Source organism: Aphelocoma coerulescens, chromosome 13 (genome assembly GCF_041296385.1).
Source record: "Aphelocoma coerulescens isolate FSJ_1873_10779 chromosome 13, UR_Acoe_1.0, whole genome shotgun sequence".
In the NCBI taxonomy this organism is placed as follows: domain Eukaryota; kingdom Metazoa; phylum Chordata; class Aves; order Passeriformes; family Corvidae; genus Aphelocoma; species Aphelocoma coerulescens.
In genome coordinates, this window is record NC_091027.1 from 10,425,421 (window position 1) to 10,713,778 (window position 288,358).

A 288,358-nucleotide genomic window follows, 5' to 3' on the forward strand; every position below is an offset into this window, starting at 1 on the left:
AGCCAATTCTTCACTTGAGCACAGCAGGTATAAACCCTACACAGGAGCCTGTCATGCAGAGGGGACTCTGCATGGCCAGTGACACTAATTTAGCATGAGGGGAATATTTCAGCCTAAGTGGTCTCTACTGTGTATAAAACACTCAGTACCAGTGACATTTGCTTCTTCTCTTAGTAGTAAAATGTATTTATTTGTGAAGTGGATCTTAATCTATCTCAGAACAGTGTTTTTAGTCTTCCACAGTAGCATTTATAATGATTGAAAGTGTAGGCTGGAGAGGACATCTTTCTGTAGCAATGAACAAAAATAAGAATAACTTTTCAGTATTACCATATATCAATAGCCAATTATTTTTGTAAGGATGGGTTCTGGCTGGCTGCTAATGGACTGACAAAGAGATAAGTCTTCCAGGAGAGAAACCATCGTTTTAAAGATGGAGTGGCTGGCCTTTTAATTTTAAGGGATTACCAAAATCCCACCTTTCACCTTTAAAAATTGTAAATTATCACAGATTTGTTCTAAATCATTTAATTGCTGTTTTAACTGGCCTGGCTCATGCTTTGCAGGGGTTTGTCTTTCTTAGCACTGATGGTGCCGCTTAATTTCTTAATTTTTCTTGAAGAACAGCACCCTCCTTGCTTGTACTCTCCCTCCCCGCTGCTTGCTGGCCATCTATCTGCAAAGACAGTTTTAGGAATCTGCAGACAATTCACCCTTGCTCATATGCATTTCTAGAACCTGATACACATGCAGATATGCACAGGCGCAAAGTAAAACCTATTAAATGAGATAAAATGTAAAGATGCTTTAGAAAGCTTTTTCCAGTGTTTCGGATAAAGCAGGCTCACATTTCTTGCTGTTTTTTCCTCCTGCTTTTTCTTTCATCTTCACCTGTTTCATCCATCTGCCTTTTTCTCTGTGGCACAGGGAGTTTTGATGACATGGATTAGGAGTCCCTTGTCTCTCTCTATCTCCACTAGAGCTCCTCACTTTAAACTTCCTCTTGAAAACAAGCTTGAAAGAAAGATCAGCAAATGCTCTAGAATATGCACCAAGACTTGCCTATGACTTGACTGTATTTACAAATAGCCAATGAGCTTGGGAAAAATCTAAACACCTTGTTTGTTATCCATGCTTATGGATCAAAGTTCTTGTTTTCAGATTAACAGTGCCTGCTGCTTTTGATGGTGTCTGGGAGAAGAGACCAACAAAATATTCAGACATGAGGAAAAAAAAGAGGAAAACTGGTGGCATTCCCAAAGTCACAAGTTGGGTCAATGGCCATGGGACCTGTTCCCACTGGTCCCTCCACTAGCCCTGCATTTGGCCATATATCTGTGGTTCTGAGAGCAATGGAGAAGGAGGGAGCTGCTCAAGATTGCCACATCAATTTGAATTCAGATCTGTGGGGCTATTTATTTGAACACATGTTCCCTATGCAGCAACAAGCCAGCTGCTCTGACAACTCCCAAGAAATAAGAAATGTGCCTTGAGTTCCTGTGACATTTTATATTCCAAACTTTGCCCAGTGGCTGATGGTTCCTTCCTCAAAGTGACATACTGATTGTGGGTACATTTAGGGTTGTTGGGAAATAGAATTATTGGGATCAATAAAAGAACTGTGCAAGCAATAGGCCTGGAAGTTTTAGGCTTGTGTGTGAGAAAACTTTCCATGGGAAAGTCCCTGTGTGAAAGATAACAAGCAGGGCTGGGAACAAAAGAGGGAGTCTTGAGATGGTCCAGCTGTACTATCTGGGAGTGAACAAGGGAGATAGACACTGACTTCTTTATGGAAGCTTGCCAATGTAAGTCCAATTATGTAGAAATAGAAATGTGTTTTGATAAGCTTTAAGCCACTTAGGAGTTAACAAGCTGGTATACTATATAAGTGCCTTTGGACTGCTAATAAACGGAGTTTTATGGAGTTTGCTCTATCAACCATATTGGTCGGACTGTCTCTCTCTCCCCCCGCCGGCGGCCCGGGCTCCTCGTCTCGCTAAGCTTCTAACATAGGGTGAGCATGATTGTGTTCAGTATTTTGAGCTCATCATCTGTTATCCCATTCCCATTGTCATCCAAGGCCCAGACACTATCAAATTGGAAGCAGTAGCGTAGAAAATTATGAACAAATCAAAAAAGACTACAGCTCTGAAATGAATCAAACCCCTGTTTCTACCCTTTGTAATTCCTTTGGAATAAAATTTTTTTTACAATGTATTTTTTTGTATTTTGGACTTACAGCTATGAAGGCAGGGAATGAAGCACTGCAAGCCAGCACCCACCAAACAGAGCAATCACTTACTAAAACACAACAAAGACAGAGGGTGGGTCACCAAGGCCAGAATCTTACCTAGATCTGTGCCTCAACCCATTTTGACCACCCAAAGAACATTCCACTGGTGCAGAGGCTTGTCCATAGGTATTCCAGCTTGCATGGGAGAGCAGCATCCAGAGAATTCTCTTGCATGTTTGAAGCTCTTGACTTTGGTCCTCTTGATTTGCTGCATCTTAAACACGGTGATGTGATTAGGAAAGTTCAAGTCCAAGCACCATGTCAGGTTCTCAGAGCATCCCCTCATTGTGTGCTTGCTGTACCCCGAGAGCAGGGTCTGAATATGTGTGTGTTTGTATGAAGATGACCACATTAAATTTAAGCAGAAATAAATGGTAATTTAACTGGCACAGATACACAAGGCTGACATAATCTCTAAAGGTTTGAGGCTGCTATTAAATTTGTTCTCCCTATTAATTTGTGAGCAAAAGGATAATGAAAAACTGGCAACTCTAAAGTTGACATAAAAAGTAAGAGATATACAGTTGACAGGGATAATTTTATGCACTGTCAAAGTGAAAAGGCTTTGCTAAATGTATGTAGGCAAAGATACACACTGTCATCTTAATGAGTAATTAAAAGATGGACTTCTAATAATTGAATCATGACTCTTGTCACATTTGTGTTTTTTTTAATATCTCTAGTTTTGATTGAATCTTGTTTTGAGTTCTGATCTTAATCAGATCTGATTTAGGCCCTTGGTTCAAATAACTCAAAGTGATGAGCATGAATCTTTTTGTCCTATTACCTCCTCAGCTTCTTGTTTCTAGTGAATACAATGTTCTTTTGAAATCTCATTATTAGGTACTGCATTTAGCTAGCAAGACTGGACAAGTGAGGTAGGTAGGTGACTTGCTGACGTTAAAGGTTTGAATTTTTGAAGGGGAAGCCTTCTCTTCGTCTTCTGAACATCGCTTGCTAGATTTTGGAAGTACTTCAAATGGCTGACATGGTTACCAGTTAATTCCTTTGCTGGTGGAGCTCAGGGAATCTTGGCTATGTGCATTGCTCTGTTGTGCTGGTTTTCTGTAAATTAAAAAAGAAAAGCTCTGTGAGAGAAGATCCTCTGTTCTTTAAAACTGTTTTCCTTAAACCAGCTGTCATGGTCACCCTGGAATGTGATTGTCTCTTCAGTGACCCAGAGCTGTGCCTCACCAACCTGTTTAAAATTTGTCATCAAATTCCTGAAGTCCCATCAGTCAAAGCTAACAAGAGGTTGCACATTTCCAGCTCCTCTCACTGAAGTACACAAGGCTGGGACTGGCCCAAGTCTCTCCTTCTTCACAGTCCTCAACTTTGCCCATATCATATTAACCTATTGTCTTTGCAGCTTCAATTACCCTAAATTTTCAGAGTTTTCTGGTTCTAATATATATTTTTTAAACAAAAGGAATGGGGTGATGCTTAATTCCCATTACAGTGAAAAAGTTATCCTGTGTTTCCATGGAAAAAAAGTTCATGTCTCCCCTTTCTCTGCCTAAGAATTTTTAGGTGCTCAAGTCTGTCTTTAAAACCATCCATTTTTCTCTTCTTTTTAACTACAAGGTGGGGTTTTTTGGGCCTCTTCAATTCCCAGTTCAAAAGAAAGCAACAATTATTTTGCTTCAAACTCATCCAGCCCTGAAGATGAAGAATTTATCACTTTTTCATTGCCAGCCTGCTCAGTTTATTCCTTCAGTTCTCTGAGAAAGCTGTTTTCTTCGCTCAACTTCACAAAGGTGGGTGAACCAGAGCGGGGAGACAACAGACTCCCTCCCTGAAAAGCTTCCACAGCATCCATTCAAAAACACCTCTTGGGATGTAGACACACCTCCACAGGGCTTTTAAAGGTCTCAGGACAGATGGAAAGTGTTTGAAGAAGCAGGGGGATGGAGCTTGCTGGAGTGGAGGGTGCGAGGAGAGGTGCCTCCATCTGCTTTTTATAAACAAGATTTTCAAAAGGTTGGAAACATCAAAAGATTTTGAACCAGAATACCACAGAAATTCACAGGACCCAAAGGTGTGAGAGAAGGCACTAAAAATGCCTGTTGGTACCTACTTCTGTAAATGGTGGGAAAGGGAAATCTGGCTTGGGAACATGGACGCCCTGAGCACCTGAGAGCTGATGGAAGAGCAGACGTTACATGTCCAACACTTACACTGTGCAGAGTAAATATGCTCCTTATTTAGCTGTTGAGATGCTCAGGGTGATTATTTAGAGGTTCAGGAACAGGTGGGAAAGCAGCAGGACCAGCACTGTTGGTGCAGGAGATGGGTGAGCCCCAGGAGCTCCACAGAGGGACCCCACAGCCCTTTGGGGGTACACAGCTGATGGCACAGGGAGGTCATGGCAGGCTCAATCTCCCACCTGCCTTGGCTGCCAGGGTCTTGAAGAAAAATGCCTGTGCATTGAAAACTGCATCAGATGATGTAAAATGAGCAAAATGTTCCTCCTGCTACAAAAGTGAGGTGGCAAATATCATCCAGGCAAGCTGTTGGTGGGGAAGAAACTCTGTATCCTCCAGCATGTGTGGATATAAATAAACACGGACTGTGCAGATACTTCAGATGTCTACTAATGCATCTTGTATTTATGTCTGACTTGAAGAGATACAGAGAGATTAGTAAATACTTCAAATTGACAGCATGGACATATTTTCATAGAATAAATGATGCTGGTAAGTGGAAAGACTTTTCTTCCTTCCCTTTAGGAAATGGAGAAGAGTTGTCTCCACTGATATAATTTCCAATTTTTTTTCTCCCAGGAAAAAGAAAAAGATCTCACTGGAGATATCATATTTGTCACTGATTAGATTTCAGTGTTATTTTTTTTAAACCTCAGATATCTTAAACCTACAGGGCACCTATGAAATACACAGTCATTTCTTCCAGGACACTCAGCAAAGACCTCCGTTAAGTTGCCTGGGCACAATTCACAATGGATACTCCTTTTTTAAAATTACATTTGTGATTTCTTTTTAAAATCCAAACTTTAACTCGGCAACTTCAGATCTGCCTAAAGAAGGAAACCACGAAATACCAAATCCCTACAAGCCTTTGTGCATGGTTTGGGTAGAACAAGCTCCATTTATTTGCAAACACTGAAAATATTTCAGTGTTATTGGATTTAACAGGTCAGAAACAAAGGTTCTGGAAAACCAACCAGTCTGATCACTTGGTATTTCCTGCCAAGAAAATAGAAAATACAAAATAAAATCCCCCAAATTTAGTCGTGAAAGAGCCTCTTCTGCAGCCTCATGCCTAATTTTGTGGAAGGTTTTTTTACGAAACACATTTTCTCCTTGACTTAGACCCAGTTTCCCAGAGTAGCCCGTGTTTCTTTAACCATCAGAACTAAGGGGTCCTGTTCTTTTCATGCTGAAGCCAACAGCAAATCCAATTTAATTCTGCAGGGTCCAGCTGTAAGATTATTTATAGGAAGAAACACAAAATTTGACATCTTTTATCAGGTCTTTTAGACTGTTCCTCTCTTGCTGCTAATTCTGGGTGCTTCATTGCCTTTGCCTAAACCTCCTCACAGCCTTTGGAACAAATACCCCACATACTCTGGTTCTGTGGTCCTGCCATGCCTCCTGCTTGTGCAAACATCCTTGTTAAAAACTAGATAAGAAATTATTATATTGATTTTTTTTTTTTTTTTTGGAAACGAGATGAAGAGGAAGAGGAGAGTGAATGAATTTTAATGTTTGCCTCTCTTTATAAACATGCTTATGTGGGAATAGAAGACACACCTCCAGAAGAGCTCAATACCGTGCAGTGCCTGCTGTGGCGGGTCACGGAGTCCCACCGCAGACAATCCGGTGTCCCACGATGACATCCCCGTTTGACGGCCACACGGCGAGGGCCCAATGGTCCCGTCTCGCCCAGCTCCGGGCATACGCCCGGGATACGCATTGCCCCGCAGCAGCTCTCCCGAGCACGGGGGCTGCGGGGGAGCTCAGAACGAGGGGCTCAGCAGGCGCACCCCGAGGTACCACCGGCCCCACGAGGATCTCCCCGTGTTCCTGACCCCCCCCGACGGCCCCGTGCTTCTGGCAGGGCGCGGGGATGCTCCAACACGGTCCCCATCCCGTCCCCTCCGCCCCGCCCCGCCCCGCAGTGCCCCGAGGGGGCGTCCCCGCTGCCCCCCACCCCCCGGGGGCGGTCCCGCCGCCCGCTCAGGTGCCGGGATTGGGCGGAATATGCAAATGCAGCGCTGACGTCAGGCGGCTATGGCCCGGAGAGCAGAAATAGGGCCGGCCCGGCCCGCGCCGCGCACTGCCCGCGCCGGCCCCGCCGCGCTCCGCCCGCCCCCGCCCCGACCGGCCGCGCCGCCCCGGCCCCTCCCCAGGTGAGTGCCACCGGGAGCGCCCCGCGGGGTTCCGCTGTGTCTCCGCTGTCCCGCGCAGCGCTGCGTTCCCATCCCCGCCCGCTCGCGGCACCCGCGTCGCTTCCCTCCGCTGTCCGCTCCGCGGGCGCCTCGGGGGCCGGGCAGCCTCCCGGTGCCGCCGCCGCCCGCCGCGCCCCGCCGAGCGCGCACTCCGCGCCCACGGGCCGCGCAGTGTAACAGGTGTGCCTCCGCCGCAGGGCCGGGAGCCGGCGGGGCGTGGGGGGGACGGGCTGCGAGCGGGGAACCTCCTCCTCACCTCACATCTCGCACCGTGGAAATGCCACCCGTGGGGTGGTATGGAGCGGACGTGATTGCCGCCCCTCGGGCGCGGGGGCCGTGGTGCCGCGGTGCCGCAGTGCCCGCCCTGCGGGGCCGCCGTCGGTTCGGGCGCGGGTCCCGCCGCGGTCGCGCGTGGGACCGGCGGTTCCCGGCTTGGCCGCTGGGTGGCGCCGTGGGCCGGGCCGCGCAGGGCCCGTCGGGGCCCGCGCAAGGCTGGGGCCGGGACCCCCGTACCGCGCCGGGAGCCGGCCTGGGCTTGGCGATGGCATCCTCAGCTGGCCTCTCCAGTCCTCTGAAACGCTGGGCATGCTCGGCTTCCCGGCGGTGCTGGCCGCTCGCTGCCCAGCGGAGGGTCACGGAAGGGCTAGAATGGGACTTCTCCGAGTGTCATCTCGGAGCAAAGCTGTGTTTGAAACGTGTCGTGGGGGGCAGCCTTGAAAACCGAGGAGAAATCTCTGCGAGGTTCCGGAGCTTCTTGGTAGTCCTGCATCCCTGTTGGTTTGACGCTCCCCAGATTTCTTCTGGAGCACTGAAATGTCTTGGAGAATTTAATAATCAAATGAAATATTTTTAAGTAGCTTTTGCTCAAATGCAAAGTCCGCTTTGTACTTAAACATCAAAGCTGATTCTAATGAGTTCTTAATGCACCCAAACTTTCCGTGTTTAACTGCAGACAGATGACTGAAATAATTATTTGGTTTCTTTAAGTTTTGCTGAAAGAATGGCTTTTCTGCTTAATTTTGTCGCTTATTTTTGTAGCACTTAACAAGAAATTATGGATGTCAAAATTATTTTGCCAGCAATAGAAATGCTGTTTAGATAAGGCCAGAGCAATTGGGAAGGTTGATGGCAGGAAGTAAAGACCAGATTCTTATCTGATTTTAATACAGCCAGTTTGTATAGAGGTAACAGTTATGTCCAAATGCTTTCTTTTTGCTATAGCAACAGTCAGAACTTCAACTAATTAAGTTCAGCCTCTTTCTGATGTGAAGCCTGTTGGAAATTATTGAAAGCTATTGCAAACCAGTAATTTCTTAAATAAGCTGCAGTTTAAGTAGCCCTGAAAACAAAACCAATAACTGCTTTCAGCAAATTCTTTAATCTCATTACAATCACCATAATCGAATTCTTAAAGCTTTTGTGTTGTGGAGAAAAAAGTTGTGGGCTCACTGCAGGATCTGGCTGTTGCATGTCATAGAAATGCTTTAAACAGTTTGTGCTGTTCTCCACTCAAATGGCCAAGATGCTTAGTCCCTGTCCTTTTTCAAGGTGACCCTTTTTGCTTGAGTAGCTCCAAAACCTGTACCCTAAAACCTCTGCTTGTCTTTATCTTGCATCTGCTTGCTGGTCTTCCTCTTCCACTGGGGATACTGCACCCCTTTGCTTTAAATTTGAGGCTCTCCCTGTGTGTTGGTGCCTGCCCAGACCCATCTGGCCTCGGCATGGGTGCTTTGCTGTTGGCCATCGTTTTTGAGCTGCTTCAGATAACAGTGCATAGCCTGGTGCTGCTGTACTTGTGGAGTGTTTCTTGCTAGAGCAGTGTCAGCTGGAAAGAAAGCTGGAAGGCTGCTCTAGCTCAAAGGAGGAAACCACAACCTTCAGGTAAACTTTTTGACTTTGCGTAGTGTATTCTTTATCACAAGGGCCAGTATTTATTCTTTCTTTTGAGTACAACTGCTTGTTTTATGCAAATCTTTCCTGTGCAAGGTTTGATTTATCTGGGCAGCGATGTCCATACAAACGTAAATCCAGCAAATCTGTCCCTCCGGCAAGCGAGGAAAGGAAATGGATAGTAAAACTTGTCTGAGCTTACAGTGGTGGTCTGGATCTATTCAATCAATTTGAGTTTTTCTGTTGACTTCAGGGGACTTTCAACCTGCAGTCTGGTAGCTGTATTGTGTGGTGTAGCTGCAGACCGGGTTTCTGCAAGGAGCCTTCCCTTTAGCTCAGGGTAAGGCAGTGCTGAGCTGTGGTTTAGGATGCCAAGTGACATGAAAATGCTGTGTGACTCCAGAATAAGCTCTCACTTGATATTTATGGTACATATTTGTTGCTTGGATAAGGCTATTAAGATATATAATGTATATTAATATGTCCTCCTCGTGCTGTGACTGAGAGCAATTAGTGTACTGTCAGCATGCAATAAAAATAAGTGATTTTTAAACTGTCTAAAGATGTTCTAGAAATTCTAGTTATAAAGCAACCAGAGTTTCTATCAGGTAGTTTGCCCTTTCAGTTTCATCAGTGTAACAGATTGTAATCCAAACACCTTCATGCTTTCTGTCAGTTGTTTACTAAATATACATTAAACTATTAAGTTCCCTGTTTTGTTCCAGTTCCCTGTTTTTTAATTTCAAGCAGGATATGAGTCAGAGGTCTCTAGAACTGCAATGTTATTTGCTGTGAGGGCATCAACTGAGCATACAAAATACCTCTATTAAAGAAAAAAAAAAAACCAAACCCTGTGAAAACAATGTTGCTGTGCAAGAGTAATTCATAAAGTAACAATGTACTTGTCACTTATTGATATAGTGACTTTGGTTTATGAAACATTTATTTGTAGTCCCAGTAACATTACATCTGAGGTTCATAATTGGAATTTAGAAAGCCTAATAAATTTTGATTTCATCCTGAATGCTCTCCATTCAGTGTGTTTACATTAGTGCTGAGAAAAGGCATTGCCTGAGCTCTGTGGGTGCTATATACTGTGCTCAATCTAGCGATGCGGTGTCTTTGGGCAAACAAAATACCTGAGACTGTCACTGCTGGTGTAAATGGTCATGGCTCCAAAATTAGGAGTGATGCACCAAGGCTTGGATATACTCCGTAGCAAATACATGGCAGGAAAACACTATAAAATGAGTCTTGTCAAGACAAGGTATGTCATGGTGAGTTAATTCAGCTTGACTGAATTTTGCCATTAGCAGGTAACCCTCCTTGTTGATGTGTATGGCTCAAGCCAGGCAGCAGCCTGTCCCTCATCCTATAGAAATGCTGTCACTTCATTAAGGGTCATTATGCTTCATTAACAGTCCATTTTAGGCTTCCTCAGCCATCTCAGAAATGGTTTCAGGCTTGAATATTCCTTTGGTATTTTAGTTGTAAAAAGTAATGACACAATCTTGTGTTACTGTAAGTTCAGAGAAAGGACAGCTCCTGGCTTAGCTTGCAGGGCACCAGCACAGGGCTGTGATGTGTGAAACACAGGAGTTCCATCGGACACCACTTTGAGTAACTGCATTGGTGTTCTTTCCAAATTCATTTAAAAACTACACATGACAAGAACCACTGCTCAAAGTGGATACCGATGTAGTGGAAATCCCTCCAGTTCCCTACAGATGATGTGGGCTGTGGTAGGCTGTTGCCAGGGAGGTGGTGCTGCTCTTGAGTGGGGTGAGTGTGGGAGGAATTGGAAATGTCTCTGTTTGGGACAGAGGAATATGAGTGCAGAAATCACAGCTGCAGGTAGGACTCACCTCCGTTATGGTTGAAGAAACATGTTAGCCCTCTTCAGCAAAGGGTTTGTTTCATGTCTTTCAAGTTTGGGTATGTTTGGTGACCATCTGGGCAGATGTCCTCATCTGGAGGACGAATGACTGTCCCTGTGTGCTGGGTGCCAGCCATCAGCCCTGGCTGACCCTGCACACCTGATTGTAGCTGAGGGGGGTGGCAGTGGCTGTGTCTGCTCAAGGCAACGTCACCTTCTGAGTCAGAGGAGAATAATGATATTTTCTGTCACATTGCTGGGAGCCTCCAGTGGTCAGAGAAACAAAGGTGGGTGTCTGGTGTTTTCCTGAAGATCTGCTGAGGGTACAGGTGTGAGTCCCTGACCGTGAGTGATCCTGTGCTGCTGGGGCTCTGGAGAAGGGATAAAATTCACCCTTTGGCTTCCTGCAGTACCATAAGACCGTGTTTTGATATGGTTTGCTTTTGGCCACAGTAGTTACAGAAATCCCAAGACTTTGGTTCTGCAGGTGCTGTATGGCAACAGGGTGGGAACAGCATGTCCTGAGGAAGATAGTTTTGGGGTGAAATTACTACAGTATGGGAACTCATTGCCAATACACTGGAGAGTGTAGAGCTCCATTGGCATTGACTGAGTGTGGATGGACACTGTCAGCTGAAGCCTCTGTGTTACTGTACTGGAGCTGGGTTTTATTGTAAGATGAATGTTCTATAACTGTTCTCTTTTTTTTTCTTTTTTTCAACAGACTTGAAATGATGACATCAAGGAGCTTTTGGTTCTCTCTTGTATTGCTGGGGGTTTTCCCGTTGGTCACAAGGGGATGGATGGATGTGGACCGGAGCAGAAAGCTGTACTCGGATGCAGGGAGGTTGCATCAAGAGGTACTGTACTCCCTCTGCTGCTGCAGCTACAGTTCCTGGGTTTCTGTTCTTAGGCTGTGTTCAGGCTCTCCATACTGCAAACAGAAAGCAAGTGTGGGCTTATCCATGTATATTTGTATTAAACACCTGCTGAGGAGGTCAGTGAAAAACAGTGAAGCAGAAACTCTTACACTTCTTGTATATACTGACATCATCTGGAAGTGAAACTGGGCATCTGGCTGTTGTGGAGATGGTGTCTTTGCCCCAAAGACTTTACAGTGTGCTGTGTCCTGGGGCTGCTGACACCAGTGAAACTAAGTTTAACAAGCAAACTGTCCTGGCTCTTCACTTGGGTCAGTGGACCTTTAGGTGAAACGTAAAAAAAGCTCTTTTGAGGGAAAACTGAGCCATAGGCTGTTCGGAGAGAATCAGCAAAATTACTGCCTGAAGTGTTTCCCTCCAGACTTACTGATGTGAAACCTCTCTGAAGCACAGAGCAATAGAAAAGGGAGCGGCAACAGTGACTAGCGAGGGGTGATCTCCTTCCACACCAGTGCCCATCTCAATAGGGCACTGGGACTGGGGCAGGGCAGCAGTGCCTCCTCAGTGCTCAGTCCTGGCTCTGGAAGTGGAGGAGCAGCTGAGCCTGTTTCCAGTGCTGAGGGTGACAGTGTTGGCTGCTGTCACAGGGGTATGGATGGAGCAGTCCCTGTCTCAGCAGTGTTGGAGCAGGCTGTCCCAGCAGGATACTGGATTTCTGAAGCAGAGCTCAACACTGCTTGTGGCACAGATGTACACTGAGATTTTCACAAGTCTGAGACATGCGAATAAAGACACAAAAACCTAGAACTGTGACTATGAGCTGTAAATGATGAATGAATGCTGAAAAAATTTTAGTTATTTAATTAGTTCCTTATTGTTGTATGTTTGCTAAATGGTTGCTCAAATGTCTGAAAGTGGGAGATGGTGCAGGAGGACAGGGAAAGGACACTTGGCAATTCTTTTAGCTGCCATTGCCTTGAACACTTATGTGCTGGCAGACACATCAGTCAGTGCCAGCCCTTGATGGATTCATGTTGCAATTGGATCTATTTAAGCCTTAGGATTTGGTTCTAGTTGGAGAATCCCATTTCTCCCAGTCACATCCTGTCTACAAATACCCAGTTATCTACATTATAGTTTAAGCCAATTAAAAAGGTGCTTTTTGCTGCTTAGCAGGGCTCAAAAGTAATTTCAATGGTGTTGGATGTTCTGCAGTTCTGAGATCTGTTTCAGGTGTATTTTGTCCTTGAGGTATCCAACCTCTGTTCTGTAAAAGAGAAGGGAAACAGTTCCCTTCCACACCTCCACTGTTATTTTGCTGCTGTGTAGGCTCAGGTAGTACACTGGCACTCTGTTAAACCTGTTCTTGCAGAATCTCTGATCATTTTTGCTTTTTTATTAAAAATTAAGTATTTTGCATTCTTGTGCAGTTAAAAAAATCTTATTGTTCAGTAATGCACATTAGTTTTGATTTTTTTTTAAGGAAGTTGCGCTGAGGAATTAAATTCATTACTCAATTTACTTTAATGTTAATCATAGAACTATTATATTACTTGAAAGACACTAATTCATTTGATCTTTCTCTAAAGACCGTAATGTTATTGTACTTGATCTTGCTTGAGGTGGAAGGATCTCAGCTAAAAGTGTATTTACTCAGGTTTGCACAGAATTTAACAAGTGTGAATATTAAAATTATGAATGTGCAAAGAATGCAGTTAAAATAGATTCAAGAACTGTAAGTTATAATTCAGATTTTTGAAAAAATATCTGTACAATATTTCTTGTTTCCACAAGAAATAGTGTTTATACAGTGTGGCACCCAACACCAAAATTAATCTGAAAGCCGTGAGCAGAGCTTTCAGGTAGGGTCAGTAAAACTGAGGTAAGCACCTTTTGAGAGTAAACAGAAGTTACTTTCTCTTGCAGAAAATAACTTAGCCATAATTCTTTTTTAATAATAACAGTTACTGAAACCCTTTTCTAGGGTATTGGGCTTTGTTCAATTTGGAGCTCCTTATCCGTGAGAAGTTTGTTAGGTTCCAAATTTTATGGTTTAATTAATGCGTAGATCCATTAACATGCATTTAAAAAATATTGAGTCACAACTAGAAATGCTCCTAGCAATTCTCTAAAACCGCTTTAAAAATGAGCAAAGTGTTAATTTACAGGTCAAGTAATTTTGAAGTGTGCTCTGATGGAAAATTCTTGTGAACCTCATCAAAGCAAATATGTAGGTATGGGTCACTGACCTTCACTAATACTTCTTCTGATCTACATAGGAACAAGTTTACTGAATCAAAAACTTTGCTTAATTTATGTTCAGATTGCTAAATCGATTTCTTCATGGTATGTGGGAGAATTATTGCAGTTGTGCTTTGAATTTATTAAAGAAAATAAGACTACAAGTCTTTCTGATCAGAAATCAACCCTTTAACATAACAATGGTGTGTGTTTTTCTTGATGCACAGCTTTTCACCCCTCAAGTTTATGGGGTGTTCCTGAGAAGAGGTTTGTTTTCTGGAATACTTTTAGTCCTGATTAGAATAGTTGATAAATATGTATATGCATTATGAAATTCCAGTTTCAATGAAAGAGCTAAAATAGAACACTTAATTTAAAAAAGGACAGCATTAGTATTTGACTGGAAAGCTGCAACTTGTCTGGTTTGTATTAATTTTGGAGAATACTGCTGTGTTCTGTGAAACTTCTCATAAGCTGTTTCCAGGGGTTGCCAGAAAGCTCTTGAAGGTTCTGGGCATTGCACGTGAACTTGGGTGCATCTTCTCAGGGTTGAACCATCATGGGACTAAATCCTATTCAGTGGAATATATGCCAAAATACCAGATATATAGAGCTCACCACTCTGGGATGTTGGTTTTGGACAAGTTTTTGCCTCTGTCTTCAGCAAGTCTGATTGCATGTTCAAGTTGGAAGTTTTAGAGGTGCCTAAAATTCATGGGCAGCTCTGTGCTGGCTCAGAAGGGCTTTGGGTGGTCCATGGTACACCAGGTGATGCGATCTGGGGTCACCTCTTCCTTCTAGAAAGGAATTCTCAAAAAATGTCGCTTTCTGAGTCATTGTCAGTGGTAGTGAAGAGAGTTTCCAGTATGAGCAGAAAAGAGACAAACAATCTGGATCTGAAATAACCCTGGAGTTTGGGTTTGGAGGAGAACTTGGCCAGGAGGTTCTGATGGAAAGCCTACAGTGCTAGTCCGCTCAATTTCTACAAGGTAATCCACACTAGTAGCTCAGGCTGATTTTTTTTTCAGCCTCCTGGGGTAATTTGCAAAGCATCTTATTAAATACTGAAATTTGACAGCCAGCTTCCCTTCTCCCATTCCCTGCTTTCTCTGTGAGAGGCTGATTTTCTGTGCATGCTGAAGCCAGGCTGGTTTTGCCATGGTTCTTGGGGCAGGCTTTGCATCTCCTTTTCTGAACCTAAAATGAACAGAGCAGTGCTGCAGGTCTTCTTCAGCCCTTCCAGCAGCAGAGCTCCTCTAACGCAAGTCATCACAGAGCTGCATTTTGGAAATTTAAATTGTGTTATGTTTTCTGGGGCACTGCTGGTGGGTAGCTTGAATTATATTGTCCTGGCTTGATAGTGTGAAAGTGGAGAATAATCCTGTGTTGTGGTACATGGAGAATTGTTTTGTGCTGCATTGTTAAGTATTTGAATGTCACCAAGCTCCTGAGCAGTGACAGTAAAGACTGGCAGGTGTTCTGTGGTCTGCTCAGGGCTACAGAACTGCTCTGTGGTTTTCTAGAAATACTTAATTGCTTTAATTTGGCTTTCATGCCATGCTTTTTTTGCCACCCATCCTCCTACTTAAGAAGTCTCAGGAGACTGTGCACAGCCCCCCATGCTCCTGTGGGGAGAATAGCTGTGTCCCTGGGCAAGGTCCTCTGCACAGAGCTCACAGGTGATGCTCCATGTGCTCATTTATCAAGGCACCATAACTTTCTTCTTGTTGGCATTTGGCAGGTATTGGCTCTGTTGGCTATCTATTGTTATTGTTCATTATTACTTGAAGGAGAGTGTAGATTCCCATCCCTGGAAGTGTTCAAGGCCAGATTGGATAGGGCTCTATGCAACCTGGTCTAGTGGAAGGTATTCCTGCCCATGGCAGGGGGTTGGAATTGGATGATCTTTAAGGCCCCTTTGAATTCAAACCATTCTGTGGTTCTATGTTTCTATGGCACCTGAACTGCTTAAAATCCCCAAGTATAAATGTACTGCAAACAGCTAGATCAGACCAGCCCTTCAGTGCCCTCCTGCCCAGAATAAACCATTTCTGTGGAGTCTACTCGCAGCCTCAACTGTGCTTGTCTAAGAGTATCAATTATTGCCGAAATTCCTAGTTATAGTCAGATTCTTAAATGTTGCATCACTTACTGCTGCATCTGAACACCACAGCAGGTTATTGAGAGCAGCAGAAAAGTAATATTTCCTAATCTGACAGACGAGGAAATAGTTGGTTTTGGAAGGTAAAAAATTGCAAAGGCCTTTGATACAAGCTTTTTGCTTCTAATTCAAATAGAGACACAATTTCAGAGGATGAGCTTGGAATAAAATAGGCACAGTGTATCAATTTTATATACAGTTGAAGATCTAATATCCTGGTATTTATTTTAATTCTTAATAGTAGTAGTATATTCTCTACCATGTGAGTGTTCTCTCTGCTTTTCAATTTGGAGAAAGGAAGAAAAGAATCAGATTTTAATTTAAATCTATACTGTGCTACAGCCTGCTCCTGTTTCAAGCATTAGTGAAAGTACAGGGAGACAAGACTTAAGTGTATTTTTGTATCACTTTGGTATGTAGTGATAATTCACTCCTTGTTACCTGCATTTATGTGGTATCTCTAACAGCAGTAATTGCTTTTTTGTAGAGCATCCTAAATCTTAACAGGTATATTATCTCTGTGGAGATTAGAAGCTTTTGCTCTGAGTGCTGGTTACCAGAGCATCTGCAGTTCAAGGTGCTGTGGAATGTTTTGATAATATTTGTTATGCATGTTGAGCTCCTTCCTCTGTGTCCCCAACCTCCCCTCCACTTTCTTCTGTGTACTCAGAGAGCTTAATAAATGCTGTATCTTACGGGATGCTCTTGTGCTTGAAGTACTAGAAACTGTGAATGTTGGAACAAGGCAGGTACTGTATACTTGAATAACACCAGAAAATGGGAAGAATTTTGGTTTACATAAATGGTTATGGCTCAATAGTGAGTGTCAGGGATCGTCAAGATGCATCTAAAGCACAATATGAAGATGAAACCCACTTGTTTGCAGTCCCCTACAGGACAAAAATCCTGCTTCCGTTATGATTTTTAAACTTCTGGTAGGATGTGGTGTGTGATACCTCGTGGTGGTTCTGCACTGCCCAGTTTGCTGGGGACTGTCACCTTCCAGCCGAGAGAAGAGGCTCCCCTGCTGCATGGGAGCAGTTTGTGGTGCATTGGAAGTTAATGACCTTGAATTTTGGGTGCGTGGATGCTGGCCCTGGGAAGCAGAGGGACGTGGGCTCGTGGTGCCTGGCTCTGTGCTGAGCTGTGGCACAAACTGACTGCAGGGATCAAATTCCAGTAAGTTTTTCTCATGTCACAGTTGAGCAACTGTGAAAAATTGTACTGAGATGGGGAAATGCTGGTATGATTCTGAAGAAGAGAATGGGACCAGAGTAAACCATGTTGCAATTATAAAAGGAATCAAGGCAATCTTCACTTGGCTATGATGTGGCAGAGGGTTAAACTTCCTGATATTCTGTTTAGAAGCCACTCAGCCTTAAAAGACTAAATGTTGAGCATTTTTTTTCTTTCAAATGTAGCATATTCTCCCTTTGAAACAAAGGCTGTAGCATTAGTTTTTAGAGGAAGACAGTTCTATTTGAAGTACTTTTGACCGCCAAGCAGGGGAATTCTCAGTTTTTTAGATTAGCAAGAGTACATCGACAAATTTGGGATTTCTAAAAACAGCCATCCCACAAGCTTCCCCATGACAACGTGGAAATTTATGGAGCTATACCTGGGTTTCTCATCTGGAGTCCAGAAATAGTAGTGAGTAAATCAGAGATGCAGCAATTATCTCAATTAGCTACCGTATGGATGAGCAGATGATACTGTGTGATGTGAGACATCAGAATTTCTCTCAGTGTTTATACCAGACGGAACAAATCTAAATTGCCAGTGTCTGTACCGATATCAAGCTTTCTCCAAACAGTAGCATGTGATCTATTTTTTTTCATGCCTGATCAAAAAAAAAAAAGTGGATAATCTCTGCCTGATTAACATGGGTTTTTTAAAAAAATATTCTGTATTCATGGCTGTAAACAGAAAATCCTGATTGTCAGAGTCATACATTGTGCTGATGCTCCAGTCCCCATGCAGAGTGTCTCACCAGCCCTGTACTGGGTGCCATTTCATAGAATAATTTGGGCTTGGATTATAACTAATCTAATTCCACCCCCCTGCCATGGGCAGGGACACCTTCCACTAGACCAGGGTTGCTCCAAGCCCTGTCCAACCTGGCCTTGAACACTTCAAGGATGGGGCAGCCACAGTTTCTCTGGGCAACCTGTGCCAGGGCCTCACCACCCTCACAGGGAGGAATTTATTTCTAGTATCTAATCTAAATCTACCTCTTTGCTTGACCTCTCACTGTAGATAAGGAGGAGAAGGCTCTGAAGGGAGGAAAAAAATCCATGGCATGGTAGTCTATTAATAGGAACAGCCACTTCTTTATTAATTTGCTAAATGAGTTAGGACTGTATATTTACAAATTGTACAGCAGTTAGGCTGATCCTGAGAGCAGGTCCCTGGAGACCTGGAGTGTGCAGAGTTAACATCTGATTTATTGCGAGACCCGGCATGAGCCCAGCTGCAGGGAGACTGGGTTTGATTTATCTGCTTGCACTGCTGTGTCTCCCACAAAGGGTCTGGTGAGGTCAGCAATGCAGAGAACTTGTGGATCTGGAATGTTACCTGTTCTTCTGCATCTCTTAATCTGCTTCATTAATTGTTTTTTTTGCCGCTGATGGTGGTGGTTTTTTAGGTTTGTTTGGTTTTTTTTAAAGTTTTGGGGTCTTTTGGAAACGTCTGCTATATTAAATTTTGGTCATTAAAAGGGGTGCCTTTTGACTAAATCTAAATCAGTATTAAAGGGCAAGAGACTGAAACCATTGCAAGGTTATCCAATGGGTTATGGTGCTTGAGGTGCTTGAGTTTGGTATCTGCTTGAGTGATCCACGCTGAGCATCATTCCATACTGGGATCAGAGGCCAGTAACAAACAGGGATGGGAGATGCATAGCCATGTCCAAATTTCTAAATACTGAATTCATCCCAGGAAGTGTTCAAGGCTAGGGTGGATGGGACTAGTGGAAGGTGTCCCTGCCTGTGGCAGGAGGTTTGGAATGAGATGAGCTTTATTGTTCCTCCCAACCCAAACCATTCTGTGATTCTATACAAAACAACCTGAAAGTGGTTTTTCTGCTTGCATCTGTTGCTAATGACCATTGGTAAACCTGTTTGTTGGCTACCAAGCTCTGTCTTACGTTGTGTATTCCCTCCATAGTGTTGTGTTTTAACTCTGCACAACAAAGTTCCCAATGCTCTGTGTTTGTTCTGAATGAAATCGGATTTATCACTAGTGCTCTGCTCATCCATGGGCCCATGATTCATCATTACTCAGGAGATAATAACATAAACTAGTTATTGTGCCTTGGCATTCCTTTTGTAAGAGCAGAAAAGGGCTTTGTGCAAACCAGTTGTTAAATTGCATCATATTGACACAGGTGTTGGTACAACACACTGCAGCTACAGGGGAGTGAAGTGTGACAGCAGGTAGTGAACTCTATTTGATTTTGGTTTTCATCCCTCCTGTTCCAGGTAGAATTATTTATCATACTTGATGACACTGGGGTGCTTGGTCTTTTGGAGATGCAGTTTTTCTTTAGCTACATGTCTGGTGAAAGGCAGTCCTGAAGCAAACATACTACATTGATTTCCACATAATGATTAGGCACTTCAGATACAGAACAGAAGGACCTTTCATTCTGTACTCAATTGACTAACATTAAAAAGTAGGAAATAGGTGCTAAAAGTGAACCTTGACAAATAAAATTGTTGTATTGCACTAATGAAATGCTATTTAAAGCAGTACATGAGGAAGCTTTTTTTAGAAGGAATGGAAAATCTAAAACAATTTTTTCCCTTCAAAGCAGATGATTTATGCTCTGATAAAATTAGATTTTTAGTTAAAGGAATTTGCAGTCATTAAATGGTGCCCATGAAATAAGTCTCATTTATAACCATCTGCTTTATGGCTTCTACAGAAAAGTATTCCTCAGGCAATGCATTCAAGAACTTTAGTGTCATTTTTATCAAAATAGTTTAGTCCTCTACTGGTAACACTATTCAAACCTTTGAAACCTCTGTGTGATTTTTTTTTTTTTTTTTTTTTTAACTTGAGATCAGTATCATCTTCTTCAAGAGAAGTCTACCTGGAGCTGGTACCTTTTTGTGCTGTACTTTAAGCCCTACTGTGGTTGCCAGGTATTTTTCCTTTTTTTTGTGTACCTTCCTGAAATCTTGAGCGTTCTCAGTTTCATTGGAGTTTTCTCCATGGAAGGGATGCTTTGGGGGATGTACCAAGTGCTGCTATTTTCCCAGGAATGAGAAGTGATGGCATGCAGCCTGACCTCATATTCTCCCATTGCAGTTCTAACAGGCTTTTCCTCTGAACCCTCCACGTGTTTTTTGGGATAGTTTATATTCATCAGAGCTTACAATTATAAGGGGAACAGAGTAAAAGAAGGGAAACTTTGAAGACCATCCTTTGTCTTTCACGATGTCTGTGCAGACATGGAAATAACAAAAGGGCGTTTTATGAAAGTGAGCTTACACTTGGATTTTTTTAATAGAGTCTTGATAGTCTATTTCCTTTTGATCAATATAATAGTTGTGATTAGTTTTAGTGTTTCTAAGCTTTTGAACTGCAGAGAATTCAAACAGCTTGTTACTGTGAGGGACTCTGGGGAACTTAAAAAGTATTCTTCGCTTTTGCATATATTGCATGTACATAGGCCTAATAATAGCAACTGTAGCTGAGTGTTTTTTATCCTGTGCCCCACCTCTCAAACTAATATTTTGAAAGGCTCAGAGAGGTCCCTGGAGTTTAACTGGCTGCACAGCTTGGAGCTCTGCTGCCTAAAGAGGATAAATGCTTTGAAGTCTGTACTAATCCTGAATGCCATTTTACATATTGCTCAAGATCACTGAGGTAGTATCCTACAGGGAATAATGACAGTATTTTTATAAGCAAATACCCATTTTGGGTTTATCCCCCTCAGCTGACTTGAAGGCTGCCAAGGAGACCATTTCTGCTATTCTGATCCTTCTCGAGTTTGGTGAAAGCTTTGTTTTGAGGAAGGCTGCTTGTGGTCATGTGAAGGAAGGAGAAGCAGCATCTGCTGCCTGCACAAGTGGTGACAAAGGACAGTATAAACTGTCACCATATTTGGGCCAAGATGTGGGTGATGTGAGGTGGCCCCTGGGCTGGAGGAGACCTCAGCTGTGGCTCTGTCCTGCCCTGGGACTTCCCAGGAGGTTCTGGGAGGGGGCAGGAGGCAGAAAAGAGCATTTCTGTAGGCAGTAAATGGGTACCTACAGCACTGTAGTGTGTGGTGCCCAGAGCCTTCTCTTCTCCAGGCTGAGCAACCCCTCCTCTCTTGGCCTATCTCCACAACAGAGGTACTCCAGATGGTCTTCACAATTCCACTATTTCTAATACTGTCTGCAGGAAGTAATTTGAAAGATGGAAATTTGGACATATTTGTAATTAACCCATAAAGAATGTTACTGTGTGGAATTAAATATTTATTCCTCTGAAGTCTCACCATTAGTATAAGCAGATGGTGTCTGGGAATGCAATACCTGCTACAATGAGGATTCTGTAACACGATGTATCAAACAAGGAGCCCGTGGAAAAGAAATATATATGGACTGATTCTTGATAGATGTTTCAGAGATGTTTATTTCTCCAGCTGCCTGGCCGGGCTCTGCCGAGGAACTGCTGCAATCCCGGGACCCGAGGGTCCTTTGCCCCCACAGGGGAACACAAAACATCCAATGGGGAACGAGGCTGACCAGGGCCAGGGAAACCCCGTGTCTCCCCCCCAGGGCCCCTCTCCCAGGGCTACATGGCAGGGGGAGGGACCCGACAAATACCTTTTGACACAGTGTCATTTTAATACAAGTTTCTATATTAGAGATGGTTGTGATGAGTTGCAAAAAATATGGCAAATTATGTAGTGTGCATGGATTGAAATGAGCCCTCAGCTTTAAGCATGAGTAGTCCAGTGGCTTTGAAATTATTTAGATATTTGAAGAAGTCTCTGCTAGAAATATCTTTAATGGCTCCTCCCTCCTCAACCCCAAATCTTTGGTGTAGTAATAATGCTCCTAACTGTTCCCTTTTACCATCAACAGAGAAAAAAAAATCCATTTTCAAGACAAATGTCCTGTTTTACAATGTAATTTATTGCACAGTGAGGAATCATTTTAGGTGTTGTATTTATCCATTAAATATCTGTGGACAAACTGAAATGTGAGCTTGTAATTACTCCTCAGTTATTGTATTGAGCTTCAGAGATGCTTCCCTGGGTCAGTGACTAATGTTTTTAGGGGGGTTTGGTCATCCTGCCTTTGAGCAATTCTTATATTTAATAAAAAACACCACAAAAAATTCTCTTTTTCCTTATAGGACTCCAGAAGGCTTGAAGTTACAAGAAGAAAAGGTAGGAAAACCAGTTTTCTTTGTGTATGTGTTGGTGTTGAGTATTCTTGCAGTAACTTTTTAAAGTGAGCATGAGTTCACACACTTGAAAGGTTGTGCTGCTGTGGGATTTCCAACAGTCTGTGCCTGGCGCTTGTCTGACAGTTCTTAGTGTTGCAAATTGTAGATTTTTTTTTTTCAATGAAAAGCTGCTCTTTTAGCACAGAATTGCATGATGGTGTTGGGTGTGCACATCAAGGTTTGGGTGCTGGCAGGGCATCTAAATGGCTTTAAGCTGAAGGAAGATAATTTTGGTTAGATATTAGGAAGAAATTATTCTCTGTGAAGGCACTGGGGCCCTGGCACAGGCTGCCCAGAGAAGTTGTGGCTGTCCCATCTCTGGAAGTGTCCAAGGCAGGTTAGACAGGGCTTGGAGCAACCTGGGGTTGTGGAAGGCATCCCTGCTCATGCCAGGGGTTGGAACTGGATGAATTTTAAGGTCCTTTCCAACTCAAACCATTCTGTGATAAACTCTGACCCTGGCGTGTTTAGGGAGAAAAAGATGCAGACAAGGCTTTCCATGCATCAGCACACCACAGATCCACCCAAAGGTGCATTGATGCTCCAAGCTTAGAGCCACATCCTGGGAACTCTGCTGCCTCAGTAGCTAATTGGCTGCTGCCAGGAGTGGCTCTTTGATGGCACCTGGCAGCTGGGGGAGAATAGGCCATCAAAGAGGTCATTCTGGTTGTCATTAATTTTGGTTTTGTTCAGCAGATGTTTTCTGGATCAAGCCGTTGCTTTCCTCATCTGTCTTGGTAGAATGTGAAGTGGGTGGCACTCTCCTGTTCAATGGATTAATGCATTCCCTGTTCCCTTCCAGTAGCTTCTTGAATTGCTTCAGGCATCCTGTATGTTGGGAAGAGGTTATAACTACAAATGTTTTATTGCATAAGCAAAAGAAGGTCAGGTCCAAGGGTAACTTGTCATTTGGGCAAATCTCCTTTTTTTTTTATCGTTGTGTTTTTGTGGTTTTTTTTTTCTTCTGTGAGGCCGAGGCAGCAGAGAAGCTTGAATGAATTAAAAATACATCTATTGCTAAAGGTGAAATCTCTTTAGTTTAGATGTCCAGTGCATGTGTGTGTTTTATCAAACTTCTGCCACTCTTCATGAAGAAATCCAGTTTTATTGTGTTTCCCTCAGTCCCAAACTGAGGAGGGCTTTTGGGTGGGTCGAGGCTGCTTTGAGATGCAGAAAAGCATCTTGGCCTTGTGAATGGGGACACATTTCTGTCATGCTCTGGCTGTGGTTTGTGGTGCAGTTCATTATAGGCATGGAGACTGAATCCAGTCCCGTGGATGTACCTCTAGTCCTGTTTCAGATATGAGTTCTATTTCCAAAGTTTTCTTCCCAGTGAAAGTAACCAACACATATGAAAGCTTAAAGATAACAATTTTTGAAATAAGGATTGAGTTTACAGATCATGTGGGTGCTTGGAGACTGTTCAGAGCAACAACTGGATTTGGTGATCAGTGCCTCAAGGCACCAAATTTCCAGGCTAAGTGAGACTGATTTCTCATTGCTTTCAGAGGATGGGTAAGACTTAACTTTCATTTGGAGGGCCAAAACCCTAATTTTTTTTCAAAAGTGAATTCAATATTATGGACTTCTCTTAGATGCTTCTTAGACCCATGGCTGGAGTGAAGGGTATGGCAACTGAGGGAGTTGAAGTGTATAGATAAATTTGGCTTGTGCCCAGCAAGGCAATAATATGTGAATTATCAAGTCTGTCTGAAGAACTGCAAACTCCTCAGAAGTCAAGAAAATGTTAACAAACATGGTAAATACCTCTTGATCACAAAAGCCTGTGGATTTGCAGAGCTACCTGGGGATTTTCAGCAATGTTTAAGTATCTTCCTCTCTGGAGTTATTCCTCAATAGTACCTATAAAATAATTCCACTAAAGGCTCCTTCAGAAACCTCTTCAGTATTAAAATGTGCATGGAGCAGATACCATTCCGTGCCGGGAAAAAAATAACAGGAGGGTCAGAATGTTTATTATGCACACAAAAGGATTTTTTATAAATTTTGTGATATGGTATGAGGTGACATTAAGATTGAGGCCTTTTTCCCCCTTAAAATGGTAATTTTTGTGGGTAATGGTTTTTACCTGAGGAAATGAGATGATTGGAAGAGATTGAGGGTTGGGGGCTTATCCTTGTTCTGTTCCCTTGGTGGAAATTTTTGTATTCTCTTGAAAAGCTGAAAAACTAAAAAATATCCTATAGAAACACCCACAAAGGTGAGAGCTCAGCAGATTAACTCTGTATCTGCTCTTATTATCCCAGGCTCATGGATGATCCAAGGTGATTAAAAAAAGAGCTTTTGGTGAAAGGTGGGGCAATCCAGGTTTACACTTTTCAGAAGTTTTCTTTATTTTGGGACAAAAGGTTTGAATCCTTTAGATTTAAAACAGACCCTTTTCTTTCAGAGGGAGCAAAGCCTTGATTTTTGTTGAGCATGAAAACACTTTTTTCCTATTTTACTTGTGGATGAGTGTTGTTAGACTGGGATGCTTTTGGTTTCCAAGGTGTCAGGACTACACATACTGGAGAAATTTTGAACCTGCTCCAAAGCCCATTACAGTCAATAAATGGTTTTCCTTTGACGTCCATGGCATGAGATCAGCAGTAATTACATGATCTTTTAATTGCTGTGGTATGGAGGAGAGATGCTTCCCTGACTGCAGCTGGCAGCTACCTCTCAGTGATGTTTGGAGACTGATTTTTTTTCTCAATTGAAATGAAAATGGCTGCAGAACTGTTTTGTTCCTGGGATCCCTAACTAGTGTGCAAATATTACCCTTTTTGACTAAAAATAATTTTTTAATCAAAAAAACCCTCAATCTAGGATTTGATTAGAAGCTGCAGGAATATTTTCCTAAATTCACTTGAAATTTGGCTCACAGTTGGTCATACATATGACCCACTGTGGCATCCATCTGAATTATGCTCATTCAGTGGAAACCAGAATATTGGATAGGGTGCCAGGTTTTATGTTGTGCTTTGAAAACAAACAAATTCCCAACCAGCCAAAAAACCTCGAAAAACAAACTCAAGAAACTCGAGCATGTGATAAACAAGCACAGGATTTGAACACCACCCCTCTGTATTGCTCTGTTGAACTAAGTTCAGGGGGCAAGTTTGAGTAGGCAGACCTTTTTTCCACTAACTGAATATTTTCTCTTTTCCCATTTTTGTTATTTTTTCGTAATTTTTCCTGCCATTAGTGCACAGGAAAGCGGAACTGAGCCAAAAGGTGAAGAACCTGCACAGTCCTATCAGCTGTCCAGGGCAGTGTAATACTGCAGGAGAGCAGATGGGGAAGAGCAAAACAGGAGTAGGGAGCTGAGGAAAGCAGCAGTTTGTGCAGATCATGTGGATACAGCAGGCATTTAGTGAAAAGGATGAAGTGTCAGAATGGTTTGGGTTAAAGCCCATCCCATTCCACCCCACCCCCGTCATGGGCAGGGACACCTTCTGCTATCCCAGGTTACTCCAAGCCCCATCCAACCTGGCCTTGAACACTTCCAGGGATGGGGCAGCCGCAGCTTCTCTGGGCAACGAGTGCCACGGTCTCACCACCCTCACAGGGGAGAACTTTCTAAAAATCTACATAATCTGAGGAGAAGACCCTGTGCAGGAAACTGGGAGACTGAAGGGTATGTGTTAGATTGGAAGAAACACAGGGCCAAGCTTGTAGAGAGCACCTGCAAACATTAGGCTGGACAGTGGCAGTGTTTAATTTTAAAGATTACACAGGGAAAAGTCACCAATGAGTGTACATGAATGTATAGTACTTACCTGTTGCTGTAAATTACACCATACAGCTTATATATGTAGAAGCCACATACATTTATGTCTATCAAATTCCCCATGTCTGGCAGAAGAGAGCCTCCAGTGGTTTCCCAATTATTTTAATGGCAAGAACACAGGAGCTAATTCTGCAACTTCTGGAGCTGACAAATGTTCCCATTTCTGTTGGCACTGTGGGGCTGAAGGATGCTGAGTACTAGAACAAATTGTCTGCTGTGTAGAACTTTGCCCAAGCATATGTATAGTCACATTAAGCGTAAAGAACCAGGTCTTCAGAAGATAGAAACAAGCAAAGCTCTGCTGAATTAATGGACCACCTTTGCTTTTTACTAGCTGAGATTCTCACCCAAGCACTTAAAACTTTTAATTTGTTTTTATGTTGTTCACAATAATCCTTTCAACAAATTAGTGTCAAAAGATGCTTTTGAAACCATTCAGCCAAGAAATGTTCAAGCAAATTGCTTCTGCTCTGACCATATAATCTTATTAAATGAGATGCAACTCTAGATTTATTCAGACAGATGACATCACACTGCCATAAGGATACAAAGTTTAAGTATCTGGTTTGAATTAAAACTTATTTGAATTGACACTTCTCTGAAGTTCTCACAAGCTCTGTGTTGTGGATGTACTGTTTGTATTTGTATATATTTATTGCAGATACACAATCCTCATTGTTGCACTGTGATTCCTAATCACAATGAGGAACAATAGAATATTATAGTACACCCTGAGCTTTCTCAAGTTGCCAGTGTTACTGAAAAATCTTTGCATCAATTAGCAGTGGTAGAGGATCCAGCCAACAGCTTAAGAAATATTTCATTATTCTCCACTTGACATCAATTTTTATGTCCTCCATGAAAAACTGACTCATAGTTATAAAATAATAATGCCCTTCAGAAATTCTATTTACTTCGTCCTTTCTTTTTGCCCACTCAAATTTTTGCCTCTCCATGGAGGATGACAGGCACTCTAAAATTGGCATAAATGATAAGTTGCTCTCCTCAAATCCTTCAGGAACACAAAGTGGTCAGCTGCAATTACTTTTGTAGTAAATCACCTATTAATTTCCCATTATGTTGATTTTTTTCCTATTACTGGAGCCCAAAAACTTTGTGGTTTTTTTCTTATGACTTGGTCAAAACCCACCAAAAATCAGTAGCCGTGCCTGTGTTGCTCTTTAGAAGCTCTTTAGAACTGTACCCAAAGGATCTTGGTTGTCTGGCTATCTCAGTTACATCCAGATGATATGACATATAAAGAAATATTTGTATGTATATGCTCTGTATAGTGTTGGATGTTCAGAAACACACTGGCTGTATTTCAGGACATTCCTCCAAAGTTTGAAGGACAGCTTTTACATTAAAAATGCCTGTTTTGTTGAATCACAAGTTGGAATGTTTTCCATGTTTTTTAGACTGGTTTTAACAGTTACTCAGTCTTTACTTTGAACAAAGTTTTTTGTCTCTGTCCATCTCAGATGCCTTATTTTCATAGAAAGTTTTATTATCTCTGGCTTTGCCATTGACTGACAACATATGCTTTGAAATCTGTTACCCAGGGAAGGACATTTGGGTCAAAATATTAATCTGATGTTTAGTGCCTGTGTTTCTAAGCTTGTGAAACCACAGTTTCTCAGCTTTTTTTATACTTCATCCCACTTGAACAGCCTAGCCCTGGTTGGGAAGGGGCATAAGTTGTTTGCTCCCACACATCTATCAGCAGTGGTGTTTAATTATAATTTGGCATATTTTGTGCTTTCAAGTGGCAAGAATTAAAAGAGGGAGTAAAACCATGTGGCGGGGGAAGAACCTCAAATAATCAACACCTTAACCAGTAGGCACAGTAGTAAATTAAACAGGAATGTGAATGCTCCTGGGCAGTCTTAACATTGCTGTTGGTATTGCACATGTGTCTGGGATGAGGAGCAGAGAATTGCAGCTTAACCAGGGAGTTTCTGGACGGCTCCTGGACCAAACAGGGCTGGTCCTGGTGGTCACATTTGGCTGACAAATGACTGCTCATGGAGATGGATTCCTTCTGAAAATGTGAATGCAGCTGTGGTTTAGCCCAGCTTTGCCATAGCCATAGCAAACTCCTTGCATGCTCAGCTCTCTGACTGGTGGAAGCAGAATAGTTTTGCAGAGTTAAGGTTCTTGTAAATAGATCCATCGGTTTCTGTAGTCAAGTACTTTGGGGCAGGAGGAGGAATGAATTCTCTTCATGGCAGAATGGGCATGACTGTTTAGTAAGTAAATATAATAGTGTGGCTTTGCTAGAGCAGCAGATTGATGGACCTGAAGGAGCTGAAGTGAAAACTTGAGTGGCTGTTCAGGAAGCTGTTTCCAGCAGTAGGTTGGATCAAGGAGCTTGTAGGCAAGCTTAGGAAGTGGACAGACTTCAGCTCCCAGTGTGGGAAGAGGGAGAAGATGGGGATGAACCAGAAACCTATGAGGCCTTGTGAGGACTTATAGGGAGATACAAAATAACTTACATATATATATTCCATCCCACCGTACATCATAAATAAGTATCCCCAGTGCAGAGTGCTGAAGTTGGATGTGCCTGAAGGCATCTCTCTTTTTCCATCTGAAATCAGAACAAACTGTGCTGATTTGGCAGCTGAAAAAACTGCTTGTGCTGTTGGCTTCCATCATCCCTCGACTCCACAAGCTTCTCTACTTTTTCCATCTAAACTGGGCCGTCTCTTGGAAGATGCCACTTTGTCCTACAAACCTTGTTTTGGCTGCATCTTCAGCCCCCCCAAAGCACTTTTCTCCAGCTGACCCAGAGCTGTAAAGCAGGACTAGTTTGCACTGGTCTTCTAAGGTAACCTGTCTTTAAGAATAAGAGAACATATTTTCAGACAAATGAGCTTTTCTTGACTTAAGTATCATTAGCAGCAGCCAGGTTGAAATGCAGTGAGACTTGAAGTCATGTTGGATTTGATTTTTTTGTTGTTTTCAGTGGTGCATTGTTCTTTCTATGAAATACTACTTTTGTGTCCAGCCACATACCTCTGGTGAAATGCTATTGTTTCAGAGAGCATTGCATGATGTGGAAGCCCTTCTCATATGAAGCAGACGTGTGATGCTTGCACATGATATCGAAAGGTGCAAATGCACTGTAACCCCAGAGCTATAACATAAACTCATTTGTAAGGGTTGAATAAAAAACTGGCAGCAGATGTTTCTGATAATGGCAGCAAACACTCTCCAACAAATCAGTTTATATGGCATGTCGTAGATATTAGAAAAATGAGTAAACTTGGACTTTGAGACAAAAGACCCAAAGTCCAGGATTGCTTCTGGGTCCAGTCAGGGTTTTGAGTCATGATTTTTGAACATGCTACTGGCCTACTTAATATATGTAAGAGCATGGTGTATTTTCAATTTCAGACTTAATAGATTTCCATGTGCTGTTTTTTCCTTAACTGAGCTTTACTTTAAGGTAGAGCAATTAGGTTAATATTTTCAGAGCTTCAACTCACTGCTCAAATATGAGCTAAAAATAAGAGAGGAATAACCATCTTTGTGTTCTCTTAGTTCAGGTACTTAGTCCCAGGTGGTCATGGCCTTGGCCTGTGGAAGATGCAGGTGTTGAGCCTGTTACTGGGTTAGCCCAGCTGGGGGTGGTGGTTTATGGCAGGGGAGGCTCTAAGGGGGCTGTGGTGGCCTCTCCTGGAGGTGACCAGGGCAGTGCCTGAGGCCATCAGAGATCCTTGCAGTGCTTATCTGTGGGGCTATTATATTCTTCCACCACACCAGCTCTAGCCAAACCCTGTGGGATCATAGAACCCCAGAATGGTTTGGGTTGGGACTTTAAAAGTCATCTCATTACAGCCTCCTGCTGTTGGCAGGGGCACCTTCCACTATCTCATGTTTGCTTCAAGCCATGTCCAAACTGGCCTTGAACACTTCCAGGGATGGGCACCCACAGCTTCTGTGGGCAACCTGGGTGCCAGGGCCTCACCACCCTCACAGGGAAGAATTTTTCCTAGTGGGATATGAAGAATGAACCAATCACGTGTTTGGTGCCATAGCCATGTCCCTGGCTGCTGCCATAGCAAGTACTCTGCTTAAATTGGTGGTTTTCAGGGGGCCCTGCTTTGTGCGTAAATGGTTCTTTTGGACTTTACATTTCTAAGCAAGATTTCATTTCAGTAATTAGCATGTGTCAGTATATTTTTTAATAAGAACTTAGGAGCCTATGAAATGGTCCAGTTGTTCTTGGTGCTTGGGAAAGAAAAATCTGTTCTGTGAATGGTAATGTAATTACTTTTCCAAAGGAGTTTTTATTATGCACCTAACTGCACATTTACTGTACTTGATAGACCCAAATAAAACCAAAACAGAATGAATAAGCCATTTTGGTCCATTGGGTAAATAAAAGAGCTAAAGCATTTATAAATATGTATTTAGTCGGCAGAGCTGATTGGCCACTCCACAACTGCTCCAGTGTCTCAGTAATCCAAGTTTAATAGCCTTCCATAAATATTTCCTTGTTTGTCATGAGGAAGGAGTTATTTATCCATGCTATGCTGCTTGCTTGTGTTTGATGAGATCTTTTGAAGAATACTAGACAAGTTTGTTGTTTTACATATAATGGGCACTGTGTATTTATGAAGTAGCGTGAGAGTGATCCTCGTATTTTGTCCCTGTTTCCTCCTCATTATTATGCTTGCCTCTCTCTCATAGATGGTGTGTCTTTTTGTCATTCTTTTTTGTTCTCTTTTAGTGAGGTTAAGATGTGCCTTCTTTCTGCTGAAATTCTGAGTTCTGTTTGATAAAGTGTCTCCAACAATATGAAAGTCATTAGGGGTGAATATCAGCCCAGATGCTTTTTCTAATTGAGGGTAAAACTATTTGACTCATTTTGTATATCATGAAACTCATCTAGTCACATGTTTTACCAGGATGAAACTAGCATATGTAAAAAGTGATTCTGGACCTATAGACTTCAAAGCTGATTCCTTCCAAAGGCATAGGTTGGATTTTGGCTTTTAAATTTGTTCAGCATAGGGGACCAGCTCTGTCGAGGTTATCAATGTATCTGTTCCTGGGGTTTGTGTACACAATAGTTGTTACAAAAGCTGAAATCTATCTTGCGCAGCCAGCAGATAATAGCATCAAATTATGCTCTAGCTTGGAAAATAAAAAATACAAGAAAAAAGTGTTGTGTTTTCCATCTGCAGATTTGGAAATTTTTCAAAATGTCACTTCTTACAAGATTTCAATTTAGTTTCTCATTGCAACTGCAAAGTAGGTGACAGTGGCATGCAGTGCCCCTGCTTCTAGTTGTTTTGCTTTTCCCATTGAAATTCTGTGATGTGAATTGCCTATAATAAGATCTTTTTCCTTTACTTTTCATATCTGAGTGCTTTAAAGAATAACTTTTCTCTCAGTTATTGAAGTTAGGTTTTTTTATTATCCTGGTTTTTATTCCATAGAATTATTTCTCCTTTACCCATACTTGTTTTTCAAAAATTATTAGTTTTCCCTAAGTTATATAATAGTCATATTTAGCTTTGAACTCCTATTGCCATTAAATACAGAAGTTCATCAGCTGCTTTTAACAGAATCAACATTGTGGCAACCTGTATTCCCTGGGAAATAGGATCAGTGAAGCCAGAAATTGGAAGCAGCCCTATGCAGCTTCTCTGCTGTTATCAACGTGTCCAACTCTGTTGGCACCCATGGCAGTGAGGGATGATCCATTGCCAGACATTTTTATGGGAAAACACCAGTTTGTGAAAAGAGAGGGTGGCTGTGCTTTGAGCAGTATCCCAGCCTGTGAGGTGCCTGTGTATTCACCCCAAGATGCTGATAGGACTTCCCTGGTGTGCAGAAGTTGGGATCCAGGCGACATCTGAACACTGTGCAACGATGAAATAACTGTGTGACCCACAGAAAATTCTGATAAATAAAGAAGTACATTCTCCTAACTGTGTCATAATACTTTAAGCAGTGACACTCATCAGCAGACAGGATGAGCCTGAGTGGGTCTGTCAGGGAGCGGCTCATGGTCTCACTGCTCAGGGTGACTGGGCTAGTGTGCCTGTTCCTGATGCTGATTTTGGAATGAGCAGCTGGAGTCTTAGGAAAGTTGGAGAGAAGTACAGGTTTTTACATGCTTGTAAAACCAAGTTGGGTTTTGCTGTCACGATGATGAACTGGCCAGCCAGGGCTGCAGTGTGTGTGCTGGATATAGGACTGTAACAGCTTCCAGTGGGCTGGGGGTCTCAAAACCAGTAAGGAGCAACTCCTTACTGTAAGGCAGAGGATTCAAAGCCTTTACCAGTAAAATAATTTATCCTGAAAGCCCTGACTGCTCCTCAGTACTACAAGGTGTCCTCATTAAAGCGAAGTCTTCACATAAAGGTAGCAGTAAAGGAGCAGACAGCAGAAAGCTTCTCTTTTCCTTTTGGGTGTATAATAAATGTTTCCTGCATGGGGAGGTTTGCATTTGAATGACACCTCTGAATATATTCCAAACAGGCTGGATTAGAGACAGTGCTAAGTGATCATTTTTGGTGAGTCACAGAGTTTGTGTTATCACTGGATCATCCTAATGTGTCCTGGGAAGCATGGAGGTGCTGGTGAAGTAATTGGGCCCTGAGTGAACTTCAAAAAGATTTCTGTTTGAGACAATGCTGAGAATGACTCTTTCACCCTTTTAATGTTCACCCAATATAAATAACATCACCAGAACGAGTCCTGCCTGATCTATTTGTCAGTGTCTTGGGGTGACTTTGTGATTGCATTGCAATTCCTTCTTCAAAGGAAATGTGTTCATCAGGCCTTGTTTATCACCTCTGAGCTGTGTTCCCTCTGATTAGATGGTCCATCATCATTCAGACATCTTTAACTGAGCACCCTCTAATATTCTAAAACAGAAATAATAATTGCAGCCCTCTGTCTTTCCTTTCACCCCTCTGCCTTTCTAGCAGGCAGAAGCACTAACGTGATTATTTCTCAGGATGCTGTTTATTCACTGGAGGGTGAGAGGCTGGTCTTGTCGGGAGAATGGCGCTGCTGGCCTCGCTGAACACCTCTGCACAAACACAGATTTCTCTCTGTTTGGGAAACCTGGGGGATTACTTTCAGTTTCAAATGTCACACCAATTAATATTTGGAATTACGTAACTGAAATACATTTTATTGTACTCATTTAACAACAGGAACATGATGAAAATCGTTAAAAGTATCCAACTTATTTTCCTTTGCATTGAGGAGGTAATTTTTACTCAGTCCTCTACCGGTGGAGTTTCCATTTCACTCTCCTGATTTTGTAGCAATAATTTTCAGGCCTTCCTTAAACCAAGCCTGTTGTTCGTTCTTTCAGTCTGTTCCCAGGGGACAAGAGGATTTCTGTCAAAACAGCAGAACAATTCCTTTCAGGAAGCTAACTGGAAGCAGGGAGGAGCAGGGAGGGGGCACGTGGCTCGGTGTGCGCGTGCCCCCGTTGCTGATGTGCTGATCAGCACACGGCTGGTGTGAGCAGGGCTCTCCAGAGAGAGCCAGCTCCAGCGGGAGAGCCATTAATATCCAGCTGTTCTTTCAGTGGGAGCTAAGCATAGTGCACTTACTTAATTTAGACATTAAATCTCTTTCTTAGCACAAACAAACACTCCTTTGCTGGCTCAAAATTCTCCTCAGCAGCTCTGCAGATAGAGCTTTTGTCTGCAAGTCTGCTCTTTTGGGAAGGGCTCGGAGGGGGAGGTGATCACAGAAATATAGAGTTGTTAAGGTTGGAAAAAGCCTATAGGATTGTCAAATCCAGGCATAACCTGGCACTGCCATGTTCCTGGGAACTCTCCCAAGCCATGTGCTGACCCGTGCTGGCTGGTCACTGCTGGGGTGAGGGGTCTTTGTGTCTTTGATGGCTCCAAGGGCTTTAGATCATTAAGTAGTTAGAGGTGGTTGGTCAGAACTGCTCTATTGAGTTTTCAATTGAAATAAATGGGCAAACTAGATGTTTTTAGCTCACTTGCAAAATCTGATCTCCAATGTGTAAACAAGTACCCTCTAGCATTATTTATAGGTAAAGTCTATGTGAGCAATAATGAGATGAGCTAATAATTATGAAAACTGGGATTTGTGGTGATTTAAATACAGCAAAGTTGGGTTTGTGTTTTTTGGGTTTTTGGGGTTTTTTTGACTTCTGGTAAGAAGGGGTGAGTTCAGATTTTACCTCTTCATGAACAGAGATGAAGCTAAGCATTGTCCAGATCTGCAGGAAGCAAATTCCTATTTGATGCTACACATGCTGCAGCAAAAATAAATGTTATTTCTCACAAATACCACCTATGTTAGTATTTCTTTTTAATTACTGGAAAGATTGCTGGTACTACCCCTGGTGTCCTATAGGCAATGGTGTTTGACAGAAAGAAGATCTGAGGTTTCCGGGAACGTATGCATGAGCTACAGGCAAAGTTTTCTAAAGCCAAAGGGTTGGGTTTTGTTTAATAAGACTCATTTAGTCCCTGAGAGAACACACAAACTTTCTTTTTTAAGGTCAGATAAAAATCTATTTTCTGTGCTGGTTATTTATCAGGCACTAGAATATGAAGGTCATGGTTTGTAGGAAGTATCTTTTACTAGGCCAACTGAGAGAAAAGGAAATCTGGGAAACTGTTGAGCACAGGAACTATTTGTCAGGTCTAGAACGTTAATGGCAACTGTCAGATAGTGAATGCACTCCCTTTATACTCAAACAGAATTTGCTGGTTTTAAAGTTAGTGTAAACACAGTCTTTTTACACAGTCTATCAGAATCTAATGATGTGTGTTTGCCAGCTATTAGGATAAAAATGGCTTTCAGGTCTACTGTTCTTATCTCCTTTGTCTTTTTTTTTAGCAGGTTTGTTTTTTTGGGTTTTTTTCTTGGTTTTTTGGTTTTGTATTTTTTTTTGTCTTTCCTTTTTGAAGGGAAAAAATAAAGGTAACTTTGGAAAGGGTTTCCTGTGATGCCAGCTGACTGTAGGACTTGGATAAGAGTGTGATTTGGCTGCAAAGGCTTTGGGGCTACACTGTAATGGGAGGAGGGAATGACGGTGGAGTCTGAGATGGGCATATTTCCTTTCTAATTTATTTATTTCTAGATTACAATTTAGATTTGATATTTTGGAATTTTCTTGGTTTTGGTGGCATGGATGTGGCCTCCCTGCTGTGAGTGTCCCCTATGGTCCTGCTATAAGTTCATTCTGTCCTCTTGAGAGTCAGGCCAGGGTTCCCACCTATGTAGGAGTAATGTGTGCCATAAGGAGCGCTGCTGTCTTCATGCTGTCACATGAAATGGTTTAGATTGGATATTAGGAAAAATTTCTTCACTGAAAGGGTTGTCAAGGCTGCCCAGGGCAGTGGAGCCCACATTCCTGGAGAGATTCAAAAGGCATGTAGATGTGGCACTTGGGGACATGGTTAGTGGTGGGTTTGGCAGTGCTGGATCAATGGTTGGACTCAATGATCTTACAGATGTTTTCCAACTTCAACAGTTCTCTGTTTCTATGCTTCATGTGTGGATGACAGCATGGGGATTGCAGCTGAATGCCCAGTGTGTGACACAATCTCTGCATTAGCTGTCTGGGGGTATTATTTTGCCCAGAGCTAGACCTTATTTGAGAGCTAGGTTGTTAGAAATTAAAATTCATGGCGCAGATGATATTTGTCAGGGTGTGATGCTGCATTCCCGGATCCCAGCTCTCTGCCTGTGGGTGCAGCCAGGCTGCCAGCTGGCACCAAGAGGTGAGGGTTTTAGCTGCAATTCCCTCTTTGTTTCTTGCACTGAGACCTTGTTCAGGATTAAATAGGAATTCATTCTGATAGAAGAAGTTAAAAAGTAATGATCACTTCAGTGATGCATTTTTCCCCTCAAGATTTCCCTCTTCTGCATCCTCTGGTAGGAAAAAACATGAAAAGAGGGTTCACTGGTGTGGAAACATCACCAAAGCTGGTGTGATTTCAGAGATAAAATCAGCTGAAAACTAATTATCATAATATTTAACTTTCTAATACTGTCACAAGAGTCAATATCCCGTAATCTGATAGTCATGAGGTGCCTTGTTCCTTACAGAATGCTAGTGAATCCTTTAGGTCTTGCTCCCTGCAAGTGGCAGTCTGTCATTGTTGCTGATCCACCTCTATTGACTCTGAGCTCTAAATAATTAAAATTGTGTGCTTATATACAAAAAAAAGGCAAGAAACGTCAGTAGCAGAATATTCTGCAACACTAGAGTGCAGCTTTTAGCACTTCCCTCTGTAATTGCTTTCTCTTAGTTTGCAAGAAAGATGTGACCCTCTGAGTGAGATGGGCTGGTATTAGTGAGATTTGCAGTCCCACAGTTATTTGTGTAATTGCATAATTATTGGTCTGAAAAAGTGAGGGTTTTTTATATGGGGAGAAGAAAGCTCTCCTCTCTAGGTGGAACTAATGTGGAGCATATTTTTAGTGTTTCACCTGGAGGAGGAAAATGCACAGGAAGGAGCTTCTGCTGTTCTTTCTTGCTGTTGTTTGTATTTTGTTTTTAAGATCAGCAAAGTGGCTGATCATTGAAGGCCATGAGCCAAGACCCCATCCCTGACATGTCATGTCTTACTAAAGCTTTTGAGGAAGCAAACCAAAATACCATGATCTAGACTCTCTTGGTGCCTGAGAGGCTCCGTCTATTCTGGTACTTCCAGAAGCAGAAGCAAAGAAGAAATTTTATGAGAGTGGTTAGAAATAGTCCTATTGGTTCCTGGAGCTTAGTTAGTCTTAGTGATTTCTCTGTATGCAAACCTTGTTCAGTTGCTATTTTCTGCCTTTGTCATGATTTCAGTGAGGGAAGTGTAAAGGAAAGGTACTATCAATTGACCTAAATACAAGCTGTAAGTGGAAAAGCAGGCACAGCTTTGGAAAGAGCAACAGGGAGATGCTGGCTCCTCTGGGATGCTGGTGCTCCAGTGCTTTGTCCTGTATCAGCCCTGCTTGTGCTGAGTGTATGGGTTTGTTTGCATTAATTCATCAATTAGTTGCTTTACTTTGGCAAGTCAGGGTGTAACTGATAAACCCGTTATTTGGTCTTAATGGGTTTGGATGCCCTAAGATGCATCTTGACTATCATGAGTCTAATACCTGTAGCTGAGTGACTTGGATGCAGTAATAATTTAACTTCTAGTCACACCATTTTGAAAATAACAGAAATTCTTTGTATATTTATGTTGACTGTATGTATGTTCTCAGATGGGTTTCAGCATTTTATATTGAATTTTACTGACTTGAGTTTTTACCCTTAAAGTCACAGTGTTATTTTAATCACAGCAAGTAACCTTTCTCATGGGTGAAATGGGGATAACACTGGGTAAACTTAGGAATGTTGTGTGGGTTGGTTGAAGTATTTTGCTCTCTTTAAAATAAAACTGTGTGCATGTGTGCCAGCAATGTACTATGCTTTCTGCCCAGGTTCAGTTGATGACACTTTGTGGATCAGTGACAGAGCCAGGTGCAGAAAGCTGCTAAAATTACTGATGGGTTGAGGGCCACTGTGATAGTTGGGTCAGAACTTGCCTGGTATTAATGTGTGGGGTTTGAGTGTTCCTCAGCAGCATCCCTTGCAAGGTCTGCAGGACATCTCTCTCTTACTTAAGTTACTGAGAGAGGAGGGGTGGGCAGGCTGTCACTCAGACAGTCGTCCCCCACTGATGGATGTATAGATGGAAAGGCCTGTAGCAGGACCACGACTTGCCCATCAGAAGCCTAGAGTGGGGACCTCTGTGCTTGGTGAGGGCATCATCTACTGTGCTTCTCTGGTCCTTTATCCAGTAGGGCTCCTTTCTGCAACATAGTTCAGACCGAAGTGTGCCTGATACTGTCAGATGTTAAATATAAAATTATGTGGAGACATTACATCTTTGGGAACCTCATTAAAATGTCTCTGGTTCCCACTGCCCTTGCTCTGCAATACTGCATCGTGTGCAGGTGGGCAGTGAAAAGGATTCTTCGAGTCCCTTAAGAAAGAGCTTCAAAACTCTTCTCTGGAAGGAAACTTAAGGGCTAAAGGAAAGTTGATGGGATCCCCAATGAAAACAGCAGCAAAATGGAAAGGCTGCCAGGGACTCTGCTTGGTGCAGGGAGGAAAACTAGGAGGGAGGTACAGGAAGGTGAGGGACATCTCAATTTCTATCCTGTAACAATTAGAAGGGGTGAGAGGGAAGAGTGACTGGAACAAAAGGGGGAAGCAAGTACTTGGGAAGGCAAAAGCCCCAGGTCTAGTCTGGTTTACCAACCTAAAACCCTGATTGACTTACTTATTCACAGAGGTGAGGCAGTGACTTCCAGGACCCTAGGAGATGGATTTGCTTTCTGCAAAAATTATTTGCTGGGCAACTGCTGGTGCTTACTGGTACTTTCCAGTGCTTTTCCTGTGTGCATATTTGTAGCCAGTGGTTTTCCTGTTGAAGAACTCAAAAGAATAAAGCTTAGGTTCACTCTAAAGGGAAACGCAGGGAATTTTAGAATGGCGTGCCATGACAGATATTGGCATGCTTTCAATGCTGAAAGCTTGCTCTGTGCTCTGGTCCACAGGGTATTGCTGGCCTCACTTCTGCATGGAAAACTGTCCTTCTGCCCCACATATCCCTGGAAGCCATGGCCTCCTTACCACGACCCTGTGGCATTGCTGTGGGCCGGGTCTGCTGGCTGAGCTGCCTTCAATCCCCTCAGCCCATGCTGCTCACTCCGTGTCTCCGGCAGCAGCAGTGGGAGTTGTGTGCTTGGCTGTGTTTGCGAATTTGGCCTTTAGCTGCTTGGTCTCCCATTTTGTTGACGGCTGGAGAGATCATACAGAACATACAGAGGGATGTGGCTGTGTGCAGTGAATAATGATGAAATGCCTGGTTTGTGTTACTGCTTGAGCACGGTTTAAAAGAGAACCTTCATGGTGTTTGTGTTCAGAGCCTCTCTTGAAGCAAGGGCAAGCTTAAAGGGAAAGAAAAGCTGACAGAATTTCACATCCCAGCCAGCACCTCCAGGAGCAGCACCCCTCTGTCTGTCAGACATCACTGTGCCCCTTCCAGAAACCCTCCCTGCCTATAACAAGTAGCACTAAGGATGCTGGAAGTGAATTATCTTTAGAGGAGAACTCTGCTGTCAGAGTGGGTGTGACTTTTCTGTTTAGCTGTGCTGAATTATTTTGAATAGATGTTTCTGTGGTATGGACCAGCCCCCAATGACTTTGTAATACACAGCTCTGCAAAACAGCTTCTTAGAGCTCTCTCTGGGGAAGCCAGTGTTTTCCACTGAGTGAGAGATGAGATTGTAAGGGCTGCGCTTACCTCCCTTAAAAACAAATAAACATTTCAACAGCCTGAGGTAACTAAGTGTTATCCTGGTATTTTGTAAGGACTTTCTTTGAATAGAGGGAGACTTTGTTAATACTGTAGTACTGGAGCAATACTCTGCAGCTGACATTTGCAAAATCTCTTCCGTTTTGTATTTCATTATTTAAACAGTTCTTACTCATCCCTAAAGGTTCTGCTTTAGTAAAGGAAAAGCAGATGTGTGTACATGTGATCCAGACTCATGAAAAAAGAATATGGGTATGCACACTTGCTTTTTTCTTACAAATAGAAGATCCAGACAGAAAAAAAGGTCTTAATTTCATGGCTATCTGTAATCCTCCATTCAGTTAAACCAAGGTATCCCAAATCCTGGGAGTGCAGAAACCAGGGATCAGGAACCTATGCATGCATTTAGTGTAAATGCAGTAATGCCTGAGCCAGGCATGGCAGCAATCCACCAGCTCATCCCATTTTCAGTACTGGCTGTCCTGGATTTTGCTCCTGGTTGCTTACCTGTAGGAGGTGAGAGAAGACTGAAGCCTTTACAGATTTGTCTGTGGTCATGGGGAACACAGGAAAGGGCACATGGTGTCATCAGCAGGAATCATGAAAACAGTGCTTTATCTAGAGCTAGTGAAGATTTTACCACAAATAACTCATCCTGCTCTGTCCTTCTTATCTCTCCTTAGGCCTTGCAAAATGTATTTCACGTACACAGTGTCTCCCTGCTTGAACCAGTTATCTGCCTCTCAACAGCTACTTATTCTTCCAAAGTACTCTTACTGCTTGGATTTGATGTTTATATATATACAATCATTTTGCTATTGTGCTGCTTGTGTGTGGATGCAAAACTGCCTTAGCTCCCTGCGCTCCATCTCACTGCAGTATTGATATTGCTATCCATGGTGGTAAAATTAATTAAATTATGTTCTCTACTTATGAACTAGTTTATTACTTTAATTATTTATTACTACTACAGCTAATTTGATATAGACAATATTGAATTCTGTTTCAGTAACTTTTCCTTTTAAAAACAAACTGCTAGTTTGAATTCATTGGCAATAAGAACCTGTTATTGATTAGTTTGGCCTCAAACTGTGTGATGAGGAAATAGTGGCTGTGTGCCATGCTAAGCCTTCAGCCCAGAATGTTAACAGCAAGCTGCAGTTATTTTTCTGGGAAACATTTCTTTGGAAAGTGTATGAAGACTTGCAGGTGTGCGAGGAAAGTCAAAGCCCTTCAACAATTTCTGTGGCTTGAGCTTAGCTTTATAAAAAGAATAAAGTAAAGAATGCAGAACTGAATAACTGTAATGCCTCCTCCCACTTTTGTACCTCAATCACAGTGTTCAAACATGCCCTTTACTACAGAGTTTTTTGTTGGGAATTAGTAATATCACCTGTAGTGGTGACATTCAGTCTGCTCGTCTGTGTATCTCTTCAGTTCTGTTCTCCAATTTGAAGAGCTTAATTCAAGACCATTAAAATCAAATGTAAGGCTTCCTCTTTCTCTTGTACTTTATTTCATACCATAGTTCCAATAATGACTCCCTGGTTTTTCTCTGTGTTGCTACTTTCTGCTGACTCTTCATGCTTTTCAGACGAAGAGGTTAAATGGCTTCTCTTCTACCATCTCCAATTACCTGTGATAAAGCTCAAGGGTTATACTTGAGAACAGAAAACAAAGGTCTTGTTTGTAAATTAGAGTTCAAGGCCAGTTTTCAGAGTGTTCTTGATCCTGCTTTTCCATTCATCCCATAGTGACAGTCTGTATTTGGTGACCAGTCCTGCTGTGACCCTGCAAGGCTGTGTCCAGAGGTGAGGAAATGATCTTGAAGACTTTAATGCCAGTTCTTTTGCTCTACAGTAGCTTCTCTGATCACAGTCCTTCTCTTTGGAAATGAAGAAAGCCAACATGGTCCAAAGGTCAGGGGGACTTTTCAGGTGGTCAGCCAAAGCATTGCCACCACACTGGGTTTTTTTACAGGCAATTTGAGTATGTGCTAGTTCAGATCTCTCCTGTGGCCAAGCCGAGGAGGTGGTGCTGCTGCCCAGACAGTGGAGGCTGGGGCTCTGCTCCACTGCATAGTCCTTGCGCTGGGTCTGCACAGCTGCAATTTCAGGTCTTTGCCTCAAATGCAGCATGTGCTTCCCAACAGATATAAAATGCTATGGGCCCTTGTGGTTTTCTTGTCTCCTAGAGATACACATCATCCTTTTTTATGTTCTTGAGCTCTTCTATGGAAAAGTGAAGGGCTCAGGGAGGCTTTTCTGTAACCTCCTTACTCTGGTAAGTATCGTTTACTTATTCTGTACAAGTGTGTTGTTTACAGCATATGCAGTGATATTAAACAGCTGCTACATCTCAAGCCGGAGGTAACTGCAGCAGGCCTGGAGTGCCTGTGTAAGTGCACGTCAAATCCCCGTGGATGAAGGGCTCTATTAAAATGTAAAATCATTATCACTAATCTGGAAAGTGGACCAATGCATTTAACATATATGATTATAAACTTTGAAACAAGATGATTTCATCTGGTGGAGCATCTGGGAATTGTGTTTTCATTATCACGTTTTAGAGAGTGAAAAATCTTCCCGTTCTCTCAGAGGATTTTGTGGGATTAGTTGCTGCTGTTTGCTGTTGCGTATTCCTGCAAATGTTTGTATAATTATGTGCATCTCTAGTTCACTCTGCATCCTTCTGGGGGGTTTTGCATGGCTTTCCCTAGAGATGTGCTGGGATGGTTCCCTTCAGATGGCAGGGAAAAATAAGGAGAAGCTTTACCCATGATCAGTTTGAAAAATGATCTGACAATGTGTGCAGGAGTTTACTGATGTGGCAAAGTACTTTCTTGTGCAATCAGTTTCAGAATAACCATACTGACTCAGAAAAATCACCTGATAAAGTGATTTACATGAATGATATTTTCAGTATGAAATGCAATAGCAACTACGCACTGGTACTTTCACTGAAGGGTTGTCTGAATTCCCTTCTAAACCCCTGACAGCAGGTCCCACTGTCTAGCCAGCAGCTCTGACCACACATTTGTGGAAGTCTCTGGTCCTGATGATTGAAAATTTTGCTTATGAAGAAAGTGCTTCCCCAGCTGGATTTTAAGATAAGTGATACAGTCAAGTCACTATGAGAATGTGTTTTTATCAGATAAGGACAGGTCATCCCAGTATGGATTTTCAAACTATAAGGCTATTTGCTATTGTGACAAAAACTGGTCTTAGACTTTTCTATTAGAATAAAGCCCAGTAAAGACAAAACCAAAGCATCTAAATTTAAAATGAGTGAAGACTTCATCAATTTAGCTGCCTGGTTGTTGCTCCTCATTTTCAGGAACTTTACTAGAAAGGAGATGCAGAGGAGGAGAGAAAGAGGTAAATAGTGTGAGAATGGGAAGGGAAGGGGGGTACTTGGAGACGGTGCAAATTCTACACTTGGCTGGGATATCAAGCTGATGTGTTCAAGAGGTAGCAGCTTTTTGGGAGTGTGGGACCAGGCAAGTGTAAAAGTGGTGGAAATATCTTGTAATGGAAAATGCTCAAGTTCCTACCAGGGAAGGACCGTGGTAGGCTTATAATTTTTTTCCAAAAATAATCTACTTCTGGTCAGCCAAGCATGTTTAAATTAGATCAGTGCATAAGGCTCATAAATCACATCCTTTCACAGGATGTTTTAAGAGTATTACAAGTTTTTCTTGAGATGTTGCTTTCCTGTTTTCAGAGGTAAGACAGGAGATACTGATGGAGGAGCAGGCAAAGCAAGGTTACTTGGAAATAAGGATACTCCAGAGAGTCTTAAAGAGTGAAAGTTCAATGGGAAGTTTCTCCCTGTTCTTCTTGGATAGAAACAGTACAGTACAAGCAGAAAGAATGACAGAAAAAGGAGAAACTTCTAAATAATTTGAGCAATATGAGCATATAATATAATTTGAGCATATGACCTCTCAAAATTTCTTGCCCACATTTGAAAGACACCTTAAGGCTGTTGGCCTTACTCCAAGGTCTCAACCAGCCTCAGGTCTTGGTGTCTTAAATCTTAATGATCTTTTCACAAAGAAGATGTGGATAAAATGGAGTCTTTTGGCAGACTTTTAAAACTTAATTATTTTACAAAGGTAAACTTAATTAATAGAATCAATTGACACCTGCAGTTGAACTGACTAACACATTCTCTTTCCTCAAATGTTTAACCTCTACTAATTAATACTATTGTGCAGTCTGCTGTAGCATCCCTAACTTTGTTCAGCCATGTGGAAGCCAGGGGTTTCTTTTTTAAAAATTCAAAGTTTGGACTTAATGGTCTTGGAGGTCTTTTCCAACACAAATGATTCTGTGATTTAACTGTAACATCAATTCCAAATGCCAAATCTACACTTTTCTTTGGAGATAGGAGTGTTTAAGAAGCATTTCTTACTTTTCAGTGGGGCAGTGTAATTACCAAACCCGATTCCACCGAGCCCGTCTCTGTGACTCCACATTGGGCTAATTCATTCCTCTAGAAAAACCATTTCAAATCTTGTCAAAGAATCTTTCTTGTCAGAAACTTAAGAGCACGTACAATATGTGAAGTAATTCAATGATTTAACACTGTTTAAAACAGAGGAACTCCTGTCATGCCTCTTACTTTGCTTTTAAACCAATTCCATCAAGAGCATTTGAAATCAATGACTTTAAACTCCTCTGTGCATCCGCATGTCTCAAGGAAGGACTGAGGATGTTGCTGGAAATTTAAATAATGACTTTGGAAACCAATAGCAACATCTGTCAGTCACTGCAGTCCCCCCGTGTGGCAGCAAAGAAGGCTTTAAAATACACCTGGTGAGATAGTGCCCTTCATGACATTGCACACTGAGTTGTACTCCTCTTGATAAAGGTAATTTTGAAGGGTTTTTTTCCTGTAAGCAAAAAACAGGTGATTAAAGTCAGGTGAAGTTTTGTGCTTGTAAAGTGGCTTGATTATAACTTTAAAATGTGAGGGTTAATAAAAAGATCAGAAGTAAAAGGGGATGTTAATTTTACTTGGTCTTTAATATTGCAGCAGTTATGTTCAATCATTTGTGAGACAGAAGGCTGTAAAATACATCCTGTAATGAGGTTACAGTAAAACCAAACATCATCATCAATAACAAAATCTCCCTATTTATTTACTGATCTCTAAATAAAGTGTGATTGGAGTAAATATGATGGGAGACGTTTAATTAAACTGAATGAAGGAGTGTTGTAAACATCACATAGCAATGAAAACAGAAAATTAATGTGTTGGCAGACCACATAGTTAAGACTCCAAAATGCATTTATAGCTATGTCCTTTTGATGAATCTTTCAGTACATCTGTGAATGCCTTCAAACTGATTGAAGGATGTCCAGGTGCCACAGTACTTTGCCCAGCCTCTGTCAGGGCTGTTGTCCTTCTTATTTTCAGTTAAAACATTGCAAGTAAAGAATGTTTTCCATAAGGAAACCTGGCTAATACCCACAATTCCATAAAATAAGATACAGCTTGCATTGGAAGAATTAGTGAGTGTATTTTCACAGATGTAAAACGGTTATGGTCTTGATGTAAATCTTTTTCTGAGGATTGCTTCTTTTCTCTTTTTGGTATTTTCTGTAAAAACATCAAAATACATTTTAACTGGTCCAATATTGGCTTATATGGTTCTGCTCCATTCTTCTGTTTTGTTTTGAAATTGCTGGATCCAGAAATGAGGATCCTGTGCCACCAAGAGGAAACTTTGCCTACGATGCAGTTCCTGTTAGAGGTGTTATTTGGAAGAGCTGATGAAAGCCCGAAGTCTTCTGCCTTGCTGCAGTAGAGTTTGTTATTTGTATCCACCATGCAAAACTACTCCATTGCCTCTATGTAAATCCCTCCTCCCTTTATGTGTCCTTTTTTTACTTTCTGAGGGTGATCTAGTCAGTTATGCTCAGATTGCAGTTTCCCACTGGACAAGCTGTTGTCCTGTGGCTTTATAGAATCACCACAGAGGAGCTTCTCAGGGCACACTGATGAGGCTGACTTTCAAACACCTCTGCCTTTCACAGTGAGAGCAAAGCTTAAGTTTCTTTGCTGCTTTTCCAACTACACCAGTGCCCAATTAATGGGAATCCCATATGCCATCTACAGAGCTGTGATCATCAAAAATGTCAAAATTCCTTGTTACATACAAAATAGATGCTGGGAGTTAGGATTCATGGGAGAGGTGTCAGAACCATCAACATACCAAGCTGGTAAGTACTGACTTTGTGCTTTTGGAGGACTTTCTCCATAAAACAAGGTGGAAAGGAGTTGAGGTTGGAACACCAAGTACACTGCACAGACAGATGAAACCAGAGACCATTAAAAGCCCTATCTCTTGAAGTGTACTTTGTGATAGAAGTACATGAAATCCCTCGCTGCACATCCCCATCTGTAATGGTGTTAATGGAGCTTTGAAACACAGTGCACCATGGCTGCAGTCCCACGGTTTTATCATCCTTTTCCCATTATTCCTACCTCTTCTCTGGGAACCGGACTCATCCTTTCTATTCTTTCTCTTTTTTCAGATACAAAGCCTACAGGATGCTGCCAGGATGGCATCGATGTGTGTGCAGGCACACTGCACTGTCCTGTGCAGCCTCACACACTCTGCAGCACAGATAGATCTTGTGCCTAGCAATTGATTCCTATTTCTGTGCTCCTTTCCTGCCATTCCCCTGGACATGGGCTGAGGAAGATGTGCCACACCCCCGGGGAAGCTGGAAAGCATAGCTACTTGTTTCTCTCTCCAAGTGTATTTAAATAAGTTGGGAGCAGAGCCCTTGCACTTGACGTTTTATCAATACTGCCTTCATTAGAAGTTCACTTCTGTTCATTAAAGTTCCCTTTTTAGACATAATGTGTCACTTCTGCCCAAGTGAGAAGAAGGGTATCTATAGGAGTGGGGTTGCTGCATTATTTTGATGTTGTCAATTCACAAAGAAATGGGTGATATCAGCACATTGTCTGATGCTCCCCTCCCATTGCTGGAGTTCATTCAGGTTCACATTAAAACTCCACAGGTTAAGACCCCTCAGCAATTTTGACTGGTACCAATTATCTGAGCTTGTAACTGTGGGTTCTGTGGAGCCAAAGCGTCCTTCTCTTCCCTACCCACATCTTCCATTTGACTTGCCAGAAAGCTGCTGTGGATATCACCTCACCAAGGCCAGATTTCAAATTCAGTACATGTTTGTAGTGGAAGGTTTGTTTAGAGTCATGTTCTTTGCTTAAAGCCAGTCTGTGAAACTTCAACTGATGATTCCTATAGTGTCTTTTGTAATCTGCACATCAATGTGATGACACATAGGCTACTGAACTACTAAGGAAAATCCTAGGAAGATATTCAGGCTTAATTAAATGCTTCAAGATATGCTACATGGTTTTTAGCTGTAAAGGAAGATGTAGTTGCTTTTCTCTAAAGTGTAAAACAATCAAGCTGAATGTGGAAAATTGGATAAAAGCCTCTTACCAATAAAAACTTCCATATTTGCAGTGCTCTCAGGTTTCCCATTCTGTGCAAAAATGAGCTATTGGAGGTAGGTGGTTGATCATCCCAAAATGTAAAACTGAAATAGGTCCAAACTGCTGGTGATGTGTATAAATGCTTAAAGGAATGACCCAGCTTTCCTTGCTCTCTGAATTGACTATGCCTTGATTCATATTTATTCAGTTATGATAGAAACTCTTGGTGGCTTCGTGAGAAACAAATATAATATTAATGTTGGCAATAAACCCAGTTGTTCTACCATGCAAAAGGTGCAATTTTCCTCTTAATGAAAAATTTAGATCTGCTTTGATCATTTGGAAAGCATGAAGTAAACTAATGAAGCAACTTCAGGACATGAATTCCAACATTCTTACTAGGTAACTACACAGCGTTGCTCCTCGTAGGCCCAGAGGATCTTACTACAAACTCAAAATAGAAAATCAGAGAAGAAATTGCAATTAAATTTGCAATGCATTCAAAGAGCTGGAAGAAATTGTGTAAGGCTTGAAAATGTATCATTTATTCTCTTTGCTGATGCATACAGTCTCTTCCTTCTCCATGAGAGATGGCACCAGCTCTCCAAGTAAGTAGAGAAGCTGGCACACAAACATTTTCTAGGGCATTAATAGAGTCAAGCACAGATTGAAAATATTGATAAAGCAAACTGCAACATGTGCAGAAGGATGTCTGGGTGTGCATTGTAGGAAAAGCCATGGTGGTGATGAATAACATGCCCAGGATGTGGATTCCTCTGGTGAGAAGAAAATCCTGTGTGGGCTGTCCTAGGGGTAGCTGAGATAGGTGATGAGTTGGGGGCTTAATCTACATGTTGGTTTAGCATAAAAGTTAATGTCTTGAAAGGGAAAGGTAGATGAAAGGGCAAGAAGTCTGGCTGAGGTGTTGCTCATGGTGCTGGCACAGAGCTGCAGCTCAAGCAGCCTGTGAGCAGCTTCAGATTCCTGGTTTGGGACTGCAGGTTGCCAAAATCCCTGTAATGAAGCCAGGCTCTGCCTTGTGTGGCTTTACATGACTCCTTCAGGAATGTATCTGCTGCATCTGTTCAGGGCAATAAAAGGATGGCAAATCGCAGTGGTGCTAATTAATTGTTGTGGAAAAAGTTTATATCACTTTCATAGAATCACAGAATCGTTAAAGGTGGAAAAGACCTTTAAGATCATCAAGTCCCACCATCAACCCAGCACCACCACCACAGTCACCACTCAACCATGTCCCCAGGTGCCATATACACGTTTTGTGAACACTTCTGGAGATGGTGACTGTACCACTTCCTCGTGCAATTCAATGTTTGACAATCTTTTCTGTGAAGAAACTTTTCCTAATATCTAGTTTAAACTTCTCCTGGTGCAACTTGATACCTTTTTCCTCGTCCTGTCACCTGTTGCCTATTTTGTTCTGTATGTCTACAGTTCAACTGCTGAAGTAATACCAAACTGCTGAAGTAATGCCAAGAATAAGGAGCATTCATACCAATCAGCATTTGAGGGCTGTGTTTATTTAGAAACCTTTCAGGGGATACAAATTATTGCTGCTGTGAACCTTGCAGTAGGGCTGTGAATAACTTCTTTTTGACATCTAACTGCATCAAAATTGTGAGAATTAATAAAGCAGACATGCAAGCACAGTAAAAAGCTTTACAGGCAGCTTCCAACACTCCTGCCTTGTGAAGAGCAGCAGCATCAGATGAGCTGGGATGAGTAGATGAAGCTGTGATGGGAGGACCTGCAGTACCCAGCTGTGCTGGAAACTGAACCCAAGGTATGGTGTGACCAGGAGCCTCCAGGACCAGTCTGGGATGGAAGAGGTGTCCATGCTGAAATAAATACTGCTGTCACCTAGCCTAGAGAGAAAAGCCTCAGCAACAGAAACACAAGGCTGAGGTGACAAGATAGGACAGAGGAGCAGAGCAAGGAGGGTACAGATCTGAAAAGGACAACCCATGCAAAGACTTTTTTTTTATACTTCAGTATGTGCACCCATGTGTCTAATTGAAAGAGAAAGGTATTAATTACATTCAGAGAAAAGCACCAAGATGTGTTTTGAAAAGCATTCAAATATGTTGATAAGTTCTGGAGCACTTCAAGGTGTGGCTTGGTTTTTTTTCATAGCTTGGCTTGATGTGAAGAGTATCTCTGCAATGTGAAAGGAAATTGTATCTCGAAAAGCCATCTAAGCTTATATTGGCTTGACTGTCATTTTCGTGCTAATAGGTTATTAGAGGCTGAGTTAAATTGAAGACAGGAAACCTTTAGGGTCTGTTTAAGCCATCATAAATATGAATGCTGCTGTCTCTTCATCTAACTATTTTTATTAAGAAAAAAACCAGAGCCATCATTTATCTTGTAAAGACCTTACTAAAAAGAATGATTAGTATGTTGGGTTTATTTTGTGATATTTTTTGCATTCTGGAAGTTAACACACTCAGTGATGTGGTCTCACTCTGTGTGCTTACTTTGCACCAAGGTTGCTGACACGAACCTGACCGATGGAACCTGTGCTGCAGGAGGTCTGGTTGTACTCTGAACCATGGGAGTGGGGAGGGCTCAGCCTTGGGAATCTCTCCCAGAAAACCAGCAGGGAAGCTGTGCACACCTTCTGCAGGAGGTTTCATTTGTCCCCATACTTTGCAGTGTCAGGACCCAGCAATGTCAGTTATATGACATCTGCCATCCACTGTCACTGGGCATAGTGGAATTGGAAAGCAGAAAAACACATCTTAAGAGACAGCTAAGTCTTACAGCATTAGTAGAAAATGTGGTATGGAGACCTGTTCTTTCAGCTGGCAAGGACAGTGTTTCTGTTTACTTCTTGTCATTAATGTTTTTTTTCTTGCTTCAACATGGAAAAAAAAACCCAAAGTCTGGGCACTAGAATAGTTTGGGATGAGAGAAGCAATCCACACGTAATGCTTTAGATCATGATTTCCAATCTCATCACTGTGCCAAGAACCCAGTTACTATTAAGCACTGAATTTTGATGAGATGTTTATGCACAGGGCTGTGAGGTTAAGTCTGTTGTCTCAAAAAATCAGCCCTTCTTGACATTGTCTGAGTCTTGCTCCTCCACCTTCTTCTGGCACAGCCTCGAATAACAGTTTTGATTATGTGACAAGAAAATGTGAAGGATTTAGAAGGATCTGTTCGCTTTGGCTGCATACAGAAACCTCTTCGCATCAAGGAAAATGTTCATTAACACCAACCACACAGCAATTAAGGGTAGTTAATATTTACATGGAATTTTGAAGGGGCATGGTGATAAATTCCTATGTGATATTCCAGAGGTAAACTTAATGTGAAATCCATGAATAAACAACAAACCACAAACAAGACAAAGTGAATGGGTATCAGCATTTTGCATCCCTATCCCTTCTGTCATTTATCCTTCTTACTCCTGGTGTATTGCAAAGCAAAGGCAGTGGAAATTGGGATTCTATATCAAAGAAAGTTTCTTACTCTTTACTCTGATTTCTTTGCTCCGTATTGACCATGCTCTGTCTCCTAGACTTTAACTCTATATTAATGGATATTTGTCCATTCTTCCATAAATAGATCATGTAGGTGATAAGTAGCTCTTTGAGAGTGCAGGTCTACACACTCCGCAAAACTACATGCAGCGAGACTTGCCAGAAACAAAATCAATCTGTTAAACTTTGAATATTTCAAAGAAATTCAGTACTGCGTATGAACAAAGATGCTCTAATGCACTCAAGCCATTTTTTTGGTTACAAAAGCATACCTGGTGAAAAAATAGCACTGCTCAAATATGCAGAATTAAAGAATGCCACCCAAAAATTAATTGTTAAAATGCCTGGTCTCATCCCTCTAATAATCCGGCTCAGATACAGAGCTTTGATAGTCTGCAAACTGTTGTAATGTGACTGGGTGGCAGAGCTTCAAGGAGAGGATTAAAGCTTCAGCCATCCAGAATGCATTCCCAATTGTCCGAATTAGTTGGGCTTTAGCAGGTTCTGGCAGTGCTAATGCCAGTGCTGCTGCCAGCGTGGCTGTGCTCGTACAGGGACCTCAGCCTGGCAGCATGTTCCCAAGCCAGAGAATCTGCATGTCCGTGCTGTGGCGTGAGTGAACCTGCTGCTGCAGCATTCAGCTCCTCCAGCGTCTGTGGTGTGAGTGAGTTCAGCAGGAGCAGGACCTGTGAGTGTTGCTTGGATGCTGGGCCTTTGGGATGAGGTTCTGGCTTGCAGCCAGAGGGATTCCTGTCAATGCACAGCCAAGCTGATGTGCTGTAAATCTGTGAAAATCGCATGGAATTTTATTTATGCTTTCTTGAAGGCCCCGTAGGTGTTTTTTTTAAGGATTATTTTACATTCTTTATCGGTCCTTAAGGTTTATTAAATATCAGCATCCTTAAGGTCCATGATGCACAGGAAACAGCCATAAGCTCTCCTGTCCTTCAGAAAAGCTGTTTCTGTTGTATTTGAAGGTACACTCCTTTCTCTCTCCACAGCCTATTGCAGTGTACTCTGGTTAGGGCTTTAGGAGAGCTAACAGGGAGAATACATTGCCATGGGTTTATGTTTTAATTTAGGTATGATAGAGGACCTTAGTCTGCAAATCTCCACTGTATTTTTTCTGTGTATGTAATGTTCACTGCTTTTGTGAACATTCTTTTCAATCTTTGCTACAAGTTCTGAGCTGCACAAAATTTTAGTAATAGAATATATTTAAATCATCTTTTGTACAAAGGGATTAATTTTATTCCTTATAATCTACTGAATGTTTATTGGAGAAGACATAAAATAATTTTGCAGACTTTTCTGAATTTCAGTGGGATAACATTTGCTTACCAAATGCACTGGTTTTGGAGCCTTTCCATACTCATCTCCCTTTCCATACAGCTGTATACATCTTCTCCCTTCCTATATCCAATTGGTTTTCAGCAGCAAGGGATTAAATCATTCTATTCACATGGCTTCTGCTGTTGCTGTCTATAAATTCTTGACTGTGACACTTTGACCTGTCCCTCTGGCTTTCAGGATTCCCAGGGAGCCCAGCAGTGACCAGCTCACATAACTGTATAGATCTGCAATTAAAGCAGTTTCAAATGCAACTAAACACATCAGGAAAAGATGTGCATAAACCCTCTATGTTTTTACTGTCTGTTTTTGATGTTTCCTTGTAAGTGCAGTTGTATTCTCCTGAAATGAGTTAACCTGATCATGAAAACGCTGCAAACAAGTCTCACCCATTAACCAGAGCTGATTAAACAGTGGCAAATAGATGCCACAGGCTATCAGGTTTTTGAATACCGTGGGGAGGTGGCTGCTGCACTTAGGAGAATTTTCTTTGACAGCACAGTGTTGAATTTTGGCTCAATATTTGCTTGGAAATGTCCTGATCTGGTGCAGAAAGCAGAGTCTCCCAGCTGGGATCATCTTCACTGATGGGGAAACTAATTCTCCATCCACCAGTTATGCCGTAAGGAAATCCCTATTCTCATTGAATGGTTTGGGTTGGAAGGGACCTTAAAGATGATCTTGTTCCAACCCCCTGCCATGGGCAAGGACACTTTCCTCTAGACCAAGTTGCTCTAAGTGCCATCTAATCTGACCTTGAACACTTCCAGGTACAGAGCAGCCACAGCTTCTCCCTCCTAGTTCTTGTTTCCAGGGGCAGGAGCCCTGCCCAAATTACAGGGGAGGTGTAACACAAAAAAAGATCCTGGGAAATCAATGATTTTCTCTTCCCTCTTACCTATTTCCCTTTTTCACTGAAAAAATGCAACAGTTCTGGCAAAGGCTGGTGCAGCCTCTTCTGATGCTGATAGTGTCTGACGTAGCATTAATGTGGAGTCAGACATGAAAAACAATGCAAGTAGCATTGATTTGTTGTTTTCCAGGTTGGTTAAGTTGCTTCTGATTGAGGAAAGGGACTTAAATATATCTTGGCAGTCTGGAGGGAATACATACAACCAGGAGTTGTGTTTCCACAAATCTTAATGGTGATGCTCCCACACTACTTTCAGGGGATTCTGAAATTATTATTAAGGGTGGGACACCAATAATGCTTCCAAAAAAAAAAAATGGGGTTCTTAGTTTCCCTTGGGTCTCAGTGATCCTTATAGGTCCCTTCCAAGTCAGGATATTCTATAATTCATTGTGGTAGGTTTAAATGCAGCATCTGCTATCCACATTCATGCTTTACCTCCACTGTCACCAAATTCTGCAGTTTACAAATTGCAAATTTTGATTTTTATGCGAGGCAAAATGCAGGTGAAGATGAGCAGAGGTATTAAATGCAGTCTTATATAAATAACCAGAATTCTACACTCTTTTTGAAGGCACTGCTGGTGCTGCTGTACTGCTTTCTGCCAGTATCTGAACATCGAACTCTGCTGGGCAGGGGGTTGTGCTGAGGCCTCGTGTAAGGGCTGTGATCCCCAGGTGTTCTAAATGGGAAAGGCATTGCAAGGCTCAAGAAGGGAAAGACTTCATAAGGTGATTCTCAGACAACCCATTTTAGCAGGAAGGGTTTCATGAGTAGAATTGCTTTGTCCCTAAAATATTGTGGATTTAAAAGCTCCAAAAATTTTAAATACAATTTTTTAAAAGGAAAAGTATAAATTTTTCTGAAGTTTCAATTTTTTTGTGCTTCATTTGAAGTGAAAGAACCCTTTTTGCCATGTAACCTGGCTACACCCTGACTCGTGGGAACATCAGTCAGGTTAATGTGATGGGGCTCAGGCATGGGTGGGAATAGGTGAAGGAAGGCTGAGTCCTGCTGCTGCATTGCACCTGCTGGTGATGACGGAAGGTGGGGTGGGGAACCTTCAGTGCTGGTAAATCTCTGTTCCCTTGAGTTGCTGCCTTGGTGTGCCTCTAGTCATTTTGAGACAGTATGGAAGAGGATTAGGAATCATGAGCAGGAGGCAATGTACCAGGCAGAGGCAGATGTCCCAGGTGAGCAAGCTCTGGAGGTAGCAGTGGTGAGAAGATTCATGTGGTCTGATGTTTGGCATGACCCAGCAGGACTTTGTCAGGCGTGCAGTGTCAATGTGGGTCCTGGATCCCCTCCAAGGGCTGATGCTCACCCAAAACATGTAGCATGGGAAGGTCAAGTGTGCATTTGTTCTGTGCTCCAGGGGACAGGCAATGCCAGGCTCCTTACGGTGGCAGAGGAAAACAGAAACGGGTTGTGTGTGCTGGAAAGCATCAATTTTGCTCCCCCTAAAATACAACACCAAAATAAGCCTGGGACTGGAAGCTCCCAGTTGCTGGAGGAGCAGTTGTGTGTCCTGGGCTGCGCTCCCTTGTGCTCCTTAGGCAGGTGAGGCAGAGCCTGGCTTGTGCTTGGTGGGGGCACATCCAAGTGGGATCAAAATACTTTGTGGAGTAATTCTGATTGTAATTGTAATGAACGACTTCTTTTCCCCCAGGTCAGTGAGAAGTGCTTCTGTAGCAGGGATGCCTTGTTCTCTCTTGAGCATGATTTTGAGTGACTGTACCATCCATAGCCCTTGAAGAGCCCACGGGGATCATTGCAACACTATCAGCTGTTGTTGATAATGAGGCATCCATTGCTCTGCTGTTCCACGTGGCTGTGAGAGGACTTGGGAAAAGATGATGGGAACCTTCAACAGAGAACAAGTTAAGGAATGTTTTAAAGCCTTCATGCAGAGATACCCTTTTGTGCCTAAAGGAAGCTGCAAAAGTCCTCTGTTTGGATGTTCAAGTTGGAATACAGGATTTTGGTGTTTTTTCCCGCTATGTTTTCTTGACTCGGCCTTAGGCTGTCTAACTCAGAGAGAAAGATTTTATCAAGTCGCTCATCTTACAAATTTCCTTGAAATTTTTTGCTACTTCCACATATGCCACTCATTTTAACACTCTGTTGGTATAAGATGGCAGCAGGGTTGCATACACTGTGTTTTCTTAGTCAGGGATAATGTAGTCCAGGCTTTTACTGAGCTTCATGGGCATGTAGTGGTTCAGGTGTTCAGAGAAGCGCTGGAAATGCCTATTTAAATTCTTCGCCAGCTACTGGAATAAAGAAGATAAATCATAAATAAACTTAAATTATGATCTGCCTTCTTTGCAGATTTCTCTCCCCACCTCATGTAGCAGAAAAATCCATGTTGTAAATCCCCTGTGAAGCGCTTTCTGCTGGCAGTTCCCGTGGCTGTGTTAAAGGGATGCTCACTGCCATATTTCAAATCTTGGACACCTTTTATTTTCCTCACACAAATGTGCTCCTGGGTGCAACTGGGAGAGAAAGACAGCAGTTTGTCTAGATGATGCGCTCTGCAAGCTCAGATAAGAATATCATGTCCTAGAAAAGAAAAGAAAAAAAAAGGTAAAAGAGGCCAGTAACTCAGGGATTCTGGTTCCTTCAGATAATATGAAGCATGCTCAGCACACCTGGGGATGGAGACCCATCTCCTGGGAAGCAGTGAAATTAAGAAGTGCTGGTGCTGCTGAAGGTAAGAAAGAGAGATTGAGGTCTTTCGGGTTTTTCTTGCATGAGGCTCCAGCTCTCTGCTGAACTTCCATATTCTGTTCTGAGAGACAGAAGGGAGGAGCTGTGTCAGTGTTACCCCTTGCCACCATACCTGCTCCACTTTGTTGCTGATGTTGTCAGCTGGATCATGGCGGGGGGGGGGGGGGGGGGTGTGGAAGCACCTTTTCTTGCTGCTTTCTGCTTACCAAGTTGTGTTTGAAGATTAAATTGGGACGTGTCCCTTCATCTTTGTGCCATGGACATGGATGTGCTGAATCTGCACATGGGATGTAAAAAAGAACTTTTTGACCAAAGATTCAGGCTCTGTGCTCATGCTTTATTTATTTTTTCTTTTGGCACAGCTTAGCCAGACTTGTCAGCTCAGCACAACAGGAAGGAAGCAAAAAAAACCCCTGAAAATCTGGTATTACAGCATTAACTGCAGAAAAGTGGTACTTAGAGTGGTGATGGTGTCCTGGTAAGTGCAGGGTGCTGTGAAACCAGGTGATTTTTCATTAACTCCTTTTACTTTAAGGATTCCTGTTTTCAAGTTCTCATTTGATTTCTGCAGAATTCCTCTGTTGAGAAGAGTTTTTCTGAAGAACAGGAGCTGTAGCCAGACTGTAGGCTTGGCTTGTTTCTAGGTTGTGCATTCCCCCAGTTTAATTCTGCATTTGTGGATAGTATAAGTTATATTATGCCTCTTCAGAGTCTTCCTATGACTAATTGCAGAGGGACTGTTGAGACAGAGAATGGATTGGTTGAAAAAGCTGATTTGCAGGTGGGACTTTTGGCAGCCTCATTCCCAACGCCTGACCCTCATGGGATCCCTCATTTCTGTGAGTTTAGGTTTTCCACTGAAAACAGTATACTATGGGTGAGCCTGAGAATGGTGGGACAAAGCAGTCACTATTCCAGCTTTCTTTTGTTTCCATAAGAAATATTGACTGGTTTAGACTGAATGATCAATTAATACCCCGCAGCATGCACACACACTGAATTAATTTGATAATCCCTTCTATAAAGAAGATTATTTTTTGTTAGTATACAACAAGAAGAAATCATATCCTGTAATGGTAAATGTCATGATATTGATCAAAATTGGCAACAGCATCTCCAAAACTTGTTGCCACTGCTCGATACATTTTTCCTTTCTTTTGCCTTTCATTATAAAGGTATCTTTCAAAACCAATTGCATCACTAAATTTTTCAAGGTGTGGGGATTTTGTTGGTTTTTTCTTCCTTTTTCTTTTTCCTGCTGTTAGTACAAAGTGGTTTGTGCTTGACTGATCATTTGTGGTGAAATCCTGTGTGAAGCAAGCTGTCGGTGGGGCAAGGTGGGGGTACCCATCTCAGGAAGGGGTTGCTCCATGGCGTAATGGAGCTAATGGCAATACAGCTGTGGGTACAGCTGTGGGTACAGCTGATGTTAAACTACCATTATTTAAACTTTATGATGCGAGAGACTGCCAACTCTCCCACTTGCAGCATATAAATTATGTCAATTGCTCATGCACTTTTTTTAACCCTGATTTCTCTTGAATTATGGATGATAGACAGGGCCAGAATTTGCTTTTAGTGTTCCCTTGTGACTGTGTGTGTGCTGAGTGCACTGAGCAATCATAATCTCAGTGTGTGCAGTCAGGGGATGTGTAATATAATTTGGGCTATGACCATATAGCTTGTACCCTTACCATTTAGGGAGTTACAACATCTGAAACTCAGAGCTATTTTGGGGCAGGGTGGGTGCTTTGATGCCAGGTTTGACCCGCCAAGGCTGGAAGGTTTCATAGCTGTGAACTCCGCGTCCCTGATGGGTTTTTGAAAGCCAGTGTGATGTTCCCTTTCAAGAGAGTCCTCCGTTGTGGGGATTAGAGCCTGTCTTCCAGCCTTCATTGTGGGGAGGAATAATAGCTCCTGTCTGTAATGAAAATATTATGATTACCATGCTTTGAAGTTTTCCAGCCCAAATGTGTGGTGGTGAAGTGCATTCATCAAGTCATTCACTTAGTTGACTGAATACTCTTGTGTGGGTAGGGAATGGGTTTGCCTGGAGCAAATTAAAGCAGCACACTCCAAAGGTGATGGGGACCTGCCAAGCTGCTGGCCTTGTTGTGATTTTGATTATTGGTACTGCTCCTCTGCAAGGGAAACCTTTTAAAAGGTATCAGAGCCCTGTGTGGATATCGTAGCACTTTTTGTAGAAGCAAGTCAAGGCAGTGCTGCTTTTAACATAATTTCTGCAGCATTTATTGAATAATGTGTGTTTTAAGGTGTACAAATGGCAGGTGTTTGTAAATTATATGAGGCAGCTACAAACAGTGTCTGCACTCCTGTTGCTGCATCTGGATTCAACATTAAATTAAGACTCTTTTTTTTCTTGCTTAAATATGAAGAAAGCTTCACTCCCTGGCATATTGATTTTACAAGCATTAGCACTTTAATCAAACAGCTCTGAAGTGTTGCACTTCATTAACTGATCTTTAGGAGGAAAGTGCAAACTGTTTGCATTTGGTGAAGCCTGTCCTTGCTGATGGCACTCGAAATGCCCCGTGCTGGAAGACGTTAGACATGAGTCGTGCTTGGAGTGGAGGCAGCAGAGCTCAGAGTTGTGGAAATGGCTGGGTGGAAGAAATGAGTGTAGTCAGGTGTTGTGGCAAGTGTTGCTACAGGAGAGCCCACAGCACTGTCAGGCAACAGGCTGCCCAGGGCAGTGGTGGAGTCACCATCCCTGGAGGGATTTAAAAGACATGTAGATGTGGCACTTGAAGACATAGTGTAGTGATGGACTTGGCAGTGCTGGGGAACAGTCAGACTTGATGGCCTTGAGGGCTTTTCCAACCTAAATTTTTCTATGATTCTGTGATTTCACAGAAAAAGTCTTCTAGGCTTGTGAAGCCGTACAGAAGCAAATCCTGGTTTAGCTCAGAGGAGATGGAGATGGGATGTAAAATTCTTTTATGTGGCCAAATGAATCCTCCTGCAGATCCTTTTGCAGAATGAGGTGCTGCCGTAGAAGCTCATGCAGCAGGACCAGCCAGCAGGAGCCAGTGGGAGTCTGGGCTGGACACTGCTTCCAGCTCTGCTGCCCACTGCTGCACATCAGGCTTCTGTGGGCACTTGGCTGCCAATATTACATTTATTATACTGTAATACTATTTACATGCATAATTATGAGGTCTTATTAATAGCAAGCATTGTATAATGAACACTTTTCCAAGTAATGACTTCATAATGTTGCCTACATCATTGCTTTAAAAGTGGCTAGAACATTACCTTATTAATGTTTAAAATCTAAAGTATGCCATCAAAGTTTCATTTCCTCTAATATTTTCCTTATTCTTCTGTTTTCTTATTTTTCTTTCCATGCTTCTATTTTTGACATGTTGGCATATGCAGACAGTCACCAATAAGATATACTTACCAAAAGTACTGTGGAAGCATTTCCAAAGTATTGAGCCGTGTCTCTTCACAGCTGCAGTCTGTCACTGGCACACATACATGTAAAATACTGTTATGAGACCATTTAATGGGTGCAGTTCATTAAGAGAGGAGAAAGGGGTGCCTTCTTTTCCCTGCCAAGAGCCATGTGGTCCCCAAGATGCTTTGTGAGCACAGACCTCTCCAAAGAAAATCCCTTAATCCTTGGGTGAGCAAATATGATGGGAACGTTCTGTGCTTTGTTGTGTGCTATGATCTAATTGAGATTTAATGCATTCTGTGATGTCCCTGCTGTGGACTCCCTTTGGACCCTCTAGTACAAAACTCGGTGTTGGCAGGTTTTTTTCTGTATCCCAATTTATGCCTTCCAAGACTTTCAGGCTTTTTTTTTTTTTAATTTGCACATGTGGAATAGTTGTGCTGGGAGAGATGCCCAGGAAGGTAAGAAATGAGATCCTTGGTTTTCCTCTCAAAAAACAGTATTTGCTTTAAGAGTATTGAATTATGATTCTTTCATACTCCCACCCCTCTGTTTAATAATTATGTACTTGCTACTGATTGTGTTAGATACATTTGCACCTCACACAATGGTATCTACTCCCACAGCAATATTTCAGTATAAATTCAATTGGAATTGCCAGTACAAATGTGTGTAACAAATCCAGCAGGAGGAAGTTTTGGACAGCTTTTGGGGCCCAGTAGCTCTCGTCTCATAAGGGAATTCAAACCCACAAAGCTGTCCCCTGTCCCACGTTGTGCCTTTCCTTGCTGATCAGGGACACACATTGGGTTTTCACATAAAATATCCAAGAAAAATGGTTGTTCTCCTCACCCCTAAACTCTATCCCTGAGAATCCAAGCCCTGTTTCTAATGGAGAGACATTTACATGGGAAGAGATATTGTAATTTTTAATTGTTTTATATGTTTTAGCCACTAAAGTGGGCATTGTTGAGGCAAATAAGACTTTAACTCAGTGAACTTTGGGAAACATGACTGCAGTTCAGGATCACTCCTGCCATCACACAGAGAGCAATTTGCCTTTTTCTCATTTTCCTTTTTCTTCCCCTCTCCCCTCCTTGCCAGCTGGTCATTCACTCTATTTCACTGTGAGACCCAAGGGTTTTTTTTTTTTTATTGACAGTCTCAGACCTCTTTCTCCCCCAACTGGGCACTGTGCATGTTCTTCCACCTGAGTAACCTGGAGGCAGCGATTTAGCGCCTGCAGGTCATGTTGGAGTCGGTAAATCACCCTCCAGGATCCCTGTGGGGACCTGCTCTGCAAAGGCAGCTCCCATTGGTGTCAGTGAGGATTATGAACATGAATAGTTGGCAGCTCTGGTTTGTCCATTAGGTAGAGACAAATATTTCCATTGAGAAATGCAAGTTTTTAAGTCAAAGCTGTGCTACATTATTTAGTGCAGAAAATTTTCAAATAACACCTTTTTCCCTTTTTTTTTTTTTAACATGAGTTCTATATCGTGAAAAACCTCAGCTTGTAGCAGCTCTGAAGTTGTTTGAATCTCACATGCTGGGTGTTAATGGGAGCAGGAGCAGCTGAACACATGCACATCAATAGGAGACTCGGAAGCATAAAAATTGAATTCTCCTGCCTTTTCCTTTCCTATAGAGAAAATAGGCCCCATTAGTACAGAAAGCTTTGGCAAGGTGGTATTTACAGTCCAAGGCTGGAAAGCAGCTGCTATCCCCAGTGTGTTGTTCAGCAGAGGACTTCACTTTTCATTGCTGCCAGTAATCCTATTTACTGTGAGCACAAAATGCCAGCTGGATTTTGGCTGCTGGATGTAATGTTCTGTTATGAATGGGTTGAAGTAGTTTTGTGCTGCAGTGGGTCTGATGGAGCCACACATGGGGACGCACTGCCCAGCCATAGATGGGGACTGTCAGCCTTTTCCAAGCCATGGTGTGATGGGAAGAGCCAGGCAGGAGGGGATCAAACACAATTTTTGTCTCTAAAGCAAATGTTTTTGGAAGTGAACTTTTTTCCCCAGGCATTTCCAGTCATCCCTGCCATGCTACCTGTGTATTTCCTTTGCAAGCTTTGGGCTCTTGTACTGCTGTGATGAGCTGCAGAATATTCCAGCGCGCCAGACTGGAGGCATTGGCAGGTCCTGGATAGGATCTGCAGAGTGGGGGGACCTGGGTGTGTTGTCAAAGGGCAGTACCAGCTGCGTCTCTGCTGATAAATTCATCACTTGAGCTCTATGTGCTTATGGAGAAGAGCTGTGTCCTTGGCACAGGATGTTCCTATTTACTATTTGTATGTATGTATGTATGTATGTATGTATGTATGTATGTATTTATTCCCTTTATTCCTGTAGAGTCAAATGTAGTGACTCTCACTGCTTTTTTCCTTTCTGGTCAGTCATCCAGGGATTGGTGGAAACACTGCCCCTCTTTCCTTTCTTTTTGTCTGATTCATCATTGCCTTGTTCCCTCCAAGCTGCCTGAGAGCTCTGTGTGCTGATCCAAAGGGACAAGTGGCAATGACAGAGACTGGAGTGACAGACCAGGGAGTTTCTTGAATTGTCCCCCCTTTTTACAATGAGGAGATTTACTTCATTTTTCTAAGGCATCAAGGAATGAGCTTGAACTATAAGCCGGTAGAAAAGCCCAGTTCCAGTCTCCTATCCAAAATATGGTGCTTACCTGTTCTTGGCTTGTGCCGGGCATCTCATCTCTCCTCTTTGAACTGGTGCCACTGGTTTTCTGAGGTTTTCATGGCATTCATCATCTCACCTGTGTGCAGATGTAACCACTGTCTTGAGCTCCCAGGTGTCTATGCTCACCTTGTGCTCCTCTCTTGGTGTAGTTGTGCCATATCCATGTGGATCAGCCCAACAACATGCCCTGCACCAAAATGCCTTTTGTTCTGTTCCCTTTCTTAAAGGAATAAAAAGCCCCATAATGGTGCCTTTGCCCAGTGTACTCTGATGTTGATGACTGATGATTGCTCCTAATTCCAGCTTTTTATCCCAAGCTTTTCCTCTTCTGCTATTAAATGTGACCCTCTTGTTTTCTTTTGGTACCTTTGTATTTGAAGGGAAACAGTGTTCAGTTGATTTTATCAGTTGTTGCTCCTTTTTATTCAGTGTACAAAGCACTTTCAAAGGGAAGGGAGTGAATACACGTACTCTTATTTTACATCCACCCTTTCAGATCCAGCTCTCCCCACACCTTCCTGGTGTGGGTGACTGAGGAGTGTTTCCACACTCCTCAGGCTGCTGTCTTTGTTTGGCAGCAGGAAAAATCCTGGATGGACTCTTTGCATGGCTGTGGACGAGCACTTATGCCATGGAAAGGAAAAAGCTCATTGTGGGGTGAGGGGAAGGGGCTCTGCCCTCCTGGGTAATTTCCCAAACCAGATGCCCAGCTGTACAAACTAAGAAAATTCTGATTAAATTAAAACTGTTTGAAACAAAAATACAGCCATTGCAGAAACCCCTACTCAGTTATGGATTTTTATGTATTTTTTTATCTCTTCTTAATTTTTCTTTTTAGATTGTGAGTCTCAACCTGAGAAACCAGTGATTTATTCTACTCCTAACAATAAAAAAAAAAAAAAACAGCTAATCTTAGCATTTTGGTGCTAATGCTCCATTTCTGCACTGATTCCTTCAGACCCAGTTTTAACATTATATGAAGTTTAAAGGCTTTTCACTTTCGAAATTGCTTTTTAGTCGTTTTTTTTCATCTTACTGTGTTATCCTTTCAGTAGTTTTGGTAGCCAATAACTCTTCCATCAGGTAAATGCACTTTAAAATGCTTTCTTCAGCACAGAGCAAATACAGAGAGAGTAAAAGGTTTGTAATGCAGGAGAAATGGCATTAATTCTGCTGTCCTCCTTTGTAGAAGAGCACAGGGAAAAGTAACTGCTGGAGGGTAAGTGGGGATTAAAAAAGATGTCTTTTTGTTGAATTTAGGAGTTTAAGATGTTGATGCATATACTTAACACTGCTTGGTGCAGGTTGGGGTGATGTGGCAGGACTGGGAAAAGACAGTGAAGGTATACTGGGCTATTTACTTCAGGAGTAGGAAGTGATCTTGAAATCTCATATTCAGAGGAGATAAATCTTTAATCACAGTCAGGGTAATTTCCATTATTGATGCAAAAGTGAAATTCTCAGGGAGGGGGTGAGAAATAGATTTGCCCTGGGGAGAGAGCCTCAAAAGGCTGGGTATTAACAATGGCTGTTAGGTCTGACTGGCACTTGCTGACAGACTCAAGGGGTTTATCCTATATGAGATGAATCTTTCCATGTGTTAACATTGTCTTCAGATGGAGTTAAAGAAAATGCTGTGTCCACAAAATACCGGTGTCCTGGAGTTTCATGGTGTGCTGGATTAGACAACAAATAGAAAATTAAACAAGTGGAGAATTACAAAAGTAGCACTAGGTGCACAAGACATGCATGCAGTTGCTTTAAAAATAGTGTTTCTCCTTATTTCTTAGTCTTGGAACAGAAATTCATTAACAATAACAGAGAATGGGAAAGAGGATTGCAAATTGTTATTGATTGGTGTTGGCCTGTGGAGATGTTTCGGTCTGGTTTCAAGCTCCTGGAACATTTCCTGCTCATGCTCACTGACCAGCACTGAATTAAACCCTGGGGCACTGCAGTCTCTTGTGCTAGAGCAAGGGGAACTGCTGGGGCACATCTGGAGTCAGGAATTTGGGGGGGATGTTCGTATTTTTTTTTATATATGTTGGTAACATCGCAATTAAAAGCAACTCGCTCTGCCTAGCCATGCACACACCTGAGTGCAGCTTTTGCTCCATGGCTTGGCTTGAGCAATGATCTGAGAACAACCTTTGAGTTGCTGAGCAGATGCCACCATTGAGCAGAACTGGGTTCATTTTAGGGTTATCTGCAGTCTCAGTGCAATATGTACATTTGTCTTCATGACTGTCCCATTGGAAGATGTTGAGTTTGTTTGGATTTGCTATCATTCAGATGTGTTTTGTTCCTGAGTTTTTATGAACCGTAACAGACAAGCACTGCATAATGTATATAGAGAACATTTTAAAGGCACATCCTGTTCTTACTAATTTTTAAAGGCAATCCCAAGGTGGGATGCAGTCCTGGACATGCTGCCAGCAGTGTGCCTCACATGTCGGCTTTGCACCATCCCTGGAAGTGTTTAAGGCCAGGCTGGATGTGGCTTGGAGCAACCCAGTCTGGTGGAAGGTGTCCCTGCCCATGGCAGGGGGGTTGTAACAAGATGATCTTTAAGGTCCGTTTCAACCCAAACCATTCTATGATTCTAGGAAAACTATTTTATAAGATATCCTTTCATCTGTGTCCCGATGCAGATATAAAACATCTTTCTTCAGTATTTGTGTGATTGTTATTCTCCCCATAATGGACCTGTTTGGCTCCTGCCTCACACTTGGGCTATATGGTAACACTCCGGCACTCATAATCTGTGAGGCTCTAAGGCATCTAGTTGGGAAAACGTAAATGAAATGTCTTGGGGAAAAAAATGTGAAAAGACACTGTGTAGCCTCAAATGTTTCAAGCTGGAGGTTTATGCTGATTTAGGTGTGATGCAGGAGGGGCACTAATCCTTTTGCTGGGGCTGCTCCTCAGTCAAGGAAAGTGTCCATGAGTAAAATACGAGTTTTGCTTTACCCAGGAGAAAAAACCACCCAAACACAAAACACCTGCACTAATACAAATCCCATTACAACTAAATAGCTTTAATATTTTGTCCCCTTTTATTTCCAGCAAATGTCAACTTCTACAGAAAGGCATCAGTTCTCAGAAATAGACTCACAAAGTGAATCCAGTCCCTAATTTTCACGCAGAGCTGTCTGCCTTCCTTTATGTGTAGTAGTAAATGACAAGTGTTGCAAGTTGTACATAGATGCAACTATTGATAGATTCCATCTGGAAGCTTTTACCCTTGTAAATTAATCTGCTTGGGATGAAGGGGCAGGAGAAGGAAGTGACAGTAAAAGACTCTATAGATTCATTTTCTCAATAGACCTGAGTTGTTCTTTGAAATTACCATCCTAAAGATTTTTTTCCCCCTTCATAGCATGGTCTACCTTATCTCCAGTGATGGGATCAAGCAAGGAGGGCAGATTTAGATTAGATACTAGGAAAAAAATCTTCCCTGTGAGCATGCTGAGGCCCTGACACCAGTTGCCGCCAGAAGCTGTGTCTGCCCCATCCTTGGAAGTGTTCAAGGCCAGGCTGGATGGGGCTTGGAGCAACATTGTCTAGTGGAAGGTGTCCCTGCACATGGCAGGAGGTTAGAACAAGATGAGCTTTAAGGTCGGTTCCAACCCGAACCATTCTGTGATCCCGTGACTTAATTACTTTATATTGAGCTTGTAGCCACTGCCAACCTCCATCCTTTTCTATCTCATGTTTCTGTCTCTTAATACAGCTTTGGGCTGAGTTTAAACAAAGCTTTAAAGATGTTCATCAAGAACATGACTTCATTTGTAAGGTTGAAGTATGTGACATGCACCTCTTAAAGAAAAGGAAATGCTTCTGGAAGTGCTGACACTGTGGTGGCACTAATGGAGGGTTCTAACCTGCCATGGTGAAACCTCCTGCAGTGGCATTTGAACAGTTTGGTGCAAGTCAGATGGTTTTTTAATTTATGTAGAGCTGAATTCAAGAATAGTGTAATAAGGAAACTGAATGGGTATTAATTATAAATATCTTCCAATTAAAAATAATCAGGATAATATTCTTTTTTTTGACACAAACACAGTGATGAGCTGTCTTTCTGCTTCTGTTCTTGGGCCTCAATGAGCACTATAAACTGATGTCTGAATGAGAAAATAAGGAGGAAACTGGAAAGGTCTATCTATCCAATCTGAAATAACATTGTGTTTGTGCATATATAAGGGTAAAATAGGCATACAGTAAACAAATTTATTTATTTTCTGATAAATGGTCTTACCACAAAGTAGTGAGTGAAAAAATAGGAACGAAGAGATTTCTGTGAGACTGAAGAATGCTCCTCAGATGGCACCTAGGTGTCTTTTGGTTTTGAACCATTGATAATACTACAAGATGTTTTTACATAGGTGTTGTAAGTGATGGCCAAGCATGTTCCCTGCCATTGCAGCATATCCCACTACACTTAGTTTATCGATTTCACCCTCCTCCAAGTAGAAATTATCCAAATGAGGGTAAAATTGTGAAAATTGTGGAATCAGATTTTGAAAAGTAGGTGGAAGTGAGAGACTTCTGCTTGGTTCCAAGGAGCTTTGGGGGCAGCTGTGCAAAGGTCTCTGGGTTCATGGTGATGGTGGAGGAGCCAGGGGAGGTGTGACCATCTTGTGGGGGAAAAGCCTTGGGTTGTGTGTCCAGGAGGAGAGGGGAGCAGGGAGCAAACCAAAGGCAACATCCATGGCCAGATTTAATGGTTAACAGCTGGGAAGGATCCAGGCTGTTCAGCTTCCCTTCAAGAGCTCCACTGGTAATGTAATTGGAGAAATCGACATGAAAACAGGCAAGTCATCTATAGCTATTTTATTATTGGATTGTAACCTCCCCCTAGTCTCTGTCACAAGAATTTCACTGAAGGAATAACATAAAGATACATGGCACAAAGGATAAAAGCCCACTGAAAACAAGGAAGGGAAGCCAGGCTGGTCCTGAGAGTAGGAGTGAAGAAATGGGACAGACACAAGATTCATGAGCAAGATTAAAGGCAGCAAGACTGATTTTGAGCAGTGACCCATGGGAATTTTATTGCCTTCCTTCCAAAGAATCTATTCATTTGATATGGAGTATCATACCAAAGGAACCAAAGTATTAATGTGATCTATTCCCTCCAGATCTGAGACTGTACATTTTCAGCCTTTTTTTTGGCTGTGGAATACTGAGAAAATGAAAACCACAATCAAGTAAAATACGTGAGTGCCCATGTGCACGTGCATAAGCAAAGAATCTATTCATTTGATATGGAGTATCATACCAAAGGAACCAAAGTATTAATGTGATCTATTCCCTCCAGATCTGAGACTGTACATTTTCAGCCTTTTTTTTGGCTGTGGAATACTGAGAAAATGAAAACCACAATCAAGTAAAATACGTGAGTGCCCATGTGCACGTGCATAAGCACGTTGCTACTATGCTTCACTGGGTTTCTCACAGCACTGGAAATATGGGTGGCCAAGGAAACATTGAATTAAATCACAGAATCATGGAATGGTCTGGGTTGCAAGGAACTTTAAAACTCATCTTGTTCCAACTCCTCTGCCGTGGCTGGGTATACCTTCCACTAGGCCAGGTTGCTCCAAACAGTGTCCAGCCTGGCCCTGAACATTTAATCCTTCTGATAAATGCAGGAAATATATTAATCTTCTGCTAAAATTGTGCTGTTTCTTGTCCAGCTGGTTGTGAGGACCTGCTAAGCAGCTCATAAACGCAGGGAGAGGTGTGATGCCAATGAGGACTGCACAAATTTACGTTTGTGTCTATACTTGCTGCACAGGAGTAATGTAATAAAATTGCCTTCGTTGTGCGGTACATATCAAAGGTAAATTTAGATAAACATTTAATAAAGAGCAATTCTATGAATTGCCTCTTTGTCAGCTCTTTTGAGAAGAGAACAATCAGGAAAATTGTGCATGGTAAAGTTTCATGGCAAGGTCTAAATATATATGGTCTCATACCTGGGTTGGTGTTTCTTCCTCGGTAATCTCTGTGTATGTTTTACATAGTTTGGATCTTTTCATCTCTACATGTCTTTTGTCTCTTTTTCCTGTTAGTACCCTCACAGACCACAATACCATCCAAAAATAATATTTGATTAAGCTTTTGATCTCATAGTGGTTAGATGGATTTGAAATGGGGCAAAATTAGGCTAATCACACTAAGAATAGCATAGTTACTTCTGATTTTCAAATGCCTTTTCATGATATGACCTCCAATGGTTTTCAGAGTTCTAACAGATACAGAAGGTAACATCAGTTCCCATTTTCAGATGTAAAAATTGATGCAGAAAATTTTTCTATAGTATTGAGTGCTTCCTTGGTGTTGTTTGCAGAATAACTGCTTGCTGTTATTGAGCTTCTGCTGAGCAATTACAATTTGTTTTCATTTGATATTAAACTGCAGACACAGATTAAGCAGTTCCCTTCATTGTGGTGTCCTTGGTGCAACTATTTGTCACAACCCTTCTTTCCAGAGTCTATTTTCCTTTCCTTTTGGGGTTGGTTTTATTTTTTAAAACTCTGTGAATCCTCCTGAAATAACATGACTGTGTGGGAAGTCTTGCTAACTTTTGTTGCGAGGAGGATTTCCATATTATCCTGCCTTTTGTTTCATGTAGAGCCTTTAATATGGTGAAAATGATTGATTCTCTGTCTTCCTCTTCCAAGGCTGATGTGTCCCTCTCCATCCTGCTCCAAAATGTGCACAAACACACAGAGTTGTCTCGTGCATCTTGAAAGAAAATAATTTGTATCTGTAGCAATCATATGCTTGAAACATATTTTATTCTCTGTGTAATTCTCCAGGACAAGTCACCATTTTTGCTTTATAAAAATAAATAAATTATAGCAACAAAGGCTAGTAACAGAGACAATGAAATTGCTGTTGCCTTGCCCAGGTGATTTACCACGGCTTTTTTGCCTCTCCACTCTCATGTCAGGCATGCAGTGAAAAACCCAGAAACTCAGAGCAGACAATTATGAAAGTCCTGCTTTGTTTCCTTTCTTACTGTATTGTGACAGCAGCAACAAATGCAGCACACAATTTGCTTGCTGATCATAAGCCAGGCTCAATATGCAGCTCAACTTTGGCTGCTTCCAACCATGAGGTACTCAAGATATACTTAAGATGTGCTGTTAAGGAAGGTTTAGAAAGCTATGCTGCAGCTTTGCAGTTTAGGGAAGCTATGCTGCATCTGACTTTGTGTCATCAGCAAAAATGAGTTGTGGCAAGGGAAGTGTGTGGCTGTGTATAATCTGTGTGTGAATAGATGTATGTAAATACACGAACTATAAATCTGTGTGTATCACTGTCATAGATAGTTTGATTTTATTTTTATTTTAATATAACACTTGCAAGGTGCAGCATTGCCTTGGAAGGACTTGGTACAGAAGCTTCCAGTTTCAGTCATATATAATTGAAATTTCTAGTTTTAGCCCTAGCTCTGATGTAATGTCTAAACTTCTTCCTTCAGCAATAAACCTGGATGCCCAGCTGCCTGCTGGAGCTCACTGTTACTTGAGGGCAAACTCGCTTTTTACATGTAAAGGTAGTAATTTACACTTCTGCTATAAATGAGCAGTGGTATGATAGAGCTGTTTGGTTTTTGAGTTTGCTATCTGTGGTGGGTTTGTCTGGTTGGTCCTAAGTGAAACCAGTACTTGTCCTGAACCCAACCTTCCTCTGGGAGTTTTGAGGAAGTAAGGAATAGGTTTGTATTTGGGAGTGAAGAAAAAAAAGCACGTGAGCCTTAGTTTGATCTGTAACACATTTAGTGGTGTGCAAAAGGTAGATGAGGTCCTTGTCTGTAAGAATTAATGAGCAGTTAGAGGATGTGCATTCTCCAGCGTGGCAGGAACATCTTAATTTCCTCATTAAAGTCTTTGATATGCAGGCAGCCTGTTAGCCAGCCTTATGAAATTCCTGAACTCACTTATTTCCTTCCTGTACCAAACTCTTGTCAGTTTTCCACTGGAACTCAAAATTTCTCAGGGGCAACTGGGAGCTAATTTGAAAAGTCAAGTGTGTTCATGGGTGTATGAGACTGGGCTTCCTCTGTCCATCCTTCTGGCCTTAATACAGTGTAACACCTCAGACTCTAGCCATGTTGAGTATAGTTAATCAATGTTGAAGAGTGGCTTGTTCTGCAAGATGATAAATTTTTAACCAATGTAAATTACTTTCTTTGCAACTAATGAATTGAATAAATTGTGCCTTTTCCATGCAGTACAGTGGGGCTCATAAATACTTTGTGCAGGTAGTTGGTAGTTTCACTTGACTACCTTTCCCATTTCTGTTTTTGATAATCCTTGTAAGAGTGAGGAATTCAGTCACTTTTAATAGTTCTAAAAAAAAGCAGTGGAAGGCATGTTTCATGCCTGTGAGGTGCACACCAGTATCCTACCTGTGGGATCCACCTTGATGCAATCAAGGAAAGTCCTTTTCCGTGGCTCCTGGTGCTGCTCCAGATTAATTAGTTACTTGGATAAAGATAACAGTGCTTGTACAGTCAAACACTTCCTTTCCTCTCCATTTACACTGCTCTGTTCTGTTTCACACCCTGTTGCTGTCCATGCTGGGCAGAGGGTCCATTGGCACATCTGAATGAGCTTGTGGGGAGCTTCAGTTCTTCAAAGGATTATGCAAAAGATAATTGCATTAAAGAGTTGCTGTCAACATTACGAGGTTCTGGCAAAGAAAACCCATGTTAGCACTCTGCTTGCAGGTACACAGATTCAGAGGACTTGGACTAGGAGAAGTACATCAGGATTCCCGAATACTTGAATATTTCCTTCCTGGCTGTTTGAGGGGTATCTTTCTTATCTCCTTACCAAACTAATCTGTTTAACCAGGAGTTGTCTGTCTGGGAACACAGAGTAAATTAAACTCTGAACAAAATGGATAAGGCATAAATATAGCCAGGGTTTCTGGGGTTTTTCCAAAGTAACCAGGATGGATGAAGGAATGAATAAGTATTTTATATTTTTTTATGAGCTGGTTCTTTAACAAATTTTCGATGTATCATTAAAAAACTTTAAAATCCCATTCTAATAAAAACGTTTGTCTTCAGTTACGCAAATTTTATATTAAAAATCAAAATACCAAAAATACTTGAGTCTCCTAAGAGCGTTTTTGCTGCTGTCAGGGCAGGGTGCAGCTGTCACCTGCTCAGATGTGGCCTGGTGCATTAAATCAGAGCAGGCCACCTTGAATGAGGAGGCAGCAATAACCTTCAGTGAGATGCATGACACAGTCCTTGGCTGGTGCAAGCTCTGAGAGATCAATTTTTAGTGATCAAGGCAGCCCACAAAGGTCTTTGCTGTAGTTTTACCTGAATTACATTTATACAGATAATAATAGCTCCTGAATCTTGATTTTTAAATAGCTCTCATATCAACAACAATCTCCAAAACATGTCTTTTGAGGCACATTGACACGGAAAGGCCAAGTGCCTGTACAGATGCAGGTCCTGCCACTGAGAGGAAGAGGATGCTTGACCAGAGCTTCCTCATGTCTTCATGCTTTGGGCTGCTCTGATTTAGAGCAGGCACTAATACAAAATATGGACTTTACAGTGAGGTCTCCCTGATGTCACAAATTTCCATTTCTGAGGATAATTTGCAAAACTTCTGGAACACCATGGACTGTACTTTTTGCACTGCTCAGAGATGCTTTGACCTTCTAGTTTATTACAAGTCAGGAAAAGTCAATATTTCTTAGCTTGCCAAGTTGGAGGAATTTTAATGAGTTATTGAGTCAAATAGTTAATCCTCCAATAACAGACCTTTTTTTCCCTTTTAGATTTACAGTGATAAAAACAAAGGCTTATTGGGGAGGAGGAAAAACAGGGTTTTGTTAGAAACTCTTGCTTGTCTCTGTGCACATGCTTTAACCCCTTGACCATGAGTAGATGAAATGGAGCTTCAACACGGGGGCATTTTATATTGGCATGAACTGCTGGGCAGGCAGGGGCTGTGTTGATGTTAGCAGGGAATTTAACATGATAAAATGGGATTGAAGTAGCCGGTACTGATGCTCCTCACTCCTTTCACATGGGATGAAGTGCTATGGATGAGCTCTGGTCTGTGCTCCTACGCTGAACTGTTTGGCTGCTGGAAAAGTCTGTGAAGGGGAGAGCCCTGGGTGCACCTTAGAGGATGTTGTAGTGCTCCAGTTGCTGCAGGATGTGTTCCACTGAGTGCTGCAGCACATCTGGAGTAGTGCTTGCACTTGAACATCCTCTGAGAGCTGACACAACCAAAACCTTTCCAAGAGCCAAACCTGCATGTGGTAAATGTAGAGAAAAGGGATTTGCTTCCAAACCATCTTGCTGGTCCAGACTGAGTCCCTGGCTCAGGGGCTGCCAGTGTCTCTGGCTGTTGGAAGGCTGTGCAAGGCTGGCAGTGGGTTTTGCACAAGGAAATGTTTATTCCTGCTATAATTATGCCTTTTGCAATTCCGCTTTGTAATGCTCAACTTGGTGTACTCCAATTAGCATAGAATAATCTAATTTCCTGAAACTCTCTTCATTGAGTGTAATGCTAATTATTGCTCTGAGTAGTGGCTTGTTTGGAAGCACCCTGTCCTGGGTGAATTATGGTAATGTTCTCCATAAGCCTTTAAGTGGGGAAACTTCATAAGCAGAAAATGTTACAGCACAATGGCAGCTTCCTTACCCTTTTAATAGTCTCAAACAGCAGATAGCACAGTAATATTCAGAATACCGTATCCAGTGAATTCTTAAAAGTAGTAGAAAGTTATTTTTCACTATATGTCATTACTCAGAGTGTAGGAATAGATACTGATGGTCGTTTTTACAATGACTAGCATTTTCCCATAACATTCCCTTCAGTGTATTCAGTAACATTCAGTAATGGTCTTTCTTGGGGGTTATTTTTTTCAAAAGCTTTCAGCAGTTTTTTGTCTGAGCTTTCCTTGAAACCTGTGTGAATTTTAGCTTGGAGGATGCTCTGCTTCTGGGTGGAAGCTTCTGACTCCCAGGGTGGGAGTTGGACTCTAAGTGTGGACGGGAGCTGAGTGCTGGCACTCAGGGCACTTGGCTGAGTTTTGTGGCTGGAGTAGTGTAGGGTTTCAGAATTGCTTTCTGAATGTAACTCACAGTCAAAGTGTGAGCACAGAAGTGCTCTCACTGGGTTTTATTCTAGGCTCTAGCATCGTGAAGAGCTAAAAGAACAGGGCCATGTGTCCACCACTTTCCAGTAAAGCACTTCGAGCACATGCTCAGTGTTGTGATAAGGGAGAGCTGGAAGTCTGGGAGTGCAGATCTGAGCACTCCCTTCAAGCTGCTGCTGTTCAAAGGGGAGCATTTTTTACCTCCAAAACCTTTGTCACTTTTGCTCCTGTCAGGGCTGTGCTGCTGCAGCAGCCACGTGTGGTCTGTTGAGGCAAATGTGGCTCACGGTGGCATTTTCTGCTCTTCCCAGTGCTCTACGGACAGGATGGCCTGCATGCATCCTGTGAGAAGAAGTACTGCGGGCGGGGCAGCAAGTGTGTGGTGAACAGGGACACGAACCAGCCTGAATGCAGGTGTGTCGAGGATTGCAAGTCCAGCTACATGCCCGTCTGTGGATCTGATGGCAGGTTCTATGAAAATCACTGTCAGCTGCATCGAGCCTCGTGTCTGCAGAGGAAGAAAATCTACATTATCCACAGCAAGGACTGTTTCTTCAAAGGTAGGCCATTGTTGAAAGTAAATACTTCTGTAGAGCTTTCATCACTTGTCGTAATCCTCATAAATGGCTGAATGGTATGTTTTATTTCTAAGAGCTAAATTTTTCAGGGGTGATTTATTCCAGGACAGCAGAGAACATACACAATGTTTTATGCAGCTATTAAGCCCCTGAGTGCCATTACCATGCAAAATGTAATCATACTGGGAACTGGTAAATAATTAACATCACTGTATGCATTGTGTGCACTGTAGGTGTGCTGCTCAGTACTTTCAGCTGCCAGTGTAATAACTTTTTACAATCCAATTCGTTTGAAAAGGCTTTGAACAAGACAAAGATGTTAAGAAAAAGTAGATGGTATAAACAAAAGTTTGTTGCAACATTAAGAAACAAAAACCTAGTTAGACATATGACAGGCAAAGGAAAGGATCTGTTTAAATGAAATAAGAGGAGTGGGGACAGATGTTAAATAAATTTAAAGACAGTTCTGGTTACCAGTGGCATGCATGCATTGGGAGCTCTTCTACCAGCTCAATAGCAAATTTCTTTATCATCCTTGCACCAAATCCAGTCCATGTCTTTCCCATTAATATTTTGTATGCCATGTACCATCCTGTCATCAAGAGAGACTGCAGGAGTAGGAGCGTGTGATAAAATGCCAGGGAATGGAAGAAGTTGTAAATTATTTTACTTGAAAGCTCATTGTCAAATATGACTCCATACACCTACAGGAAGATTTAGGTGGGTTGTTGTAAGTATATCCAGTGACATTTACGTGATCAAATATGAAAATAATTCCTTTATCTTCAGCTCACTTAAGCCCCCAAGGAGATTGGCTGTATATAGAGCTACCCATCACGAGTTCTTCGTTACTAATATGATGCTAGAAGAGCCTGTTTAAGAAACAGGAGCCCATTTGAAGAGTCTCATTAATATGTCCTTGTGATACCCGTTGGAGATAGAAAAGCATTGTTCTTCTTGTGTCTTGGGGAAGACTTGGAGACTGTGACCAAATTTTTCCAGAGGTATGTAGGCACTGCTTTGCAGTGCATTGTGAAGTCTCATTTGTTTTGAAGATCTGGATGTGGAGAGGACAACACAGCTGGTCAGAGCATTGACTTGGTGAACACCCTGGGTTAGTTTGTCACAGGCAGCCTCTAAATTTACCAAAGCGGGTAATTAGAATCAATAGACCTTATATGAAGTTAATCATGGAGAGGGGTCACCCTAAGGCATATTTCAAGCACGTAAGCATATCAAGGCAAAGAGGGATTTTTTGCTTGTCACATTAAAAAAGAGCATTTAAAAAGGACACTTGTGCCTTGCTCCAACTGCTGTGCTTCTGCCTCTGAGTATCAAGTCAGAGGATAAGGATCAGGCTGGAAACAGTGTCCATCCCTGAGTAAGATGCCGGTGGGCTTCTGCATCATGACAAACCTTGCAAAGAAAGGGGAAGTCTTAATTTCAGAGATGCTCAGCACCCCCCACTCGATTCAGGGGATTTTCTTCCCCTGACTACCAAAAAACAGTCTTCAGGTTTTTCGTTCTTGACATTACCCACCTTTTTATGACAGTGCTTCTGGCCTGGGTTTTTATTCATTCCTTATCGCATATAGTGTTAAAGAAAATGAGTTCTTATTGCAGTAATCAGCCCCTGCAGTGGCTGTATTATACCTAATGATACAATGTCACGCATGAATACCTCCCTGAACACACCATGAAATGATGTCAGAAAGTAGGAGTTTTGTGTCCCAGTTTAAAGTAACCCTCGAACTCTTGCCAGGGAGCACTGCTTAAATCTGTTTTTCAGCAGAATAACAGCTTTATGGAAGGGAAGAAAGAAACAAGCTCACTTCTCTTCCCACGTGAATAAATAAAAATGTACTTCACACCTCTGTCTGCAGAGATAACATACAGAAAAAAGTTTACCTTAAGTGGGGAATAATCCCACAGAGTGGGACTCCATAGAAATACTTGGCTTCAGCCCTTTTTTCTGACATGCAGTTCCTGAGTAACCTTCTGTGTATCGCTCTGTTTATTGGTACTTTAGTCTCCTCTTTCTAAATCAAGAATGATAGTGGTTTCTTTTAAATCAAAATTTTCAGTCAGCAATTAAGGTACAGGTTTTTAAGCACCATTATAAGTGTAACATGAAGTGTAAGATTTTGACTGGAGAAAAATCTTAAAGGTGCAAAATCATAGAATCCCAAAATGTTTTGGGTTGGAAGGGACCTTAATGAGCCTCCTGTTCCAACCCCATTGGTGTGGTCAGGGACACCTTCCACTGGACCAGGTTGCTCAGGTGTACATCTAGCAATAAGCACATGTTTTCTTTCTGCTTTCGATCAAGTAGGTAATTTAATTATTTGAGTACAGTCAGACAGATGAGAGGGTTGCTTCTTGTTTTTTTGTTCCAGTTGACTTGTTCAATTAAGACTTAAATTTCTGTGTAGAGCTGAGGGGCACTGCAGACTGGATGTTTGTGTGTGCTCTGCCAGTTTGCCCAGTTATCAGTGACAAACTGGATGGTCTTAAGGTATGACAGAGATCAAATACCTGATTCTACTTTGGCTGAGCTAGGTCTATCCACAGTAAATTGATAATAAAGCAAAGAGAGAGATTTGTTTTCTTTTGTGTATTTTGGGAAAGGATTTTTTGGTCTTTTAGCATAATTATCAGATGTGAAGTGCTTTGTAAATACTAGTGGATAGCACATACCTCCTGTGTGAGTAGAAGCATTGCTCCAGTAGCCCGAATTTGCATTCTGTACCAGCAATAGTATTAGGAAGAGCAGAAGAGAATTTGTCCCTGGGAAAATGACTGATTTCTCCTTGGCCCAGCCTGTAATGAAATAGCTCCTTGAAATCCCGAGAGTCCAAAACATTGAAAAAACTTACAGAAATGTGGAAGAAGCAATGAGAGATCTCAGCAGGAGTGATCTCCCCAGGCTTTATCTTGCAGCCTCTGTTGCAGCACAGTTCCCCATACACAAAACTATAAATGCAGTCCGTTTTCCTCAGTTGACAAAGCAAATGATAAATAGGTGGGAAACTTCACTTGGGAGTTTGAAGTCCCAAGGGAAATACTGTGAAGCAGAAGTCCTAAATCCAGACATCTCAGGAGAAATGTCAATCCCACTCATAGCCGTTCACATTCTCCTTGATCTGGTTGTCTTTCCTGGTGTGAAATACAGTTTGGTTTTCCCATAGGAAAATATTCTGTTTAGGACTTCTCTACCATGTGGCAGGTTCTTTTCATTTTCTATGTTTTCACTGTTTTGTGAGTTTCCATAGTCATTTTATTTAGGTGTTGGTGATTTTTACAAGGTAAGAAACTACATAAAGATAAAAGTGCTTTTACTGTGTGCCAGACTGGTCAAGGAAGGTTTTCTTCCCCAAAAGCTCTCCCAGTACCCATGAACACTGGAAAGATAACTGTGCTTATAATGACAACTGTCCCACAGATGTCCAGAATGAGCATTTGGCCTGAAAATGTTCCTATTAGAATAAATGCCTTGGATAACGAGGTTATATCATTTTAGCACAGTATTTTGGACTATGCTTTGCTTTTTCATGGCACTAGTCCCCTTTTTTCCTCTTCTGTTCATTTTTCTTTCCTTTTGACTGTTTACACCCACTCTGTCTCTTCACTCACTTTTCTCTCATTATTTTAGTCCAGCAAAAGCTGTGCAGACACTGTATAATAGTTTTTCTTCCCTTTCTTCCAGAAATACCAGCAATGCACTTCCCTAGCAGTTCACATACATTAGAGAAATTCTGGTTAGAGCTGCGCTTTTCCATTTTCAGGATTTAGGGAGTAGTTTTTCCCCTTCTTTCTTTCCCTACTTGCTTTTTTTCTGCTTGATCAGCAATCTCAAAGCTCCTGTGCATCAGCCAAGCCCTTGCTAGAGGAAGGCAGCCATGTTTGCTTGCCCAAGCTCATTCGTTATTTTCTGTGGTTCTGACATCCTCCCTTTATCCAGGTGGATTGAGTTTTTTATAAAAAGCTCAGCTTTTCTTGCCAGCCTGTACAGCAGCTTTGTGCTGCAGCTGGTCAGATTGAGTTTGTGCTCTGGCATGAATTCGATCCAACTTAGTTGACCAAATTCTTGAACTTTCCATTATGTAAGTTCACTGTACCTGTATCAATTACTTAATGTATTGTTTTCTGTCCATTCAGTCCAACTTATACTAAAGCTCTAATTTTATGATATCTGACAGAATTTTATGCAGAGAGATGGTGTGCTTTAAAAGCATCTTCATGTCTGGTATTCTCCTTCTCTGCTGAAATGTCAGTACTAATTTTTCAATAATTTTGTCCCATTGCTTAAAATATATATGTCTTTTTTAAGCAAGTATCTGACAGTAATTTTCCTTCTTATACAAGGTCATTTCTTGCCCCATAGTAAATCATAATTTTGCACAAATTTTGTACATAATTTCAAAAGAAATCTCTGTGGAAAACCACCTGTCTTTCTCCTTTCTGTTACACAATAAGTCCCACTGTTTGGTTTGAGGCTTACACTGTTGCTCAGAACAATATTTCATGCCATGAATTTATATATGAAGTCTTCCAAAGTGTGCATGGCTGTGTGCTGGGTTACTGTGCTTGTGCACACGTGAGTGTGTTTGCACATTGAAGGAGCCAGAATAATGTGTTCTCTCAGGACATATATGCACAGGTAGCGTAGTAGAGGATGGAACCTGGCCCTGCATGGAGAGAGAATGAAAAGCAAAGGGCACAGCTGAAACGAGATGTTCAGCCTGATATAAGGAGATGGCTTTCCCTTGGAGGTTGGTTGAGTGCTGGAACAGGCTGCCCAGGTGCCATCTCCATCTCTGAGAGCTTTCAGAACCTGACTGGGAAACAGCCCTGAGCAACCTGGTCTGACCCTGCACTAAATGTTTTGATGGAAGCCTCTTCCAGCCCATATCATCCCATAATCTTATGATTTCTTGACCTTAGGTAATGGCATCTTTCATTTTCAACTACTCTATCTTCCTTCCAGTTCTGAAAAAGTTTTTTTATAATTAAGGAAAATTATAATCTTCTGCATGTTGACAGAAAATTTTCTATGCTTGAATGTAAATAAATTACAAACCTGGAAAAAAGCAAACAAGCAGGCTGATAACTCGTATCACTGCAGTAATCTCAAATACATATGAATTCAGCCTCAGGTGGTGGTGGTTTATTTCCTCTGTACTTTATTTGTTGTCCGTGTGTTAGATCTGTGCTTTGTTACTTCCAGGAGTAATTTGTTCTGCAGAATAGCATTTCAAAACATCTCTGGGAAGGTGTTGAATGTTTTGCTCATTGTGTGCTTGCAGAACAGGCAGACCCGCTCCATTGCTGGTTTGGAGGCTGGAAGGAAATCTGCTCCATTTAACACTCTCTGTCTTTCCAGCTGGAAAAAATCTGAGTGTGAACTAATGGCACTTTTCCCAGCTGGCAATTAATATTTGCTGATTTAACTTTGCAGCAGTGCTGACAGACTGCTTCAGTGGCAGCAAGCTGGGAACAGGGCTGCTGGGAGGAAGGCAGTGAATCCCTCTGGGAGGAGACTGGGGGCTTTGCCATGGAGGTCGAGCCTCTAATGATCATTTCAATGTCCAGTGTAAATACATTAGGAGTTCGAAGTGTTATAAAGAGAGATAAGAGCTATATAAAATGAATGAATGTGTTTGCTGTCAGTAGAGCTGATACAGTTCTTATTAAACTGAATTCCAGAGGGATTCCTTTCTATTCCCACACTGCTTTTTCAGCTCCTTCCGCTTAGCCTTTTGGGGAGGGATCAATTTTACCTGGCTTTTCAGGCTGACTGCTCTTAAATGTGACTGATAGCTTCACACCTAATAAACAGAGTGCATCAATCTTTGGGGTAAATTATGGAAATTCCATTGATTTATGTGAGGATGTGAACATGGGACTGTTAGTCTGCTCCTAACTTTGGTAATAGGAATTTTCTAGGAATAGATTTAAGATCTTGAAAAGTATTTTCCATTTTAAGAGAAAATGGAATGCTTACATTCCTGAAATTCATGGAAGGGAAATCTTGGCTCTCTAAGAGTCAGTTGTGAAACTCCCTCGTATAGGTGGTCTTTCACTAGAAATTAAATGCCAATAACAAGAACGGGGAAAGTTTAGGCATAAGAAAAAGAATCAAAAGGAGCAGAGATACTAAAGAAGTCCAACAAAAAGAGATCTTTAATTACATATTAGTAACAGAAAACCTTTGCTGGGGACCTCATGGCCATAATGGGAATCCCACAGGTGGGCGGGAAAGTGGGACTGGAATACTGTGATGGACACTGAATTTGACATAGTCAATCAAAAGGTGAATTATGTGCACTGGAACTTCTCATAGCAGGGCCATTACCTGCTTCTGCTTGGCCAAAATTAAATCTCTGTTTCCCTGGTGCTGGGACTCTACGTAGACCAGTGACAGATTTTAGTTCTAGTCAGTGAAGCTGAAATGGAGGAACACACACCGTGGATGAAGCTAGTGGAAAAAGTGGTGTTATCTAATGTGATCCCTATCCAGCATTCTTGGTGTTTTTATAGCTCCAACTTGAGGCAATAGCCATTTGGGGAGTGCAGGAGTAACTGTGATGTGGCTTTTTTTTTTTTTTAATATGAAATTGTGTAGCATCTGCTTACAACGGTCATGACCATGACCCCCATGAACAGTTTTATTTGGTGACTGTTACCTGTCTCGTCTTACTTACGGGCCTGTCTATTAATCTTCTCCAGTTGCCAGTCTTGATGTGTATGGACATAATATCTCCCATAAAACCAAATGGCTTCATATTAGGTATCAGATAGTGAACAAAGGAATTAAAGGATATTTCAGCAGTAATATTAACATCTTAAAAAAGGAAAGTGAGAATTATTCTTTCTAATTTGTTTCTCCCTTATAACTTGATGATGTACTGGTTGAACTGGAGTCACTGCAGCCCATGGTTAATGGAATGGGCAGCCTGGCTCCCTTGCTGGAGGACCACACCAGCACCCAGTACTGTGTAGTAATCCCTGCCCTCCATGAATGTAAAGTATGAGAGGAACTGCTTGCATGTTGAAAATAGAAAAGCTCAGCCTAAATCTCCATGGTGTGGAGGAAGACAATGCTGGCATGAGGTGGTCTCAGTTTGAAGCACCCTAAGTTTCAGCTTGATGTTCTTGAGGGCAGGGAAATCAGATGCAGGTGGCTTTAGGGTGGCATCTGCTCCAAGCCTGGATCTGCTAAACCTTCACTGCAGTGCTTTCAGGAAAGCTGAGAGATGATAATGAAGTTTTTTTGATGCACAGCCTTAGCAGTTGTGGTGGGGGACGGAACAGAGGAAGGAGGATGGAGAATCAAATTAAAGAGTGTGGGAAGAGAAGCAGGGAGGTGGTTTGTGTTTACCAGTGGAAGTTCCTGTGCCGACTTTGGTGCCGCTATCTGCAACGTTCATTATGTTGGGGGTGTTTGTCTTCCTATCTATTTTTGTGTGGTCTTTGCATCTGACACATGCTTGTTGCAATTTGGTGGCAGTCTGACCTCACTGTGTCCACACTGCTTTTCTTTGCAAGTCAGGTTCATGTTTATTGTACATTAATTTGGGAGCTCAAGCCATACTGAAATACTGAAGAGCCTTATGTAGGAAACATTAAAGAAAGTTTTTGCTTTTTTTAGTGTGTTAAATCTAATACTAACTCTCACCATTCCATCAGCAATTTTCCAAAATGCTTCAAGTGGTATAAAACTGGAGAAATGCCAGCAAAGTGGGGCATAATATAACAAAGTCATGATTAAAAAGTGACACATTTACTGACCTTCTGCATTGCTGAACCTCTCACAGTCCTGAAAAGAGCTTGGATCCTCAAAAGTTTTATCTGCTTTTTTTCCCAACTCAATTATCTTAAAGGTCTTTTCCAAACTAAAATATTCTATGAAGTGTCTACATCCATAGTTTTCCCAGTGGAAGGAAAGGCTAGCACATGCCATTGCCCAAGTAATTTCAAATGAATTAAAACAAATACTGTAACACTTTTGAAGTCGCTGTCATTTCTCTAAAATTACATAAATTGAATCAACAGAAAAAAATTGCTGATTTACTTAAGGCCCCCACAAGTCACCTTTTGAGAAGTGACATGCAGCTTGATGCCAGGGGACTCTCCATAGGAAACCTCCAGCTCTGTGCTGAGACAGAGGCCAGGGAAAATCTTAATTTCACAGTAAATAAAAAAGCCGCAAACCTGAGAGAGATGGAGAGATTGCTTTAAATGAAAACTGGAAAGGTTAAAAGGTAGAGATGAGCATTAAAGATTAAGATGATTAGATCATGGTAAAGGGTGCTGGAAGCTGAATGAAGGAAAACAAATGCCTAGAATAAATTTTAGGGCTAGGGGAGATTGAGGCAGGGAGATTTAGAAGTGCTTTAAAGATAAAAAGGATTGACACTTGAGAACAGTTGATTAAAAGCTACTCAGCACAAATGCTAATTTTTCTGGGTGCTCAGTATAAAAATCCATGGAGAAAATTGAAATTCTGAGTGCCTGGGAATACCAACAGGCTGGATGGTCCAGATTCAATTAGGTGGCTGCAAGGAAAAAGCTGGTCCAGCTTCCCCCAGCCTTGGCTCCTTTCCTGCCTCTCTGCTCCAGGATTAAACAGGCAGTTCTTGCTAATATGCTTGAGAGGGCTGAATACTACCAGAGATGTCCTGAAGTCATGGGAATACTAGTTAAGATGAGCACTTCACAGCATGGGGTACTGATAAAGCCCTTTGTAATTTCCCAGTTGTTTTTTTGCATGTAGTATTGAAGCTCTTCTTTCATCAGGGGCTCACAGAGTGCCAGGGGTGAGGTTATCTGTCTTTCCTCTCCTGCCTGAAATGCAACTGCTTCCACAAATAATAAAACTTGACATAGGGAAGTAATGAGTGATGTGCAGATTTATTGTGTCTGCTCATGGCTTGAAATCTCTTTGGGTAGAAACTTTTTTTTCTGCTAAAAACCCAATTAATAGAGATTAATTTCAAATGTAAAGCACACAGTTAATTATCAGTGCAGTTGTAGGAATGGGGAACGGGGTTGTGTTAGGAGCATCATAGAATCATCATTGACTGGTTTGGGTTGCAAGGGACCTTACAGTTCATCCAGTTCCAACATCCCTGCCACGGGCAGGGACACCTTCCACTATCCCAGGTTGCTCCAAGCCCCATCCAACCTGGCCGTGAATATTTCTAGGGATGGAGCAGCTACAGCTTCTCTGGAGAACCTGTGCCAGGGCCTCACCACCCTCACAGGGATTCATTTCTTCCTAATATCCAGTCTAACCCTGCTTTCTTGACAGCATGAAGCCATTACTCTTTGTCCTGTCATTGCTGGGTGGTGGTGTAGGGATGGGTGCTGCGGTGGCAGGGGCCTCTGTGCCCCATCCCTTTGCCCAGAGCTGATTCAGTTTGTCCTGGTGCAGTCCAGGGGTGCAGCATTCAGCCATGGATCCCACAGTGCAGGCACCAGTTGTCCAACTCCTTCCTGTGGATTAGCACTGCTGCTCTTGCTGGCACATTCCTGTTGGGTCTGCTCCACTGCTGGAGTCTACATGTAAATCCCATTACCTCTAATTGTGTGGGGATCAATCACAAATTAAGGAGTAAGAGGAAGGCTTCCAGGTGAGATTTAAATTGAAGGCTTTTACTGATAATATTTTGCATTTTCCATCAAAGTGTCCTAGAATGCTTTACAAAGATTAATGAATTAGACCTCACAACACCTTTGCATGCCAGGAAAATAGTAATCCACCCATTACAGAAGAGGAATTGCAGTCTAGAGGAGAGCCAGAGACTTTCTCAAGGTCACAGAAAAAGGCATCAGAACTCTTTGTTAAATCATCCCAATTCTAAGTCCCTATAAAATCCCCTGGCATGTACTGGTTTTTCTGTAGGTTTTTGCAGGGGTGGAGGAGGGATATGGTTGGGCCAGGGCTACAGAACACAGAATCCTTGTGCCCGAGCAGGGATGAAACTGGTAATGAGTGATCCAAAGAGGAGCACTATGTCTTTAAGTGTGGGATTGTGCTGTCCTTGGCATTCAGGACAGCAGGGTTTGAAACTCGTCCAGCTGCTGTCCTGGTATAAAGAGATGACCCATGTTTGGATTTGCATCTCTGGAAGGGAAAGGAAATACTGGAATTATACAAGTGCAATTTCAGCCTCCTCATCTCATAATGGTCTTGGTTGAAAAAAAATATCCCCATGGTAATGAACCCCTGTGATGGAGTAAAACAGAGCTCAGTCTCTTCTGCTCTTTAGGTTAAAAATTGAGAAGGAATGAGCCATGCAATGGGGAGGGAGGTCACAACTGAAATGTATCTAAGTATTTAAATATTTAAAGATAACCTTCATAGTAAAAAGTTGATTGGTGTGATGTATCCAAAGGAAGACATTTCTATTTACCTTTTGAATGAGGGTTGTTTGCACTGCAAACAGCCTGATGGGCTGAACAAAGGCTCACCTGGAAGAGGTTTGCCATGGGGTGCATGGGGTTTGTCTCTTCCTGCAGTGACTGCAGTCTCCTGTCAGGATCTGTCAAGGCTTTCCTCTTCCTTCCTTGCTTTTAGTCTGCCACGCTGGCAGTTTAGTTAAGAGTTTTGCTGTTTTTCAAGAATGGGGGGAATTTTATTTTTCAAATTATTTCAGAGTAATATATGAAATTTTAGTGGGGCTTTATTTATTGATCCTTATTTACCTGTTCTGGCATAGAAGCTCACCAGGCGGTTTTGGGGCAGGTTTGGAGATGTTGGTGCCCTGTGGTCTCTCTGCAGTGTTTAGACACGTACAAGGACTCTGAGGGCGCAGGGCAGTCTTGGGAGTCCTTGTCGAACACCAGACAATCTCCTCACTAGAGGTTTTCCAGTGGAATCCAGGATGCTGAATGCCAGTCATTGTTATAGGGTTGGTTTTTTTTCATTTAATCTAGAACAAGCCAAATACTGTGAAAACATTTGTGGTGAATATTTAGTTGTATTGTCATATGTAAGCATTTGGCTGTATCCATGGCCCTGAAGTTCGCTATTCATGAATATTTTAGCAAATTGGTTTACTAACAGGAATGTTGCCAGGAAGCAAATGTTCCTGCATATTTGTGGAAAAGCAGATTTAACTTTAGGTTTGCAGTTACTTGCTGTGGGAGCGTTATCTAAGCCCCATCTTAACACTCCTCTGGGAGCACCAGCATAGCAAATTAAAGCAAATGGTTTGGAAATGTGATTCTCATAACCTGCCCATGAGTAAACTGATATAAAGACTTCTATCTCTGAATAAAGACTGACAGCTGGATCAGCCATGTGCAGCTCACCCTTGGCATAGCACCTGGGTGCCTTGCAGGTAAACTGGAAGCAATAGCAGCATCTCTTGAGGGTTTGCAGAAATCTCAGATATTTGGTCTTTTTTTTTTTTTAACAAAGCTGTGCTGAGGGAAAGATTTAGAAATATATATTTTTGGTTGGAGTGTCCAATGTATTGTGTAAGTTTTTGAAGAGTAAGTGTACTCTGGGTTCTGCTGCGTCCTTCTGGCTTGAGTTGTAAAACAGTCTTAAAAGAAAATTGCTGCAGTGCTATTTTCATATGGCCAGTGTTCAAGTATCTATACTTGAATTCTAGAATAATATAGAACAAAAAAGAAGTGGCATGAATACCTACTCAGCTCAAGGACTTTAAGTGCTGTGAACTCGCTGTGAGCCATGCAAAGGCTGTGGCAGTGTGGGACTGTGGGGTGGGTGTTACATTCTCAGGTGCTTCTGGGCAGGGGCTTGGAAGGGAAGGGAGAGATTTTGGTCCACTCAGAATCTCATCTCTATCTCAAACACTCCATTGTTTGAGCTGTACAGACACATCACAGTGGTGTGTGGTGAGGGAGATGCTCTTTCCCATGGACTCAATGCCATCAGTGAGGTCAGGGATTGGATTTTTAGGAAGAAATTCTTCCCTGTGAGTGTCGTGAGTCCCTGGCACAGGCTGCCCAGAGAAGCTGCGGCTGTCCCATCCCTGGAAGTGTTCAAGGCAAGGTTGGACAGGGCTTGGAGCAACCTGGTCTAGTGGAAGGTGTCCCTGCTCGTGGCAGGGAGTGGAACTGGGTGAAATGAGCTTTAAGGTCCCTTCCGATCCAAACCATTTTATGATGATTCTATGAAGTCGTGCTCCCAGCACTGCACCTCTCCATCCACATCTTCCCATTCCTTTCCCATTTGTTCTCTTCAGTGGTTGCCATCAGATTTCATCCTTCATTCTCTTATAGGTATGTGAGAGATGTGCCCTTTTTCTGGAGAATTTTTTCCTTAGGAATAGTTTCCCATAAGCAGAAACTCAGGGATCAGCCTATCTAAATGCAGCTGGTACAACCCTTACAGCATTTTGGAAGAGCTCTGCATCCAGCATTTAAGTGAGGTGCTCAGCACATCTGGCAAACATCTGTCTTAGATTCGTAATTTGGCATTGTCATTCTTGGAGTGACTGTAAAACAGGGCCTTGTTGAAAATGCTTAATACCCCTGGACACATTGTGTTTTGTGTTAATGGGGAAATGGCTTGTTAGGTCCAAACTAACTGGCAGAAAATCTTGCTGAAGCTGTACAGTGTTGAGGAAGTAAAAGGCTGTTAAGGCTAGAATTTCAGCCTCTCTGAACCCAGGAGATTTTGGCTGCATTTTTACTGGAACAGAACTGAAAGCTAATGAAGGCATTTGGTGGCCCCACACTGGCTTTCAGCTGGCTTCTATTTTACATAATGAGTTGGGGAAAATTGGAGTGCAGTTACTCTGGGCTCACTTTAGAAATGTAAACAGATTGCAGGATGCTGTTCCGGGCTCGTCAGTTATATCTAATTCCTTTGGCTCTTTTAAAACAGAAATGCTTTGTTTTCCTTTGCAGAAGGTGGCACAGGCAGCGCATGGGGCTGCTTCAGCCACAACCAGCCCAGGAAAATCATTGGAGCCCTGCCCTCCTGAGCAGTTCTCTCCCAAATCCATCCTCTTTCTGGCCTGATGGGATTTTTGGCTTTTTTTTTTTTTTAAGTCACATTGCACCACTTTCTTAAATTGATGGCAATTTCCTAATAGATTGACTTTCTTCAAATTGCTTCTTTTTATGTTTTCAGAAACACTATGTCTTTTTAAATTTTTTGCGTGGGGCTGAGATGTTTTTCACAGTGTTACGTGAACAGACATCTCTTTTTTTATTCTCTTTCATATTTTCAATCTTGGTGCATTTATCTACTTAACACTTCCTTACAGTCACCTTCATAAAAGATGAAGAATTGGAGAATTGTGAAAGAAATGCTTCATTATCCTGTTTGATCCTGTTACATCCATGAATGTGGATCTAGTTTGTACTGGCATCTCATCTGTACTGCCTTGTTCACACAAGTGAAAGTCTTTGGTAACCTGAGCTTGGGGAATCCTGTCATTCTGAAGTTAGGTTCCCATGGGCAAGTGTTCTTTTGCAATAACTTAGTCTTTCATGAAAATAACTTATTTTTACTGACACTTAACATACATAAAATACTAACAATACTTAGAAAAGAAGAAGCATTGAATCCCCAAATCTTGTCTTCCTCCTCCTTGGAAAGGCTCCAGAGAAAGCCATCATCCCCAACAAGGAGCTGGAGAACTCTGACATTTCAAAGTAATCAGGCAGAATTACTGCATCTCCAGATATCTTTACCCTATTTAGTGACATTTCATTCACATCATCTCATAATGTTCATTGGATCAGAAAACAGCCTGGAGCCACATCTGCAAAATGCTTCATGAAATGTTTTGATCTGGGAATGTGAAATCGTTGTATAGGATAAAGTATAGGCTATTTATACAGTAATTGAATGGGATATCATACTTCTTGACCTTTTTTTTAAGCTTCTATGGTTTTCCCCTTTTCTTTTGTTCTAATTTTCTCCTCCTTTTGGTCACTGATCAGACATTTGCATACTCTCAGTGTCAGGCAGGAGGCTGTCATGCTCTTTGAGGGGATTTCCTAACCAAGCATAAACTGGAGTCAGCTCATGTGAAGTGCAGGGACCCTGACAGATATTTTTAGCCATATTTCATGTGCCTCCGTAAAGGGGCGGGTCAGTCAGGACACAGCTCAGCATTGCTGCTGGAGCACCAGTCAGGAAAAATAAACTGCAAATGGAAGCTGGAATTTAAAAAATCAGTGCAGGGCAGAAGAGAGCATCAGCAGTGGAAGGATCAGGTTGCTCAGGGTCTTCCTCAGCTGTATTCTGCAGTGTGAAAACCCACAGTGGCTTTACCCAAATTCAGAAATATGCTTGATGTCAACAGGCATCTGCAATCAATAAATTCAGAGGAAGTTAGGAATAGGATTGTGAATGTTTGTTGTTTTCAAAAAGGAATTACCAATATTTAGTTAAAATGCAGGAAGAGCCTTTTTAGGGGCATTGGAAATTATATTCCAGCACTGCAGATGGCTGTAGCTCACATCCTTTGGCAGGACTGTCGTGGCTTTTGAATTATAGAGTTGGAAAACCTTCTAAAAACTTGTTCAAAGAAAGGTAAAAAAATAATCCAATTTAGTGTGTTGAAGACAAAAATAATCCAATTTAGTGTGTACAAGACAACAGTCTTGTAAAAATAATGTTCTAATTTACAGTCTTGGTCTGTATGAGCTTTTGAGTGAGGAGGTGCTGTCTAAAGCCAAGCCAGGTGAGGTTTATCCCTCTTGAGACAGTTCAGATACTGAGGAAACAGGAGCTGTATTTATGAATTAGTTTCTCTGATAAGTCCTGCCTTTCTATGCTGCATGAAGGTGTGCATGTTTCTAAGATACATGTTAGGACCCAAGTTCATATTTTTTTAAAGGTTTAAAACAAACAAACAAACAAAAAATTTATTTATATATATCTTCTACTCTGACATTAATGGTAAATCCTGTGGAGTTATCTTAGGGATCTTTTTCCACCTTAATGATTCTGTGATTCTATGTGAGGAAACTCTCAAGCACTTTGGAAGATGCTGGTCTTAATTTTCCTTCATTATTGCATTTGGCTTGGTGCTTGTTACAGTAGGAAAAAACAACCCCCAGATGTTTCATAACCAAAAGCACAGAGCAAGTAAAACATTAGCTATTGATTTATTGCTGTTATATTTCGACCATCAGTTTACAGTTATCTTTGATGAGGAAATCGTGAGCTCAATGATGGAAAGAGCTTTTTGTCAGTAAGGGCTGTTTGTAGGAATTTAGTACCTGTAACAGATAGAAACTGGAAGGGGTATTTTTCCCTCTGTGCCCTTTAGTACTGTGAATTCTCCCAAAATTTTGAAAGCAGTGAGGATGATGGATGACACAAGCAGGTTTTTGCCAAGCCAGTGCCACATGTGGCTCCCTGCTCCCACTGACTTCTATAAAAACTCAGTCTGCCCCAGCCCTGCACTGCTGATCCACACAGCAAAAGGTGCAGACAAATGGAAAAATAGATTTTGTTAGTGTTAAATGGAGAATTGTCATGTCCCCTGTTTTAGGCTGATTTACACTTTTCTGTATACTGTTTGTGTGATGAGGGATCAGCAGTTTAGATGCAAGACCGGTCTGAAGTTTTGTTCTGAGGGATCTGGACTCCTGTTCAGGGATCCGGCTGCGACACAGATACCCTGGCAGGCAGGTGGCATTAGATGTGCAGTGCAAGGCATCAAATAAAGACAAAATGGGCTGTTTCTTTTCTTCTTAGGTGTTATTGACCCATTTTTAGCAGACTGTTTGGAAGAAATTATGATTAATTGGGTATTTTAATTTGCTGCTAAATAGTTCCCTACTTGATTAATCTAATTACTTTTTCTTTATTTATGCTGTCTTCATCCAAGGGAGAGCTTTGTCAGTGCTGATTGCAGCTTCCCAGGTCTGCCTGTGCCACTGGAGAAAAGCCCATGGGAATGGGCTCTCCCTTCTGCTCCCTTATTTTTATTTTCAATTCCTTGTGTGGATTTATGCACCATTATATTTTCTTTAGCATTTGACTTACAAGCATCAAGCTGAGTGGTGGAGACTTTACACACTAAAAAAGGCTCTTATGTGCAGCTTTTTTTTCACCTGGCTCTCTGCTGAAAGGCCTTAGGGCACTGAGGGGGTTTTGTACTGGTTTTCTGCGGATGTTGTTCCCAGATGTGGTGGTCAGATGTTCTAAACAGCAGCACCAGGAGACAGGACAGTCTTCTTACTTTTGCAGAACCAAGGGAATACTTAGACAGTGCCATGCTTGGGAGGAAAACCTTTTAATTTTACTTTCATTAAGTAATTTCACCTCAAAACAGCACTGTAAATGAATAGCTCAGTAATAAAGTACATTGTTTTAAACCAAAATGAAATTAAAATAGTTAAAGACCACAAAATCAGGTAGAAAATTGAGGGGGAAATGCAGCTTATAAAAAAAGTCTTGTCTTGAGTGATTTGAGTCAATGCAAGAAGGAATTCTCTACATGAATAAACCATAATAATTTTTAAGTAATTGCTGTTAACACTTTTGGTGACTACCTAAGCACATGCTGACATATGGTGTGTCAGCATGAAGCACTGATTTAGAGTTTGATGTTCTATACCAGTTTTCAAGCTGTTAGATATAAGCTGGAGGAAGCATTATGTAAGCAGACAGGTGGCAAGGATTCAGCAGCTTGGTCGGCAGGTGGAATTCTGGCCTGCTGCTCACCATGGAAAACCCGTGCTTTCCTCCTACCTCATTGACCTCTTTTCCCCATCTCCACTTTTTTCTCTCTTTTGCCACTTTTTTCAGCTTCTTGTGCTGGGGGACCCCAGCAGGGGTCTTTGAGGCATTACAGCTTTTCTTAAGACAAAAGTCAAAATTTCCTTAGTTTTTGGACAACGGAGGAGGAGGAAGACAAGGAGGCACATTCTGCTTTTATGCCAATGAAAAAGCTTCTAACAGCTGTAGGTGAGCATTGCACCTCAGCTCTGTGAATTTTGCAACTTAAAAACATCCTATTTATTGTTTCTAAAAGCATGCATGTTTTCCTCTGTGAGTTCCAAAGCTTGCATGCTTCAATAACCTCGTTTATGTACCTTTCGTGTAATTTCTTGCTGCGACAGTTGCAAGTGAAGATGCTCAGAGCTGTCTTTGGAAGCTTTAGCAGCCAGCTTTTGAAAAGGAAATGCTGGCACTTTTCCCAATTTTCTGCCATCTGTTTAAAACAACCTCCAGAAGTCCAAACTTCCACCCACTCTGTAAAAGTTTCCAGGTAGGAAGTCAGAGTAGTATAAAGATTGGATGTAAAGTAATGCCATGTAGTGCAATGTGTGTGCAACTGCTTATTCCAGTTGGTTCCAAACCACACATGGTTTGAGCAGAGCCCCCACAGACCATATACAAGTGTCTCAGGTCACTTTGGGTCCTTTAGATATTGCTCGTACATCCTGATTTATAGAAATGATCTACAAGAAGGTGTATCCCAGATGCTTGGAGTAGAGAAGGAAGAGGAGCCAACATGGCTTGGTTGATTCCTTCTTTTCCCTCTTGTCTTCCCTCCTCACTCCTTCTCTCCCCCTTCTTTTCACCCTGCTTTTTAATTTTTTTTTTCTGTAACTCAAGATGCTGCAGTTTTTCTGTGGAAGCTTAACAGCAGAGATGTGCTGACTGTGGAGCAACAGGAAATCCAATCTATGATGTGAGGAGCAATTGAAGATGTCTCAGCTGGAAGCAAAGCTCCTTGCCAGGCTCAGCACAGCCAAATTTGTCAGTGCTCAGCAAGCAGCAGCAGATGTGTGGCTGGTGCTGAAAGCAGCAGGGCTGTGGGGAGCCTCAGGAGCAGCGTGCACAGGGAAACCCAGAGTTCATCTGTAGGGTGCTGGGAAATCACCTGTGCTGACTCTGACATCAAAGTCTGCCTGTCTCTTGCCGAAGGCATGTGCTCAGGGAGCAAAAAATTCACATACATGCAGGAGACACACAGGGCAAGAGTGGGGTGTTACAGAAGATGATGCTTTCATTCTTCTTCAGGAGGAGTGTATCTTTTCTATTCCCATCATCTACTGGACACACAAACCGCACCCAAAATTTTATATAAATAACCCCCCCCATAGGACTCTCAGGTGCTGGTTTTGAGCACGTTTTAGAGACATCATAGAGTAAGAGGGGAAAGAGACAATATGAATGCATAGATTTTTGCATACTGTAAGGATTTAGGGGTTTTGTTGTGCTTGGACTTTTGGGGCCTTACACAACTTTAGCAAAAGTTGGGATTTGATTTTTTGTTTTTGAGTTTTATTATGATTGGATGAAACCTTAATTATCGAAGTCCTCAACAATATTTACTGCGGTAAATATGTGAAAAAGTGAATGTAAATAGAACTTAGCAAATGAAATGCAAATATGTTTATTTGTATAAAATGTGTCCTCTTATCTTGCAGGCAAATTTACATTTTTAAGGAGCTGCTTTGAAACACCATCTGCAGAAATCCCTTAATATTAAATAAATAAATCTTTATCTTCAGACTGATTCACGTGTAGAAATAGCCAAACATATTCTTAATACAAAGTAATTGTACAGGGCCCTGCACTCTGTCTAATGCTTCATCATTTTAATGGATTCTGGTTTAATTGCTCATATGCCACAGCTGAAGGCAGTTTGTCCTGGTTCTTCTGAGCACCTGTTGATATCCTGAGAAATTGCTGGGGCCATAGCCTAAGCTAAAACACATTTGCTAAGCATTTTCCCTATATTTGGAGTAGGAGTACAGCTCCAGCAAACCAAGCTGCAGGCCGGGGCTGTGGGCTGATGCTCATGGAGGAGTTCCTTGGGTGTTGCACCCCAAGTCCCTGCAGCCTGAAAAAAAGTAGCTGATGTGTTGTATTTTGCTCAAGAAATCAATGCCATATTCCCAGTGAGCTCAGACAGAGTACTGATAATTCCTATTATCTCTGTAAGCCTCAGTATTACAACAGAGCTTTGCCATTTGATTCTGAAGGCTTATCCCAAATCAACCTCTATTAAAATGGAATTATTTGGCAGGAGTAAGTCTGGGAGCTCTTGGCTTTCCAGTACACTGATGGGTCCTAGTAGCTGTTCCTAAATTCTTGGGGACACTTTAGTACTTCCTCAGATTGATGTATCTGTTACTCTTCCAATGGCCAAAGGTTACCACATGGAGGAAGGGCATGGGTTTGAGTCTAGTGTCCCCTGTGCAGTGAAAGCTCCTTCTGGGTTTGCTAACTGACCATCACAAGTTTGGGTTTCTCCTGGTGAGAGTTGGTTTCTGTCAGTGCTCAAATAATGGCTCTGCAGACGCTGCGGGGAATTTGGAAGCTGTGACTGTGCTCGCTGCTGGCACAGGGAGTGTGAGTCACTGGGGGTGAGGATGAAAGGGAGTAGTTATAGATGGTGTCTGCTTCAGTCTTTGATAGCTTGTAGTAAAATCTTACCAGCAACTCAGTTCACGTCATGTCTTAAACTGCTTGTGAAATAAATATAACTGACAGCTCTGCATGCAGCAATTCACCGTTTGTGCACAGAATATTTTTCATTTGAAGCAACCCAGAGGCAGAAATAGATGAAATGCTTGGAGTGGCAGCCTGCATACCCACAGCACGTGTCACTGTGTGCAGGGATGAGTGACACATATCCTGATGGATTTGAGATGGCAGTCGCTCAGACACTTTTCTGTGCTGATAATGAAAACAGTGCCCAAATCTGATTTGAGATCTGAAAATGGGAAAAGTAATATAAGCAACTGAAGTGTATCATTTACCTCAGGAAGCCTCCTCGCTTGAATTGCCAGGGGAAAGTTAGCAAGAGAAAACACCTTTCAGTCTTCAGCTTAACCACCCTGGAACAGGAGATGCCAGGATGTGACCAGGGCTTCAGAGTGAACATTTGGAGGGCAGTTTGCCTTTAATTTGCACCAGTGTGACATAAATTCATCTTGGGGAATTCCCCTGGTAAAGCACACAGGTCTGTGTGACGAACTTTTTTTCCTTTTTTTTTCTTTTTTGACAATCTTGCATGTTTTCTTTAAAGAGAGATGAAGATGCATCCTATTCACAGCTGTCCCTTTACTCTCTTGGGTTGCAATGTCATGTTACTTCATAAAGTTGCTGAGGTTGGAAAAGCCCTCCAAGATCATCAAGACCAGCTATTAACCCGGCACTGCCAAGCCCACTGCTAAACCATGACCCAAGTGCACACATCTGTTAAATGTCTCCAGGGGTGGTGACTCCACCACTGCCCTGGGCAGCCTGTTCAAGGCTGAACAACCCTTTCTATGAAGAAATTTTCCCCAGTATCCAATCAAAACCTCCCCTTGTGCAACTTGAGGCCATTTCCTCTGGTCCTTTCCGTTTCCATGGGTGAGGGCTCATTCTCAGTGCTTGCGGCTGGAACTGTGTGTGCTGCTGTAGATGTGTTAATCATCGTGTTGGAGGCGGGGGTGAAGTCAATATCTGTTCATGAGAGCTTGTCATTAGTGCTGGCATTATTAGAATGCCTCATTCCTTTTTCAGTAGATGTTGTTTTAGACACATAACAGAAAAAGGGAATCTATACTATGGCTAAAGTTACTCCAGAACAATGTATTTATGCCTCTTAGTACACTTTGATGGTTGTGGATTGTTTTTTGCTGGGAAAAAATGTTCTTTCTGTTGTATTTTATGAAGAATTGGTGACATCTGGTGATCACTTATAATGAATCCTCTCAAGACTGCCAACAGAAATAAACCTTTTAGTCACAAAGATTTGTCTTGCGATGTGTCTGTGAGAGCAACTGCAATTAGCACGTAATTCCTGCTTGCTGCTCAGCTCGGGAACATTCAGAACCTGTGTCAGGGCAAATACTGCTTTGAGCATATTGCAAAATGAAAAAGGTTATTCCCAGGCTCTTAGGTCTAATTGAATAAAGGCCTATCCAAATGAAAAGGGCAGCACTGATGCTCTGATCCCTGTGAGATGGGCGCAGGGAGCTCTTGGTGATTTTGGGGGGGATGTTTGCACGATCAGAATGACTCTGTCTTCAGTTAAATGCATTTGTAGTTGTGGGCAGAGGGTAAAGGCTGTTTTACTTCAGAGTTTTGTCATTTGTTTTCAAAGTCTAATAAGGCAAAAGTGAAATAATGGAAAGCTGTTTTGGAGTGCTGCAGTGTATTGATGATGAATTGATCAGGTGGGGAGGTTCAATCCCTGCTCCATCCATGAATCCACACAGTGCTGGGCTTTCCAGCTGGCATTGAAGCCCTTCAAGTGTACCTGAATATGATGCCAGCAACCAGATGGGCTTTTTTGCCTCTCCTATGAGGAAAGACTGAGGAAATTGGGGTTATTCAGCCTGGAGAAGGCTCTAGGGAGATATTAGAGCACCTTCCAGTACCTAAACAGGCCACAGGAGATCTGGAGAGGGAACTGGGACAAGGGCATGGAGTGACAGGACGAGGGGGAATGTTTTCGAACTGATGGAGGACAGGGTTAGATTGGATATTAGGAAGAAATTCTTCTCTGTGATGCTGGTGAGGTCCTGGCAGATGTTGCCCAGAGATGCTGTGGACTTTCCTATTAAAATACCCTAGGGTATATCACCGTGTCCCACAGCTGTAGGGAGGAGGAGAGAAGATCCAGCAGGCAGGAATTGTGCAGCAAGATTGATTTATTTAATTATTTTACAAACTCTTTTATAGACTTTTTTCTTCATAGTCTAATTGGACAAGGATCAGCCACCCCTTGGAGGTGATTGGCTAAAATCCTAAAACATCCATTGTCAAAATATTTTTCTACTATACCATAAACAAGACTTCTCAAGGTTGCAGGTGTTTCATTGTTTACAGAACTCTGCTACCTCTTCTGTGAGAGAGAAAAGTCTCTCACGGACTTAGAAAATAGCAAGAAAACCCTTGCTAGCAGCATTTTTGTATCCACTCTTCCCATGCCTGGAGGTGCTCCAGTCAAGATTGAATGGGGCTTGGAGCAACCTGGGATAGTGGAAGGTATCCCTGGCCCTGGCAGGGGTGCTGGAACCAGATGGTCTTTAAAAGTCCCTTCCAACCCAAACTATTACATAATTTTATAAACAGGATGGTTTGCATCAATTGTCTCATCTGTTGATTTTTTTAACCAACACCCTAATTGTTAATACCTTTCTTGGTACTCTTTGATGTGGGGAAGGTTGGGTTGCCATGGGTTGCTCTGTGAATCTGAACAGTAAGGTAGCCCTGGGGTGTTATTAATATCTTTTAAAGGAAAGAAGCATGTTGGCTTGATTGCAGAACTTTGCCTGGTTTTACTGATAGTGAAACCATCTCTATTCATACTGTGTTGCCTTTGTTTGCAAAACAAAGTAAAGATTCAAAATTCTTTTCATTTTAGAGTACTTGACCTGTTTTGTGGTTTGTGATAGCATTTTTTTAAATTTGCAGATGTTTTAATTCAGTGAAATTCATGCATATGTCTGAAGTCTGATTATATTTTTATTTTCTGAATAGTAACCTTGCTCATAAAAAACTGTCCTTTTGTTTTAAAAAACTTTGAAGAGAATTATGGGCTAATTAAAATATTACATTGAAAACTCAGAGTCTTCTCTGAAGGACTCCTTGTCTCTCGATGTGCTCTGCCTTGGAGCTGTCCTATGATTTTAAACAAACAAAAATAAGCATTCAGGAAATGGGAGAATAGCCCTCAAGGAAATTCCACCCATTTTGTGCAAAGCTAGTTTTGTTGAAGAGATTTGGACACTTTAATTCTTTGAATGCAAGTGCTAAAGCGGGGTAAAAATAGATATATCTCATGCATATGATGCATCTTTCAAGGAACACGGTTTTAACTCAACTTTGCTCTTAGTGTTTTGAATTTTGTTCTGTGTTTCAGGGGAGAAGTGGCAGTTTTCATGTGCTTTGTGTAGTGCCAACCTGCAGCTGCTTTCACTAAATTGAAAACTGTGAAAAAATCTTGGGTTGGATTTATTTTTAAGAACGATCTCTCCAGATTATCTGAATTGAGCACGTGTAAAGCCTGCGTGCATAATCGCTGGAGAAAGTGTGGGTTCTTGTGAATAAAGTGAGTTCTGAAACACAGAAGGAATGGCCACAGTAGCATTTCTTTTATTTATTTGATCAAGTACAATCTTCTCTTGCTGTTCAGTTTTATGGTCATTTTGAAAATAGCATCTTTCTAATCACATCCGGAGAAGTGCTCTCCCTTCCTGTCTGTGTGACTTTCTCTTTACAATCCCATGAACAGATAATCAATGGAAGAGGCTCAGTGTTAGCCCTGCCTGACCCTCCATTGTTTTCTGGTGCCACAGGTAGATGAAGTCATTGATAATATCTCTGGATCAAGTGGAAAACAAAGCAGTAGCTGGCTCCTTGCAGGCACAGGGTAATGGACACACTGATATGGAAACCATATCCCTATCAGCTTTTTATCTCACTGGTTTGCCAGGAGAGATACCAGTGCAAGGAACAGCTTGGAAACAATAGTCCCTCAATAACTTGTGCTCTGCTCTGTGCAGGGAGATGGGACTCAGAGTGGTGTGGCCTTGGTTTGTGGTTCTCAATGGCCAGATACAGGGAATTCTAGAATGGTTTGGGTTGGAAGGGACCTCAAAGAGCATTTAGTTCCATCCCCTCTTCCATGGGCAGGGACACCTTTCACTAGACCAGGTGGCTCCAAGCCCAACCCAACCTGGCCTGTATCTGTTCCAGGGATGGGGCATCCACAGCTTCTCTGGGTAAGGTGCCAGTGCCTCACTACTGTTCAAGTAAATGTCTTCCTAATATTGTGGATCATTCACAGCTGGTTTTCAGTAGCTGGGCACCGATGCATTGTGGTCTCTGCTGGTTGCCCATGCTTTCTACCGTGTTACGAACTTTCTGACTAATTTCAACCAAATTGCAAAACAGTGGTGCAGAGCTGGATGGTGGTTTTCATGAACTTTGAGACCCTGTTGTGGTTGTCTGTGGGAGGTAAAAACTGGAGCTGAATTTTGTGAGACACTGGAGAACTGATATAAGAGAGACCATTATATGTGAAAAGATTTGGAGATTAGCTCAGTATGTCCCAGTATGCTCTGGGAACAATTTCTTCTTTGTGCCATTGCACAGGAGGAGCCAGCCACCTTAGGTGCCAGGACTTGGAAGAGGGATGGAAGGCCTCTGCTTCTCTTGGATTGTCCCCAGGGAAGGTCAGCATTTATTGTGTACTGGTCCTAGATTCCAGTTTCTGCGGTAGCTGTTGCTGCACAGCTGCTTGGTTGGGTTACGTTTGGTTTTCCAGCCCTGAGAGGAGGAGTGATGGATGTTGGGGCACAGGGAGTTCGAAGGACAAATGGAAGCCAAGTCCTGGCCCACCTGACCTACAGATGTTTTGCTCCTTATTCCCTCTCACCACTCTATAATTTTGGTCTAGATCTGGTGGGCACACCTTTGTCATGTCAGCAGCAGTAGCTGAGGAAATACGGATGCTCTCTTTTTTAAAGGCATAGAAGGATTGCACCTTTTAAAATTATTTTACTTTATCTCTTTTCCAAAAGATCAGTGCCTGAGCCACGGTCCTCTGTCCCTGGTGACAGCCTCAGCATGGGTCCCCACCTCCCATTCGATTATTAAATTGAATTATTTCCTGCTTTATCTTCAAAAGCAAAACTGTGTTATCACCTTCTGAATGTATTTGCAGACCATAACCATTTCCATTCTTCTGCAGGATACAATGCAGCAAACCTTAATCAGACAACTGTAAAGCTTGGATTTATGGTGTTTCAGTCTTTAAGATTTTCATATTAATTAATATTTTTGAGAATGTCTTTCAGGTTTCCCTTCTGCATTTTATTGTTCATTTTAGCACCTTTTTTTGTCCTGCTGCTATGTAATCTTTTTTTGTACTCTTAATCATCAAACCACAAAATTGTTTGGATGAGAAGGGACCTGTAAAGACCATCCGGTTCCAACCCCCCTGCCATGGGCAGGGACACCTTCCACTAGACCAGGTTTCTCCAAGCCCTGTCCAACCTGGCTGGGAACACTTCTAGGGATGGGTCATCCCCAGCTTCTTTGGGCAACCTGTGCCAGTGTAAAGACCTCAATCATCACTCAAGCAGCACAGAGCTTTGTCAGCCTGTGACCTGGGCAGCTCATCCTCAACAGATGTTGAGGATGTTGCTCTGTCTTCTCTCAAAAGGCCGACATTATCTTTGGGTTTTTGATGAGATCATCTGTCTGTACTAGGGATATCAGCTGCTTGATTCCTCTGAGCCCCAGAGAAACGGCATTTTGGTTACCTATTTAGAAAATGGATATATCTTAAGAAAATATTTTTATATTCTGTATTTTTAACACTTTTCCTGTTCAGGAAAGAGAGAGATGCCAAGTCCTTTGGGAAATGTGACTGCATGAAGTGTGTTTTTCTGAGGATTTAATGGAGGCACTAGAAGTCCTATGTGACACTGGCCTTAGCTCTTCCTTGGGCTCAGTGTTCACTGCCTGTGCCAGCAGCTTCCTTGTAGTGAGACAGGGTCATTTCAAAGCTTGCCAGGTTCTGGGTCCTTCGTACTTACCCTCTAACAAGCTCTTGCTTTCTGCCCTGGAAGTCAGCATCCAATTTCCTCTAATGACAGATTTGTTTCGAAGGTCGGGAAGGGCAGCTGTGAGTTACTATATGGCTCCTTATTCATTGCCTGTATAAAAGAGATGCTTTTGAATTGGAAATAAAGGTGGAAAAACAGCAGACTTTTCTGAAGACTTTTTTAGTATGACGACTAGATCCTCCTGATCTTGCTTTGCTTCATTTCTGGCATCTGTAAAATCCCCTGCTCTAGCACGAATGTGCCAGCAACAGAGCGAGGTGGATGCTGGACCATGTCAGGGGGATGCTCTATTTTTTTCATGGTGGCTGGTTGCACCAGGGAAAGCCCAACATCCCTGGGGATAATTGGGAGGAAAAAGTCTCTATAAAAAGACTGCCAGAAGTTTGTTACCCTGCAAGACTGGAGCATTTTTTTAGTAAGTTTTATTCTAGCTATTGTGCTGGGAAATGTCTGTCTTAGTCCACACAGATCATCTGAATCCCTACGTGTCTTAACTTCCTGGATTAATGTGAACAGATATTTAATTGAACTGGGTGTTTTTCTTCTTCTGTTAATTTAATGTTTTATTTGTAAGCAGTGCGAAAAAGCTCTGCAGGAAGTATCCAGCCACCAGAGAGTGTCGCTGGCAATATTAGTTATTCTGTTGTGCTTTGTTCTATACTCCCAACCATGTTTTCCAAAACTTTGTTATCTTACCTGCAATTTTGGCCTTCTTGATGGTCCTGTTGTTTTATCTATGCTGTTTTCTGCAGACCAAATGATGAACTTGAGTCATCTCTATTTATTTCTCAGTCAGCCTAGTGTGATCTGGGGACTGTGAGAGAGAAGGTTTCGCTCTAACGTGTTTGGCCCCCTGTCTGGCTCTGAACCTCATCAGGAGCCATCATCACAGGAAAGGGTTTTTTTACTGGGGGATGCTTTGATTTGTTTTATGCTTTCCACATCTCCAGCACCTTGAAAGGGCATTTGACAGCATCCCACCTTTCTCCTGAACCACCAGGAATGACTCAACCCATGACTTGTGCTTTTTCCACTCCAAAAAATCATGACCATCTAAAACCAAAGTCAGCTCTCTGAGAAGGTTCTGATGATTTGAAGATACCCCAAAGCTCAGGCTGGGGGAAGCAGGGGCTGTGTATGTGGATATGAGTGTGGTGGTGGGTCCCAGTGCCATGTTGTTGCCCCAGTTGCAACCTCCTCCTCCCCAGCACATGAGCCTATTGAGCAGTGTTGAGGAGGGTGGTGGAGAAGAGTGGAATTGAAACTGAGTAATGTACACATCTGCTTACTTGAGTATCAAAGATAGGAATGGTTACACTGACAGGCACCCCCTGCTGAGCCATTGCCTTTGTGCTGTGCTGAGAGTCAAATAAAAACCTGGTTTATGTTTTCGAGACTGTGCAGAGAACACAGCTTGTCATTGCAAACACAGCTCTACGGACTGCATTTTACAGACTAGCATGTTTGCTGTGTCTGAATAATTGCACTAAAAAGGAATCAATAACCTATAGATTTTACAGAAGTAAAGGATGTTTCCTGTCTGCTCCAAGTAGCCATGGCTTGGGTGGACATTGAAGTATTGCACCTCTTACAGGTAGGCTGGATAGAGTCACTGAAGGACTTGCTTTTATATTTAGTTTTAATTTAAGTCTGATTCTGTGATGTGTTAGCTCCATGAAGTTATTTAGGAGTTACAATCACCAGTATTTTGGTAAGAATATAGAGACAGTAATCATGGTATGAATAAGGCCATTTCTCATTATTTCTATTGACTTTGATGTGCTTATATTATCATTTCAAGATACTAATTTGAATTTAATACTGTTTAGAAAACAAATACATGTCCAAATTGGCTCCAGATGTGATTAATTTAATTGTGTGCCTTTCAAGATGCTTTTAACAGCTGATGTATGATTGTGGTGGGAGATTGCCAAAACAGACGCTATTTGTTTCAAGTCAAAGAAGCAGAAACTCTTCATCTAAAACAAGACAGGATTTTTTTCCAATGTTTAGAAAGATTATTTTTAATATATTTTAATGAAAGGAAATTTCTTTTGGCTCTGCATTTAAAGCAAGTATCAACCATAAATAGTTCTTCTGCCAATACATCCATTTCCAGGGATTGCCAGCATTCAGGTTAGGAGGGTTTAAGGCTGGGGGGGTGATAGTGTGACCATCACCCCATGGCATGAGTAGAGCTACCTGCTGGAATGAGTTGGAAGGGATGGATCCCTGCTGATGAACACTATTTACACATTGTAAAGGAAAAGAAAATAATGAAGCAAACAAGCCCAAACCAGGTGGTGGGGATGTTTTGAAAGCTGTTGGCTCTGACTCATTAGGTGCCTTTTTTTTCCTGCAGAAAATACTATTATTTCACTTGTAATACAGCATTAAGGGAAGAGCAATACAGCTCCATCCTAGGATTTTTATTTTCTGATTTGGAATGTGTTTTTCTGAGAGCATAAGCTTTTCCATGCAGTGGATGCTCACTTGCAAAAAAAGATGTATGTCCCAAGTTTCGCACCTATTAGGGACCTGGCTGACAGTTTAGGGCACAATTTTTGACCATAAGGTTGCCAGTGCTGAATTGGCCAGCAAGCAGCTCACCTGTGTCCTCCTGCCTCAGACCCACTGAGAGTCTGGACTGCTGCACTGTGTCCTTGTGTGTTCATTATATACATAAATTTATATAAAGGTATTACATAATATGCATGCCCTGCTGAGATGGTTGAATTTGGGGCCATGTGCTGCCACCAAGGTCAGGATAGTTTAGATTTAAGAATTCCTGACTTCTAGGTCCTGATGCTCCCCAGCCCCAGTTCTGGCCTTAGCAGATAGAAGGAATAATGGAATTTAATGGTCTGAATCATGATGTGTGTTTGAGTGACATTTAGTTAAGCTTCATATTTAAACTTCTAAGGAATAAAAATAATCCCAGCCATATAGATCAATGTATGTTCCAGGTTCCATCTAAGAGATGCAGCCGATTATTTCATTTTATGAAGTTTTATAGTCAAAACCTTCAACTGCAGTCTCATAATGCAAGGCAGTCTCCTAAAGGCTGTGAAAAAGTACTGTTAAAAGGTGGCCTCAACTCCTTTTCCCCTCTACCTCTTGACACAATTTTGGGATATTTTCAAGCTTATAGGCAGTGTATTTAGAAAAGCTGAGGTGCAGATAAGCAATAACTGATAATGTCAGAGCCAAGGGATTAGTTTCATGCTCGATGCTGAGGACTGCTCCCATTTTTTGTTTACTAGTGCAACGTCCACAAGGCTTGACACTGTCTCACAGCAGTGCCATCATGGTGGAATGATGGAGGATGTTGCTGGTGACATCCTTCTTTAGAAGGTGTCCTGATTTGTCGACCTTCTTCGTGCCAAGGCTCCTGCAATTGTACTTTGTCAGCATTTCACTCCTGGAAGGAAATACTGTAGCTGCAGTCTTTCCTTTTATGACTCTGTCCCATCTGCAGGTGTTGTTTTAAATGTGCCATTATCACCATCTTGAACTGTGCTATTTGGTTTTTATCTAAGGTATTCATTGCATCCCTCCCTCGCAGAGGAACAGCCAAGGGAGCATGAGGGAACTAACTACACCTCCCTCAATTACAAATATATATCCATGGAAAACGTGTGCTTGTGGAGCATAACCCCTTCTCAGATAAAGCTTTCCTATATGGCTTTTGAGGAGTTAACAAATTAAAACTGGGAAAACAAATTTATTTCTGTGTCTCTCTGGTTTCTAATAATGGGTTGGTTTTTTTCAAAGTGCAGGCTTAGCTTTCTTAAAGCATCTTTTAACCTAGAATCAAAGAATCACAGAATGTTTTGGGTAGGAAGGGACCTTAAAGATCATCTCATTCCAACACCCTGCCATGGGTAGGGAAAGACCATGGAGAACTCCTACCTGACATGAAAATTGAATTCTTTTGTAGGATGTATTGAATTAAAGTTTTGACATTTGAATATCAATAAGAAGGCAATTATGCCATAATGTGCCACAAGACAAAAGATCCCGATAAAGCCTTGCAGGGAAAGGCTGTTCATTAGCAGGAGGAGACCATGCATAGCTTTCCATAGTCAGGGCAGGGTTTGGGAGGCTCTGGGATTGGCTTCTTGTGAAGCTTCAAATGCCCATGGTTTCCTGTAACAGTTTCCTCAAGTCTGGATGTATGGAGGGAACAACAGATTTTTTTAAAAGGAAGTGAAGGAACTGGAAGTCAAAGGGACTAAATAAGATTTTCAAAGACATGGAAAAAAGGTGACCTAAGGAGTGGCACAGCCAGAGAACGGTCTGGGTTCTTTGTGTGTCATAGGAAACAATGTTCAGAATTTAACGAGCATTATTAAAGATGCTGCTCCTCTGATATTTGCTGGTTTGCTCAGGGCCTTGGGTGTGTTGTGTTTTCCATGGATGTGGGAAGTAAGTGGTGGGCACATTGATTTGCAAGGAAACAACTGTGTGGGAATGCATTTCTGTAGTTTCTCCCTGTGTCTGTGGTACAAACATCTCCAACTGCCTAGGCGGCATTGCTGGTGACCTTCGGCACCCTTTAGCAGAGATCCAGATGTGTAATCTTTCTATTTCTTTTTTATAAAAGCCAGTGGGTTTACACTGCTGCTACAAATCTACTCACAAATACCACCATCACATTTCATGTATGGCTCACTTGCACCATCTTTGAAATACGAATTAGACCAACGGGCTATTGGCTGGCATATTTGGGATGCCAGGATACTGCCTTATGTGAGATAGCAATGTATTTTTTTCACAGCTGAAAATAAATTTATCTGACAGCCATACATATATTTACTTCAGTGATTGCAGCTCAAAACATTTTGTGGTTTTACAAATTCTAGCAGATGAAGCATCAAATTTTAGAATATTAGTTTTAAAAGTTTCAGATATTTGGCTGCCATTGTATTAAAAATAATAAAACTCAAGAGGTTGCTTTACTTGCTTGGATAAGTTTGAGCTGAGAGCTTTGTCCCATTAACGTGACTGGCCACTGCTTATCAGAGGGCATCAGCCAACAGAGGGAATGGTTAATTTGTTTTCATTCTGTTGCAGACAAAGCTGTCAAATATTGGTCTGAATGTTGTGTTGTTTTTCTTACAGACGTCATTCCAGCCCAGGGAGATGAAGTTACCAAACTTGAATCTTATATGCGTTGGAAATTAAACACAGAAAATGGAGTGAGTGAGTGAGTGAGTGAGTGAGTGAGTGAGTGAGTGAGTGAGTGAGTTATTAGCTGCAAGAAAGAGATCTTGAAATAAATAAGCACAGATCTTGATTCCAGTCATCTTCTCTGTGCTGCAAATGAAGAGCAGCAAGTCCGGCAAACTCAGTGATATTCCCTCATGGTAAAACTGGGGTGAGGCGAGTGGGATCTGTAAAAAGGGCAGACAGGGGGAGAAAAACGTGATCACCCTATAATTGCAGCATGAATATGTTAACTTTCATTTCCTTTAAAGGCAAAGTGATAAAGACATGGAAGACTTTTGGTGCTGTTTTGATTGCCTGCTGTGGTTTTGAGATACATAAAAGCTGGGCAGGGCTGTAAGTTGGTGGGGGGCAATGGTGTGCAAGTTGATTTCATCGCCTCCACATGCTTTGGCTAAATTCTAATTAAAGCTTGAACATTGATTTCTGTTTTTACTTTTTGTCACGTTTCAAGCAGCTTAGCAGAAGAAACCTAGAAGGATACATCTTAGTTTGTACATCACAAAACCACATGATGTATGAGAAAGACCTGACATGACTGAGGGACTGGTCCAGCTTTAGGTTCTTTGGCTCACCCTCCAGTGCAGGAACTTTCACTTGTTTTCTCTGTGGTGCTAAACACAAGGAGAGAAGCATTTGTACAAGACCATGTATGAGCTGATTTGACTCTCATTATCATTGAAGCTTTGCAGGGTGTGTTAGCAAGAGACCCAGAGGATATGGGGAGGTTTTCACTGAGAAAACCAGCGTGTTATCGACAAGCCTTATTATCTTACAGAACCTGCCGTGAGGGGAGGGCTTCCTTAAATAAAACTTAACTACATCACTTCCTCAGAGCACTTGGTATCCAGACCTTTGCTGTCATTGTAATGCCAGCACAGGCACTCAGCAATGCAATAACTTATTCATGCCTCGTGCTGCAGGTTGAGCTTCATTAGTCTCCTGAAGAAAAAAGAAAATCACTTTGGGTACCCAGTTTCTGGGAGTGCAAGGCATAAGCATCAATTCCTGCCTCAGAGCCCTCAACAAATAGAATTTATGTCAATAAAACTGTGTTGAATTCAACTTACTGTTATCTAACTGATTTTTTGAGAAAAGAGCAGCTAAAGCTGTGCAGCATTGTAACAATTTGCTCTGTTGCAATATTGAATTTTAATCTCCACTGTAATAAACCTCAAAGTTTTATCCTCTCCAGGGGTTTGAGTTTCATTTGGGTCCTGTGCTGTTTGGACACAGATAGGTGGGATTTTTGTGGCAATGAAGATTGGCTGTAAATTGGGAATAAGCCCAAACCCTTTTGACACTTTAGGGTTACTGTGAGCATAAGGGCATGAAGTCATGTCAGTTCACCAGAGCCCTGGGAGCCAAAGGATGCATCATTTGGATCTGTCACTTGTGTTATAGTTAATGCATCATTTGAAATAAATATTGAGTGCTGTGAATGTGGAGCAGAGAATGAAATGAAAAGTTTTCCTGGGATGTGAAACAAATTCATAGTTGGGAGTCTGCTGCAGTGCTGTTTGGGCAGGAAGGGGTATAAATGGAAAATATTTTGAGGGCTGTCCTGTAAATGGCTTAAACTTCTTTTGGGAGAATCTAGAGATGTGCTTTCATCTTCTTCCATCTTTCTTTTCTAGCCTGTGGGGGACACAGAGGCACTAACCCCCAAACCCTCTCTGATGCTGGGGATGTGTTGCCATTTCTCATCTATATGAGAGGTAGAAATTTGGGGAGCCCCTTTCTTTAGGGAGGTCTGCCCCTGTTGAGGCAGCAGAGCATGAGCTGAAGGCCTACAAGATGGGGACAGAAGTGCCAGCGCCAGTTGTGCTGTGCCTGGGCAGGCACCTCCCTTGGGGCCATTGCTCCCTTTGTCCCAGCTCTTAAACTGTGCTAATTCCCTCTCAGTGTAGTGCTCTCGTGGATCAAAACACAGTGATTTGTCATTCATGCTTTACCCTGGAATATGTCAGTGCTGAAAATCTTCAGGAAAAACATGTTTTCATCCCCTTATTTCTGCAGTAAGAAGCTTCCCTCTGTACTTTAGTGACATATGTAATGAAAAATCCCACTGCCAACAGTTGGTGTGGGGATATTGTTATCTTGACAGGCCTCCAGCAGATCTACTCCAGAACTGGTACCCTGAACCACAGAAAGGTTATTTGAGTTGTCAGTAGCAAAGCACTTCCAGTGCTCAGATAACTGTCCCATTCATCATCCATCATAATAGTGCTTAAGAGAAAATATTTAAAAAAAAATCCCACAAAGGAAGAGGAGAGGAATTCATCCCCAAAATTCAGCCTGTAGCACTTTTATTTATTCATTCTGTTGCTTGATCTGCTATATTTGCTGTTCATAACGTGGATTTAGAGTAGAAATACAAATCTTGTTGTTTCTGTTGCCCGAGTTCCGAAGGGAGAGGACAAGAAGCAGTGATGTGGATTTGTGGTGTAAATGGGAAGTTAGACTAGATGAATTTGTGTTTTTCTCTTTGGTGGAGCGCTGAGAGTTGAAAATGCTGCAGCTGCCTTGTATAGGCAGGTCAAGGTGTATTCAGAGCTTGCGTTGAATGCTCTGGTTGATTGGGCAGGTTGGTGCAGTAAGAACTGGAATCCTCATCTGCACTGTTTGTCACATGGAAAGAATTGAGTTTATCACTTTACGTTGCTGGGACATTGTGTCATTGAGTGGCACAATTTGACTCTCCATAATGGGAGACTGTATTGGTTTCTGGAGTGCCGTATGTGTATGATGCTCTATATATGTGTGATTATAATAACAAAAATCCAACTATTCTTTCGCAAACCTTTGGATCTACTAAATGGAGTACTTTTGACCTCATTAAATTCTGGAGACGTAGGTAGACTCTCATGTCTACATGTGCAGGTTGTAAATGTTTACCTTTAATCTGTTGTTTCTGGACTAATTTAAGAGTTTTCTGTGTGAAGTTTCTTACTCCTTTTTAATGCTTTCTTTCCCCATTAGAAGTGCTTTCTCTCCCTTGTGCATGTTTTCCTCTTCAGAAGTTAACATTTCATAATTGCAGTAATGCCCTTTAGGTTGTATGTTATGGTCTACTAATGAGATGCCTGAGAGGTCTCCTAATGACATCTGAATAACAGGCACAGCACATCGTTATCAGACCATTACACACATCCTTAACAATAATAAATACTCCTGCTTACTGTAATTACATGTGTTGTCCTTTAGTGCTCAGCAAGAGGATATGGGAGATTCCACAGTTCAAGTGCAAGGTGGGAAAGTGCTGTAAATCAGCAGTGTTTTACAGAGGATTTCTCTGAAAGCCTGAGGATGTGGAAGGACACACAATCTGGGGAGATTTAGAGTGTTTTCCTCTTGCTTTTGGATTGAAAATGTCACCAGAACTATTTCCCTGTGTGTGCACATACCCTCTGCTCTCCCTGTTGTAAACATCACACACCTTCTGAGTAGGGATGTTCCTGAGAGAACAGGTAACCACAGGCAGTGGGCTCAGAATTGCTTAAAAAACTCTGCGATAGAGGATGAAGCTGTCCTGTGGTCTTGCGATAGAAGCATGAGTGTCTCCAAGAAGGCATCAAGGAAAACCTGTGTACACAAATACCCAAGGAAAAGAAGAAATGTTCTTGATTGCATCCATCACCAAGGATGGTGTGCGGTAGCCTTTGCAATACACCTTGATGGCCACTTTTCCCGTGCATACTCCATGCAGATAAGAAACCAGACAGAAAAAATGAAAAATACCTTTACCAGGGAGTCAGATTCATGAAAACCCAAGCACTGAGTGATAGTGAAGCATTCCTTCTGACAGCAGAGCCAGTGAATTGTTGGGAAAGGTGTTTCAGAGCAGAACAGAATCAGCAAAATTTACATTAGTGCCAAAGGACTTCAACCTTTATTAAAGCTTCCGAATAACATATTTGCTATCTAGAAGTATTTGATAGATGTACCAGTCAGCCATAAAAAAGCAAGCATTGGTTACTTCCCAGAGGAATCCAGACAATTTTGCTTTCTCTAATAGGAATAAGATAGAAGTTTGTAAAATGTCAAACTGCAGCTTGCATAGCATCACCAACTGAAGGAGGCACAATGAGCAAACATCCTGTTTATCTAACAAAAGCCTGTTTGGTTTGGTTAATTTAAATTAAAGGGTGTCTGCATTAAAGTACTGAAGACATTTTCCATATAGAAATGAGGAATAAGAGTTGGCTACAGTGAGAGGCAGGCCTGGCTTCCTGCACACTCGGACTGATGGACCAAGACTCTTCCTCACAGAACAGCTGAAATGAAGAGTACGTGAAGCTAATCATCACGGTACAGTAATTAACTGTTCTAGTTCACGATGACAAGTGGTTTTGTCATATATGGTTTCAGGTACTTCAAATGGCCAGAAAGACTTCATTTATTTGTTTCAGTCCTGCAGATTGCTCAGGAAGATTTGGCTTCACTGTTAACAAAGCAGCACTCCCCAAATATTAATGGTCTGACAGGTTAATTCTCTTCATTCAAATATAGCAATCTCAGGTGCAACGAATTAAGCTAAAGCACAGCATCAGGTGTAAACTGGTGCTTACAGCAGATGGATTGCAAAAGATATTACTGGCTTTCAAAGAACTCCTCTTCTTGATGTATTTGGTTTGGTTTTTGCCTTGTGCCTGGCCATGTGCATCAAGCCAAGGGTGATAGCTCTTAACTTCTTGTCCATCTCCTGCTTTCACTGCCTCTGTACTTGAGGCTGTAATCCATCACTGACGCAGCATCTGATGCTGCTGTGTGTGCAGAATAGAAGGGTCCCAGCAGATCTGTTGAGCCGTGTTTATGCTATTGTCTGTGTTTTGGCAGCACTTGCCAGGAGCTCTGGAAGCACGGCGAGAGCCTTATCTCAGAGCCTTTAAATGGATTGGATAGACATGGACAGGGAGCAGTCTGTAGATTAGTACAGACTGCTCCCCAACACCCCAAAATTCCCTGCTGACCTACAGCTGTCCCCCAAATAGTCCTTCATAGCACATCACAGTGAAACCACACTGACAGAGCCTTCCTGCTATTGCTGGTGGCCCAAAGGGTCTGCCCATGGAAAGCAACCTGTCACCCAACCATCCTTACAGCAAAAGCATGAGGAAATATGTAAAATTAATACCATCTAGTTAATTCTCACTAAAAGCAGAGTGTTTAGTTTTACCACTCTAAACAGACCGAGTGTGGAGGTTCCTGGAGTGTCCCACTGGGCTGCCGTGGAGCAGCATACGGAATATCAGGGCTCTGGGATGGATGACTTGACCCTAGGAAGTACAGAGCACACAAATGGAGATGTCAGTCATACACAGTAGGTTTGCCTTTAGTTACCTTTGATTTGCTGAAGTGATGAAACAGAAATTCAAGTCTGGATTTATAGAGAACACCTCTGTTTCCAGGAGTGCTGCTCAGCTGTTACTGTCTGGGAGTGTGTCTTTTCACAAATAGGTATTTTTATTTTTTTGTTGTGTTGTTTTGTTTTGTTTTCCATGTTGGAAAGCAGTATTATGCAGTATCCCTTATGGGTCCAATTGAGAATCCCCAGCACCCACCTTGCACGTGCCCAGTCATCTCTCTTGTCTTATTTTCTTCTCTTTCTTGCCGTTTACAAAAACCTCTCTGTTTTCCCAGGCTCTTTCAATTGAGTGTTTCTCAATCACTGAAGCAATTCATTATGCTGGTTTTTTTGGGTTGGGATCTTAAGTAACTAGACATGCTTAAGCTAATTTTGTTGTTAATGTTAAAAGACCTGTATAAGGGACATTTTCCTCTCCTGCTCCCCTTCTCCCTTGTCTACACCTTACAATGCAGAATCACTAATTTAGTTTAATAGCTTTTAAAAAGCAGAACAATACAATAATCTGAAGACAAAACATAATTTAGAGAGAGTACACAACAGTCACAGAGAGCTGAGTGTGTGGTGTGGGTAAGATCACGTCTCTGTGTGGAGTAATAGATTTATAGCAGAGCAGGCTGTGTTGTGAGTAAATTAATCATTAGAAACAGCCAGTTTTCAGTATAGGACTCATGAATAATTCACTCAGGATTTCTGTTATATTTATACTCACCTAATAGTTGAGACAAGCAGTATAGGAGTTACTCACAAGTTGTTTGCCTTGACTGCATGGTGTTCCTTCATCTGCATTGATGTTCATGACATTGTTTCTTCCCTCTGGTTTGACAATAATTTTTAAATTTTTAACAGAAAAATAAGGGGTAATACTCAGCAGGCAGCAAATATAATCAGAATAGCCTTGTTTGCTTTTATGCTTTCCCAGCCCAGGCATTGCTGTTAGTTACATCTTTATGCTAAATAGTGTTTGGGAGTGCTGTCTGAGTGGATCTTTGAGAGAGATGTTCTGGTGGAATGAGAGCAATCATCCATCAAATTACCTAGAAATCCCTGGCTTGGGAATGTGTTGGGGCTCTTTGTGGGCAGTGCAGCCTCACCTTGTAGTACCAGGGAGGGTCTTGAGCCAGCCCAGGGGGTAGGCACTGAAATGTGGAAAAGCCACCCACTGCTGATGAGAAGCCAAAGCTTCTTGCAAACATGGCCACAGTCATTTTATTGCCAACCATGGGATGATAAAATTCCCAGAAAATATAGAAAACCCAGTCATTTAGAATGTGATCTGCCTTAGTGAGAGCCATTGTATCCCACAGCTCCTCATGAGAAGAGCACATGAGAAGAGCACAACAGCAGAGTAGACCTGGGAAGGTGACATGTGGAATATGAGACTTACGGTTTGATGTACCAGATATATGCGTAACAAAATTCAGTGGATGGAAATTGAAGCTAAACAAATTAAAAATAAATTATGTTTGCCCACTGAGACTAAGCAATCATTTGAAAAATTGCTCTTAGATGCTTAAATCAGGCCTGGGAGCCTTCCTGGGTGGTGTGCTATAGAGCAAACAAATTATGGAGCTGCTGCAGGGAAAATCATGTTGAATTCGGTGCAGGAGGTCAGAGTGTGTACATAATCCCTCCTGGCTTTAAAAATCTATAAATCTGTGGCACACTGCCTAGGTGGTGATAGGCGCTTGATAAATTACATTTATCATGTGTTTTCCCACCTGCAGGCTTCCTCTTGCCCCCCTTCCTGGGGCTGCTCCTACTCCCTTCCAGGCAGGACACAAATCTAGAACTTGCCTTTGGACTTGGCAAACCACGTTGTAATTCTTGGGCTTCCCAAGAAAGGCTGCAAATCCGTCCACCTCTTCCTGTGCGTTTGGGGCTGAGGCATATGGTTCATTTAGCTTTATGATGTTTGGAAGGTAATTGTTTAAGGTAGGAATAGAGTTTTTGTTTATAGAACTGGGAATTAATATTCTCATGCTGTAAGTTTTTAATATATTTTTAAAACTCACGGAGTAATAGATGGGTGCTTTTTCTTGTAATAAAATGAAATATTGAAACAAATATACACTGAGGCAAGCTTTAACTCTTCCAGGTTGTAAATGTCTATTGTTTAATAGTATCTACTTCATGGCATATATTCCATTCCATTTCTGTGATAAATTTGGTGAGCTCCCAATTGCTGCTAAATTATATATGGATACCTGATAAATGTACATCTTATTAGCTGAAACACATCCCTAAGATAAGCAAGTTAGTTTGGATTTTTATTGTTAATTGAATTTTTTCAGCAGAGACAGCTGAAGGATGTTCATGAATTTGCATGATGTTAAACATCTGCTCCTCTTAGTGGGAACTTAACCAGAGTTTCATTTAACCTGTAAATTCAGATCAGGAATAAAACAGGTACTCAGCCTTTGAGGGGTTTGGCTGTGTGTAAAGGTGGCAGGCAGGTAGTGCTGTGAGAGAACAGGATGTAATTAGCAGCATTGCCTAAATGTCACATCTGTGGTGTGTGGCTTCCTTTGTGCACAGTGATGGTCTTCAGTGATGTTTGGAGGCAGAACGCTCCCTGTGTTATTATCAGGTGTTATAGGAAGACTGCAGTGGGGTTACTTGCAGTGTAATTGCTGCAGAACACAGCCTGGTATTTTATAGGAAGCTTTCTCTGAATGATCAGAAGTTAAATGGTTGTTATCATGAATTTTTATAGATTAAGATTTGGGTTAATTTCTCTTCATCCTAAATTGGTTTGCTCAGACCTTGTATAGAATCGTGGGATCATTAAGGTTGGAAAGGACCTCCAAGATCATAAAGTCCAACCTTCAACTAAATATCACCATTACCACTCTCCCATTGCAAAGTGCTACATCTGCTCATTTTTTAAACACTTTCAGGGATGGCGACTCTGCCGCTTTCCTGAGCAGCCTTTTCCAAGGCTTAACCACTCTTTCAATGGAGAATATTTTCCTAATATCCAACCTGTAGTACTTACAACCTATAAAAATCAGAGTTGGGAAGATTCAAAACTCACAGATAGCTCTAAATTGGAAGAAATTGTCAATTCCAAAAAGGTTTCTTGATGTTCTCCTCCTGCAGCTGCACTTGCTCAGAGGAGTCTGTTCATGTAAACTATTGAGAAAAGCAGTTATTTGCTTCTTTGCAACTACACAGGAAAATTAGGAGGCAAGTCTAGCCAACCTCTCCATGTGTGTGCAGAAACAAGCAATTAAAGGAAGAAGAAGACAGATAGAAAGAGACAGATAAAAAATTTGCATGGCAGAATGGGGATTTGCAAGGAGACCCCTGAAGAACTGAAGTCATCTTTAATTTTCCTGTCCCCATGTAAACCTGTTCTGTCGTGTCAAACAGGCCATGAGGCAATAGATCATTGGGGTAAAGAGTTCACATAATATCTCACTCAGGTTCAGCAGTCTGATGTTTTGGGACCACATTTCCACTGTTCAGCATGCCAACACTTTCATTTTGTATGCAGGAAATGGGCTGGTGCTGATGAGGAATTTTGCCATAAATGGCACATGAATTAAGGAGCCACACTCAGAAATAAATTCATAACATTTTAGTTTAGTAATTTTCTGATCCTTCTAACAGTGCCAGATAAAGCCTGAGTGAAACACAGTAAAGGATGGGCTGTTTTGAAAACAGAACTTTTCTCCAGCCCCTTTAATTTTGTCTAGAAATGTTATTTTCAGTAACCATATCTTTTTTGCCCTATGGATATGGACGAGAAAACAAAGCTTAGTGCTCTCATCTCCTGCACTGAATTTCTTCCTGGAGCTTGAAAACTGCCATAGGAACAGCTGAAAATAGTCAGCATGGTCTGAGAGGAACTGTCAAATAAAATGACACCCCCAATGCTTCCTGCCTTGGAAATTACACTCTTCAGCCTGCTCCAAACTGCTCTTTATTACCACATTTGGTGGTGGTGAAGGGTTGCCCTGAAAATTAGTGCCACTGGAGTTCCCTCTTCAGTGGTGGGTTATTTGTACTGGGTTGTTATCATCCACGGGGACAGTGAGCAGGAGCACTGTCCTGCTGTGGTGGGTGGATTTCAGGCAGGTGATGGTGGGATCCAGGAGCCAAACAGGGCCAGGAGCTCTGCATGGGATGCCTGGTGGTTATGTCGTATCTCACCTGCAGTGATAACACACAGAGTCTAATCCTTTGTTGGGATTGGCAACACAGTTACAGATTTTCAAGGCCTGGAGGCCAGATGTGAGAGCATATGGACTGGGTACCCATGCTCCAGCTGTGTGGAGATGCCACTCAGGGGAAACTTCTGCAGAGTTTTTGAAGAGTCACAAGAAGTTTGAATCTCTGTGTATGCCTCTTTGTGTGTGTCTTAATAATCGCACACTCTCAGCCTGGAGGCTAATGGCTGCACAGCTTCTCTCACTGGTTTTAGGAAGAGCTGCAGGTGCCACCGGCCTTTCTTGCAGCCCGTGTAGTTTAGCTCAGAAATAGCTCAGGAACCAGCTGGACTCAAATCCTCTGAAGACTTCTGTGTGTGTTTAGGCTCACATCTACTCTCAGGTGATCTGCACACCAAGGTCTCAGAAATTGGTGCTCTGTAGGTGTTATCAGATCATTTTTGATATTTAAAGAAGTACTGACATTTCAAGTAATCATTGCATTGTAAGGCACCTTACACAGTAATATTTCACTGGGAGATTAGTTTCCCCATCAAAGCAAGCTCTGCACTTCCTCAGTTTATTTTTATTTTGTACCCTACATTCCTTTGAAGGACACTTTCATCTCCAGCCTTGCTGCTCCTCCATTATCTGCTTTTAGTCAGAACTGGGTTGAATATTGCTGTGGGATCCAAGTGTAAAATGCTGCAGCAATTCACAGAAACCAGGAGTAAAATTTTTAAAGAGGACAATTATTGAGGGAGCTGGATTAATGATCTGTCATCACAATTTAGCCACATTCACCACTGACCTTTCACAGGGAGGATGCTCTTGATAAATGTAGTTCATTACTGAGTTCTGACATAAAAACGGAATGGCATTCTGTGTTTCTTGGCAGGCTGATCAATATTTTATCTGCCAAAGCATGCAGAAGTGCTAAACAGGATGAATTACGTCGCTGCTGCAAAACAGAGCAAGAAGCAGCATAGCTTGGAGTGAGCAGAGCATTTAAATGTGACAGTTATTTGCCACATTTTAGCAATCAGACCTTCATATGCTGGATTTTTCTTTTACTCTTCTTCTGTCTTACTGTTTTTCTTTCCCTGTCTCCTTTTTTGTTGTTGTTGTTTTTTGGGGGGTTTTTTTGTTTGTTTTTTTTTTGGTTGTTTTTAATTCAAACAGTTCCAGGCTTCACTGGGTTTGAAAATGCTCTAAACTGATAAGAAGGGCTTGTTTCTTTGGAGATCTTCCCCAGCATGAAGGAGGAAATAATGGACTAGAATTGGAGAATCAGTTTAGGGCATGACAGAATAGCAATTTTAGCTCATCCAGAATTTGCATGGGCGTCTCTCTGTGTGTTGCTTCCCCGGTTGTGGGGTGGGGATGGTGCCTGAGTACACACAGGGGGTCAGCTGGCAGTACCACACAGGCACCTGGAACACATGTGGTGGCATTTCTGATATTCAGAAACAGGGAAGGGAAGGAACCCTTCAAAACCCATCTCTGAAGAGCAGTGATGGTCAGCTAAAATCATAGAATCAGAAAATCCTGAGTTAGAAGGAACTCACAAGGATCATCAAGTCCAGCTCCTGGCCCTGCACAGGATCACCCCAGAAATCCCACCCTGTGCCTGAGAGCATTGACCAAATGCTCCTTGGGTTCTGTTACGTTTTGTGCTGTGACCATTCACTGGGGAGCCTATTCTGGTGCCCAGCCACCCTCTGGGGGAAGAACCTTTTCCTAACATCCAACCTAAACCTCCCAACACAGATTGCAAAGGTGAGCAGAATCCAAGTCCCCAGGAAGCCCTAACAAGGAAACCAAGCTGAGTGACATCCATTAGCAAGACCTACCAAGGAGAGCAGCCTGAGATGAGATAAACTGCTAATGATGAGCAAAGGAAACTGGTTTTTTTTGTTGTTCTTTGTGTTGCAAAGGAAACTGTTGGGGGCAGTCAACAGAGAGAGAGAAGAATGGGAATAAGTGAGAGGGCATACAGACAGCTTTTGTGACATTCTTTTTGCTTAACAGTTATGTTTATAATACCTGGAAGAACAGAACAAGAGGTGGCAGAAGCCTAAAGAGACAGTATTTAGTAGATAAAGTTGGTAGATCCTTGGCACAGCATAAGAAGATTACACGTCAGGACAGGAGGAGAGAGTGGAAGGGAAGGAGAGAAAATACAAAGCTTTGCTCTCCAAGACCTGTAAACCAGCTCACTGTCAGCAGTCCCTAGGAAACATAGGTTAAAAGATGGAATAATAATGCCTAGTAAATGAGGGGGAAGATCTTTGCTACAGAAGAATCTTGCTGTCTTTGGCATTGGCTTCCTATATGTTTCACGTTGCCTGAATGTGTCTCCTCCCTAACTTGGCTGAGCAGGCAGTGTCTTTTCTAGGATGCCCCCAGCATCCATGTCTGGTCACTGCAGTGCCTTAATTTGTTTGAAATTAATAGCATTAGATCTGGGTTGTGCAGCAACACATCAGCTCAGACGTCCCAAGCATAGATAATTTCTGAGCTAACACTTTGGCCAGACTTAGGATAAAGTTACAGTTTCCGGTCAGAGTATTTCCTTTCACCTGGAGTAATTTTCCCTCTGTTCTTCCACTATAGTAAGAATAAGTATATAAATTATACATATATACTTATATGCATATATATATATTACAGTTGTAGTGCATTTTTCTATCGATCTTTTAGTTCAGTCAAAGAAGCAAATTATCAATCTCACACCCTGGGACAGAACTTTATTGCTTTTACTCGTTGTGTGCTGCTAAACAGCTCAGCACTGCTGGTCTGACCAACTGCTTGTGCGTCACTGCAGCCCTCAGATGTCTGGGATGCCAGGGAAAACATGCAAAGGTGTGAGACCCATTCAGTCTGTCACATCCACACTGTGGAGAGAGCCTTGGGATCCACTTCCAACAGAGCTGGAGAGTGGTTTTCTCCAGAGGAAAGTGAAGGTAATGAGATTTTGGGCCAGTTTTGACAGGGACCAGAAGCACCTTCTGACTTTCTGCTGGCAGCATATGTTAACAGCATATGTGAAATTGGACTTATTTTTTAAATAAGAGACATAATTGTCTTACTGCTGGTTTTCTTTGATGTGTTCATCATGGATTGGCCTCACCTGTGCAAGATGGGGGTCTGCTGGATCCGTGATCCTGAACACAGCAACAGTGTGATGGGGAAAAACGTATTGTGTGTTTGTAGCAGGATTTGGGAACTGCTGCCAGTGGCTGTCACCAGCTCTGTCCTTCTGTGCTTTCCTTTATTTCATTCTTAGTGCCCATCACACTTGCCTGGAAGCTGCAGCATGGCTGTGACCCACTGAACATCCCCAAGTGCACACATTTACCTTGGGCTGGCTTGCAGCCCAGATCAGTGTGTACTTTTTCAAGAAAAGCAGTTTTGTGGTAGCTTTGTTTTCTGAGCGTGAAAAAATCCAGGAAGGTTGTAATTTAGTGAAAGGAGTTCACTGTCTCCTGGCTCACACCATGTTTGAGAGAGCTGGGGGATTCAGCCTGAGAAAAGGAGGCGCAGGGGGTCCTTCTCACTCTCTGTAACTACTTGAATGGTGATTGTAGCCAAGAGATCTCTTCACCCAAGTAGTAAATGAGAGGATGAGATGAAATGGCTTCAAGTTGTACCAGGGAGGCTTAGGTTGAGTATTAAGAAAAAATTCTTCACTGAAGAGATTGACTCCAGTCTGCCCAGGGTAGTGGTGGAGTCACGATCCCTGCAAGTGTGAAAAGAACCCCATGTAGATGTGACACTTGGGGACATGGGTTAGTGCTGGGATTGAGGGAGGAAGGCTGGGAAAGCCCTGCCCAGATAACAGCAAATATGTGCAAAGATAGTCCCAGCTGCTGAAAACAAAACTTCTGGAGGGTGTAAAGGAAGAATTTCTTTGGTATGTGCTTGCAGGGAGCACAATGTAAGTGGGTCAGCCCACCCAGGTGTCACCGTGCACGTTGCCTGTAGCTGTGCTGGTGCTCACTAATGGAAACCCCAAAGCAGAAACAGAAGGGGAAGCAAATTAAATCGCTTTCCCTATCTTCATTAGCCCTAGATACTTTTCTGGGATTAACTTTTGACTGAAAATAAAACTCCAGCTCAGAGAAGAAATATTATTGCAGTAGCTGAAACAATATTTGCAACAGAATAGCTTGATTAAATGGATACAGTAATCAGTTTTTCTCTTAAATAAGAATTCTCTTAAATAAGCTGGTGATTGAATGAAAAAAGAAATTTCATACTGCCTTCACAAACCATCAAATGACATGGTTGGGAATAAAGAAGTCAAGAATAATAAACACAACTAATAGTAGCTGAATAGCCTTGTTTTTTCTGTAAAACAAGACTGATCCCATGAGGGACCCAATGCTTTTTGGAGGTTGTTTAGAGGGAAGGAAAAATTTATCAGCTACTTAATATCCCTGAGCAGCAAGAAACTCTCCAAACAAGATGGGCCTGAATTCAGGATAGGAAATAAGCCTTGTCTTGCAGTTCTTGTTCATGTAGCAGGAGGGCACTGACCTGAGCATGAGCACATGTTCAACCTGTGTCCTCTCTCACCTTCTCAAGTCACAGTGCTTTTGAAGTTGTGAGCACAAAATATGAAGGGTGAAAAAAAAAAACCTTGACAGTAAATGGGTTTGCTATCAGAGAAGTGCCTCCCACCTGGAATTTTAATTGGGTTTCGGTTGGAGGGGGACCAAGAGGTCCAAAATGTTGCAGCTCAGCAAGAAAAGGACAGGAACATTAGTTGTCAGTGTGCCAGAGTCTTCGTTATTTTTCAGAGGAATAATGTTTAGAATCTTTGGGGAGCTGATCTACAAGAGTATTATCCCTTAAACTGAGGCGGGACCATGCTCTCTTAGATTTAAGATTAAGTCTTAGATTTAATCCAACAGGATCAGTGATGGGATTTTAAAAGGTTTGTTTTAAAACCAGTATTGCAGAGAGTAAGGCTATTTACATTATAGGGAAATTACATGATGGACATAAGGACATCTGAGGGGAACAGCTGAACGTGTTGATGCTGTTGGTGGGATATGGTTGATACCCACAGAGTGTGGGACAGTTGGAGCCTGAGGGTGCTCCAGGGTCTGCTCCAAGGCTCCTGCAAGGCACCAGCTGCTGTGCTCTGCACTAAAGCAAACAGATTTGCACAAAAAGACAGTTGCCATTTCTCATTCTGCTGAACTCTGCCAGACAACAGACGAGCAGAAAAGGGTCATAATATCTTATAGCACTTCATGCATGTGGATGTGTTTCATTGAGGAGAAGAGCTGTGGGAGAGCTGGATGCTGCAGGTGAGTTTTCAGGGTCAGGAGGGTTCAGTCTGATTTCTTCAGCCAAGCCAGAATCACTTCAGGGAGAGTGGCTTGAGGGCTTTTCCCTGATAGTAACCTTTTTACCTGTTCAGGGGCTGAGGACAGTGTTTATTTCAGCCTGCAGTGGGGTGATGAGAGCAGGCACCAGTGACACCCCAGCAGCTGCAGGGGCTCCCTGCAGCCCTGCACTCTTCACTGTCCTTCCTCTGACCTCCACCACCCCAGGCTGCCTCTAAGGATTCCTTGAGATCAGCCCCATTTTCAGCATAGGGTGACACTCTGAGGTACTATTTACATTAGTGGAACCTTTCTAAACATCAGCTTGTGCAGGTTTATTTTTTACTTTATAGGATAAATGTATTCATATAGAAAAGCATAAAGCCAATTTAATATTTGTGGGAGTTACAAACCTGAGTGTGGAAGTCTGTAACTGAAGTCCTATAAAATCTGGAAGGTAACATGCTGGAGAGTATCCCTGACAGCAGGATTTAGAAAATCTGCCAGCTATTACAAAAGGTATCGACTAGAGGAGCTCCTCAAGTGCAGAGCTGAGTGGGGCTGAATATGCAGACAGATGTGCCTAATTTTTCCTCTTAGGACCTCAGTCCTTTGAAAAGATCAAGGTAAATGCATGTGCTTCAGTAATGCTGTCTTATCTCTCAGGTGACACCTGCACAATGGCAGACTACAGCCGGCTCAAGAGCATCCTGCTGGACCTGCAGACTCGCCGGCAGAGCCCATCAAGCAGCTTGGCCAAGGACAGAGTAGCCCAGAAGCGCTTCCTAATCGAAGAGCTGTTTAAGCACTTGGATCTAAACAGTGACGGGCATCTCAGCAGCTCTGAGCTTGCTCAGGTGGGTTTATTGTCCAGTGAAAATGGAATTATGAAGTGGATTTTCATTGGAAGTGTGAATTGAATGTAATACAGCAGCACTTGTGTGGGAATGGTCATTTGTACCTGTCCAGTCAGCAGCAGGTAAAGGAAGAAAATCTAACACAGTCAATGAGTCTCTCTGTGCATCTCCCAGGAGTCAGTGTTGTCTCAAACGTTTGAAGCTCATCTCCAAACAAAAAACATGGCAGTTTTCCAGCCCCATCCATACTTCTCAAAAGAGATACTAATCCTTGCTCTGCTAACTGACATCTGAAGTATTTCCGGTTAGCTGGCTTGGGGAGAATGAATTTAGATTTTTTAGATGCATGTAAGTTAGGCAGAAATCTCTTAATTCTTCCTCCCTGCCTTCTGGACTGGGCATTAGCACAGAGTAATGTGACAGCAAAATTGGAATGTTTTTCAACAGGTTTATTGTCCCAAAATCCCTGGGCAAATGCTGAAATGTTGATTAGCAGAACTTGATAGAAAAGGTGAGAGTTTGAAGAAACTGTGTCTTGGTTTGAAAGACAGGTGTCTGCCAAGGAAGGCAGGAGTCTCCCTTGAAATGGAAAAGAAAATGCTACCCCCTTCCCTCTGAATTATTATAATTTCGAAATTAAGGGGCTTTCAGGCAAAGATATGAGGAATAGGAATAACAGTTCTTTATTAATATATATATGTATGTATATGTATATGTATATATATATGTGTGTGTGTATAACCAGTCAAACAAACAACAGTAACTATGGCAGTAACAGCAAACAATCACAAATCCAGTCCCAGCCTTCTCGGCTGTCGGGCCCTTTCCCCTCGGGTGCAGTTCCGCTCGCAGCCGGCAGGGGCGCTGGCGGCTCCCGGTGAGCAGGGCAGGTGCGATGGTTCCCCCACGGCTGCAGGGGGCGCTCCGGAGCGAGCTCAGGGAGCACGTGGCACCGGTGGCCTGAGATCCCGGGGAGGGATGGAAGAAAGGTTTCACAAACCCCTGGGCAGCCGATCCCAGTGTCCAGCCGGACCCTCGGGAACAGCAGGCTGGAACGGCAGGGACGAGCACAAATCCCGGGTGGCAGGCTAGAAGGATCGAACTCTGGAGCTGCAGCAGGAACCCTGGGAGGTCTCGACAGGCAGGATGTGCGGGGGCTACAGAGTAGCGAGGGCTCCAACGCAGCAGTGGGGGCAGGGAAAGGTGGGTTTGGGAATCCCGGGGTTTCTCCGGTAGAAAGAAGGCAGCCAAAAGCCTGCAGTGCTGACCAGATGGCAGCAGCCTCTCTCTCAGTCTGAACGCTGGAGCACCCACTGCCCACACACCCAGGTGAAAGAGAGTAGCTTGTTGGACCACACCCTCACACACCCTCAATGGCTAGCTCCTTTGTCCTCCCCAAGTACCCAGCAATTTGTCGCCCCGGCAGCATATATGGGAAAATTCCTCAAGAGGGAAAAAAAAAAAAAAAAAAACAGAAGGGGAACTCCCAAAAAACCCCAACAAACTGTTATTTCTAATTGCAGGCATGCTATGCTGTTGGAATTCATCTCATTGGTAAAGTGAACCAAACAGCCATCCCAGGCATTCGATCTGGATACTCTGTGTCTTCAACTTGCTCTTTGCACATGCAGACCTGGGAAAACAGTCCTGTAAAATGTCTTTTCCATCTCATTATATCATCCAGGAAAAGAATTAGAAGCAAATGCCTTTTAAGAGCCTTTTGGAAGCCAGTCCTATCTGGGACCTATTCCAGTTTCCAAAGCCGTCCCATCACAGAATTATGGAATGGTTTGGGTAGGAAGGGACCTTAAAGAGCTCATCTCATTCCAACCCCTGCCATAGGCAGGGACACTTTCCTCTAGACCAGGTTGTTCAGAGTAAGTTCACCCTTGAGTGTCTCATCCGCACTCTCACTTCCCAGGGAGCACAGAGCATGTTGCAGGCACAAGCCTGCTGCTCCATGAGCTCACTCCTTTCCAGGACAGTTTGTGCTGCATTTTAGTCCTCAGGCTGTTTACAGGAAGCTTGATACTTTCCACACAATGCAAAGTGTCAGTGTAAATTTCCTTAGATCTCGGGGCTATGAATATATCTAATATTACCTCTGAAGGCAATGTTTTTTTCATAAAGACATGGTAGCTATAAGAAAACACTTTTATCTGAATTCAAAGCCAGCTTTTACATAGTGACATCTAAGTGTCTGTTCTACTCTTAAATTGTTTTGCCCTTTTTACATGAAACTTATTTAATTGTGATTTTAAAACTCTCATGGAAATAAAGGTTTGGCACCCTGCAAGCCATTGTCATTGCAAAGGAGCACAGACTCAGTGTTGTAAGGTCTGCCTCAGAGTTCCTCAGGGCTTTGTTTGCAGAGGTGCCTAGAGCCCAGGTCTCTCTCACAAGTGCAAACACAGACCTTGGCTACTCTTATTTTAATTCTTCTCACTGTTACCAAATCAGTAAATGTGCCTGAACATCTGGAGCCCACTACAGTTTGATGGACCAGAATAAGTTCAGCCTCAGACAGGAGCCCTCTCACCCAACCATTCTCCACACAATCTGACCACCAGCATGTCTGGTTTGACAGTGGGATCACCTCTCAAAAGACAAAATATTGCCTATGATTGCACAATTTAGATAAGCCATGAGTGCTTTCAATCCTGAGCTGAGTGGCTCTGGTCTTGGGCCCCTTGGTGGCTGCATGGCTGAGTCCCAGCTGGGCTGGGGACACATCTGTGGGGCAGCTCTGCGCTCTCACAGCAGCAGGATTCACGGTTAATATGTAGCCTGCCAGTTCTTTATTTTTCTCTTTGACAAGATGATTTTTATGTGCTCTTACAAGACCAGTTTATCCACCCAGGTTTCAAGGGACATTTTTTTAGGTAATGAGCAATTTTTAATTATCCAGGTTATAGTCTTAACAGAACTTTTCTTGCCTCATTAGGTAGATTTGTGATTGATTTGCATTAGCTCTCTATTTTGAAGCTCTCTGCAACTTTAAATTTCCTCCAAAGGTGGGAATTTCATTGCCCATGGGCAGAAGAAGCTGAGCTGAACATGATGCAGTGACATCTTGTTCCCTCTGACTGCTGGATGAGCTGGTGCTGTGCCTTTGCTTTGTTTTATTTAAAAGAAAAATAGTCTCTCGAGCACTATAACCTGGTCTGCAAGCAAAAATTCGAGGCAGGTAACTTGTACTGCTGCAGTAAAAAGTAATTTTTAAGACCTGGAGGTGGATCTTTAGGAGGCTCATTGCAGAGGGATTCACCCCAAAGGAGAATCTCTCCAGAGGGAATGGTCCTTCATCGATGCAGCACCCATTTGTTTGTCCTCCACAACAGAATTGCTTTGAGCAAAAAAAATGGCAACAGATGGCCCATCCCCTACTATTTAGTGTTGTTTTGCTTCCTGTCTACTGGTAGACCCTATCCAGTATTTTCCCTCTGGACCCAACAGTGAAATTCCCATATAGTTTTGCAACCATGGGTATATAAGGCTGTTAACAATGGTGGTAATTGGAATGTTATTTCCATTTAAATATTTAATGTATTTTAAAGTCAGATTCATAAATCTCCTACGTGTGTCACAGCTGAAGTGTTTTCCACTGTTTTTTTTTCCTGACGTTAAATCAAAAGGACTGGTAAAAACTTGTCAGTCTTATGAAAAGTTAATCAATTTTCAATACAAAGGGTAGACAGAGGGAAATTTCCATCTTTAGAGGATTGATCTTGGAAGTTATGGTTGATCTCACTTTTATTGAGTATTTTTTATTTGCGAGGTGAAGGGTCATTTTTTTAGCATTATTACTTTAAATTACTTCAATATAATGGGTCAAGAATAGAATAGTAAATAAAAGAGTCCTTGGCCTACAGGAAAAAGCTTTCCTGTCTGGAAGATGCAACAATGCAGCAATTTTCTTCATGTTCTATGATAAATTGAGAGAACCCAAATGAAGTGTTGAGAAAACAAAAGAAACAAACTGTCAGGGGCTGAAAAAGCACATTAGTGTTGAGTACACCGTCCACTGTTGCCTGTTCTAGTCCTAAAAGCAGGGAATACAATTTTGTCCTTACTTACAGAGGAGAAAGAGACTTTCCTTTTTCCCTGTTGAATATTTATTTTTCCGTCCATTTTCAAAGTGAAAATGCATTTCTGTTCTGCTGGTGAAGGAAGGGGCTCTTCAGTCCATGGTCCATGAAGTGCTGCAGGAATACAAGTATCTTGATAGAAAGCAAATATGTAATGATAGATATGATAATATATATCTGTATATATCTATATATCTCTCTATAGATAGATAGATAGATAGGTAGAGATCTCCCCAAAGGTCATGTCTTGGAAAATCTGCCAGGTGAGCCATGCCAGCAGTGTGTAGGATTACATTAATTGTATGGTTACGTGTTCTCTTTGCTACAGCTAATGAAGAAGGAGGACCCGGAAGATGATTTACTGGGTTGTACACTTGAAGACCTTCTCCAGTTTGATGATTACAACAACGACGGCCGCCTGACTCTGCAGGAGCTCTACACGGCCTTCCGTGAGTCCCTGCTTTGGTCTGTCCTGGGTGTTTGAAGCATGTGAATATCTGTGAGGGCACTGTTCCCACACATGGTCAGCAAAGATGATCCCTTTTTGTCTTTAATGCCATGAAAATACTTTGGAAGGCTTATTTCCAAAGGTGTCTGTGCTCCACAGGCTAAGCATGAAGCAGGAGGTTGGTACAGGTGTGTCAAGTTTATTGTTTTCTTCTGTGTTTTGTTGTGCTTCTTGTTGATGGCAAGGGAGAAATGGTGGCCTGGCCGGGTCTGTAGAGTATGTGGTTTGTGTAAAGAAACAGGATGGAAACCTATCCAAAGGTCCTGTGGTAATATGAGTTAGTTTGCTTTGGAGAAGGTGTTTTACTGAATATTTTGCCTAGGAATTATGTTTTCTGCATTTTGTTTCCATGTTAATAAGTGTATTACAGTGTGCAATCATGATACAAATCTCAGCATCCTATGCAAGGATCTGGGGATCACAGAGCTACTTAAACAGTGGGACATAATAAATACTTGTGTTATCCCATTGGTCTTCATAAATTTATGTTCTTGCGTTAAGCATTTGTTGAAATCCTTCCAGGACAAGGCCTACACTGTCTCCTTCATCTGGGTGATAAAAAGTTGTATTGATGCCTGTTCCTTTGTGATACTAAAGAAAAAGGGAAATGGGCAGGGTTATTCAGTAATCAGGATGGTGAGCTACAGAGAACGTGGGTGTGGTTAAGACATTATGGTTAAAACTGAAGCAGGATTCAACCATTGACTCTGTTGAGTGCAGGGAAAGGGCCAATAACCAGCTGGTTACCTCTTAAGCAGGATTCATTTTAAAGATGGTAATGTCTGTTTTCTTGATTTACAGCTTTTCATTTAAAAAAACCCAACTTTAGATAATAATCACAGAATGGTTTGGGTTAGAAGGGACCTTAAAGATCATCAAGTTTGATCCCACTGCCATGGGCAGGGACACCTTCCACTAGACCAGGTTGCTCCAAGCCCCATCCAACCTGGCCTTGAACACTTCCAGAGATGGGGCAGCCTCAGTTTCTCTGGGCACCCTGTGCTAGAGCCTCACACCCTCACAAGGAAGAATTTCTTCCTAAAAATCCAATCTAACCTGCCCTCTGTCAGTTTGAAGCCATTCCCCCTTGTCCTATCATACCATGCCCTTGTCAAAAGTCCCCCTTCAACTCTGGTGCAGGCCCCCTTTAAATATTGGAAGGCTATTTAAAGTGCTTTAAGATTAGCCGGAGTTGTCAGCTTGGACCTGTTTGAATCACACATGCATTTAATTCGACATAGCACACTCAAACCAGCTGATATACAGTAAAACATAAAATCTCATACATTAAGAAGGCATAAAGTGTAGTAAACCAGCTATAAAGGCTTGACATGCAGTTATTTGGGAGCATATTTGGATCAATGGATCCTCAAAGTCACATCAACTTGAACCTAAATTCTAAAATTCCAAGAATTATTTCTATGGGTTTTTGATTCAGTGAATTTTAAATAGGCAATGAAAATAAGACAAGTACAAAATATTTGCCAATTAACAGCTATTATATTGATAAACCGCAAAACTGTCATAACGAAACCCAAGCTGTAGCAATGACTGTTTGTCAAAGGGATTTTATATCTGAACAGAATTTCTCACCATCTGAAGCTGAAAACCAGACTGACTTCTCCATTTTAAGTTCTCCCAGAATCTCCACTTATATCAAGGGCAGATAATGGCTCACCAGCTTTTAATTTAAAACCAAAGTTCATTGCTTTGAAATTTTGGGGAACCTGGAAGCAAATTTAGTGCCTGGTTGATATTTTTTCCCTTTACTTTATTAAATGATGTAGGAAAAAATCTCAAAAATGCATCAAACACTTAAGGGCACACTTTGGTTTAGGAAAATTTTGTTTATAAGATTTCTGCTTTGTTATGAGTCAGAATTTGGATTGCAGCAGTAGTTTAAAGGTGCAGCAGTAGTTTAAAGGTACAGCATCCTGCATATTTCTCCTATTTTTTGCCCATTAGAGAGATCCTTTTGTTGCTTCAAGTTCACCCAAGCCATGAATTGTGGCTGCCACAGGCTGGCAGCAAGATATGGGCACGGCTGCTCAGCAAGCTGAGTAACATAATTACCAGAATTCAGTGACATGAGAAAGTCTCAATCTAATTTATCCTCTCAAAAACTCTGTCACATCTGTTTTGGTGCTCTGTGCTCTGATGGAGTGTCACAGAGTTGGAAAGGTTTGGAAATGACCTTGATAATGTGAAGAGCTTCCCAATTTGACATTCTTGTGCTGCGTTAGAAGTTGCATTTCATTTTAGAGAGTTTTGTGTCTTTGTTGTAACTCACAGAACCACAAAATGGTCTCTTTCTCTCACTCCATGTGTATTTCTTGCTTTCCCTTAATCCATCCTCTCTCTCTAAAACCCTCAGCGACCCAAAGGGTATTTTTCTTCCCCATCACACTGGTCATCTGTAAATGAATGAAAAGTGCATGGATGATAGAAATCCAATGTCTTACATTTTCTGAAATGTGGTTTTATCAGTACAAGCACTACATCTAATAGGTGCTATTTTCAATCATAATTTCTAACCATGCTAATCATTTTCATACACATTTTAATGCACAGTTTTGGATTATGGACAGAAACAGTGGCCTTCCTTCTAAACCTATGATCTTTCTTCTGATTTTCTGAAAGTTCTTTTGTTCCTTAATCCCAAGAATAGAACTGTTAAGATGATTCTTGCATCTATGAGGATGACTTGACATGTCTGTTAACACAGGATTAAAGTTTCAGCTTTTCAAATTGCCTTAATCATACACAAGTAATGCATGATGATGAAACCCTCTCCTGGCAGCTCTGGTAAGAACCACTTGTAGGTGTCTTCTAATTCCTCATTAATAAATTTTTATTAGATAAGGAGTCTCAGGACCATAATTAAAAAAAATAATTTTTGCTGCGATGATCTTGAGATTTTTCATATGCCAGAAATAGAGTACTAGAAAGATTATTTGTCTGTTGTCTTTTCTGTAAGTTGTCACAAAGATTCAATAAATGACTAATGAATGAAAGGCTTAGTTATCATAAGAGCTAAAGCAGTGCATGCATCTAATTAATCAGCACAGAGATAGTCTGGCGAGTTGGCAAGCACATCACCCAGCTGAGTCATACCTTTAAGAATGCTCAGATGGGTGGTTTTTGGATATAACTTCTGGAACTGTATCTGACTGGAAGTCATTAGAATTAGGCATATCACTTCTGGCATTCCTGTTGTCTTCCCTAATGGGAAAGTGGCAGGTTGGCAATGAAAGCCCAGCTTAAGAAAAAAAAAATCCATGTAATCTTCTAGATCTGTATCATCATCATCATCATCAATAAGGACAGGTCAATTTGTAATACAGATAAATCGGGGAGAGGGTAAAGATGCATTCCATCAAAATGCCTTTATCCTGTCAACATTGTTTAGCTAATAAGGAGTCATTAAACTAACAATAAAATCCCCTTAAATTCTAGCTCATGGCCCATTAAAGTACTGTCTTGATGTCGTATCTGGACCAAAACAACCTACAAAGGAAGTTTGAAAGAAAAACACTGAATTGTTATTTTTCAGTGCAGTGATTATGTGCCATGGTCTATTGCATGTAAGTTACATGTAGACAGAAAATTGCTGTTTCTCTAAGATGAGACACATGTCATCTATGGTTATATTGCTATCTAAAGAACACAAGTGTTTTTTAGTAGGGACATTTTTCATGCAGGAATGAATGCAGCAGCTGCAGGATTAATGTGCTCTTAAGTCCGATTAAGAAGTACATGATGATGTTTTTCTTTCCTCCCTGATTCTGTTTTAGGTCAGATCTTCCTTTTTTTAACATGTCCTTAATATTAACCAAAAAAAGCACAAGGAAGAAATATGAAAATGAGACATATACACTTTCAGCAGGAGGTCAGGGAAATGCTGGATAGCAGCCAGGGAGGGTGGATGGTGCCAGCCCTGGGCTCTCCCAGCACCACCACCAGGGACTGGGAGACCAGAGTGAATTTGAATGAACTGGGCGAAAAAATGAATTGAGGGCCTGGGCTGGGCACAGGTGTCAGGTAAATCACTGCCAGTGCAGAGAAGTAGTGTTGGACTGGCTCCAGATTTACTGCAGTGATCCTAAAATCTCCAGGAGCTGTATTCCCCACAGCCGTGTGGTGTGGAGGAGGGAGAAATCCATTCCTGCTCCACCATCCTCCAGAGGCTCATTAGAAGTGTGTAGTATAAGACAGATTTATTTTTGAGTTGTGCATGTTTCTGATTCACTAGAAACTACTTTAGGGCAGAGCTTTTAATTGTCTCAAAATTGTGGGGATTGGTGCTGACCAGGAAAAAGCAAAGCTCTATGTTGAGGAACAGGGAATGAAACCATAAAAAGGGGCTTGTGGGGTCAGGTGGGAGAGGAATATGTTGAGTGAAGAAGAAGCTTTCAGCAGTGTATCTGTTCTTGGTAGATATACCAGCATATCCAACTCTATGATCTCATAATAAACAAAGTGATAATGGTAAATAAATACTGTTTGAGGAAAACAAATACCCCTATTTGCTATCCATGTGTGTGTATATATATGCATTCCACATACACGTGGCAAGCCAGCTGTTCCAGCAGTAATTGGACCTGTAAAATCCAAGTGTTTATTCACAAATTCATGAAGCTGTTCTTGATGGCACAGCACCTAGGGTCAGGTATTTGTTGCTGTTTCCTTCCAACTGGATTGGTCAAGCCCGGATAATTATATTGCATAAGTATATTGTGAGGTAAAATGTTTTGCTTGCAGTGTTTTCTTAAGCAATGTTGTAGCAACAGTTACCTACAGAATCAAATCATAGTCCTGAGGTATTGACAGTTTGTGCCCCATGCTCTGCCTCTCCCACTGTAATCTCCCTGGCTTGTGATTTTTCTTTCATGTTGCTGCAGATATTGGTACAAACTTGGAAATAATTCATGAGCTTACCAGCATTGATTGCTTCTCCTGTGAGCAATGTGATATCCAAACTTCAAACACAGCTGAGCAAGCAGGGGAGCGACGGCCTCTGCTTTTGGTTTGAGGCAGTGTTAGAGGAGCTACTCAGGAAAGAAATGAGGTTTCCTTTAGTTGGCCAAAGCAGTCCATTCTTGATTGCCTTGGGGAATAGTGTGCAGATGTGCTACTGAGGATGAAGGCAACTTATTGGGCATTTAGTAGTAGTAGTAATAATATTGTTGTTATTATTTTTACTGTTATTATTATAATTAATAGTATATTAATACTAATTTAGTCATGCAATCTTACAGCAGAAACAAAACAAAAAGATAAAAAAATCAAGGAAAAAAACAGAAATTGAAAACTATTCAGCTTGATTCCTGCAGGAAGTGCCAAGTGGCTAAACAGGGATGACAGAAAAACCCAACAAGCACCTAAGTCACTGCAACAGCATTTTGTCACCAGCATTCCCACAGCTGAGCCATGGGCCCATACTGGGTTCTTAGGCATTTTGAGCATGGAGCTGGTGTGTGTGTTGGAGGCAGACACAGCAGCTCAGCACAGGGGAGAGTGCCCAAAGGCTCATGAGTGGGCAAGGCTGAGCTCTGGGCACGCGCTCGAGGATGGAGGTGCCTTTGATCAGCTCCTGAGATCTCCCTACTCCATATGTTTTGACTTCAGATCATTTTCAGAAGTGCCTAACTCCTTGCCTCACTCATAAATGCAGAGTAAGATGCCTGGCTTGAGCACTAGGAATGATCCTGCTGCACCTGGAAATGTAATTTTTGTCTGGTAGGATGCCTCAGCTGGGGATATCACAGTGAGTTCATCTGTACTGCATTTTAGTGGGCAGCTATTTCTTGAATGTGGAAAATGTTCTTGCTTGGAGTTTCTTTTTTTTCCTCCCTTGCTATCAAAGAAACACACTGCAAAGAACAAAGTTGATTTCTTTTTCTGTCTGAGCTCTTCTAAAGCTCTTCTCATTGTGAGAACCTTTTGCACTTCAAGTCTAAAATATATCTCAGGGCTCCACCAAAGTGCCCTGCATTGTTTGCAGTTCCACAAAACAGCTGTCAGAATCAGGTTTGTTGTGTAGTCTCAATTTTTTTGCTGTATTTTGAACAAAGCAAAAGGTATCGTCTCAGAAGAAGAAAAAAAGTCAGAATTAATTTGTAGGAAGAAAGACAAGTTTAATCTAAGCAAAAAGGCTTCAAAAGCTAAAATGTGGTTCCAGAGAAAAAGTTAAAAGTGCTCAGATCAAGAATAATTATGTTGTATGTGGATGCATGCTTGCCACTGGAGAGAGGGACATGGTTTTGCCTTGGGCTAAAAAGAGAAATGTTTCCATGTTCACGCCAGACATTAATTCATTTACCCAGGGCTGCTGCTCAGCTTTGTAGCCTACCCACTTTATATATTTGGCATTATAGCTTCAATTAAGAGAGTCTCCTCAAATAAAATTTTAGCAGAATTAATGGTAAACAAAAATGTGATAAGGATGATTGTGGTTTCATGTCAAGAGTAGAGGCCAGATTTTTTCATGGAAAGCCAGGGAGGGTGCCTGACATTGGTTTGGCTGTTTCCATGTCAGAACCCACACACAAAAGTGTAAACTGCCAAACTCCAGTATTTTTTCAAATAGGGAAGCACAGAATGGTTTGGGTTGGGAGGGACCTTAACCTCATCTTGTCCTAACCCTGAGCCACAGGGACATTTTCCAGTAGAAAAGCTTGCTCCAAGCCCCATCCAACTTTGAGCATTTCCAGGGATGGGGCATCCACAGCTTCTCTGGGCAACCTGTATGTACTAGTTTGAAAACAAACCAGTGGGAGGCACCAAGTCAGAATAACAGCTTAATAGGGAAATTTTTTTAAAAGGCAGAAAACACTGGGTTAAACTGACAGAGTAAAGATACAACCTGACACCCTGTTAGTCAGGGTGGTGGTAGCAGTCTGATAAAATGGTGGCTGCAGTCCTCCTGAAGTGATGGATGTGGTTCTATTGAAGCAGTGATCCTGTAGAAGGGGCTGCTCTTCCTCAGAAAGTCCAGTGGTGGCTGTGTAGCTCCTGTCCTCTGGCAATCCAGTGGAAAGGGTGTCTGTGGTGTTGGGAATCTCAGATTATATCCACGATGGGATGCTTGGTTCCTCCCCCTGCGTGGAGTATCTCACAATGGATGATGGGTCACAAGGCCAGGCGTTGATGGGCCATTAACAGAAAGATAGTCCGGGGGGAGGAGGCAAGGAAACACTGCCCCACCTGGTTTCAACAGCTCATGAGGATGGTAATAGAATACACCTCAACCCAGGACACTGTGCCAGGGCCTCACCACGCTCACAGGGAAGAATTTCTTCCTAATATCTGATCTAAACCCAGGATCTTTCAGTTTAAAGCTGTTCCCCGTTGTTCGTATCTTTCATTTCCAAAGACACCATCTATAAAATGTCAACAGGTTTAATATGCAAGAACTGAGTAAGAGAAAGTGATTTAATTATAAGTTGTTATTGGAAATCTATTGTCTACAAATTGCAAAGAAAACTCACTAGAAGACAATGTACTGTTGATCTTAAAATGTTTTTCAGGGTGCATTGATTTGTTAATCTTGGTTTTAAATGCAAGAAATTGCCATGTGGAATAGTGCTTCAGAAGTTATGTAGTACAAACCATATCGAATGTCTACACACACTCTTGCAGGACTAGAATATTTAAATATTTATAAGTATTTATGAGTGACTCACTGGCACATAAACCAGGCAAATACCATTTCTCAAAAAATTATTTGATCTGCACCAGCAATGTTCACTGAAGCAATTTCACATGCACAAATAATAGTATTTTGGGTTACTTGCAAACATAAAATTATGTCAGTGAAGAGCAAATAGAAATATTGGTGAAATCATAGAATGGCTGACAGTCCTAGACACACATTGAGTCACCATCAACCATTTAACAAACGTGTAGATGTGGCACGTGGGGACATGGTTCAGAGGTGGCTTTGGAAGTGCTGGAGTAACAGCTGGGCTTCATGATTTTTGGGGGCTTTTCCAACCTAAGTGATTCTATGATTCTCTGTGCGCCTTCATGTCATATAGCTAGGGATCTAAAAAGTATAATTTTCATTTTCTATGAGCTGGGAATGAAGAATTGCAGGAGTTCCTATGGCTTCCTTATGGTGTTGCAAAACCAGAGGCCATTTCTGAATGAAAATTGGACCCAAACTTTGTGTTGGTTTTTTGGTTTTTTTTTTTCACTTTTTAGTCTTATTCTGTCTTTCTGAGGAATTGTTGAAGCAAATGCAATATTTTCATGAAGCAAAAATGTCTTTTTTGTTAAAAACGGGCAAAATTACACTTAAAATGCCTAAGACTTTACATGAAGTCAAAGGCATGATATGGTAGCATCCTGAGCAAGCTTTCCTAGATCTTGTTTTATTACATACAGTCCAGAACATTTTAGCTGCAGTTTTCCTCTTCTTTCTTTTTTTTTCTGCCTGTATTTCCAAGTGAGTAATTGCTAGAGTTTTATTTTCTTTTCAAAACCTGCCTTCATCTGAGGAGAGCTGCTGTGGATGGTCGCTTTGCCTTTTCAGGCACCTCATGGATGCTTTGAATTGCTTCTCCATTTATGTGTTCTTCATCTTTTCTTCCACTGGTTGAGCAGATTCATAGCTTTTAAGGCCAAAAACTTTCTATGATATATCAAAAATAAAAAATTACCTAACACAGCCTCAGTCCCACCAGAGTTGGTGCAGAGGGTAAAACTTGCTTTATTACCCTTCCCCTCCCATATTACCTTTCCTCACCATCCAGGCAGGGATCATGCTGCTGTCGTGTGATTTGTCACTTACTGACCCTTTTCCCAGGATTAGTGACCTCATCTGGTTTAGTTTTTGTAGTTCTGCCCTGCTTTCCTTGTTCCTGGTCGTGTGGTCACTGTTTTATATATAATTGCATACATGGTTATATTAAAATGCTACAGTATGCTCAGATGCAGGTTACTGGCTAATCCTAAAAGCTCAGCACAGCAGTCCTGCCTCCCATTCCATCACTCTCAGGTGTCCAAAGTGTCAGCTAGAATTTCTGTGTTCATTCCAGATCTCAGTGGAGATGTTGAACAGATTTGGGCTTTGGATGGCTCTAGAAACAGCCCTGTTTGAATGGATCCCTCTGAGAAATGGTTTTAGAGATCTGTCCATCAGCCAGTTCTTAGTTCACTTAGGACAGACTTTATTGGCACTGTACAGCACTACAGAGCTGCAGTGCTAATTTTGTATTTAAAATGCCAGAGCAACCATCAGAAAATTATCGAGTACAGTACATATCCCCAGTGTAGTGATACAATTTATGGAGAGCCACAGCTGAGATATTTTTATTTCATGTTCTTCACAGGAGAAAGTCTCCTTGACAAATCCAGGATGCCCAGATAGAAACTTTAAAAAAAAATAGCAGTAGAAAATTGAATAAGCTGAACTCAAAGGTTAGTTTTGCTTTAATACTTCCAAAAAGAATAAAAAAGGGTGCTTGCCTTTAGAAAAAAGTAAAAAGCTTCAGAGATGCTTCAGTGGCATCAGGATTTGAGGTGAAACTCAGCTGTTGCTAATATCTGTCTTTAGCACCACCATAAAAAACTCATTCTCAAGATTCTTGATGATCAAAACTTCAGAAAGAATATCAAGAGCCATCAATAGACGTAAATAAGGGGGAGCTCAGCCCTGCTGTGCCTCCCAAGCGCTGTTCCTGCTGTCAGCTTTTCCAGCTGCAATATATAAAATTCAGCTGCAGAATTTTTGTTTCTCTTTTTGCAAACAAGTACAGGCACTACTGAACTCATGCTTTATGCCACACTTAGATTCCTGTAGCTTTCATCACAGTCCAGACACTGATATTCCAGCAGTATTATTAGAAACTTGCTGCTTAGGGAAGTAATTTGTGACCATGATTTAATAGAAGAAAAAAAAAAAAAAGGAAATATGCTAAGTATATGTCTCTTTATAATTTGTCATTCTGTTCATCATACAAGCCTGAATAATGTACTAGTAAGGATCACAGGTCCTGTCCTGGACACTGAAGCACTTGGAACAGTGTCCTGCTCTGTGGCCAGCTGAAGCCCAGCATTGATTAGTAGCACCATGTATCAGAGCCCCAAAAACTGCTGAGGCGGGGGAGGGCAGAGGGTGATGGAACAGGGAGTGGGAATGATGATATTACACAGCAAAGCCCCAAAAAGGAGTGGGGTAAAAAGAGAATGAAAATATCCTCACCCTGGGATTTCATAGGGTATATATGCATCTTTTAAATATGAAATTAAATGAAAGAATTGAGAGCTTGAAAGACCAGTGTAACATTTCAAATACCCTTTCACACTGTATTTTGACATGAACTGTGTTTCACAGGGTTCTCCCACATCCTGATTTCCTGTAGTGTCAGGGCAGGGCTCTGGCTGTTGGAAGTGCTTTCAGGTACAGACTGATTTTGAAGTTTTTCCTGAAAGATGCTGCCCAGACAGACTCTTCCTGTGGTTTTGTTCTCCTGTCTGGCTCTGTGACCTGGTTCTCTATGTCATTCATGCTTCACTGTAAACATGGAGAAAATTCAGATTTCTCCAGTGTTTGGGGCTACCACAAGTAGAGTCATCCATCACACCCCTTTGCTGAAGCTCTGCATGCAGCCAGGGTGCTGTCCTGCTGTCCACAATGTATGAGCAAAAAAAAAAACCCAAGTTAGTTTGACCCTGATCTGTGAAAACCCAAGAGCTGTCACTGGTCCAGACGCTGTATGGCCAAGGTCAGGCACTGTTTGTTTTTCATAGAATCATAGAATCATTAAGGTTGGAAAATGCCTCCAAGATCATCAGATCCAACCTTTACAGCAATACGTGCATATATTTAATACATATATATGCATATGTTAATATAACGTCTCACAGATATTATTTGATAGCTCTTACAGTTAGACTCATAAAAATGTTGCTTCACAAATGTCTCCCTTTTACATTCTGCTCACTCCTGAAAGGCTGTTGATCTAAGGAACCCATTGCTGCTGTGGGGAGAAGACATCATTTCTGCAGGAAAATTCAGGAGATGTGCATGGAGCCCTTAGCAAGCTGATGAGAGGAAATGCGTCTTGCTACTGCTGGTCTGTGTGGAATGTTGTTGTTGGTATTTAACCTGTCCATTAGCACATCCTGTAACAAAATTGGGAGCTAGAGGAAAAGCATTTGTTAATTTTTGTGTGGTGAAACAGAATGAGATGCTGTGTCACCTGCTACTCAGCATCTTCCCAAGAACCTGGTGGTTTACACATCTGGGAAAGGGTTCCTCTAGAGGATGACTATTGTGGGTATAAGTTCACGTATAAACTTAAAATTTCCTGCAGTTTACAACAGTGGACTTAAAAAAATAACCATTGTCCAGGACCTAATTTGCAGGACAGGAATCTCATTTCTGTATTATTCTTATAATGCTGATGTGTTTTTCTTTAGTCTGCTAGTTCTGCAGCAAGACGCTTTGGTTTCCTGTTGAGGACACCTTGGCTGGGGTGGGAGGCATGGACCTCCCATCCTCCTGCAGCAGGGAAACCCAGATTCATCTACAAACTAAACCAGCTGGAACCAACATTCCTTTTTCTGTCCTAAATACCCAAACAAGAACTTGTCAGTCCTGACATCTGTAGCTGATATGCAGGCATCACTAGATAGGGTTTACACTCCTGTAGGACCTGGGGGCAAAGTTCTGAAAGAACAAGTGATAGCATCTGGTTGCATTTGGTCATTATGAATAGTGGAGGCGGTTGCCTTCAGTCTCTTCTCTTCAGGGGACTGTAGCTTATTGTGGCAACAACAACAACAAAAAAACCCCGTGCCAGATTCTCCCACAGTAAACAGGATAAAAGTCTGCCCTGTCTATCCTTAATTCCTGTAACATTGACAGTCACCAAATTCATCTCCAGCCTTTGGAACAGTCCATATGGTAATTTACAGGCTTAAGAAGATATAAAATGGACATATGTTTTGGCTGTTTTAGCACATCTCCACTTACTCTAATTCTAATTATTACTGAGTTTTTCACCATTAATGTATATTCAGTGCAGTATTAAGCACAAAGAATACAAGTGTGTCTCCTAGGTAGACTGGCTTGGAGTCTGCTCAGAGGCGTAATGTGTCTTCTGGCAGGTCTAGAGAGTTGTGTGGCTTTTAATGCAATTTGCTAAGCAATGATCTGCTAAAATATGAGATGTGTACGAGGCTAAATTTGTTACAGAATTGCTATTATCCTCCTTATTTTGTTTTAAGATGTATTTTTATGAATCCATTCAGTCCAAGATGCACTCATGGAAAGACTCCAGTATGTTAATCAGTATTTATTGAATACCTCAGTGTAATGGGATGAACAGGCACTGTGGATTGTAATTAATACATTGACATGCAGTGACTGTAGCTGAATGGAAGATGAAAGCAGTTTAGAATGGACAGAGTGTGCATTCATCTTGCAGTGCTACATGGACACCCACCGAGTCAAAGAGCTCTCAAAAAGAATGGAAATGCATTTTCTTTGCCAAGCAGGAGTTTTTTGGCAATTGCAAAACATACTGACGTGGCAGAAATACAGTGTGGGCGCTGGGGGTGCTGCTAATGCATTAACTCCTCTGGAGAGCAGAACATCCCTCTGGCATTATCCATGAAGGAGAGGGATGCTTAGGACATAAAAGAACAAACTTGGCTGCTGCCATCCAGGTGAGCACAGCTGGTGTCTCCTCCTTCTCCCCCCTTCCACCTTTCCCTTATCCTGCACCCTCTCTGACTTGAACTCAGTGAAAACAAGTGCATTGAGGGAGGGCTTTGGCTCAGAAAATATGGTTTTTTCCTTTCTCAATCATGGTGAGCATAACCCACTTACTGCTGTGATGCATTAGCACAGGTGGCCTCTGAACACAATGCATTAAACAAATTATATGAGCTGCGAATAATGCGGTTTGTATTCCAGCACATAAACAGGGCTTCAGCAAACACATAAACCAATGGCAAAAAGCTACTTTTCAGATTTCACTTTTCAATCCCTGCAGTGAGGCACTAATACAATTATGTCTAAAGTCTGTTGAGCAGATAGAAGTAATGAACTGTTGGATTCCTGCTCTGCGAGAGCTCTTTAACAGCGGATGTTGAGGAATGAAAGATTTCCCCTGCACCAGGCATCATGTGTCCAAGAGCTTTACAAGTAACAAAAAAGAGAGTGGCAGGTTAGCTTCATTCTTCTGGCTCTTGGGAGGGGATCAGCAGCTCTGAGGCATCACTGATCAGCACTCCTTTTGTTAAACGTTAGGCAAGAGAAGACTTGGCAGGTGTAATTTCCTTTAAGGAGAAAGCAGGAGGGAAGGGAAAAGGAAGGCTGCGAGACTTGGTACCACACTGTACTGAGCCATCACCTTCATCCTCCTGTGCAGTCACTCTGAGGGGCAGATCTTCCATCAGGCTCTGCAAGCACCCCATGAAACAAAAAGTGCTTTAATAAGTGTTAGTGATCCACTAATTTACTATAATGAAAGAAACTTTGAAGAAATCAACAGGGCCAGTGGCAAAGCAATTTCATTACATGTCTCATGTCAGTGCACTGGATAATTTACTCTGAGGAATAGATACAAGTTGCTCATAGAATAGGTTGAAATATCTTATGAAGCAGTTATACGACTTGTGAGGATGTTTGACTTCCTATGGTTGTTATTGCTTTTGTTATTAGATTTTGTGGACGATGCCCCATAGGAATTGGATTGTGAGGCCCAGCTAATTTAAAATTCCAGCATCAAAAGCTGTCAGATAAAGTCCATTTTAAGTTGCTTGAAATAACAGATTTATTTCAGTGCAGTGGAGGTGACTGGTGCTGAGCTCTGGAAGTAGCCCATGAAATACTGCAGTTGTTGTAACACCTGTATGGAGACAGTGGAAATGCTGTCTGAGCCTCACTCTTTCTCTTTTCATTTTCTTGTGAAGAATTACCTAATAAAGTGTCAGAGTAACCAAAATGATTTTGCTGTGCTGAAATTTTACCTAATTGGTCTCCTGGGTGGTTCTGCTGTTGGAGCCTGGGTGAGCCCCAGGTTACGCAGGGACTGTGCAGTTGCCCCCAGCTGATGTGCCCAGTCTCCAGCAAACCCAGCAGTGTCTGACTTTGAAGTGTGTTACTTCTTGTAAATCTGGTATGTATCAGGTTTGTGTTTTAAATACAAATTCTGCACACTCTGAGAGTCTTTGCCTATTCCAGTGGTAAGCTGGAATAACAGCTTGCCCAGAGTAGCCGTGGATGTCCAATCCCTGGAAGTGTTCAAGGCCAGGTTGGGTGGGGCTTGGAGCAACCTGGTCTGGTGGAAGTTGTCCCTGCCTGTAACTTTAATCATTTCTTAAGAGCTCATTTACTTTTAAGTGGAATTGTTCCTGGGTCACAATTCACTTACCTATAAATATTTGCAGTCTCTTTTGACCCATTTCTTCTGCCCACTCCATAAAATCAACAAGACATCAATCACCAGTGCAGTCTGCCTTAAAAATAAATAAATAAACCAGTAACAGCCGTGCAGGAAAAACAGCTCAAGGAGGAACAGAAGCTGCTAATTTACATTTTTTTGACTCCCCTCCTACCCTCAGCAGGTTAATACAGTGCAGGAGCAGGGATTCCACATGGCATTCCATCCCATCTTGCAGCCTGCTGGTTTCCCGTGCCTGCTCACTGCCGCCCAGGGCCACAGAAGGTGACTGCCCATGGCCACCAGCATCTCCACCCCCATCTTTACATGCCTGGCTTCCTCTTCTCAATTAGACTATTTTTTTCCATACCTGCCTCTTTCTACTCTGATGGAAATAAAGGGAAAGGTTTTCAAATTAAGGCACAAGAGGAACATGAACAATTCCTATTTTGGCAAATTATGGTATTTCTAAGCCTTGTCCTTGCGTAACTCATGAAAAGGTTGACTATAGGTGTCCAAGAGATATTTTCTTTGTTGCTCGGAAATTGTTCTGGATCAACAGCAGATGGGTCTCAGCTGTCAGGGGCTATAGCATCTCTCTTCAATTCACAGACACTGAAAAGCTGGAAGAGTCAAGGGTAACTTTTGTCTCTTATCTCACAGATCTCCTTCTAACTAGAGTAAGAAAGAAACCATTTTTTCACCATTTTAAATCCTTCTAAACATACCTATTGCAGGACTTGCCATGTCCTCCTCCTCTGGTCGTGGGCTGTCTCTGATGTCCCTGTGGTGTCCAGTGCAGAAGGAAATACCTTGGCACTACATATGAAAAGGTTACACGTTTGCTCATTCCTGTGCTACAAACTTCTTAGACTTGTCCACATCACACTTAGATGTGGAAATAATGGTGGGATTTTGTCCAATTGAATTGGGTGTTGCAAGCTCTGCTGGTTTCTAAGGAGGGATTCTGATGGGAGATATCCCTGCTCCAGTGGATGGACAGCATCTCCCTGCTGTGTCAATGCTTCAGGAGTTTCTTTTCTCTGAATTAGCTGGGCAGCACATCAAGGACTATATCCAGATTTCACATTATGTGATTTTCTTACAACTGTTCATCCCATAAGTAGCCTGTCCCATGCTGGTAGAGCTTGATGTCAGCCACATGGAAATGCCCCTGCCAAAACCAGGGTCTTTCTGGTCAGAGTATTGATATGTGTGATCTGTAGCCATGGGAGTGGTGCTTCCTGGCAGGAATATGTGTCCTCACAAGGTGAAGGAGAGAATAATCCACATATTAGATAAAGTCTTCAGGATTTTGTATGCTTGGACAGTGGTACAATGTCAACATCACAATCTCATCAGATCACAGGGTTTTAGTTAAATAAAATGACAAGAAATTCCCTTGGACTTTACCCATCACCTGAAGAAATTGGTTAGAGTCTGAGTTTGTAGAGCAAACACATTGAAATGAATTTGAAGAACTTCTGGAAATAGCAAGACCTGCATGGGTAACTTGCTTGCAATTTCTATTATTAAGATTTAATTTCTAAAATTGCAAACTATGACTGGGAATTATTTATGACATTACCCAAGAAATTTCTTGGTCTTCCTATCTTTGTGAATTACTTTTTCAAATTTTTTTTTATTCAATGCAGCAAAGGGATCAACCACTTCTCTGTCATAGCTACTTTCACATTTCCACTGAGCCTAATGCCTTCCTAGAATTGAGAGTAGTCAGTCGCTGTAAAATGGGATTTAGGCTTCGCTTTGTGCCACAGGACAGCAGGACCGGACAAAGGCGTGGGTTTGGGTGCCCAGTCAGTCTGACTGAAGCTCTCAGTTTTCAGGCAAGTGTTTGTTGTGTGGGTTTTTAATAGTATTCAACTTTTCGCTTTTCTGCCCTCCAGAGATGAATTTAGAAGCCATAAAGATGCTCTTTCTGCAGCCAGCACCAAACGGGCGACTGTTAGGATCTGTCAGTGGAGTCGAGCAAGGCCTCAGTGCCTGAGGATGGCCCTGGCCCAGGGAGCTCCCGCTGTGACCAGGGATGCGCAGTGCCAGCCATGGCCCTGGCAGACACAGATCCCCTCACAAGGACATTGCCGCTCACTGCTGCAAAGGGTTTTCATGCTGAGCATCGCAGTTTTTTTCCCTCTTGGCTAAAGCCCAACTGCCTTCTACTTCAAATGAAACTTTTGAAGAATACTTCATTTTCACTGTGCCTCAGAGTGACTTCTCCCCAGAATCTGACCTTGCTGTCTCCGCCTGAAGCTGCTGTGAGAGTTGGGTGTCCAGGGGAATCGCTGCCACCAGCCACTATTTATCTCTCTCTAAAGTGAGACAGCCACACTCATGTATCACACACAGGGACTGGAGTGACTTTAAAGCCAAGATGACTGTAATGCTGAGGAGTAATTTACAAAGTGGGTAAACTATCATGCTCTGGATTTTTAAAAGCAGTGTGTTTGCTGTAGGTGGTTCCTCTCAAAGACCCCTTTCACCAGATACAGAAAGAAACCCTAGGACAGAGGTGCCAGATTTTCCAATTATTTAAATGCCATCATTTCATTGCAATAAAAGTTAGAGGACCCTGGACCATGAAAGAAATTTTTTACAAGAGACGATATTGTTTCATTTTTATAGAAAAGAATAAACTGTTTACCATGTGTTGGGAACAAAGCAGCTCTGCTGATGGGGGAGGATACAGACTAAGTTTATAACCATCTTCCTGAGCATGCAGAAAAAGGAGTGTTGGGTCCTGGATGGACACCAAGAGTTAGGGCATGTCTCTCTGATTGGGAACATTGAGGAGGACGTGGGGACTGCTGCCTCCAGACAACACCTGTAGGAAAGGACAGGAGCAGCCTCATGGGACAGGTTAGAGCAAGGAGAGGATGGTTGGTCACGTGGAAGAAGGCAAAGAGGCAGGTCCTGGTTTTCATAACTAAGCAAGACTCTGTTGGACCAGAGATGTAGCATAAGGTGAGCTGATGGCACACCTGCACTGGGTACTCTGCAGAGTACCCAGTCAGTTCCCTTGACTGCTGCAGGGCAATATTTGTGGTATCTGGGAACAGCTGTATTGCCCTCTTCTGAAGCTAAATCTGCTGTAACAGTGGCAGGAGCAGATGAAGAAAGGATGTGTGAAAAAAACCTCTGAGGCAGAATTGAGTAACTCTGTCCTGCAGAATATGGAACTGTCCAGCCTGACTATCTCCCAGAAAAATAGCATCTCTTGCAGAACATGGTAAGAAAGAGAATGCAGTAGCAAATGTGATCCAAGGCTCTGTGTCCTTAAATCAGTGAACCTGGATTTATAGAAGTGAACCACCTGTCATTTCCCTTGTAGGGGATTTTTTTAAAAAGCAGCAACATTCCTTTACATCACCTGCCCTGTCAGGGCAGTACAAACAATGGGCCTTTTTCCATCATGTTACCTGGCTGGAAACAGCAAATAAGGACATATGGAAAGTTTTTATTTTTTTCTGAGCAAGCTCTCCTACAGGAGGTGGGAAGGAGCCCTCATCTCCAACTTGATGGGCTGTCTGGAAAGGTTCAGTCTGGGATCTGATGGCACTATTTCAGTATTGATCATTTTCATGCATTTGGCAGGTAGTTATTTGCTTCATCTCTCCTTCCCACCTCCCCTAAAATTGTTGGGTCGATGTACTAGTTTCAGTCACGTTTCATGAGAGGCAAAAGTTTTAAATGTGCCAAATATCATTAAAAGCAACTGAAAAGGAAGCAAAAAATTGCATTTTTGTCCCAGCCGAGGGGAACACTGAAGAATAAGCTCATTGCCTGGGGACACATGGGAGAACACACCGGTGAGAAGTTCCTGCCAAACCTCCTGTGGGCAGAGAGTATCCTTGGGAGCTCACATTATCTTAGATGCCAAAGTCAACCTACCTTGGGCTGCTGCTGGATAAAACAAAACTGCTTCAGTTCCAGTGCTGAGAGATGCTCTTTCATATGCATAAACAGATGCTCAGATGGTTGTTGTTAAGTTACCTTCTCCCTGTATTAATTTGTAATAGCAGTTAAGAGCAGAATGACTTTGCTATAACCCATGTTTTACTTTCCCTGGTAGGACATGATGTTTTTTTCACAGGATATTTATTAATCATCTGTTCTTATTTCTTGAAAGATTTTTGAAAATAAGGGTTTGATCAGTTCACCCAGTCCAGGTTAAACAGGTCTCACCACAGCTGTGTTTCAAACCATTCAGCTCTGCTTTGCTCATTGTTGAGCATTCAGATTCTAAGAGGTTACAAATGGCCAGGGACGAAGATTTATCTCCCTTTAAGCTGTCTCTTCACTTACAGAAGCCAATAGGCTGAACAGCACCCTTGCTGGCTGAAAACATAAAGTCCCATTTAATTCTTTTGCTCTCCCTACTTCCAGACTTTGTAATATAAAGTAATTAATCCTAATGCAGCCTATGTGGCAGCTTGCAGCCTTGTTGATATTGCTCTGTTGCTCCAAGCAGAGGGAACTTGCATTGTTGGTTAACAAATTGACTGCTTATAATGGTTTAGAGAAATAATTTCTCTTTAATCTATTCCTTTCTTGGTGGCATGAAAAGCTTTCAGTAGTCAGCTCTCTATTACACCTGTGGGCAAGCAGAAATATGTTAAGAGAGGACATAGGGTTTATCTTTACTGCATTTGCGTAAAATACAATTCAAACTATTTTGTTTTTCCGTTATTTTCTTTCCTCAAAGGGAAAAATTAAACAGACACGGATATGTTAAACTGGTGCATGTTGTAACATGCCAAAGTCTTTCACACCACAGAATCCTCAGGGCAAGAATTGTGCCCTGGTTGTTCACATGGTGAAGAGAAAACTGGGAGTTGGGAAAACCAGTTGACTTTTGGGTATTGTTGTATTAAGCTAAACTATACACTGCAGTCCAATGCTATCCTGTGTTCTTGGAAGATGGTTGAAATTTTTGAGTCATCTAAATTTGTTCAGTGCTAAGTGCTGTGTGACAGCACATTCACAATTTCTGCATCATCTCATGCAGGAAGTAAAGAATAAAAGTTGGAAATCTGGTTCCATGAACCTTTTGGATAGATTCAGCCTGGCTGGACTAACCGAAATGAGTACAAAACAGTTCTTATTTCATTACTTCTTTTTGGTTAATATGACACTTAAATACAGGCGTGGGATGTTCTGGCAGCTTGAAGTTAAGCTAAAACCAGTTATTTTGAGTGATTTCAGGTAGAACAACTTCCTGTGGTTTCCCAGGATCCATTTTATGTGTGCTTGCATAAAGATTGGGTCTGTGTGCCTATTTTGGTAAAGAATGCACACAGTGGGGGTGTGGGCTGTCTGAAGCACAAGGAAATTCAAGAATGTTTTCCATTCTTTCTTAATTACATTACTTCTACAATTCCAGTGGCAGTAGATTGTTTCCTCTATCTTTTGTTTCTCTTTGCCCATTATCTCATCAAAAAATACAGCAGCTTTCCCATCAAGGTTTTGTGGTCTCAATTAATCATAATATATAAGGTATATATTTCACAAGAAAAAGTAAATACTTACCGGTTGTGCTTGGACATCCAAGTTAAGGGGGTGGTGAGAACCTGCAGGGTGTGACATGCCCTGAGGCTGAGGTGGGATTTCTTTTGCCACATCCTTCATCACATGTTTCAGATGCACTGTTCTGCTCTGGTGGCACGTAAGATGTGACCTATGGACCTGTGCAGCTTCTTTTGTAGATTTTTATATTTCTAATAAATTTTTGTAGTTGCTTCAGTCAGAGGACTGAGGATTAAGGATTGCTTGTGTCTGCCTAGAAACCAGAGAGAATAAGCACATACAACTGATTTAAATAGGCCTATGGTGACAATTTAATTAGGCATTCAGGCCATTGTTGCCATTTTTTATTTACTTATTTAGTGTCTATCACCTCTTTAGAAAGCCTTGGTTCTTTACTGCTTCATTAAATGCTACAGTCTCCTCCCAGCTCCCTCCCATCTCTATTTAGATAGATTGGATGGATCCTGTTAGCTTTCTCCTGATGATGATGGGGACTAAAAAGTCATTTAAACATATTTGGCAGGCCATATATCTTAATGCTACCCAGTAATAATTCAACAGAAAAAAAATATATCTCATGACTGCAGGCTAAATGAAATTAGAGCTTTGGGCTCCCTGGGGGCCAGAATCCTCTTGTCATACTTGATGTATATGAGATGGGCATTTGAGCTGTATAATCGTGTAAGATGGAGAAATGATGTTCAGGGTTCTTCACTGGAGAGACGTGGTCTGAATGCCCTTTCAGGTGGGCAAAAATGCAGAAAGCCTTGCAGAAAGAGGTACCTCAGTGACCCAGAGTGCTGATGGCTCTGTGCAAACCCTCCAGGAGATGCCAGCCACACCCAGCAAACTGTAAAATCTGCTTTTCCAGCAATGAAAGAAAGGAAAGAAACCAAGAGCAAATAGAGATGACAGGCAAGAGTGTTTCCATACTAGGAAAAAATCAAACGTTGTTCGTCACTGCTGTTGCAGGGGGAGCACATGAGGTATAAACAGGGCACAGATATTTTTATTACTGGGCCTCAAACCCTGCCCAGGGAGATTTAAGGCATTATTGCTGGAGGCAGCAGTCAGTGTAGTCAAAGAAGTGTCTAACCTCAGTAAAGAAATTATCTAAGCTTCTTCCTATAATAAAGTTTATTTTACCAGCATTAAATAAAAGGGGAGGATGTGTGTCTGGGGTGGAAGCCATGCCACTCCCAGCACACTCCGTGCTGCTGCCTGCTGTCACCAAGCTTTTGTTTTAGCTGTGAACTTTCCATAGCAGCAACTTCTTCTGGGTTTCATTTATTTATCTGAGCCACACAAATCCTGGGCTTTTATTACCCAGCTTGTGGTTTATGCATAGTTCAGGCTGGATGCCTGTGCCCAGCCGGGCACAGAAGGGACCGACTGCCCGAAGCACTAGGGACTCCTTGGCCAGATATATTAAAGGGTGATAATCTTATGTGCATCAGAGTTTTAGCTTGGCACCCCAGTTTTGTGTGTCAGGTGTATTACGGGCAGCCCAGAAGCAGAGTGAACATCACAGGCTTGGGTTCTTCAGACAGATGTTGCCCTGGATCAGGACCGGCATCCATCTGCCCACCCTCATAGCCTCAAGCCTAAAGAGCATCATTTGATGCACTGATGCTGTTTTGACGTGTTTAAATGCAAAGGGACATGTAACATCCCTGGACTGGCAATGCTGTTGGAGTCAGTGTTTTTCTAGTGTGCAGCCAGTGTCTGTCTGGAATGGACATAGGGCTGCCATGACCAATAGATGGGAAGCACCTGTCACACAGCTGTCACGGGCAGTGGTGTCAGGTAGTCTCTTCCATGCTACGTTTTGCTGCTGTGAACTAATTTCCAGTTTCATACTGTCAACATGTGTTCTCCTTCCATTAAACTCTCACCCCATCACCCTGTTCTCCTGGCTTCAGCAATTATTTGGTTGCTGTTTAAGGATTTGATCCACTTGTTAAAAGCTCTGTGACAGAAAATCCTGACTCTTCCAGGCATCAGATCTGATGTCATATTCTGCAAGACTTCTTTTACAAGTATTTGTGTGGTTGTAAAAAAAATCTACAAAAACAACAGGAAGAAAACCACACAAGCAAAACCTTGAAATTAAAATGACAGCAGAAGAGAACAAGGGTGCTAGAGAAGAGATCTCAGCTCTGTTGTCATTTTAGAAACGTCATTATCCAGTTATGGGGTTTGATATTGCTATTGATTTCACATAGAAGATACTCAAGTGCTACAGGCATACGAATCGTATAAAACCCAAAGACAGGTCACTGCAAAAATATAATAAGATTCTGGTTACAGCTTACATTTTTGGTGAAAAATGCCACTAATAGAATTCTGCAATGAAATTGCTCCTTAAATGAATTATTATTCCAGAATTTTCTGATTAATATAAATCCCCTATTATGTCATACTCCAATTAAATTAGACAGGATATTATTTTATGTGAGATTGTAATTAACTAAACTGGAATTTGGCCAGCTAGTCATAATTTATACCTGGACAGTGAGAAGATGTATGAGGATTTTAATATTTATAGTTGGTTGAGAACTACCCAAGTTTCACATTCATCTAGACGATGATATTTTGCCTTTCATTCACTGTTAATACTGTAGGACTGATTTAGGACTCCTTTGTGACTCCTACCTCTAAACTTTACCTTGTTTTGAATATTTCTGTGTCTGTGAAATGTACACATTTGTTTAACAGGCTAACATTTCAGCCAAGTTAATTTTTTTGGGGTGGTAAAAATAAAAAGGTAATGGCCCTGGCACAGGCTGCCCAGAGAAGCTGTGACTGTGCCATCCCTGGACTTGTTCAATGACAGCTTGGACAGAGCTTGGAGCAATCTGGGATAGTGGAAGGTGTCCCTGCCCATGGCGGGCGGGTTGGAATGAGATCATCTTTAGGATCCCTTCCAATCCAAGGATTCCGTGTCTTGCACATCTGGGATCATGGTGTGCACCTATCTGAGTATGCAATGGGAACTGGCCCAGCAGAGAGAGTGCTTTGTGTCAGGGAGAGAAAAAAAGATACCTGGAATCAATACTTTCTGATTTAGGCTTCTATTTTATAGGATAAAAATGTTTCATGAGTGACCCAGAGGAAAAATGTAGACTGGAGGCAAAGTAGAAATTATTACTGTATCTAATAACTTCCAGATGTCCAGCAATATTTTGAGTAAAAGGGTGAAGTGCCAGTTTCCAAGCATTATATATTATCAGTTTCAAAGTGGGGGTTTGCTTTTGGCTGGTTGCTTGATTGTGGGTTTTTTTTTTCGTTGATCCAAACACAGCCTTTGCTGGAGAACTTTTAAAATATCTGCCTCTTTTCTTAGAGATTAATAGCTTATAAATGATATTTTTAGTAGCTGTGAAATGGGAAGAACATAGTGTATTTTGCTACGTAGTTTTAAATCATTCTAGTCACAGGTTTAACACCTACAAAACCCAAATCTTTTATATAGGAGTATAAATTGCTGCACAAGGTATTTGGACCATTCTGTTCTTACAGCCTGGCAAGCTATTTATGGAGCTTTACAGGACTTAATGGATTTTTCATGGACTTAACATTAATAACAGCCTAATGTAGTTCAAAGTTGCCCATCCTCATGGTATTTTATTTCTTCGCTGGCTCTGCAGGGATTTGCTTGGCAGTTTGGGTGCTCGGGGGCCGTGATGAGGGAGGACCTCTCCATTGTGGCAGGAAGGAAAAAATTCTTGAAAACTCTAACGTTTGCATGAGTTTCCTGATTGTATAAAAGTAGCCCTTTGTGTAGGCCTGGAATAGGATAACCTGTGTGGGAAGGCCTGTCATTTCATTGTAAGACAGTAGTAAACATGACAGGTCAAAGCCATGAGATCTGTTGTGCACAGCAACTCATTACTGTCAACAGCAAAGTCATGGAATCACAGAACTGCTTGGGTTGGAAAGGACCTTTAAAGCTCATCTCATTCCAACCCCCCTGTCACGGGCAGGGACACCTTCCACTATCCCAGATTACTCCAAGCCCCATCCAACCTGGCCTTGTCGTTTTATAACCTTGCAGAAAAAAGAAAAATTAACCAAGACAATACTCAAAAATTAACAACAGAAAACCCCTCCAAAATGTAAAACTTGTCAGCATGTATTTGTTTAGATCCCAATGAATAAAAAGCTATTGGTTCTTTCTCTGTCTTTAATAAAAGCAAATCCCTTTTCTCACCTGGCAGCTGTCAGCAATGGGAACTTCAGCCTTCAGATTATCATTTATTGAATCTTGAAGAAATTGAATTGTTCATTGTGTGTGTCAACTGTAGTTTACTAGAACACTTCTGTCCCTCCAGGAATGGGCTGATTGCTGTAAACAGAGAATTGATTTAGTCTTAAATTTTAGATATTCAGATGCAGCCCTGGAGCATGTGTCTTCCTCCTTTCTTTTAACATTATTGTGGAGTATTTATTATTAGGAGTATATAGCATGAACTGCCCATCACCCATAAACCAGATCTAATTTAAAAGATTGAAATATATTTTTTAATTTGAAAAAATTAGGTTTTTTTTACAAATATGGCTTGCCTTTGCCCTTTTGTCTCCTAATATCCATACCTCTTTATGCAAATGTACAGTTCATGTCTTCTTGTTTTGTCATGCAACCCAAACATCCAAACTTCTTCTCAGTCTAAAAGGTCAGAGATCTTTTCAGAAGAGACAGATTTCATTTTCCACCTCTTTCTTTTGTCAGACTCAGCTGGGGGTTCCTTGAGCTCCACGTTTGAGTGTCATCGTGTAGTGGGGTTTATTTCTGATGCACAGCAGCAGAATTCACATGTACTTGGCATCGCTGGCTCTGACTCCTCCTGTCACACCCTTTCTGGAGACTGTCCCATCCGTCATGTGAGCTGGTGTGTATTTACTCATGGGCACATCCCTTGATCACTTGACAGATGCTACAAGTGTACACCACTTAGAGGATCCAAGTGTTCCCAGTTCATCACTGCACAGATGTTCACTCTCTTCCCAGGCAGTCTGACCTGCAGAAAACACCACAGTTAATAACTATAAATATCTTAAAATTCATTACCTGGTGTAATTAGTGGAATTGTTAGTTCCTTCTGTGCATGGCACAAATGTGAACTATTTCCAGCAGGGTGATCACATCCGCTGCACTACACACAGTTTGTAATGCTTTGATTCAGTGGAAGATAGTATTTAGTAAGCAGCATGTGGGGTTCTTCTGCAAATATTTTACATGAAAGGAAATGACTGTGAAGCTGCAGGAAAGGAAGCTTAGAAGCATTCTTATATCAGAACTGAAAACTAGATAAAGATTCAAATCCTGTCTCATTCAACATTACAACATCCTTTCTTACTCTTTAACAATTGTGGGAGATAAATGTTGTGGCAGTATATGTTGCATAATGCTAAAAATCTTTTAAGATTAAGAGAAGGTGGTTAGTAGACGTCCCTGCAGGAACATATTCTTCCCAAGTTGCAAAGGGATTTATGAGGATGAGGGGAAGCTGCAGAGCTGGATGCTCTGTGCATCAATTAAAGGGCTCAGCAAGTGTTCCTGGGAGCTGCAAAAGGACCAGGTGGTGCCTCACAGGACATTGGCAGAGACTTCTTTGTTGGAAAATGAGAATAGTTACACATTTCTTTTGGAGAAGTTCAGCATGTGGCTTTCAGTAGGACATTGAACAGGGGATTGACAGTTTAGGAAAGATGTTTCCTGACATCTAAGAACAGGTTAGTGTGCAGGGACCCTGTGTTTTGGAGAGAAGCATCATGTGATTTTGTACATGGTGCTGTAACAGCCCGTACCTGGTAAATAATAAGACAGCAATAGAGTCAGAGTCTGTCACATGCCTTTGTTGAACTATCAGTGTTGAGTTTTTGTCTGTGCTAGTCAGGAATATCTAATACAGGGCTGAGCAGGGGAGAGAGAAAACATAATCCTGAAGAGATGGGGTTAAATGATAGTGGCTGGCGTTGGACAGGGTATTCTGAGAGTAGTGCTCCCCTTGGGTTTTTTTGGATAGTGTTATTTGGTTTATTGGTGTGTGCTGAATTGGACTGCACTGTATTCCCCACTGGAACAGGACTGAAGACCAAATTGGACTCCTACTCTAAGATGACTGGTAAGATCTCAGCTCTTCTGAGATTTCTTTTTCCATCTCCCAGCCTTGTTTTTCGTCCTGGCCTACTTTGGACACCAAAAATAGTTACTGTGATGGGGAAAAAAAAGTGGTTTAAGCCTCTTTTGTTGAATCAGGAAGCAGATTGATTGTGTTATGTGAGGATCAGCAATGGAAGTGATAAGTTCTGGGTTTCTGGATGTCTGAATTAATACTTTGGATGCCGTATAGCCAGCTGCAGCACGGTAATTTGTCCATGGATGTGTGTGTGTATATATATATTTGTGTGTGTACATTTTTATGGTACTTTAAAAATACATAATGTTAATACAGCTATCCTCCATATTATTCCAAGTCAGCCTGTTTAAACTTTCTACACAAACATGGATCTATTTGCAAGTGTCTGTATCACATGTTCTGTTAGAAACATGTGGTGATGCAGAGGCAAGCGCTCTGCAGACAGACCCAAAGCACTCTCTAGCAATCTGGTGGCGTTGTCATTTCATAAACGAAGTGTTGTAGAACTTGTAGAAAGAAATTGCTTTTTTCTTTGGTAAGGAATTCTTTTCCAGGTAAGAATTGCAAGCTGTTTTCTCCTCCTCATCCCAGCCCTGATGCTGAGAGCCTGCAGTGTAACCCACAGCTGCTTCCTCCCTACTCATTCATTCCAGGACAGTACCACTGCCGTAGGACCCTGTGTGTTTTTCTTATCTCATAAGAAACATTGTCATTTAGGGTAAATATTATGCTGTTGCTAATGGGTTTAAAATTCATTTCAAGTTTTCCAATTACATATTTCATTTATTTCATGAATGTGAAATGACACTGCAGAGAGCAGAGCTGTTCACGGGCATGCGCTAAGCTGGAGAAGGTTTTACTTCTCCATTTTCCGTGTAAACCCACAAATTTAATTATTGAAATGAAAGTTGTTCTTCTTTACTGTGAGGCTGAGATCGTGATGTGTACCTACCCCTACTGTTTTATGTAGAACGTAAAAAACCAGATGTTCCCTAATGACCTATCCAAGTTCTGACCTTAGGTGATGGCTGGTGGTGTGTCTGGGAGTTGTTTTGGAGACAGGAATACTCTGCAATGAACAACCTTGGTGTTCTTCTCAAGATCATGGATTTATGTCCATTTTTTCTTGCAACCTGCCTGGCTCTGCCTGCCAAGCTGTTTCTTACTGTAGTATGATTATTGAATAAATTTTACATATAGTTTTGAAAACCAGAACGTCTTGCTGGTCTTAACTCTTTGCTCCATGGAGAGTTAGAGGACAACACCACATGATACAGATCATGTTGTCACATGCATTTAAACATTCAAAAAGATATAAATACCTGATGGGAGTTCGGAAGTGTGAGAGCAGATTTTAAGTGGCTTCTCAGTGGGTGATGGAGAACTGCTTGGGTTTCCCTGAAGTTTCATAAAAATGTTAAAAAATAAATAGCCAAATGAGAATAAATAGCCAGATCTAGAAAAAAAAAAAAAAAAAGAAGGACCGTCCTGATTTGTAATTCTGCATCAAGTGAAGCCACAAAATTCTGCCCATTTTTCAGCTGTTGTTGATTTATGGAAAGTTTATCAAATCCTGTTTAGGGCCTTAGTATATGGATCTTCTGCTGTGGTACACTTGAAAACAGACCCAAAGTTGTAGGTGTGTGAGTGCAGTTCACAGATTAAATTTGCAAACCAGGTGTAGGTTCTGGGGGTACAAACCCGGGGACAAGCAAGGAAAATGCCCAGGATGTCTTTATCCCAGCCCATGATGAAGAGCTGTGCCATCTTCAAATAAGAAATCCTGGTGCTCAGGGGTTTATTCTGCAGACTAAAGAGAGGAATCTGATTTCTTTGTTCAGTGATCAGAAAGAAAAAAAATGCATGTCAGAAAAATGCGTTCACATCTTTATTTTTCATTTGTGCATGAAAAGGATCAATGAGAACAAATGCTTGCTGCAAACATTACAGGTGATAAATTATTTTGGATATCTTTTCTCAAAGCATAGGGAGCACTCAAGTGCAGCAAACTATCTCAGTGTCTCAGGCACTAATAAAATCTCAACACAATTCTTAAACCCACAACTCTTCACCAATCTAAGATACATAGAAAGATAATTTAACTTATTTCATCTCAAGCTGAGAGTTTTACCTTTTTAAAATGGCAAACTGATTTACAAGGTTTTTCCTCTAAGTCCCTTAAAGTAAATTACCTGTCACAAGGGTTGTGGATCCCTGTCTGCATGTTTGAATAAAATGTGTAACAGATTTATAGCGTTAATAATGGGGCTGTCATGGAAAGCTCTCAATTTGCAACAGGAGGAGTGGAGAGATGGCAGTTTGGTTATTTAGCACCCTGCTTGTCTTTCTTCTGAAGTTCTGAGAAGGACTCAGTTGCTGATTATTTAAGTTATGCATCCTTTTTTCTGATGGGACCTCTCCAACAGGCTTTTAGAGGGCTCCCTCCCCAAATCCACGAGTATCCATAGCTGCCCAAATCTCAGTCCCTACATCTGGTGGTAGGTGCTGAGCATGTGGAGCACAATGCTCAGCAGATGAGGTAGGGGTGAACATTTTTATTTTCATCAGTGAAAGATGACTGAATTCTTCATCAACAAAAATCTACAGATTAACCAACTGATCATGTTGACAGCATTTGATACCATGCCTGCAGGAATAGAAATAGTAAAATTGCTATTTTAGAACCTCTATTTAATAAATTTCAGTATCATTGGGGTAACATGTCTCTGCAGAAGTTCATATACTCATGTGTACATCTGTGAAATTAGACTGGTGCACTTGAAATAAAATCCTGAACTTTATCAGCAATTCCAGCTGTGCTCTGTTGTAATAATATTTCTGTATCAGACAGGGAAGAGTGTCTCCACAAAATAGAAGTAGCTGCTCTTCTATCTATTCATAGGCTGTTGTTTTATCTAAATGCTTGTTGCAGAGCCCCAGTGAGACAGCCTATATATCTTACTCATCTGAGAGGAGTTTACATTTCATTCTCATTTATCTGTAAACAATGCACACAGCTCTATGGCAAGGGAGAGATGGATGGAGTTGCTGATGGGAAATTTATTGCATATCTGAAACGCATGCAGAGACCTTTGGATACACCTCCTCTTTTTTAACCAGATAAGTTTGCTCTAAGCTTGGACAAAAGCATTGATTGTTCTCTCTTGGTGAAGCAGTGGGTCCTAATGTGGGTGGAGCTGCCTGTGGAAAAGGGAACACAAGGTCTCAGAGCTTGTCAGCAGCTGCCATGAGTCCATAACTAAGCTGTGTCTTCTTGAAGCTGTCCAAAGAGAGCACAGTCTTTGGGTTGAGGGAGTCAGGTCTTTCCATCCTGTGAGAATGAACATCCTTTATTCCATCTTTGCCAATTCTCTTTGCTCAACTTCAAAGCAAAGAGAAGTAGTTCCTGGTGGCCCTTTTCTCCAGTGAGTTGAGGTCCCTTTGTAAATCTCATAAAATCTCTTCTTAAAATCTCTTCTAATTCCTTCAGTTCAATAAAATCTGGCTTGTAGTAATTTAAAATTCAAAAACCCTTCAAAGGCTGAGAGGAGCATGCACATCTGAAGGACATGGCAGAGTTATTACAGTCCAGATGACCTTTCCAACATTTCATTGCTACACTGAGGAGTGGAAGAGCCACTACTGCAAGACTATTCTTGCAAAGAGTGGGAAAAGCTGCCTGGGGCAAAAACCTGCCATGGGGAGTGAAGGTGAGTGCTCTCCTCCAGTATCAGTGATTTTTATACCAGTATAGGCAGTATAAACTTGACAGCTTTTGCCAGTAGGGCTGATGGGGTAAAAAATTACGCTCTGAACTGGATAGTGCAGACCAGTCTGAGGATACTGCTGTGCCTTCCTGCTTCTTTTGCTGTCTAAGGAAAATTGAATTCTAAGTGAACTAAGTTCACTAATTCTAAGTGAACATCTTTCTGTGCTGGGCAGGGACTTAACTGGAGAGTCACATATTTATTACATATCTTGTACAATGTGGTAGTTAAACAAAAAAAGAGAAAGATAAAATGACAGACAACCTGGAAATCATTAAAGCACTCCAGAAAAAATTAATGGAATACCAACATTAATATTTTTGTTTCAACAGTATTAATAGTCCCAAAGTACTATTTCTGTATCATGCTATTTATTGAAATACCAGTGCTGTGTGTTTTGGTTTATTTGCGAACCTTGTGCCATCTGGATCTCAATCAAGAAAAAACCACTTCCAGTGGAGTAAGAAATAAGGTGTGCATAGAGTATTAAATTTCCACAACAATTTTATTTTTAATTACATTAGCTTTCCTGCCACATAATTATTTTGCAAATATATTCCGAAGTAAAAGATACGTAGATGTGTTCGCACTGTTATCTTCCATCCCAAAATGTAACAGTGCCTTTTGGTACGTTTTGTATGTGCATAACTTAACTGGGAAATTCATTAAAACTTCAAAATCAAACCATAATTTGAATAACCGTGCATGTTCTTTGGCAACCTGAGGTTGCTTCACTCCTGCTGTGGGCATTGCTGGATTCATACTGTGATGCAGATTTCACTTGGAGGGCTGTACTGACCAGGAAACTTCTATTTTCCTAAGAAAATAAGCAGATGGGACCTCAAATGAATGCAATAGACAGGTCACTTTCACTGCTGTTGTAAAAAGGCAACAGTGAGGGGGGCTGATGATGTACCACAGTTAAAAATGCAAAACAGTAGACAAAGAGATACCTGATGTGGACTTGGCCTTGTGAGGAATCAATCTGCTGATTTATTTTCTCAGTTACACCAACTTTCAGTGCACATTTGTCACAAGGGGATTTTATTCAAATATCATGTTTTAGGTAGCATGTAGGTACTGCATGTTACCTTGCAGTAATGTAAAATGAAGAGATAACTATAAAATGTGAAGCTCGCTTGGGTAATGTCTGCATTAAATTATTATAATTTAAAATTAGACTATTCTAGTCTATAAGAGCCACACACAGAGCTGTCAATTTAATTATATTGCCTTATTGTCCATTCAAGTAGCATGTACAGTCCCTTCCAACAAGTGTGACATTAACAGTGTAACATTAATAGTGTAACTACAGTAAAAAAGGAAATCATTGCTAGGATTTGATATAGTTTTCCTATTGATCCTTCATTAGACATTTTCAGGGGTCTGCTGCTAACCCAGGTGGAAGTGCTGTTCAGAGGAAATAAACTGCTTAGAGTCTGGGAAATCAAAATTGTATGTAACATCGACAGAGCCTAAGGAGGTTCTGAGTAACCTTTTCTCTCTGTTTCCATCAGTCTAATACATGGCACTATAATGTAGAGAAGGACATAAACTAGTCCCTTAATCAGTGCTCAGCTATGATTCAAGGATTTTGATAGAAAAGTGGATCTTTAGGACTATTAAGCTGGGAACATCAAGCAGTGAGAGGCATTGTACTCCTGGAAGTGTGACCTTGCCCATATTTCAAGGAAAACCTTAACTTTAATAATTTTAGAGTTCTAATGCTGCTAGTTAATTAAATATTATTGATCCCTGCTGTGGGTCTTGATACAGTGCTGTAAAAGTAATACCATGCTTTGTCCTGTTTTCCATATGGGAGAGGATTTTGAGATGTTTTCCTTACTGAACCATTATCTGCACTTCCCTTTCCCATCCTGCGCTGCCCCTGGGTGCTATTTTCCTGCCGTTAATTTGGAGTTTTCCTCCATCTTTGCTCAGTGTGCACTTTTCCCAGTCTTTCTTGGGCTGTGCAAGCCGGTGTCTGGCTTTTTTGTGTGCAAACAACTGGAGAGAGTTTATCCTTCTCTGATATGGATTGAGTATGTCTATAAGAAACATCCACAGCCTTCCTGTGGGATGCAAAACACCAGAGCATCACACTGGCACCATCAGTGTTACTCAAATGCTGTGGGATCTTGCATCCCTTTTTGTTATAAAATCATTTTATTCATGGCTGTGTAATTAAGAAAAATACCCTCCAAAAATCTGTAATTTACCTATCAAGTAATGTGCAATATTTGTTCCTGGATTTGGGATTTCTCTGTGTTCATGCAGACTAAATGAAAATAAATCTGTAATACCCAGCAGGGTGTTTATCCTGAATTGCTGCTGTACGTATATTGCTGGAATTTAAACATGATGCAAGAACCATAACCAGAAAGTTGGAGGTGTACTCTGCTTAAGCAGCAGTCTTTTAATTAGATCTCTGAGCCTTGGAGTAACCTTTTCTGGGGTTTGTTGCTTTTTACAAGGAAGATCTTTAAAACCTTCCTTCATAATCTAAGTGCTGAATGTTCTACAGAGGGCTATGACACAGCAATAAAAACCACAGTATAATATTTGTAATATTAAATTTACTGTGTTTGATAGCATTTATCACTGTCACAGTGATTATCTGCTTCTGATTAGGAAAGAGCAGGGAAACCTCTCAGCACTGGTCACCACAGCAGGCGGGAGGTGGCGGGGGGAGGAGATCTGGTTAACCTTGTGTCTAAACCCCACCAGCAGAAATAACACTGTCCTGCTCAATCCATATGGTTCTCTCCTGACACCTGCAAGATTCCAACTTACAGAAACTCATTAACATGCATTTTTTAAACTTCTGGTGCAAATTACCATGAAGTGCCCTTCATCTGTTAAGAGCAGCAAGCGTGTGCATCTTGTTCCTCAAGCTGTGCAACATCCTCACCCTCCAAACCTGATGTGGGATGCAGCTGGGCTTCCCTGTGTGCTGTGAGATTGTCGGGTGCTCTGTGCCCCCTGGTCCTGGGGAGGAGCACGAGGCATTGTCACACAAGGCATTGTCACACGAGGCAGTTGTTGTCACACGAGGCAGTCACTGCATAAGTCAGTCACACTCAGGATGAAGATGCAATGTGCATTGCTGGTGACTAAGTGGAAATTTTGGGTGATTGCAACCTGGTGTTCTCAAAATCAGGGACCAGAGATATCTCTCACCCCTCTGTCTGATCTCCACATGTCCGTGGAGGTCCAGCCAGCATTGAGGGACATGGTGTGATGCCATTGATTTGCTAAGTAGAATTAAAAACAGCACTTTTCTTCTTCCTATAATTTACATAAAGTTATTTGGGCACAGAAACTGTCTCTGATTATTTTTCATTACAGTGAGTGAGAACACTGATCAGGACAGGTTCCACCCTTCTGGGGTAGAAGGTTTTTTGTAATATTTTTATACCTGAAATAACCCCAGCATTGATGCATTGGACTCAGCACATTTGTGTTTTGCCAGGATAGGTATTTCATTGAGGGCTGATATAAGCTGTAGCAGCAAAGCTCATTTTATGGCCCTATAAATGGCATACGGACAAGGCAGATTTGCTGCTGTGGCTTATCACAGCTGGACTACTATCAGCAGCCTTTTTCTAGCAGGCACCTATCTTCAATTTCAATTTTGTTCCTCAGGCTCCTGTATAACCAGAAGACTTTTGAAAATCTGGGAATAACTTGCTGAAGGCCTTTTATCCATTACTGGTTTTAAGCATTTAATATTTAAATACCATTTTATCATCCTAATATTATTATTATTGCCTACACATCCTGCTGTTCCCTGGGGTCTTTATGAAACTGACTAGGAGGACCCAGTGTCCATCCACTCTGCTTTCACCCTGATGCTGGTCCTGGGTGCATCACCCAGCACAGTGATGCTGATACATCAACAAACGCCCAGTTTAAATGTTCCTTCAGCACAGGGCAGAAAAAACGCAAAGCAAGATATATCCAGCTCTTTCAATGACTGTCAAGGAATGAAATATAATTTATATTTCTCTGGGGTAGTGCTGCAAGTTGCATTGCCGTATGAAAATGCCAACAAGGCTACAACATACTATTAGTAATGAGAATGGAATAAATTACCTCCAGATGAAATTTTTGATTGAATTGCAATCTAATATCTCACTAATATATTACAATAATATTAGGATGATTAAAATATATTTAAAACCTAAGTCATCTGAAATACTATGATCTAGTGCTGGGTAAAAGGCCCATAATGTATATATGTCCTGTTGATTCTCAAAAATGGGCAGGTAATTTGGTGTTGTTTGGCTCTGTGGTGTCATAAAGCTCCTCTCTGATGTGTGTGTGAAGTGTTTGTTGTCAGTTTTAAAGGTTTCTTCCCAACCACAGCAGTACTGGGGGCCACCTTAGGTACAGTCATTAGCTATGATATATTTTGCATAAGTCTACCAGAATACACAGGTAATGGTCACATGGAAAAACCTTAGTTCCTTCCCAGTTTCCTCTGGGAGAGGACTGGGTACTCAGCATCAGAGCTAAAATCCTCTGGAGTGAGGGAGAGGGTTTTGTTGGTGTTGGTGAATTAGTTAAACTAGTTTATGTGCATTAATGACTCTCCCTGAGTGACTTACCTGAGCAGCAGGGGATGTAGTTAGTCAGCAGGCTGACTCCAGTGTGGTGGAGATACTTTTGTTGGCCCTGGATATTTGATGACTCGCTTAAACAGCCCTGCCATACAGTTTTGGAGAGCTCATATGATCACCCATCATGCTAATTACTGGCAGGTGAAGGATTTGCTGGGAAAGCTTCAGGTAGGAAAAATATCACACTGGCCCATTGAACCTGCTTTGTGCTTGGTACCTTGTCAGCTTCTTGTTAGCAGAAATGCAACTGCCTTTGAAGTCAGTGATTTTATATGTGAAATATGTAATATTTTATATTTATGTAGGTTCTGAAATGGACTTTTCTGCTTGACTTCAGCAGGAGTAAAGGGCACAACTTCAACTGCATCCCTCAGGAAACTCAAGGACAATATATACTGTGCTAGTAGCACAGCTTGGAGAATACTGGTCTCTTCCCACCCTCCACCTTCCTTCTTTACATTTTACCTCTGCACTGTAACCAAATAGACCCTCTTCCACTGAGTAGTCCAGGAAAACAAGAAAAACTGTTCATCGTTTGACTTTTCCAGTTCTATGAGGTTCAGTCCTTAGGCCAAGAAGCACAACAACCTTCTGTTGCCACAATCTATTATAAAATGTATTGTGCCTTAATTGATCTTTAATCGCCCCAGCTTGGTTAGCTCTTAATTTATTGCTGAGTAACTCGTACTCCAGAACCCATTGAAATAAAACCTATTCCAGGAGAGAAATTGCTGACTGAAGACTCCTGCTCCCAGTCACAGGAGAAGCAGCACACTCAGAATCCCATTAGATGAATGCCTGTGAAGGAAGAGCCAGCCTTCTGTGAATGGAAAGATAAAATGCAGTCATAATTTAAGCTGTTTGATATAGTAAACAGTTAGAATGTGTTTTGCAAATTCCTTACTGTAGGAGTGAATCACTCCCAAGTCAGTCATTGCACAAAAAGGCAAAGCAAAAGTGTTTATTGTGCATTTCCATCTGGGAATTGAACAGGTTTAGGGGGAAGTGCCTAAACTGACATGTGCTTTAGGAGTGTGTAACCATGTGTGCATCTATAGATACAGGAATTCACACATTCATGTACTGGGAACATCAGAGGCTACCAGTTCAAGAACTTGAAAATCATTGTATGCCAGATTTGCAGTAAGAAATAAGTAAAATAAATTGGATTGTGAGCAGGGGTAATAGCTCCAACCCCCTGGTTGTCAACAGACTTTGAATCCTTGTTCAGATCACTGAAGCTGCCTCTGTTGGAGCTGGAGGGGCAGGAGGAGGCTTCGGATCCAAGAGGAGAGCAGTGGGTCCTGTGGTCCAGCTGCCTCCTTGATGATCACAGAATTGCAGAATATTGTGGGTTGGAGGGGAACTTAAGGCTCATCTCATTCCAAACCCCTGCCACTGACAGGGATACCTTCCACTAGACCAGGTTGCTCCAAGCCCTGCCCAACCTGGTCTTGAACACGTCCAGGAATGGGGCAGCCATAGTTTCTCTGGGAAACATATGCCAGGGCCTCAGCACCCTCACAGGGAAGAATTTCTTCTAAGTATCTCAATAACACCTAAATCCACCCTCCTTCAGTTTAAAGCCATTCCCCCTTATCCTGTCATTCCAGACCCTTGTCCAAAGTCCCTCTCCAGCTCTCTTGTAGCTCCCTCTAGGCACTGGAAGGGGCTCTAAGGTCTTCCTGGAGACTTCTCCAGGTTGAAGAACCCCAGCTCTCTCAGCCTGTGATGGCTTTAGTGGAATGGACAGAGCATTGGTCATGGAGAGAGGACATGCAGAGCTCGAGATGGGAGGAGAGGACTTCATAGGAAGGAGATAGGGACAAGGCTTTGAAATTATAATATGGTTTCAGAAGGAGCCATGAAAGGGCAAATGAGGCAAGAAAAGAGGAGAGTTTGGGAAAAAGATGATGCTCCTGCCCACCCGCTGTGGGACTGTGGGTGCCCTTGTGCCTTGTGCATGAGGCTGGGAGCAGAATCCACTCATTGCTTCCCATAGAGACTTTATTTCCAGTTCCACCTTTGCCAATCCAAATCCATTGGAGCTGAAATGCTCCATGCCAGGAACCTGCTGAAAATGAATTTGTAGTTTTTATTTGCTTTCTGGAAACTGTGTGAAAAATTGCTCAGCAGCTTGTGGTAACAAGATTAGAAAAATGCCCAGTGTTTAGTTCCTGCTACGGAAAAAAAAATCTTATTAGTACTACAGTGTGAAGGTTTAATATGGGTTGTTTTGCAGTATTGATTTAAACATGCCAGTTGGTCTACACTTGGAGTCAGGTATCTCACTTCAGCTTAAAGCTGGGTTTAGAAATGAGCTGAAGGGACCCACTTTTGTGCTGTCCTGATGTCCTCCGTCTGCACTGCATAAACAGCAGAGAGCCCTGCCAGCTGGAGAGCCTGACCTTTAGGATTACAATTAACTCCTTGACCCTCTGCCTTTTATTTCAGCTTTTCTAGTGAGCAAGAAGTTTCAAGGCTTTAATTTGTAAAAAGCCTGGGAGCTAAGGAACACAACAGGGAAGAAAAGAAAGAATTGTGGCTTTGTCCTCTGAGGGGGAGGCTGACCTTTGTGTCCTATCAAATTTAGTCCTAAATATGTTTTACCTTTATTTTAAAATGCCCTTCAGCTGGCACAGGAGCTCCTCATGCTCTGAGCTAATACATTCAACAACACGAGCTGTTCAAGGTGAGAATTGAGTCTTGTTGCCCCTTGACAGAGATGGAATAATAGTGTAATGCAACAGAACATTTTTGAAATGCTAATACTTGCCACCTGCAACTTTATTTTATTTTTTTTTGTTATTGCCTTTTTTATGACATTTCACAGTCCCATAGTCTCAATAGATGGATCTGCATCATAAAAATGACACAATGATGATTTAAGGAGGATAGTCAGGCTGAGTGAAACGGATGGAGTGCTTTAAGAGTGTCAGTTTAGCACCTATTACACAGGGTCAATGTTCATTTTCAATACATCATTAAAGCATCCTGCTAAATCACTCAGAAAATGTTCATGTTCTCCTTTTGAGCCACCATGTTAGATTACAGGGATAATGAAGTGTAACTGCACATAAATGGCAGTATTGCACAAGCATATTTTATTGTTTTCAGGGCCACTGTTTTAGGTTGTTCTGAATATGAAACATTAAAAAATCTACAATGAAATACTGAGTACCTCCTTAGGTGATAGTTCCCATACTTACGTTTGCAGTCAGCTACCAGCTCCATCAACTTTGATAATCTAGTGAAGTAATTTTCCCACTCTATCAGTTTTACAATATACAATGTTCACTAAACTAATATCAATAAAATCAAAACTACCCTCAGCCTAGTAGCTAGTTCTTAAATTACATTACAGAAGATGTATTTCTGTTATTCTGAGAAGAACCTGGGAAGCCAAGTTATTTTAATAGAAGTTACTTTGCCAAGGTCATTTCAAGGGCAGGATGAGCTTTGCTGTCTCTAGGTGGTATTACCAGAGCAGAGGCTCAGTGATGCCTCTGTCTCAATTAAAGTTTTGATTATCAGGTTAAAGTTAAAAGTCAAGCTATGGTAAACAGGAATCATGACTTACAAATATTAAATCTTTTGATAAATCATTGTAATGCTGACCCTTTCCATGATACATGCTGGTGAACACTTGGTATGAACCTGGATTCCATGGATAGCATATACAAATACTGAAAATATTTACTTCTGTTGTACTGAAACAGAGAGCACAAAGCTGGCTTCACCCTAGCAGGGAGAGAAAAAAATGTCAGCTCCCCTCAGGGCTATAAAATATTTATTTACTTTTATTGCATTTTGTAATGGAAAATATGGCTTTTATTTACAGAAAGGTGATGTAAGTGTGTCCTGAGGCACCCGTTTATCCCACCTAATCCGGGACATCTGACTGAAGGGTTTAAATTAATACCTTGATTACTTTGGGCTTTTACTACCTCCACAAGTCAGAGACAGGTACCTGCGACTTTTTCTGTGTTCATTATGGAGGACACCTCCAGTTTCAAAGTCCTGACTTGTAGATCACATTTATTAGGAGTCACCTACTCTGTTGTTTTAGATAGTGTCATTTTGGTGTATTATAAATGATAACAGATGAAGGCAGAGTGAGCTGGGATATGGAAAAGGGAGTTTTGAGGATATTGTTATGGGCAGCTGTGGGAGCAGGCTGAGGAAGAGGCAAGAGCTGTGGAGGGGCACAGACTTGGACAAGATCTGGCTGGTAATTGGGCTGCATTTTCAGGAGAGCGTAGTTTTGCCCATTTTCTTCTGGTTGTCTTTTCCTTACATAGAGCTTCAGTTGTGGGGGTCATATAATTTTTCTAACGTTGTTCTGCTCCATTCCAGGTTAGTGCAGAGATCCTCTATGTCAGCAGACAGAAAGGACCCACACAGGCAGAGCCATGAGAGGCTTTGTGGAGAGTAAGAATCACAATGGGAAGGGCTCAAGGGTGGATGTAGAGCGGATGAATGGAGCTGAAGGTGGCACTCATCATTGTGACGTGGAGCTGGAGAGGGTGGAGGAGCCTTCCAAGTCAGCTAACAATGCAGGCATTGCAGGATTTTTAATGCTTCAGTTGGGAAATTCCTACCATTAATGAGAAATTTGTCTTAATGACAGGCTTACTTCAGGAAATGTTCAAAGCTAATAACTATACTCAATAATGATAGTGAACGTTATTGAGTTTTCCCCATTCACCTGTAAAGGATTGTAAAAGACTTTTATCCTACTGCCAATAAAGTGTTCAGGAAGCCATATTCTCTGCTGCTCAGCTCCTCCAGACCCTTCCTAGCTGAACTTGCAGGGAAATGTTAATTGAGAAGGTGCTGGTTTGCAGAACAAGGAATAGTTTTGCAAAGAAAGGGTACTTGAGGAAATGCTTTTTCCCAGTACAAGTGAAACAAGTGTGATCTGCAATGGGAACTTGTTACGTGAAGAGCAGAGGATCATCTTCCTGATCTTTGTTCCCAAGAGCTGTAGGTATTTAAGCACATGGTATTCATTATTTTTTTCCATGTGTTTGAGCATCCTTTCAGGAAGGGGATCAATGTTCTTCTGTTCTTTTTCTAGGATCAGGTCCCAGCCATGGTTCAAGGTTGGCACAAGTCCCCTGTCCCCTCTTTCCCCCACCTTCTGATATGTGAGGAATAAGCCCTTCAGCATGAACTGGAGTTGGGGAGCTCCCTGCAGTCCAGGTGGGATGAACCTTCATTTGGGTCTAAGGAAGGACATTACATTTGAATTTGTGGAGTAAATTACTTTCCACAAAGTCAGTAGAAGGGGTCTCCTGAGCTGTGGAATTTGGTCCTGATTCAGAGACAATTTCTTGTCTTTTCAATTTTTTTTCTAGCCTTCCCTTCAGAAACAAGGCAGTACTCTTTCCATATTCTTGACTTGAGTTAATTGCCTGAAAAAAATATTTTTTTAGATCTGTTTGTTTTATTTTGTGAAGCTGCTCTGAGTTCTGAAGTCTGCCCATATTTCCTTATTATAGTGCTATCTTATTCCTTGGAAGTGTGACAATATATCAGTATTATCAGGTCTCCAATTCTTTAACTTTTTGAAAGCTTCAGTGGACATTTTCAGTATTTTCCTCATAAGTTAAGAGGAAATGTCCTTTATTTATGCCCTACCCTCAACCTTTCTGGTCTTGGGCTGGTTCTAGGTCTGTAGTATCTGTTTGATAGAACAGTGACGCTGCTCCTTGCTGTGACCACATATAGATAGCAATCAAAAAGAGGTCACAAGGTTTTGTTTGTTTTCTTATGGCATAATAGCTTTTCTTTGACTTTTTTGCTGTGCACTGACTGGTGGTCTTACAGGTTTCTGTTCAAAATAGATTAATAAATTGACACGTCCTGCCAAGAGCTGCACAAATGCCTCAGTCAGCAGCTGATCCCACCACAGGGTCTGTGCTTGGGGCTGGTTATTTCACCTTTGCCTGCACTGAGCAGCACCTGATTTCTGCACCTGCAGCTTCTTTGTCACACAAGACTTCTGGAAGACAGCTCTAATCTTCTTCATGGTTTAATCAATGGCCACTCTTCAGGAAACCCCTTGGCCTCGAGTTGTGCCAGGAGAGGTTTAGATTAGTTATTAGGAGAAAATTCTTCATGGAAAGGGTTGTCAAGCCCTGGGACAGGCTGCCCAGGAAAGTGGTGGGGTCACCATTCCTGAAAGGGTTCAAAATACATGTGAATAGGGTACTTGAGGACATGGTTTAGTGGTGAATATGTGGTGGTGCTGGGTTGACATTTGGACTTGATGATCTCAGAGGTCTTTTCCAATCTTAACAGTTATATGATTCTAGACCTTAGTGGTTTTCTGTTGCATGGAGAAGGGACATCACTTACCCCAAGTCCAGCAAGTCCAGCTCCACGTTTCTCCCCACAACCTCATGGATGGCTGTCCCCAGGACAGCACTAGCCATGGCTCAAATCATGATTTATGAAGCCAAGGACCCCAAGGGAGCTGCAGCACCTCTGTGGGAATTGGCAGAGCAGTAATGGTGGATACAGGGATAGCCCTGTCCCACAAAACTGGTTGTTGAAGCACCTGGAGCACAGGAGCTCCTGTGATAAATTCCAAGAATTTTAAGTATTACCTTGAGACTTACTACACTATCTGATTTAAGGGTTCTGGTATTTTACTGACAGGTCAAAGACAAAACGTGTTCTGTAAAGCAGCATTGCACTTGCTCAGAAATGCTGTAGCTGAAGCTTTTTAAAGGATTATTATTCAGCCTGTTGTAGACAACACTGTACGCACATAATACCCTCTAACCATAGCTCTCAAACATCTCCAAACCTTTGAACCAATAATTTGTATGATGCATCTTGTTATTTCTGTGGATAAGCTTGTTCCACAAATGATCTTGAGGTGAATTAGTCATAAAAAAACTACTGTACCTCATTTAGTACAAACAAAGGAGCCTGAGCATTGGCATAATTTCATTGTAGAGGCTCAGACATGGTCTGATGGTGTGGAAAAAGCAGCCCTTGTACCCGTGGGTGACCATAGCTCTTCCCCAGTGAAACCCAACTGAACTGAAATGTTTTGGCCTGAGTCATATACATCCCTGCATCTGAATGTTACATCACTGTAAAACAAGATACTAGGGGATAAAATTTTAAAGGTTGGTCATAAAAAGGTAATAAATGGGGATATACAAAAGGCTGATGGGAAACTTCATTTATTTCCCTGAGTTACAGGTGACCCCATAACGTACGAGTGTTAGAGCAAGGCGGAGTTATGAAAGTCATGAAAGGTCATCAATAACAAGTGGAAATAAATAAGTTAGTCTATTGTATTTTCTGTTTGTGTGCATCACTCAGTGATAAATGTGGCAGCAATGTTGGGATGATGAGGCTGGGAGGGAACCCAGGAGAAGCAGAGCACCCCGCAGCAGTGCTGCTGGGACCCCACCCTCCCTAGGACACGGGGCCATCTTCTCAATGAGAAATGGGATAGAAGAAAAGCTTCTAGCTGAAAGTAGAAATTAGGCAAGAAAGGTGCCAGCACAGCAAAGAAGGTGATTTGTTGTCCTCATCCTATGGACAATGTTGCCGTGGGTGGCACATCCTGTTTTCCTCTTGGGAGGGGGAGCTTGTCTACAGAGCACATAGCAAAGCTGAGCAAGGATCAAAAGATTCCAGCAATACCAGCTCAGATGACTTATAGTGTAATGTAACATCATGAAGGTGCAGAAAGTCTTAAGCTGACATTTCTTGTGCTGTTAGGCTGTAAATTCAGTGGTTGTGTATTTTAGCCTGGTCCCCAGTCTCCTCTCGGGCTCTTCTTTCAGGTTCAATGGTAACTGTCCCCACTCTGCCCTTGTGCAAACCCCCACAGAAGCCATGGCCAAAACAGGGCATGACGATCACTGAGAACTCACACCTTGCTCACATTTCAAGAGGAGCAACCCAAGGAGGCGGCTGTGTTTACATAGCTCTTCCACCCATAATGGGATTTTAAAGTAATCTCAGAGAGGATGGAAAAGTAACCTTGGGAAATAAGGCATGTGTCTGGTTCTGGTTCAGATACACTTTGTAACTGCAGCTAAATAACGTCTGTCTCTGCTTCACCTCACCATCTGTAAAGCAAGGATTTTTATGTTCTTTCCATAAAGGAATATTACTGGGGAGAGAAAAAAAGCCATCTGAATTGTGCAGATATTCTTGTCCTGATGAGCCAGCCACAGAGCAGTACTCAAATGGAAAGTCACTAGAGGAAGCTAAAGGAACAGTGTTTTGATGAGTCAGTTAAAGAGCCAACAGTCTTCCTTGCTGACAGAGTATTGAACTTCAAAATTTGGTTAGAAGGCACTGTTTTGCTGACAGTACTGTCTTTCAAAGGACATGCAAAATCAAGACCTGACCATCTGTAGTCATTTAAGATTCACCCATAACATTTTTTGTAATAGAAGGGTTGTTAACCTTGACATCCTGGGCAAATGCCAGCTTCTCCCACTCAGTGTCAGTCATCAAGCATAAACAACTCCCATCCTCTTCTCTCATGAAATACTCTTTTGAGTTCTTGGACACTGGATGTTGTTCATGCCTCAAGCAAGTGCAGGTTTGTGTCTCCCACTGCAAGTTGCAGCAAACCATAAGATTCAGTGATATATATGATCCATGTAGTACTGAAGTGAGGCCACTTCAGACCTGAAGTCTCCCCAAGACTGTGTCCACAAGAGACTGTCCCATGGAGGTTTCTCCTCCCCTGCATAAGTAGTGCTCTGGCAGATGTGACAGCCAGACTTCTCCTTGGAGTGGTCTTCAAGGGTGTACAGGACTGACGTGCCTTACATTAATGGGAGATTAGGAAGAAAGGATCTCCTTGCTTTTCACATCCAACCTCTGTAACCCTGCAGGAGATAATGATGCTTTACCCTTAAACACATAACAAATTCTGGTGAGCAGTTAACCCCTTCAGGTCTTGCAAAGGGAAGAAGGTACAAAAAATCGGTTAATCAAGTGCCACACCACAGTAAGCAGCATTACAAAAGATCTGCATTTCTGTGCCTCTCTGCATGAGAATATTGGGAAGCACTGTTGCACCTGTGTTAGTGTCCTTGGCTTTTCTCCTTCCTTCAATCACTATTATTCATAACTTGGAAATAGAGGCTCCATTCAGCCTGAAAGGAGCAGTTCTGCTGCAGTTTGTGAATGTTTTGTTTGCTCAAACATCTGAAATATATTACTCTGAGTCATTGAGAGCCTTTTTTCACAGTATGTCCCTGACTTCATCCTTGATGTTTCCTATATTCACATTGCTCTTAATTTACACTGAGAGTTGGTGATTTGCAGTACATTAAGTGAGACAGTCATGCCTTTGGCGGGGGATTTAAAATTACAGGCACAGCTTTAGGTGGGGCAAAGAACAGGAATGCCTGTGGAAGTCAACCTTTGGTGCACACCTTGAGGTACCACTGATGCTTTTCATTTTCAGGAATAGGTACAGATCCTACACTTCTGCTCCAACCTATCTGGTGAGGTTTATCAAGCATTACCACAACCCTGCTGGTCTCTAAACCTGTGTAATCCAAGCACTGTTTTGCAGAATGTCTGAGGGATTTTTCCTGAAAAGTTCATCTTGTCCATGGTTGGAGGTGAGGTTTGCCTGACTCATGGCAGGAGCGCTGTCATCTCCTTCTTGTAATGAAATGGGGGTGAAAAATGACATCCTCCTTAATCTGACCTGGACTAAAAAAGTGGTGTCTCTTGGCTTTTGGCACTAGCTGGAGGCATTTTCACTTACAGGATGCCCTTTTTATAGGATCAGAAGCAATCTTTTCTATTCCATGTGTTGGCATTTTGCTGCCTTGCTCAATGTAGTCTTAATAAGGGGAATGGAGAAAATAGCAGAAAAGATAGAGAAATTAGGGTTTTGGCAAAAGATGAAGCATAAGTGTAAGACAAATGAAAGAATATTTATGTCACCTGTTTAAATAGCACAATCTAGCTAATGCTGGTTAAATCCCTTTCACCTAGGATTAACCACAGACAGGAACATTCACTCATGCACCTGGGGTCTTGCCAGAGAGAAAAATCCCAAATACTTGTAGCTGAGTTGGTCACCAGAGTGAAAAGACATGAAAGCCGAATTCAGCAAGAATATATAAACAATTCTTCCCACACTAATTCATGACTTTTTTGGGAGTTTGTCAGTACAGCTCAGGAGCAGGGAGACAAGGTTTGCTCTGCTCAACACAAGTCATTTTCCCTAGCTATGCCTTGATTTCCCATTCCATCTTCTGTCTTTGTTGCATATTGTCATTCATGAGCTGCATTTCTAAAATATTTTTAATATATTTTTGAACACAGCTTTGCCCTGTGAAGCCCTGACCTTTGATGTCTGTGGCTCACATGTAAAATCCAAACCAGACCTTGTCAGGCATCATGTGTGGCACTGTAAGAGCATTGGGACTAATGAAATAATAGCTCCATAAATTACCATTAATTGTTTACCCAAATTAATAAGAACACAGTTGAGCCAATTAAGAATGTATAATTTAAGATTACTTTGAAGGTATATTAGCCACAAAGGACTGTACATCAATAAAAATACAGCAGAAGGCTTTTCACTGCATGCCCTGCAGGTATGTGTTATATCTTAGTGAATGAGTATCACGTTATGTTTGTGAAAATCATTTCATTAGCAAGGCCATGATTTACACAATGGATAATAAATACTGGCATCTACAAGCCAACCACTGATCTTACTAATATTTGTATTGGCTGAGGGTTTTGCATTGGAAATTTTAAACTTTGGCGTTACCATATTGAGCAGTAACTACACTTTAATGTTGATTTCAGTAGTTTTCTTGCCACCAAGGTTTTACTTAAATAAGATATTACAAAAGCAATTGAGCCATCAGTGCTGATGCTCTGTCCAAGGTAGTGGCTCTTTATGATGTATTAATTTGTATCTGACTTTCGGTGAGTAAATGAATATATTGTGGATGTTGTTTCTGTGTCTCTGCATAAACGAGACACGGAGGAAGGCCTGGTTGGAGCAGGTGAGGAATGCTCATGTTCAGGCAGGAACCATATCTGAGGATGGACACCCTTTAACCATTTCTGTGATACAGTTGTTGTGATGTGTACATGGCCATGCATTCTGAGAGAATTTCTGGACTCTTCTTCACATTAAGCATGCATTATTTCTTGGAAAAACGGAGCATCTGGTCAACAGTATTTGTGATGAGTGCTGTGCTAAAGATCTTAAAAAGAAACTGTCCCCAGACTCTTGATGTGATGAATATTGTTATTTGGGGTGTTTGGCATATGGTGGCTATGCTGGCAAATAACTTAGCATTAAACAGTCTTTCATTTGGCCCACTGGGTTTCTGGTCTGTTTTAAATTAAATATATATTTAAAGATTGTGTTTCTATTTAATTTATAGACTTAATCAACAGTAATTCATTATATGTAGTGCACTGTGCATTCCTCAAATGTTCAGTTCATTGAGCTGATTTTAATTTGTGATCATTAAATGTAAATAATTATGTATCTACTGCAATCAGCCTAAAAAGTCAGTATTAACAGCTCTCACCAAAATGGTGAGATCTAGGATCCTATTCTTTCTGTACAAGAGAAATCTCTGTGCTGTGGTCTTTAATTGCTTGTACAGGGAGAAGGTGGTGGCTAGCACAGAGCCATTTAATGTCACACACAAAGAGATAATGAAATACAATTGATGGCAATTGAGAAGGGAAAAATTAAAAAATAGGAAAAAATTTAAAGACCATTTTCATAGGAAGAAGGAATGGAAATATGCCCATTAGAGAGAAGTTGTAGCTGCCCAATCACTGGAAATGTTCAAGATCAAGTTGGATGGAGCTTGGAGCAACCTGGTCTAGTGCAAGGTGTCCCTGCACAGGACAGGGAGAGTGGAACTGATGCCCTTTAAGGTCTCTTCCAACCTAAGCCATTCTGTGGTTCTATGATTCTACAATTTTGAATACTGTTGGTTGGAAGAGTTGATGAAACACATGTTGAAGGAGGCTGGTGGTCTGGAGAGCAGAGGTGGGCTGAGCACTGGAGGGGTGGGCACAGCCCAAGTGGGGCCAAGTTCTGAGTTGCAAAGTCAGGTACAGATTGCCCAGACTCAGGGAAAAACTTCTTGGGTTTTGGCAGAGAAATTCCTTTGGTGAGAAGTGGTGGAGGTTATCCCTGCAGAGGCAGGAGCAGGACCAGGCCATGCTTTGTTCTGTCAGCCTCTGCTGGACCTGGGAGACATCAAATCCAGAGGTGATGCAAGAGCTGTGCTGTAGCTGTGGGGAAGGGAGATGGGGACCAGCTCTCCATAGGATGACTGGTGAGGGCTGTCAGTCAGAGTTACAGTCAGTGAGGTGGGGTGACTGAAGCTTGGCAGGAATGGGAGATTTTGGAGCTGGGAGCAGGCTGAGCAGAAACGAGGCAGAAGGGCTAAAAAGTCCTTTATGGCAAATAATCCCTCTCTGAGGCCGCATAACTCAGCTAAAGCAAACATGTCAAAGGTGCTCACGAGCATTTCTGAAGACAATTTAATGGTGAAGGGTGTTACAGAAAAATCCAGGGAGCAATGAATCATTTCTGCCTTCAGAGCTGCATTTGAATAGTTGAAAATAAGGTTGAGGCTACAAGATAAGAAAAATAAAATTGTTGAATAGCTACTCTCTAAATAAGTCCTGTCTGTTCTGTGCAAACCTGGTGTATGCCAACAGAATGAGAAGGGTGCTGGGCAACCCAGGTGATGGAGGCTGTCACCACTCCCCACTCCTGCAGCTGCTTCCCGTCGCAATCAGAATGTTCTTCTAGTGCCAGGGGGTTTTTATATGACATAAGACTTATAAGCCTGAATGATAAAGAACAGCTTCCATAAATCATTTTGTTCTGCAGATGTAAAAGTTTCAAGACACTGATGTTGGGTGGGTACACAAAGTACAACTGGCCATATTTTGCCAGCATATCTTGCTTTTCAATGCACTTTTTAATATGGTAGTCTGGGTGATTTTTTTTTCCCATTACTTTCAAGGATGCAGCATTTATCATTTTTTTTATTGGCATTCAAGTTTCTTACAGCAGAAGCTTCAAATCTCGGCTTCAAAGTATTTTTGTGTAATTAAATTTCAGTTTTATATGTGGATTTTACCTGGGAACCTCAGAGGGGCTTTAATGAGAAAACCAACATGCTTGTGGGTATTTGTGTGACCCCTATTATTATGGTTCTAAGAAATCTTTTCAGACACCTTATTCCTAGAATGTCCTAGAGAGGTATTTTGGATGGGGGAAACTGAGGCAGAGTAGGGTTCAACTGTCTAGGCGCAGATTAAATCTGCTTCTCCTGCTATGACTACAGCTTGGCACTCTCTCTGGAGCTCTCTGAAGAGATTTCCACTCCACCGAAGAAGCCACCTTGGTGTCTGTACTTACCCATTCCTTGCTGGTCCCTTCCAAACCTTTTGTTGTCCATCTTGATTCCAAATCCTGTTCCAAGGCCCCAGCTGCCTGCCCAGCATTGCACTGGAGCTCTGATGAATGACCCAGTTAAAGGGTGTTCTCTGCAAGGGTTTCTGCAGAGAAGGGTTTAAGCAGGACAAAACCTGCCCACAACTAACAGTGCTCTGTTTCCTGCTGATAGCAGGAAACCAGAAATTTTCCTTAGGAACTGTTCTTTGCTTTCTGCTTTCCCTGCACCGTCCTCTCCAGAAAGAAATGTTATTGAATTACCTGGTTCTTTGCAACTCACTGCTGTTCATCTGCTCATTCCTGACTTTCTCCTAAACTTCAGTCAAGTGGTTCTGAATAGGGAAGGACGTAGTGAGAATGCTGAAGTTTTTACCAACTCAGGTGTTTCGAATATGCAAGATGTTATCTGGATAAATGTTGCTGCAGAGCAACCTTGCTGTAACCTTGCAGGATCCTCACTAGCCAAATTTGTGCTGTTTGTGCCATCTCCAGATTGGTAGATCAGTGCAGCGCACATTAAACTGGTCACCTTCCAGGGCAGGAGCAGCAGCAACTCAGGATGAGAAGAAATGCATCACAGATGATTTGGGTTGGAAGAGTCCTCAAAGATCATCCAGTTCCAAACCCCTGCCATGGGCAGGGACACCTTCCACGAGACCAGGTTACTCCAAGTCCCATCCAACCTGAAGTATCTCAGGTTCTGTCTCAGAATTGGCATGAGCACAGAAGAGCAGAATCTTTGCATTTATTAAGCATCCTGAATGCAGCTGAAGTCAGGAAAGATGCAAAATCCAGATAATCACCACAGCTAAATTTGCAGTCATCCATAGAAAGCAATGAAAGCTTCATGAAAAACATTACTAATGCTTATTTACAACTCCGAAGGTGTGCTCTCCCTGATTTGGTTGTTTATGAGTGCAGTAAATGTGGGAATATGAAAGAAATATGAGAAATATGTGTATTTGATTTTAAATGCTTGGGATTTTTTTTACAAACCCTTAATCTGAGGTTTAGAAGAAGTGCATGGTTAGTTTCTAGGATCCTTGTTTCCTGGTTCATTCATGTTTCTGTGTATCACATTCATTGCATAATGCTGGCCAGGAACTCAAAGGAAAACGGACAGAGAATGAAAGATTGGAGCAGTTTGATATGGCCATTTTTGGTGACTCAGGGGTTTTAAATTATGTGTGCATATTTCTTGAACCCCAGATATCCCGTAGCCTGACTTGTCTCTATTTTTGAAGTAATTTACATACACATCTTAGTGGTTCCCACAAGTCATGCTGAACTTAATGTTCTGACAGTATTCCCATGATAAACCCTAGGGGTTTATAGACAATCCATAAAAATTCACTCCAGGGAGAAACTTTGCATGCCACATCCTCCACCAGAAGCTATCTTCTTCGGCCTTAAATCAGATATAAAGCAGTTCAGCTGTTGTAACTTAGAAGAGTTACAAAAATAAGTTTAGTGGTTTCATATTTTTTTTTCATTCTGAAACTCTGAAATACTGTAGTTTAAATATAGATAGTGGTTGTTCAAAGTCTCGTTGCTTTGACAGAACCTGCCTGTGCTAAAGAGTTCTCATCTCAAAGATACGGAATTTCTGGATTGGGAGAAACTTTTTAACTCCTAAAAATGCTGAAATATACCTTCTAAAAGAGACAACTGTTGCTTTTGTGGCAATCAAACAACTGATGTGAAACAGTTAATTGTGTCTTACAGTTCCAGTAGGATAGAAAATGTGAATCTCAGAGAACAGCTGCAACACCTCACATCTGTCCCCAAAAACTCATAATGTTCTTTATTTTTTGGTGGGGTCAGTGAGAGATTTTAATTCTGCTCTCCCACAATTATTTGGAGAGAGGCAGAGGAGGACTTTGTAGTGTGATTTTGACTTTTTAAGAAAAAGAGACAAGTCTTTTGAGTCTCATGTTAAACTCATGTGAACAGGTTGCCCAGAGAGGCTGTGGCTGCCCCATACCTGGAAGTGTTCAAGGCTGGGTTGGACAAGGCTTGAAACAACCTAGCCTAGAGGAAGGTGTCCCTGCCGAAGGCAGGGAGGGTGGTGATGCCTTAGGTTTTAACTTTTATATTTTTCAAATCCTGTATTGCTTAGTATGTAACTCTGAAACTTCATATAGCCTGTTAGGTGCTGTTCTCTCATGCTGGTTAGACAAAGCAAACCTTCCCTGGGCCTGAACTCAAGGACACTTTGTTGTCCCAGGCCCCAAAATATGTAAACTAAACCCTCTAACAGGGGATGCAAACTTGGGGTAATTACATCATTAACTGAAGTTGAAACATAGATTTAGAAGAAACATAAAGATTTTAGTTATAGGCTAGCTGTGTTGAAATTAGTTAGAATAGGAAGGAATTTGGGCACAGCTAGAGTTAATTAAAATAGTTAAGAGAGCTGGAGCTGAAATGGGTTTTAAGATGTTAGTAACTGATTACCAAATAACTGATGATCTGTCATTTGTATGTTTGCTTAGCTGTGCTTAGAACAAGGAATAGAAACATTGATAAGTTGGTGTAGGGAACAAGGACAATTACCAATTTCCTCCCTTAGTGGGAACCCATTCAAAAGTCATGCAAGAGGAAACTTAGAGGTCACTAAATAATTAGGATTGTTAAAGTTCAGAGAGGCAAAAAGGTCAAAATGAGGAAGATGAGTTACTTCGTCTTTTTTGTGACCACTGACCCAATTCAAGACCACCGACTCAATTCAGGGCACACACTACGCATGCTTAATGACATTTAAGCTCATTTCTGTATGAAGCGGAGAATGGGAGGTGTTAACGTTATGCATATACATTTGTATTTTGGATATTCATCATATTTGGAAATAAAAGGTATTGTGTTTACTTGGATCAGGGCCCTGCATCTTAGGGAGCTATCCCACGCAGAGCCTGGCCCCAAATAAAACATGCACTTTCTAACTCTAAACTGTGAGAGAGTTTTTGTCTGTCTCAGTTGGATAGCGATATTAGATTGATATTCATACTGTGGTAAATCAAAGTTATAACTGGAGAATTAACCCTGATGTGCAAATGGACCAAACTTATAACAGTGTGAAGAACTCATGACCCAGGGTCCATCTTGGGTGGAGGCTTTTGACTCCCAGGGTGTACCTTTGAAGGCCCTTCAAATAAGTACCTACTTTTATTCTCTTATTTTTGTCTAGTCTCTGTTTTCAGGTTAGCCACCCCAAGGCATCAGTGGAATGAGATGAACTTTAAAGTCCCTTCCAACCAAAACCATTCTGGGATTTTGTTACTCCCAGAAGGAATTCTGAGAGCCTGTTAGACCATTAACAATTTTACTTTTCAGATTAATAAATTGGCTGGGGAAATGCATGGCTGCTACAAACTCGGCAGGACACTCTTGGTACAACATGGGAATATTTTATCAGATATTAATCATATCAACATTGCTCTCAATCTGTGGGAAATAGGAATTTAAAATAAAAACAAATGCTTTCATGTAAACTATTCTCTAAAATAGACTACTTATGCCTATTTACATAATGAATCCATCACTACCCTCAGGATATTAGATAATTAAGCACTGAACAACTTATATTTATTCATGTACTTTCAAGAATGAATTAATTATCCCTTCCTGCACAAACTCAATGTTCTCCCTCTGATTAGTAGCAGGAGGACAGTGACAGGATTTTGTGATGGAAAGTGTGTTGCTTGTTTTCTTTTAAAAAAAAGGAGAACAAATTGATCATTAGGATAAAGTATGTAAAAAAGCTGTGTTTGGTTAAAAGTCAATACAAACAGTTTTTAGCAAATTTATTAGCAAAGCGAATATGCTTGATACAAATTCATATGGGAGAGCTGGACTTCTTTTCTTAAATATGTATGATCTTTGGAAGGACTTTGTGTATAAGTTAGATAATTGTTTAAGCAGCTGTTTGAACAGAGTTTGGCTCTCCAGATGTGACATTTCCAGTGCAGGTGGCTCGGAATTTCTCAAATTAAGATTCTCTCTAGTCAATTCTTGGGAGCAGATCACCAAGCCAGGCAGGGTGATACAGGGTCCCAGGTGGGCTCAGGAGGGGATTGAGGCACCCTCTCAAACATGTTGCAATCCGGTTTAAACCCAGAAGAGCAAAGAAAACTAAGTCTCTGTGTATAAACTGGAAAGACATTAGAAGGTTCAAAATATACCCAAAAAACATGATTAAAACCAAACGAGGTTAGATGTTGGTGCCAAAAAATTGGTATTTTTTATTTATTTAATAGTAAAAGAGACAAAGAGAAGAAAGAGAAAAGAAGGAGAGAAAGAGAGAAAGAAGTGTGTATGGGGGAGACCAGAAGCATGTCACCCTTCCAGAGGTCCCAACGACGTCTCATTGCTGCCCTCCATCTGGTTGTCTGGATGGTGAGGGTGCCCCGTCAATGCACTGCACCACACACCACCACACGCTGAAGAGTGCAGAATCCCCTGGATTAATATACTTTTTGGGCAGGTGGAAACACCCACGTGCCTCCCTTGCAGGGGTTAGCTTGACACACTGTCCCTTGCAACACTGTGGGTCTGTTGCATCGTCTCTGATGCAGGGTCTGGGGACCCCTTTGATGGGCCATGACACCTCCTGTGCTGTCCTTCACATGGATGCAGCTTTTTCCCAGGTGAAGGGGCCCTCAGCTGGGCTCCTCTGCACATCGGAGATTTGCTGCCTCAAACCAGACGCTTTTCCAACAGACACCCAAAGCCTCTCTTCCCCCTTGGCTCGAGGATCTGTGCAAGCCTGGCAGATGATAGCCCTGGGGCTGTGATCTCCACTCCTGAGGTGTTAAGGTTGTGCTTTCTGAATGTCCCCAGCCCTGCGTTGTTACTTTATCTTATCTTCATCAGCGAGAGGTGATGGGCCTCTCAGCTCCCCATTCAGGATGTGGTAGTCTTCTCTGCAGCTTTTGTAATACACTTTTCGAAGTCCTTCATGAAAATTTTTAAGTCATAACTATAATATTTCAATCACTGACATACCAGCCTCCAAGTCTGAGGTTCAGGAGATCTGAATTGATCCTCAGATGCTCTCAAATCCAACTGTTGGAAATGATGCTCATCTTCCCCTTGGGCATTTCTTCATTCTTCTAGGGAGGAACATGCAGGTATTTCATAGAAATAGGACAGTGTGGTCTGTGTGAAGTCCTAATCCCCTTAGAAGATGACCCAAACTCTGACAGTAAATATTTTTTTTCAAGTTATGCTTTATTTTATGCTGCATATTCTCATTATATAAATAATCAACTACTCTGAGCAACCTGGTCTAGTGGAAGTTGTTCCTGCCTGTGGGAGGGGGTGGGCAAGATGAGCTTTGAAGGTCTATTCCAACCCAAACCATTCTATGGAATGTCATTAGCAGCATATTATGGACACAGTTGATGAAGAAAAGTAAAAAGTATCATAATATTTAATTATTTCAATAGTTGCTTTTCTCTTACATTTGTTCTAAGTCACGGTCACATGGACTAGATAGGGATGAGAGGTGAGGTCTTTACCGCCACACCAGAGCCGGGTGTCGTGAGGACTTGCACACATTTGTTTTGAATTCTACAAGACAGGGCATAGCTTCAAATGTAAGGTTGGGACCTACCTCGGGGAATCATAGCCTGTGGCCATCAAGAGTAATGACAGAAGAGTGCTTCAGGTACTAAATTCTGCTAGAAATATAATTATGCCTTTTTATGACTTAGAAAACAGCATTACTAATTTAGTGAGAATTTACAATAAAATGCTTTCTGAAATAGCCCACTCAAGGTCCTGAGGATTTATAAATTACATTAAGAACCTGAATTACTGCAGTTGCAAAATAAAGCTGAGATATGAACATTTCTACTTAGCTTTAGAAATCATTTTACTGCTCACATTAATTAAGCTTGCAGTCCTTAGAGGTATGTCTTTTTGAGGGACACCAAGCTCCTTAGATGTCCCACAGTGGCAGCTGGTGGGTCACACCAAGGGTGGCCAGAGGCAGAGCCAGTTCCTGGTGGTGTTTTTCACAGGTTATAAAGCTGGAAACCTCATCCCAATCACCTGCACTGAACTGATGTGGGAGCTGTAGGAATTCTCTGGGTTCATTAATTGTGAACAACTTTAATCATGTTCATTAACAACTCTAAGGTCACTAATTAATAACATAAACAATTTTAGTAGCATGACTGGCTTTCCTCTAATTCAAAGTTGGCGTTCAGAAAATGGAGTTTTTTTGGCTGGGTGATGGATAATCCTTCCACCTGACTCTGGGCAGGTGAAAAGATGGCAAATGTGTCTGGGTAAGACCAACTTGTTGAACCTTAATAACCAGCAAAATGTGATGTCATGGCAATGTTTCTTCTGCAGAGTCCTAAAAACAGGCAGTGGGAGAGGTTTGCAAAGGCATGCAAACCCAGGCTGTTTTGTGTACTGAGGTTGTTATTAATTAATTTTTTTTCTATAAAGTAGGGTAGAAACTAAATCAAATCCTAATATGAGTAGTTTATAAGCATATTATGTAGTGTTTTACAGATTCAGACCCAGTGCGAACCACCTTTCCTTGCTTTTAGCCTCTCCCTGCTGTGACTAACCAGATGACATCCCTTCCCAGTGTGTCCCCAACAGTATCACCAGAGTCCCTCCTTGGCTGGCCAAACTTCACCTTCAATTGCATGTTTAGAAATACATCTCACGTATAACATGGTCATTTTAAAATCAATTAGCTGCAGTTGGCTCAGCTTTAAGGGGGTCTAAAATTTCTCCAAACTCTGTGTAAAGCCAGATACATCTCACCAAAATTATTGGGGAAAAGGGTAATTATAAAAGGTATATCCTGGTTTTAACTGTGTTCTATTAATTGTTTTTATTTTCTTGATTCAGTTAGCTCCTCACCTGAGAATGTGTTCAGCTAGAGAGCTCTTTTATCTGTTGAAACAAATGGTAAAATCACCACTGACCTTCATGGCCACAAGGCAATAAACAGATTTTACTAATGTAATGCAGTGCATAAACACAGCTGCAGGACTTGGGGAATTAAGTAGACACTAAAGTTTCCATCCTATTAAATCAACCCTGACCTGAACTATTGCTGGAGAAACACGATGTATTTAGAGCTGTGTTACCCATGCTTCAGTTCACAAACAACAGGTCTCTCTGCAATAATTTGGGGAAGAGTCAGTGCTGGAGACTTTCTTTGAAAGTCATTCTTCTGTTGAACATCAAACGAGGGTATGTTTTGGTTCATTGTCTCCCTTCTGAGGATGAGTTACAGGATTAAAAAAGTATTGCCTTTTCTCATAAGCAGGATCTAAGTGACAGAGTAGATTAAATAACCAGAGTAGATTAAATGTTATGTGGAAATTCTCCCCTGTGAGGATGGTGAGGCCCTGCCACAGGATTCCCACAGAAGCTGTGGATGTCCCATCCCTGGAAATGTTCCAGACCAGGCTGGATGGGGCACTGAGCAACCTGGTCTAGCGGAAGGTGTCCCTGACCACAGCAAGGGATTGGAGTGAGGATGATCTTTCAGGTCCCTTCCAACCCAAACCATTCTTCAATTCTACGATACTCTGTTTCAGCAAGGCAAGATAGCCACGAACAACTGTAATAATGATTAAAGGTGGCAACAACACATTAAAATATGTATTTTCTTTAGATTTAAGGGAAGAGATATAATTCATAATATTAACCACTATTTAAAGTGTGAAATCTGTTTCTGTAGGTAGTGCAGCATGAGCAAAGGCAGGTGCCCAACATCACTATGTAAATTATCTCCATGCAGTGCTATGTCAATGAAGTTTTCTCCATAGATGTTCATTCGAGGTTGCTCCCTGTAATGACCTCAATTATACATGTCTCGTTGTGAAATTATGATTGCCTTTGGCGGGCTGCAAATGACAGTAGAGAAAAAGATTTCTGTGATAAACCAGCACAACAGGTAATACCTGCTGCATTAGTATGCAGAGCTTGTGAAGGTGCTGTGTAACTCCAGCTTAGCACCTTAAGTAACATTGGAGAGGAGAAGGGACAGAGGAAAATGTTCAGCAATATCTTTATATTTTTTCACAAGAAAAGGAATTACTAAGACTTCACATTCTCGCATGTCACCGTGGGACCTGGTATTGCAAGAAATTTAATGTAAGAACATCAGGATGGTGACAGCTGGGTCACAAGAGGTGCTCAGTGCTTCAGGCTGAATATCGTACCAGGCAGGAAAGGTGGGAGAGGCAGGACAAGAGTGATCCCTCCGCTGAATAACCCCTTGGCACTAACCCCTGGCACACAGGGAGGGATCCCTCACCCTCCTGAATGAGGCAGATGGACCTGAAGGTGGCACTGTCCTAATTCCTGAACCACAGTGCTCAGGCACTGAGCTGCTGCTATCACCAATGGAGAGTTTGTGGTGTCCTGGTTGCCTTTCATTGACCTTAATTTTGTTCCACATTTGGTGTCTTTCATCTCTGTGATCAGGGATTACTCCTGGTCCTCTGATGCATAGGCACATGCTTACACCAATTCCTTCTTAAAGAGGATTATTGCAAAGGCTTTACCCCTGTCCGGAACCATTAAAAGTTGAATGAAAAATGATGGCATCCCATTCTCTGATAATACCATCTCTCTCTAATGGCAAAATAGTTGGCAGGAAGTTAGTATTTTCAGCTGGAATAAGCTGAGGAGCTACTTCAGCTGAAATCCCAGAGAAGAGTATCAGGTTTGACACAACTTGGTAACTATGGTCAGCAAGGACTGATACTGGTTGAACCAATGGAATGTAGAAAAATGGTTTGTATGCATCATCCTGCAGAGTTTCCAAATGAACATAACATTGCTTGATTTTAGGATCAAATTCTATTCCAGCTTGTGTTCTGCAAATGAGCACCCTTTGAATACTGCCCTATTTGTTCTGTACAGTTTTATACCCATGGTAAAAATCCTTTTATTTCCTAAAGACTTTTAAAAAGAAAACGAACAGTGTTCAATACTTAATCTAGAAGCTCTACACAAAATCATTATGGTGACTTGAATAATTTTTACACATAAACCAATAGCAGCAGTGTGTCTAAACTCTGTAACTTAATACAAGATTCTGGGTTTTTTAAAAGATTTTTAAAAAGCTCAGGCCCTCACATCGTCTTAGGGAATCCTGTTTCCTCCCCAATACACCTGCTTGTATAAGGAAATCTTTTCTATTGAAAACAATAAAGCAATAACTGAAACCATACAAAATAATTCTGTATTAGTAGAAAGGCTTTTAGATGTTAATAAGAGTCCCTCAAATGTACTGGTAATAAGATGCTCTCAAATATACTCCATAGAAATAATCTAAAAAGGAGTGCATTTGTATTGTAAAAGTGGTCTCTGCTAATTACATGCTTTAACATAAAAAACTCATCTCTTGCCATCATATGGTTCATCCAAGAATGGCAGTTGTGCAAGGTGTCTTCTTAATTAAAAGTTAATGTATTTTTCATTATTGTGCTTCTAAAAAGGAAAAGCCAAAGCCTTTTTAGCAGTTGTTTGGAAGATGGGCAGGAAGCCTTAAATTACACTGCAAGAGAGCACTGAAAAAACATTGCTGAAGAAGGAGCTTATGGGAGCCCAGTATGAGCCAGGGAACTCAAGGCACCATGAAAAACAGTAGAGGGAATTAAGGAAAACAGCAGTAAGATTAAAAAACAATTCTCTTGTATGAATAGCCCTCTATTTCATTTCTCCTAAAGAAGAGATGTCCTCATTAGCCCTACTGCATGCTACAAATTATTGTAATTATCAGTTCTTTATCCTGTCAAGTGCACTCCAAATATTTTTTTCATTAAAAGAAGCTCTTCATTATGTAGAAAATAACTACATTACTAGCCCCTATGTGCTGTTTACATGCTTCAGGCAGCTGGATGAGGGTGGTGGGATGGACTCTTCATCCCTGAAGTGTTCAAGGCCAGGTTGGATGGGGCTTGGTGCAGCCTGGTCTGGTGAAAGGTGTCCCTGCCCATGACAGGGAGGTTGCAACAAGGTAGTCATTAATGTCCCTTCCAATCCAAACCATTCAGTGGTTCCCTGGGACATCTCTATTCCTATGGGCCTCTGCCCCTGCGTTGCCACATTCCTGATCTCTTCCAGCAGGTACCTGAAGGCAGTGATTTAGTCTTCCTGGCTTAGCTGCTAACCTGCTCAGTGATCTTGATCAGGGTAATGTTCTCCTTCCCAATATTCCCTCATCTCCCCTTTTGATTTTTAAGGTTTGATGGTCAGATTGTGTCAGTCTTCTCATATAATGCCACTGGGAGCCACCATAACACAAATAGTAGCACCATGTTGGTCAAACATTCCTAATTTTGATCAACCATCTATCAGAACTATAGTTACTTTTTATTTAAAAGAGCTTGTACTCTTCCTGAAATAGCACTGGGAATTTTGAGTGGGAGAAATGCTTACTGCTGGCAGACACAGCAATGCTGTATGGACCTTGCAGCCCAAAGTCAGGCTCAGATCCACAGTAGGGAATATACTTTGTGACACATTAGCTTCTCACTTAGGTGGAAGAAGCAGAAGAGAAGGGGTGCAGAGCTGTTGGAGTACATTTTCACAAGCAGGTTTTGCACTAATTCTTCAGGATCAGTTGCTATACCAGAGCCCTGAGCCTGTCCAGGCTGCCCAAGGCTGCTGAAATAGACTGAATATTTTAGCAACAGATTTAAGAGGTTTGCTACTCAAGAGATGTTAAAGCAATTTTTCAATTAGACAATATGTGAAGAGATGGAAAATTGTGCTTGCAAATGTCGATACTGGAGTTTTGTTCATTTTTGTTCCATGTATGTAACATTCAGAACTTGTATGGGGTGTAAGGACAGAGTTGTGAGGTAAGTGGACAGGATGAAGAGTAACTTTACTAGTTGATGGGAGGGGAGTAACCTAAACCCCATATGTTGTTTTACGGTGTCAGCACTGCTTGAAGTGGTTCTTCCCAAAGCACATGGCCTTGGGTGAGGTAGTGTCTGTCTCTTTGATCTATGTTTTACTGCTGTTATTGCCAGTGGACATGAGGGAGGAGGAGCCTTGGTGCTGGGAGAGGTTGTTTCATTCCCCAGCCCTGGTTTTGGAATTGGCTGAAGCAAAGTAACACCAGCTGTGAACACTTCCCGTTCCTCTCAATGGGCCATTACCTTGAATTTTCATCATTTATATGCAATATAGTTTTCTTATTGCAGAGCTTGGGAATGAGATGAAGCAAAAACCATCATGTGAATTACAAAGCTGTGGCTACAGGAGCTTGGACAATGTGGCCTGATTGCCACTGTCTCACTGCTGCCAAAATACTCCATAATGGCAATCTGCACCCAGGGTAGTTTTGGTATCACATCTGACCTTTCTGTGTGGCCACACATGGCAAAAGATGCAGCCACCTCTGGTGTCGTTGGCCAGAAGGAAACTATGTGATATAGTGTTGTTTCAGAGAGCTGGTGGTGAGGTTTTCAGTAAGGTCTGCTGCCTCAGGAGTTTCTTTTGTGTGGCACATGTAAGTCAAAATAACTGGGGTTTTTATTTAAATAAAATATTAGAAAGCATTTATTTTTTAGGACATCTGTATCTCAGGTGCCATATGTGGCTGTGTTTGGTAAGCAAGTTTTCATGCTTGGTGACTTCCAGTGTTTGGGCAATTTAAAAACTGGTTTTATCTACATTTCAGTGGCAGCAGTGTGACCTTAATTCTTCTTTTTCAAGGAACAGACCTATTCTTGTACCTTTTCAAAGGACTTTGGCAGGAGTGTTCTAGAGAAACAAGCCCAGATGACCTCAAGCCAGAGAGCCTTTGCTTGTCCTCCTGTTACTGACTGCCTTGTATAAACTACTGCAGCCAGGCTGGCCAGCGAACCATCTTAGTGCCCTCATGCCACAGCTAAGGTGCATCAGGAAATGGATGCAGTGAGTTTGATTGAGACAGATTCAATTTGTCTCTTACTTGGCTTTACTGTTTATGGGGTTTTTTTGTACAGCATAGGTACCCCATCTCTTTGCCAAAATCCTCCAAAGTTACTCCTGAAATGAGAAAGGAAGGCAGAGAGGGGAGAAGAGGAGCAGCTTCCCTTTGTGGTATTTGATGTTATCCCTGTTATTTTGCCTTTTGCAGAGGTGGTTCAGCTGAGCCTGCCGGAGGACCAGAGGGTCACTGTGACCACCATCACCGTTGGCCTCAGCGCCGTCCTGACCTGCAGCATCCGTGGGGCGCTGCGGCCTCCCATCGTTTGGAAACGCAACGGCATCATCCTCAACTTCCTCGACCTGGAGGACATCAACGTACGTCCTGAGCCACTCCTGTTATTGTCTGATCAGGGCATTGAGTATGACCTCATTTAACTGATGGTAGATGTAAGGTGCAACTTTTATCTTATTATTATGGAAAGTGGAAGCTGGTGTGCTATTTAGATTATGTGTGAATATGTCTCAGGAGTAAAAGCAAAGCAACATGCATGCAGGGGAGAGCAAGAGTACTTGGAATATATGAAATTATGCTCCTTTCATTGGTGCAGCCTGTGGGCCAGAGACATCGAAACTCAGGGCAAACAGCTCTGCAGACCATTCGCTCCTCAGGGGTGTCTTTCCCAGTACAACAAAACAGGTTCATCAAGAACATGAAACAAAACATTTATGGTTGGCAATGAATCTCTCCTTTCTCTAAACCAAATAATCCATTTTTATCTCTGATCCTCCTGTTTCACTTGCCTTTGAGCCAATTCTCTTCTCTCATTCCTTGGCTGTTATTTCTGACAAGCAGTTTAAAAATGGAATTATTCTGCAAGGTGTGGCAATGCCCTTGCAGGAAGAAAGATGAATCTCTTTTAATTCACAGTGCTGGTCTGATCTGTGACTCATAGTGGATAGTAAAGACAATACCTGAATGATGATATAAACTTACTCATTTATTTAATAACATTTAATTACTGAGAGAGTGCAAAGTAGTGTACAAAAAATATGGTCTGTATTTCATTTCTCTTTGCATTAAAGTACATGGTAAATCAGGTTTTATTTTAATTACACTACGGTAAGAGTTGATTTATATTTTTTTTCAGATCTTGTTAATTTGATAACCACTCAGTTCAGAGTTGTTACAGTCAATACTATAGCTCCCTAAATTGTTGTGTATCCAGGATTGCTGAAATGGGAAAAATCTTTGGTTTATTATTCTGCAGTAAAATACAAAAATTACAGCACATGGGACAGAAATACACACAGCATCTCAGTACTTTATTTGTTGACTCCTCCTTAGCAGGAAAATCATGTGCACCATGTATAGGTATTTACTGTGTGCACAAACTCAGTAATTAAAACCTTCTAAACATCTTTTTCTTTTCATCACAGCAAGTATTACCCTTTTAAAATATTTTTTATTTCTTGTCACTGCTTCGAGCTTGACATGGAAATGCAGCAGAGCCTCTGGAGGCTCAAGAGCGGTCTTAGGATGTGTTGAAAAAATAAATAAAAATAATGAAAATTCCAGGTATTTACCTTACATTTATGAAATTTTGGTTATGATGACATTAATCTTAAAGAATTAAAGTTCCTGTGTGAACTGGACGCAAAATGACAGTCCAAGAATCAAAGTAGAAGCACATTATTGAAGGACTGATAACACTTGGCTCTGACGGTTCACTTGCAACTCCTACTATTTTAAACAGAATGTTGAATATGTTTTCAGACTGAAATGCCAGTTCCTCACATAATTTAGCACTGGCCCAAGTGGATTTCTGGTTTGCTTACAACTAATTCTGTTTCTTATTGGTGATTCTGTGTTAAGAGGCAGGGTTATGTCTTTGCACATGAGCTGACTGGTTCCTGAATGATTGAACACCCCCATGGAGTGTAATACAGCAGGAAAAAAATCTTTTTTTGATCTGTTTCAACTAGTATACCACTGAGAAACTATATCAAAAGAGCACTCTGAGATTGTTACAAGGAGAAAAAACAAGATTTATGCCTCAATTTTAATGTGTCACATACCAGTTCATGACCTCTATTGCCTTGTCATATAACACCTACTACTAGTGAACATCAACTTTTTTTAGTCTAATGAACACCTCCACACCTTTTTCATCTTTAATTAAACTGTGTAAATTCTTTTATGTTCTGTATATACACTGCCATCTGTATTCTGGTCTGGTTGCTTGAGGAGGCACAATTTGGGGATTGCCATTTTTTGTTTTTCCTCTTCTGTGGTGGGCGTTATGTAGGATGCTTGACCTCAGGCGTGTCTACTCTTCTGGCTACTGAGGATGGGCACTTGCATGTCTGAAGCACTTGGTGGCAGCAGGGACAGTCCTTCAGCTGCTAAATCCAGCCTTTTATTTATCATAGAGCCACAGAATGGTTTGGGTTGGAAGGGACCTTAAAACTCATCTCATTCCAACCCCCCTGCCATGGGCAGGGACACCTTCCTCTAGACCAGGATGCAAAAAACTTCATGCAGCCTTGTCCAGTGTCCATTCTACCTTTCAGGAATGGGGCATCCATAGCTTTTATGGGAACCGTGTCAGTGCCTCACCACCCTCACAGAGAAGATTTTTTTCCTAATATCTAATCTAATCCTACTCTCTTTTAATCATTCCCCGCTGTTCTGTCACTACATGCCCTTGTTAAAAGTCCCTCTCCACCTTTCTTGTAGGTTCCCTTCAGGTACTGGAAGGACACAATTAGGTCACCTTTAATCCTTCTGTTTTTCAGGCTGAAGAATCCCAATTCTCTCAGCCTTTCTTCATAGCAGAGGTGCTCCATCCCTCTATTAATCGTGGTCTTTTCTTAAACACCTAACAGCTCAGGTCAGGGGGTGGCAGCAGACAGTTCAAAGCTTCAGCCTTACATGGGTACAGAAACTCACATAAAACAATAATCTATTTAAAGGCATTGACAGCAGAAAGTAAAGGCAGTGTGCTTCTTAATGTACTTGAAGGCAGTTAATTAAATTACTTCAGTTTTCCTTTAGTACGCCTCAAGCAGAAACTCAATTGCATTTCTACTTTTCACAATAAGGTTGGCAATTTGGCTAATTGGAAGTGCAACAGGAGATTAATTGTACCTTTTTAACTTCAAGAAAATCCTCCCTGCTCTTGGCACAATGGTAATCACATACAGACCTACAGGATAGTCGCACACTTGGAAAAATCCTGGTATTATATTTCAATTAAACTCTTTCTCTTCTAAATGCTAATTCAGGAAGTCAGATGAAATTAGAAGCTCAAGTCTGAAAAAAACAGAATCATGCCAACTAAGTGTGAAAGCAGCACAGGAAAGGCACTACTGAAGTGTCCTTTGTTGCTTTATTCTCTCCAGATTCATGACAAATGTGATCTGAGAAGGCAGCCTCTATTCCAGGGTAATACTGGGAGTGACAGACAATCAACAAAAACCTAGATAATACTAAATGTGCATAGAGCTGAAAGATTGAAGATTACTATAAAGCCTAGTTGTTTAACTGCATTAGTTAAATCATTTTTATGTGATATCTTGATTGGCAACAAAATATTTATAATTTTTCATTGCTCTCTTAATGAGAAGCTTTCATAAACAACTAGTAATAATTTGTCTTGTCCTGTCTGTGGGAGCTCTGTTAATGAGTTGTCACGTAGCTATTGCAAAAGAGCCATCTTAATGGTACATGTAATTAAACAATTTCTCTTGCAAACATTTAAGATTGCTTTTAGCATAAAAATATTATTTCTCCATAAATTACCCATCCATATTATTTATCCATTAGAAGTCCCTTTGCAGTTCCACTTTATTAAAGTCACATCAACTTTTCTCATGCAGAAAATAACTATAATGTAGCTGAAACTGATAAAATTGTTATAGCTATAAATTGATTTCTGACTACAAAAGTGAAGTGGTAAAAATGTGTCATCTTTCAAAATAATATACTTTTGCCTCCTAGGGACAAGCGATATGTTTTCTCAAGTATGTGATTAGGAAAGCATTCCTCAATTTGAAAATAAAATAAACTCCTCATGGAGTCAAATGTATATAATATTTATAGGGTAGTGTTTCACATGACTTGACATTATTTCCAGAGAAACATGTGTAAATGTAAAATTTATAAATATAATTTGTTCCTTCAGAAGCATGGTGAAAGAGAAGATTACCATAAGAAAACAAATATGATGTAGAGGTAGATAAGAATTTGGTGAATTACCAAGTGTAATGCAGGTAGCTATAGCCTGAGCTCTTTAGTGTCTTTCATTACTCATTTCATTTTAATCTGTACACTTTAACTCACACTGGCATCGGATCATTAGTTCAAAAATAGGCTTTACGTAACCAATTGTGTAAAGAGAGAGTTCTTCATTTCTGCTGATGTCAGGTAGGATGGCATGGCCTTGCTCGCTCAAAACATCCCACCCAGGGACAGGCACAGAACTCCAGACCTTGATTTCTGGTATTCCACATCCACCTGGGAAATCACCTCCATGTACATCTCATGGCTCTTACAAGAGCTGTGCCTACCTGCTTTGATACACATTTCATGTATATTCATGGAAATTTCTATTTTACATGTATAGTATTTGAAACCCACAGCAAGCAGCCAACCTTTAAAGTGGAAGTCACTGGGATTCGTTTTCTCATTGAAACAGTCTGTATGGAGGCAATATTTTCATGTCGATGTTTTTAATGTAGATTCTCTGTTAAATAATAAAAATATCATGTGTGAATACCCCCATTAATTCCCTGCTAATAGAATTTGGGCCATTAAAATGATCAAACCCTGGGCCGTCCTAGATACTGCAGTGATGCAGTGATGGGAGCAAGGTACAAGAAGCTGCATATTTAGAACCAAGTTTTTTCTCTTTCAGATCAAAGTTTAAGAAATTGCTTATAGTTTCTTAAGGTTTTTATAGGCTCTAAAATAGAGGTTAAGTGCAAAATTACTACTGACAGTATATTCTGAATATATAGTCTCACATTTTGTCATAATGAAGATTACAGAAATTGTATCCACTTGCATTTTTAGAGGAATGCACCTACTATTAATTCTCCTTGTCATGTTATGTCTGAGTTTCTCAGGATATAAATCTCGCACATTTTTTACACGTATTGTAATTACACAACTATATTTCCATATGTTCAAGGCAAAAACTTTTTTTGACTCTCCATCAGTCTTATGTTGTGTTAAATTCTTTGAGCAGAAAAACAAGAAAAGATAAATTAATACCCCATCAGGCTGTATTTGCAATAGCATTCTGGCATTTGCTTAAGGCTGAATTTCTCTCCTTGTAAATGACTAAAGTGATGTGTAAAACCAAGAACAAATAATATTAATGAAGCATAAGTTCTCAGCTGGTCTCTAGAAATGAATTATTAAAAGCATCAAAGAAAGTGATTTAAGGACCCATGATTAATTTAGTTTTTATTATTTTTATATGAATCACTCATGAATATATTGTAAAAAAGATCAGAGACATTTGATTAGTGAGGAGAAGTCATTTCCAAAGTGATAGCCATTGTTGTCGATTTTGCATAATAATAATCTCATTAAATGCTTGGGTACATTTCATTTTAAAATCCTGTAAACATTATCAGAGAGAGATTTCTAGGACACTGAGGATCAGGCAAGCTTTTTTAGTCTGAACTAGTTAATACATCTTAGTTGCTTTGCTGGTGATTGTGAGATCAGGATGGTGTTTTTCTTCATCTGGAAGTGTTCAAGGTCAGGTTGGATGGGGCTTGGAGCAACCTGGTCTAGTGGCAGGTGACCCTGCTCATGGCAGGAGGTTGGATTGAAATGTGCTTTAAGGTCCTTCCAAGCCAAACTATTATGGGATTCTAGTGGAAAACCGGTGACACCAGCAAGCCCCTTTGCCAGGACTAGTTTCGTCAGTAGGCACTGAAACCACACGGAGAAGGTCTCCAGCTTGCCTGGGCTTGGGAAAGGGCTGAAATGGAAGGGGTTAAAAATTAAGTGAATTATTAGTAGTAATAGGTGTAGTAATAGTATTTGGAAAGCAAATCTCCTAAGAGAAGAACCACTCAGGGAACTTCATTCCCTCTGCCATTATTTCTGCTATGAACACTTTTAAACCGTCATGGTGGGAGGATATCAACTGTCTTCGGGGCTCCCCCCCAGTATTCATTAGGAGCATTCAGTATCCAACTTGGATGGTTTAAAATCACTGTGTGGGATTAAATGGCTTGGTCCAAGGAGTGTGTACCCCATAGTGTCATACTGTGGGGTGACTGGTGCCAGTGTGCCCTCCCTGAGAGCTGGGGATGTGAGGAATCTCTGGCTTCATGTCACTGGGATTAACTTTTCTGTTTTTTCTTCCTATTTGTAGTTTTAAGTCAAGTTTGTGATTTTTTCTCAAGCAACTGGAACTTAACCTAACAAATTATAAGCGTCTGTGCTCATTCCTCTTCAAACATCCTGAAAACCAAGAAACTGACAAAAATTTAAAGGGTTTTAAATGTTGGAACAACCCCAAGGCATGTTAGAAAGTTTCATAAAAATGCATCTGAAACAGGCAAAAGGTGGGTGTCAGTGCCCTGCACCCTGTGGCATCACAGCCAGCTCAGCATCCAGGGTTAATGTGGCTTCTCTCTGCCAGCTCCTTCCTAGGTGTCAGAGCAGGAGATTTGTGGTGTTACAATCACATGTTGGAATTCACTTGAGACAGGATGTGAACAAGATTTACAAGCAATATGCAATGTTTTACACATCTCTGAGCATGGTGTCTCTGAACCGCAGCAGAGTGCATGACCAGGGAATGCATTAGAATGGGAATGGAATAAATAAATATGAAAAATCTTGTGTTTGGAGAGACCAATGCCTTGGGTAATCAGTAGTGATAGAAAGGAAAGTAAATACTATACCATAAAACAAAGGTATATATCCATTTTCTAGGATCTGCTTTGTTATTTTTTTAAAGCAACTTCTTTTATATATGTATTTTATAGATTACCAAGCTGCTATCAATGTAAAATGCAGCGTGGTGCATTTTTTTTGATCTTGAAAAGTTAAAACATATTCTGAGGTCATTTAATCAATCCTTTAGTTGAAGAGTAAGTGCAAGACATGAAAGAAGCTCCTGACGGGCAGAGAGCTTTTTATTTGAAAAAGGGAGAGAAAAGGTGATATGAACTGCTGGAGAAGTCAATTTATCAGCTGCCACTAGTTGACCTTATCAATTATGAGAAATTATAAGCATAGCTTTCTGAATTTTTTATTAGAAGAATTATTTTATAATGAAAGTCATAAGGTAGAGGTGATGAACACCCTGCCCTTATCTGGCTGCCTTGATGCAGGGTTCATGATTCTGTGAGGTTAGATGGGTACTCCCTCTAGTTTCATCACTTCTCTTTCTTCTTCTTCGCAAGAAAATGGTGAGACACCCCATCCCTGAGCACCCACATCCATTCCAGGGACACCCCATCCCAGGAAGTGTTCAAGGCCAGGTTGGTTGGGGCTTGGAGCAACCTGGTCTGGTGAAAGGTGTCCTTGCCAATGACAGGGGGGATTGGACCATATGAGCTTACAGCTCCCTTCCAACCCAACCCTTTCTATGATTCTGTGGTAATTCACCTTCTGTGGTAAATGAGGAAAACCGTGTCTCAGAACTTGCTTTTTTTGCCTTTCTACTGATTGCGTGTTCTTCTTCATGGGATGGTACATTTAAATGACTTTTCAATTCACTGTGGGGCATTACTGGGGTCGAGTAGGGCAGTAACAGCTCCTTGGGGTGTGTAGCACTTGCTGAGCCTCCTGGACAGCCCTGAAATACTCAGTTTTAAAGCTGGGATAAAAGAATTATGTTGCATCAGTTTTATAGATATTTTTGTTCTGTTTTGACTGCTTTCATGCTCATGGTGACTTGGAGAACTGGCTTAACAAGCAAAAGCTGTATGAACTAAGTCAAAATATGTGAAAATGTTTCCTCTGCTTTTTTCCATTGTGAATTCTTCCCATTTCCTCTGCCCACTCAATCCACATCCCAGTAAACTGGAGCATGCAGCTCAGCAGCTGTCAGTGCTCACTCACACCCTGTTAGCACAGGGCAAAGGCCTGTGAGTGGCTGAGCAGCTCCTCAGAGCTCCCAAAGGCAGTGCAGCGGGGGGGAGGAGGGCGGGGGGGTAGTGGGACACATCCCAAATACACCTCACAGGTTCCAACTGCAACGCAGCACTCCTGACTGCAAGATGTGAAGTTAGAGGCTATTAAGGAATCAAAGACTCATCATTTCCTAATGCTCCAGGGCTTAGGTTTTTACAGCACTTCCAAATAAACTCTTATGAAATACACTCAGAAAGTGCTTGGGCATAAGAGTGCATCCATAGATATAAAATGTAACAGTGAAATCGTAATGTACTAACTATATCCACAGAGATACACAAGGAGAAACCATGAGCTGCAATAAACACAGAAAGTCATTAATTTGTTAGAGAATTCAGTCTACTTTTTGTAGCAACAAAAGGTTCAGTATCATACATTTAAAGACACAATCACTTTTTCCTTCCCACACCTAACACTTTTAATAATATTATAGATATATATGAATTTACTGTGTGTGCAGGTTCTAATTCAGGTTGATAATTCCCTTCTATGCTTAACAGGGTGATAGTGGTGTTAACCTAAATCATCTTTTATAACTTTCTTTAAGCATTAGAAGTCAGAAAATAGTTTCTAAAAGTCATAAACTGTTCTTTTACCAATATAAGCCCCTCTTTTCAAGAAAAACACATTTGAAAAGGAAGTGAATAATACAGTAGTGTTGCATCTGTTTGGTTGTGCAAGGGTCTTTGCTTATATTAAAACATTTGTATGCATTGGAAAAAAGCAGATCATCCTTAAAAACACAATTACAGAGCACAAACCAAGCATTCAGAATATTTTTCTGTGACATTTTAAAGGAAGCAACATACTTAAATAGAGATTATATTGTCCTGTATTTCCACAATTTATTATAAATCATTCCATTAAAGTAGCCATCCTGCTTTTATTGATCTAAACTCAATTTTAATTTCTTTTAACTTACAAAAACTAAGTCCCCTCCAGTGCAAGCATTTTCTCTATCTCATGCAAGTACCATTTGAACAGGGTTGGTGTCTTTTCTATTAGCAGTTATTCATGCATCTTTGCTTTCCATCAGGAAAGATCTAACTGACCAGAAAACAGGCAAATGCTTGAAATGGGGATTTTTGAGTAGATATTTGTAATAATGTGATGGATAACTTAACCAACTTATCCCATAGCATACATGCCTGACACCAAGGTGACAGTAATATCTGAGATGCTTTTGATTACAGATAATGGATTTCAGATCATCTATGGATTTACTCTGATTCTTTTTAATTGTTCATACATTTGCCCATTGGGGCAGCACAGCCAGCAGAACCAGGTTATGATTGTGGATATGTCTGCACCCTCTCAGGTGAAGGTCTGTGCTCTGAGAAGGGTTGCACCCCATCAGTAAACTCCATATTTCTCAGTGCTCACTTTCAATCTGCCTTAAAGCATGTCTAAAAACTAGGCAAGTTCTTAAAATTCTCTCCCCTCTGCCAATGCTGACCTGCCACTGAGAGATGAGGCATGAAGACTCTTCTTAGTGCCAGACAGAAGATTTTGGAGAAGATTCAAGAGCTGACGGAAGTAGTGCCAGATCAATCCATACTGCGAGAGATGAGCTGTTTTGTACTTCTCTTGAAGGGTGCCAGCTGGCAGTGCACGTCTGCTGCAGAATTGCAGCTTCCTTCAAAAAATGTTCAAAGTGTGGTGTCTGGAAAGGAAGATTCAAACTGCAAAGCACATGCATCCTGAAGAGGCAGGAAATGTGAGATGTAAGGAGGCCCAAAAGGTCTGGGTTTAGAAGTCAGCCCATCCAGTGTTCAAACAACTCATGCTTATAATCTCTGAGCACCTGGCAGGGGTTGGCAGCAGCAGGTGGATGTGGATGGTTCCTTATAGTGCCAGAGCTGCCATGGGTGCAGCAGGGAAGGAGCGGTGTCAGAAGCTCTGTTTGTGGGTTCCCTTCCTCCAGCACAAAGAAATCAGGACAGGAGTTCTTGACTCTGAGCCAGCAGACCAAAGTGATGTTTCTGTTCAGTCTGTCCCCCCTGGTGGGTTCTGCCATGACAGAAGAGGCAATGAGCTGTCAACTCCTCACCACACACACTGCTGCATGTCCCAGACACAAGGGTGGCAGCAAGCAGGACCTCCTGGAAGGGCTTCCCCTGCACACCCTGGGCTGTAGGCTGGCTTCTGGCTGCACACTGGAGCTTTGAAAATGAGTCCTGTGTTTTCATAAGCAGAACCACTCTCCAACATTCACCCTGTCGTACTGGGTTTGTGCCATCCTGACTCAGTTGAATTTTCCCATAATACTGCAGTGAAATTACTCAAAGAGTTCAATTTAGCATACTTGACATGTGGGGATGATTACAGAAAAAATCATTCTTTCAGCTCATGAACTGTTTTTAAATGTATCCTCCGCAGTTTGCATAGAAACACAAACACTGAAGCTGCAGAAAGTCTAAATGTTGGTGGAGTAATAAGAGAAGCTGCTTCATATAGCCATCACTGCTGTGGTTCTGTTAACTATAATCTGGTAAACAAATATTGAAATTAATAAATAAATAATGAATTGAAATAAATTCCTAAGCCAGGGTGCTTGTACAACTTATTCAAGTGCCAAAAATGTGTCTACTAACTCAATCCTTCCCATCTGTAATCAAAAATAGAAACAATGCAAGAGCAGGTCTAGGAAGATGAAGGGGATGAAGAAAGATACTTGTTAAGCAGTTGCAGATCTAAACAGGTTTGTTTGAGAAAAGGCTTTTTTGTCTTCTTCCTTGTCTTCTGCCTAGGATATTGTCTGAGATAAGTGACAAAGAACTTCAGTTCTTTCTTATCAAGTCTCAAGGCTGCAGTGCATTTTCTAAGAACCAGCACAGATAAAGGAAACCTTAACCTACCCAAACGTTAGCATTTTATACATCTGAGGTTAACAGGTAGATACTAAATTCCCCCATAAATGAAACAGCTGGAAATGGCCATCTTTTTTATGTGCAAAGAGCGCCTTGTTAGCAATGAGCACAAAAGTTCATATTCTCAGATGAGTCACTTTGCCTTACTCTTAAATTGCTGCTCATTTTCTTCCTGCATGTTGATTTATGAACTTTATAACCTACTGTTCAAAATTCAAGCTGTGTCCCCAGGATGCATTGCTATCAAAACCACTGAACAGGTAGTCTCCATTCATGTAGTGTTTAAAATATTGTTACTAAATAATAAGGCACCTTTCCTGTCTTTTGTTCCATTCAGGATTTTGGAGAAGACAATTCCCTCTACATCACCAAGGTAACAACTATTCACATGGGCAATTACACCTGTCATGCCTACGGCTATGAAGAGCTGTATCAGACCCACATCCTTCAGGTGAATGGTTAGTAAATGGCCTATATGACATTCCATGAAAACGTTTTCTAAGAAAAGTTGTGTGTTAACCTCATTCACATAGAGACGTGTAAAGTCACAGCCCAAATTATCTGTGCACGAGAGCAAATGCAGCTCGGGGTTCACTCACTCGCGCTGTCACACAGGCAGTCAAAAATAAAAGTATCAAGGGGGCATGTGTATAATTACCTGGGCTTCAGGAGGCATCCTCACTGTAAAACAAGCTGTCAGTGACATTTCCATAGAGTTAAGAGCAGTGTTTCCAAGCATCTCTTGAAGTAATTGCTACTTTCATCAACAGAAGTGTTGCCTCAATAATTTCTTCTTCCAGAAAATCATTTCTATTGCATTAAATAGCCCAGGATATTTAAATAAATATGGCAGTATTTCCAAAACCAGCTAACTCCTGGTTGTACTGAGCTTGGTTTGCTGAGGGCTATTTACACTGGCTCACTGGGTTGCAAAATGAGGGCAAATCATTTCACACAGTCCATATTCCAGCATTCTCGTTCACATCCGTCCCCTGGACCACATTTGTGCCTGGTGGAACTTCTATTCAGGTGCTCACTATCTTTCTCCTGACCTCAAACTCACTCAGTCAGATTTAGTTTAAAATTACGTTAGATTAAGTCAGCATTTCATCAAGGGACCAGCCCACAGAATATCCACCTCCCTACCAGCAACCAGCATTTTCCAACTTCAGACCCATTTTTATATGTGCTGATGATGCCCAGCAGTGTCTCCAGAACAGGGGACAGGGTCACCCATTACTAACTGTGGGTACATTCTGATGTACTCTGGTATGAAAGTATTTATTTTTAAGGAAAATTCAGTAACTTTATTACAGAGTATATGTATTATAAAGAAAATTAATATTTAGTCCTTTCTCTAGGTGTGTGCAGACCTGCACAAAGGAGAGCTTTCAGCTGGTAAGAGCTGAAAATTAACACACAAGTTAATAGTGAGAGGAAAAACAGTAAAGAGGGATATTTATACACTTTAAGAAGAGCTGTGGTTGACATGAGGCTTTGTTTTGACTGCAGCTCAGGTCTGCTGGACAGTGTAAGTGCTCCCCCCCCACTACAGCGAGTACCTGGAGGAGAGCATGAAGTATCTGGTTGATCTGAATGAAAGCTGACTTAATGTCTCTCCATAATAATTTGTCATCTTTTGAGAGAGTAAACTGTAAATCTCAGCAGTGTGGATAACTAAGTCGTGCATGCTGCAGCTGAGAAAATAGGTTTCCTTCCTCAAAGTGCTGTTTGTTTGATGAATGGCAGTCGAAAGAAAAGCCAGCTAACAACTTAATCCTATGTCTATTATGTGATGTATTATGAGGCCTGAATGGAGTTTAGTTGGCAGACAACAATGTAGACTTCATCATCACTAAGAATAGAGGGCCCAAAGGTTTTGAAACTTAACCAGAATGAGAGGAAAGCTGGATGGAGTGTGGGGAGGGGGAGATCTGTTCCACACTCACCCCTGCCACTTAGATTTAACTTGTTGTTGAAAGACCACATTTTCTTTTTAAGTGGAAGTTTCATACCATAGCTGCATGGGGGTTTTCTTACTAAAAGAAAAATGCTGTTATACAAAAACCACTATCTATGTGGGCTTTTTAATTTGCTATATAGTCACTAAATACAGAATAAAATGCCTTGCATTCTGGTATCAACTCAGGCTTGCTAGAAAACATTGCAGGGTCTAGAAATCTTTGTCTTACAGCATCTGATATTCCCATGTGAGCCATTAAGCTTTGCAAAGCTGGGTTTTTGCAGTTCTTGATGTGGCTGGCTGGCTGCCCACATCACTAAATTTCCTCTTTTTCTGCCTGTGGCACAGTTTCCCCCAGCAACTGATGCAGGGGTGACAGCCCTGATGGCAGGACAACATTGTTTGCCTTCAAATGCATTGGAGGGTTTCCCAAGGCAGAGCCCTTCACAAGGAAACCTCGGTTTTTAGTAACTGAAAGAACAAATTGAGGAATTTTTCTTGACAGGAGTAGAGAGAAGAAACTGAGCCAAACTGAACTGAGTGAAGATGCTGAGAATCTAAGTGTAGTTGATGGGCTCTGTTGAGCGCTGGGGCTTGTCTCTGTCTGTCTGTATCAAACTAAAAACTCCATCTTCAGCATGGGAGGGTTTTGTTGCTTTCCTGTGTTGGACTAAAATGGTAAGAGAATGTGACAGAACCAAATCAGCCAGAACTTGGGTGTATTTGCTTGCCTGTCTCCTCTAGGGAGGCACTGATCTACTTTCAACATCAAAAGCATGGTGGGTTTTTATTTTATGAAAATTATCAGAATTTTTCTTTTCACACCTCCCAAGTTTGTCTGTTGGGAGAGAACAGAGAAAGAAGAACCAACTGGAAGTAAACAGGTTTATCCCCAACTCTTCCCAAGCTTGCTGTGTCTGTACAAGCAGGTTCTAATTTTTAGACTGATCTTCAGTTAATTCAGTGTTTTCAAAGCTGCAGTAACTCTTCCAGCATCCTAAGATCCTTTTTTGTACCACCTGGGCCCTGTTTTACTTTTCCCACTGAGAAACAACCGTCCAGCTCTTAAAAGAATCTGATCCTACTTACATGTGCTCTCTTAATCTGCTTTTATCCAACATATTAGATGCTCTTTATTTTTTTCTTTGCCTCTTTTTAGAACATGACACTAGTTTCTTACACTGATTAGGTAATATAGAAAATAAGGAAATATAAGCTTAAATAGAAAGTTTGCAGCCCAATATTCACATTAAAAGGTTCTGAGATTTGGAGCTCTACTACCGCTCAACTGCTGAATGCTATGCAGTGTTTCCCTTTGTACCAGCTGGTTCAGGATATCCCAAATAAGATGGTTAGATCCAGATGCTTATTTTGGCAAGCAGAGGTGAGAATCCTCTTAGGCAGAAAATGTGAAGATCACCAGGTGAATGCCCTGACGTGCTGGCTCACATCTGGGCAAGAAGCATGAAGCACATGTGAAATGCAGCCTGCTTGATGTGAGAGGTTTGGTTGAGTTCATCAGTCTTAGGACTCACAGTTACTAGTAAAATTTGAGTCAGTGTATTTATACAGCTTGCCCTTAAAATTTTCTTTGGAGGAAAAGAAAGTGCTGAAAGGCAATGTTTAAACAGTTTAAGAACAAAAAGTTCATCTTGCATTCTGGTATCTTTGATCAGGAGAAGCCAAGAACAGTAGGAAAATTATGTTCTCTCCCATGCATGGATATTGCTTGGGAAATGTGTACAGCATACACTAACTGTAGAGAGGAAGCAATTTATCACTTTCAAGAGGAAAGAAGAGGTGCTGAGGATAAAGGATCTCATAAAATAGTAATCAACTATGAAAATTGATAGTTGGAAAATCAAGGGACTGCTGAGTGTAGGGCATCATTTTCTTTGGTCCTTGCACTCAGGAAAACAGCAGCATAAATCAGAATATTGTATTCCTTGAAAATAGTTTTTAAAAAGCTGTTTGATCCTCAGCCCAATTATAAGAGTCCAATAGGACAAATTTTCCAGTAAGCAAGATGTTACAAACATGGATGTTTCGTTAATGTGGCTTTTCAGGAGAAAACATAAAATGCTGCAAACTCCTTTCATATCATAAATGGAAAGAGTAAAACATCTCAAGTAAATGATTAATCTGTTAATTATTGCTACACCCTGGAGTACAGAGCTCCTACAGCAGCAATGAATGTCTTTGGGCCTTGGTGCCACCATCTGTGCTCATCGTGTGCTTTATCACCTGAGCTGTTTTATTGTAATGAATTGGTCTGCTCACAAGTGAGATGCTGTTCAGTATGCAGTAGTAGGCAATCTACCCAATCTCATGCTTGTTTCAATGCCCTTTTTTTCCTACTTTGCTTAAGATAATGGCATTTTTATATTGCCCTTGGCTGCAGACACAGTAATGGTTAGCAGTGATATATATTCACCAAGGGAAAAAGCAAAGGGTAATCCATATATCCCAAAGTCTGGAACTGAAATCTGTGCAAGTTTAATGTGCTTACCTGGAATGTATTAATTTGTAGCAAGGACAATAAAAATACATTCTGCAGTTTGCTGTTATCAGAAAGCATTTGCATGCAATAATTTACCTGTGCAGTGAATTATGTAAGACAAGGGAGAAGAAATAAAAAGTTTAAAATAGAAGGAGAAGGAAAATGATAAGAGAGCAGGAATGGAGGTGCAGCACATCTTTTTTGTAGGTGAAAACAAACAGTTTCCTTATTAATCACTCTCGAAAAGACACCTTGCAATAATTTTAAGTTAATTTTCATACAGAGCATTGATTCAGTGTCTAGGACCTGTGAGCTACCTTTGGCAGTATAAATCTATTCTGTTTTCAGCCCTGAAGGTAAAATAGGTGATTTATTCATGTGCAGACTATCCAGGTGTGAGGTAAAATCCTGAGAGATGAAAGTACAGTCTGGTGAAGAGGTGCCCTGATTCTGGGGAGCTGATGGCTGCGGCCATCCTGGGAAGCACTGACACAGGTGCCCAGATGAACAGGAAAACCTAAAGCAAACAATAATAAGGAAGTAACAACCCATAATGTTTTTGAGAGCATTAAGTAGGTGATGACTGGGATGGGCTCTGTCTCTGAGAGCTGGCAGGTGAGAAGAAGACACTTGGCTTGGAGTAAAATTGCTCTGGTGCCTTTGGCCATGTGAGATCTCTGCCAAGTCAGTTGATTTCAGCAGGATTTGAGAATCAGACCTCCTTGGATATTGTAAATCTTCTTCCTCTACATTTGTAGGAGGCACACTGTCTTTCAGCTGTGTGTCTAAATAAATCATGTAGGCTTTCAATGGAGGTCACTTACTAAATCATTTCATTCGAAAAATGTTACTAGTAGCAAGAAAATCATAGGTAAGACAAGCATTGAGTGCAGGACCTTCATAAAATTCTGTCAAAGTAGACAAAAATTACTACCTTTATCCTATCATCCCTGGAGACACTGACTCAGAGAAATTTCAATTAATTTTCTAAGGTACTGATGAAATGAGGAGCTCCTGACTCTCAGTCTTATTCTGCTGAATTGCTGGGGCACTGACTCCTAAGTAAAACAGGGATGGTTCCAACAGCTGCCAGCATCTCTGGCAGCAGGTCCCTTCCCCTGCTTGCCTTCCCCTTGATCTGGCACCTCCTGAAGTCAGGAGGAGCTGCAAACCCAACAGTAATGGGGGAAAGAGAAGATAAAATGCTCCTAAATGCTTTTATTTAGAAATTGAAAACTCAATAAAACAAACCTTGTCTTTTTGGTAACCCCCTGATTAAAAAGTTCTTGCATGATATTTCCTTCACTGCCCTACACCTTACAACACCTTTTCTTCTCAAGGAAATAGAAGACAGGGAACTAAACCCACAGGTCCAGTGCAGAGGTGCAGTTCAAAGCCATTCCTTTACTAGAAGTCCCTCTTTTTTTCCCTCTGCAGTTGGCTGTAGGCATTTTCTCTCAGATTACACTTCAACAATCTCTCGCTTTTAAAGCTATAAACCCTGAGTAGACTTGAGGGCTTTCTGTCGTGGCTGATTTCCTTCCAAGCTGACAACTCAGCCCTGGTTCACGCTTGGCAGTTGGTGCAAAAAACAAAAGTGAAATACATCTCTCTCTGGTAAGGCCCATAAAAAATAGATACAGAAAGATGGGAAATGTATGCTAGTGAATGCATTTATTTAAACTATGCCCACATGGATATATAGACATATAACAAGCTGCAAACCCAGATTTCATTTTATTCTAAAGCAATTGTTAAGACAATTTAATTTTGATAATCATGGAGCCTAATGATGCACCATATAAAAACAGAGCAGTGAGTTAGATACCTTAAGCCAGTGATTTCCAGAAGTTTATTGTTAAATCATTCAGGCTTTCTTAAAAGAAAGCCAAACACAACCCACAAATTTTCCTGTCTTTCACCAATGCCACTAACAGTTATTCATTTTTCTTGGGAAAGAAGTTGGGCTCCCCACATATCACATCCACATTGGATTCTGCCCATGGTTTTACAAAACTGTGCAGCTTTCGGCAGCTACATCATGAATCCCAAAATCTCCTAATCTGGTAGAAAAGTTGGCTGCTTCATTGTGAAATATAAATACCATCAGCCACGGTATGAGACATCCTCACATTTCCTTTTATTTTTCCCTCGAGGTGAAGAACTCTCACTGGTATCTTTCACTGATGTTGCAATATTGCAAATGTTTTTGAAAGTACATGAGTAAATTGTTAAGAAATAGTTAATGGGTGGTATTAACCAACAAGGTTTGGGCAGTGAAGGCAACATGATTGAAAATCAATTAACATCTCTGAAATTGTAATATAATTAGTAGTTCTGCCAATTGAGTGTATTAAATAGTTCAGAAGGGCCTTCGTGAAACGAGGTAAGTCATGTTTTGAAAACCTCTCAGTGAAAAGAAGTAATTGATAAACAGTTTATTTGTTCAGAATAAGAGCTAGTGAATACACAGGCTACTTCCTGATGGATATTCAGTTAAATACTGAATATTAAGTTACTTCTCATAGGCAAGAACTCAAATTCCCTCCTAGATTCAGTGAAGATTTATACTTTAATATAAACTGAAGTTTATACTTTAATTCTTAAATATGTGAGTACCCACCTTAGGTTTTAATCCAACTATTAAGTTCAGTTAATTACTCAATGAAAGCAAGAACAGTCTAAATGCAGAATTGGATCTCAAGGTTGCTCCCTGGCATTGGTATATTAGTTTACTCTTTTCTGTTACAGAATTACAGGATCACAGACTGGTTTGGGTTGGAAAGGATCTTAGACACTATCTCATTCCAATCCCCTGCCATGGTCAGGGACACCTTCCACTAGACCAGGTTGCTCCAAGCCCTGTCCAACCTGGCCTTGAACACTTGCATGGATGTGGCATCCTCACCTTCTCTCATATGCCAGTGCTTGGAAAATTACTGTTTTCTATTTTCTGCCCCCAAAGTCAAGCTGTAGAGAAATCATTCTTGTAGCTTGCACTGATAGCCAGACGGAGCTTATCTTGCTGGTTCTCAGCTCAGAGCCCCTCGTGGGACTGCAGGACAGCAGCAGCTCTCAAGCCCTGGCATGGGGGTTTCAAGTCCCCAATTCCTTGTTTCCCGCAGTGCCGCCAGTGATCCGCGTCTACCCCGAAACGCAAGCGCAGGAGCCGGGTGTGTCAGCAAGCCTGAAATGTCACGCTGAAGGCATCCCTAATCCCCGAATTACCTGGCTAAAGAACGGCATTGATATCATGCCAAAACTATCCAAACAACTGTTGCTCCTAGGTAAGAACAGAATTTTGATTAATTGAAGTATTGTAGATGGGGATTAAGGAGGATTATTTTGCACTTTAAACCAGAAGTTCTTGTACTTTGCTAAGCCACAGTTGTTGGAAATCATGTTATAAAACCCCCTTTTTTCCCTTTTATCTCTTTCTCCTGTGAATTTCCCAGGAAATGCACTATTGATTGATGTAAGTGGTAATGGCATTCTGTTCAAAGACAGCCTGCCTGTTTCTTCACTGCCTTGCTTCTTGTGTACGGCACAGCAGAAAAGAAATGCATCAGATTATTTGAAGAGAAATTTATTAAATTATTTGTTCAGGTCTAAGCCCACACTGGATGCAAGTCAGCTGAGAATCAGTCTCCCACTCAGCCCTGCTGAAGGAATCGGGCTCTTAATTCCTCTCGGTCTGTGTTCAAATGAGGGTGCAACAGGCACAGCAAAAGGCAAAAGTATTTATTTGCAGTTTTCTGTGTAAAAATATTAACCCCATCCTCAACACATGCCCCAGTCTGGCTTTGGTGGATTGTAGCCCTCAGCCTATGTTGGTAGCACAGATATCCCCGCATGTCACATCCGATATCTCAATATGTTCCAAAGGTTTTAGGCAGTGGTCTCACTGCAGAAAGCAAAACAGTAGGAAGAACTGTAGAGAGACCCCTTTAAACTGAAGGTTTTGGTGATCTGATGGAAAACAGTTTGCAAAATTGAAATTAATTTTTCTTCACTAAAGCCAAAGTGTTTTTCTAACAAGAATAAGAAATAAATGAAATGTAATTTATTGTTTGACGTGGGATTGTTCTTTGTTCTCTTCTGGTTCTCTTCTCTTCACATGTCAAAGTGTGTACGTGCTGATGGAAAGGACCAGACATCAGCTCCCATGAGACTCCCCAAAAACCTCTAGTTAAATAGGGGGAAACACAGTGGGGTGGAACCACCCAGTTGAGCCATCACTGGGCAGCTATGGCACCAGAAGACAACTAAGGCAGGGAAAGCAATTAGCAGCAGTGAGGAGCACTGTTCATGATTGTCTCTCTTACAGCAAACGGAAGTGAACTTCATATCAGTAGTGTTCGGTATGAAGACACTGGTGCCTACACCTGCATTGCTAAAAATGAGGTGGGAGTGGATGAGGACATATCTTCCCTTTTCATCGAAGATTCAGCAAGAAAGACCCGTAAGCTCAATTTTCCATCTATCTGTTTTTTTAAATAGTGTTTGAATGTAATGATATACATGTAATTTGATAGTTCAGGCTATTGCATGCAGTCAGTTGGAACCTACATAAGGTCATGACAGTTCAGACTGCACTTTGATCAGAAGATTGGACACTTTTGGGTAGGAATCATGCAGACAAGGTAAAATCTTGTCCAGGAAGATGGTGCCTTTCATGTGCCAGAAGTATACCAGGTGTGTGATGGGTAACAGCGTTATTAGAGTAACAAATTGGCAATAGTTTCAGATATCAGGGAATCCAAAATGTAATATTTTGTCGAATTCTATAAATCTCATTGATTTCTGTGCAAGACTTCTCTTGAAGACAGTTACCAGTCAAAGTTCTCGAATATTTAGATGTCTGAAAAATGTTGTGATCAAACTATTTATTTTACCTGGTTTTGCATCACTGACTGGCAAAAGAGGTTTCCCTCAGTGTGAAATTATCTTCCACCTGGAAGACAAATACTCTCCCAGCTACTCTTCCCACATCTCCTATAGGGTGCAGCTGTGTTATCTTGACCACACTGACCCCAAAACACAATTGCTGAAGGAGGTGATCAGTTGCCCCGGTAGAAAAGTTCCCAGAGGCCCGATCCTTCCTAGTTCTGCCATCTTAACTGCTTGGGAGATTGCCTGGGTTTATTGGTGATGCTAAAATCTAGGTGCAAATGGGATTTTTGCTGCTTTTCTGGCTGCAAATATAGAGCAAGAATTGGTAGCAAAGTTACCCATAAATATGGGCTCTCGAGGAGAATCTTTGGAAAATATATTCTATTTCTCATTAACTAGATTTATACACTCTTGTTAATATTGGTCGTTTTCCCTTGAATACTTGAGCAAGGGAAATTGCAGTATGTTGAGAAATAGTTGGATCTATCTGGAACAGAAATTCAAATGCAGGTGTACTTTCAGAGCTTATGTGAATCCTGAAAGAGAATGCAGTTGCATGAAGTTCCAAGAAAAAACGCAGCCAAGGGTGTAGCTGCTGTAGCTGCCAGTCTCAGGCTTCTTCTGAAAGATGTCGGTGGACCTGGCAGTGCTGGGTTAATGGTTGGACTTAATGATCTTAGAGCGTTTTTCCAACCTTAATGATTCCATAATTCCATGTTGTGTTTCCTCATTGAACCTGCACAGAAAATCACAGGCTGTACCATACCTCCAGCTGCATTTGAAGGTAACAGCTTCTCTTTAGTAGGTCACTGATGTTTGAACAGCTGCCTTCATTTCAGGAAGGATTTTTCCCATGTCAAAGTTTCTGAATTGTCTCTAGAAGGAGCAAATGTGTTTAGAACTCTCTGTCTTTCCTGGTATTTTATTTGAATGAATGTTACAAAATTTTTACCAATTAAACAGTTCATGTAAACATGAGTATTTATTCAGTTACTTGCTACAATGAAAGTTTTGACATTGTTTTGTTTTTTTTTTTTCTTTTCCTGATTATTTTCTGGCTTTCCCAATATTCTGATGCTGCAGTTGCAAACATACTGTGGCGAGAGGAAGGTACTGCAGTAAAGTTCTTTTGTCGTAGTGATAATGTGCTTGTCTGCTTTAATAATTCTGTGATGGGCCATTCTCCACTGACTTGCCACTAACCCTATCAACTTTCACAGTTACCAGATTAAGTACAGACCAGACATTTAAAAGCTAAATTATTCAAATTAGAGATGTCACTCTTGTACCTATAACTTCTTGCATTTTCCCACTATGAAATAATAGATTACCATAAAATATATAAAAATATGAATTTTTATATACTGCCAGAAGTGTGATCAGCCTGAGATTCTCAAGCTGCATTAGCAATCACACAAGTGTCAGAAGTGCTCCCAAATTACCATAATTGAACAAGTAAGGCATAAATTCAATATACTGCATTTTATGCAAGCAATTCAAGCTCTTCTTCTTCAGTAGCATGTATTGATGTTTTCTAGGTGAGCAACAGAAATTTTGTTCTTGAATGTTAGGCAAAACAGAAATCTAAACCACAACAGGTTTTCTTCCCTCTATCTTTTGAATCAATACAGGGTAAAGGTTACCCAGTTTCTCCTTGTTTTAATTGGCAGTTAAGATCTCTAGTTTGATCAAACTTACAGTGTGCCCTCCACAGGGTCAACAGCTGTGTATCTTGGAAGCCAAAGTAGGAAAAACCCCATCCTGAGCATCTAATTGACTCAAAGATATTATGGAGGCACTTGAATGAAAAATCACCTGATTTTGTACATGCTTGTGCTGTCATAATTTCCAAAACACCCAGTAAGAAGCATCATGCAACAGCCCCAGGGGCTCTCACACAGGTTGTCCATCTGCCTCTGTAGGTGTGGAGCCCAGGTGTGTGGAGGGGATCCTGTGACACTGGGCTCCTGGAGGGCTGTGAGCAGGACATCCACTCACTGGAGGAAAGTTCTGGGGTTGAAACCCAGGTGTAAAACAGTTCTTGTGTCTGCCAGCTGCATATGAGGCAGCTGAGACCTTGGTGTCCTTCCAGCTGTGTGGGAAAATTTGCTGTGCAGTGAAAAATTGTTCTCGGCTGCATCCCCCTGCCCCCTGCAAACACCCGAACTCCCTCACGCTGCTTGTCCAAGAAGGGCTTCAGGCTCATTCTGCTTTTGGAGGGTGCAAAAGGCCCTTTTGTAAGTAGTGCCTCCAGGTACCCAAAACAATAGCTGGGCTTCCTGCCCTCAGCATGAAGCTTTCTGGGTAGCTTGGTCTTGGCGCAAAGGATTTCAGGGGCAGAAGGAAGGTGCCAGGGTGTGGTGACCAAAGCAGCCTGGTCCAGGTGTGCAAACACCTGGTGCACGCTGTCGGTGCTGCTGTTGGCCACAGACACATACAGCAAATACACTAGTTTATTTCTAAGGTCCCTTCCAACCCAAGCCAAATGCAGCTCGCTGGAGGTCAGAGAGGTGGCACAGTCACCTAGGATAGCTCTCCAGCACTTCTTCCCAAATACCCCACCTGCAGGTGTCTGGTGCAGGGCTGTGAGGAGTCTTCACTGCTGACATTCCCGTAAATGGCCTTATTGGCACTAAGAATTGCTGTTTCTGCTTGGAAATGAAATCTCTAATGCATCTCTCATCAGTCCAGCATCACCTGCACGGTGCTCCATGGCTGTTTATATACAGTGTCCCTTATGCTCCTTTTTAAAGAAAGCAGTTGGATAATCCTACCAGATGTATAAGTAGAGTAATATTTAAAGAACAGCTGAGAAGTTGGTTGCAGAAAGTCTTCTTATAATTTTGCTAAATAAATGGACTTACTGCTTATCAACCTTGCACATTTTAAATAAAAGTATGAGCAATGTTGAGGTAAAACATGGCCAGTAAAACAGATTTGCTGTTGATGTTCCTAAACAATTCAGTATCTGTAGATCAGGTTTATTACCCTGCTTTTCTTGTTCTGTAGTATTTCATGGGCACATTCATTCTAGAACATACTTCAGCATGTGAAATCTTGGCACAGAGAAAGCTGGAAGACAGGAATGGTATTTTTGGTTTTACATTTTAATGTATTCTTTCAACTCCTTACTATGTGCAAGTAGCAATATTAACAAATGCATTGGTAGATTTGAGCTCCTCTAATGATCACAACCTCATCCCCCCAAGGTTTGGAGTAATTAAAACCTTGGGGAAATACCTAAACAAAATATGGTGCAGAAAAAACTTTTGCTGCAGGTCAAACTTTTAACATAAGTATTTGGTTATTTTAAAAGTCAGTCTGTCAGTTTGTTCTCAAAACCTTTCAGACCACGCACAAGCAAATGAGTGCACATAGGGCAACCAGCCAGTTAAACCTGGGGCTGGAAGCATGTGCAGTATTTACTTAATGTACAAATAGTTTTTAATTTTGTCCAGAGAAAACCACGAGTCGCCCAAATGTAAAGCAGAGATTTGTTTTCATGCCAGTGTTCATTTCTGTAGCGAGCACTGCTTGCGTAATACCTGGAGAAAAAGAGCATTTTATGCCAGCAGGCAATCAGCAGTTATGTGAATGTATGGACTTAAAAAGCTGAAAGCCTTTTCAATACCAAATTTAATTTCTAAAATACTTCCAAGTATTTAGATTAAGTTGAGGAAAATTATTTAATTATCAGATCAGAAGAGAGTATTCCATGGTGAAAAATTTGCCCTTTGATCTCAAAGGAGGGATGTATAGATGTGCACTGATGGAGACACTGTATTTTTCAAATAAGCTCTTGTTGATATCAGGTGTCCTCCTGAAGTTTTTTTTGTTAGAGCTAACTTATCTGGAGTGGATCAAATAAGAACTGGTATGTTTAGGAAACCCTCATTCTTAATTTTTTTTTTTTTTTAATATTAGGGGGTTTTGCTATACAGATGAGGTATGTTGCCTTTCATAATGCCTTTAGTTTTTGAACTAGTTGTGTCATCTAACCTGAAATGTGCTCAATTCAAAAGAAAAAGAATAAACCTCCTGATTCTCCTCATTAGTCCCCCAGTTCCCAATTTAATACCTGCCTCACTACTGTAAAAAACAAAATACCCCATTGCCCACCTCTGTACTGAAATAATTCCCAATTCCCAGCACTAAGTAGGTGCAGCAGTATAATCAAAAATTGAGTCTCTTTTACTGATGTCCATGAGATTGTTTAGGATGTACCCCAACCAAGAATTGGCAAATGTTTCATAAGTCACAATAAAACACCTAGCTTGTCTAGTAAAAAACCTGCTTGGTCTAAATATCAGTGTGAAGATCAATCTCTGGGAAAAAAAGGTGGTTTAATTTAAATTGATAAGCTTTTTTTTAAAAAGAGAGTACCTGAATGCTCTCAGTAATTTGTAGTATATTTTAATCAGTCTGCAGAAAAACTTGGACTCATTTTACTGCAAGATAAGTAATGAAACTTGCCAAGTCTCTGACTCTAAACCTGCTGGGGTAAAAATTTTAATCAAAGTATATTTGTGGGTAATTAAGGTCTTACTTCTTAAATACACCCTCATTGTAATAGGATCATCAGACAAAATCACGCTACTCTTGTGCATGAAAATAATAAGTACCTTCACAGTAGTCATAATTGATTGCCTGCCTGTTTTCACTTCTTAGGATTAAAATCCTTTACCCATGGAATATGTGCACTCATTCCAGGCCAGGGTCAAATTCTGCCCTCTGACGTGTTCACTCAAATCCCACTAAAGCAGGTGGGAGTTGTGTGGATGCTGGGAGCACAGGTTTTGGTCCAAAGTGCCTGAATGAAATGTTTTACCAATATACTTGGGGAAAAAATTACCCTTAGTCCATGAAATAACTCTTGATGGAGCTTTGTTAGCTTTTTTCCTACATGCATGATCCTGCTCTGTGGCATCACATTTGAGGATCACAGTTCTTGTACCCACTTGATGCCCTAACTGGGGGATTTCTGTGCTATAGTTTAGAGACTCAATTTGAACCTTGTCAGTACAGCAAACACCACATGCTGACACATTATACTCTGAAGCTACTTACTTGGCATCAAAAGAAGGGGGCTTAGCACCAAAAAAACCCTTCTAGCCTTACTAAATACAACACGTTTTACAAATTTTCAAAAAATGCATTTGTCCAAATTATCCATATTTTTACTGTCGAGTATCCTGTGATGATTTAGATCTCAATCCTGCAAACAGTTAAGAAATGTGAGAAACTCTATCTCTGTGAGCAGCATTTAGAGGTGCCACCACAGGACCAGCAAAGGGTATTTTTAACACTGAACACTGTTCACAGCCATAGGATGGGGACTTTATTTCTCCATGGGAAAATGGAATTAATTAGAAGATACAAATTATAGTATCACCATATTGTTGGCAGATAAAGTACACTATCAACACTACTGGGGGTGACAGTGGTCATTGCAAACATTTACTGGTGGTGGTATGAAAAAATAGAATGAATGGATCTTTGAAACATAAAAAAGATGAAAAAAGTTTGAAAAGATCCTGAATATTTCTTAAAGATCTTGTCACTGCTATTCCATGTAGCATGACAGAAGTGATAAAATATAATCTCCTAAAGGCAAAGCAGTGACAATCAGCCAGTTTTCCAAATCTCTTGAAATGCCCCAGTTGGATAAATGAGGGCCAATGCGATGCTGAACTACTCCACATTTGTGAATTACAGTTTGCAAGATTTCAAAAATGTATTTATTTTGGTGGCTGTAGTTAGTTCTTTCAGATAGTTTAAGAAAACAGAGGAATCTATATATTTTCATTCATGGAAACAGATGCTAAACACCTCTATTTAACATCACAGTTACCAGCGGTCAAGTTGCCTGTGACAGGATGACCTTCACTTTAACTAAAGCTTTTCTTTCAGTTCTCAAATTATTGTCAAGCTGTTTTTAATGAACTCATAGGAAAAAAACAAATTCATAATCTGAGGAGGGGTAGCAGTGCAACAGAGGAGCTGCTTGGGATCAAATCCTGCTTTGGTACCTATTTACAAGACCCAGCCATAGTTATTTGGGTACAACCACCGCCACCAAGGCAATGCATTTTTGAATGTGTCTGTACCTCTTCACTCCTTGAAGCCCTTGTTGTGACATAAAATTTGATTTTGTGAATGCTCCAACTGCATCCAAATGACCAACTTTTATGTAAGGCAGATTTTGTTTGTTGGGAGAGGAGGATGCGTTCTTAAAAGAAGTCCTAACAGCTAGGGATACATACCAAAAAAAAATACAACTCCTTCTTCTCTATCCCTCTTTAAGGCCTGAGTGTTGGGAATATGTTCTATGTCTTTTCTGATGATGGGATCACAGTCCTTCAGCCAAACGAATGTGAAATCCGGAGACATATGAGGCCTGAAGAGAGGATTTTCACAAGTTATGTAAGTCCTAAACCCAGCAGCTACAGCTGACAGCTGGGAAACTTTCTCTTAATCTCTTCAAAGGTTGTTATTGCTAAAGGACCCGTTTGCCACAGGGGTGTTGGAGCTTGGTGGGCTTCATGCAGCATCCCTGAGGTATAGCATCTTCTCTTGAAAATCAAGGGATCCACATAACTTCTAAGGCTGACTTAGAAATGGAGGATTTACTGACACACTGAAGAGAATTTGGCTAGTTATCACATGAGTAAAGACTTTCATTTGTCCTGTTTGATCTGTTTACTTATCCATGCCCCAAATTTGTAACTGGGCTTTAGGGAAGGTACAAAAGTCAATAGCACAGAGATGTGCGCATCATTCACTGGTGCTCCTTTTACTGATGGCTCCATAGGCAAAGAAGTGAGCTACTTTGGGCTACTTTCTGCTCTTTGGAAGTAGTTTGCCATGTTAAACTGCAGCAGGGAGGCAAAAAAGAATGCCCAGAAAATGGTTGTGCCATGGAGGTCCTCTGCATCTTCTGCCACTGAAAGAGAGACTGCACTGTGTGTTTGCTGTTGGCACTTTTCTGTCAGCACTAAGTTTACCTAACCCTTGCTTTAGGAAATCACTAGGAAAATTTTTTCAGGTGTCAGGAATGTCAAGCACTGGCTCATAGGCAGTGGAGCTCAACATGGCCAGTAGGATAACATGTGCCTGGAGGCTCTGTGAGGTCAATGTTCTCAGTGACTTGTGTTACGTACTCCTCCACAGGAACATACATCAGGTATATCTTCATGAAACTGTCAGTTCTAGAAAAACACAGGTGCTGAAAAACATCCAAAAATGGTTTTTTAGTCACTCCTTTACTTAGTTTCTAATTTTTAAAAGGGAAAGTTGAGAACGTGGCTCAAGAATGTGGCTCTTCTGAAGAAAAGGGCTCAGCCTTGATTTCAGTTTTGGGAGGAATCAAAGGGGAGAATCACTCTCACAACCCCTGCAGGTTGGATCAAGCTCTGCTGCTATGGGTCAAGATCATCTTACACATCTGTAGTAAATATTTTCTAAATCTTGGTAAATTCATGGTTGATACTGATTATTTTTTTTCCACTAGATTTTAATATACCTTAGAAGAAGTCCAGACTGATGCTCACCCCAAGGCTAGTCCTTAACATGGACTTAATATTATTAAGCCGCACCCAATCTGTTGCTTTACAAAGACAGAAATCCTGTGTTTCTTTTCCAAAGAACTGTAAATATTGAAGAGGTGGTTCTGGAAAAACAGATTGAAAAGAACAAAAGAGAGAAGGCACTTAAGGAAATAATGCCAGCACATTGGTGCGCATAAGAGGGATTTTTAACATCACTTGGCTGCTCTTCAGAGACACCTCTGAGGGATTCCTACAGATCTCATAGGGCCCTTCCCTTGGTCCAGGGAGGATTGACATTTATTTCCTCCCTTTTCCCTTTTACTGTCTTGAGTGTTTGCTACATAGACAGTGACACAAGCCCAACTTTAGGAATGGATCTACAAAAAAGGTTTCTTCATTTGCTCTTAGAGGGCACAAAAGCAGGTGGAGCTGCTGCAGCTGAGGCCTGTAGCAGAAAGACTGGTGACCTTTCCCTGCTCCCCTTGGTTTGGGTGGATGCTGTGTTGTGAAAGCTGAGGATGAGGAGGGCAGAGTGGAGGCTGGCAGGTGCCTGGCCGCATGAATGGCTGCTGGAAGCCCAAGCCTGAGCTTTTGTATCATCTTCTAGCTTGTTGTAGCATAGATTCCCAGCCTGGCCAGAGGGACAGAAAAGAAAATGCAACCAAGTTATTGAGTCTTGTATCTTCAACCCTTACTCATGGTCTCCACCAAGACACTCAGCCAGCAGAGCTGTTCTGCTTAGAGGTGATAGCTTTTTATCCATAATTGTTGCACATGGTGTGGGTCCCTTCCAGTTCAGGATATTCTGTTCTATTCTATTCTATTCTATTCTATTCTATTCTATTCCTCCAATACAGACACAGTGTTGACACCGCTTTTTGTTGTACCTCCTCTTTCCCTGAGCAAGCTCTGATGCAGCTCCAATCACATTTCCCTTAAGGAGGTTGGGCCATTATTTAAAATTAACTAACAGAAGATCTAAAATCAGCAGTTCTGCTCACTGAAATATATATGTGTTCATTCTCGGTTTACCCCATTTCCTCCCCACAGCCTGGTCCCCACAAATGCTCTTTCAAATAAAGCATCTCGACAGAAGGAAGATTGATGAGGAGTAGCCAACATGCAGAGAGTTGTTGGTGAGACCACAAGGGACTCTTCAAACTCAGGGTAGCTGTACCAGTTCTGCACAGGACTCAGTGAGTGGAGTATCAGAGACAAAATATGGCATCAGGCAGCTGTGAACAGAATTTGGCCCAAAGCAGCAGAACTTGCTTCCTTTTGAACAGGGGAAGTTTCTGTAGCTGTAGGATCGTGCTTGTTTTGCTTCTGTTTGCTTGAGCATAGGTGTTTTAGAGCATGCTCTCCTGCACAGAAAATGAAGACTTTATGAAAAATATAAAGCAGTGAGTCAATTAATGTAAATCACTCTTTTTTCAAGGCATAGAGTGTTGCTAATAAATGCTGACAGCACTGCAAGTCTTGATGAACCACAGCATGCTTCAAAAGATCAATCCATAGGCTCTGTGGTTATTTAAATTCAATATAAGTTTGCAGGAGGTCCAGCTGCTTAATGTCATTGCATAGAGCCAGGCTGAAGTGTGGTACCTGATAAATGAATTATTTCATGTTTTCCAGGAAAGAAAGGGGAGAAATATCATCCTAATGGAATCCCCAGGGATTTTTTCCTGCGGTTTTCAAGGCTAAGCTTCTTGCTGCTCCAGGCCCTGAAATTGTAAAAAATTAAACCTTTTCTTTTTTAACCCCTCAGGAGGAGATCTGTCCTAGAGTGGAAGGTGAAGACACTCAGTCCTGCCTCTGGGCTTCAGCAGTCAATGTCAGAGACAAGTACATTTATGTGACACAGCCAAAGCAGAACAGAGTAATGATAATTGATATCCAGACTCAGAAAGCCATACAGGTACTTACAAGTGAACACATTATTCACTGATGGCAGAAGACTTGATATAGGACAAAAAAAACAGATCTTTGCCCGGTGGATCTGCTGGGCAAAGATCTGCTGATCACTAAAGAGCTCGGCCTGTGTTGCTTTCGCCAGTAGGGTCACATGGGGTTCACTGTTCTGTAACCTCATTGGCAGGAAAAGAGGTTCTGTAACCTCTCCTCTATGGGTGGGAGATCACAGTCTCAAGGCTGCATCTGCAGCCGAGCTTACAGTGAGTCTGGTAAAATAGCATTGGGATGAATTCTTGGCTTAGCTACCTGACCTGGGTTATAAGCAGGTTGGAAAGAATGAGCTGGTGTGGGTACAATTCAGACAGAAATTGGCCCTTGATATACTGGCTATAAGTAACAGTATAAGATGGAGTGATGTCTACACAGAAAGTGGCACCAAACAGCCAAATTTTTCAACTGCTGCTGGTCCCCCACTTGATTTGAAGGCAAAGCTGCACAAGGAACATAATAGTGGTGCATGGGACTGCCTGCAGTGAGCTGATGTAGTATTTGTCATGTGCATTTGGGTCACTGTGTAAATAACTCTCTCCGGGTTTTTTTAAGTCCTTGGATGTGGACCCATTACCAACCAAATTACATTATGACAAGTCCCACGACCAAGTGTGGGTGCTCAGCTGGGGGGACATGAGGCAATCATCACCCACACTGCAGGTAAGTCCTTACACTCTGGAGCCTTTGCTCTTCCTGGGCTCAGCATCACTGGTTACAGACTGGTGGCTGGTGGGTCGCAGGTATTTAACAGCATTTAATGGTCTGGATATAAAGCTGCTGTTTCATTTGCATATCCAGTGTGTTTTATTCATCCCTCCTCTGTCCATCCTCACATATTTTTCCTGCTGTTTAATTTGTTTTTGAGCAATGACTGTGCCGCAGGCTGACAGCAGGGCTGCTTTGTGCCAAGGTCTGTTTTGTTTTAAGACTGGTGACAGAGCCAAGTGCCATAAAGTTGTACAGCAAGGGCTGGCAGCTGGCTGTGAGCAGGACAAGCCTGCTGTGCTCTACAGTACTGGTAAGGCACCTCGAATCCTGGGTTCAGCCCTCACTACGAGACGGACATTGAGGTGCTGGAATGTGTCCAGAGAAGGGCAAGAGAGCTGGGGAAGGGTCTGGAGCACAAGTCTGATGAGGAGCAGCTGAGGGAACTCAGGGGAGACCTTATCAGTCTCTACAGTACCCTGAAGGGAGGTTGGAGCCAGGTAGAAGTCAGTCTCTTCTCCCACGTAACAAGTTATAGGACAAGAGGAAATGACCAAAAGTTATGCCAGGGGAGGTTTAGGTTGGTATTAGGAAAAATTTCTTCACTGATAACTTTGTCAAGCCCTGGAACAGGATGCCAAGGGCAGTGGTGGAGTCACTGTCCCTGGAAGGATTGAAAAGACATGTAGATGTGGCACTTGGGGACGTAGTTCAGGAGTGGGCTTGGCAGTGCTGGGGAAATAGTTGGACTCAATGATCTTTGTAGGCTTTTCTATCCTTAACAGTTGTGTGATTCTGTGATTCTCTCACAGTAAAATGTAAAAAGGGGCTCTCTAGGGTATGAAAAAAACCCCAAACCATCAGAATTAAAACCTGGGGGACAAACTGTGTTACTGAGTGTTAGTAATTCCGCTGCAGGGGTGCCAGTGGTATCCCTGGAGCTCCTCAGCACCATCAGACCCACAGTGATATTGGGACACAGCACTGCACATGAGTTTGGACAACTAAATTAGCTTCCGCTTCCAGATGACCTTGGCAGATTTACTCTTCTGTTGACAGTACAGAGAACATGGAGAGTAGTCATCCAGTGGGGCATTTTGCTGCTGCTCTATGTTGTATGACAAAGTTGACATGATTTGATCAATCCAGACATCCCCTTCTCTGGTAGTTGTTTTCTGGAACTTGCTGCCCAACCTTTCTGGAAACAGGTGTCATGTGAATATTCCTTCTGCCAGAAGTGTTTGCTGGTAAGTCTACATTAAAGCATTCCCCAGCAGGCAGAGAAGAAGGGGGGCTGTGCTTTCTGACCTAAAAACCAACAAATTGGAATCTATGTTAGTTGTGGGGCTACCCAAGGCTGCCTCTGGAGATGCTGCCCCATGAAGACCAGATGAGCCATCCCCACCATCCACATGCTCCATCCAGTGCTGCCAGTAATAAAGACTGGACCAGCTACTCATTATGGGCAACTTCAGGAAAAGATGCCAAAACCAGAATGGAGGCAAATAAATGAAGGTTTCCAGGGCAGCAGCACCAGGTTGTCTCACCTGGGGATGCAAATTTCCTGTACAGGGTATGAGGAGACAAAATGGGCCCTCTTTACCCTTTCTGACTTAATTTCTTCCATCCAGCTGTGAGAAGTTTCTGTAATTAAAGGAGAGATGCCCCAAGCATGTCATTATTAGGAAGAACACACCATCTGCACAGTTGGAAACTTGTTAGAAGGCTCCAGGTCTCAGACAGTCCTTTCTGTTATCTTTATGATGTGCAGTTACACACAAAGAGATGAGATTAGCATCAGCAGATCCTTTATTTTTTCTGACTTTCTTTCCCAAAAGGTGGGCAGTGGCTAATTGGGCAAAGTTCCTTCTTAAAACCTGCAGTGTTTGGTTGCACAGATGCAGTAACATTTTTTTTTTTACAAAGATGCTGCTGCAGAAGTTGATCTAAATTTCCACTCATTCTCTGGAAGTCAGGGATATATCAAACTACCTGTGCAACCAACTAATGGGATGCTCTTGTTTGGCCATTACTGACTAGTTGGAAGCAAATATCTGGCCTCTCAAAAGCACTGTGCAAGGGTGGGCATCCTTCTTGAGCAATCTAATTGGAAAAAATCTAAATGGCATGACCAGAACAGCTGTCTGTCTAAACCTTTTAGGGGTTTAGTATATCTTTAATGAATTATGTAGCTGTAAATTCAAAGCAATGACTGCTGCATATTGGAGCAGCAGAAGGTCCTAATGAATGGACTAAAGTCATCTTGGACCCAGCAAACAATTCAAGTGTTTAACATTTTAATTTTTGAAAACTTTTCCTTTCCGGAGCAGTGGAGGAGCTGAGTTCCCCTGTCCATGGAGATGTGTGCTGTGCTGGAGGACAGGACCAGGGGACAGCCAAAGGGCGCTTCTCCACTCCTCCCTGGACTTTATATCGATGGATGAACAGTTTCTCTCCTTCAAAGTGATAATTAACTGCTGTGAGTTAGTGTTTGATCCTTCAGGGTGGTAAATTATCACTGTGTATTTGAGATTAATAAATATTACCATGAGGTAAATGTTTACTTTAGAGAGTGAGGGATAAATTATTATGGTCCTAGTGTTGTCATACGGCTTCAGTTCCTGTTGACTGCTCTTTCTCAAGATGTAAACAACTTATGAAAGTCAAGTTGTGTACTTACCTTACAAATGTCAAGCCCCAAATACTATTTACTAGCACACCTTTTGAAGACAACTACACCAAACAGTGTTTTGAAGTCATTAATCAATTTGAGTCTACTACATCCTGGAAAGAGCCACTCGGTACTGTGCATGTGTCTAATCTGTATTTACCTTTCTGCCTTACTCAGTGCTTATCCTGTGCTCAACCTTGTGTGTATTTATTGTAGGTAATTCCAGAGGCGAGCACAGGGGAGGATCCACGTGTTATCCGCACACCCTTTGAAGGAGTGGATGATTTTTTTATACCACCTACAAATCTTATTATTAATCATGTTAGGTGAGAAATTATTTTAATGAATAATAATGGTGACCATGCTGCTCCTTTCTCATCACCTTAAAGGACTGTACAGATAGGAAGGAAGGAAGGAAGGAAGGAAGGAAGGAAGGAAGGAAGGAAGGAAGGAAGGAAGGAAGGAAGGAAGGAAGGAAGGAAGGAAGGAAGGAAGGAAGGAAGGAAGGAAGGAAGGAAGGAAGGAAGGAAGGAAGGAAGGAAGGAAGGAAGGAATCTTAACTATGTTTATCCCCATGTTCACACATGAAATGATGAAATGGAGAAATGGTTGAGGAAATTGCCAGTAGTTATTCAGCTAATCAATAAAAGAGCAAGAAACAATCCTGGACTTCCCTTAGACCATACACGAGCATTCACATCTCACCTTGGTCAGCCTTCCCTCCTTGCAGCATATGGCACACTGCCCTGGCTTCTTTGTGCCAGGAATTTGATGGCCCAAAAATCACCTTCCTTGCCAGAAAACCATTATGGATCTGGGCAGAAACCCATGTCAAGGATATATTGCTTGAAGTGGTAAAAATATACTCTGCCTGAAGCACAAGATGTGCTTCTTCCCCATGTTTGCAACTTGTTCAAGTATTGGATCTCTGCGTGGGATGTATGGTTGGAGCAGAAAAATTGTATGCACTGCACATTAAAAAAAAAACAAAAACAAAAACAAAAACAAACCTCCATGAACCATCAGTTTTAAATGTTAATGTGATGTAGTGGTTAATGAGGTTGTGTAACTAACATACTAATAACCTGGAGTAATACTGGCTGCTTCCCAGCAGGCAGAGGAAGCCTCCCATTAACATTATCAAAATTGATGATAACTACACAGCAATTTATACTATTCTGTCCATGTTATAACAACTGTTTAACCATCTTCTGTCCTCTATATAGTTTAACTAAGTTAAACACTCAAAAAACATAATGTAACTCCTTACAGTCATCTTGGGTTTCCTGCAGGAAACACCAAGAGAGAGGGGTTACACTTAAATGATTATATGTTGAATCTGTTCCAAAATAAATAACTTTGCCTGCTGAAACACAAAATAATAATGCATGCCTCATGGCTGTCATTTGTAATTTCTCTCTGCTTCATATTTCCAGTTTTCTTTCACAATTTCATTGTGACTAATAGTAGTGCCAGGAGGTAGATGACTCTGCTGAATGTTAAAGCCTGGGCTGAGAAGGTGAGAATTGGATTCAAAGACAGGAAGGTGGAACAGTTACACTTTTTTGTTTATTTAATTGTCCTTTTGCTGCAGTGTGATTAGTTGGCTGAAATAATAAATATAGATTATTGTCTATAGTTTTCCATGTGCAAAGCTGCAAATGCTGTGCTTTATTTGCTATTGGATTTGTTCAGGGCCAGATCGTTGTCTGTTCTCTCTCACCCTCAGCACAGAAAAATAATTTCTTGCAGGCTAATGAGATTCATTGAGATGATGTTCTAAATTCTCCACTCAGAAACAATAAATGGCAGTACCAGCATTTCCCAGGAAGGTGAACATTTAAGTAATTTCTTCCATGAGCCAAGTAATATTTGTATGCAAATATTCCTGCATATGTATTTCAGCTACCTCTTATTTCAGATGGATATCTAGAAATGCATCCATTTTTATTAGTTCCAAGGGTAGACTGTTGTCTATTAAAAACTCTCTTAAGTGCAAGGTTTGCTTTGAGATTTCAGATCATAGATTTCATGCGAGGAATGAGCCTCTTCTGCAACTGTGGGCACATAAAATATATCCTGACCCACTTCTTTAAATGAAAGTTTATGATAAAAAACCATTTCTTAACTTCTTCAGGCATTTGGCCAATTATTAAGGAAGTCTTGGGGAAAAAAAAAGCTGTAAGGGAAGGCACTTTTTAAAGTGTACTTAAAATGCATTCATCCAGGAGAAATACAAGTGTCATATCTGATTTCCACACACACAGTGTACTGCAGATACTTTGTGAAGTCTCTAATGGATGTGAGTATAATGGGGAAATGAAAAGCTTAGCCCAGTGATTTTCATGGGATCACATACTACAGTGGCTCATTCTTTAGAAGTTAAATCATTGCTGAGTGTCTCATTGACAGATGGATTAAGAATAAAGAAATAAACCTAGTGTTTCAAGCAAAATATGTATTATCTGCACACAAGCATGTTGTCCTCCACATTTCACAAGGCAATTTTACATCTTTCGCAGAAGAGATACAACACTAAGCACTCACTTAATTTCCTTCTGTCTACATTGAACGGATGAAAAAATACTCGATGTAAAATTAGTTTTTGTAAGTCAGTGTCAGTGACCTGTGAATCCAGGGGAACACAAACAGGCTGTTTCTAAGGGCTCCCTCTCAAATTAAGCAGAAACCTTTCTCCGCTATTCTTGACCTCTTCTTGTCTTCAGCAAAGGTCAGATGTGCTGCAGCATATATCTTTTACAGAACATTTATTCTCTGCTCACTGTCTTTTGCCCTGTCTTGAGACAGAAAATAAAGACCCCTTATCTTCAGGGCGCCCTGGTTATGTTCCTCAAGAAATGTTTTACACCTTCCCTGGGCTGGCAGAATGGTGTTTGAGAGTCTGGTCTGCACTTCAGCCTTGCCATCTCCTGCAGTGGTTCCCAGGCACCACGGGTACCAAACACACACCACAGCTTCCCTCTGGTGCTGTCAGTTAAGAGATGAGGTTAGACATGGTCTTCATTCAGTGGTTATACATTATATTGTACACAGCCATATTTATTATATAGAGGTACTCTCTGGCTCCAACCTGGCAGCAATATGCTTTATTTTGAATGCTTTTCTATTTTGAGATTGAAGGCTTGACTATATATTGAATTTCATTACTGTAATCTCAGACATATTAAATACAAACCTGGTCAGTGTTAGCCTACTGAACACCCAAACCTTGATATCATTTCTATAGTAAACTGGTCTTCCCAATAAAAGATTTCAGCTTTTAAAGATTCAAACAGCTAAGCACATAGTCGAATTTCCAGGATCAGGTTGCTAATTTGAACTGAAATATATCCCTCATTCTAGGGTGTTTTAGAAGCACTAAAACAAGACATTTCTTAAAAAAGAGACAGCATTATTGCATATGCTTCCAAAACCAACAGAATAAAAGTTTTCCAGTTCTGCTGACCTTGCTCAAGCATGTGACCATGTCTGCAGAGGTGACTTCAGTGTCTTGTTTTCTGTTTCAGGTTTGGCTTCATTTTTAACCAGTCAAAACATGCGGTTCACAAGATTGACCTGGAAACTGTGACTCACATCAAGACCATCAACCTCAAAGCCCACAGCTGCGTGCCACAGGCCATGGCGTACACACACCTGGGTGGCTACTACTTCGTGCAGTGCAGGAGGAACCGCTCGGTGTCCACGTCGCTGCAGCTTGTCATCGACAGTGTCACCGACGCCGTCATCGGCCCCAACGGTGATGTGTCGGGCACACCCCACGTGTCACCCGACGGACAGTACCTGGTCAGTGCGGATGAAGGCAGCGGCAGGATCAGAGTCCAGGCTCTAACTGTCCGAGGGGAAATCAAGTTGATTTATGACTTGAAAACAAACATACGTGTATCTGATCTGACATTTCAACCCTCTTTCACTGAAGGCAATCAGTACTATATATATGCTACTTCACATTTGCAAACAGATGTGCTTTTTGTAGAGCTATCAACAGGGAGGATGAATGTACTGAAGAATTTAAAGGACCCTATCACATCCAAAGACTGGCCCTGGAGCAGCTACAACAGAATTATGAAAGACAGTGGATTATTTGGACAGTATCTCATTACACCAGCTAAAGATTCATTGTTTGTTATAAATGGGAGGCAAAATACATTACGCTGTGAGGTTTCAGGTGTAAGGAGGGGTAACACAGTGGTCTGGGTTGGGGAGGTATGAAAGTGTAGTAGCAGTGGAGCCTTCAGCAGGCAAGGACCAGTTGGACCTTTACACTGCAGCAAATGAGCAGTAGCATTGTACATTTTTACACTGGGAAAACAAAAAGAAAAAGACAAAAAATCCCTGTATAGGCTTCATGGTACAACACTGGTCTACTTGCAAGTTTTATAATATAAGGTATGCTCTGCTAATAGGAAGTGGTTTTGAAGGGATATTTTTCATTTGTGGGTATGATTTGTGGTTATGAGAAAAATGCTGGGAAGCGAATAATACCTCCACTGAGATATCATATAAGCCACGAAACCTAGTGATTCTGTAGAACAAAACAGATTTTGACTTTCCATACTGAGGAGCTTTTATGTTATGTCCAAGCATCAGTTTTCTTCCCTGTATCCCTTGTCTGTTGGCTGCACTGACTACCCCACCCCAGCACAGGGAGACTGCAGCAGCGAGGACTGCAATGAATATTCACCTTTGGAAGATGAGGGGAACTAAACATCAGAACAGTTTTCAACCCAGAGAAACCTAGGAGAGTGATTTAATGAAAACTGATCAGTTTTCTCTGCAGGATGGCTTTGGGAGGATTCGCAGATGTGATTTCACAAGGAGGCATCACAGAAATAGTAACTGTCAGCTCGCTTGCTTCTGCGCTTCATTTTGCTCTTGGTCCTACTGAAGGCAATGGGATGAGTCCCCCCTCTTCCAGTGCATATTTGTGTGATTGTATTTGAGAAATTTGCCATGAAATATCCAGGCCATTACCCATCCAGGCCTGGATAGAAGCCAGAAAATACTGACGGGGGGTCAGAGTTTATGTAAACAATTTTATTGAGAAGGTGGCATTAGTCTTTCAACAGCTCCTGAGTATGGTCAGTTTGGGCACAGTATGCAAAATCTACTATTTGGAGGCAGAGAATTAGTTATGGTTATTCCCATAGAAGACAGCAACACTTCTAGAAATCATTGGTTACTCTCATTAAATATTTAGGAGCACTGAAATCACTTGTTTTTTCTTAAAATAACAGAGGTTATTTTTAATAGAAAACTCACTCATTTTCTAGTCATAGCCTTAATTTGCCTATTTCTTTTCAGAAATACCAGGAAACAATTTTTCTTTGTGTTTTTTTTTCCCCTTTCTGTTTATAGTACACTTGTTTATAGTCAATTATCTTTTAGTTATGAGCAAAGACATTCATGTAAAAGCAGCTGAATTATCCAAGAGTGCAACAGCTGGCATTGAGAAATTTCAGTCAAGTTCCCATAAAAACATACAGCCATTTATTTGCACACTTGGAAGATATAAACACTTTTCTAGTTGCCTTGTTCTAACTTTCTTTTTCCATCACCATGAAGTAATGAAGGCAAAAGCAGCTGTGACAGCAGAGCCAGGGAAGTGGTGCCATCCGAGCAGTTGTAACCACCACTTGAAAAATGGGGTCTTGAGGTGGGTGAAAGCTCTCTGCAGGTAAATATCAGTAGCACTGGAGCCACCCATTGGCCTCCGGAAAGACCCAGCGTGGTTTGCCGAGGACCTTGTTGCCCAGAGTCTGTAGAAAGCTGCCCTTGAACACATACAGTGATAGGTAGTAGTGTTGTAATCATTTTCCTCCACAGATACTTTAAGTCACCCATTTCACAATGGACACAGAGGGATTTTAAGCAAGAAGAATTCAGAATAACACTGACAATCTTTGCTTTAAATGTTTATCAGAAGAGCAGCATTTTAGCATGGCTGTAGACCTGAGGTATTTTAAACCATTTCAGTTCTATAGAGAATATAAAAATCTGTTCCGACAGACGAAGGAGGGGAGCTGAATCCTATGAATTCATTAAACGTGAAGTCCTTGAAATTGTCCTTCAACACCCATATGCTGAATCCTACATTTCTTTCACTTATGAGCCATAGGGGTTAGAAGAGACTCTTCCATCATTGCAACACAGACATGTGAAACAGATGGGCATAGCCTTCCTTTAGCAATGCATGGTGTCCATGATTTTGTACTCATCCCATTAGGAAACATATTCCATGTCAAAGAAAGGAGAAGACCAGCTTTGTAAGTACCTTTAAATATGCACAGCTCCTTTCTTGAACAAAGCTGTATCCATACATTGCAGCCATCCTAGATGTGTTTTACCAAGGCCAAACACTGCTTTCGTGTTACCTTTTATGACTTCTTGAGTATTTTATTATGGTAAGTTTTCCCTGTAGAGACGTTCATTGTGTCATAGATCAAGCAAATATTACTTTTTTAAGAATATTTAAAAAAAAAAACCCTGTATATATCTGTTCAGGTAAATATTCTTGAGGCTGGTTTATATATAGGCTGTGAAAGATGTGTAACAGACCTCACTTTTTCCTGTTTGTCGCAAAATATTGGAATAGCGTTCACTTGAAAAAATCCCACTTGGACCTTCCAAAGATGTTCCCTTTGTTCCCTTTCCTGCCCAATTTCTGGTGATGTGTTTTTCTAAATTATCCTAATGGTTATATATCATACTTAGAAAATGAAGTATAATTTAGATTGTCCACACTACTTGTGAACAGTTCCAATGACAGTCAGATCTGACATTAAAGTGCTGCACATTTGTTACTCTGATTTTATTTTTTTTTATGACACTGAAATTTTATATACACTCAAAAAAATGTTTAAACTGATATTTGCCTTTCAACTCTGTCAAAAAGAGACTATATTTCCTTGTGGGCAGTTTCTTCCCCAATCATTTTGGTTTTTCACCAATTCACACTTAATTCCTAGTTAATAAATTATTAATTAATCATGATGATTAATTGAAATTTATCTAAATGGAATTAATGACCTTTTCATTATCCTATACACTCATATGTCAGGGTGTTCTGACACTAGAATCATGGGAAAAATAAGTCTCCAATGCAAAGATCAGATGCATTTGCCATTCATCACTGGGGTTAAACAGCAGTATGATAGAAATAATTCCCTCAATATTTTCACTTTCTGAATGGAAGTGCTGTTCGGAAACCAACCACTTTTAAACTGGAAACAAAACTCACAAGTCCCTTCTTTGGAATCTGTGAAAGTTAATGTATTCTTATCATTAAATACTTAATTTTTTTATACCACTAAAAAAAATCAACTAAAGTACCAAAGTATTTTGGTGGGCTTGTCTGCAGGATGGGTGGGAGATAGGAACTGGCAGTGTGGGTCAGTCCCCCCTGCAAAAGAGCCTTCATGAGAGGCTGTTGAAGGCCTTGGCCCATTTTGCTGGATTGACCTCCATGAACACAGCTTTGCCCAAGAGGAACACCAGTCCTGATGACCTGTTGACAGGTACTTACTTACTTGATTTATACCATGATTAGGTCTTAATTGCCAGAGTGCCTGGCAGTGTGCTGGGTGCTGTGTAAAACAGATAAAAAGGTCAAGATCTCAATTCTGTATGGAGATTAATGGCTAATTCCCTGTGTGACCCTACAGCAGGTCAACAAAATGAACAGGAACACAGGAGCAGAGGCTGGGGAGACATGTGTGCAATAACCTATTCATAAAAGATGTGGGCATGCCATAATGCCTTTGTATTTTTTTCCCTAAGATCCCCTTTGTCCCTCCCTGTACCGGGCTTTGTGACCATCTCTCGGGTAACAGGTATAGCTGTTACCCTTCATTGAGCCCCTAGGACCCAGAGATTTCCCCATCTGCCATGTACCCTTATGATTCACCACCTCATCCTCAGATAATTGTTTTCTTAGAAAACCTGGGGGTAAATCCTGCTTTTCTTAATGAAGTGTATTCTGCAAGGCAAGCAGCGGCAGTGGCTTTCTGTATTGGATTACAATTCCCACTCTGCTTCCCATCTGAAACCTGCACTGATCATCTGGCTCACTGCTTTGAATATTTTCTCATCGGCCAACAAAACAAAGCAAAAAAAAAAAAAAAAAAAAAAAAAAAAAGCCCCTATAGTATGGTCAAGTTATGGGAAGTTATGGGAAACGGAGATCAGTGTTACAATTGGCACTTCCAGTGCTGCTATTTGCTCACTAGAGCTCATTTCACCCTCCTGGCAAGCCTCACCTCTAACCTACACAAGTGCATCTCCTCTGCCAGCCATGGGCTTCCACAACAGGTAGCAGCAGCTGCTGTTTCTAGAGTTAATCATCAGAGAATGGTTTGGGTTGGAGGAGACTTTAAGTTCATCTCGTTCCAAGACCTACCATGGGCATGGACACCTTCCACTAGACCAGGTTGCTGCAAGCCCCTTCCAACCTGGCCTTGAGCACATCCAGTGATGGAGCATGCACAATCCACATTTTACACATTTCACCCTTTGTGCATCTGCAGCACAAGGCACTTCAGACATGATGTGGGCACAACTCCTGCCCATCACTGTGGTGTCCCACTCACTTGGCTGCTGCCAACTGCTTCCACAGCAAGAGATTTTTTTTTCTTTTCTTTTCTTTCCTTGTTGACTTTTGGAAGTAGACTGAAAAAAAACACAGGGAAATCTCTCCATCTGGAGACCAGGAAGACTCGTGTTTCTTTCACACATGAGATGGTGTGATGGTGTGTGGTGTTGAAGACCAGACAAATTCCCAGCCAAGCAGTGCAAGCCCAGGAATGGACTGCTCCTCTCTGCTAGTGGAGGAAAAACAAACCTGAAGTGTCACCCTTTTTTAACCTGCCTCCAACAAGAGGGCTGGGGGTTAGTTTGGTTGGTTTTTTAACTCTTGTTTCTAAAAGAATAAGATAGCAAGTCTATAAAGATTTTTTTAATAAGCCTGAAAACAGAGAACAGTGACAGGCAGGCAGGAATCTTACATCTGTTCACATCTGCTAGGAATCAGGATGCCCCGAAAATGCAAAGGTGCTGACCTGGGGGTCATGCACAAGTGATGAGGGCTGAGCTGAGCTTGGGCTGGGGCCATCTGATGAAGGGGCTGAAAATACAGACCTGACATTATTAATTTATTTTTTTATCCCATGCAATGTGAGCTGGCTGTGCAGCCCAGCTTAATGCATTGGCCAAAATACCCTCAATTCTGAACCGCCTGGCTTCCCAGTACACTGGGGTGAGATTTACAGCCTGTACAGGCAGAGCAGGATGGTTTGGGCAGGACCAGTGCAACTTGTTAAGTTCTTGGCCCAATTGACTCTCTGCACCAGCTGAATTAATGCCCGTAACTCAGCTCTGTGGCAGCAAAAGGTGATCACCATGCAGCCCAGGGGGAAGATGTAGCAGTGTTAATGACCCTCGGTGCCTTGGCACACAATGCTCAGGTGACTTACAGTCCTCACAGACGTGGCTACTAAAGAAGCTCTCTACCTTTGGGGTTTTTTCCCTTGTGAATTTATTTGTCCCTTATTCCTGAAATTCATGAGAAAAGGTGAAAACTCATCTTAGTGGCACAAAAGGCTCTTGCATGTCTTATCTTGAGTTTAGGAAATATGGGGATTATGGGTCTTATTTTCCAAATGCTTGTAGCTGAAGACAAAACACATGAAAAAGAAAAAAAAAATTTCCAGTTCACAATACTAACTTTAGAAGAAAAAAATTTTTAAAAAAAGAGTTCTGCTGTGGTGTTTCTACCAAGCAAATCCCACATCCCAGAGGCTTGTTTGATTAAGCACTTCAGCACTAACCCTTGGCAGTCTATGGTGTCTTTGACACTTGTCCAAAGCCATCAGATTAAGGCAGTGAGCACAGCGAGAGCAGAGACCCAGCTGTGCCTCGTAAACAAGACAAGGACTAAATCAAACGAGCAGCCCATCCCAATTTGCAAAGGTCAGACCACTGGCATTTCCAGAAGTGTAGCTCCAGTTCTCAGGTTAGCACAGGTTTCTCCCACTGTTGGACATGGGTAATGCCGTGTATGGCCCAATGACCACGTCGCTCCTGCACCATCGGATGCCCAGCCCTGGAGCTGTGCGCTCTTCAGCTACTCTTCAATTAGAAGAGAGTATAAACACAGCTGGCACTGCAACCACCTGTAGTCATGGAAGAGCAGGGCGTGGAGTTACCTGGAGAGGAGTTTTCTTTACTGCAAGGAGTATTGCAGAGGGAGATTTTTTAATGTTTTATTTAAGGCTACAGTAAACTCGATGTTAATGGGCTTTCACAAACTGGAGTTTCTGCGGAGGAAAGTTCATCATTTCTGCCGAGGATTTGCTTGGGGGCTGGCAAAGCCTGAGCTGAGCTGGGTCAGGCAGGAGAACCAGTCTGGCATCTCCCTTTTCTTTTTCTTTAAATAAGGCATGGCTAGGAATTTGGGGTGGTAGGGGTTTTTGAACAACTGTACTATTTCCTACTTTTAATCCTCAACCTATTTGGCACAGCTGCTCCTGCAGGCCAGTACCTCCTGTATCTGTCGAAGCTGTTCTGACCACTAACAATGAATTTTCCTCAGCGGGACATCGGCCCTATTTTGCAGACTGTTCCATGTGAGCTGCTGTGTTATATTTATCTGTATTTGGAGTGTCGCATTGGGTTTCACTCTTAGTTTCACATTGAGTCCAACATAATTACTTTAAAATACAGTGTCGAAGATGTTGATGTCTCACGAGTTGATGGACCACAAAGAGAGCCTAACTACTGGCTTATTATCATAGAATCATAGTATGATTTGGGTTGGAAAGGACGTTAAAGCTCATCTCATTCCAACCTCATGCCATGGGCAAGGACACCTTCCGCTAGAAAAGATTGCTCCAAGCCCTGTCCAGCCTGGCCCTGATGGGGCACCCAAAACTTCTCTGGGCAACCCTCTCCTCACCCCTTTCTTCCTAGTGACTGTTCTGAAATGGTCCATTTCCTGCCAGATAGATCAGCTTCAGCTTGATGTCTTTATCCAGCCCCTCAGCACATCAAACCCCAGTGCAGACAGCATCACGTACTGTGTCAAGCACAGCTGAGCTCCTCCAGGAAGATGTCCTGCACTGGCTCAGACAGCAAGTGCCAGCCAGTCCTGCTCCCTCAGCACTTTTCCTGTTCCCAAGCTTGCACAGCACAACGTCAGGTCTGTGTAAAACACAACTTCAGCTTTGAAGCTGGCTGGCTCTGGCATCCTACCATTAGCACATAGGATGCCAGCCTTGTCCCACAGCCAAAATTACTCAGTATTTTCTCTCAGTAAAATTATTTCAGTCCACTAGATACATTGGCTTGTTTATGATTTGTTAAGTATATTTTATTCTCTCAAAGCAAGGTATTTTCTCAAGCCTTAAAACTCTTACTGTGATTTTTTAAATTTATTTTTCATATCTTCATTTTTCCATGTTTTCTATTTTTTAATGGAGGAACGGGATGCATTCACATGCAAAGGGTTTGGCATTGCCCTTTCTTCCCTCACATGTGGACCACACTGGCAAAAACCCCCTGGGGGGTATAGCAATTTCTAACACCAACAGGGCAGATAGAACATCAAGCCCAACCATTCCCCCACTCTGCCACCACTAAACCATATCCTTAAGTGCCACATCTAAATGTCTGTTAAATCCCTCCAGGAATGGTGTCTCCACCACTGCCCTGGGCAACCTCTTCCAGGGCTTGACAACCCTTTCCATTAAGAAATTTTCCCTACCATCTAATCTAAACTTCCCCTGGTGCAACCAGCTATCACCATTCCTAGCACTGGTCCCTCCACAGTTCGTTCTGGTGTCAGAGCTTCTCCTAAATGCAATAGGGCTGAACTAGATGAGCTCCCAGTGTTCTCAATCATATTGTACTACTGCTCTGTGGGTTTATATTTGATTAGCTGGACATGTCTGTGTATTTAATTTATAATTATAATTTTTGTCTGGGAAAAATTAGTCTGTCTTTACATGGAGCTATTGTAATGCTGAGACACAGATTGCTAATTGTCAAAATGTCTAATAGCATCTTTGTAATAGTCCAAAGGCAAAAAATTTTGACAAGCACTGTTTGCTGAAACAAATTCCATTTAATTAAGATATGAAATCTGGGTTGAAACACAGCCTAGCTTATCAACAATATTAACTGCAGCAGATACTGCTAGAGGTTATGCTCTAGGTTAGCTCAAGGCTAAGTGGTAAAGGACAGGACCTTTTGGAAAAATTTCTGGTTTCCCTGTATAACAAGGTTAAGCTGGCTCATTTTCTTGAGCAGTATTTTACTTTAGAAGCACAAATCAGTGTTGATGAGAACACCCAACTTGACAACTTTGGAGGCTGAAATCCTCTTTGTATCCCAAAAACTCCTTTCACCAACACAGGCAGTTCTGTGTGCCCTGCCCCAAGGTCTGGAGAGCCTTGAACCCCACAGAGGTGCATGTGGGAGCACAGGGTCTGTGTCAGCAGGACCATCACCACTTCTGAGTTCTTCTCATAACAGGTTGGATGTTAAAAACCATCCCTCCTTGAAGCACATCAGCAGAAACCATGGGTTTCATCCCAGGGATGCGGAGGTTGCTGTTCACCGTTCATCAACTGAGACTCGTTAATGCATGGAGGGGTTGTGTGAAGAGCCAGCAGCTCAAGGTCTGCAGCATCCCATATGGCAGTAAAATTATTCAAGGAGAAATTATGCAGATAGTCAACAAGTTCAAGCTGCAATGAATTATGCTGAAAACATCAGCACAAGTAACAGTCAATTTGTGTTAAAGGTCAACGAGCACAGTTCACTTGTTTTCTCCTGTTTGAGGCTGTGGGGGCTCAGGGATATTGGGATGCTCTAACAAACACCCTATAGCTTCAGCTCTTACAACGTTCTGTGACAGCACTTGTAAGTTAGCAGGAAAAAAATGTCTGGTAGTAACAGCCATCATGCAAAGGACACAGCACTTCATCCACTGGCAGCTCATCCACCAGTTTTCCAGATGTACCAGAGGGCAAGTGTGGGAGGAAAAAGGGCAGCAGGGAAGCTGCTGCTTTAATTACTGCAGTTTCAGCTACAGGCTGACTCCTAACATGCTACAAGTGGGAATTGCTTCCAACAAACAGGGGGCAGGGTTACATTAGTTACTAGGAAGAAATAACCACCTGTGAGGGTGGCAAGGAACTGGCATAGGGTGCCCAGAGAAACTGGGAATATGCCATCCCTGGAGGGACTGAAAAAGCATGCAGATGTGGCACCTGGCGACATGGTTTAGTGGTGGTCTTGGCAGTGCTGGGTTAATGGTTGGACTGGATGATCTTAGAGGTCTTTTTCAACCTAAATGATTCTGTGATTCTATGACTCTGAATAAAGCACATATTTTAGAAATAATAACCAGGTTTGTGTCAAACATCCTTAAAAACACCACCAAAGCAGGAGGGAGGCTGATACAGTCATCACACATCGGGCAAGGATACAGAAGCGATTTGTGATTATTTAAATCCTTGCAGCAATAAAATCAAACCCTCCGTCTGTGGTTTCCAAGTGTTTCTTTGAATCAGCCAAGCAAATCCCTGAATTATCATCTGCAGCAAAGAGAAAACAGACAGTCTGTAAATATCACTGAAAGCACACCTTGACCAGTAAATTAGGGACTGTGGTGGCAATGGTGTTAATGCAAGCTGGGAAGGAGAGGCTCACTAGGGGAAAATAATGTATTTGTGGTGTTGAAGGAGAGAGGCAGCTAATGGACGCTGGTTGTGTAGCACAACTCACTCATGAAACCCCTCAGATCATTGTCAAGAACCTCACAATTGATGGGCAGAATTGACAGATGGAAAGATTTACACTTCTTTTCACACCTCCCTGCGAAGGCTGGGATGATCCAGAGCATGCTGTGAGTTTGCTGAAAACTCTATGTCAGAAAAAGCAGTCAGTCACCCAACCCTGGGTCCAGGCTGCCAGTTCTCAGATCATCAATAAAGTGGAATATGGCATCTTCAGGAGTTTGCTGTCCTTTCACCTCAAACCAAAAATATTTGCTCAATGAACTTTATGACTGGCTGGAGCTGTGTCTGGAGCTGGAAGCTGAAGGAGCACATGAGGTCCAGCACCAAGGGGGAAACCTGGGATCCTGCTCTGCATGAGGCATATGGGGGTCCCAAAGACACATCAGTAACCAGGAAGGGTGTGTGTATGTGTGTGACTGAAACCCAAAGGTGGTCCATAGGTACCTCAGGACAGAAAAACTGGCTCCACTTCAGTAGAGTGAGTCTCACTACAGTGATGTGTTGTATAAACACATGAAAAGGAGTAGGAAAAAATAAGGAAAGTTTAGTACAGAATTTACAGAATTTAATGCAATATACAATGCTGTCAACTCTAGTAATATTGGCATTTCAATTCATTAAAAGTCCAGACAAATTAGATGTTTGTATTCATTTAAAATAATTTCTCCTCTTTGACCTAGCTTAATTTATCATATTACGTCTTTCTGCAGTGCTTAGCCGAGCTGCTGTTTAAATGAACCCAAAGGAATATATGAGCAAAATATTAAGTAGTTGTCATTAACAACAAGGTCCATTAAAATCCAGCACCACAGCTTCCGTACAGCTATTTTTGCCAAGCCAAACACAAACTATTCTCCTACAAATGTAGGATTTGTGTTTCTTGCTGTATTAAAGCCAAAACACCTTGTGACAGTGTTTTCACAAATAAGACATGAATCTGAACCATAGTCACTGCAAAGAAAAAGAAGCAGCAAAGGGGAAGTGTTGTATCTCAGTATAAGTGAATCCTTATTCAAATAATATTTACTCTTTGTTTCCTAATAAAAACCTCCCATGTTTCTGCTATTTCATATATACATTTTCAGATTTTCCTGTGGTTTTTATGAGTAGCTACATTTTGCTGGTGAAAAGAAGCTGGATAATCAGGAAACATCTACCCAAACATTCAAATACTCAATTTTGGAAATTAATTTTTGTTTATGTCAGTCCTGGGTCCAACACAGGGTAGCATTTAGGCACTCACTCAGAGTTACAGGTAACCCATGAGTAAGCTTCTCTCATAACTGCGGTATTCATGTCTCCATCATCAGAAATAGATAGTGTCAGTGAAGGCTACATAAATTATATTTATCCAGCAGGTTTAACCAAAGACATTAGAATCTTGCTACGGATACATAAATGTGGTTGTCAGATGGGGAGAGGGATAAGGAGAAAATGCAGAACTTCCCCAACATCTGGACCAAATCAGGGACAGAATGGAATTAACTGGTAAAGACAATGCAAATATTAACTACAGCTAACATAACCTCAAAAGATCCTTTCCAGGATGTTCCTCTGGTAGATGCCAGCAAAAGCCATTAGTGTAGTTTAATAATAGCATAGATTAGATAGATAGATAGATAGATAGATAGATAGATTGATAGATAATCAAGTGGCTCTCCAAAGATAATATGGATTTTCGTTACATTTAGCAGGCAGGATATGCCATGCAGCAAAAAGTTTTCTTTCCTCTATTTCTCCTACAGCACCAAAGTCTGTGGCAAGGCATTTCTGCTGTTTCAGCTCTACCTTATTAAAAGCTTTTTACAGAAGACTTAATTTAAATGTACACTTCTGCTGTTCCTGGCCATGGTTCCCAGGTGAGCAGGTTGACTCATAATGTCACGACTACCATCTGTTGACTGTCTGGAGTGTTCAGGGGGATCTTTCCATGTGGTCTGATTTGATTTCTGCCTGAAATCCACGATTCTTCCTTTGGATGACATCCAGAAAAAACCTGCAATTTTTCATTTTGAAATACTGTTTGCAGCTTGCTACATGCTAGCTGGAGAGCTGAGAGATCCTTGGGGAAATGAGTGACATCAGCATGAGCCATTTGTCATAATGACTCGGAAAATTACAGGCTAAGATGTACATATTAGCATGACAATGGGAGGAGGGCACACTTGTTCTCCCCATGAAGCAAGTGGGACTTTCTGCCCCAAACCTACTCCCCTCTCACCCCACACTGAGCATGGTTTGTGGAGCAACGCCAGTGATGGACCCAGCCTCCTTCACCGCAATTCAAGCTGAGCTGAGAACAGGAGAGAGGTGGCACTTTTTCAGCTTGAAAGCAGAAAGGTCAGTTATGTGTGGAGAGGACAATTAGTTAAATATTAGTAAATAAACAAAATTTTATCCATCAGCTAAACCTACAAAGGCTGGACTAGTCTTGGAGCATTCCTTTTGCTCTGTGCTGCAAAGTCTCTGCAGGTACCCAGCAGGAGATGGACCTTGTGATAAGGGGCACATCAGAGATGTCCCAGCAAAGGGCTTTCCAGGGCCAGCTGGCCTGCTGGGAGCAGCAGACTCTGCCTGGTGACAGGTGAGCAGGCAGAGGGACAGGGATGCACAGCAAAGTATCTATAAATAAAAGTCACAGCCCAGGGAGTTCTCCCTGGTAAGGCTGTTGCAGCCCATCTCTAGATATGTCTGTGTGTGAGTAGAAGTTTCTCTTCTTGTTCAGTAGCAGCTCAGAGCTCAGAAAGGGACCTCTGCCATACTGCCTTGTAATATAATAATATATGTGTGATATCTGAAGATCAAGACCATTTCTCTATTAAATTAGATAACAAATAATTAGATAATTTTAATTGACTCTATGAATCTTCTAGAGAGTAAACTGCTTACAGGCAGTTAATGCAATAAACTTACTTTATAAGCAGAGAGCAACATCTGTTACCATGAAGAGTCTGCATCAGGCATTAGGATTCTGTGCACACCCAGCTGTAGTTAGAGTAAATGTATCATTAAGTTGGTATCCTTTCCTATTCAAAGCACACTTTTCAAGATTTATGTACTGCAGACAATGAGAGAGAAGGAGAATCAACTTGTGCTCAACTCGTCTTGCATGCAGCCCCTGTTCCATGGCACGATAACTTTAATAAAAAGGGTAAGACAGAGCATGGAAGTTAGGTCACTCCTACATGTGGCAAGGGAAATACAACTTCAGCCCCACACACATCCAAAGGAATGGCAGAACAGAAGCTGTGCTGAAAGGGTATCCTAAAGGTCACAAAATCAAGCCCTAAAAAATCAAGCCTCTTCATCAGTCTTCCTCCTATACTCACTGCTGACAGGGATGCAATTACAGGGAGCATCCCAGGCCTGTAGGCAAAACCATGAGTTAATACGACTTCTAAAAGTTCTTCAATATCTTAACTGAGTCTGTGAGAACTGCAGTTTTTCCAAAGATTCGTAAACTCAAAAACTGGGCAAATAGGAGTGACAGAAAGGGATGTTCTTCATAAAAAGTTCTACTCTGCCATGGGTGTGACATTATTATTCTAGATCCAAAGGGTGCTATGAAAGATCAGCAAATACATTTTCAGTTGGGCAAAAGAATGTATTAAAGGGCACATGTTAATCCACTTCACCTTTTTCAAAGTTACCATGACACCACATTGTGTCCAGAAGTGACCAGTGATTTCTTAGGTGCCCTCATGATTTGAATGGTGAAGAAACCTGGTTTTTGGCAGACGGATGCCTTATTGCCATTGACACAGCTTGCCTAGATTTCTAACTGATCTGGCAGAGCAGTATAAAAATAAAAACAAATCAGCCAAGCAATGCTATTGTGCATTTTAGCAGTAATAGAAAACCACATTGTCCCTTCAGGCAGATGAGCACAGCACTAAAGATATCGCCTGATGTCATTTATGTGAAAGTTACATTTTTATTATAAATTAATCTACCATGTCAGTCACACATGCAAACCCTGCCAATGGTCATCACAAAGCAAAAAAATGAGCCTTACTTGCAATTTTGCAGTTGCTGACTTCTCCTGTTTAAGAGGAATTCAACAAGATAGGATTAATGGGCAGGAGTTTGGTAATAATTGTGGGGAAAAGGGACAGCACCCAGCAGGAGCACGGGGCTGAATCATCCATGTATTTGCTGTGCATGAAACTGCTGGAAGGTCCATGGCAGGTTAATTAGGAAGAATCTTGTATCTGTACTTTCACTGCCATCATGGGCTCTTAAAATCCCCTTTTTCTTCTTTGTAGACTCTGGGACAAGTTCCACTGAGTGTATGGATGGTTTGTGTCAACACCTTCAACGTTGTGTCAATGTCTCCCCCTCAAGAAGATTAAAGGTTTTGGGAAGAACGAACTTGAACATCACGAAGCAAAGATAAATAAGTCAACACAGGAGTCACATCACAGTCAGCTACACAACAAAGCTCTTTCCTAAGATGTATGTTAACGCAGCGTTTGGTGCTCGAGGCACAAGCTCTGGCGTGCCCCAGGTCAGAGACAGTCCAGCTGCGTTACTTCTGCCCGTCGCAGAAGCGACTTCGGGATCAGGAAAAGAGCTACTTGCTGGGCTAGCTAGCTGGCTTCTCGGCAGAGGAAGCACGGCAGGAGCCGACGGGATCGGCTCACATTAGCTCGGAGACAAAGGAAGAGAGAGGCTGTTCTGGTCTGGCTTCTAACAGGTTTAATGCGATGGGATGATGATGAGGTCGGATTGATGGGAATCGATGGGATGGCTCCTCGGAGCCTTGTCCTCAGTTTTATAGGGAATTTGAAAACCCCGGTGAAAGGGGAAAACAACCAAAGCCAGGGGGAGGATACAATGTAACAAGAACCACTGGCGGGGGGAACCGAGAAGCGGGAGTTATAACAGAACCCATGAACGACCGAGTAACCGAGAATTTTCCCGAACCGGGGGAGGTGGCTTGGACCCGGGCTCCGCCCAGGAGGTGCGGCTTAGGCTTCTGAGCCGCCCCCTGAGTCTGACTCCTCGGGGAACTCGATCCAGCGAACGAGCTGGGATTGATTGGCACGCTGCCCCAGCTCTGCAGTGGGCTGGGTCACCCCAACAGTGTGTGGTGGAAAATCTAGCAGACACTGGATTTACCCTTCAGTACAGAACTTCTAGAGAGTTACCCTTTATGTCAAGCTCTAGATAAGATGCAATCCAAGTTCTTCAGCTGCTGGAAAGTGTCACCTGCTCTATGTAAGGACACAGAGATCCTGACATGATGGATGGCCAAGGAATGATCATGACAATGCTAGTACAAGGTCACTGTGATTGCTATACACCAACATTGGAGCCAACTGCATCTTAAACATGCAGCACAAGGGCCTGCGATGGCCAAGGGACCAGGGAATGATGCACTGAAACCTTGGAAGTTGTAGCCCTGATTATGGACCAGAGCCCTTGGTCATATTTCAGTGTTATACCCAGAAATGAGCTATAAAAACTCTTTTTTTACCTCCTGAAGATTATTCTATGCTAGACCAGAATTAGTAGAAATTCCTAGGGTTTTCAGCACCAAGGAACCAATCCCTGTGTGTTTTCCCCCTTTTCCTGGTGGATGGGAAGACCCTGTGGTGTCCTGTGTTCTGCTCCAGGCAAGTACTCACAGAAGGAAATGGAGAAACTGTGCAAGATTCACTTTGACAATTCATTTTGACTCATTTTGAAAACTTTGAGTTTTCAAAGTAAAATTCTGTTCACATCTCAATGTGGAGCTCAAGGTCAGCATTTGTCGATGTTCTTTATATAAGAAACAGGCTATTTTTAATCACATTGTTCTTAGAATCATAGAATGGTTTGGGTTGGAAGGGACCTTGAAGATCATCTCATTTGAACACCCCCCCCCCAGTGGACAGGGACACCTTTCACTCCAGGTTGCTCCAAGCCCCATCCAATCTGGTCTTGAACACTTCCAGGCATGAGGCATCCATCCACAGCTTCTCTGAGCAAAATATGCCTCTTCTCCAGAAAACCGAATCAAGAAAAATTCACAGAAAGCCTACAACTGTAAACACTCTGAGGGATGGCAGCCACTTGTGTTACTGAGTATGAGGCTTATGCATAGATGTTGAGCTGTACTTTGCTGTGTGATCCAGGAAGAGCCCCAAGGGAAGGGAACCTGAGTCATTTTAGAAGATGTGCATCCACAGCCCTATGCACAGGCCCATCTGTACCGTCCTTGCACCTGAACTTGTCCAGCTTTAAATAGTCCATATATTAACCCTGTGATCATAATGCTCTGACTGTGAAAACTGGTTTGAATATGGGGCTTTATGCTCCAGATTTGGCTTCATTATCTGTGGTTGGGTCGAGTGGTATAGAAATACATGTAAAAGAACTGTCTCAAAACAGCTTTCAGACTCATGGGACAGAGCATATGATTCCCGTATGTGCAGAAAACCCTGTTTGAGCTGTGACACAAACCGCTCTGTGGGGGGAAGAAGGGAGCAGCTTAAGATGCACTTAAAATTTGATAACTGGATTAGGCACAAGAGAGAATTTCCTGAGGGGGCAAGAATCCACATCTTCTCTACTGAGAAAGATTTCTAGACCAATCTCATTTATCATGCATTCATTTTTTGAGTAAATATTCATAATATGTAAGTGCTAGTGTCACTTTAATATTCTGATTAACATGGAACATCGTTTCATCTGTCTAGATAATGGTGAAAGTCATACTAATTGAAGTAATGTTGTGTGTCAAATGATACAGAGCTGATTTACTTAAGACTTGAATGTCTGCTCCAATTAAATTCCAAAGTACATTGCACTGAAGTTCCTTTTTCTGTTTTTTTTTTTCTAATTAAATAGAATACATAAAAATTGCAAGTTGCAAAGCAATTCTGCCAAAGTTCACTTATAGCATCTCTCGACATATCCGCTGACCTTCAGCCAGCCATTTCCAAAGCAGAAAGAAGCCTGCAAAACTCCTAAGAGTTATCCCCTGCTCCTGTAATAATTTCATAAATACTTGCAAATGCAAGCTCGGAGAGTTGCCTAGTTCAGATCTCAGGCTTTTCTGTACACTGCCCAATTGTTACAGTAAGCATCCCTTCAAGAGAGAAGGAAACCTCACGTGGAATAAAAGATGTGAGAGATATAAAGTTCATATGGTTGAGTGAAATCAGATCATTGTGTCTAAATTGCTTTTTAAATGCTCTTGTGTGTGTTTATAATCCATCTTTACAAGGCACACAAAAAAGCATCCATCAGGTGGGTTACCATTGAAAGCCTGACCTTATTAATACGCACTCTATCTTGTCATTTGCACTAACACTACCGGAATATATTGTACCAGCCACCCCAATATTATTGCACTTCAGAAGCATATTTGAAAAGTAGTTTACGTGACAATCAAACACCCATTTCAGTCCAAGTGAATGCAATGAATAACGAAACACAAGGAAACGTTAGCTGCCACTAACAGTAAAAACAGAATTACTTTGGCCACATCAGTTTTGAATGGATTGAAATAGAACAAAATATTCAATGGTTGCATAGATATTACTTGAGAATAAATGGGGGGAAGCATGAAAGTCTGTAATCCCAGTTCTTTTGATTGTTAAATAGCAAAATTACTAGTCCGGGTGCTTGCACACTGCTTGTACTCAAGTCCATAAAAATTAATTGCAGGAACTGTAGGAAAACAGTCTCTGATTCAAAGCACTTCAGCCCAAGGTATAACCCCACACCCAAACCTACACCTACTCATGCAACATGAGCTGAGCACTTGTTCACATTGCAGTGATTTTTAAAGGGAATTTAGTCTTCAGCACTTTGTTGAATCAGCCCTTAGCAGATCTTCTGAATTTCCAGTCTGTAGTGTCAAATCCCAAGAAAGGGTTTATGCAGTATCTACAATGTCTAAGTGCAAAGAGAGGATGTGGGAATGTGGTATCTGGATCCTGTGGGGCTCGGCTGGGAGCCACCACTACCCCCGTGCCCACAGCCCCAGCTCTGGGTTCTCTGTGGCTGCCGTCCAGCTGCTCCTCAGCATTTAGTACCACTTTAAATTCTTCTGGTGAGCCAGAAGATCCTGAGAAGGAACAAGTAAATATTTAATCTACTGTCTGAGTTTTAACAGGTAGTTCTGGGGAGAGCTATTGAATTTTTATTTGGAAAGATGATTTGTGCTCCGAATATCAGAACATGGTATTCACACAGGGATATTCAGAGAAGCAAACTCTCCCCAGAAATACTCGAATTACCAACATTTCAACTGGGTTTTTAATGACTCTTGTCTAAACTGAGAGGACTTTGTCAGTATTCATGCAATGGACCAGTCGGGGGAGCTGCAACAGTATCCCTGCCTTTTCAAAGCCAGGAATGAAGTTGATTTGCACCGTTCAATCACCAATAGCAATATCAAATACAGTTTAATCGATAGTAGCTGACAGCACTGGAATAGCTTTGGTGATGCAGACATGCAGCCAAGCACAGGCTCTGTCAGAGCATCAGTTATCGTATGGCCACGACTGTGCTGCACTCCTACCGGCTCAGCTTCAGCCATGTAAACCTTCCAAAGGACAGAGGAGAAGAAAGTCAAGCCTGAACTTCCTTATTTTTAGTTATTTCCTTAGGTTACTTTAATTGAGTAATTTGTATTTAATTTCCTGTTCAAGGGGGAAAAGGATCAGAAGAAACAGATGTTGCCCCCTGCAGTTCATAGAACAAAGAGAGCCATGAGAACTCATCTGTCCATCTGATTGCTTTTGTATTAAGTAACACAGATGCTGGGAAGGTGGAGAGAACTGAGGTATGTCAAAACACTAATTTCTGCTTTGGGGTTTCCCCCCAATTCTACTCTGAATTAAAATAAGATGGAAAATAAGGTAGTAAACCTGCTTTCTCTTTCAGCCTTTGAATAGACAGCAAACATCTGGTTTTGTCTTTTTTTCTAACATGAGAGGGAAGTGCAGCTAGGGACTTTTTGTAGTACACTGATTTTTCTAAAGAATGTTTAAGCAAAGGTTTATTTATGTGCTTCATCAGTACAGGATTCATGTTTCTGTTTCTTGTAGAGGTTCAAAGTCATAACAGCTAAAAAAGGTGCAGAAAAGATTTAACACAGACTGACATAAATGTAAGTTTTTGCCACGCTGTTTGAAAATTTGTCAAATGGTGCAGTATTGTGATGTATCCTCTGTGCAGCTCTGTAGGGGTTGCAAATGCAAAAATTGCCTTGGGTTGCAAAGCAGAAGGAACAGGAATGTGTCTGCATGAGATGGGGCAGGGAGGGAGTAAAGACAGGGAAAATTCTTCAGATCTGCTTAGTTTTAGCCATTTTGTCAGATTTGTCAAACACAATAATAGATTCAAAAGATGTAGAATTCTGTAGAAACATATATAGAGGTTACATGGGGAATGGCCTCTTCTGAACATGAAAATCTATTAATCTATTTCTACAGCTCTCTGGCCATGATCAAATGAATTTAAGATTATACAAATGGGATTGCAGTAACTGTCCTTTGATTTCAAGTCCAGTCATTGTGTAATGAGGGCAGTGGAGAGCCTGAAGGCTGAGTCTAGAGGGAACATTGAGGGCTGATGCTGGAGCAGAGAAGCCTTAACCATCATTTTGGGTCAGCACAATGTCACTCTCCCAGCTTTGCTTGGAGCTTCCCCACTGCAATGTCTTCACCAACTCAGCCATGTCTGTTTCCAGAGACCACTGTCAGCAAGTTTGGTTGAGACCCTCAAGATCATAAAATCATGGAATCACTTGGTTGGAAAAGAAATTTAGGATCATCAAGTCAGACCATTAAGATCTCTTGACTGAAACATTTTCACTGAGAAATATTCTGACTATTTCTGCTGCACTTTTCCGGCTGGAGGACATGTCAATCCTACACCTTGTCTATGTAAAGATCTTTTTATCTACTTGGATTTCACCAGCCTGAGAGCTGAGTGAGCTGTACTTCCATGGGATCAGGGATGCTCAGACCCAGAGGTTTGCAGAGGATTTTCTGCTGAGAAAGAGGAGAATACATCTAGAGGAGCAGTCTGCAGGGATTAATGGTAAGGAGAGAAGTCATAACCTTGCCCGGGGAAAGTGTGCAAGCATCACATTTTTAGGGAAGATTGTTCTGCTGGAAGAAAATTACGCTGTTTTCTTCAATAAAAAATGTATTTCAAATTACTAAAATATGTGAACCATTGTCTTATATTCCACTAGCTCCAAACCATAAAAATTTATAGCTGAAGCCAACTCCACATCAGGTTGACGCTGGTGAAGGACACTAGACCATGACTTGTTATGTAAATAAGCCTATAAAAGTCTTGAGATTTTACATGAAAATCAGATCTGCAACAACCATTCTGCCTTAGCTCTCTAGATTGTTTAATTTGTATGTACATGATTATGCAGTGTTATTATACAGAGAAGGCAGTTTACAAACCTTTAAGTGATCAATCAGTTAAATAAATAAAGCATCTCTGGTGATGCTGTACTAACTCTTTAGGCAGTGCCTCATCCTTCTGTCATTAACATAATCAGCTTGAATAATGTTTTCACAGCAATTACCACCAGTGGGTCAATGTCTGCTATTAGCAACCTTTCCTCCATGGATCATGAACATAATAAAGCATGACGGCCCCAGAAGACACCGGGTGTCAGAAGACTTTCTCTAGTATTGCTGCCAGGCTGCTTTAATGTGGCACATATAGGGACAATAGATTGTCAAGGATCACTCAGTGCAACAACAATTTACAGTCTCAGTGGGAGTTTTCTTGTTTTGAGAAGTTCAACAAGTGTTATAAATCTATAAATTATATCAGATGTAAGAGGATACCACATATGCAAAAGTGATTTGGCGCAAATAAAAGTTTTCCCTGCTTCGAAATGGCTTTTTCAGTCTGGATTTTCTTTCCCCAAGTTGTTACCTCTTGGCATTAGATCACATGGGGTTGAGCTGGCACCAACATTCAGGCTTTAAAACAATTTGTTGCAGAAGAAATGCCAGTGAAATGTTTTAGAAAAAGCAGTAGTTGGTCACTAAACTTAATTAAAAGCAATGTGATTTAAACCTAACACCTGGAGGTTACCTGGGGATTCTGAAGGTTAATTGCAATTGTTACTGTATCACTTTCCAAACTCAGATTTTAATTCCTTGTATGCTATAAATCCTGCAAAGTCAGGTTAGAGAACTCTACATGTAACACATGCATCTTGCTAATTCAAATATACAAAAGTGTTCTACAGACACTCGGCAGCTTCCAATAGCTGGAAAAGCCCTATCATAGACTGGTGGAACTGATATTGCAGATTTCATGCCAAAACTCGGGGGACATGAGGGCAAGTGTGGGAGCAGAATCCATCCGTCACTCCCAATGAGCACACCAGAGTTTTCACTGGTCCAGCAGAAAGGTGTCAAAGCAATAGGGTGACTGGAAAATGTAATGCTGCAAAATCTTAGGTTGTGAATAAAATAGACAATTTTCTCATAAATACATTGATGAGGTTTTTATTTTCTTGTGCAAAATACATGTACAGGTAAATCTGTCTACAGAAGTAAAAATCAGAAAATAAAAACAGTTCCACAGGTAGAGGTTACCCTTACATCCAGCCCAGTGGTTTGAATTTGTGACTGGGTGCTTTGCAATAATTTCCCCACTTCCTTTCAGCATCAGCCCTTGCAGCGTGAAGCCATCAGCTTCTCCAGGTTGGAGAAGGGATCTGGGGCTTTCTGCAGGTGAAAGGATTGCAAGAGCCAGTTCAGCCTGCATGGTGGGCACTATTTCCTTGGCAGCAATAATGTAAAAATGTAAATAATAAAGCTAAGGAAAACAAACAAACAAACAAAAAAAAAAAAAAAAAAAAAAGAACATGGGTAATATCTAAAGTTTTGATTTGAAAATATATTTTTCCTTATTTTTAAAATTCTTTTCTACTGCCATTTTGAAGTAACAACCAATGAAGTCTCATGTTTGGTATTATAATATACAGCAAATTATTGTATTTAGTCTGCAGAATTTAACATGATTTGTGTGAGCAGGAATTTGAAAAGCAAACTCCACCTCTGTCTCCTCTTTTTGGAAACATTTCAGCTATTCCCAGTTTCAATTATTTTCAATTCCACCAGTGTGATCAGCATATTTAAAATTCAATCAGCTTTCTCGTTTAAAACATTTCATGTGTGTGTCACACTAACAATCAACAAGAGTCCCAAATTTAACATCTGTTCCTAATAGCAAAGAGGTTTAATTTGAGAAATGAAAAAAGTATAACGTAATTACTAGGCATTCAATCACAATGAATAATGTGTCTGCTACCAGCATTCTGTTCTGTCAGCAAAAACTCTGGAGATGCAGAGTGGCAGAAAAATGGAATTGCTGGAAACTGGGGGAAAAATATCAAAGTACAGAAATGGGAGAAAGATGCTGCTGTGCCTTCCCTGCGGATCACTCCCGGGAGCACAGGAGTCACTGCTGGCAGATGCACACTAGCCAGCTTGTGAGTATCAGTGATGCTCTGCTGTCTTCATCTCTTCGCACCATCCCTCTGCCCTGCTTGATTTCTGAAAACAGGATGGATTCATCACCACAGATGGGTACAGTGGGTGATGCCATGCCCAGCCTGCTTTGTGTGTGTTCCCCCCCACAGCAGTGTTTGTAAACCCACTAATAGATAGCCATTTTACAAACTTAAAATAGTATTTTTTTCATCTGATTTGTTTCCTGTTACTCAGGTTGAATGCTAGGAAAAATTTAATCACAGAAAGAGTGGTTAAGCATTGGAACAGACTCCACACGAAAGTGGTGGAGTGGAGTCACCCTCCCTGATAATGTTCAAAAAATGAGTAGATGTGGCACATGCTCTCTTCTGCAAACATTACTGATACAATTTTCACTGAAGGCAAAAAAATCACTGCTTGCAGCTCATCAGATAGTACCCAGAAAAAAAATTACATGTTTTACAAAAACATCTTCAGAGGATTTGCTATATATTGAGGAAGAAGAGAAAATGAGAGAAGAAAATTTAGGACACCTTCCAAATTAATTGCCATTCTACTGATGGCAGATTAAAGCAGTGAGCTGTCAGATTGGTTTGGAGTATCTAGAAGTGACTTTTTTTTTTCCAAAATGCTGTTTTGTTGAGTTCAAGACAGGCATATTTTGTTTGTCCCTTGGAAATACAGAAATGAGATCACGTATTACTTTAATCCTAAGAATTAGGGCTTAGGAGGTGACATGAGAGTGACTGGATTCTCTCTGGGACTGAACACATCTTGTAGCTCTCACTCAGTAAGCATCCAGCTTTGATATTAATATAAATTTTTATATATTGGCATTAATAAACTAAATCTCCTGCAATGCTGTCATCAGCCAAGGCTGTCCCTGGCCGAGATATTGCCTCCAAGTATACCTGGAAATGCAGGTAGCCACTAATGTAGAGATATTAACATTTTTCCAATACTGCTTGGACCTATATTTTAGCACATTTTCAGGCACAGGAAAAGAAATGGAAATAAAACAGCAAATATTTTGAAAAATTGTGATGTAGAAAATATATATTTACTCCTTTTTGCCTCAGAAGTAGAAAAGTACTTCACTGCTCATATTTTTGGGCAATGCTCCATTCGGTTCATAATTTAGATGTATGATTTTGTACTTCGGATCTGCTCAGTTAGATGCACAACAAAATTTTAATTATTTCAAAATTATTTAAATGGAATAATAAATCTAGTGTTTGATGTAACATGGCTGCCTGACCCAAAGAAATATGTGGGTAATTATCATGTTTCCCAAGTGGATTTTTTTGTTCCTCAAATCAGTCACTCATTAGCGGCCACACTCAAAATGATCACTCAGAGTAATTATGATGTTTTGCTGCATTGTTTCGGACAAGAACGAAATAATCCTCTTAATGAAAATAAATGTACAAATTTTTTCTCCTAGGCCAAAATGCAAATGTAGTTGGTCTGATGGTTATGAGCATAATAAACAGAAGTGACTTAAAAAATACGAAGGTTAGGAACTTGCAGTACTTATTTTCTAAACAAGAAAACTTGGTATCAACCCTGGGTGCAAGCAGTGTGGGCAGACTCAGGAGAGACCAATGCATTCTCTTCCCAGTGGAAAGCCAGGGTACCCAGCCTGAGCTGTCCCACACTGCAGAGAGCTATGCTGCGCTTATTTGCCTATAATTAAACTGTTGTCTTTGAATTAATGCTATTTTTGAAAGTATCTGCAATTCCATTATCATTGCAGAACACTTAACAAGGTCACAACAAAGGAAGGTAAACACAGATCAGTCTAGTAATGAAAGGGTCTAGCCATGAATGAGGACTTTTGATTAGAAGAGGGAAGATTGGTGTACCTTAGGGATGCTTTTAAAAATTTTCTGTATAATAATTCCTGTGTGATACACCACCATTCCAAATACCATTTTTTCATTGTAGCTCAACCTTCTAACATCCAATGTTAGGCAGCAAAGTCCTCTTTAAAGGCCAATGACTTAAATTAATAATAACCAGCAGTAATAGTATTGATTTATCATCTCTGAAGCAATATTTTTCACAGGTGTCTAGTAAAACTTTGAGCAATCTCCTATATCTGGACAGTTTTACTCTCAATGCTGTTACCCAAGTGCAGGTTTCGGTTGTTCTCAGGGCTCTAATCTATGTTTTCTCTTTGACTGCTCTGGGAAAATTAAATAAAAAATAGGTTGCTGAGGCATGAAAAAGGATAAAGAGAGCCAAGAAGAAGACATGAGACAAAAGCTCTGCCCCAAATCCTGCCTCATTTCATGAATCCTTGATTATGTGTGGAGAGGGTGACATAACCACAAAAAAATTTCCTCAGACTTCTATAGTATTTCAAATAAAAAGAAATGTTCCTTCTCACTTTCCTTTTAGTCTGAATATTGCTTTTTTATTTACTGCATGTTCTTTCTAAAAAATAATACAACTTTACTTGAATACTATGGCATTTTTTCATTCTTTAATTGCATAATATAAATTTGTGTGTAAACACAAAAAGAAAGGGAAAGAGCTGCTCTGCACACAGCCCTGCCTCTTTTTACTGGGCTTCCTGTATGGTTAAATTGAAAATGTTAAAAAGTGCACAATGAAAAGAAATATACATTAGTCATGAAGTAAAGAGATTCAGCCAAATTAAATTTAATAAAGAAATAGATTTTATTCTGCGACCGAAAGATCGGTCACACAGAAAGCCAGGATCGAGAAAAGCAGCACCGAGCCCGGGGTTGGAGCTGGGTGAACACGCACAGATCTGATCTCTATCGCACCAGACCTCCCAAGTTCACAACTGCTGCTTCAGGTGGTCTCTTCTTATACAGTTTTTGGGTAGAGTCCGAATTAATTCTATTCTTCTCGTATTCATGAAGTTTTCTTGTCCCGGAGTTGGGCTGCACAAAGCCTTTCCTGGGTCCGATGAATTGTCCATCCTGGGTGATGAGTGGGCCATTTCTGGTGATGGAAGGGCCATCTCTGATGATGAATGGGCCATCTCTGGTTCCTGGAACAGTTATTTTTAGTTCCCAGAATGTCCGATTCCTTATCAGATGCGATGCAGATATCAGATATCAGATATCAAGTCGTCATGGTGCAAATGTCCTGGTGATAAGATCTAACCCCACCTAGGTGGAATCCTCACTTATTGTGAGACAACTTCTTTTAGTGTTGTGAAATTTTTCTCTCAGCCAGGCTGGTGGAGGGATTTTGAAACTATCTCTACATGGTCTGATTACATTCTAGTTTTATACATAATAGCACAAATTAAATACTTTATTTATAACAGTCTTTACCTTCAAATAACTTCCATATATTCATAAGTATATATATGTGTATGTGTGTGTATAAGTACACACACATTGTACCGGTTTGGCCAAATTTAGAAATATATACTCTGAGAGAAGGCACAACCACCCCTCCCCCACCAGGTTCGGGAAAAAAAAATAAATTTTCCTCGAAGGAAAGTGAAGAAGATAAAACTATTTATTTAACAAACACACGGGAAAGGAAAATGAGGTTAAATGGTAAAATCTTTTGCTGTGGAGGAAAAAACCTGGGAAAGCGTTAGAGTCCTTCCTTTGGTCTCCTCGGAGCCGGGGCTTGGCCCAGGGCCAGGCCCTCTGTGCCCGACGAAAAGTCCTCCCGATGTGCTCTGAGGCTGAAAAGCAGTCCAGTAGCAAAGGGAGAAAAATCCGGAATTCCAGAGAAGGAAAAGCAAAGTCCAGCTCTCAGTCTCTCTCCGGAGAACCAGAAACTGAAACAACTGGCCAAAAGCTGACTGGAACACAGCAAGCCGGGTGCTTCCTCACTCCCCTGCCGCGGCTGGGAAGAAAAAAAAAACCTCCTATCTTTAAGTGACCTTGAACAAGCTGCAAACTGCTTTGAGAAAGTTTTGCTCAGTTTTTTTCTTCTCCCTCTCAGTCTCAGTTTAGAGGCACAGAAATTAATTCCTGGGCATAGGCAGCGATATGGGATACACATCATAACGTCACCCCAAGACACACATACACATATATATGTGTGTGTAAATGACAAGTTTATCTGTCTATATACAAAGAGTAATGTATCCTAACTACAGCCTCTATAGTGGAAAACTTTTCCAAAACATAACAAATGAATCACTTACATAAAACCTGGAGATACTATCTTCTGTGACAACCTGGAGCTGCTTGGAATGACACATAGCTGATTCCCTCTGGAGAACTGCACAGCCAAAACCAGCACAGACATTCCCAGTTTGGCCTCTTAACCCAGGGAAGAGCTAACCAAGGGATATGGAAAAAATCATTATGATTAGGTTGTTTTGCTGGAATTTCGTAGGATGCCTCATCCCTGGAAATGTTCAAGAACAACTTGGATGGGTCTTGGAGCAACCTGGTCTAGTGGAAGGTGTCCCTACCCATGGCAGGGGGATTGGAACAAGATACACTTGCAGTGCCTTCCAACCCAAACCATTCTGTGATTCTATTAAATACATGATTATAAATGTCTCCCAAAACAAATTCCCCCTAATTCTTTTAGGTTTACTGCTTGTCTTCAAGGGTATAGAGCATGACCTAATTACAGCAGCAATTTAATGACAGTTTTTTAATGACAGTTTTAAAAACTTAGTGGGTGGAAATAAAAAGGTTGGGTTTATAACTATTGACCATAAGTTGGTTTACTGCAGATTCCTCTATGAAGCTGTCCCTGGCTGGCAGTGAAGGCTGTGAGCTCCTGCACCATGTCCCCACTTGGCCTGGACCTTAAAACCAAACCTCTGCCCGTGGCCCAACACTGCTACTGCTGTGGAGGATGACATTGCCCCAGCATGAGTTTCACATCTCTTTGCTATTCCACATCTTTTTTGAGTGCTTTCAGGTAGCAGCGAGTTGTGCTGATCGTACTCTTATCAGCAGTCGCCAGGGCTTGGGATGGTAACTTTGAATTAGCACAATGAGTAATTCTACCAGTCCTTTGGAAGAGCTTTCAGCAATAGCTGCTGTATGAAATTACGCATTTCCCATTGCTGTCAGCAGTTCTTTTATTTACCATGATTTTTCTATCCTTTATTCCCAGCCCTAATACTGACCTTTAACTCACTGGTTCCATTCTATCCTTTCCACAGCCCCCAGAAATCCCCATTACTCTGTGTGGGTGCTCTCACTCCCCAGCCCATGGGCTTTAGGTCAAATCTAATTTTTGCATGTCTGCATACACCAGAAGTACTGATCCATGGGAGCAGCTGCTCATCCCTGCAGGACTACAGGAAAATGCCCCCAGGGTGTAAAGGAGAGATTGGAAATATGGGCATGCACAAAATCATAGAATCACAGAATCTCCTGAGTTGGAAGGGATCCACAAGGATTGTTGAGTCCAGCTCCTGACTGTACTAGTTTGAAAACAAACCAGTGGGAGGCACCAAGTCAGAATAACAATTTAACGGGGAAATTAAAGAAAAGGAAAAAAAAAAAAAAAAAAAAAGAGAACACTGGTTCAAACTGACAGAGTCAAGATACAACCTAAGTCCCTGTTGTAGCAGTCTGATAGAATGTTGGCTGCAGTCCTCTGAAGCGGTGATCCTATAGAAAAGAGCCTGCTCTTCCTCAGAAAGTCCAGTGGTGGCTGGGTAGCTTCTGTCCTCTGGAAATCCAGTGGAAGGGTTCTCTCTGGTGTTCAGCATCTCAGATTATATCCATGCTGGGATGCTTGGTTCCTCCCTCTGGGTGGAGCATCTCACAATGGGGTAATGAGTCATGAGGCCGTGTTGATTAGGCTCATTAACAGAAGATAGTCTGGAGGGAGTTATCTCTGAGTCATGCGGCAGGACAATGATGGGCCATTAACAGCAAGATAGTCTGGGGGAAGGAGGCAAGGAAACACTGCCCCACCTGATTTCAACAGCTCATGAGGATGGTAATAGGATACACTGCAACCCAGGACACTGACCCAGCACAGAGCCCCAGAAATCCTACCCTGTGACTGAGAGCATTGTCCAAATGCTCCTTGAGCTCTGTAAGGCTTGGTACTGTGACCACTGCCCTGGGGAGCCTGTTCCAGTGCCCAGCCACCCTCTGGGGGAATAACTTTTTCCTAATATCCAACCTGAACCTTCCCTGATACAGTTTCATGCCATTCCCTCAGGAACACCAATGTCATGTAGACAAAATTAAAATATTTACAATGGCAAATGCAAGCTGGGGAACTCAACTTGGTCCAGTCCTGCCTCTCAGGGCATCCTGTCTCAGCTGGTGCAAGGAGCCCTGGTCATATAGGCATTTGCAGCAGCACAGTTTGCTGCAAGCAAACCCACATGTCTACACCATCATTTAAATGAGTTTATCAGACACATTCGCATTCAGTTCCCACCTCGCCTGTGCTCCATGATGGTGCCAGTGCTTTATGGTTATGAGGTGTCACATCAGGGGGTTTGGGGATGACAAGCACCAGCATTTGCCCCTACCTGATCACCTCACAGGTGGAAACTTGGAAACAGAGGGCAGAGACCACAACAGCTTTGGCTCCTCTTTCACCATGACACATTTTGATGGGAATGTCTGGTTCTTTAATTATTTCCTCATTATACATGATACAGCATCACTTGTGTGTGAGCTGTTTCAACTAATGTGATTTTGCTATGGAGAATGCAAGAGAAGGTGTTTCATTAATGTGCTTGCCTTGAACAGCAATCAACACAATGGACTCGCCACACACAACCAGGAAAAAACAAATTGAATCATTCCTGCAGCTTTTATTTGTCTGCTTTCCATCCAGGTTCACAGAAATCACATTTCATATTAAATCCCAACCACATAGTGGACATAAATTTATACAAAGGTATTAAATTGTTTCTATTTATAAAATAATTTTCAATAAGATTATAGATTCCTGGCTTGGTTTGACTGCAAATTCACCATCCTGTGACTTGATAAAAATGCATTATGAAAGGAAGAAGGCAGGAAGGCAGCCTGTATTTTCCAGGCAGAAAAAAAGGATCCAGCTTGCCCTGCTGAATGTCCTTTGAGTGGAGTCACTGCTTTAGCAGACAGTTGCACCTTTGCTGCATGCTCAGATAAGCCCAACTCCAGAATGCCACATTTTCCATTCCACATTTCCATTTAAAATTCCTGTTTCATATGTTTTTCTGAGACCAGTTACTTGCAATCTGGATCTTAATGCAAATATTTAAAGCTTAAGATGGAACCAGGAACAGCTATCTTGAGAATTGATAAAGCATTAGAAAGTGTTTTGTCTTCCCAACTTACCATTTCACATTTGATTCAGCACAGTAAGTAATGGTGCATGGGCTGGTGTCTGTGTCCTCATTAATGAAAATAAGGACAACAGGAATGAACAGCTGAAACATATTTCACACAAAAATGCAATTTTTAGTGAATGAGAACATTCCCCAGTGCTCAGCCACAGAGGATTGTGAGTGCCAGGGAGGGCTGAGCTGAAGGTGAGGACTGCAGTGACCCCCCAGCTTGCCCGGGAACCAGTGGGACATGGGGAAGTGGTGCTGGGCAGAAAAGCACAGCAGTAGCACCACCACCAAATATATTCAAATTTTTGTGTGTGTGTATACTTTATATAGGTATCTACGTAACCTTTCTGTATATATACAGAACAGATCCAATCCAGGATTTCTCTTCTTTATACAGTATCAGAATGCCCAGACCTCGGGGACTCACAGGAGGACACATAGACTCAGTATTGCCCTATACTCTCCCCATGTGATCTTCTGGCATTTAACTTAAAACCAAAGGGCATGCATGAACCCTTTCCCAAGTGTTTGTATCCTTCAGTTGTAATGGTGGGCATTCCTTGTTGCTGTATGGATAGCTAATCTTTCTGGAATCTATAAATATAACATTTCAGATTTATAAGAATTTCAAGAGCACATTCTTGTGCTGTATTTTCCATTTCACTGTTGCAGAGTTAATGGCAAAATGCCCTTAATGTCCCTTTATGGGGATAACCAGAGATATGTAGCATAGCAAATCTACCTCTAATAAAATGAAATGTTTGAATTGAATTGAATTAAATGAGATTCTGTTGATATCTTTTGCTGGAAAATCAACCTCTTTATTCTTAAATTGACCTATCCTTCAGTCTCTGAACACCTAATTATTAATTCCCTGGTGTCTGCTAATAGGTTTGAAACCAAAGGAACATGAATTGGAAAGGTTTAAATTCCTTCACACTGATTTTTTTAAAGTCATTTCTGGCTTCTTGACCCTAGCTGTGCCTGTGCACTCTATGTGTGTGTGATTGTGTGTGTGTGCTCTGCAGATACCTGCACACACATATGTGCTGTGGGATTTGTACCCATAAATACACGGGACCCAGCTTGGAAATGGCAATACCACAATGACGTTCATTCAGCCAGTGCTACATTTTGGTTTGCTGATTGTATTCTCCAGGTTTGTTAAAATAACGTCTAAATACTGCATTTTCTTGGGATTCAACAATTAGAAAACTGGCAGACTCTAATTCTTACTGGCCTGTATGTGATTGTAGCATGACAGGGGCTGTGCCACAGGGGATGGGAAACTGAGCCACTTGTGATTATTCTGATGGTATGGTTTGGGGTTGGTAGCAGGTATAACAAGTACCCAGTGCTGTACTTTATCTTCTCATATTTTAGCCCCTAGTGCCAAAAGGTCACTTGCTTCTGAGCTGTCACTAGCTCCAACAAGGAACAACATCTTTGCCAGTGTCACTACCCCTCCCCTTTGGCCCAATCAGATCTTGCTAAATAAATAATTTAAAAATTACTTTAACATTCCAGTCATACCCATCTCCTCATCTGGTTTCAGTAATGCCATCTAGGTGGAATTTATGCTCAGTGTAATCAATCCAGAGAGTTTCCTTCCTTGATTAGTTCTCTGTCTGATATTTTGATTTGGTGTTAATTCTGCTTCCTCTTTTAATCCTGCCATTTTGTCATTGGGGGGTGACTACACAGCTGGTAGTAAAGCCCGTGCATTGCAGCTGCCCATGGGTGTGGCTGCCCACTCCTTTGCCCTACTCACTGTGTCAGCCCTGGCGTCACTGCCCTTCCCCAAACAACACTAGGTCAGGGATCCCACCACTACAGATGCAATTTCTTCTCCCTTTCCAGTATTTGAAGTATTGCCTCCAAGAAGGAGCTTCCAGTCTATTCTCTCCTTTGTTCATTGCCTGCATGGCATATTTTAATTCAGATTTTAAATAGATACCTCATCAGAGAAATACAGAAATCATGTATTACAAAGGCTCCCAGCAACACTAGTACCTCTCAGACCCACTGTCTTGGTGTGACTTTGTGACGTGTATTCCCTATCACTGCCCCATGCCCAGGAATTAATTTTGTGCCTTTCTATGCCTTTAATCTGAGCCTAAGAAGGGGGAGGGAAAAACTGAGCAAAACTTTTTCAAAGCAGTTTGCAGCTTGTTCAAGGTCACACAGAGATAGAGACTTTTTTTCTCCAACTGCGGCAGGAGAGTGAGAGGGAAGGGAAGCACCCGGCTTGCTTTTCTTTCCAGCCAGCTTTCGTCAGTTTTTTGTCCTCAGCTCCTTTTCCTTTGGAAAGTTGAACTTTTGTTTTCCTGGGACTTCGGGTTTTTTTTTCCTTTTCTCTCTGCTGGATGGTTTCAACATCAGAATACACCAGGAGGAATTTCCACCAAGGCCTTGGCCCTGGAGGTGGGCCCACCACCCCATCCTAGCTCCAAGGAGGGGGAGAGAGAGATCTACAGAAGGAGTCTGAAATTTTCCCAGGTTTCTCTCAGCAGATCGAGAAGTTTTATTATTTAGCATCATTATCCCTTTTCCTGTGTGTTTGTCAAAGAAATAATTTTTATCTCTTTCACTTTCCTTCGAGGAAAATTTATTTTTTCCTAAACCTGGTGGGGGAGGGGTGGTTATAGCCTGCCTTCTCTCAGAGGATATATTTCTAGACTTGGCCAAACCGGCACACCCACACATACACAAGAAACAGTGGGTTTATCTCTGCACAATGGTGCATGAGAAATACTTCTCTGCTCAAATGAAGAGACACAGGTGAAAACCAAAAGATATAAAAAAGGTAGTGCTTCTAACACCCAGTGAGATAACAACAGTGTCATTCATGCTCACAGATAATGTTGGAAGGATTTGAAAAAATCCTGCAATTTGTCTCTTCTTCTGACAAACAGGATGCTCATCACCAGTTGCAGCTGTGGGTAATTCCATGACTGTGGATCCAGACCTCAGCACCATGTGCAGAGGGCCAGTTACCCAATGTGGTATTGCACCTTCAGAGTGAAAACAACTTCCCTCTATTTCTTGCTGTATGGTACAATCAGCTGCAAAGACCTTAATTTTTCCATATTGGTCATCTTGGTTATAATTTCCAGAAAGCCTTTAAAAAAAAAAGCACTCCTTTACTTTCTGAGCATTATCTTCTACGTACATAAAGATACACTATAGATCTTTCTATCCATCGCTCCAGCCATGAATCCAATATTAACTGAAGGTTCAAGCAATCCCTGTTTTAAATCCCCCTTTTTTAACACTGATCTTAGCAGTCACAAGGCGAATGTGCAGTCTGACATCTCACTCTGCGCATCACTGTAGCAAAACAGGATGGGGCAAGTCAGTTCTCTCCCTCTGGGATTCATGAGGCAGATGGATGGACCATTGCTGTTTAGTCATTTCTGGGCAAAACTTTGTTATAAATCTTCCACAGCAATGAGGGGAGAATGAGGGAGACAGGGATATCCACGTCTCTTCAGCCACAGTTAGCAGCCTGTGAGGTGAGAAAATAGACATATTTTAAACTGATCCCAGACCATGGGCTTCAGGCAATATTTTTTCTCAGAAAATCATAGAATCATTGAATGGTTTGGGTTGGAAAGGTCCCTAAAGCTCATCCAGTTCCAATCCCCCCTGCCATGGGCAGGGACACCTTCCACTATCCAGGTTGCTCCAAGCCCCATCCAACCTGGCCTTGAACACTCCCAGGGATGGGGCATCCACAGCTGCTCTGGGCCAGGGCCTCACCATCCATGGGAGCTGGTGAGGGGTCAGTAGCTCTGACCGAGGAATCTGTGACCGGTCCGGAGAGATGGTCCCGTGGAGGATCATCTTCCCGAGGCCCAGTGTCTTCCCTCAGCTGCTAGCTAGGAGGGCCGGTGCAGAAGCTGTCAGGTCTTTAGTGATTATCAGCCCATCATTTCAGCTCAGCTCTGCAGGGCAGCCTCCAGGCCAGACCAGGGAGAGACAAGAGGCCCGTGTAGCTGTTCCGCACGAGGTAGCTTTATTGATCTGTACTCCAGTGAAAGGGAGGCCAGGGACGAGCATCTCTCTGCCCTTGCAGGGGCAGGGGGCTAGCTCTTATAGGGATACGGGGGGTGGGTGTCCAAGGGTAAAGGCCAATGGGCCACAAAGGATCTGCATAGGGTCTCCCAGAGGATTCTGGGTCTGTCTTCTTCTCACGGTAACTGAAAAGTGGTTGCCTTTCCAGGGGAGTTCTGCTGGGAGATTGAGCAATCTCCTTATCTAAGCAGACATCCCTCCAGGGCAGTGGCTGGTCATACCCTACAACCACCCTCACAGGAACAAACTCTTCCCCATATCTAACCTAAATCTCTCCTCGATCAGTTTGAAGCCATTCCCCCTTGTCCTATCACTACATGTCCTTGTAAAAAAATTATGCAGGCAAGGTTCTCTGGTAGTGCTGAGGTCCTGGTGCAGTCTCATTTCTCCCCTCCAAGTGCCGGCATACAGCCCTGAGCTGGCCCAGTGTGTTCATACACCATCCAGATAATTTTGACACCAAACCCAAGGTGAGTTCAGTCCCACATCAGAGCCACACACAATATATGGTGCATCACACTTTGAAGAATAAAATCTTGATCCCCACTGGTTTTAACTAAAAACAGTGTGAGTGGGTCTCCTGTATCATATTGCACTAGTTCTTGCAGGTCTGCTGCCAAAGCCTTTCTGTAACAAACAAGATTTAAAGTAACCAAATTAGTGTCTCCATCACTGGCAGAATTTACTCAAAATAGGAACATTTTTATGCACTCAATATTGTCTCACACAAGGCATGCTGGATAATTTTTATCGGATGATCAGCAGGCAGTAATATTTTGATGCTCTGATGCTACGGAAATAAAGACATCACAAAAAGCACACTGTAAAGTTTTTATCTTGAGAAAATCTAATGCAATATGCCACTTCAAATTTTAGTTAAGTGGTCTTACACCATAAAGAACAGTCAGTATTTTGCTCTGCATAGCAGAAGCAATCTTCCAGGTACAACCTTTCCCAGTTGTACTTCACTCTTATCTTGTTAAACATAGCATTATAAGACAAATATTATTAGCACAAAGAGCTTTAAAATCTTGAAAGTTTGGATGCTTGAGGAATACAACAGCCCCTAAAGACACTAAGCATCACCAGGATGAAAAGCAGAACAGACCTTCCTTGCTGTGTCAACAAGTATTTTAAATCCTTGTTGAAAAGCTGCACTATTACATTATGAGGGAAAGTATCCGAGGAAGTAAATATTCTCTGATTTCCCCTGGTACAAGGGCATGCTGCCTGTGGGTTGCTGAGACATTTCAAAATCACTTGGCATTCAGACAGGAGCTGATGAACAGCTCATGACATATAATGAGGAAAAAAAATCACCAATTAGAGAGCTGGGAAACCTTCTGGCAGGAAAATGGGATTTTCCTGTTATCTTACAAATGATCCCTCACAATAAGAGAGTTAAAGAAGATGGCTCAGGACATGCATGCAGCTTGTAGCAGTGCCCTTCTGTTGCTCAGAGATTATCTATATCAAACACAAAATATTGAAGTAACGATTCCCTGGACTCTAGGGAGGAACACTTCATCTCACTTTGCTTGGAAAGAGAAATCTTCTCTTATTTCATAGCTCAATTATAGAGAGTGGTCAGAGACACAGTGGTGAAAAAGACAGAGGGAAAAGAGGGGAAAGGGAAAGGTCACAGTGTTCATGGAATGAATTCACGTCTTGGTACTAAAGAGTTTTTCCAGATGGGTATTTTGTCACAGACCTTCCTGTTCATAATGAGAGAAAATAAAGTTGTGGCTGACCAGTTAATACTGCTGGGGCAGGGATACAGTTACAGAAATAAAATCTAGTCCATAAAAAAAAAAAAACAAAAACCACAACCTGATGGCCAACTAAAACCTAATATCTACTGGTATTGCTGTCATAAACAGCTATTAGAGGTAAAAAGGAATGGAGATTTATGTTGTTAATCACTTTGTTAACTGCTCTTCACTCCTCTACAGTGGGGCAGCAATAGTGCTCCTTGCAAAAGTCACATGGAAGCAGCTAACCTTACCTGAACCATCATTTTTTGTGTGTTAGCTGCCCTTAATGAAATAAAATTAAATTTAATTAATTAAATACAAACTTCTAACACAGCAGGATAAGAATCAATTTTGCTTTAAAATGATTACACAGACCCGATGCTGAGCTTATATAAGCAAAACCATTACCAAGTTTTGCACTTTTCCTTCTCAGCCTCACCCACTGTGAGGGCTTTTGGCTCCCTATCCACTCACAGTCCCATAGCTGGGCCAGGGTGATGGATCCAGGTCCCCGGATCCATCACCCTGGATGGATCTGGCCTGGGGTGCCCAGAGTACCAGGGACAGCCACAGACCTGCCCAGGAAACTTGGAAATATTCATGAAAAGACACTTCTGAAGCCAAACTTAGGCAGCAAAAGTTTGCTTCCAAGGGTTATGGTCAATCAAGGAATGAAGGGTTACCAGGAGTGCATCCCTTCTGTACTCAAAGAAATATCTTGACATGAAACAGTCACAAGAAAATCTATGCAGATTTGAGAAATTATTTAAAGCTAACCAGTGCTTTTAAAAGCAACTTTTTTTGGTAGATAATTCACATAAAATAAGTAAGATGGGATTTGTCAAACAAATTTTGCACTCAACAGAAACTGCTGAAGAGCTTTCATAGGTTACCAAGCTGTTTTTAGGCTCAGGATGTCTTATGAATATTTCTCTAAGCTGCCAGCTTTCCAAGAAGCTGTACTAGAGCATTGTCCCACTAGATGAGAGATGAATTTACACAGTGTATTTAGATAGTAAGAGTTGGGAGTGTTTATATAAAACAAACAACACAAATATTTAAACAAATACACAGTCTGTGGCTTTATGAAGAGATCATGACTGCATAATGAATTCTTACCAGGCTCTGCAAATTCCTGCATGGTTTAAGCCCATGTTTTCAGAGTGTGACATTTTAAAAAAGAGGAGAAAAAGTACTGGGGGCAAGGCTGAGAAGATTGTCTTTCACGATGTTGTTGCCTTGGCACTGCAGGCAGCCAAGATGACTTGATTAGTAATTGGGTAGGCTCCTACCTTGTTCCTCAGCATTGTCCAGGCACCTGCAGCCCCCACTGGCCACCAGAAGGGAAAGGCTTCCCACATCCTGAAGAGCTCAGAGGCCAAATGCTGAAACACATCCAGCATTACAGCAAGAATGTCTTCTCTCCTATCTTTCACTTTCTCATCCTCCTGAAATACTGAGATTAATGACTTTGCAAAGTCTGCCCAAGCACTCTCCTCTAAATGTTCCACTTGACAACTCCCTGTTTCCTCAGCCACTTCCACATGACCCAGTCACTGGGACAGTAAGACCCATTTTGATCTGAAATTCTTCATATTAATAATGCCATATATTACATTTGACAGCCTCTAACTGATTCTCTGACTTGTATGTGGCAAAAACTTCTGGCAGTGTTATTGGCTTTCCCTTTTTTATTAACTGCTCTGACTGGCAGTGAAATCCCCAGCAGAAGTGGATGCTCCTGGGGGAATTTTTCAAAGGTTAGATCCTCTCATGCTGATGCAACATTTTTGTCATTATTCAAGAAGACAGATTAATCACGTAGGCCTATATCCTAATCACAGTGAGGGAAAAAAGTCAATCAGATTTTTAATAAAGGTTTAAGCATTTAAATACACTTCACAAATTTAGTCCCTGGTAATCAAGCACTGGAAGGAGAACAGCAAAGGGGGGAAATTAGTCAAAGGAGCAGATGTTCACTACAAGACCAAAGACAATGGAATCAGGAATGGAAAACTTCACTGGTAAGACATACAAGACCATTTTTTTTCTTAACAAGGAGGTAGAGACTAGGACAGAGTTCTGACCCTTGAAGTGCAGTAAAAAAGTCATAATTCACAGCTTTTGAGGACACTGAAGCTAAAGCCTAAATCACTCACAGGTGGTTTCTCTATGTTATACTTCCAAACAGGTCCACAGCTTCTTCAAAACACATAATACTGTACAGTATTCCTATAGCCAAGGAAAAACACATGGGCCAAGAAAATATATTCAAACTGTCCAGTAAAGAGGAAGGAAGGAAGGAAGGAAGGAAGGAAGGAAGGAAGGAAGGAAGGAAGGAAGGAAGGAAGGAAGGAAGGAAGGAAGGAAGGAAGGAAGGAAGGAAGGAAGGAAGGAAGGAAGGAAGGAAGGTAGGTTGGTTCTCTTCAGTGACACAGCTCAGAATGGAATTTCTGAGGAAGGAAGGTCTTTGCACTGTTCTAACATATGTATGAAAACACAGAAGGGTACTTGCCTTTGTAAACTAACTAAAATCACAAGAAAAATGTTGGAACTTTGCTTAAATACCAATCTTTTAATTCTATCACATAACAAAGCTGACATGGTTTGTCTTCTTTCCAGGCATTAAAGCAGTAGCCAGCAATTTAAGTCAAATCATTCAGTACTTGTCAGATTAGTGTAAATCCTTTCCTAACATGCAAGACAGAACAAGATTAAAATTAATAAAAATAAATGGGAGGTTGCACGGAGCTGCACTTAAGAGACTGTATTTAGTGTTTAAAGGCCTGATACAGACTCTATTGAAATGTTCTTATTAACTTCATTAGATGTCGCATCATACTCTTGGACAACAGCAAGACTGTGCAAAAATGGACATAAAAGAGCAGTTCAGCTGTCTCTGATGACTGCTCAGAACAGACTGCCTATTGGCATATTATGGGAAAGTGTACATTTTAGGGGAATTGATAAGTCTTTTCAATTTATAGATTATTTCCTAAAAAGAAGAATTTATCACATTCAATTGAAAATGAAAATCTTAGTGCCTTTTCATCTGAAGAAATGAGAAAATGCATTTGCTCTTTATTCTGCAAATCTCCTTATTTCAGGAGACAGTACCTTTTAAGTGCTGCTGTACATTTGTCATGGTGAAGGCATTTCTTTTCAGCTTCCCAAGTATATGCTCTTCTGGAGAAAAGCCTCTGCTATTGTCCTGGGTCTATTTTGTACTAGGTACAAGGGGAAATGCATTTCCACTATTACCTGAGGAGCTGAAGGTATTTTGCTTCAATAGTTAATTCTCTCCTCTCCTAAAGCACATTTGTCCCTGTACAGACTCTCACTCTAATATGCAGAATTTAGAGAGCAGGATCTGTCCATCACAGATTGATTCTCACAATTTCCATAGTGAGAAAATTTCAAGCCAAGATTTACCCTATGCACAACCACACTTCGAGATTTAATTGTAAAACACAGCCAAGTATTCAGACTAGCTAATAATTTATTTGCTTAAAAACATTTAAGAGAAGAAGTTGAATTTATTCTTGACATTCCCCCCTGTAGATAATAGCTCATGTAAACATGGCATGAATAGTCAATGTTCAAGCCTTAAAATTTGGATGGTCAGTTAGTTACAGAAATCATGCAATATTACTGCTTTTGCTTCATGACATATGTAACTAAGCAACAAATCATTAATTCAAATATTAAATTTATTACATTCTGCCCTTTTCACAGGGATAAGTGATACAGAGATCTCAGCTTAGCAGGAGGTGGTGGGTCATGCTGTCCTGAAGGCAGAAAATCAGAGAAAATTGTCAACTCAAAATCCAAATGATGCTGCCTGTTCTGGATTAGAATTTACATAATGAGCATTATTGTCCTGGCAAGGCTCAATTTCTCAGTTATTCAAAAAAATGTATTCAAAATACCAAGAATAGAGTCAGGCCTGAATTTTTATGAAGATGCAGAAAGACCTACTTGACCATGGCCAACACTCATTGCTGGTTGTAAATTAGCAGAACATCTAAAGAATTCATAATAATTGCTGAAGTTAGTTGTGATCAGAATGGGATGTGGTAACACAATGAGCTGGAAAAGCAGGGCAAAACAATGAGGTCTCTTCAAAAGAGCTGGAAGAGACATTGGTCATTTAAAGCAAAAATTGAAGACTTCTAAGAGAAAAAATGGCAGAATAACACCTTAGAGTAAGAGGTATTGAGGTACTAAAGGGAGTAACCTTTAAAGCCTGCCTACAAAACAGATCCCTGAAGTCCTGAATCATAATAGTAGAGGGAAGGGAGCACTGAAATACATGAACATTACCGCAGAAATTTCCCAGGGATGAGGGGGAGAGCAGAAGTTCCTTGCTAAACTATTCACTTCTGAACTTCTAAGTAGCATGGAGTGCAAGAGGAAAGGAGAAAAGAAGGATAATAGGAGGGGAAATAAATCTCTTCCTTTAAATACATTTAGTGGTGTAGCAATAGGGGTAGGATTACACTCAATTTTATCTGAATGGATAACACAGGCCAGGATATTATCTGTAGTTTTCTTAAATTCTCCTCTGAAACACAGCTTTAGCATTTCTATCTGCAACAGCAGTTTGCTCCCTAACTGTGGCATTTCCCACAGCACTCCACTGCTCAGGTTAACCCTCAGCAAAATGGTATATGCACAGCATGGTACAGCACAGCAAAAAAGTGGTTTAATTCCAGGGGGAGATTGAACTAGTGAATAGGGTGGCAGGAGTCCTGAGCTGGTTAATTTGGGGGAAATTATATGAATCACTTGTGTAAAACTTCAGGGATCCATCAGTAACACACATAAGCTGCGGCTGTTGTTAACCAGACAGAAGAGACAGAGGAGATTGCAGGAAGACCTACCTAAAAAATCAGCTATTTGCTTTCACGTACTTTGTGCAGTCCTTGTGAAGCTGAGAAACCATTCACTGCTTTGCAATAGCAGGTTGTAGGTGTAATCTTGAAAATCAGTGCACCTCAAGTTGTCTAGTCCAGACAGGTTACAACTCCTGGCTGCTCCAACTTGCTGTCCTGGTCTAAAATCCACAAGACCCACCATCACAGGGATGCAGAAATGGATGACCCAGTGAAATTTTGGAGCTGTTTGATTTGAATTTGCCAGACATTCATGTCAGTGACTTCCCCATGGCAGGGTTATGCCTCCTGAATATCTCCTCTTGCTTCATGTTCACATCTCCTTCTGAAGTTGCTGTCCAGATACTGGACTGAGATTTTTATGCAATATAGTAACATAGTGCCAAACGTGAGATAGAGAAACAGATGAAAATTAGTTCTATTTTTATGGCAAACTTCCTACTGGTGCTTAATTAACAATATTGTAACAGCTAATCACTTGGTGGCTCCTATCTCCACTTACTTTCTCAGTGACACAAGAGCATGCGACAGAGGTGACTGGCTGTGCCTTGTCTGCTTGCAATAATCTGTCACTTCACGAAGGGCTGTAGTGCCATTAACTGGGTTAATTGGGTTCAGAATTGTTGCCAATCCAGACATCTGTGCTCAGCTGCTGACACTTAAAAGAAAAAAGAAGCTGAACACAAGTTCTTTGAAATCCTGATGATGAGAATCTTGCCCCCAGACAGCTTTTACATCCCAAAGGATTCCTGAAGAGACAGAGGGTGTACAGGGGAGACCCCTCCTTTCTGGGAAGATGTGCCTAGTTTCAAAAGTTATCTCCAGAAACACAGTTTCTAGAATATGAACCCTTAATTTCTTGCAACAGATGTGGGAAAAATTCTAGTTAAATAAGACTAGAAATGCAAATGTGCTTTGGCAAAGGGAAAATATCAAGGGAATTCTTTTAGCCAGCAGAACATTTATTTTCAAGTAATATTCACTACTGGAGTTGTCTAAATGCCTCTGTAGTGCCTTTCTCAGAAAAAAAAATTACTGGGAAGGAGAAGTTATTGCTTTCTGGATTGGAGAAGAAGAAATGCTATCACCTTCTTCCCAGAGGAGGTGGGCATAGGCTGAGGAAGATTTAATGGCTATCAGTAACAGAAGAGTTACAGGTAAATGATAATTTAATATCATGAACGCATTGAATTAGACAGCATTTTGTGAAAACTCACAACTAAAAAGATTTTTATGAGTGAAATTGAGAGGTTTGGGCTTTTTCTTTCCTCGTAGCTAAAATTTAATGTATAACTGTTCTCTGTGATTGATGTTACATTTTAGATGAGGGGTTTCTTTGGGGGTTTTTATGTGCTCTAGAGAGTGACACTGAGTTATTTCATGGGATTAGTTATTTAAGTGATGTGAGCAGGTTGCTTGTCAAGACTAGCAGAAGCTACAGCAGAGCAGCATCTGCTAACTGCAGAGATTTCAGATGATGTAGTCAGCAAGAGCAGCTTATTAAATGTATAATAACCTCAGGAAACTTACAAGGGGAATCAAAATTCTGTAACACAGGGAAGCAAAGTTCCTGAGTACCAGCATATCCTGTAAGATTCTGAGGTGACATGAGATTATTATAAAATACTTAGTGAACAAATTTCTAAATGAACACATGAGTAGAGAAAAAGAATTTAGGGCGGTGTATTTTTCTGAGAAGAATTTCAAAGTTTGGCTTAACCACGCCAATCCTTGTGGCACTGCCAGCCTCCTGGGGTGGGAATCAGATTCTTGTCTTTCATTGCAGACCATGTTTTCCAGTCACTAAACTATCACCATTTGAATCTGTACATTGCTTAGGGAGATCTTTTTTGGCTTTTTGTTATCTCCTATGCTTGTATCCCCCCAGCATCAAAATATTCCCACTTTAATCAGACCCTGCTTTGATTTCAGACATGATTCTCCTGACTTTACCCTGCAGACCTTTCTCTCTGCATCTGCTCTCACAGAGAAATCTGAGCATCCCTGCCTCCAGCCTTCCCCTTTCATTTAATGGGTTGCTACCAGTCTGCACTGTAAAATAATAATGGTTTTGGCAATTCTTAAGCTGTGGACTTCTACAAAATACACATGTTCACCTGCACCATCTTCCTACAAACACACCACTTCCAGTAGAGTCAGACTTTGGCTGGATGGTATGTACAAGGTGCGTCCCCAGAGCAACACAAGTCTTGATCTCCAGAAAGTTCTGTGTGCTGGTTAAATACAGGATGTGTGGGTGGGTGATGGAAATCTCAGCAGAGAGTGGAAGAAATTAAAAACAGCTGCAGGCGAGTGAGTGCTCTACCAAGGGCAGCTTCATCAAGGTTATCTGCTGGGGGAGTTCTTGCTGTCAAGCAAGAGACTCCTCATTTCCATCAGGTTACCAACATCCCCTTGCTTCTCCAACCCAACTTTACTTCTGTTATTGAGTCCTGCTGCATTCTGATCATATTTTACCATTACAAAGTGAGTGTTGCTCCTGCCTCTCAAACTCCTCATGCCTATTTGAGAGCACAGGGCAAGATTCTGTGGAGGATGGCAATGACATTTGGGTTATGCCATCTTCCGGGTAGGCGAACCATAGAATCATTAAGGTTGGAAAGGACCTCAAAGATCATCAAGTTCAACCTTTGACCAAATACCACTCTGCCCACTAAACCATATCACAAATTGCCATCTCTACTCATTTTTTGAATGCTTGTAGGAATGGTGACTCCCCCATTTTCCTCGGGAGCTTGTTCCAATGCTTAATCAGTCTTTCAGTGTAGAAATTTTTCCTGATATCCAGCCTGAACCGCCACTCCCAAATGATTGTCCGGAGCCTTCTGCTAGCACAGGGGTCAGAAGGCACACAATGAGCACAATGTACCACCAAAGCTGTACGAACAAGGCATACAGGGCAGCACAGCACATGAGCAACAGGGGAAAACATGAAGCATGATACTTGTATGGTGTATTAGCAAAACTTGGATCTCTGCCTCCATTCCAGTCTTTGGATATCTTCAAAAATTCCATCCCTCATGAAATTCCAGTGCTGAAATTGATGAGGGACTGCAAGCAAAATGAAAACAGTACTTCAGCCCAGACTTCATAACATTATGCTTATTAGCCAGTTTTCTGATTTGGGGACATAGGGGCTGTCTTAGAGGGTGTTTGACCCTTTTTCTCCAATAGCAAGGAAAAACTTTTTTCATTTCCTTTTGTGAAGAAACATACACAAGTTAGGCAAGAGGAAGGTGTCGGCTCATGTAAAATGTAGGAAGATAAAATGGAAGTTTCACCATACCCTTTCAAAGTACCTTAATACATACATATCCCACAGACTATTTCAGCTGCAGAATTCATTCCACATTTCCCTGCTTTCTGTTCAAAACGTGAAATATGTTGGTTTTATTACTAGGATGCTGTCATTTATAGGTATGGCTTCAGTCATTCATTTAGCAAAAAAACTCTTTGTCCAGCCAAAGAGAATAATTTCATCTCTGTCCAGCTGGGGAATAGCTACTGATGCTGTTTGGCTGCAGCTGAAACTCGGGGCAGAGAGTGCCACTCATCTTTTATTTTTATCTTATTCCTTCCAACCCACAAAGTTAAACAAATTCTTTTAAATTAAACAACATAAAGAGTTCATTCACTAGCAGAAACTGGAAGAAAATCTTGCTTTTGCACAGGAGACACTATTCCAGAAGGAAAGCAGAAAAAAGGACATTTACTATTCAGTTATAGACCCGTTCACATGCCAACAAAGGTACTGCAAAATTCTGTCCTGGATTTCCATGTAAAGGGGTTACTAAGTGCCTCAGGGTGCTGCAAATATAATACAGACTTCCTTGCTGGGGTCTTGAATTCAAGCCAGATCAGATCTCACTGCAGTGAAATAGTAGAGATTTTATCATAAAATACACACCACACCCTCTCCCTGGATTTATAGGGTGTTTGAAAAAAATCTTACACGTGCTGGATAGTAATGATGGTGAATTTTCATTGTCTTGCTCCAAATCCTGAGGTCAGCCAGCAAGAGTATCACAGGAGCAACAGACAGGCTTTGGCTTGCTTCTCCAGAGGGTTTGTTTTTCCACACACATTACTGGAATGCACACATGATTAAAAAAGAAAAAAAAAGCAAACATTTGGTTTAAGCTGAAAAGAGAAAAAAATATTTGGGTTTATAATTTTGGGCTCCTTCTCACTGCAAACTCTCTAGTCAAAGGAAAAAATACTGTCAAAAGGTAGTAAATTAGTTGGAAAGGGCAGATTCTGACCTGATAAAATTGGCGTGGCTATTTAGGGAGCAAGATTTCATTAGAGTTGCTCTAGCTGCAATTGGAACAGTTTGACAAAAGCTAATGAATGACAGAAATAAAGCTATATGCCATCAAAAGCTATAGGAACAGGAGCTTCACAGGTTTCTGAGCAAAATCCCTCTGGAAGTACTCTGATCTCCCTGGAAGATATCACATTCGTTTCAGAGAGTTCTCCTGGGTATTCACTGACTGCTGACAACAATACAAAACCAAGTGCCCTCTCCACTGCAGAGCTCCTCATGGATTTTCTTCTCTTAGAGGCACACTTAGTTATTAAGTGCTTTATTATAAAAGTACTTGGCACTTGTGTGGCACCACTCATCCCAGGGCACTGGGAAGCTCCTCCTGATGCTGCATTAACTTTATCAAAGAGGTATTAGATAGTCCTGTGGCTGAGTAAAATGAGCCAGACGTGAAAGGACTTTACTTTCCAGGGACCAAGCAGGGAAGCATCTGATGGGCAGAGCTCCTAGAGCCCAAACAAACCTCAGACACATGAGCAGGGGGGACCTGCAGAGCTCCCCCCCATGAGGTGCCCCCATGGCAAGAAGGTGTTGCAATGTTACAGTGCGGATACTGTAACACGCATATCAAACAAGGAGCCAGTGGAAAAGAAATATATATGAACTGATTCTTGATAGATGTTTCAGAGATGTTTATTTCTCCAGCTGCCTGGCCGGGCTCTGCCGAGGAACTGCTCAATCACGGGACCCGAGGGTCCTTCCCCACGCAGGGGAACACAAAACATCCAATGGGGAACGAGGCTGACCAGGGGCAGGGAAACCCCGTGTCTCCCCCCCAGGGCCCCTCTCCCAGGACCACATGGCAGGGGGAGGGCCCCAACATTGCAAAATATCTTCTGGGTCCAGCTGAGCTCCTGCTACACTGTGGGGTGCCTCTCCAAGGCATAAAATCAAAGCTCTTGTCTGGGGGGGGGGGTGGTGTTCTCAACTCAGACTCTGTGGGAGGCCAAAAGAGTTTTCAGGAGCTGTGTAACTATATATATATATATATATATATATATATATATATATATATATATATATGTGTATATACACACACCCTCCTTTATTGCATAATATATTGCCCAGCACAACTTCTCTCACTGGGTTTTCCCTCAAGTCTGAGACAGAGAAAAAAATTGCCTTCAGGTCAATAGAGCAAATTTTAAACAATTCTCAGCCAAATTAGCATGCACCCAGCCAGCCCATGCATCACAAGAGCAAGGAGGAAGGAGAGTTCCTGCCTCATCTCCAGCTCCCAGCCCCTCTTGCTTTTGCTCTGTCCTTAAAGTCAGAGCTCTCATTTCCAAAGGTACATGCAGACCTATAGCTCTTTGAGGGAGAACAGCACTGATTTTAGGTTGTTGGACATGTTGAGTTGTGACCCTTGGACTGACCTGCTCCATCACTGGGCAGAGTTTAATCATGGGATGGATCTTCAAACGACAGACAACGACCTGCAGCAGGAGGTGAAACAATTTTTTTCTTTGTTAGAGATTTCTGTATAGTGTTTGTCCAGCATAAAAATCTAAACCAACAACAAAACCTGTCCTTTAAATAGTTTGACTGATATTAATGGAGTTTAATGGAATATAATTTGATTCTGGGCTTTTTGAAGCTAACCCCAGAAGAGTCTCCAAAGCCTCCTAGGATTGCTTAAGGATGTAATAAATTATGACTTGAATTTAAAAGTAAATTTCTTCCCAATTTTGCCAGAACTGGACAGTCAGATCCTGGGCCAGCCAAATCCCAGGGAGCCATGGGGGGTGACCAGGACAAAACAGTACAGCAGAGAATATGTAGAGCTTCACTCTGCTATCTGCTATAGGAAATAGCAGATAAAGCGTGTTTTATGTTTTCCAGACATTTCTGCTAACAGCTCTATAAATTAATTTTCTCTGTTTGTTCAGATGTATCAGTCTGATGGCGAGTGTTTGAAATGTGCCTAAGCATCAAAAAAATGTATTTTGACATAAACTTTGTTTCCAGCAGAAAAACTGCAAAATATTTAATACATCGGAGGCCTTCATATGTTGAGGCAGTGTGCTAATTGTGCTGTGGTGGCTCTAACTCACTCCTGAAAAATTACCTTCAGACTGCTTTCGTCAGACAGACACAAAAACAAAGAGTGTTGGCTCTCTGGTGTTGGTGCAGAGGGCACAGAGAGCACAGTACACTCAACTATTTACTGATTGCTGTATTAAAGCTCATTTAATCTTCATTGCAGGTGATGTCCCACTTGAACCAAAGCCATCAGCCAGCTGAGTGCTATGTCTGTGCTATATTGAAGTTTGTCAAGGGCCTGGAGTGACAGGGCAAGGGGTAAAGGCTTCACAGTGACAGAGGGCAGTGTTAGATTAGAGATTAGGAAGGAATTCTTCCCTTTGAGGATGGTGAGGCCCTGGCACAGGTTACCCAGAGGAGCTGTGACTGCCCCATCACGAAAGTGTTCAAGTCCAGGTTGGATGGGGCTTGGAGGAATCTGGGATAGTGGAAGGTGTCCCTGCCCATGGCAGGGCGTTGGAATTAAATAAGCTTTAAGGTCCTTTCCAACCCAAACTGTTCTGTGATTCTATGTTTGCTTGCCCCAGACCTGGACAAATACTGATTTCGATTCAGAAGCATGAGATTTTAAATCTCCCTCCAGAAAGTTTTTCTAACTGTTAACCCTAATAACAATGGTTATTTCTCTTTGCCATATGAGATAGGTAATCCCTCTATCAGGTTCAAGTCCTCAGTCTAAATTCTGCACATGGTATTTCCACTTAGCATTTAGACTAAAGACTCAGCACTGATAGAGGCATTAGACATTTTCCATTGCCATGGTTCATATTCTAATATATTTGAGTTTATAAAGTGATTTCCTTTGCACGCTTTTGGGTTGTTGCCTTCCAATTTCAGCGTAAGTTTCTCAGTACCTGCACAAAAAGATGGGGGAAATGGCATTTCCTACCCAATGTATAGTAAAATGTATTTTACTCTTGAGCAGGAAATTGAGAAGAAAAGACACGCTTTTTTGCATTATTCATTCAGCTTCAGTAGCCACTGCAAGCACATGCAGGTATGGGAGGGGGATCCTACCACCTATTTATCTGTTTGTCTTGCCATTGGTCCAACATGGCTCACCAGTGAATGCCATTTTGGAAGTGGCAACTGATAATTTCTGAGTTTCAACTCGCATCTTTTTTGTTCAAAAGGAAGGCAATAACCTTAAAAGAGGTCCATAATGTAATCATTTCTACAGAAAGAGATTGAATTCATGCAAGAGCATGAACAAGCCCTAAAGATAAGAATGTAAAATTACAATGATGTGCATATGGGGAATTGTATGCTGATAATCTGCAACATTTTATACAGAGAGATTACAGTTTGGTTATCAATTATAATATCCTTCCTTTCTGAATTAAAATTTTTGCACAATTATTACCAAGAAAATAAAAATTTAATAATCACAGCACCTTCCAAACACTTGTTTTCATTTTCGTCCCTGCAGTTACTTGCCAGGCTTCTCTCTCTGCTTCTCTAACATTCACTCCTACACTTTTCATTTCTTTAGGGTCACTGTGGAGTAACTGACTACAATATGTTTGGCACAGTCTGGAGTAACAGGGGTCACACCATTAGACTGTCATTTTCTTAAAACTTAAAAACAGCCTAAAAATAAGAAGTAGCAGCATTTGGGGAAGTTTTCAACATATGTCTACATGAGCAAATTTTAAACATATGGGCCATCAAATGCATTCAAGATGTGTTGAAGCCCATCTAGTGATCCCCAGCCAGATATTACATAAGATTTCATAAGGTGAAGGACATAGATGCCTTTTTCAGTCTCATGACTAGCCCACAGACACTTAATCTGCAGAAGTAAGATTAGAATTCATCCTCAGTTAAAGGGTATTTATTCATTTATTGCCTGGGAATTTGTATGGTAAGAAATTCACCTTTGGGATTTCTCATCTTTGGTTCTTGTACTAAATAATATCCTTTTGCTGTTAAAGAAAGAAAAAAGGAACTATCAAAATATGTATTTAAAATATGTGTTTAATTTAACTTCATACAGGACACGTAGGAGAGCTGGTTCATCGATCCTCTCTTAAGAATGAAAGCAATAGTAGGTATTGTTGGTTATATTATCCCAATGGGAGACAGAAATAAACCTGAGTGCAGAAACCTAAATCACAACTTGCAATTTAATAAAACAAAACAGAACCAGAAGGAAATATCTTCCATTTCTCTAGAAATATTGTCATGGGTTAGCAAGCATAGTCCTGGAAGTGATGTTCTTGCAAAGGGGTGCTGACAGCCTCTTCTGTGATCTGACAGAACCTATCAGCTGGCCAGTTCGAATATGGACAATTCTTTAAGCCACTGAAAGTTGTGACCACCTCTGTGATCCACACTTAAGAATAGAAACCCTGAGGCAGAGGCTCTGTCTCGTTTCTGGCACTGGGACAGGTGGCTGTGGGTCCCATGCAGGGGCTGGCGGGTCCGGCCCAGGCCCTGCTCGGGCCAGGCCAGGCCGGGCCACGGCCATCCTGGAGCCGGTGGGCCCTGTTCCACCCACGGACCCCCCCCACAGCCCTGCTGTGTGCAGACAGAGTAGCCCGGCTCCCCCTCTCTAGTGCAGCCAAGATTCAGCTGAAGCTGCCCTGCTGTCTGGCAAAAGATCATGTGACCAACAGCGATAAGCGAAATTCCAGCTGCAAGGCCTGGGTGAGATTAACCCTTTTAGTGCTGTGAAGAGATGAAAACCTGAGGGAAGAGAAAGAGGAGATGCTTAAAGCTGAAATTCTGTTGTGAAGCTATGATATATCAGAGTACCCATTGTAATTTCATGAAGATATGGGGGGTGGAGTGTTCAACTCATAAGCAAAAGCACCTGCGCTGAGATAGGCAGATGCTGATGCAGCTGTAATTTCATGAGAAGTTTGGACAGGGAGAGATGGACCAGATGAGGACTTTTGCTCCAAATGGGAAAGGAGAAAACCTCAGTTCCTAGAGATGCTCCCAGAGATAGTCCTGAAGATGAAGATGAGGAAGATCCTTTGCTCCCAGGGAAGGAGAAGGGCCTCTGTTCTTAGAGATGAAATGCTCCCAGAGATGGGTGAAGAGAACTTTCATTTCTGAATGGCTCAACCTTAAAATTGTACCCCAAAAACCTTCAAGAGTGGACCCTCGAAAGCAGTTGTTGGAAAGCTGCAAGTCGGGGGAAGGGACTCACACGCGAGCAGAGAGACCTCTTCCTAAATGGACTGAACAAGGTTATTATGGAAGTGGTAAACAGACTGAACATCTGAAGGGTTGTCTTTTTACATTGTCAGTGGGAGAAGGGAGAAAGGTGGGGGGAAGAGAAGAGTTCTGAAGGTGTGGTATATTTTTTTTTTCTTCTTTTAGGTCCGTTAATAAACTTCTTTATATTCTTTCAAGCTTGGTGTCTGCTTTGCATTCCTCCTAATTCTTATCTCACAGAAGGTAAACAGTAAGGAGTATTTTGGGCCAAATCACTACACTAAATTGGTGTTTCTGCCCGGTTACAAACCCAACCCACTACAAATATCCAATGTAAAAATTGCAACAGTGACAATTAATAACTATAAAGGAATAACTGATGATAGTAGATCTTTTGTGATGTCAAAAATATTTTATATAAAACTGAAGCATTTTTTCCTCTAAGGACAAAAGGGCTTCCTGTTGTCTTAAGTATTAGAGTGAATCAAGGAAATTTTTTGTTTGAACAGTCGAACTAGTGGGTAGCTTGTAAGAGCATAACCCTGCCTCTTGGCTGTAACTTAACTCAAATAAAGATGTCCGTCTTAACTTAGGCAACAGGTACTCACCAAGAGAGCTGCAAACATCCAGGCTAGCACTGTCAATTCATTGTCATTTGTAGGTTATTAATAAATAACTCAGAGAAGCTGCTTAGCCTTAACATTTCAGTTATTGACTTTAAAATAGAGAGATTTTCCCTTTTAGTGTCACTCCATTCCTCTATTTTCATTTTGCTTTTGTCCTAGGACTTGCAGGTCCTAGGACAAAGAAGCAGGTAAATGCATCCTCTGCTGCAGTGGATATTATCTTGCCCTACAGCTCAGCTCAGCTCCAAGTGCTTCCTATGATCACTTCAAAAATGTCAGCTGTGTTTATGTCAGCTCCAGTCAAATAAGTGAGGGAACAAAATTCTCTGTTTCTCCAAAAGCGTGCTGAGATGCCCTACTGGAAACCTGATTCTGCCCATTAAAGACTCACAAATCAGTTCCAAAACCTGACTGTGGGAAGAGCAGTTGTGTAGTCTCCCTCACTGGAGATATTCCAGAACCATCTGCCTGCAATTCTGTGCAGTGTGCCCCAGGAAGGCCCTGCCTGAGCAGGGAGGTTGAACCAGATGACCCACTGTGGTCCCTTCTACCATGACCCATTCTGTGTTTCTGCAAGTATGCCTCTCTGGGGTGGATAAAGCTGAGTTCCCTCCTGAACATCAGAAAGAATACTGGAGGGGGTTTGAGGGCAGTGACCAGGCATAGGAGTTTAAAAGAAAAAAAAAAGAGAAAGAGGGAAAAGAAGACTTTTTTAAAAGGAAACATCATCGTGCTGGAAGGAACCTAGTGCTCCAAGTGTAGCAATTCCTTGCAAGCATCTCTCTCTGCAAGCACCTCCTATATATCTATACCAGCCTTAGAAATAAAAGAATCTTTCAGCAAATAGCAATGCAATTTCTGCAAGGTTATCTTCCCCAGGGAGAACAGCTGGGGCTCGCTATACTTCACTGAGCTTTTGCTTTACAAGGTTCATTAACACTTACAGAGAGCGCATAAAAGTTTGTGTTTCACCTCTGACAACCTGCTCATGGGCATGCTGGTCCTTGCCAGGGTGGGAAGAGGAAACAGCTGGGCTGGCAGCCGAAGACTCCTCAGTGCTCCCACGGAATGGGATGAAGAGCACAGGCAGCAGACAGACCAGGATGAACATGTGGGCTTTCCAATACCACTCACAAAGGACAAACTGAACAATCTCTTAAGAGATTGTCTTAAGATGAGGAGCAAAAGTGAAAGGTCAGTTGGATAGTGAGATAAACATTAGGCAACATTCAAAATAAATAAGGAGGGAGAAAGAATGAGAAGCAGCAGCACCTTTAAACAGGTTGCCATGGTAGAAGCAATGTGTTGGGAGAAATAGCGTAAGGAGTTGCTGGTCAGAGCTCTGTGGTGTTCCCTTTAGCAGCAATATTGTTCAGCCCATTCCTGAGGTCCAAGACCTTTGATTTATTTTCAATTTTAAGCCATCTCTTTGGAATCCCATTGGCTGGGCACCATGCCTCTGGCACAGCCAGGCATTCCTGCTCGCTTTCTGCCTGCAGACACAGATGAAGCTCCTCATTCATGGTACCATCAGCATCATCCCCAGAGGGCAGGTTTCACATGTGCCAAGTCCCTGTAGCAATAGTCCAGTTCTGGGTCTTGTTGTGGGTCTTATTCTGTGTCACTAAAGGGCCCTGCTGGTCCAGCCCTGTTTTCACACACAGAGGGGCTGACTGATCTCCATGTCCTGTGTGCTGCACTTGTGAAAGAGATGAGACCTGTTCTATCCCTTGCCCTTTAATGCAATGAAATGCATTGTGCTCTCAGATTGAAATCTGAGCCCTGGCTGAATTTAAACTTTTTATTTTTGTCTGCTTATTTAGACATTCTCTTATCCATTTACCATGTTTTATCTTACCCACTCTGTGAGAGGGAGGCTTGGCTGAAGGGCATTTACACAGGATCTGTCAGGCATATCTGAGCCCAACCCCTCAGTAAGTCCCTGTCCGGCAGCCTTCAGGAGTCTCTGCAACATCCCCATCACAGCCCTGTGCAAAGCCAGGCACAGGGGAACTCCCCCATCCATCCCAGGCAGTGAGTCCCTGGCTTCTGGCAATGTTCAATGGGAAGATTAATATACAGAGGAAATATTTATTAGAGTAACATAGCAAATATCACAGTCAGTGATACAGTTCATTCCCAGCAGAACTCTCCACTGTGGAGAGGCTGAGAAAGAAAAGCAGAGGATGTGACCCTTAGTACAAGAAACTCTTTAGAAAGTCAGATTTAATTGAAGCCCTTAGAAGCCCTTAATTTTTGAGAAGTGGGCCACATTTTCCTAACACTGAAAACAAAGAGCTATGTAGTGGAAGCATATAAAACTCAAAAAAGGGATGGTAAAGACAAGTAGCTGTTGAATTCCTTGGAAAAGCAGAACCAGAAGGATGTTTTTCTCTGGGATCACCTTTTCCAGACTGCCTGATTGATCTGTTATTATAATTTAAACAGCTACAGCCTCTGGACATTACTACAACTCACACCAAGTGTTTTGAACACCACATGGTCCACAAATACATCTAAAATACTCAGCTGGACTAAGGCAAATTTTTTGTGAAACCAGACAAACAAATAAAACATTTAAGGCAGGAAAGCCACAGAGTGTTGGAGGATAAGAAAGACTTATCTGGCCTCAGGGTTTCCACATTACAAAGTAATTGCTGGCCAAATTAGAGATGGAACCTCCTTGGTTCTGCAGGCAGCAGTCATAGGGAGACGTTGCCTTGCACAGCACTAGTTCCACACCATCCCTGCTACAGTCAAAATTGGGTTTTTATATCATTAGATTATTTAGATTAATGATTACACCTGAGTGATGAAGAAAAGCAAGGATGGCTACCCCAACCACTCCCAAATCATTTGCCTGTCTTGCTGGAACCAGATTCTGGGTGTGGCACAACTGGATTTCAACCAGTGAACACTGCCCACAGATGATCTTTTTCTATTGTCACCTATATTCAGAGCAATTTATCCCTCATCACTCCATTACTACCACTTTTTCGACTTTTGGCACCTTGATGCAATGAATTTCTCCATGTGCCAACCAAGACAGTGCCCAGCTTGGCTCTTCTCCAGCCTTTAACATAACAGAGAGGAGTTTAATAAAAACCAACAGCCTTCAGTGAAACACCACCTCCCACAAACCTCCCAGTGATTCTCTCTGCAGCGAACAGGCACTCAAAACACAAACAAACAAAAACCTATATGGCAGGACAAACCACGTTCCTTATTCTTTGAATGTGCTTCATATTATAAATCACCCATGAAGGTGATAAATGTGCACTTAAACTACATGCTCTGCTCAACAGGGCTGTTCAGCATAACAAAGCTGCCGGAGGGCAGCTGAGCTAAAATAAATGTATTGCTCTTATTGGCATTTTTGTGGTCTAGATATGTGTGCAGCAGGCAGGTTTCCCAACCCACCACATGATTTCTGCTTTACCCTGCAAAGTCTTTCTGCCACATTGACCTGAAGAAGTGCAGAGGGCAAAGGGCTGGGCGGGTGCCAGGCAGGTACATCCCGACAGCGACAGTGGTGGGATAGGTGTTGTGTTTGGCACACAGACTGGTTCCAGGCAGTTAGTGACATTTGTCATTCTGTCATACCAACTCCCTTCCTAACACCTTCATCTCATTATCTGGAAGGTTATGTTTTACAGGAAAGATCATTATCTGATTCTGTCAGCTGCTGTTTGATTTCTGTGTTCTGTTCCAGTGAGATTTTTCTTATAACAATGACTTTGCTAATGGCTATCCCCCTGTGCCGCCCATTTATAACACCTTTGCTATTATACCTCCTAGATGAGATCTGACACTCACAACAAACATTATTGTATTAAACCTCAGCTGTAAAGTAAGCAAACCTTATTATACCCAATTTTACAGGTGGGTAAACTTACATATTGGAGACATTTAAACGACTTTCCACAGCATGATGGAAAGAGCCAGTGAAAGCACAGAGCCTAGAAAAGTCCAGCTCTCAGTCACTTGCTGCAGGCCCCACTTTGAGAAAACAAATTTATTAAGCATGTGTTTAATGTTAAGCTTATGAACAAGGGGGCATTAACCCATTACAAAGCTTGCTTCCTTCAACATGCCAAAAACCTGCTGCCAGCCAGCAACAGCAGGATATTAGTCATGCCTTCCACTGTCTCCATGGTCAGAAAGCAGCAGTGACTTATCACTTTGCAATAGAAGGATGTGATATTCACATCACAAAGTGGAGAAAAGCACACTGAGTCAGGGGACATTTGGGGCCCATTTGACCCCAAAACTTATAGGAAAGCTACAGTAAAGCAAGCAACGTGATAAAAAGTGATGCTGTTTTCAGAAGCAGGATGGACCATTTTGCAGAATTCACAAGTCCCTTATAAGGATGCCACTCATCCCAGCGTTTGCTTTCCTTTAGAAGCATCAGTATCCAAAGATGAGCTACCTGGTATAGACATTAACAGAGTCAACCACTCAAAGCCAGGGAGGTGCCAGGGACCCTGGTGGAGCCCAGCCTGAACCTGCAGCAGAGGACAGAGACTCATCTCCATACTGCTCACGCTACCAGACTACTAAACCCCCAATTTTTTCATTACTATCCTTTCTTGGTTACTTGCCTGTCTGCAAACAGGTGCATTTTCCCTTCTCAGTGCCCAATTCATCCTCTTAGTTTCATTCCACAGTGCTGCCATTGCCTTTTTCACATCACAGGTCACAGAAGCTGCAATCACCTTACATTGGATTGTCATTGTTGGCAGAAGGAAGCAGAAGGAGCTGGTGGTGAGAAAAGAGGGTTTTATTCAATAATAACCAAGGCAAATGAGTAACTTCAGAGAGAATTGCATTAAATGTAAGTGCTGCAGTGGAGAGAGGAGGGGTCTTGTGGTGTAGTATGTGATTTTCAGGGTTTGGAGGACAGGGCCTGGTTAGAAAATCAGCTGAGGGAAACAGTCTGCAGTAAAAAACTAAACTGAAATTATTGCAAACCCAAGAAACTGAGTCACTGCTGTGTTTGGAACCTCCTTGAGATTGGAAATTGCTTTCAGCTTAACCTGGAATTTGCCACCAAATAACACACATGGAGCTCTGCTCTCACACCTCATTTTAGCAATAATTAATAACTTGAGAAATTGGGAAAAAAAAGAATTAATTTAACACTAAGAGAAGGGAGGCCAATGTACAATTGGGAGTAGGAATACCAAGCCTGATTGGAAAGGGGTTGGGATTTGGTACCAAAATCATCCTTCAAGACGTCCCCTTCACACCAGGTCCCAATGCAACTTCTTATCTGCAAAACCTTCAAAAAGATGTTGTGGCCCAGGAGCAGCATTTCTCCCCCTCCAGCTCTAGCTTGTTTCTTCCCCCTTGCTCTACCTTACTTTTTCTGTCCTAATTGAGGGTTTTATTCTTCCAGAGGAAAAAGAAAAGGGCAAGACAAATCCTGGCCACCTTCCAGGAAGCTCTAGTCATTTCAACTTCATCCTGAGATTTAGACCCTAAAATGAATTATAAATAGACCGATTTTACACTGCTTAATGGAAGCTTGTACAAGGCAGAGTAGGGATTCCAGGTCTCCTGCCAGATGGGACAATAGCCTTAGAGGTGCCATGCATTTCATAACTTGGGAAAAACTCCTTTGAGATTCCTTATAGGTAGATTCAAGGTGCCCACAAGCCAGAGTCCTCTCACTCTAGCATAAGCCCAAAATCCATTCACTAACCCATAGGGAGGAAGGGAGGGAAGAACAAGGAGAAACCAGGTCATGGTGATAACTTTGGGACTCTGCAGACAGGGGCTGTGGTGAACCCCCCCTTTTTTAACTAAATCCAAATGTAGATGGATAAAGGATTCTGATGCAAACACCAGCTCAGGGCTTGAGCTCTCCCTTCTCTTTCCATGACACTCACTGAACTGGGTCTAACACCTCCAGAATTCCGTCACGGAACATGACCACGTGGGATGAGCAAGGACACTAGCAATGCTTTAAAGAGAGCTGCATCTTTTGCCTGACCATTAACTTCTGCCAGATCTGCAACACCAGGACTTCAGAAATAATCATGCCTAAGTTATTGAGCCAAGGACAGCTGCCCAACAGGGTGGGACTGGCTCCTTTTCTCCCTGTTTCAGCAGCAGATGAGGAAGGACAAGCACACTCTTAGCTCACCAAAATACCCAGGGAGAACTCTCCTTCCTCACTCTAGATGACATTGCATCCCACACAGAAGTTGTGATATTAAAATTTACTCAGTGCATATCACACAGAGGTATAGGAATGAGCTGTGTTTTATCACGTGAACTTTACAGCCAGAAAAATCCAGCATGTGTCAGTACCTCTGCAATTTCATGCGCTCCCTGGTTTCCACAGCATATGGTCTGATGCTGCTATACCATTTGCTGTCCCTGGGAGAGCAGTTTGAAACGGAGAGAAATAGCATGGTACATTTGAGTTTATGAGGTATTAAAAGGGCTACAGTGAATGGTAGCCAAGGCACCAAAGTGAATTATTTATAGTGCAATTGCACTTTCTCCTAAGCTACCCTTCAGACAGGTCAGGCCTTGGACACTCACATTAAGGTCTTTTTAAATCCAAGTAAGATAAGGTTGTATACAACAATGCAGATACACCAGTTTTACATTAAATCATGTCCAAGTAGAATTCCTTCAAAGTAGCACTCTGAGAATGACATTACTTGGTTCTTGGGTTAGAGGCACATACATATTTTACATAAACCTCCCTTCATCTAATTTTTATTGCCTTTTTTGGATGGTATTTCCTAATGTATCATGACCTCTACATTTTCAAAATGATGGGACAAAGCCAGACTCCCTTTCTTTCCACAGTAATACTGAATAGAAGAGTTCATCTGGGGATCTTGTTGAGCTCAGGTACCAACTAGGTCCATGCAAACCTTATTTTCACAGAAAAATGGCACTAGTTCTGCACTGCAGAGGGCTGCAGTGATTTGCTGCATAATTTTTATGTTGTTGTGACGTAGTCCTTGTGGTCTGCAGGAAAAGGCATTAGCCTTCCCAGCCTGGCAGTGAAGTTTTTCAGCTACAAGGGTTCTCCCCAAAGTGATGTAAAACCCAGACACTGCACAGTATCCTGCAGAGCCCTCTTTTTTTGCAGGTAGAGTTTTCCCTTGCACAATGAAAGAAAAACCAAAACCTAAGAACCTAAGAAATTAATCAGGGCTCTCTGTGACAAAGGTACTACAGAGAAGGGATCAGAAGAAACCCCTAAGCACAGTCAGGATACAATTCTCCAGGAAACACAAATATTGAAGACTTACTTCTTAATCCACATTTTCTATCCAATTATGGCTCACAACAGCTTATCTTGCAGCCTGCAGGCAGGTGTTTCAGGTCCTTTCTTTGGGGTGCAGTTTCTTGGTTAGAAGAAGAGAGATTGCATGGCCAGATTTTGGAGCAGTGCTGGAAATCACAGAATCACAGACTGATGTGGATTGGAAGGAACATTAAAGCTCATCCAGTTCCAACCCCCTGCCATGGGCAGGGACACCTTTCACTGAACCATGTTGCGCCAAGCTCCCTCCAGCGTGGCTTTGAACCTTTCCAGGGATGAGGCAAACACAGCTTCTCTGGGCAACCTGTGGCAGTGCCTCACCACTCTTACAGGGAAGAATTTCCTCCTAATATCCAATCTAAACCTACTCTCTCAGTTTGCAGCCATTCCCCCTCATCCTGTCACTCCATGCCCTTATTAAATATCCCTCTCCAAACTCCCTGGCACCCAACACAAACCTTCTCCCCAGCTGTGCATTCTCAGCTCAGAGGATGTGAGCAGGATGTTGGTCACCTGGGCTCTGGTACTGTGGCAAGATGGTACCCAGCACTCCCAGTGCTGTGCACTCCTCTCTGCCTTGGCCAAAAGCAAGCAGAGCAGAAATATTGTCTCAGCACAAAACTAATGGGTACATATTTTTATGGGACTCAATAGCCCTATAATTGATTTCATTGCAATTTATGGCATTTGCATAATGATGTGAGTCAATACGAAGGGAGTGAAGCAGGAGGTTATAAAAAGCATTTCAGAATCTCATTCTGAGGGAGCTGAGTCCAATCCCTGCATTTTAACATTTCAGTTTTCTTAATTTTGGTAACATAGCTGTTTTGCATAACCTTCTGAAGGAAGTAGCAGCATTCTGACAACATGCTGACTACCAATAGCATCTCACTGTGCTACCTAGGAAACACCTGAGAACAAGTGATTGAATTAAATCTCTAAGTATAGGATTTTTAAACAAAGAAATCAAATTTCCATGGTTAAATCCCCCCATCAAAGATTTCTCAGTCAAGCCAACAATCTTACTTAGTTAATAGTCACAGAAGAGGTACCCCTTGTTTAGGCCAGCTCATTGCATTGCTCCTTTTTCCTTTGTTTTCCACCTTGAGATGGTGTCACTGTCTCACTCCAGCCAAGCCATGGGCCTTCACTGCAACTCAAGCTGTCCAAAGCACAAGATGCAAAGATGATTCACAGGACAATATTATGACTTCAATGCAATCAAGGGTCTTGTTACCTGTGATTCTGTAGATTAAAGACTTCGTATGTTGAATAAACATGATGGGAGTCCATTCAAATGGAAGACTTGTAGGTAATAAATATTAAATTATCATAATTATTAGAGGGTTTTGTCCAGCACGGATGCACAGCAGTTGAGATCTATAACTGCTCTAAAAGCGGTGCTCAGTAAAAAAGTTTGGCTGGCTTCATGTAAAATGCCTGTATAAACAGGAGCAGTGCCCATAGACACCTCATCCAGTGGTATCTTCTATCTTGGCAAAAAACAAACACTTCTCCAGGGATCAGTTTTCTTGATATATTGCAATCCACTGGCTTCATTCCATGCACTACCAACAGGACTAAACCAGGAGATTTTTCTTGTTCTCCTAATGGAATCCAGCAATGTGAACTGTTGGAATGAGAATTCCAATTATGAAAACATGTTTTTTAAAAGTTGTAATTAATGCTTGTTAACAAACTTTTGAAAGTAATTAGAATACTGATTAGCAGAAAACATTACATTGTCATTGTCATTGTTGTTGTTGCTGTTATTATTATTATTATTATTATTATTATTATTATTATTATTATTATTATATTCTAATTACTAGAGACTCCTGCTTCTCTGGGGATAGAGCTCTGAGCAATCTGGTCTAGTGGAAGGTGTCCCTTCCCATGGCAGGTGGGGTTGGAGCTGCATGATCTTGAAGGCGCCTTCCAATACAAAGCCCTTCCATGATTCTAGGATAGCTGGAATGACATATAAAAAAGCAATCAGTAACCCATGGTTTGCTCTAATAGCAAAATAACCCATTCTCACTTTGCTTTGTTCTGCAATGGCACCAGCTGTGCAGCAAGAAGCTGTCAAAAAACGCAGAGTGGGTCTCACAATGTCCATGGGTGAGAGAGGGGGGCGGTGGGAGATCACAGCCCTCTCTGGGAGAAGGAATAGGGAACAGCAGAGCCCAGCAGTGACCCACAGCTCCAGCAATCCCCGGGAGAACCCCCAGGCAAAGAACAAGCAGGACTTGAGATGTGGTGTGGGGGTCACAACTCAGCCTCTCCTGTGGGTTCTCAGGGCTGGGGCAGAGACCCAAACTGGGCAGGGCTTGTGCTGGGCCAGCTCAGCTTCATATGATCAAACTCTCTCAATACAGCTGCCATCTTAATTAATTACAGAAATTGAGTAAAGCCCAGAACTAATACCAGTCAATACTTGGACATTCTTTCAATTGACAGACCAAAACCACTTTTAATTTAATAATCCTCACAGCAGCTGTGTGATCTAAATGGGTTTCATTACACTCCTTTTACAGATGAAAAGGGCAGGGACAATAAAAGAAAATCACAATCCCCCATAAGGCTGACTTCAGATCATTTGGCAAGGAAGGTAGCTGGGGTAGAAAGCAGAAACCCTGAACAAGAAGGAGGGAAAATCCAACCACAGATCTGAGATGGAGCAATTTCTCCTTCCTGCCCCTCAGAGGGGACAAGAGGCTCAAGTCTTTATATGCTACAACTGGGTGTGCGTGTACTCTGCAAGATAAAATTACATCTACAGATGGTCTAGACAAAAAAACCACTCAGCTAATTTTAGCTTAGACAGAATCTCATGTGTGTATCTGGGGGAATAAAATTAGATGCACTTTACATACTTTCTGAATTATCAAGGTGATCTTCCTCCATAAACAAATATCAGCCAAAACCTAATCCTATGCTCACTACAAAGCAGTATTTGGGGTTTTTCATTAAATATCACCAGTAACAAAAATCTGTGTCTCTTTTTGTACATCTACAGACACTTTTAGATCTGAGTACTTTTTGTCTGTCTTTTAAAATCCCATTATCACACAGTAATGTGTCCCTAGTATCCTTTTTGGATTATTTTTCTGCTTTTCCAATTCTTTTAAATAATTAGTGGTAATTGCCCTAAGCAAATGGTTATCCAGCAATCCAATACCGTCAGTAAGAAATTTGTGCTTTTGAGATGTCCTTGTCTTTGCATGTTTGTGTCAGTGGTGCCTGGAAGAGGACACCCAAAATGAATATAAGGGCTCATCGGCTGGGGCTTGGAGCAACCTGATCTAGTGGAAGGTGCTCCTGCCCATGGCAGCGGGCTGGAGTGAGATGCTCTTTAAGGTTTCTTCCAACCCAAACCATTCTATGATTCCATGATTCTATAAAACTCTGATTTTCAAGCCTGCTCCTTGGAGAAGAAATAGAGAAGTAATGTTTAAGGCTGTCAAGTCTTTATGCCATTCCATACAGTGCAAGAAATGCAGGCTTACCTGTAACACCTCTTGTCTGGGACTATTATATTCATTATGGGCAGGCATCTTCAGTTTCAGTCTCAGGAGTCAGCAGGTGTGACTAGAAAGTACAGGCTATTTCACTCCAGACAAAAGGCAATTTGCAGCTTTTACACGGTGGTGTGCAGAATAATGATCCTGTTTACAATATTCAGTACATTTCATATGAAGATCTTTGCAAAAAAACAAACAAAAAACCCCCAAACAAAAACATTTTAAGTTCTTTGCAAATAGTAACTCTTAAAATGTGTGGGACATTTTACCTTCCAGGGAAGAAAAAGCTGGTTCAACTCCTTCAGACAAGGCTGCAAAAAGTGATGGTGTCTCTGCTTTTGCAATAAGTTGTGATGCCAAATTTTGACTCAGGCTCCCAGGATGATTTTCAAAAGAATGAGTATTTTATTATTTATTAATTAATATTTATTAATTCCTCCATTATATCACGTACTTCATGCCCTCTTTTTCCAGGGGTACAGACTCTCCACTCCACACGACACCATTTAAGAGTTTACTAAAACATATTAGCACTATTAGTACTTACATAGCCTGGATGTTCAGCACTGCCATGTGCTACTCTAATTTATGTTTTGACCCTTCAGCTCTTCAGAGATGAAAATCAAAACCTTCTAAATCACCTGCATAAATTACTGTCTTGCTAATAAAAATGTGACTAACATAATTCCAGTCAATTCCAGAATATTCTGAAGTATTGCTCATGGCACCGCTTCTGGATAAAAATAAATGTTCAAACAATTTCATACTTGAGCATAGGGATATCTCTGTGATGTATCATCCTAGTTCCACATAATTATGAAGTAAAAATAAATTGTATTTTAAAAGACCTTTTTCTTATTTCTCATGTATGTAAAAGTCTCATCACTCATGCATGCATGACCCCTGTAATTGCAGGAGTGGCACTGTAGCATTGCTGTTTTGACAGCAGATTCTAAGCAATTTTTCATTCTCAGAGAGATTTTTTTTCTTTTTTTTTCTCTTTTAATTTTTTGTTTGTTTGTTTTGGAGGTGGACAAACTTAATAACACATTTTACATTGCTTCTAGCAACATTTAAAATACTCAGAAACAAGTAAAAGGCAGAGGTCTCTTAGGACTGCTGTTGCATTCACCAAAGTGGAGATGCTGAGGTGGACGTGACCTGGGCTAAGGACAACCAGCTCTGTGGCCCACCAGACCTCAACCTGCTCAGACCTCAAGAGCAAAGCCACTGCAATGCTGATCAAGACAAGAAAAAAACAGCCTCCCCATCCACCCCCCCAGAAATAAGGAGGTAGCAAGGCCCTGCACATCCGCCCTTGTACCCACTCAAGCATCCTCACAACCCCACGCTCAGCATGGAAGGGTATCAGGATCTGGGCATGGTGCCACTTGAATACAGTGATCCATCTAGCCAAGACCCATCTGGATTGGTATTACCAACAGACAGCCCATCAGGCACAGAAAGTGGGCATATTTCACGGTGACAAGTATTTTACAGCTATATGTCCAACCTCTCTTTTGAATTTCTGTAATATCTTATCAAAAAAAATAAGTCATTTCTGTGCAGGATCATATAAACACTCTTCACTCTGTCTTCCTGAGAAGCTGGCAGGCTACATTTGCCTCTCAGTTACCTGGATAAACAGATAGCTAATATAACCAATGGATGTGATAATATTCCTAAAGCAACGTTTAACAAAAGGGTGAAATTATTTGACCCAAACAATTCCCAATGTGTTACCACTGATAGAAATATCTTCTGCCTCTTGCTTTAGCATAAATGAAAAAACAACTGCAACAAAAGCCCTTAAAAATACATGAAAAAATAAAAATCTGCATATCTCTAGAAATTACTTTCTCACTGGCATGAGCAATTTTGACCTCAGCATATGTCTGAGAAGTTCTGCTTCTCATTTTAGAAGCTTGTCAGATGTAGGAGCTCCTATTTTAGCCGAAGTTTGATGTGCCAGATCAGTCCCCAGCTCACGCAGCATTAAGAGACAGATTTGCAGAAGTACTTAGGTGCCTAAAAATGAAGACAGGCACCTCATGGGATTTGAAATGAATGCCAAAGAGGCTATTTTTGTCAACTTCTGTAAGAATTCATCTGGGCTTTGTAACAGCCAGTGGCACAAGCGGCATCTCTGTCACATTCCAGCCCCTTGGCTGTGTGCTCGTATCCAACACAGTCTGTGTGTCCAGCTGGTCCTTTGACCACATGGCTTGGGGACAAAGTGGGAAAACATGAGCATGGCCCATATCCAGCAGAGTTATCCAGCTTTTCCATCTCTACAGGAGATGATCAGAGGGGCCATTACCCCAGTGAAATAGAAACCCTTGAAGATGCACGTTGCATAGGCAGATCATCAGTTACAGCAGGTACTGATAGAATCACAGAATGGTTTTGGTTGGAAGAGCACCTTAAAGAACACCTCATTCCAACCCTCCTGCCATGGGCAGGACACCTTCCACTTCCACAGGTTGCTCAGAAGACCAGTTTGCTCCTTAATGTGTTCTGTGGTTTGATGACATGTTAATCTCTTGACCAAATACTGGGCCTCCTTTCCCTTTTATCCACAGACATGCAGACAGTTTTAGCCAGTCAAGATGGAGGAGAACATTGGCTTTCCCTTCTATCATCCTTGACCTGCTACTTCACACTCCTGCCAGCCTGCACAGACTTCCTCTCTTGCACTGGGCCACACAGAAGATGACTCCAGTGGGGCACAAGACCTGAAAATCCCAATGCAGCTTCATGTGTGAGTCAGCTCTAAGAAAAGCCTGTCCAAGTCTTTGGCAGAAATGATGTCCTTGTGTGGCAACCATAACAATAATCACTACTTACATCATCAGTTTGTGTAGCAACAAACCATAAACCCTCCACTCCATAAAGCCTTTCCACTCCAGCACATCAGCGGGGCATTGTCAATCAGAATCAACTGAAAAGAGTGAAATTTCACATGTATTAATCTCATTTCTTTCACACCAGATTTTTTCGCTGTGCTCTGTGCCCAAAACCAATCTCACGATATCTGGTTTGCTCTTAGGAAACGTCTGTGTCTGCAATTCAAACCCCTTCTCCCTTTTCTAATTGCTGACAATAGGTCTGTGACCAAGCCCAGGGTCTGTGCCAAATGGCTCCGAGTTTGCATTGCAGTCAGCTGGTCAAAGGATGTTTATTTCTGTTTTATCTTCCTTGCAATGAGTGCCACAGTCTAGAGACAGAAGACGGGCAGAAGAAACGCTGCATCCGAATCAGGAGCTGACACGCAGCGCCTGTGTGCAGAGAATCCTGAGCATGGAAAGTAGGAAATGCTAAGCATGATTAACTTTCCCTTTCCCTACCCTGCAGTCCCCACAGAGGCAGATTTGTACATTCTTAATTTTAATTAATAAAATCAATATGCATGCACTCTCACATGTACCACTGCAAATTAGCTGTCTAGGAAAAAAAAAGGAAAAAGAAAAATCTGTGACACTCTTCCCCACAAACGGACCCTTGGAAAATATTTTCACTGGCTAGTGTTTCTCTGAACTTATGAGATCTCCCAAGACATTTGGCTGAAATGTTCAAGTTCAACATGGATGGTTCAGTTTCAGGTTTATGTTTAGTAAATGGTTTTAAGAGCTAAAACCAAAAGATCTCGGAATTACATTACAGGGCAGCATTTAAGTGAAAACAGTTTCTCTTAGCTTTTTTTTTTTTTTTTTTGCCATTGTTGTAAGCATTCTGTGGGAAGGGTTTTTGTCCTTGGCTTAATGATACTTAATAAACTATAATGTCACTAATTAGCCTATGCTTTTAATGAGACTGGTATGAAAAGCTCTATTCCTTTATTCCTGCATTTTCTTAATGAAATGAACTTTGTTCTCACTCCTTTGTCTTTGCTGGGGTCTTTCATCTGCTGTTCTGCTGTTCTTGAGCTTTTCAGCCTGTTTGATAAGCTGCAGTATAGACACTGCCAGATGACATGTATGCTGCATTATCGCCCCCAATTAAGCAGTTGGGCTAAGTGACCTCACCAGGGAACAGGGGTGTCTTCAGACCACTCAACCCAGTGTTGTTACTCACTTCTGCTTTAAATTTTCATTTCTTGGGCTGTATCAAGCAATTATAGGGACTTCAAACGAGACAGAAATACTGCCAGTGGTTATCCCAGCCAAGCTGAGGAAACCCATGCTACATCACAGCTGCTTCTCCAGAGAACCCAGGTGACAAGAATATCCCAGTGCCCCCCAGACACTCAGAGGACCCTGCTCCAGACAGACACAATGTCGTGATGCTTTCCCTGGGAAGAAAAAGGGCAGCTAAAGTGCAGCATCAAACACAAGTAACACTCCATGATCAAGGGTCTAAATCCTATGCTGACCCTAAATAATTCAGCCCTCTGGGTAACCAGAGGTGAGGTGCTGTGGGACCCGTGCTCAGCTCTGGGGCAGACTCCTGCCTTTTGCTAAGAGGAAGGAACCTTTTATAGTGACATGGGCATCAGGAACCTTCACCTGCAGCAAGACCTAGAGTCTGTCTTAGCTAATATCTGAGTTGCTTTAAGCTAAGGACTGCCAGGGCTGTGCTGGGTGTTCTCCCACCTGGGGGAGCCTCTGAATGCACCCTGAGCTTTGCTCTCCTGTCCTCGGGGATGGCAGCACTGCCATCTGATCCCACGTCTGATCCCTCTCCCTCAGCCTGCAGCTTCCCTTCTTTAATATTAACAGGGAGTTTAAATATTCCAGGGCTCTTTTTTTTTTTTGTAAAATTTATAAAATACCAGTTGAAGTACCATTCATGTTGCAAAGCTGTGTCTCTCTATCAAGGCTTCTTGGACTAAACACAACAATATAACAAACATTGGCCATTAATAATTGAGAAAACTCCTTCCCTGTGTGTTATTTTTCATCAGGATGATGTGTTATTAGTTTATAGATATATATTTTTTTAGCTGAACACTTTTTTGGCAGCAATTTGGCCTTCACAATAATGGACTTTACTGTATGTAAAGCCTCAGAAAAATAGACGTTTTGAGAGAGGTTCGATAGTGAATGAATCTGATTTGGAGAGGAATTTGCTTTACAGTGAAATAGAAAAATAGTGCCATCTTTTGGTCTGAGCAGCTCTGCCAGCATCATGGCAGAGAGTCAAGAGCCCAAAATCACTGGCCACATCAACAGCTGGATTTAGCCCTAGCTACTGCTGTCTCAGAAAGTCTTTTTTTTTTACTTAAAACCACAATAAATTCTGGTTTTAGTAAATATGCAAAGGAAAGAATGTTTATCCTGGAGGTCAGGGCTCTGCTACTCATTGTCCCTGCCGTGCCCAGCTGCATCCATACTTACATCTTACAGTTTCCCTGGGGTCTCACCTGAGATTCCTGCTGTAAACCAAAAGGGCAGATGCAATCAGCACTCCTGCCCCTCCTTCCTCCATGCCAAGGAAACAGCTTCAGGGGACTTAAAACTGCTGATTTCCAGCCCCAGTTTGACAAATTGCCAGGATTAATTGCAGTGCAGGGCTCTGAAAATTGGGGGAGAGGATTTGAGCCTCAGCTAGTTCTACATTCAGTGGTAGACTGGTTAAGGATAATAATAGCTCAATAATCAACTACATAAAAACATTACACTCCCCCACACAACACACCACATCAGGATAATTTGCATTCCTCTCATAAGGATGAATGCAGCTTTTAACCTGTATTTTTGTCTATACATCACTTTTTC

General features: G+C 41.7%; 1 protein-coding gene and 1 long non-coding RNA gene across 9 annotated transcripts; both read left to right on the forward strand.

Moving 5' to 3' along the window:
• Positions 1 to 6,604: 6,604 nt before the first annotated feature.
• Positions 6,605 to 224,179, forward strand: FSTL4 (follistatin like 4). 8 transcript variants are annotated; one of them, XM_069028752.1, is made up of 16 exons: positions 53,676 to 53,756; positions 53,939 to 54,123; positions 54,233 to 55,276; positions 55,656 to 55,771; positions 72,882 to 73,130; positions 119,441 to 119,631; positions 124,048 to 124,168; positions 184,286 to 184,452; positions 195,452 to 195,572; positions 202,703 to 202,864; positions 203,905 to 204,039; positions 210,775 to 210,893; positions 213,786 to 213,935; positions 214,535 to 214,642; positions 217,575 to 217,684; positions 220,886 to 224,179. In XM_069028752.1, exons 5-16 carry the CDS (start codon positions 73,013 to 73,015, stop codon positions 221,586 to 221,588), a joined length of 2,205 nt encoding a protein of 734 aa, XP_068884853.1. In that variant the 5' UTR covers positions 53,676 to 53,756; positions 53,939 to 54,123; positions 54,233 to 55,276; positions 55,656 to 55,771; positions 72,882 to 73,012; the 3' UTR covers positions 221,589 to 224,179. The 8 variants fall into 8 exon arrangements, with proteins under 8 accessions (XP_068884847.1, XP_068884854.1, XP_068884849.1 ...); XM_069028746.1 differs by lacking the exons at positions 53,676 to 53,756; positions 53,939 to 54,123; positions 54,233 to 55,276; positions 55,656 to 55,771 and adding exons at positions 6,605 to 6,662; positions 11,192 to 11,327; positions 22,105 to 22,138; XM_069028748.1 differs by lacking the exons at positions 53,676 to 53,756; positions 53,939 to 54,123; positions 54,233 to 55,276; positions 55,656 to 55,771 and adding exons at positions 6,691 to 6,881; positions 11,192 to 11,327; positions 22,105 to 22,138.
• LOC138118012 (uncharacterized) lies at positions 41,091 to 46,827 on the forward strand. Its single transcript, XR_011154958.1, has 2 exons — positions 41,091 to 41,126; positions 45,861 to 46,827. It is a non-coding gene; the product is annotated as an uncharacterized lncRNA (long non-coding RNA).
• Positions 224,180 to 288,358: the final 64,179 nt, after the last annotated feature.

Coding starts and splice junctions, on each gene's coding strand:
- FSTL4 (XM_069028746.1), top strand. CDS start 11,199: ATGATGACATCAAGGAGCTTTTGGTTCTCTCTTGTATTGCTGGGGGTT. Junction 210,894..213,785: donor AGAGGATTTTCACAAGTTAT/GTAAGTCCTAAA, acceptor TTAACCCCTCAG/GAGGAGATCTGTCCTAGAGT. Junction 217,685..220,885: donor CTTATTATTAATCATGTTAG/GTGAGAAATTAT, acceptor TTTCTGTTTCAG/GTTTGGCTTCATTTTTAACC.